The sequence below is a fragment of the Tenrec ecaudatus genome, chromosome 7 (genome assembly GCF_050624435.1).
Source record: "Tenrec ecaudatus isolate mTenEca1 chromosome 7, mTenEca1.hap1, whole genome shotgun sequence".
Taxonomy (NCBI): Eukaryota; Metazoa; Chordata; class Mammalia; order Afrosoricida; family Tenrecidae; genus Tenrec; species Tenrec ecaudatus.
Genome location: NC_134536.1, coordinates 87637091 through 87925448, shown reverse-complemented (window position 1 = coordinate 87925448; position 288358 = coordinate 87637091).

Here is a 288358-nt window from a genome sequence, read left to right as displayed (position 1 = left end):
ACAATCTTCAGGAGGGTGGTAGCAGCAGTAGATTTTACACGATATTTTATGAAGTGCTTTGTTATTCATGATTGCATTTTCCTCCCCAATAACCTTGTGGGAGGGCTAATTATTGTTACATCTGCTCTACAAGTGAGAATAATGAAACTTGGTTACTTTTTAGGAGGAATTGTCAGCTCACTGGCAGCTAGTAACAATAATAATTAACAAGTCTGGGATTTGAATGAGATCTTCTAACTCCAAACCCCATAAAATTTAACATCAAGTAGAATGAATACTTAGATATTATGCTATTGGGACTGGCCTGGTCCAGCCCTCCAGAAACATGGGCTCTAATCCCACTTCTGTCAACAGCTGGAGTTGTCTCGCCTCATCCTTTTCCTAGGTCTCAGTTTCCTGAGACCCTCTCTGTGTTGTCTTCCATTTCCTCACATTTAGTAAATTGATTGGAATAAGGGAGAGATTTACAACTGAACAGCATTAGAGATAAATTATACTTTTATGCTATCTGTTTTAGACAGTTCCCTTGTGGGAGATAAAGGCATTGGGACACTAGGACCAGTTAAGGTCATCCACCGAAAGACGTGCATGGGCCTTACGCGCATGGACCCCTCTGCATTCAAGTCTGCGAAGCACAGATAGCAGGGGTTCCAACAGGAGAGCGGGGCGGGGGCTTTGGAGAAGCCTGAACCCACTCTGCATGCATCATGCTTTTCCAGAAAATGGCATAATCATTAGTCATTGATAAGTCCTGTGAAATGCCTCCCACATCCATGCAAATTTCAGATACTGTGTTTAGCATAAATAAATAAATAAATGAAATAACAAAGGTAAAATAAATCATTACCCTTTTAGTTTAGGTACCCCTGCCATTTGCCACAGCTAATCTCTTGTAAAATGTACTAGGTGTGTCATCTTTGAAATTATCCCTCCTTTAATTAATTATCCAAGTCAAATCCCAATATTTATGTTGGTTATGTATTGGGGACCTTATAAACTCTTTATATTCCATCTGCTTCTTCTTCTTTTTTCTTCTTCTTTATATTCCATCTGCTTGGTATTCCATATAACTCCTCTTATAAATGCTCTGTATTTCTTCTTCCTCTTTTTTCCTGTTTCTTCATGTTGGTGTCTTTTTACCCTAGGGGTCAGGCAAAGTAGTATGAAGGAAGATCTGTGATAGAAAAACTGGATTCCCTAATTTTCAGAGGATCCCTGCTGGTGTTGTGGCTATGAATACATATGGTGTTGGGCTGCGATCCACCAGGTCTGCAACCCAAAACCATCATGTGCTCCTCTGGAGAGACACAGGACACTCTACTCTCACAAAGAGACAAAGAGGTGCAGTGTTGCAACAAGGAAACATACACCTTTCCTCTAGTTCTTAAATGCTTCCCCCCACCACCCGTACTTTCATAATCCCAATTCTACCTTACAAATCTGGCTGGACTAGAGGATGTACACTGGTACAGATAGGAACCAGAAACACAGGGAATCCAGGGCGATGATCTCTTCAGGACCAGTGGTGAGAGTAGCGATACCGGGAGGATGGAGGGAGGGTGGAGTGGAAAGGGGGCACTGATTACAAGGATCTACATATAACCTCCTCCCTGGGGGATGGACAACAGAAAAGTTGGTGAAGGGAGATGTCAGACAGTATAAGATAAGACAAAATAATAATTTATAAATGATCAAGGATTCATGAGGAAGGGGAAGTGGGGAGGGAGGGGAAAATGAGGAGGTGATACCAAGGGCTCAAGTAGAAAGCAAATGTTTTGAGAATGATGAGGGCAACAAATGTACAAATGTGCTTGACACACAATGGATGTATGTATGGATTGTGATCAATGTTGTACAAGCCTCCAATAAAATGATTGGGAAAAAAAAAGAGTTACAGTTTCGGAAACTCACAGGGGTCATTCTTGCTGTCCTAAAGAGTATCTCGGCATGGACTCAGGCAGTGAGCTTGCTTTCGGTTTCTGATTCTCAGTGGTTTCTGATTCTCAGTGGTTTGGCAGACACTTTCCATTTGTGATCTCATAGGAGCTTCCGGTTAGTTGGAAGGGTAGCTCACTGGGGGTGGGACCAGGCTTCGGCATATAAATGGATGTTTTGATTCTCATTCCTTCACATGCCTCATGCCTTGGGATTTGAGTCAACAGAATTCTCCAGTTTGTCATTTGACCTGCAAATTCTCAGGTTGTCAGTCCTTAAATCCATGTGAGTAGGCAGGAGCCTGCTGCCTGACCCATTGATTTGGGACTTGTCAGCCCACACAATAGGAGCACCAGTGATGTAGTGGCTTCACATTGAACTGCTAACCACAAGGTTGGCAGTTTGAAACCACCAGCTGCTCCATGGGAGAATGATAGGCCTTTCTACTCCTGCAAAGAGCTGCAGTCTCAGAAACCCTCAGGGGCAGTCCTGCTCTGTCCTATAGGAGGGCAGTGAGGGAGTCCTCAATCATGTGAGTCATTTCCTTGACGTAACTGTCTCTTCATGTATATACTGCATATACTTGAATATAAGCCGACCCGAGTATAAGCAGAGGTACCTAATTATTACCTGGGAAACCAGAAAAACTGATTGAATCGAGTATAAGCCTAGGGTGGAAAATTCAGAAGCTATTGGTGAGTTTCAATAATAAAAACAAATGAAAATAAAATTACTAAAAATTGAGATGTCAGTGGGGTAATGCATTTAAATATTTATTTTAAATAAAGAACATAAATAAAAGGACAACAAGTCATTTAACATTAGTAAACCAACACAGTAAGTGGAAAATAGGTTCAACAAAAACAATAAGGTATCAACAATGATACCTTAAAAGTACTATTCCCTGAGCTCAATCAGAGTTAAAATCCTTCCAAACTGGACTCCTCCTCATCATTCGTACCCCCATGCAGAGCTTCAGCTGGTGTGAGGTCATCATAGATGCTGTCCTCATTGAGATCGCCATCATCACCATCACTGCTGTCATTTTCATACAAAGCGCAGTCTTCACTGCCATCCATAGCATTACTAATACTACATTTCTGGAAGGCACGTCGTACCATGTCTTCTGGAATGTTTTCCCATGCATCTCAAACCCACTTTGCTATTAACTCTATGTCAGGCTTCATGAGATTTCCTCCTTTTGTTAGTCGGGCTTGATCAGATGACATCCATTCATGCCATTGACCCGTGTATAAGCCGAACCCCAGTTTTTCAGCACATACATGAGTCTATACGGTACTTCACTGCTTTTGCTCCTCTGCGGAACTTTAAGCTAAGGCACAGGCACTTTTATGATTCCCCCTTTATTCATGAGATCAAACCTATTGAATATCTACTACATATCAGGCCCTGCTTTTGATATTAGTGGAGGAGAAGATGATGGGGCATTTTCTGAGTCATGGAACTCACAATTCTCATTGGGGGTAGATAATTAAAATAATCTAACAAAACATTGTAAGAAGTATGCTTAGAGGAACAGATACGGTTTGGTGTAGGCCTCTGAAAGAAAGCAAATAAGTGCCTGAAAGTACAAGGGCATCCGAAAAGCCTTAGAGGAAGGCGAAATCTGAGTTGGAGAAACCTTTAACCCGAAGAGCAGGGATGGGAGAGAGACGAAATGCCCAGAGAGAAAAATAAAGAATGTGCAAAGCAGGGAGGTGACAGAATGTGGCCTCTTCTGGGAGCCACGGTTGTTTGGAAATAGCAGGGTTCATGGGGGACAATGGGAGCACTCCAGGCTGAAAGGCTGATAGCCCTGAAAGGCTGGCGGGGCTTCGCTGCTTATAGCGTGGTAGGGCTGGGGGTGCACATCTTTTCTTGCAGGAAAGGAGGAGCTGGTTTCCGAACAGCTTGGCAAGCTAGTGAAGAAATAGTTGTGGAGCATTAAAAACAAAAGAGGGGATACATGCAAGATAAGATCCTTATGAGACATCATTGTTAGGACTCGATATCTTGGACAGATATTACACTCAACAAGCAGTTATCATCCACTGTCATGCAAATGGGAGTTGGTCACGGTAGAAGAGAGTGGTGAACAATCTCTGCCTGTAGGTAACCAACAGTGAGTCATGCATGGGTACTGATGTGGGCAGGAAAGGATTTAGAGCAATGGACCAAGGCCTCTTCTGTTCTCCAGCTTACCTTGGATGGCTTTCCAAGGATTGGTTCTCAAACCAGCAGCATCAACATCAGCATCACTTGGAAGTTGGTGATGCAGAATCTCAGACCACACCGCAGATGAACTGAATCCAAATCTGCATTTTAGCATTACTCCCAGGTCAGTTATAAGTACATTAAGCTCTTTCTTTGTTTGCTTGTCTTAGGCTGGGAGTGAAAATTTGTAGATATACTTTTTGCTAATGAAAAGCATGATGAATCAGTATTTAAAATATTTTGTTAGGTATAATGAATTTTAATAAATGTTATTTGGGGGAAAATTTGATTTAATAGTGTCTGGTTACTACCAGAGGATAGGTCAGATGAAACATGGGGAAAATTATTGCCTCTTAGCACTTTCATCTCTGTGAACGAAACTTTTGAAAACACGAGGTACCACAAAAGGGCTCCCTGGCCTGGCGACTGTCATTGTTCAAAGCCGTTGCTTCTGGGTGCTGCACTCTCTGCCTTGTCTTCTGGTTCCTTTGACAGGTAAATGATTTGCAACCAACTAGAGCTGGGTGTCATTTGGTACCCTACTGATTTCTGGCTTGTTTTTTATAAGAAGGTAGGATATCCCTTTTATTTTGATTTCCCAACTCATGGTAAACTTTTCATTTTGATTTCTCAGCTTATGAATTGCCCAATGAGAGCAATACTGAAGGTCTTGGTCAGGCGCGCTCCAGTGGCTTTAGCTGCACATTGCCAACCTGTTTGCAGCGCCAAGGTGCATGGGGGGCGGGGGGCGGGGCGGGGCGGAGCAACCGATGTTACCACCCTACAGCGGGCTCTCTGATGGTGTGCCTGTTTCACTTCTGGATAAAGCGGTCCACTTTGTTACAACCTCCCCACAAATCAAAGCAGGAGAGGTTTTCTTGCTGTTAGTATGGATTTATTATGAAGAAGACTTGATGCGTGTCTGGACATTTATGGAGAAATAAATAATATTTAAGCAAAGATATAAAGATGATTCAGGACTATATAATACACAAGAAATAGGCTTTGTGAAATGCCTAAAGCACAGCAAGATGAAGAGTAGAATGTGTTGCCTTTTTGCAGGCTTGAAATAGCATTCAATGTTGGAAAGGGGCTTAATTTAAGCTTTGATACGCACCGTCAAACTTAAGACTTCCAAAGTCTGAAGATGTATTAGTGGCACCGAAAGCAAAAGTAAAAGGAAGATCACATTCAATGGCCCCCGCGATAGCTAGAATGACTACGTTTCAGTAGAGCTGTGACAAAGAAAGATGCTTTAGGAGTCCTAAACTAATGAAATCTAAACAAATCACAGATCACTTCCGTGACAACGTCAGATTGTTTTTCAAGTACATAATGAATGACAAGGATATTCTGCTCAAAACTATTTCTGTGAGCTCAAACTGTGAGAAGAATTTCTCAAGGACAAGTCAAAGACATTCAGAAGCATAAAACAGACTCACTCTGATGGGATAGCTATTTCACACCCCAGAAATCAGTCTGGCTTTGCAGAAGTAGTCTTGTCCTATGAGGGACCAACATAGGGTTTCATCCTGGCTGCCACTCGTTGTTGCTTTGACTCAATTTTTTTGTTTTATTTTTTTTATCTGTAAGATGAAAAGCATCTCACAGTGGACTGAGTGTACCCATCAAACTATCTGGTGGCTATTTTTCTAGTCCCTAAGGATATAATGAATAAGTTCACTAACTCCCAGAAACTTTATTTAGATTCTTTGACCCATAGTTTATGAATTTAGGATTAAATGGAAGCAAGGATCAAAGGGAAGTTTCTAGATTTTTTCTGGCATAGAAAACTTTTAAATATATCTGGTAAGGAGAAATGGCGGCAGTGATTACCATCACACACACATTTTGCTTACTTGCTTGGCCTGTGCAGAAAGTGTAAGATCAATCATGTGTTAGTGCATGTTTAGTTAACTGGTGGCTCAATTACAGTTGCTTCTACAGATGTATATTTTTACTAGTATGAACACACAAGCCCTTTGACATCGGTAATAATGCAGCTATAGAGCTGGCGAATCTTTTGACTCCCACTTTAAAATCCATTATAAAAAAGACCACATGTAGCTGAGCCCTGGTGGCTAGTGGTTACATGTTGGGCTGCCAGCCACAGGTCAGCAGTTCCAAACCCCCCAGCCACTCTGAGGGAGAAAGACAAGCTGTCTACTCTTCTGAAGAGAAACTCACATGGGACAGTTCTCCCCTGTCTCATAGGGTTGCTATGAGTTGGAATGGGCTGGATGGGACAGTTCTCCCCTGTCTCATAGGGTTGCTATGAGTTGGAATGGGCTGGGTGGCAGAGAGTTACAACATGCAGTTGCATTTACCTGGCAGATTCAGCAATGCACATGTTTCCTAAGTGCTGTATCAACTCAGGCTCTTTGTTGGGATGACCCACAAGAACCAACAGCATTATTATATAACACTGTTATATAATAATTACCATTACATCAAAAATTCCCATTATTTTAAAGAACTCTGTTTTAATATTTATTGGAATTCAGACACTAAAATTTATGGTTAGCCATCCAAGCAAGGCCTCAAAAACCCATTGAATTAAATTTTGTAGCCACACGGAGAGATCACTTGAATGTGTTAAGTGTGAACACTCAGAGATCCCTAGGGCCCTGGCTATATATTCTTTAGAGTACTGACAGTCAATGCCAAGAGGGCTGGAACTGGGATCAGATGGAGAAGCCAGATTGCAAGCATTGGCAGTAGAAGAACCAGCCTCTCCATGGTGTCAGCTCACCAGGCAGATGATTGTCAAAAATTCATCATTATCACCATAACTGCAATAAGCCTCAAAAACAGAAGAGGCATATGGATAGGCATATGTTCTGGAGTAAGGAGAGCAGTGAAATAGTTTATCTTATTTTTCTTCTTTTCTTTCCCCCTAAATTAGAGCTTAAATTCTGGGCAGTAGATTTTTGGAACGCTACATTTGTTTTTCAATCTCCACCTAGAAGCAACCTCCATTGAATTCTTTCTGACCATTAACCAGTATTGTGGAGAGCTTTGCCATCAGACGGATTGTGTTTGGAAGTGGATAACTACCGCCCCCCTTAGGCAGTCTAGGATGGAGGCAGCCTTACCCTTGGGACTTGCCTGGGTATGCATGCCTTTGATGGAGTTTGGTATACTGGCGTTCATATGTTCATGAGCCACACATACCCTGACTGCTTTGGTCAGAGGACTTTGACCCAACTTTGTAAGCTTTTTTATTTGCAGTAGTGACAAATACCCACCATATTCTATTTTTACTCATATAGTCCCTCCTATAATCATGATATATTGGGATGTTGCCATTATGCTTTTTTGACAGTTTCTTTTGTACTCTATATTTTTTATTTCAGTGGTCTTAAGCCCAAACCTCCAAACAAAAACAAAATCAACAAACATTTCCATCACGTCAGCTTTGACTGACAGTGACCTTATAGTGACAGGACCTTATGAGTTTGAGACTGTAGCTCTTTAGAGGAGTAAGGAGTCTCATCTTCCTCCCCCAGAGCACTTGGTTTTGTAAATCCTTGGACACCTTTATGACCTTGTGCTGATGGTCTTCCACATCTCATGAATTGTCTTTGTGTTTGTATTTCCCTTGTCCTGTTTAAGACTTAATAAATGTGTCTCTATAGTAAATTTGAATTTGCATTTTTCCCCTAGAGCTCCCTTTAATTTTTCCTTTGTCTTATATATGCCTCAATGTTGACACTGTTTTACAATAGACAATCTACCATTTGTGCCAGAAGATAAAAAGGAATATACACATTTTGGCTATATTAAATGAGCAAAGGAAAAAAAGACATTATCAATGCTAATATTTTCCATGCCCATATTTGCCATTTTCATCCATCTACAATCTCTTCAAATTTTTAAGATCTTAATTGAAAAGAGGTAATAATTCCTTTCCTGTGATTGACTTGCTACCTGTATTAAAACACACTTTGCAAGGAATTGGAAATTTTCTTCTTCTCTTCCCTCAAGGAAGAATATTACATAATTTTATAGCACTTAATCCAAGAAAATGCTATTATATGTTTATTTGGAAAGTACCAAAAATGTATACATTTCCTTCCAAAAATGTATGAATTTCCTTCCTTTCTCCTTTAAGTTGCATTCTCATTAAGTATTTATGTGATTAATTAATAGGGACACAAACAAAGGATACACAGAACTTGTAAAGGTGTTTTTTGTTTTTGTTGGACACATTATCATGCACTAACCTCATCCTATTCTTAAGCCAGTGTCATATAGCTACAGGAATTTAACCTCTCAAACTATATTCAAATGCCCCTGTTATATGTAACATTTTTTTTGGTAGTCAACACAGTTCAGTTTTTCACTTCTCAAAGCCACTTTCAATTATAAGAAACATTTTAAGAATGTTTCTATTCTGTTCTAGTAAAAAATCCTTCACTTGAGCAAATATGATACCCAGACCTGAAATTTTTTGTTTTTCCCTTGATTTCTCGGATACATTCTCCAGAGGTTTAACTGACAGCTGTCTGCCAAAAAAGACACCTTTGCAAATTAATGATTTATTATTTTTGCAGCATGACATGAAATTCTAATTTTTAGCAGTAATATCACAAAACTGTAGCATCAACTTATGACATGTACATGGTTGTTATGAGTCTCTAGAGCAATCACTGGTTAGAGACATTTTGTGAGGGACCAGACCTAGTAAGCAGAAAATGAGAGATACTTACGTGTTTGAATATCCTCAAGGGTTTCTATTTATACAGAATTCAAGAATAATTTTAAGACTTATTGTCTGTGTTGGTGTTTTATGATCTCAATTCTGATAGAATCTCTTGAGATTCTCATTTGATGTCTTTTCATCCAGAGTCTTATGCTAAGCAATGCCTTCTCAGGAGGTTTGTTACACAAACAGAAGCTCTTATGTGAATATATATCCTTGGAATTATAATTTTGTTTCAATTCTTTGGCAATAATTTTCCATCGTTCACTTCCTATACATACAAACTTTTCTCCAAACCATGCCAATCCTTCCTTATTGATTTATTAATACAATGCAGTCATCAAATTTAACATTATAAGAAGTCATCTTAAAATTTGTCCTATATATAATCTTGATCATAAAATTTATACCATTGTTTTAAATGTTATAAAGAGTTTACAGCAGTAAACATAACCATTAATTGCTATTTACTCACAGCCCTTCAAATAAAGATCATGTTCATATTAATTATTATGATTATACATCTATCAACATATGTTTAATTTTACATCACATGGAGCTCACAATGACACTTGCTAATTAAAACCAATTTCCTCCTGGATTCAAGATCCCTAGGAAATTTTATCCTACAACTAAAAATTCAAATAAGGAAAAAAGTATGGGCTGGTAAATAGGTGCCCTGTGAGAATTCCTGTGGATTTCACCCACTCCTCATCTGTGATCTCCTCAGCCACTCCATTGTGCTAGTGACCCTATGGTCACATCCAGGACCATGCTGCCAGCTGGCAATCAGCAACCCAGCTGCGTCAGGGAAGTCTCTCCACACATTTATGTCCCCCTCTCTTCACATCCCTGTTAATTCACATTTTCTTCATAATTTCCATAACACTTTTGAAAATAATCTAGATGACTTTGCCTCTCTTTTTGTTACCTTGTTTAATTAATCCAACATCGAGTATGAAAACTACCTGGGAGCTATGTATAACTACAGGGTGGTGGGGTCACACAGAAAAGGGACCGATGAGAATATAGATGAAAATAAAAGGATATAAAAACGAGAGTGAAAAAGTTCAAAACTCACAGTTTGGGAGGGCATTCCTGTTTCTGTGGTGACATTGGGATGTACCCACATCTACGGTAGGGAGGAAGGTGGAGCATGGGAGAGGGATTCTAAAGAAGGATGAACTAAAGGGAAAAGTGTTCATAAATGGCTAACGGTGTTGCTTGGGTAACAAAGATGGGTGCACCACACTGCTCACTCTGCCTGCTGCCTGTGCAGGCTCCGTTTGGCCGACTGGGAGGTTTGGCTGGGTGAATTGAAAGGGGGCCTGGGATGGCTTCTGGTCAAAAGTGAAGGACGAGTCAGAAACAGGAATCATTGCCTGTCATTGTTGGTCTCCAATTAAAAGAAAATATTTGGTGTAATTAGCCTTTATGCTGTTTTTTGTAGGTTCCAGGGAGTCGGGGATCCCTTCTCTTGGGAGTTCTTAATTATGTGCTGAGGAGATATTCCCACGCTTGTTATCTACTGTCCATATTCCCGGAGAACCCGAGGCTAGAATCATTGCCTTTAGAAATCATCTTCAAGGATTTACTGTAAATAGGTTTCAGAATAGCCTATGAAGAAAGAATAGGCTCTCCACTTCTGAGAGATTAGTCTCTGAAAACCTTATGAATATCAGCAGAACATTGTCAGATATAGTACCAGAGGATGCGCTGCTCATACTGTAAGACACTAGGTATAAAACTGAAGAATCCCTGCCTTCTCAAAGTAGAGTCAACTTTCATGACATGGATGGAATAAAGTTTTCAAGACTTTCATTTGCTGGGGGAACATGACTCAACATGAAATTAAATAGCTATACAGGTTATTAATAATTGGAATATGGATCATACAATATATGAATCCAAGAATACTGGAAGTTATCAAAAGTTAAATGGAAAGTAAAGTGATTGGTATCATAGGCATTGGTGAGCAAAACTGGACTGGTATTGGCCATTTTGGATCAGATATTAATATGATTTACTATGCTGGAAGTGACAAGCTCAGAAGAAATGCTCCCAACCCTAGCTTTAGCTCTTCATTTTAGGCCCACAAATATGGCAAATCTGCTCCTTTGGTTTTAGGAAGCCCAACCCCCCTAACCTCCTAGTGTCATCTGAGTGGTGACACTACCTCCTGGGTTCCAGTTGGATCCATTCTTCTGTCCCTTAGGTAAGGGAGCCTCAGCCCTTTAATGTGGGGTGGTAGCCCTGTCTCCTTGGTATTCATGAGTGGAAGCCCTGTCCTCTAGAACCATTAGTAAAAAATTGATCTCTTTGAAAACCAGCAGTCTGTGGTTCCACCATTTGAAGCAATTTTGATGGTTTTCAAGTTGCTCTAAACATAATCTTTTTTTATTCCTTTGAGGAGAAAAGATGTAACTCCTTTGGCATGTTTCTGCTACGGTAGTACATTAGTTGGTTCGATTCATAGTCACAGGCTCAACCTCTTTAATAAAAAATTGTGTGGTTACATCTTTGGGGAAACTTCTAGGGCACATACCCTAAATTTGTACAACAAAATTCTCCAAATGTTGAATTTCTGTTTTCGCTTTGCACAGATAATTGTTAAGTCCATTTCTTTGCTCCTGGATTTTACTATTAGGGCAAGGAGAAGGCATGCGGCCCCATTCTGATCTTGTGCAGAAATCTCTGCAACAAGATATGCATGTTCATCACTTACAAGTTCCACCTTCTACCAAACATTTAAATATATTTCAGTTTTCCAACAAGGTCTTTACCACTACATATAAAGCCTTACCCTTCCTCCGTTATCTAATCCCTTGTTGGTCAATTTTTTAAAAAACCTTTTGAGAATCACGTTTAACATTCACGTTTCCAGCAATAATCAGTTGCTGGTGCCATATAAATTCCCTAAAATTATAAGAGACTTTTTCAATAGCTTTATTCACTTATTTTCCTGAACGCTTATCAGAATTACCTTTGATGGCCATAATTTTACCAACAATCACATCAAAGTATTGTAGGCTCTTAATACTAGTCATCTTAAAACTCTGACAGTTTTTGCCTGCTACCCAATTTCAAAGCCACTTCTGTATTATAGATATCTGATAAGTAGCACACCACTATTCTGGTACCAAATGCTATCTCAGTTATCTAGTGGTACTGTCACCGAAATGTAATAAGTGTATGGCTTTAACAAAGAGAAATTTATTTTCTCAAAGTTTAGGATATTAGAAGTCTGAATTCAGGGTGCCAGCTCTCTAGGGTAAGTCTTCCTCTGTGTTGGCTCTGGAAGAAGTTCCTGTGTCTGTTTAGCTTTTGCTCCTGGACCAGCTTCATGTGGCATAGTGTCTGTGTTCCCCCATCGTTACTTCTTCCCGTATACTAAGCCTGCCTTATTAGCATAGGAAAAGGTCCATTCTACGTGGGATCATAACCATAGGCCTAGAGGATAAGATTTACAACTCATATTTTGGGAGGACATAATTCAATCCATAACATTTAACTAGTTATTTTGTATGACACGTATCATCATTTCATGTCCCATCATGTCCTTTGATATAGAATGGATTACTTCTAGGATTAGACATGATGATGAACCATACTATTCTTTGTAATCCTACAAAGTGCTACTGAGTCCAGAGAAGGGCTAACTCTGATAAAGCCTCTGGGTTGTGGGGTGAAGCAAACACCTTTAAAGAACTGGTTTAAAAAAAGAAAAATGATCAAATCTAAGCCAAGTAGGACACTTCTACTTTTTAAAAGATTTTTGGTTTGAGGGTTAAAAATATTTTAAATCAAAGGTCTTTAAAACCCAACTTGAGCAGGATAAAAAAAATCTTGTCAGTAATAAAAACACCTCCTTCTCTAGCCAGCCTGCAAAGTTATTATTATGAATAATTTATATTACTCTAGGGGGGGGCTGCTATTTATTGCTCTTAATTATTTGCTTTTCAAGTGCCACTATAGATTCCCTGGGGAAACCCTTGAGAGAAGGAAGTTATCCTACTGGGGGAAAGCATCAGCCTGATGATTCGTAGGCACTAAAGCCACTGTTCTGTGGGTGCGAGTAATTACCCTTCATTAGTCAAGCAGGCTTGGTGAACGAAAGTTCTTCTAAATGGGCACTTGTCACGGCATTTGCTTTGTATTTTTAAAAGAAAACTTCTTTGGGGGAGGGTGTGCAAAATGGAAATGAAAGCTTGGAAAGAAAGGAGAGAACGTTTCAAGCTGTTTAATTTTGTCTTTGCATGAAATCAAATATTTTATTAAATAATTGTAGAGGAAACGATGTGGGTTCTGAAGAGACGAATGCGTTGGGGGTCCTCAGATTTGAGCTTCATTACAGTGGTGGTGCTATTAACCCACTAGGAGTTTTGTGCCTCGGATTCTTCACTTGTAAAATGGTGTGGGAGGTAGTCATGTGGAGAGCCGGGTCAGCGTTAGGAAATCTTTGTTCAATAATAGAAGCTGGAACCAAACAAAAGACTTCTAACTATAGGGGAAAATATTCCTGAAGAAGTTTACTCAAGAAATCCAGGTGAAGCCTACAAACTCCGTAGTTACCCGTTTAGTCCCAAGGAGAAAACTGGTCATGACATAAAATTCCCTAGGCCTATAGGAGTCCACTGACAAGTGCCACTGAACTGCTGCTGTAGTTCTATGTCCCAGTCAGAAAGCTAGTGCCCCAAACACAATAAAAGATGCCATTGAATATCTCTAAGTGGTTGCTCTACAGAATCGAGAGATTCAAACTGAAAGTAGGTAGATAGATACCTTTGGATGCTTGCTTATGGGCACAAAGTACATGCAAGGTCTCCCTTGGGCCACCTTTCCTTAAAACAACCAGATGATGTCGCTAATATGCTAGTCCACTTCTCTACTCTGGCATTTGGGGACTTGGAGATTGTTCTGAATCAATTGGTTGTAAGACTTCTTCTTTGGGCATTAAAAACAGCAATATGCAACCATGGGTAGTTTATAGTACTATATGTAATTTTTGCAATCCTGGTGTATTATAATTTTTATATTTTACTAACAATATTTAGCCCAAATATAATAACAGGTACACTTGGATTACATTTATGCTCATGATAGACTGGTAACAGGAATCAGAGTGTGTGAAAACATGAACAAAAGTTTCTAGAAGTCTATCTCTTGAGCAGGATGAGCCAATGTATCCTAAGGAAGGAAGGCAGAACTAGAAAATTCTAAATAGGGAATAGGGGTCCAGTGAGCAATTATGATCCCTACGCAAAGCTTAGCTCACTAGAGGGATCAGAAGTTCTAATTTAATCACCAAATTAAGGGACAACTATGTACAAATGATATTTTGGACCTTAGTTGTGACTGAATCAGACTAAAATGTTGTCTTAGTTCATTTTATACTACAGAGGTACTTAATCAATCTATCAGAAGTATTATTGGCATGACTTGTAATATATTGGGTGAAAAAAGACTTTGGTATCAGTCAGACTCTATTTAAATCTTGGCTTAACCACTTTATTCTAGGTCAAGCACATAGGGGCAACCCCAACTCTGAAACTATTATTATCATTGTTGGGAGATAGAACTTGTCCACAGATTCCTTCAAAGATACAGAGAAGGATGAGTTATTCATTGTCCATGCTTTCCCCTTCATCTGCATTGTTCTATTAATTTTTCAACTAGAAATAATTATAAGGTTTTCCAGCTTTAGGTCTTCTGTTTGTAAACCTTACTTAAATGTCATTTTTCCAGACTCATATTCTTGCACCTACTACAAATGAAAAAAAAAGGACATAAGGCCCAGTCACAATTTTAGTCTGCTCTGAAAGAACCCACCTTTGGATAAATGACAACTTTCCATAAATCCCCACCTTCTGCTTCTCAAAGCTTATTATAAAAGGGGACTGTTATATTCCTCAAGTTGAAGTCCATGGCATCTCTGGTTAAGTATCAAGTTTACTGCTACTCCTAAATAAAATCTACTGTTATATTAAAAATTTTATACTCAACTTCAGAATCTAATTATTAATGCTTCTCCTTTGGAGTACTTGGTGACTAACCAGACTTTCTGACCCTGAATTCTTTTCTTTTCTCTTTCTTTCGTTCTTTCTTTCTTAAGCATTGTGGCCACACAATTTTATTCATTATAGTGAATTACACTAAAAAGAAATTGATTTTTAATAATGCTTGAAACCCTTTTGAGGGGATTGGTCAGTTTTGCCACTGCACTAGGCCGAAAAAGAGCTAATCTCAGAAGCAGCAAAGGGGTGGTCACTACTGTCAAGAAGAAGAGCCAGGAATGGAGCATGGACGGAGAACCTGCTAGACCTAAGAGACAGAAACTGTATTAACACCAGAGATGTCACAAGTCAGCAAGAAGTAGCATCAGAGAAGTAGCAGCAGAAAAATCGGGTGACTGACATGGAATAATGCAGGGGTCCGACCAAGCCATGGAGCAAGAGAGCTGAGTGTCTTTGAGCAGAAGGCTTGCTTGTGGGGTGAATTGAAAGGCCTGATGACACTTACTGGCAGAGCGAAAGAGCTTTGCAACATTGGGCCAAGAATGTAAAGATCAAGCCAAGTAGCCGTGGGTCTCAGGAGCTGTGGGAGAGCCCGGCTTCCCACAGCGCTGAGAAGAAGCTGCTCGGATTATAACACTCTATCCTGAATTGATCCTGAACAGTAACCTATTACTCCTCTAATAGATCCCTGAACTCTCAGTACTGGTCTGTGGGTTTCGTATGGCCACTGCAGTGCATTGACTGCCAAACCCAGAAGGGAAACAGAGAATGCTATAGGAGAGAGGGTTAGTGTCAGAACTGATAAGGTTAGATGACAAAGGTGTAATTGACCTGCATCTTGAAGGGATCAACCTTGGATGGGTGATCTGGAGTCTCTCTCCTTTTGTGAAGTTAGACTAGGTGATCTGACACCTCCATGCCCTTTTTTCCAGCTTGCTAATATTGAAATAGGATAATTCCAGTGAACTTTATCAGTCACTCAAAGGATCTTTAGAGTAAGAGAAAGTGTGAATTCTTTACAGTTATGAGGCTTTTAGGATGCTGTGAACCCCCTGCTCTGCAGCCCTCTCTGCTTGTACACTTTCATTTGCCCTTGTTGTTCTTTTCATGCTAAGCTTGCCCCATTTAGGTATATACACATGAATTTATGGAATGAATACCTATCCTTCCCAGTATACCTTGACCTGAACTCCACAGCATCCCTCTATAATTCATTTGAACAATACGAGTTTCATGCAGCCTTACCTGGTACTCAAGGCTAGATCGATATCTCCTAGTTATGTTTAAGTCCCTGATACCCCTATCAGCAGGTCTGTGGGGCTATAGCTGAGGTTCCCAAACTATTCACGGAGGTGTACTTGCTCCAGCAAGTTCACAGAGCATTCAGTGGATATTTTAAATATTTGAGGAAAATACAGATATGTCTGTTGTATATCATGTGAACTACCATATTATGCTAATTGGACCTAGCTACTTAGTAAACAGCTATTTTTTCTTTGGCCTAGGGTTACCATAAAAACATTCATGATTAGTTCCACATAATAGTTTTAGGGGTTACTCCAGTTTGTATGGTCCCAGAAAGTATGGATTCCTTGGGAATTTAAAATCTGCCTGAATTTTCTCTCTCTTTGTCAGGATAATTCTAAAGAACTACCTATATGAGAAAAAACTGATAATATCAACTAAAAAAAAATAGCTAGAAAGCAGAATGGTAACTGAGCTTATGTTAATGAGGAGGAATAACTACGAATAATTAGTGAAAGCAACTTGAAGAATGTAATCAATGTCTCTGAATTGTACATGTAAAATTTATTGAATTAGTAATTATGTTCTGTTGTGTATATTCTCAGTAACAATAAAATATAAAATAAATTATATATTTAAAATTAAGACATGAGGGATGAGAATACTTGAGACACCTCCCCCTATATTACAATTTCTTTTTTGGTTTGGGCTTTTCTTAGAGCAGCGATTCTCAACCTTTGGGTCACGACCCCTTTGGGTGTGAAACGACCCTTTCACAGGGATCACCTATGACCATTGGAAAACACGTATGTTGGTATTAGGAATTGAGACACCGCTCTTCTCTCCATCTCCAGACGGGTCCTCCCACATGCAGATATGCCCACAGAGGAGTACCTAGCGTGAAGACTGTTACCCCTGCTACACCATGCTTCAAGACAAAATTTCATTCATTTGTAATTAGAAATAAATATTTAACAATATGTAATTACATATTTTTGTGATTAATCACTATGCTATAATAATGTTCAATTTGTATAAATGAAAATACATCCTGTGCATCAGATATTTACATGATAATTCATAACAGTAGCAAAATTTCAGTTATGAAGTAGCAACAAAAATAATTTTATGTTTGGGGTCACCACAACAGGGGAACTGTATTAAAGGGTCTCAGCATTAGGAGGGTTGAGAACCCTGCTTTGGAACATTTTTAACTTTCATAACACTTTGGAATTGTTGAAAAATTTGGATCCCACTTCCCAGAAAAAAATTGTGTGTATTTATGCAAGAGAGATGCTGGGGTAATGGATGATATTGTTCAAGCAGGAAAAAAATGTTTTGAAATTGTACAATATTGCTTGATACAAGTGAACTATGGCATGGTATGATGTCTGGACTAGCTCCTAATAAAATGATTTGGAAAAGAGAGAGAGAGAGAGATTCATGGGCCTTTCACAGCCATCTGTCAGACCCCTCGAGTAAGAACATCTGGCACAGGATCCCACATATACTAAATGAATGAATGGATGAATGGTGGAAGGCTTAATTTGACTGGTTCAACATCTGCTACAATATGTAGGGGAAATCAGAATATGGAAAACAGGCCTTAGGAAGCAAGAGCATTCTTTGTAATTTGTAAGTAGAAGAAAAGTGGAGATTCAGCTCTAAATTTTGAGAATTTGCGGCATCTAATTTAAAATCTCTTTCCTTTGTGTTCAAAATGAATTGTGAGCATACACAAGGAACTAAGTGGGGCCAAAGTATCTGTTCTATATTAATGGTATCAGTGGAAGGAGTAAGAAGATGAAATAGTACTCTCTAAAGAGGGAAAGGAGACAGGGACATCATGAGAAGGGTCTTGGGATGTGGATCATATCAGGTGACTTATTTCATTAGACTTACAAGGCTAAAACGCTAGGCTAGTTTATGTCTCGAACTTTCTCATGTCCTCCAGTCAGAACTGCCATTGTTCTTATTCCCCGTTACAATGACATACTTCAATCACATGGTTTCAACTACACACTCTACAAGAACATGCTGTCATTGTCATTGTTGTGTTATCTTTTTTTTTTTAGTTTCATTTTTTTAAACATTTTATTAGGGGCTCATACAACTCTTATCACAATCTATACATATACATAAATCAATTGTATAAAGCACATCTGTATTGTTGTGTTATCTTTATAGTTACGAGTTTTGTCAAAATTAGTTTCTTATTTACAAATGAGGATCTAACTAAACCTGCTAAGACCATGCTTCTCTTTCTAGTGAATTATAAACTCTTTAATAAATAAATACATTTATTCAAACAAAAAACCAAGTCTCATTAAAAAACTGCTATTCATATTCATATAATCTAAGAAATATTAAAGTTAAGCATTTTACAGTTATATATTGCATATTACTATGTAATTAAAAATGGTAATAGCAATTACTAAAGATTCTGTCTGATTTGATTATAGGAAGAGATCCATGAGGAAGTGGGGGTGGCCCTGCCTGGATGAATTACTGCCTTGAGTCATTGGAAATGGGGGATCTGGTTACTATATTAACCTAACAAGGCAGAGAGGGTTGTGTGTTGACTTATGATATGGGAATAAAAAGCATGATATGGGAGTATTAAAAAATTCCAACTCATAATCACCCTATAGGACAGAGTAGAATTGCCCCTTAGGATTTCTGAGATTGTACATTATTACAGGAATTGATAATCTCATCTTTCCCCTTGACCCAAATTAACACTTACCTACCTTCTAGCCCATGACTCTCTCCATTCTTTCCCTTCTACTTATTTTTATTGTCGTCATCATCCTTGTAATTGTTTGTTCTTCTGTCTCCAAGGGGCCCAGACAAAAAACTAGTTGCTATCAAGTCAACTCTGGCTCACTACCACCCCATGTATCTCAGCGTAAAACCGGTTCCATAGTGTTTTCAGTGGCTGATTTATTTTTCAGAATTAGATCCCTAGACTTTTCTTCTGAGGTACCTTTGAAAGGTACCACTTTCTACTTAGTAGTGAGCATATTACCTCAATGGACACATTGCTCTAAATCTCACCCCAAAGATTCCTTAGAATGCCTGCACAGAAAATGGAGAGAAAATAAGTAAGCTTTGGAAGAGGCTTAAAGCTGATATTCTTAGAGGTATATATTTCCTTTTCTCTCTTTCTACTTGTCTCTTTCATTCTGATCGCTCTGTAAATGTCTCTATTACTGTGGTAATACTTTCTTTAAGAAGAACTATACACAGCTAGTCCCAAGGAATTAGAGATTAAAGATATCTCAAATGCCCAATCCTTCCAAGATGTTTTTCCGCTCAATTCTACCCCCACATCCAGAGGCCCCTCCTCACTCCCTTGGGCGTCACTATTTTCATAGACATGAAGGTAAAATATATAAACATCTAAACCCGTGGCTTTAACAACTGTAATACAACTTTTTGGATTAGTTACTTGTATAGATAATTAAATTCTTCATATAAAAGTTTTAAAAGATTTTTCTTCACATCCCTGGGTTATGAGATTCACTGAATTGTCTCAGAGAAATTCATGAGATTTTAAGGAAATGTCTCACATGGTTGTGGGTGTTGCTAAATTGCAAGTATGAAAGGCAAATAGAGGCAAGCAATATGCAGAAATCAAAGCAAGTCTTCTTGCTTCTACCAAAGCCAGTCAGGAAACAGGAATGGCTTTGTGGAGGTATGGTTTTTGTTTTTAAGTAGACCATACTTCCAAAGAAACAAAGGGTGTGATTGGTTTGAATCCTCTATTAAAATCAGGTATTAACCCTACCCTAATCCTGCCCATTAGCATAGTAGAGAAAAACCTCCGAAATGGAATTATAACCACATGCATTGAGTCCAAAATTATGATACATCACACAGGAAATTATGACTGAAAGGGCCATATTCACTGACTACAACTCAATTACACTAACTGCACTGCCCATTGCAGCCACTTACCTGCCCAGTTTAGCACGAGACATCTAAATACCTTCCTTCCCTTCCCACCTGCAGGGGCCTATCTGTAGTCTCTCTAACTCATGCCATTACTTGACAATAGAAGCATGCCATTTCTTTTATAGATATTGTTGTGTCATTAATATAAGAGCACAGAAATATGCTATTTAATGTGCTGAATTTGTTCATTTATCTTTATCTGTGTACAGATTTCATTTATTGTTCTGATTGCTTGAAATTCTTATTTCTTGAAAAGATGATGACTTCAACTAAAATTGTTAGAAACATTACCTTCTCTGTAACAAATTACCATTTATAAAATAAAAAGTTTCCTCTGACAACTTCTCTTTTTAATCGTTTTATTAGTGGCTCATACAACTCTTATCACAATCTATATATACATCAATTGTGTAAATAACACTTGCACATTCATTGCCCTCATCATTCTCAAAACATTTGCTCTCCACTTAAGCCCCTGGCATCAGGTCCTCATTTTTACCCCTCACTCCCTGCTCTCCCCTCCCTCATGAACCCTTGAAAATTTATAAATTATTATTTTGTGATCACCCTTCACCCACTTTTCTGTTGTCGGTCCCCCAGGGAGGAGATCACATGTAGATCCTTGTAATCGGTTCACCCACCCTCCCTCTATACTCCCTGTATCGCCACTCACACCACTGGTCCTGAATGGATAATCCACCATGGATTCCCTGTATTTGTAGTTCCTTTCTGTACCAGTGTACATCCTCTGGTCTAGCCATATTTGCATGGTAGAATTCAGATTATGATAGTGAGGGGTGGGGGCGTCGAAGTCTGGTCCTCTTTCCCTATGGAGACACAAAAAATACCCTCCCCTTGGGTGGGTCAGCACCCCATGCCCCCGCCACCCATCTCTTCCTTATTTTCATCTTTTTTCCCCTTTCCCTGCTTCCTCCCCCGTTGTCTACCATGCGCATCCCTGGATTTGATCTGGTTCCTGCCATAATACACGGTCCTCACCCCAAGAATTTTTGTATACAGTAGCTTTTCCCCTATACTCCTTTTGCATTTTTTCATTTGATGCTTTCCGCAGTGGGCTCCTGTTGTACTTGTCCTTTAATGCCTGATTTACTTAGCTTCTCATGATTTCCTCCAGTTCTTCCCATGCAGCGACGTGCTTCATACGTCCATCACTGCTTTTTAGCGATGCGTAGTACTCTACTGTATGCAAGTACCACAGTTTTTTTAATCCACTCGTCAGTTGATGGAAATTTAGGTTGCTTCCAACTCCTTGCGATTGTGAACTGTGCCGCAATGAACACAGGAGCACAGATGTCTGGCCTTTGTTTGTTTCTTACCTCTTCTGTGTATATGCCCAGTAGGGGGGTTGCTGGGTCCTATGGTAATTCAATTTCCATCTGTTTTAGATGTCGCCAGATCGATTTCCATAGTGGTTGTACATAATTACAAGTTCATCAGCAGTGGATGAGAGTTCCTGTCTCCCTACAGCCCCTCCAACACCTGTTGCTTTCTGATTTTTTGAATTGGGCTACCTTTAAGGGTGTTAGGTGATACCTCAGTGTTGTTTTAATTTGCATTTCTCTTATGGCTAAAGATCGGGAACATTTTCTCATATGTTTGTTGGACGTTCGGATTTCTGCCCCTGTGAAACTTCTGTTCAAGTCCTTTGCCCACCTCTCAAGTGGGCAATTAGTTTTTTTCTTTTTGGAAGCTAACAGAGTATTGTAGATTTTAGTAATAAGGCCTTTATCTGATGTGTCATTGCTAAAGGTCTTTTCCCCGTCCGTGGACTCTCTTTTTACTCTCTTGGTGAATTCTTTCGATGTACTCAGGTGTTTTATCTTCAGTATATCCCACTTGTCAATTTGTGCCTCCTCTTGTGTTTGTGTCCTTCCCTATTTCTGATATCATATGTATTCCCTGTGCCAAAGTTCTCAAGTTGGTCCCAATTCCCTCATTGATGGCCCTAATAGTTTGGGGTTTAACTTCAAGGTCAGTGATCCACCTTGAGTTTATTCTTGTGCATGGAGTGAGATAAGGGTCTTGCTTCATGTTTCTGGAGGTAAATATTCATTTTTTCCAGCACCACTTGTTAAAGAGGGCATGTGCTTCCCATTGGATATTTTTTGGCCCTTATCAAAGATCAGTTGTCTGTATGCTGATGATTTTATTTCTGGGCTTTCAGTTCTTTTCCATTAGTCTGAGTATCTGTCATTGTACATTGTACATTGACAACTGTGGTTGTATAGTATGTGCTAAAGTCAGGTAGAGCAAGCCCTTGAACTGTGTCCTTCTTCTTGAAGAGTTCTCTGATAATTCTTGGCTTCTTCCCTCTCCATATGAAGTTGGTAATCAGTTTTTCCATTTCTTTGAAGAAAGATGAGGGTAATTGTATCGGGATTGCATTCAACTTATAGTGTGCCTTTGGCAGAACTGACATCTTTGCTATATTCAGTCTTCCAACCCACGAGCATGGGATATTCTTCCATTTGTTGAGATCGCTCTTGGTTTCTTGTAATAGTGTTCAATGTGCTTAAATTTCTGTAGATTTGCCTTATGCCCCAGCATGTGGTCTATCTTCGAATATGTGCCAGCTGGACTTGAAAAGAATGACTTTTCTTGTATTAGGATGGAAAGCTCTGTAAATATCTATCAGGTCAAATTGTCTAATTGTGGTGTTTAGCTCTCTAGCCTCCTTGTTGAGTTTCTTTCCCTGTGATCTATCTTTCTCAGAGAGTGGTGTGTTGAAGTCACCCACTATAATTGTTGAATCTGTGTTTCTTTTTTAATCTTTTGGAGTGTTTGACATATTCAGCGAGTCTCTCATTTGGGGAATATATGTTTACAATGTTTAGTGGTTCTTAGTCTACCATTCCCTTGAGCATTATATAGGGTCCCTTCTTATCTCTTTTTAGGGTTTATACTTTGAGGTCAATTTTATCCAAGATTAGGATTGTAACCCCTGCTTTTTTTTTGTAATGCTGTTTGCTTGGTAAGACCTTCTCCAGCCTTTGATTCTCAGCCTATGTTTGTAGCCTTGTGATGTGTCTCCTGTAGGCAGCAGGTTGATGGGTTGTGTTTTCTACGCCAGTCTGCTAGACTCAGTTTTTTAATGCCTGAGTTCAGGCCATTGATATTAGGGGGACAGAGAGCAGAGATGCAAACAGAAGCAACAATGTAGCTGAACCCAGATCCCTGCCAGTGGAGCTGCAAGGGTCCAGTCCCTGCCCTGAGGCAGGCGGGGGCAAACTGTGGCTGTGTTCAGACCAAGCCCTCTACAGGCTCCAAATGGTCCCAGCTCTGGCAGAGACATTTACGGGGCCAAGGTCAAGCTCCAGCCGGCTTCCACTGAGGTAAGCCAAAAGCCCTCAGCCCCTCAAAACCCCGTTAGTCTGTGCCTACTTGTCTTTATGATGCTCCCCCTGCGCTCCAGCAGTTTGAATTTCCCTCTGAGCAACTCTCCTGTGCTAAATTCTGCGGAGACCCTCTGGTATGTCACTCCATCACCATCTTCCCAGAAGTCTCCCCGACAACTTCTTTACTTTGTTGTAAATTCTAGGAATGAGCTTTCCTTCAGTGCATGGGAAATACAAAATTATATAAGATTTCATCTAACATGAAAATCTCAACCCCCTGAGAGTCAATTGTATAACTAATTAATTTTACCCAATCTATTTCAATTCACTGACTTGCTTGTCTAAGGAAAAACTTGGGAGACTGTGCAGGATGTAGGAAAGATATAAATTGCTCTGCATGGGGGCTGATTACCTAAAAGTAAAATAAACATGGGTTTATTTATGCTTATTTATTAATCTATGGTGAAGAGTTTCACTTGTTATATGTTGAAACCTATGTGAAATTCTACACTCTCAGATGAATAAGTGGTTGCCTTGCTGGTTGGAGATCTGCCCCTCATTCTACGTTGTGTGCTTCCAGGCAGGACTTCCTAATAGAATATAAGCATTTTGATGTTTCCTTACCTAACGGCTACATTTCTGAGACCTTGAAGATGCCATGGGCTAGGCATTGTGCTGCAGTCTCAAGGTAGGTATTCAAACCCAACAATCACTCTAGTAAACATGATGAGGCTGTCTAGCTTACTGCCTCAGACACTTTGTACAGAGTCCCTATAGGTTGGAATCAATTTAATGGCAGTGAATTTCATTTGCTATATAATTTTTAATAAATCAGCAGATATGAAACGATCTGGGACATGGCCATTCAGAATTATAAATACATAATTTATAGGAAGGAGGGGTGATTCCATAGAATAGAAGCATGTGAATTCATCCTATAAAGCTAACCCCCAAATCATGGGTTCTCAGAGTATCAGGTAGAAGATGACTTCTTTGTAGATGGAGGCATCTGTATTCAAGGTAAACATTTTCTGACATGTACAGAAAATTCTCTGAAATAATTAATCTAAGATGTCCATAGAGATTGGATTTGTGAATTAGAATGCTTATAGGATCCAGGCTGGAACTGCAAGTGAATAAGACAGGCACACATATTGGTCAATAGCAAAAGACAACTGGAATGGCTGATGCCATTAGAGAGTCTCCTGGTAGCCTATTTAGTTAATTGGATTCAGAAGACAAAATATGTGATACATGAGGTCTTCTATTAACTTGGCTGGGCCAGGTTTCTCAGTGTTTTTACATTTAATAGTAAATAATTCCCCATGATGAGATATAACACCATGCTATTACCTCCATAATGAGATCTATTATGAAGAGCCAATCAGTTGACAGGGGATAGCTTGCTGCTTCTGATATAAATGGACATATGGGAAAGTTTTGTAGTTTTGTTTATTTGTTTCTTTTGTTTTGTTTTTTAACTTGATTCCTAAATCTGGCTCATTGACCTCTGGCTCTCTGGATTTGAGCTACTATGCAGTCATATTGCCTGCCTATCTTGAAAATCATCACCAACCTGAAGTCTGACCTGCCAACTGTGGGTTCTGTAGCTACAAATCTGATTAGCTTGCCTTAGATTCATTACCTCTGAAGCCACCAGCCTGTGGTTCTCCTGCCAAACTAGGATTCATCTGTCCCAAAATCTACACAAATGATGAGATTCCTCCAGCCTACCATCTGACCCATGTTTTTGGAATTTTCCTAGACTTGGAAGGTGCTTATGTCTACACCTATGAGATATTTGATATAAATATTCCATGTGTATATATCTATATGCTTTATTGGTTTACTTCTCTAGAAAAACTGGCCAATGTGGAATGCAGAATGAGTGATATGATTTCTGAACTCAGATGAATCTTGATTGAAAGCAAAGATTACCAAAAAGATGTTTTTTGTGTGTTTTGTTGACTATGCAAAGAAATTTGGCTGTGTGAATCATAACAAATCTTGAAAGATATTTTAAAAATGGAAATTTCAAGACATTTAACTATGCTAATGGGAAACCTGTACATAGACTAAGAAATGAGCATTCTCGCAGAATAAGGAAATACTGCAGGTTTTAAAATCAGGAAAGGCATGCATCAATATTGCAGCCTTTCACAATGCTTATTCAATCTGTATGGTGAGCAACTATTCTGAGAATCTGGACTACATGAAGAAGAACACAGCATCAAGGTTGAAGGTAGACTCATTAACAACTTGTGGTATGTGACTGATGCAGCCTTGCTTGATAAAACCAAAGAGGCTTTGAAGTTACCGATAAAGGTCAAGACTATAGATTTCAGTGTGGATTACATCTCAACACAAAGAAAAAATATCTTCCCAACTGGACCAATAAGCAACATCATAATAAATGGAGAGCCTATTAAAGGGGCCGATTATTTTATTTTACTTGAATCCATAAGCAATACTCATGGAAGCAGCAATCATGAAGTCAAATGGTGTATTGCACTGGGCAAATCAGTTGCTACATTATCACTTTAAAGCAGTGGTTCTCAACCTTCCCAATGCTGCGACCCTTTAATACAGTTCCTCATGTGGTGGTGACCCATAACCATAAAATTCTTTAGTTGCTACTTCATAACTGTCATTTTACTACTGTTACAAATCGGGAGACCCCTGTTAAAGGGTGGTTTGACCCCCAAAAGGGTCATGACCCACAGGTGGAGAACCGCTTCTGTGAAGTGTTGAAGAGGAAAGATGCCGCTTTGAGAAGTCACGCCTGACTGCAGGCATGTGCATGCACAAGCTGAGCGTGTATGCTGAGGAAGAATGAACACCTTCAGGTAATGGTGTTAGCGAAGAAGATTGAGTATACAGCAGACTGCTAGAAGAACGAAGAAGTACACTCAGAATGTTCCTTAGAGGCAAAGAAAGTGACACTTTGCTTCACCAATTTTTGCCATGTTATTAGGTGGTACTATTCCCCGAAGGACAGCACGCTTTGTAAAGAAGAGGGTCAATAGAAAAGGGGAAGGCACGATGGAGTGGCTGCAGCAATGGACTCAAACACAGCAGTGGTGGTCAGGATGGAGCGAGAGTTGGACACTGCTTCATTCTTTCATACATAGGGTTATTATGAGTTGGAAATGATGACACAGCACCTAGCATTAACATATTGGACAATATTCTGTTGTGATCCGTAGAGCCGACTCTAGCTAATTTATAGCAGTAGATCATAAAGCCTTTCTCCTCCAATGTGTCCATCATGATGCATTTGTCACCAAGGTAGCAAGTGCAACTTCTAGTGTTAGAGTTGCACACAATATACACAGTGTAGTAACCTGACAGAAGAATCAGACCCATGGGTAACTAAGTATATGCAGAATATCGCTCTATGTAAGAAAATGTTTTAGAACATATTATAAATATCTTGCAATAAAAGGGTTATAGAAATGCCTATGCATTGCTGTATTGAATTTTATTGAGCTAATATGATGAGCAGTCACAGGAAATAGAAATCTCTGTGTACAGAGTCTGTGAGGTTCTTCATCTGTACAAACAGCACATACTTCAGTTATTCACCTCAGACTTTCCTTTGAGGTACCTTTTAATGTAGAGGGGCCGATAAGAAACTAATCAGCCTGTCTATTTAAATGCCATCTTATAAAGGCAGTCTGCACAGATAACCTTTTCCTGAAGCAATTTTATTCTAATGCACTTCTCACATATGCCAAAGCCTTCTCTACATCACAATCATTTGACTGCTCTACCAATTCAATTCACATTTGTTTCTCTAAACGTTATTTATTGCCCATTAAAGAAAAGCAACATGCACAAACAATTTTATAAGAGGAAATCAATTTGTAATCCACAAAAGTCAGGCTTCTTTAGGCTGCTTTCTTTTGAAGAGTTTATCTCAGGTTCTTTGCATTTTATAATGTGCTGCATGACAGTGGGACAAGTCTGGGAGAGCCATATATACACACTAAATGTGAAGACTAGATGGGGGACAAGGGTTTTTTTTTTTTAATTGTAGCTTTTTTTTCTCATCCTCTTGATGGCTTTTCAAAAATAACAGGCTCTTGAAACTAAGCTAGTCTCCTCGAAAATAATTTACCAATTTATTTTGTATTTTTAGACCAACCAGAGTGAAGGACAATGAAGCAAAATAACAAAGGCAGCAATCATGAAAATTAATATCGTCAACATTCTGCTTACCCTTATTTGCCTTTGGAAAAACATCTGCTTACAGCATTTCTTTTGACTTGTTCCCCATAATGGGCATGTCTGATCAATGAACCCATAGACAATTTGATTATCTGGAAGCTCATCATTATAATCTGTCTTGTACAACTCTGTCACGGTGTGTGTTGGAGTGGAAACCTGACGTGTAAGTTCAAAAGCCTGTCTGCATTTTCTCCCTCTCTCTTCTTCCCTCCTTTGCTTTCTCCTTCCATTTGGTTCTTTCTCTCCTTTCTCTCCATTTCCCCCTCTTACTTCTCTTCCCTGACTCTTTCCTTTTCCTTTTTTCCTCTCTCCTTCCTATGTTTATAGTTGAAGTCATTTTAAGGCTAAATCTCTGCATATCCCTCTCTTTGTTTCTCCATCTTTGAACCAGGTTTACAATAAAGAGCTTTGGCCTTAGGCTAAATTACCATTTTTTTTTTGTTTGAGAGGAACTGGTTTGTCACTAAAGAAGCTTGAATTATTTTAAGTGGCTGCTGTCCCAAGAAAATTAAATACTTTATAAAATTCCTCAGCTTCGATTTCTGGAAAGTAGACATGATATTACTTTATTTTGCATGATTCCTCTGAGATTTAACGTATTTGTAAAGGACAAGGTACAGTACCCATGACAGGTGCTCAATAAATAGCTACTAGCCCAATTCATTTAACAATTACTTTCTACTTAACATGCATGAGAAACCAATGGTCTGATTATATGGAATTGCAAATAGCAAACTTCATTACAGGAAATACCAAGGCAAGCTGCTAGTTAAGATTTGTGATTTAATTTCCTGAAGTAATGGGGAGTAGACATGGGGTACAGGTCAGGCCTACCTGAGTACTGCTGTTGACATTATCAATACAGTGAAAATGGATAACCATTGTTATCCACGGAAATGAAACAGCCTTACCCAATGAGTTATGTTAACCAATTAGTAGGATTTAGTTAGAAAGACTAAAACCTAAGAGAATGCCTTCCTTATGCTTCTTTAAATATTTTCCACCAGCCGTGACTTTCCCCCTCTGATCCCATATTTACTTTTTAGAAATAAGGGAATGTCCTTGTTTACAAGTTCCCTTTTTTCTCCATTCCTTCCTTGAAGAAATTGGCAGTCTTCAATTTTACTATGTAAAGAAAAATGCCAGTTTAGCATCCTTGAGGGATTCAAACTGTGTTCCTTTTACATGCTTTTTGAATGTAGGGAATAAAATAATCCAAAAGGGAAAGATTTGGATGTAGGGTGAAAGGGGTAAGGTTTCCCAATGAAATTCCAGTGGGACAACTGAGGCTCCCTTCAAAGAAGCAGGTGCATTCTGAGGGGAAACCAGAGCTGGGCACCACTTGCTGGCCTTTGTCCCATCAACAAAGCTTTCCATTGTCTAAAAAGTCTACAGTATAAGACTCTGTGACTGTCTTGTTTCATATACATATGTATATGCAATATATATAATATGTATATGTCATTTTTTAGTTGGAAAAGCATCATCTTCTGAACTGACTTGTCTGTTTTGAATTTATATAACCCAGTAGATCCACTCAGAATACTGTTTTGATCAGACTTTCTCTTGAATTGAAGGCACTCTAAAGAGACTAAGAACTTATCTGCAGCCATAATAATTACAGAGACACCTTGAGCATGCTTTAAATTGTTTGGTTATGTACCTGTGCATATATGAGATAGAACCCTAGCAGCAGTACATTTTTACATACCTCAATGTAATAGTTGATACAGTGTCTAAATACAGAAGGCTTCTGAAAATGATATGTTATCATTTAGAGTATATTGGATATTAATCTGAATTATAAAAAGGTACATTTTTATGAGCTTCTAGCTACCTGAAATTTTTATTGATCACTCATATACTGTGCTGATTCAGGAGGCCTCTTAATTACAACAAATTGTCAAACAGATAGATTTTAGCATTAGACTTCATCCGTGGGTTAAAATAGCTTCTCTTTACTCCCCTTTAAGGCTCCATCTTCAAGGATTCCTTTAAGGCTGCATCTTTAGAGAGATAAGGAAGCTAACAAACAATTAGCATATTTCATTTCAGACAGTTAATAAGATCTAGTGCATAGATAATTCTTTAATTCTTCAGTATCTGACAATTTTTTTAGGGAAAAGTTAACCAAGAATGTTTGGATCTTTGGTTCTTGATTTTTAGCAGACCAAATAAATCATGTTATATATATAGATATATAACAGATATATATATATCTGCTTTTCTAGATAGGGAGTTAATTTAAGGGGGAAATCTGTGTAAGTTCTCATATCTACTTACGTGTTAAATATAAACTTTAAGTTTTTACTTTTTTAACTTAGCTCATTAGAGAATAAAATGGCCTCAATTGTTAGCTGACCTTTGCTCTTTTAGTTCAGGCGCTTTAATTTTCTTTTGACAATAAAGTCCTAATTTCCTACTTTGCTGGTCCTCTATTTAACATCCCTGTTGGTGGAAGTTTGAGATAAAATCATGGGTCCATCTCTGCTATGAGATCACTCTCGACTCTGATGAACTGTTAGAGGGCTCGGACGATGGTCTGGGGAAGGTCAGAACTGCCCCATGGACTGCATGGACAGAACCGTTAACGAGTTACAAGAACACTGCCCATTTGATGTCTGTTTGCTCTGGAATGCTGTTCCAAAGCTCTTACCCACTCACTGGCTCTCGTTCTCTTACTCTGTTTCTTGTTGTTGTGTTCCTGCCTCTATCTGTCTCCCTTTCTCTCTCACACGTGCCTACTTTGCATGTGTGCCATTACTGGCACTGTCATTTATTTCTATGGCATCAATCTCCATGGAATCTAGCCACTTAGACAAACACGTTATGTTAAATATAGGCCTGTGTAGGAGGAGGAGAAACACATCTCTTTTGATTCCTTCCCTCAAGATGACTTCCATGTAAGTGAAAGAGAGTGAGGTATTATTATTACCACCTAGCAGGGCTAAAGGAGCATTGCAGGAGCAAAGAAGAGTCAACTGTATGCTCTTCAATGATCTATGATGAGAGGTGACTCAGAAAAATAAACTTATTTCCAATTTTGTCACCTGAAAATGGAGTCAAACAAGTGATTGCTCAAATCTCCCTCTCCCCAGCCCTCGACAATTCCATGAACTCCCAAAGAGAACTAGAATTTCTTCAGGTCTTGCATAGATCTAAACGTTAGCATCCAAAGACTTCTAATAAGATATTGGCAAGTACAAGTAATATTCTGAGCTACTTCCTTTTCTCATGGAAGTACGGTGCGAGAGGGAGAGCAAGAGTCCTAGCAGCTAATCAGCTTCCCCAGGGCCATCATCTGGCAAAGACTGTAGAGAATTTACTGCTGAGATAATAGGGGTAGGCAGGCTCAAATGTTGAAAGGACTTCAGGAAAGGTGAAAGGGGTGCTGAGTAAATGCCTTCATGTGCAAGTTCCTTCCTCACAGGGAGTAAAATGATTATCGTTGCTCCAGGAAGGAGATAATGCAGACTGGGGCACGTGGATGGGAAAACCTGTAGACAGAAAGTGAAAACTGGCCCAGTCTCTGATGTGGAGGACTCACCTTCTTGACAATTCTAATATTTTTCCACTTGATTTTTATTCCTTCCTCCCTCAGCAGGAGTTCAGTGAACAGTCCTAAGTGAGTCAGAAAGATAATTTTGCCCTTGGTTTCTAGGAAAGCATAGCATCAACACCAATTTTAGATGTTATTAATATTTCACTGTGGATTATTTCAGAACTGGATGATTTCCATTACTGGAAATGGCACAATAAACTGAAAAATGTTGTTTAATATTTCAACACTTTAATCTCTTTATCAGTCAAAAACCCTAAAAATACTAGTGAAATTGTTTTTGCTTTTTGATTCTTTTTGTACTGAGAGAATTCAGCACAACACAGTAAAAGTGAGAGTATAGTCATGTCAAGGGTATTTTTAAAGTACTAAGGACACACAAACATGAATAACCCAAGCTTAGTGAACCCAGGTGCTACTTAAAATAAGCATGTAGGATGAAAGCTATACTGTAAATTATACTGGCACTATCTTAAAATTATTAATATTCTTTAGTAGTTTCCAAATGAACAGAAATTATTCTTGACTTCATTTATTCAACAGAAATATAGCAAATATCTACTCTGTGTCTGATATTATGCCTGGTGCTCCATATACTGAATAAGATACATATGGCCCTGATTTCATAAAACCTGTGATAACCAAAATATGCTAAATATTATGATAAAGAGGAACATTCATTAAAAAGGACAAACTGTGTTGAACCTGTACTAGTCTAGGTTTGGGAAATGTTGTGGATACCTGACAGGAACAGCCCCATAAGGACTTCATATTCCAGTGAAGAAGTTCAGTGTTCTCCAGAATTTTAGGGGGAATTAAGCAAGTTTCCTAAAAGAAAAACTCTTGTGCACACAACACACGTCATTGGCTGTAGAGCTGAGTCCAACTGATGGCAAGTGTTTATGCATCAGAGGGTCCCAAGCATTGTCAAGGTTGAGCTTTCAGTAGATTGACAGGCTTTTCTTCTAAGATCCTGCTGGGTTGAGCTGCCCCTCAGATCTTTTGGGAGGGCTGAGCACAACAGCCATTTACACCCCCTTAAGGTCTCCAATGCGCAGCATCTGAGTGGAAGAGCTGACCTGATAAAGAAGAGAGGGAGGGGGAAGGGCATTTTTATTGGGCACTTTAAGGATAACCTTACTGAATTCTGCCTCTTTGCTTGCTTAGTTTGGTTACTGCTTTTTAATAGTAGTGGTTAGGGAACCAATGGAGAGGTCTGAGGGGCCAGCCCCAATCCCAACTACGTGGACACCTGCCCCACCCCCAAGAAGAATTTACTTCAGAGGGCAGCACTGAAGCTGCATCTCTAGGAGAGGGACATGTCTGATCAGACCACAAGGGAGCAGATGAAGGGGGAGGAAGAGAAAGTGGAGCACATCCTGGCCCACCAAGCCTTGAGGACAATATCCCTGCTCACAGCAGCCAATCCACAGAGAAGATCATATGGCCGGCTCCACTATGAGACAGAACATCCCTCACTGAACCACAGCCCTACCAGGGACAACACTGGAGACACAGTGTGGGAATTCCGCCAGATCTGACCCTACCACACAAGGGCAAAACACTAAGGCTGTCCAACAGAACAGCAAGGCGAACAGAGCAACAAGTCCTCAGGAAATACCAAAAATAGACTTTGGGGCCAGGGTTTGGCACCACATCAGACTCGACGGGAAAACACTCCTAATGGCCAATGAACAGTACTTGAACTAACTAGCAGCTTTTCTTTCTTGTTCTTGTTTTGATTTTTGTCATTGGCATTTTGTTGTTGTTTTTTCTTTTGTTGCTTGGTTTTGCTCTGTCTTGTTTTTGTGCATGTTATTATCTCCGAAGGTCTGTCTAAATAAGACAGGCTGGATGAACACTCTTGAGGAGAAAACTACAGGACCGACAATTCCAGTGGGACATGGGAGAGGGGGAGGTGGGATGGAAAGAAAGTTGTGTTAACAAACCCAGGGACAAGAGAACAATAAGTGATCCAAATCAGTGGTGAAGAGGGTGTAGAAGGCCTGGTAGGGCATGATGAAGGGTAATGTAACTGAGAGGAATTACTGTAACCCAAATGAAGGCTGAGCATGGTAGTGGGACATGAGGAAAGTAAAAAGAGTGGAAAGAACTAGGAGACAAAGGCACTTACAGAGGTCTAAATAAAGGCATGTGCATATGTAAATATATTTATATATGAGGATAGGGAAATAGATCTATGTGCATATATTTATAGGTTTAGTATTAAGGTAGCAGATGGACATTGGACCTCCACTCAAGTACTCCCTCAATGCAAGAATACTTTGTTCTATTAAATTGGCATTCCATGATGCTCACCTTCCCGACATGATCACTGAAGACAAAGTGGGTGCATAAGCATATGTGGTGAAGAAAGCTGATGGAGCCCAGCTGTCAAAAGCTATAGCGCCTGGGGTCTTAAAGGATTGAAGGTAAACAAGTAGCCATCTAGCTGAGAAGCAACAAAGCCCACATGGAAGAACCACACAGGATGTGTGATCACGAGGTGCCGAAGGGATGAGGTATAGGTATCAAAGACCAAAAAATCATATCATTGTGAATGAGGGGGAGACTGGAGTTGGAACCCAAAGCTCATCTGTAGGCAACTGGACATCCATTATGGAAGGGCTGAAGGGAGGAGATGAGCCAGTCAGGGTGCAGTGCAGCAACAATGAAACATACAACTTTCTTCTAGTTCCTAAATGCTTCCTCCCTTCCACCCCACTATCATGATCCCAATTCTACCTTACAAATCTGGTTGGACCAGTGGATGTACACTGGTACAGATAGGAACTGGAAACACATGGAATCCAGGGCAGATTATCCCTTCAGGACCAATGGTGAAAGTGGTGATACTGGGAGGGTGGAGTAGAAAGAGGGAATTGATTACAGGGATCTACATATAACCTCCTCCCTGGGGGACGGACAACAGAAAAGTGGGTGAAGGCAGATTTCGGACAGTGTAAGATAGGACAAATTAATAATTTATAAATTATCAAGGTTCATGAGGGATGGGGAGTGGGGAAGGAGAGGGAAAGGAGGAGCTGATGCCCTAGGCTTAAGTGGAGAGCAAATGTTTTGAGAATGGTGAGGGCAATGAATGTACAAATGTGCTTTGCACAATTGATGTATGTATGGATTGTGATAAGAGCTGTATGAGTCCCCAATAAAATGATTAGAAAATATATTGTACCATTATTATAGGAACTCAAATATTCTTTGGGCCAAAACATATGCCCTAGGGCTGTGCAGTGTTTTACTCTGATGTGCATTGGGCTGCTATGGGTCATATCACCTAACAACAAAGGAATATTTTATCTAGGTAAATTTACAAATGAGGAAACTGAGATCCATTGTGAAATGTTGATGGCCCCAAGTATACTTAAGTATATTGCTGTGTGTACTACTGGGTATACTTAAGTCTAAATAAAGATCTCTACATTCATAATATAGCCCTAGCTTTTCTATGCTATAATGTTAGAACTGATCTTTTTATAAGGAGGTAGTCCGGCCATTGACCCCTGTCTTGCACATAAAAAACAAACCAACCAAAACTTTAGCCCTTGAGCGAATTGCCCCATCAGGACAGAGTAGAACTGTGCTGTAGGATTTCCGAGGCTACGATATTTTAGAGAAGCAGACAACCACAACTCTCTCCACAAAGTGGATGGTGGGTTCAAACTGCAGAACTTTGGTTAGCAGACTAGCACTGCAACGAGGGCACCGCCAGGGTCCCTTGTGCCATGGATAGTTGTTGTCAGGTGCTGCTGAGGCCGTCTGACTCGGGATGACCCTGTGTACAGCACAGCAAACACCGCCACGTTTCAACCTGCTGCTGCTGCCCCTGTGCCTGTCCAACTCTGGGACTTCCTCTTTTCTACTGATTCTCTGCTTGTGCAAGCACAATGTTCTTCTCCAGGAATTGGTCCTTCCTGATACCATGGCCAAAGTCCATAAAACAAAGTGTTGCTATCCTTGCTTCAGAGGAGCATTCGAGCTGTCCTTTTTTCAAGGCACATTTGTTTGTTTTTCCTACATTATGTATGCTTGTTTGTTTTCCTGGCAGTATCAGTACTCTTTGCCAACACTAGAATTCAAACACAGCCATTCTTCCCTAGTCTCCCTTATACACGTCCTAGCTTCCCCATGCATATGAGGCCATTGGAATTACCATAGCTTGAACCAGGTGCCCTTTAGTGCTCCTTATACTGCAAGTAGGGATGCATAATACACAGCAGGGAAGCCCCATAGATTCCGCGGTCATGGGCCTACAATGTACTTTCACCATCGAGCGCAATGCCTCTGGGCACAGGAAACAGCACCCAGAGACCCACGACACGGCACAAAAGCAAACTCTTCGTGTGTCTTGTATTTTCTAGTTATCAAAACAAAATTGTACTTTTTTTTTACAGGACCCAGTACACATTTCTGTAGTTCTATGAAATACAGGCAGCAGCTGGTCCCTGTTCAATTTACCATCCTGTCCAGCTGGTGGAAGAAAGCATAATTGAAGTTGCTGGTGCTATTTCAAAGGCAGTGCTCTGTAAGCACCGACACTCTTCAGCTTTTGATTGTTTACAAAGTCTTCCAGCTGAAATTGGATGCAAACTGACCTGTCCTGCTCTGAAGTAATGGAGCTAATGGTAAGAAAAATGGGTGATTGCTTTCTGCATGCCTCTGTCTCCAAAGATTGTGTACACATTTTCCCCCAGATAGATGGGCTCTGCAGTTCTGCTATGATAGAATATTCAGGATATATTAGTTGGGGTGGGGGGTGTTAGCCCTAGAATTTACCTAAGTTGATTATTGAAAGTCTGAAACTGAAGCTTTGGGAATCATATGATAAGCTTTGGTAAATCATGCTGATGAGATTTCCAAATTAATTTTGGGTTCAGGTGGTTCAATTAGTTCAAATCCCGCTGTGCTTCATACCAGAATCGTGATTTGTGGTTTCTCAGCTGTGGCATTCACCATTGAACACACTTGCCAGATATTTTGTTTTTCTTTGTTGTTTTCTTTCTTTTTAGTTGAAATCAGAAACAAAAACAAAGTGACTTATTTAAAATTGCAACATATTCCAGGATGCTTTGCATTTCATTTGGCATTCTAGGGCAGGAGTTCGTAACCTTCATTGTATACTTTCAAAACACAAGGACCTTGGAATGGTATTTTTGAAAATGTTTTCTAAATGACTCAAATGCACAGTCAAGATTGAGAACTCATTCTCAAACTTTAGTGTACATATAAATGACATTGCCAACTAACTAAATTCATATCTTCAAAATGTGACCTGCAGACAATTATATTGATATTACTCAGGGGTTTTTCAAATAACCAGACTTTTAGTCCCTACCCCACACCATGAATCTAGATTCCCATGATTCAGATATGGGACACAAAGTATGCTGGGTTGTATTAGAGATTCTAACAGCTAGGCTTCTAGAGTCAAAGTTCAACAAAGGCTTTTCCACATGGCTCTTCAAATATATGAGTTGCCAAGATGGCAGGATTCAAAACGATGCATACAAAAATATATCAATACCACACAAAAATAAACATGTATTAATATTTATGAGTTATGAATATGTGGGCTAATTTTACTTCTGTATCTTATCTTTCAGGGTATCTCATAAGTTTTCTTATATAAAATGTCATGTCCTATTCCAAAGTAATGGAACACCATATGATAATGGTGTTCATACATGGAAATAAGAAAGAAAAAAGCTGTACTATGTCTGACTTTCCTACTGCAACTTTTCTTCATCACTGCTGTGATAGGTAGTGTTATTGTGCCAACCTGGCTAATGGGAACATGTGGGACTAATAAGGTCACAGTTTGATTGGAGGGCAAAGAGATAAATGGCTTGGCAAGCCCCACTCCTCTCTCTCTTGTTCTCTGGTGATCGGACCAGCATGTGGCTGCTTCAACTTGTGTGAGCTACACTACCTGTGGGACAGTTAACCCATGGATCGTGTCACTAGAGCTTGAGTTTCCCTCAAGACCTGCTTCACCATGCTGCTGGTGTATACATCACTTGAGCTGTTGGATCCTGTCATCTTGCATCCTTTGAGTTTGATATCCTATCTGAGCCTGCTTCGCCAAACTCCTGAGCTGCTGACTGTTGGTGACATGCTCTGTTGTTTGCTGCCTGGGCCCAGACTACCTGCATTGCCCTAAAGAAGATTCAGCTGTCTGCTTCCTTGATCTTGGACCTAGTTACCCTAGTGAGCTGAAGAACTTCCAGTATATTAATTGTTTCATGGGAGTTGAACTGGGCCCTCTGTACTGCTGGGTGGACTTATTAGCTGTTATATTCCTTCATGCTGTATATATCTATCCATATATTCCATATATATACATATACAAATGTATATAATCATAAGTGTCCTGGTTTTGTTTCTCTAGAGAAACAAACTACACAACTAAATACTAACACAACTACATACTAAATTTTCATTTTAATGTGGAATAACAAAAAACAAGTGATGTGAGATTCACCCTTTTTACTTGTACTGATAAGGGAATTAGATTGGTAATAAAACAAATGCCTTAAACCTTGCACATTTTGATTTCTCCACCCCCCAAAATGCATTTTGTTATATCTTCATTAAAATATTAAACTTATCAAGAATTGTGACATGGTTTATGGAGCTGGTAGAGGATTAATTTGGATCCCAGTAGGAGTAGAACAAACAAGTTAAATTGAAGAGAATTTTAAAATGGAACTATTTTTAAAAGCAATGGGGAGTGGGCATATTGTAGAAAAAACACACTAAAGGTATCTGAAAGATCTTGGGCTGCCTTTAGGTCTCAGATCATGGGTCACTTGAGGTTTTATTAAGAGGTCGTTAAAGTTTTATTGTCAATAACGGCTCTGGGCATATGAATAAGATCAGTTTGAAAAACCAGGTTGACACAAAGTGCCATGACCTATCAGCATGAGTTCAAATGTCCCTCAGCACTTGCTGCTTGCCAGATTCTGTGCTGCCAAATAATTAGGTTGCAAAAAGCAGAGACCTACTCCGACAAGTCTGGGTAGCCTTGAGGGAAGTATTGCACAGGCGCCAGTGGGATGGAAGTGGCTGGTGCCTGGCTACTCTTATCTCTCAGTAGAATTTGACATCAGACGATGATTTAAAATATAAGTACCTTTAAGCCATTTTGGTAGCTGAGTACTAAATATGCCCTTATATTGTTACTGTTGGATGCTAACCAGTCCATTCCAATTCAGGTCAATCTCACATAAGAGTAGAACTGCTTCATAAGATTTTCTTGATTGTAATTCTTAGGGAAGCAGATTACCAGGTTTTCTTCTCTTGAATTGTTGGCTTTTACTATTAAAATGCTAAATATGCATATTCTCTGACCACTTCTGAAAGTATAAACTAAGGTAGAGGGATTAGTAAGCATAAGACAACATAATATGTTTGCTGTAGCAATATTGAAATGACAACACGAAGGAATCTTGTTAAGATACAAATCAGGCCACACAATCCCTGGACCTTGGGTGGCAGGGATGGGGAGTGAGGATGGACAATCACAGTGTAGAGTTTAATAAGATCGCAAGTTGCTATAACATTTAACATTCTCACTCTCACACTCTTTCTATAAAAACAACCTGACTGAGAGTTTGTAAAGTTTAGTGAAAGTATGGAAGGACAGTAAAGGTGACTGCTACACAGGGATACCTGTGATTGTTTAACCCAACAAAAGTTTCCCACTGTAGGGAAACTCTTTGACACCATCTTCAGCTTCCCAGATCAAGTGCACTCAGGTATCCTACAGATCTCCATCCTTGGAAGAAACCTGGGTTAAACAATCCCAGGTATCCCTTGACTGGTTAAAACAATCAAGGCAGTAGCAAAATACAAAATTACTAATAGCCTACTATGAAATGAAAATGATATAAAAAATTTTCTGATATCACTACAAATATGAGATACATCTGGCTTTGCATCTGGCCAAGGCAGGAACTGGGGAGTTCAAGAGGAATAGAGACTTGATTCCTTTGAAGGTGGGACTGGGGGCCAATCAAACCATCACACCCTGGTAGAGAGTGCAAGGGAATCACCTGGTTGGTACCTGGGTTCTGGAGCCCTCACCGGTCAATTTCCTAGGAACCCCTGCTCTGAAATATCCCTTTATGTTAGCACTCACACTGAGCTAATACCAGGCCTTATTGACTGATTGCACAGGGGAAATGATCTCATTGGCAAACTCCTTTCCTCTCTCCTGAGTGAATCTCTGCAAAGGCTGCCTCAAAAAGATGAAGGGCAGGAGAAGGGAGAGACGAGGGAAGGGCAAAATCAGGGTCCTGCCTAACTGTCACTGTAGGGAAACTCTTTGACACTATCTTCAGCTTCCCAGATCAAGTGCAGACAGGTACCCTACAGATCTCCATCCTTGGAGGAAACAAACTGACAGGTCAAGGCTCCTGATTAATATCAGGCAGGCTGCATTGCCGACCTACCCTGCCAGCCATGACCTGGAGTATAAAATGTTATTGAACCATGTTGAGATTTTACCAGGACGCTGAGAGAGGACCAGCACCACAGATACGGCCCAGCACTGGGATTTGAAGGAGCTGACACAGTCAACTTTAATGAGAGGGGCTCTGACTCAACAAAGAGGATCCTTCCTCTAGATCCAGGTGTCCAGTGCCTCCATGGCCGTCTTCACAGTCATTCCCACGTCTTCCTCTTGGAGACTGCTGGGCTGACCTTGTAGGCAGTTCCTCCTGGTTAGCTTAAGGCCCCAGTGTTAAAGTCAGATCAAGGAATTAGGGCAGGCCTGGGGCATGCTCAGTAGCCACATTGAGACTCCTTCCTGTCTTTTCGCCTCAATTATGCCCTGGTGCCCACTTGGGCAAAGGGGGAGTTCCCACTTCCCTGTCTGTCAACACAAGACAAGGGCTGGAATGTGAAATGTGACCGTGCTGGCTTCCCATCCCAGAATTTCAAAAGTAAGTGGTCTTGGCCGGGAGGGGAAACTTGGGGTCCTAAAACTTCTCCTCAAATCCTTAAGCAGAAAGGAAAGACCATTGCTTTTGGAGGCAATACTTCCCTTCCTTGTGCTCGGTGGTCTCTATGCTAAATCATCAAGCTTCTATTTAGCAAGGCTGCTTGAGTTTATAACCAGTAGTCACCTTTCATTCTCTTAGGGAGAGGAATGCTTATAGATGAGAGAAAGAGTGCAAATATTGGCCTCTGAAAATTGCAGAGAAAATCTTTGAGGTGCCAGGCTAGCACAGAGTAATGAATGTTGTAATCAATGCCAGCAAATAGGACCAAGAGATTACTGCTCCAACACCGGTGAACTGAGAAGCTTGGAAAAAGTCGAGGTTCAAAAGTCCACTTAGCTTGTAACCCATTGACAATATCCCCTCTAAAGCCCTTTGCCTAAACTGGCCCCCCTAAATAGGGATCCTGCTTCCCATCATACTATGGTCTCTTCACTATAACCAGATAAATGATTTTGACCTTAAAGGAGAATTCTGAAGGAGAATTTTGAGGCTACAAAAGATTGTTCTGGACTATGGACTCCAGAATCATGGTTCAGAGTCTGCCAATTGGTGTCAGAAGTCTTTAGGGGTGATATAAAGGTTAACTCCTTCAAGTGCAGGCCAACAACCCTTCCCAACTGCACCATTCCTAGTTCTAGAATTTCTCAACCCACACTCCCAAACAGGGCCAAGAAGTCTCAGTCCCAGAAAAGAGTTGGACATTGGTTGTGTGTCCTTCAAATAAAAGATTCTTGCTGATCTAATTATCTGATGAAGGACTGTCAAAGATAAGGGAAGACAGTTACCTTCTTTCCTGGCTTTTAGGCAACTCCAGGACAAGGTTTATTTCATCACCTCCAATGTAGCGCTGGAGGAGCTGACTGAGTACACACTGAGTACTTGGGCTTTGTCCTTGCTAACAAGGTAGGAGGTGTACTTGAACAAGTCATCAGGTTTAGAGTGGGAGCACTGCTGTTTGTGGGCTCTGCCTTGGGGCAATGCCGCTGGGTACTGATCAAAGCCAGTGTGGGTGTTCTTGGGAACAGAGGGCAGAGATTGGCAATCATAAAAGTGTGAAGGATGTAAACAGAAAATGCACATCAGTAGGTAGCTTTTGGTTTCTAGAAAGCAGAGGCATGTCCTCTAGAGAAACACTTGTCTGTGGAGCCATGTATAAAAATTTCAAGCAACATTGTTATAAAAGAACACAAGGCCCATCAACACACTAGCATGGATAAACAAATTATGTTATATTCAAAAATGGAATATTACAAAGTAATGAAAAATGAGTTATACCAGTATAGATAAATTTCAAAATATAGAAGCATACTTTGTGATTAATTTCTATAAAGTAAGTGACCAGGAAAAATCAAACATATTAAGCATGTATACATATATTATCCAACTATGCAGAAAAGTGGGAGAATTCATAACCAAAACTATAAAACTTCAGTTATTTCTGGATGGAATACACACAGGGCTTCAAAGATACTGTTTATGATCTATATGGTTTAAGTTGATGGATGGTATATAGGTACATCATTTTACTCTTAACTATGTCTATATAAAATATCAGGTTAATGATTGACATTACTAAAACACATTAGATTGCATCCAATTTGAAGCAGAGTAAGTTTCTCAGGAGAGTAAGGCCATTAGCCATTCAGTAATTGTATGATAGGGTCAATTTGTGAAGTCAAATTGAGTAGTTCTTAAAATCAAAAGGGCAGGAGGCGATATTGTAGTCAAGGCAATTGCAGAGACTTAGAAAGCGTGGCTAGTTGAGTTTTTATTATACCATTTGTCTTTCCAACTAAAACAGAGGCTTGAGGACAGTAGAAACAACAGTCTGAAGAGGTTTGGTGTATACCCTGAATTATTTGTCCAGTAAAATAGGTCAAGTGGACACTATACAAGACTCTTGGGGCATCCCTAATGTGGAATATATTCTCTAGAAGTTTCTTAGTTAAAAAAGGAACAGTAGGTTGATGACTGTGAAGCTTCTACCCAGTGAGAAGAGCTACAGATCATTATAAAAATAAACTTGCAACCATTTGAGAATGGAAATAGAATGAAATCAATCTGCCATTCAAGCATAGCTCTTGAAGGGAGAGAAAATTTTCCAGAAAGAGCATGATACGATTTACCAGATTTAAAATGAGAGCAAATGAAAAACACCAGGAAGCCGCTTGTAAAGCTGCTTCATAAAGTTCCCCTACCAATATTAAAAAATAAATGAATAATGGACTGACCACCTTATATTTTCCCAAGTGAACACACACACACACAGACACACACATACACACACACACAAAACTTCCTTCACAACAATTTACAAGTTATTTGAGAGCAATAAATATACTTTTATAAACAAATGAAATCGGCTGAATAATATTCTTAAATTTTTTCCCATTTTCACTTCAGAGCCATATGCACATATTGGAAAAGCCACATATGATTTGACAGTTGAAGTTTGCCAAACCCTGAGCAGCAGATTTACCTTATGCAACGTGTCTTTTGATCTCTCTACTGCTGTGTCCATGATGATTCATTGTGTAGCCACACTGGATGACATCCTTGATAATGTCAACCTCTTTGCCATTATCATGATGTGGCCTATTGGTCCAGCTGTAAGGATTTTGGTCTTCTTTACACTGAGTCGTAATTCGTAGTCAAGGCTCTAATCCGATTTCCATCACAAGTGCTTCAAGTCCTCCTTATTTTCAACAAGCAAGGTTATGTCATCTGCATATTGCAGGTTGTTAATAAACCTTCCGACCTGTTGCCACATTATCCTTCATGTAAGCCAGGTTCGCTGATGATTTGCTCAGCATATGGATGGAGTAAGTATGGTGAGAGGACACAACCCTGATGTACACCTTTTCTGATCTTAAACAAGGCAGAATTCCCTTGTTTTGTTCACCCAACTGCTACCTGATCCATGTCCAGGTTCCACAGAGGCACAACGACGTGCTGGCATTTCAGTTCTTCTCAAGGTTATCCGTAGTTTTTAAGGATCCACGCAGTTGAATGCCTTGACATAGTCAATAAACAGAAGTAAATATCTTGCTGGCATTTTCTGCTTTGAGCCAGGATTCATCTGACATCAGCAATGATATCCTTTGTCCCACTTCCTTTCCCCAAACTGGCCTGAATGTCTGGTAGCTCCCGGTCAATGTACTGCTACAACCATTGTTGTATGATCTTTAGCAAATGTTGCTTGCATAGGATATCAATGAAATTGTTCTATAGTTCTGAGCACTGTGTTGAAGAACCTTTCTTTGAAATGGATACAAATATGGATTTCTTCCAGTCAGTTGGCCAAGTAGCTACTTTCCAAATTTCCTGGCATGGACTCATAAGTGTCTGGCCGCATCAATATCAGGCCAGGTCCTAGCAGCAAGCGACCTTGAATCTCCCCCACCTGTGCAGTGCTGACCACAGCTGGCTGAAACAACTAGCAGCGAGTGACCTTAAATCTCCCCTACACATCTGCGAAGCTGACCAGAGCTAGCTAATGTAACCTGTCAGCGCTTTGCAAGTTTTTTTTCCTTTCTTTTACTCACGGCCCATTTTGCTCACAGCCTGGTTGGCTCAGTGCCCACTTTGTTCTTTCCCCTCTGCCCTGCACCTGGCACGAATACACCGGAACCAGGAAGACACCTCACATTCCAGAAACCCAGACATACCTGTATCTCCCAATCCCTGACTACTTTACCTAATATGGACTCAAGGCAGCCCAGTATTCCCGGGCCATATAAGCACCACCCCTGTAGCCTGGGCGCAAGTCTTTTGCCCAGACACTGTGGACTGTGAGACTTCGCCAAGGCTGTTTTTCTCCCTAATAAAGCCTGTTTGCTTAAATTTGACCTATTTGGTTTCTAACGCCTCTCTATCACCTTACAGTAAGTGCTTCTAGTGATTCATCAGCTTGTTGAAACATTTCACTTGCTTTTCCATCAATTCCAGAAGCTGCGCTTTAGGCTCACTTTCAGTGCAGCTTGAACTTGGTCCCTCAGCACCATTTGTTCTTGATCATACACTGCCTCATGAAATGGTGGCACTTCAGCTTCTTCTTTTATATACAGTGATTCTGTGTATTCTATCCATCTTCCTTTCATGCTTCCTGAATCACTCACTATTTTTCCCAGAGAATCTTTGGGAATATTGCAACTTGAGAACTGAATTTTCTCTCGAATTCTTTCAGGTTAAGATATACTGAATATGTTCTTCCCTTTTGGTTTTCTAAGTCTAAGTCTTTGTACATTTCATCATAATATTTATATTCATCTTCTGGAGCTGCCCTTTGACTTCATCTTTTTTTCCATTTGCTTTAGGTACTCTATAATTAAGAGCAAGTTTCAGAGTCTATTCTGATACCCACTTTGATCTTTTATCTATTTACTGTCCTTTTAACAATCTTTTGCTTTCTTCATGGATGATGTTCTTGATGTCCTCCCACAGCTCATCAGGTCTTCTGTTACCAGTGATAAAAATGTCAAACCTGTTCTTGAGATGTTCTCTAAGTTCAGGTGGGATAGAGTTAAGGTCAGATATGTGGCTCTGGTGGAATTCTTTTGATTCTCTAAAGCTCCATCCTGAATTTCCAAATGAGTAATTGATGATCTGGTTAGCCCCTGGCCTGCTTTTTTCTGTTCATATTGAGCTTCTCTAGTATCTTTTCCCATTGATGTAGTCAATTTGATTTCTCTGTGTTCCATATGAAAAAGTCCATGAGTAAAGTTTCTTTTTGTATATTTGGAAAAAGATATTTGCTACAAATAAGTCATTGGTCTTGCAAAATTCTGTCATGTGAACTCCAGCTTCATTTCTAGTACCAAGTCCATATTTCCCAACTACTGTTCCTTCCTGTTTGTTTCCAACTTTTGCAATCCAATTGCCCATAATTAATAATGCATCTTATTTTGAAATTTTTGAAATTTTGAAATTTTGAAATTTCAAATTTTGAAATTTCAGAGAGAAGTCATTGATAGAATTCTTTAATTTCTTCATTATTAAATTTAGTGCATAAATTTGAATAATATTTGTGTTGATTGGAATTCCTTGAATGTGGATAGATCTGATCTGATCACAGAACAGCATCATACTAAGACTAATTTTGAAATGTGCTTTTTGATAATGAATGCCATTTTTCTTGATTGTGTGATTCCCGGCCTACTAAATAATATTTCCTGATTAAAAATGGCCATTACCAGTCCATTTCAGCTCATTAATGCCTAGGACATTGATATTTATGCATTCCATTTCATTTTTGAAAACTTCCAGTTTTCGTAGATTTTGTACTTCACACATTGTTATAATAATTAGGAGATTTTTGCAACTGTTTCTTCTTACCTTGTGTTGTGCCTCGTCAGAAAATGAAGATTAAAAAGCCTCTGTTCCCACAGGCTTTAATTCACCCCAATCACCATAGCGGACTCCACTCTGAGAAATCACTCCTTCCCAGTTCTGTGCCCTTTGACTTGAGCTGCCTATCCTCTGCTGCTGCCTCTGACAATGCTCTGATTTCATTCATTAAGCCTTCTCTATCTGACAATATTTGGAAAATATGCATGAGGTTTTCTGCAGCTACTTCCACGGAAGTGGGCAGCTGAGTCCTTCTTTGTTGTCTGTCTTTAGTCTGGAAGCTGTGCTGAACCCGGCTCACTTTGGGAAACCCTGCTGGCTTTGAAATTCTAGTGACATAGCTTCTTGCATCACAGCAACACACAAGCCACTACAGAACAACAAATTGACAGGTCAGAGTGGGGGAATATATACTCTATCATAGTGAAGACATCTCACCACATCTCACCATTGCTTTTGTAAGGCTCAGATCAATCCGTCTGCTATTATTCCTAGATTATCATGCCAGTAATTTCAAATCATGGTGACATGCAAACATATTATTAAGTCTCACTCACACTTAGGTGGTTGACAGAGATGACAGAAAGTTTGCTCCTCTCCTCTAACTTCATTTATGAGCTTTAAGTTTATGCTTAAAAACCATTTAAAAATGTTTTTGAGGTAAAACTTTGTTGGGTAATCTTTTATAGTTACCATGTTTACAGGTTTAACACATTGAGTATTAATATCTAAAACTCAGACACGCGTGGGAGATATCAATTGATCTGCTATGAAATCAAAGATAATTTAAAAGACAGGAATAAAGAAAAGACCAAATGGTTTTCATAAGAGACTTTCAAACTTACATTTAAATGTAGACTATCTAAAGTGAAAGGAGGAAATGATTAAGAGTAAGAGCAGAACAGACGATTTGGAAGGGTAGTGTCTAGGCTGTTTTCTATACAAATTAGAATTTTATACCAATAAAATGGCTTAAACAGTTGTAGAAGTGGGTAAATCCAGTGTGGTTCAAGCTTGTGGGTCCGATGTTAACCTGGAAGCTTCTCCAGATTCGCAATGCTGCAGGGACAGGGAAAGCAGGACAGCTGGCAAATCAGGAAACAAAAAGACCCAACTGGAAAATCACAGGATGACGGATGGCAGCAGTTCATGCTTGTGGCTACTGAATTGAATGAATCCTAGAGGGGCAGGGCAGATGGTAGGTCAAAAGGCAGGCTCCCTGGACTGACAGGCAACATGGCAGGCTGTTGATTCAAATTCAAATAACTAAAGTGGGAATGAACCACATGCAGGATTCAGACCCAGCAGTAAAACCAAAGACTCTCCACAGCATCTGCTTTTATATCGAGTAGATCCCACCAATCAAGTAGGTCTATGGCCTAAGTAAAGTGTTACATTCCACCCTACTCTTCCCACAACTGCTTGGCTGCTTACAGAAGATTCCATCATGGAGTTTTTTAAATGATGCTATATCGGGATTCTGGGAAGATGGCAGACCAGGGGGCCCATATCCTCTGAGAGCTCTTTCAAACAAGGCGGGTTTGGTGTCCAGATAGCCGAGTGGTAGGAGTCTGGTGAGTGAAATACCCCCCACCCCCCACAACAGCACCCTACCCCCCATGCATTTGTCCTAAGAAGGGGCCTCGGCAACACAGGACTCATTCATGATACATCTCTGGTCACTAGGCTGCTGCCATCAGGCTGCGACTAGCTACAGCCCTACTCCATCCCCAGACTGGGACCCCGAGCCCAGAGTCGCTTGCTTGCCCTGCTGAGATGTGCGCACCAGTCGCAGGACCCCCTACAGCAGCTGCCCACTCATGGGATTCTACTAGGAGAGAAGCTTCCCCACGTGGCAGCCATCGGCACTTCAGGCTGGCCTGCGGGGCCACGGAGCCCTGTGCCTGTGGCCTAGGCCGCTAAATCTGCCTGCCCTGGGGCCCCCTTCCAACATGAGGAGCACCGGGCACAACAGGAAGCACCCCTGCCTACTGAGAGCGCGTGAGCAACAGGGTTTTGCATTCCCCGGTACGCTGCAGGGATTCCAGCAGCCGGTGGCTCTGAGATCTGAGCCTTCCGTGACATATTCCTTCCATGGCGGAGGACAAGCACCATTGCCACTGTTTCTCCCCCAGAGCTGCCGCTGTCCGATCCGGCTTGACCACATCGCTGTGGAGCCTGTCCCGCTCCCAGAGCCTGCGGCTTAAGCAATAAACGTCTCCGCCTGCTAGGGAGCCTAGCAGTGATCCCCACCGGAAGAATCTGTGTGTCCCAGCCGACTCTCACCACTGCGGGGGTCCTACGGGGATCCCAGCACTAGCATGTAAGCCTGCCCCAGCCCTTCCCAGTCGGCATAGGAGGCGGGTGCTGGGGCCTGTGCCTCTCTCAGCCCCCTTGATGGCCCCAGTATTTTCCAGCCAGTGCAGGATGTCCACCTCTTTGGGGCTGCTCCTGTCTGTGTAGCCACTCCCCACAGGCTCAACTCCACAGGTCTATAGGGACCTGGGAGTGCTTGCTGATATGAAGAGCATTGCCCCACCCCACAAAGCCAGGCTCCAGAGCCCAGATAAGCAGCATGTCCTGTGGCAGCGAGGTCTTCCCCACCTGCACCTTCTATTAGGCATCACTAGAACTTGGAGGGAAAAGGAGGAAAAATGTATGTATACATATATATGTATATATATATGCAGTTATCAGAGGTAGCATGATATCATTAAATGCATATATGAAACAAGAGAGGCATATGACAGGTACGTTAACACAAAACCTCCAACAACTAGAACAGAGTCAGCAGAACAACCCCTCCAATAGCAGGAGAAAAGAAATAATAAAAATCAGGGCAGAGTTAAACCAGTGGGAAGACAAGAGAACAATGCAAAAGATAAATGCAGCTAAAAGCTGATTCTACAAAATAATTAACAAAATGGACAGTCCTCTGGCAAAGCTTACCAAGGATAGAAAGGAGCAAACATCAATAGGCAGGATGAGGGATGAATCAGGGGCAATAACAACAGACCTCAATGAGATTAAAAGGATAATCAAAACGTACTATGAAAGTCTGTATTCTAATGAATTCAGAAACATGGAAGACCTGGATATATATTTGGAAAAACAGTCTCTCCCTAGATTATCTCAGACAGAAATCAAGAACCTCAACAAACCCATAGCAAAAGAAGAAATAGAGAGGGTCATCAAAAACCTACCAACAAAAAAAGTCCCGAAAGCCAGATGGTTTCATAGCAGAATTGTACTAAGCATTCAGGGAAGAGTTGACACTGATCCTGAATAAAGTCTTCCATAACATAGCAGAGGATGGCAAACTCCCAAACTCATTTTACAAAGCCAGCATTACTTTGATACCCAAACAGGGCAAAGACCCCACTGATACAGAGAATTACAGGCCAATATCTCTAATGAACATAGATGCAAAAATCCTTAACAAAATATTGGCCAATAGAATACAAAAAATATATTGTAGGAACTGCGTGTCTCCCTACCCTGGATTTAAGCCATGAATTTAATCTCAGTTTCCTGCCATACAAACTGCCATGAGGTTTTACTGCCCTTTGTTCCTTTCCCGCCAGAGGGTGGCTGCCTTGACCCTTGCTAGAATTGGTGCTCTTTCACTAGCAGCTGCTATGCTCATTGGTCAATACATGACTGATGGCATCTCCCCCCAGGCTCACCAGGAATGCTTCATTAGCATACTTACCTGTTTGATCAGTTGTCCGCCATTTCTTCTTTATTTAGAGATGCACGACTATTGGCTACCTCAGCTGTACCTTATTTTACATGTGACGTAATGGTGCCAGCACTTCGCTGGCTATTTAAACCTCTGCTCTCAAGTCAATAAGTGAGGGTTAATCAGATTCCTGTTTTGCCTCCATCTCTCCATGCCCTTGCCCATCTTCATTCCCAGTCCCTCTTTCAGGTGTCCATGTTGTTGATGTCCCACTGGTAGGGACATTTTGGTGCCCCAACGTGTGGCAAGAACGAGAGAAGCCTCAGCTCTGGCGACGCTGGCATCTGGCCATATTTCTAAGCTGTATCACTGAGCTGAAGGGCTGAAACAAAACGGTGCCACTGGCGCCCCGCTGCTCACGCAGCGCCGCAACTGAGCTGACACTCGGAGCTGCTGACACTGAGTTGGCTCTATCGCTGAGCTGCTAAAGCTGCGCTGAGCTGTTAGCACTTGCAGAGCTGCTAGCACAGTCACCGAGCGCGAGGCTTGTGGCCGCCGAGCGCGAGGCCCGGTCTCAGCACTAGGCGCAAGCCCGATGCTGCCGTAAAGCGCGCTGACGCTGCCGTAAAGCGCAGGGCCGCGCAGCCGCGAGTCTGCTGCGTGGCTCCCGGCCTGCCGCCTTCCCCGGCTCACGCCGTGCGGGTCCGCAGTGGAGCGTCGCCGCTCCCGCAGCCACCTGCTGCACCCGCTTGACTCCAAAAGTGGGACTCTGAAAGCGCCGATTTGCCGTGATACTCTACAACATCCCTCCGCAGTGCCTTTGTCACTTGGAAGCTTTCAGACGCTCTTCATTCAAGCAGCTTGAAAACGAGGGTACCCACTGAGGACGCCAAGTCAGCAAGGATCGGCCGATCGACTTATCAAGTCCACTACACCGTCATTGTAACCTGCGATGACGAATAACCGGGTGAGTTTTTGTCTGACAATGGTCAAGAAATTAGTCAGCATCAATTATTTGTAGGACAAGTTACGGTGATGTGTTCAAGGCGCAGGGAGTAAAGGTTAAAAGTTGTGATTTTAAAAAAAGTTGTGATTAAAAACAGAGAATCCCATGACAGACACCACTGAATAGCACGGCTGTGAATATTTACAGAGAAAATTAAGAGTAAATGGTGAAAAGTTGGAAGTAATAAATAATGGGATAGATTTCTAGTAAATAAATGTATGTATGTAAATATGTTTCAAAATATGTTATAAGCTAAAGAAACAAAAATAAGTTACCAAAGATTAAAGAAGTTTTCAGATTTTGTGGTTAAGATATGTCCTTGGTTTACTGAGGACGGGACTGTAAATATTAGGGATAGCCTGGATCCTAGGCATAAGGGACTTCGAGATAAGAATAATTCGTTTGCATGCTCAAACAAAATTGAAAGAAAAGTTGCTGCTGAGTCTCCAGCTCCTCCCGCTCCACCACCGAAGCCCCAGAAGCCCCTGGAAAGTGAACCTGAGGGCTTTGAAAGCGGCAAGAGCAGTTAGAGGGCGGATCAATACATTATCATGATAAGGATCTAGGACTTTAAAACCTGGTACTGCAGACTCAGTCCTGCTGGGATGAAAGAATGGCAAAGGCGGTAGCCTGGGAGCAAGAGTCTGAGTCATTAGCAACATAAAAGGGAGTAGATTTAGGAATTCCAGAATGTTATTCAGTTAAAGGACAAGATGCTCATGAACGGGCGAATGTTCCCCTCATTTCATTCAAAACTGTAAAAGATTTAAAATCTGCTTGTTCTCAATATGGTCCTGTGGCTCATTTTACATGGAGTTAGTAGAAGCCGTGATAGGAGAAAATGAGTTTTGGGCAGAAGACTGGTAATAGCTAGCTCAAGCATGTCTGTCCGGAAGAGATGACTCGTGAAAATCAATTTCTTGAGCGTTTTCAAAATACAGCAGCTGTTTGTGTGAACAAAGTGTGTGTGTGTGTGCGCGCACGTGTGTGTTTGTGTGTAAGTATTACAAACTCTTTCACTTTGTACAAAGAGATTTTTCTAAATGTTTATTTTAAGGATAAAATCACTTTTGCTTGTGTTTATTACTGCTTAAAGTTGAGTCTTTTTTGAATATTTAAAAAATAATTATACCAATGATACTACTCTCTCAAGGAAAATATTGCCATCATTTATAGAATATGTAACCTTCATGTATGTGCTAATTTTTTGTCCCTTTGTCTAATTCAAATCAGGAATTGTATTAAAAAATAAAACAATTGGCTTTTTAAAAAATGCCAGGTAGTGCTGAGACCTTTAAGAAAAAAGGGCAACTTGTCTGATTATATCAAACTATGCCGGGACATTAAACCTTTCTTTACTCAGGGCTTGTTATAGCAGTTGCTTTGCAAGGAAAAACAGTAAAAGAGGGTTAATGATACTGTGAAATTTATGGAAGCCCTGCAGCCTGGGCTCCCTTCCCCCTCTGCTATTTCAGCCAATACATATAAGAACATTTTAGATTTAAAAGATTGTTTTTTATACCATTCCCTTGGATTCTAAAGATTATAAAAGATTTGCTTTTAGTGTTCCTAATGTTAATTCTAAAGAACCTATGAAGCGTTATCAGTGGAAAGTCTTATGTCAGGGAATGTCTTATAGCGTCACCTTATGTCAAAAGTTTGTAACTGCAGCTATAAAGTCAGTAAGAACTTCTGAAACATTGATGTATATCATTCATTACATGAATAATATTTTGATGGCTCATAGGGACCAAAAGATGGTTCTCTTTATTTTTTGACTTATTATGAGAAGCATTAAAAAGGCTTTAGTTATAGCAGTAGAAAAAGTAAAAGTTAATGAACCTTACAAATATTTAGGACATATTTTACAAAAAGGTTTTGGTAAACCCCAGAAGATAGAAATAAGAAAAGATCACTTACAAACTTTAAATAATTTTCAAAAATTATTAGGAGATATTAATTGGCTTAGACCATATTTAAAAATAAGTACTGGAGAGCTTAAGCCTTTTTTGATATTTTAAAAGGAAATCCTAATCCAAATTCGACTCGGGAAATTTCCCCTTTACCAAAACAAACCTTAAATTTAGTAAATTTACGTATTCAAGAACAACAAATTATGTACATTAATTATGGTAAACCTTGGTACTTTTACATCTGGTGTGTTATGGCAAGAAGGACCATTATTGTGCGTATATTTAGCTTCTTCAAGAAAAAAGAGTTCTAAAACTTAATGTTTGATCAGTTTTCTGCCATTTCTTCCTCATTTAGAGATGCATGACTATTGGTTACATCAGCTGTATCTTATTTTACATGTGACGTAATGGTGCCAGCCCTTCGCTGGCTATTTAAACCTCTGCTCTCAAGTCAATAAGAGAGGGTTGATCAGATTCCTGTTTTGCCTCCATCTCTCCATGCCCTTGCCCATCTTCATTCCCAGTCCCTCTTTCAGGTGTCCATGTTGTTGATGTCCCGCTGGTAGGGACAATATATAGAACATATCATTCACCACGACCAGGTAGTTTTCATCCCAGGGATGCAGGGATGGTTAAATGACCATTTAAATGAGCAAGGTAATCTTGTATTAAGGGTATGCATGCGAGAAGCCCCAGTGTCCACCCGCTACCCTTCTAATAAACCTATAAATATATACATTTAGATCTATTTCTGCATAATCATAAATATATTTACATATGTACATGTCTGTATTTAGGCTTCTATGTATGCCCTTTGCCTCCTGATCCTTTCCTCTATTTCCTTACGCTTTCCTCCTGTCCCACTATCATGTTCAGCCTTCATGCTGGTTCCAGTAATTCCTCCCAATTACTTTGCCCTTAGTCACTCCCTACCGGTTGTCCCATCTGCTCCCTGCCACTGCTTTGTTCTCTTGTCCCTGGATTGGCCAACATCTCCTCCCTTCCCCTACCTCTTACACTCTCATGTCCTTCCAGGACCGTTGGTCCTGTTATTTTCTTCTCACATTGTTTGTCCAGTCTATCTTAGCTAGGTGGACCTGCAGAGATAATATGTGCATAAAATTGCGGATGGCTTCGACAGTACCAAACAAAATGGCACATAAGGATATGGTGTCAACAGAAGCAACACCAACAAGCTAACAAACAAACAAAAAAACTGACATACAAAATTTAAAAGAAGAGAAAAAAGAAGAAAAAAAACAGAAAAAAAGAAAGAAAAGCGTGTAAATAGTTCAAGGTCTGTTTGTTGACCTTTAGGAGTGTTTTCTGTATAAGTCTGATGGGGTGCCATGTCCTGGCCCCAAAGTTCATCCTTTATACTTCCTCAGGACCTCCTTGTTCTGTTTCCCCTGCCGCTCAATTGTATGCCCCGAGTGTTTTGCCTCAGTGTGGTGGGGTCAGCTCAGTCGCACATCCCCCAATGTCTCCGGTGTTGTCCCACGTAGGGCCATGGGTCAGTGCAGGATGTCGGATCTCGCATTGGGGTCGACTATTTGGTCCCGTCTGTATCTTGCGCCCTCTGAGCTGGGCTATCTTCCTCTGAGCTTGGTGGGCCCAGGTGTGCTCTGTTCTGTTCCTCCTCCTCCTTCCTTTGCTTCAGATTCCTTCTGAGTATGATAGGTCAGTTTCATTCCTGCACCAGACGATCTATTTTCATTTTCTGTGGAACTCCCTTCCATGGTCGAGCTGATCCTGGTTAGGGTCGGCTGTATGGTCCAGTCTTTTTGTGGATTCCTCCGTGCATTACCTTGCCCTCCTGATTTGGTGTGTCATGGTGGGGTCTATATGCACATTCTAGTTCTGTGGAGACACAACCAATACTCACTCTCCCCCTGGGTGGGTTATTGCCTTGTTCCCCCCATGCCATCCACTCGGTTTCTCCCCACCTCGATTCTCCCTCCACCTACACCCTTCCTCTTCTTTATATTGTACTCTCATGTACCTCCCTAGGTGTGGTCTGCCATTCCCCCCAAAGATCAATGCTTCCACCCATTTATTGTGAGATAGGTGTTTATTCTTCTATTCCTGCCGTAATGATTGGACTTACCTCAGGGGACTCATGCTATACCTGCCCTTTTGAGTTTGGCTTACCTTGCTTAACATGATTCCTTCAGCTCTTCCCATGAAACATCATGTTTCAAGTGATCTTCCGTGCTTTTCAGTGATTCACAGTATTCCACTGGGTGTATGTGCCAGAGTTTACTAATCCACTCATCTATCGATGGAAACTTTGGCTGTTTCCAAGTCTTTGTGATTGTGAATTGTGCCGCAATAAATATTGGAGCGCAGATGACTGGTCATGTTTTATTTGTTGCTTCCACTGGGTATATGCACAGTAGGTTGATGACAGGGTCATAAGGTAGATCAATATCTATTTTCATTAAGTATCTCCAGATTGCTTTCTACAGTGGCTGTACAAAGCTACACGACCACAAGCAGTGGAGGAGGGTTCCTACTTCACCACAGCCCCTCCAACACTTGTTTTTCTCTGATTTGCTGATTTGGGCTAGCCTCGGGGGTATTAGGTATTATCTCATGGCTGTTTCGATTTACATTTCTCTTATGTCTAATGACAGGGAGCACTTTCTCATATGCTTGGTGGCCATATGAGTCTCCTCCCTAGTGAAAGTTCTTTTCAGTTCTTTTGCCCACTTCCTTAGGGGGTTAACTGTTTTCCTCTTTTTGCAGGTCATAATGGTGTCATAGATTTTAGTAATGAGCATTTTATCTGATGTGTCATTACTAAAAATCCTCTCCCAGTCTGTGGGTTGGCTAGTCGCCCTCTTGGTGACAGGTGCTTTATTCTTATTAAACCCCATTTGTCAATTTCCAGATCATCCCTGTGTGTACCCTTCCCTATTACAGTGAGCCTATGAGTTGCCTGGGCCAGTGCTCTGAGGTTAGTCCCAATTCCCTGCTTGATGGTCCTGATGATTTGTGGTTTAACTTCTAGGTCTGTGATCTGCCTTGTGTTTATTCTGGTGCATGGGGTGATATAAACATCTGGTTTCATCTTTCTACATGTGGATATCCATTGTTTCCAGCACCACTTTTTAAAAAGGGCATCCACTTCCCAGTTGATGGTTTTGGAACCCTTGTCAAAGATCAGTTGTTTATATGCTGATGTTTTTGGGAGTTCTATTGTTTTCCACTAGTCTGAGTGCCTGTTGTTGTGCCAGTACCACACAGTTTTGACCACTGTAGCTGTGTAATAGGCATTAAAATTGTATAAGGTGTGTCCTCCAACTTTGTCCTTCTTAAGGAGCTCTCTGCTAATTCTGGGTTTCTTCCCTCTCCATATGAAATTAGTGATTAGTTTTTCCTATTCTTTTAAGAAGGTTGATGGTATTTGAATTGTTATAACATTAACTTGTAAAGTGCTTTAGGTAAGATTGTCATCTTTACTATATTAAGCCCTCCAATCCAGGAATAGGGGGTATTCTTCCATTTGTGGAGGTCACTTATGGTTTCCTGTAGTAGGGTCTTATAGTTTTCCTTGTATAGGTCCTTAATATTTTTTGTTAAATATATTCCCATTTTGATCCCTTTGATATCTTTCTGCTATCTTTTGTTGTTAGCCAAAACCTCCAAAATGATATTGAATAGAAGTGGGGGCAGGGGGCATCCTTGTCTTGTACCCTTTTTCAGTGGGATTGTTTTTGTCTTTTCTCCAGTGACTATGATGTTGGCCGTTGGTCTTTCATAGATAGCTTGTATCAGCTTGAGGAACTTACTTTCCAATCCTGTCTTCATGAGTGTCTTGATTAGGAATGGGTGTTGGATGTTGCCAAATGCTTTTTCTGCATATATGGATATTATCACATCGATTTTATCCCTTTTCTTCTTCATGTTGTGTATAATATTTATCGATTTTCGGATGTTAAACCATTCCAGCATCCCGGGGATGAATCCTATCTGGTCGTGGTGGATGGTATGTTTTATATACTTTTGTATTCTATTGGCCAATATTTTGATAAGGATTTTTTGCATCTGTGTTCATTAGAGATATTGGTCTGTAATTCTCTATACCTGTCGAGTCTTTGCCCTGTTTGGGTATCAAAGTAATGCTGGCTTTGTAAAATGATTCTGGGAGTTTGCCATGCTCTTCTATGTTATGGAATACTTTGTGAAGGATCGGTGTCAACTTTTCCCTGAATGATTGATAGAATTCTGCTGTGAAGCCCTGAGGCTTTTTTTGTTGGTAGCTTCTTGATGACCCTCTCTATTTCTTTCACAATGAGTTTGTTGAGGTTCTTGATCTCTGTCTGAATTAATCTAAGGAGAGGCTGTTTTACCAAATATTTATCCATGTCATCCATGTTTCTGAATTCATTACAATACAGACCATCATAGTACTTTGTGATTATCCTTTTAATCTCATTGGGGTCTGTTGTTATTGCCCCTGATTCATCCCTCATCCCTCATCCTAGCTATTGATATTTACTCCTTTCTATCCTTGGTAAGAATTTCCAGCGGTCTGTCAATTTTGTTAATCCTTTTGTAGAACCAGTTTTAGCTGCATTTATCTTTTGCGTTGTTCTCTTGTCTTCCCACTGGTTTAACGTTTCCCTGATTGTTATTATTTCTTTTCTCTTGTTATTCGAGTGGTTGTTCTGCTGACTCTGCTCTAGTTGCTGGAGATTTTGTACTAACGTATCTGTCATAAGTCTTTCTTCTTTTTTCATAAATGCATTTAATGATACCTCTGATCACTGCCTCTCATAACTGCCTCCATGCTACCTCTGATAACTGCCTTCATAGTGTCCCATAAGTCTTGGTGCGTTGCATTCTCATTCTCATTCATTTCTAGAAACATCCTATTATCCCCTGTACCCATTCATGTCGCAGGAAATCATTGTTCATCCTCCAGTTGGTTGCCATTGCTTTTCTGGACGTCCTCTTATCAATCCCCAGCTTTATGGCACGGTGATCTGAGAAAGATGTCTGGATAATATCTAATTATTTGAATTTACTTAGGCTGGACTTGTGTTCCAGCATGTGATCAATTCTTGAAAAAGATCCGTGTAGACTTGAGAAGAATGTGAATTCCTTTGAATTTGTATGGAAAGCTCTATAAATGTCTATCAGGCCTTTTTGCCTAACTACATTGTTTAGCTCTATGGCCTCTTTGCTGAGCCTCTTTCCCAATGATCTGTGTTTCTCCGATAGCGGAGTGTTAAAGTCACTTACTATGACTTCTTGATTTCTTTTTTTTATGTTTATAATAGTCTGATAAAATTTGCCAGACCATTATTATGAGTGCAAATATTCAATATGCTAACTGCTTCTTAGTTTACTGAACCTTTGAGCATTATGTTGTGTCCCTCTTTGTCTCTTTTTATGGGTTGGATCTTAAAGTCAGTTTTTTTGGAGATTGAGATAGCCACCCTTGATTTTTTTTGAGTTACTGTTTGATTTTTAAACCTTCTGCCAGCCTTTTATTCTTAGGATATTCTTGTCTGTTCGCTTAAAATGTGTCTCTTGCAGGCAACTGATTGATGGATTATGTTTTCTGAGCCAGTCCTCAAACCTTTTTCTTTTAATGTACGAATTGACTCCATTGGAATTCAGAGTTATTATCACTATCTGTGGATTCATAGTTGTCATATCCTGTGTTGTGTTTTGGGTCTTTAACTATCTCACTTCATATTAGTGGGTGCTGTGTTTGAGTGGAGAGGTCAGAACTTGTCTTCTTTTCCATCTGAAACCTTGTTGTCCTAGTAATTGTTGGTGGCATGTTGGCTTCTAGATGGAGATGGGCTATGGAGGTGGTCTCCTCTTTGTTCTGGAAATTGATCCTCTGGCCATAGTGAGTCAGACAGTATCTTCCACAGGGTCAGGTGTCTTGCAGCATATTCGTTGAGTCCTTCCTTGTCCTGGAAGACCATTATCTCTCCATCTATCTTAATGGATAACTTGGCAAGGTACAGGATTCTGGGGAAGGTGTTTTTTGCTTTCAGCTTTTGGGAGATGTTGCCCCATTCTCTCCTCCTCTTCATGGTATGTGCTTATAGATCTGAGCATACTCTTAACTGTGCTCCTGTGTATGTGACTGTCTTCCTTTCTCTTAAAATTTTCTCTTTCTCCTCAATAATGGATATTTTTATTATTATATGTCTTGGCGTGTTCTTTTTGGGGGGTCTAGTCTAGCTGGCGTCCATTCTGCTTCCTGTATGAGTGCCTTGTTCTCTCTTGTTAGGGTGGGAAAGTTTTCTTCCAGAAATTCCTTTGTTATCTTGGCTGTCGACTTGTGTGTTGTGTTGTGCTCCAGTAGACTGACTATTTGAGTATTATTCTTTTCATAGCATGTTATTGATCTCATGTTATCTTCTGCTTCTTTAATTTTCCAATTTTACTGTCTTTCTCCTTTACTTAGGTCTATTTGAATGTCCTCTAGATCACTGATACAGTGCTCTGCCTCCTCCTAAAGCCTAATGGTAAATTTTGTGACCTTGTGTGTGGCTTCTTCTACCACCTCTGTTAGCTCCTGCAGTTCCCTTTGATTAGTGGATTTCATCCCTTCAATTGTGGACTTCATCCCCTCTCTTGTGGATTTCATCTCCTCTATCATTGCATTCTTATTCTGGGTTGCTTTCCTCAGCTCCTGTATACTGCAAGCAGACTTCTGAAGATTTCCTTCTGTGGCAGATCTGTATCTGTTTCTTCCATGAGAGATGTTATCTCTGCTTCTATGTTTTGTTTTTCTGTTTCTTTTGTTGGAAGTGATGTGGTCTGTTTGTTTTTCCCTCAATCTTTCATAGGCCCCATGTTTCTGAGAGGCCATGGGACCTTTATCTGCGTCACTGTTGAGGATTCTTTGCCCTACTATAAGGATGGGTCAGACTGCTGTGTAGGCAGAGTTCCCCCAAGGCTTAGTTACCAGCAGAGGTGAGATGTTTCAATGGCTGAAGCCGGGGCTGGAGCCTCAGTGAGTTCCCAATGATGCTTTGACCTGGTATGTCAGGGTACCCTTAGGATCCTTTTTTTATTTTATAACAAACATTTTTAATTAAAAGTATAAAAATAATTTTTAAAAATTTGGGGAGGAAAAAGGAAAAAAATGGAGAGAGAGAAAGAGGGTGAAGTTATATAAGAGGAGAAAAAGAAGTGATAATAGTGAAAGTGGGAAAAGAAAAACGATAGAAGGAAACCACATAGAAAAGGGGCAGAAGAGAACTAATAGTAATAATGAAAAAGTAGGAAGAAAAGGCAGAAAGTAAAAAAAAAAGAGAAAAACCAGCACGATATATATATATATATGTATATGCTCTTCTTTTCCCTCCAAGTTCTAGAGATTCCCAATTGAAGGCGGAGGTGGGCGAGGACTCGCTGCCATGGGACATGGTGTTGATCTGGGCTCGGAGCCAGGGTATGTGAGGGGAAAATGCTCTTCAGATCAGCAAGCACTCCCAGGTCCCTGAAGTTCTGTAGAATTAAGCCTGCGGGCAAAGGCTATACAGGCCCGAGAAGCACCACAAAGGTGAGTCTCCTGCACAGACCTGAAAGGCTGTGGTCGCAAGTGGTGCTCATGGAGGCACCGGCCGCAGCTCCTGCCTCCTATGCCCGGTGGAAAGGGCCAGGCAGGCTTAGAAGCTGGAGCTGGGGACCCTGCAGGGCACCGCAGTGGTGAGAGCCAGCCAGAGCACACAGACGGCTCTGGTGAGGACCGCAAAGCTGCCTCCTGTGCGCCCTAGCAATTGGGGCGCTTATTCCTTGAGCTGCCGGCCCTGTATGTGGCACAGGCTCCTCAGAGATGTGGTCTGAGCAGATTGGACAGCGGCGGCTCTGCCCAGAAACAGCAGGCAATGGCGCCTGTCCTCTGCCCTGAGAGGGACGTGCAGCAGCGGGCAGGCTTGGCACTCAGAGCTGCCGGCCACTGGAAACCCCACAGTGCTCTGGGGTGGGCAAAACCGTTCCAGTGGGAGCGCAAAACCCTGTCGCTCACCCTCTGCCCTGAGAGGAACGTGCCGTGGCTGGCTCAGAGCTCAGAGCTGCTGGTTGCTGGAAACCCCCAGCGCACCCAGGTGGGCAAAGCTGCTCCGAAGGAAGCGCAAAGCCCTGTAGTTCAAGCTCGCATTAGGCAGGAGCGCCCACCGTTATGCTCGGCGCTGTCAGTGCTGGAAGGAGCATCCCACGGCAGGCAGGTTTAGCGGTGGGGCTGCGGCACAGAGCTGTGTGTTGACGCAGGCCAGCCTCTTGTGGCTCCAACGGAAAGGCAGTGTTGTTGATAGAAGCGGGATGAGCTCCTGCTACAGGCTCCTCCAGTGACAAGTGCACAGTGCAGCTTCCTGGGCTTGGGTGGAGCGGAAGCTATGCTGATGGGGGCGTGCAACCAGGCAAATGGGGTGCTGGTGGAGAGGTCCCAGGCAGCAATGGGGTGGATGGTCCCTGTGTTGGTTGTCTAGGCAGCCACCGGTAGTTTGCAGTTCAGTTACCCGGGGAGGGACACTGGCTCTAGGGCAGATCGCTACCACATGGGGAGAGGGGAATAGTGATAAAGGGAAGCTTCTCTCCTAGTGGGGTCCCATGAGTGGGAAGCTACTGTAGGGGTCCCACCACCGCTGCGCGTGTCTCGCAGAGCAGGCAAGCGACTCTGGGCGTAGGTTCCCGGTCTGTGGATGGAGTGGGGCTTTAGTTAGTCATGGCTGAGGTGGCGGAGGTCTAATGACCCAAGATGTCTCAAGAATCGGATCCTGGATCACCGAGGCTCCGGCTCAGGACATATGCGTGCGGTGGGGGTAGGGTGCTGTCTGGGGGGATATTTCACCCACCAGACTCCTACCACTCGGCTACCTGGACACCAAACCCGCCTTGTTGAAAAGAGCTCTCAGAGGATGTGGGTCCCCTGGTCCTCCATCTTCCCAGAAGTCAAGATTAACTTTCTTAAGCATAATGTTCTCTAATGTAATCTATGTCTTGTGATGTTTAAGAGAGTCATTTTTTTTTTACTGATGTAAAATATTCCATGGTATGAAAATACCAGAGTTTACCCATTTCTCTACAATCAAAGTTTCTGGTGGTGTCTACATTTTTGTTACTATGGAAATTGCTCTAATAAACATTGGTGTGCATATGTCTGTTCATGTTGTATCCTTGAATTATTTAGGGTAATATAGCCAGTAGAGAAATTGATGAATCATAAAGTAATTGTATTTGGTTTTGTTTAAGGAAGGTCCATAGAGGTTTTACAATTCTACAGCAATGTATACACATTCCCACCAGCAATGTGTAAACATTCCAATCTCTCTGAATCCTTTCCAGCATTAATTATTTTTTACTCTTTGAATTATGCTAAAAGTGCTGGAGTTATATCATTGTATTATAATTTATATTTCTCTTGTTGGTCACCTAGATATTGTCTTTGGTAAATTGTCTGTGTCATGTGCCCATTTTTAAGATTGGGTTATTTGTTTTTTTGTTGTTAAGATGTCATTTTCTATAGATTTTTTTAGATCAGCCCTTTATCTGATGTATCATTATTAAATAACCTTTCCCAATGTATGGATTCTCTTTGAACTCTTCTGATGAAGTCTTTTGATGTGCACAAATGTCGCATTTTTAGAAGGTCCTAGTCCTTTATTTTTGTCCTATATGGTGTGAATATTTTTCAATATGTTTGATGTGTGTTTATGTCTTGTATTGGGCCCATAAAGTTTGCCCTCATATTATTGTTGATGGTCTTTATGGTTGTGTGAGGTTTTTTAAGGTCTTTGATCCATCTTGCATTTGCTTTTGAACATGGTGTGAGGTATGGATCATGTGTCACTCTTTTGCAGGTAAAGACCTCATTTTTCCAGCACCATTTATTGAAAAAGCTATACTCTTTCCTCATTTAATGTGTTTTTTAAAAAAATCAAAAATTAGATGTCTATAGGTACTCATTGCATTTCTGGGCCCTCAATTCTAATCCATTGGTTTTCGTATCTGTCATTGTATCAGTACCAGGTTTTCTGGTCATCATGGCTATATAATGTTTTGAGTCTGGAAGTGAAAGGCCTCCTACTTTGTTTGCATTTTTAAATAGTGCTTTATTTATACTGGGTTTCTTTCTTTTCCATACAAAATTGGTGATTATTTATTCCATTTCTTTGAAGAATTGTGGTGGGATTTGGATCAGAATTACCATGAATTTGTAAAGTGTTTTAGATAATATTGACATTTCACCATGTTCCTATCCAGGAACATGGTAGCCTCTTGCATTTGTGTGTTTCTTTTCGTTTCTTGTGGAAGTGTTCTGTAGTTTTCTTTATATAAGTGTTTATTTTTACTGGTAAGATTTATTCCTAAATATTTTATTATTTTTTTGTAGTTACTGTAAATGGTTGTTTAGTCTGAGTAGATTACAGATACAAATCCAGAAACACTCATATATATGTAAGAAAGAACTTTATATCAAAGAGTAAATGTATATTAAGAAAACATCCCAGCCCAGTTCAGATCAAGTCCATAAGTCTGATATTAATTAGCCCATATGTCTGAGACCATTCTATCAATTCTTCTTCATACTCATGAAACACATGAAATGATGTCAAATGCAGGAATTAAGGAAGATCACAATCCAGTGGGTAGAAAATCTTGTGGATCCAGTGGCGGAGGAAACATCGTTGGCATGGGTCTCCACATGGCTCCCCCAGCCCCAGGGTTCTGGCTCCACCACTATAGCTCCATGTGGCTTGTCAACAGGAATGTGTAGCAGAGAGAATGTGTCCTGCTTCCCGGGAGGAAGACAGGAATGCCCAGAATACTCAGGAGAAGGCCATGTCCACAGAGGCATTATTGGCTATTATCTGATTGACAGGCTAGACTGCTTCCTTTCATTCCAGTTGACAGGAGATTATGTAGCTGCCACAATGCTATTGTTCTTTTAATGACTTTTCCAGTATCATTATCCTTAATTTACAAGAATCCAACTGATTTCTGTATGTTGATCTTATAGCCTGCTACACTGCTAATTTTTTTCTATTAATTCTAGTAAGTTTTTAATGGAAGCTTTGGGGTTTTCTATATATGGGATTATGTCATCTGTGAATAAAGAGAGTTTTCACAGACTGCTTATGAAGAGAAAAAAGAACCCAAATAAATGTCCAACAATAAGGGACTGGTTATAATTTATTAAAAACGTATAAAGTTATGCATCATGCAATATGATGATGTGATCCTAAATGATGGTCATAATGCATAGGTATTTGATTAAAAATAGAATGATGAAAAAGTTAATTATGTATGTGTATATATATGCACATTTTCAAGAGCCTGAAAGGAAATTTTAAAACATTTGATAATCATTAGCAGTAGGATGAAATCAGAAACGAGTTTTCTTTTTGTTGTAGAACAATATCTTTGATTCCAAAACTTTGTAATGAGGAAAATCAATCATTTACAATTATTGATCAACCTGAACTTTTTGTTTATCCAGATAAAATTAGATTATTTTAATTTTATCATTGTGTTTGTCACTTTAAATATAACAATCATGTATTTGTACAGTAATTTGCATTGCAATTTGTCTAAAGTCTGATAGCATCATATTGCTATAATCTACAGATGTGGTCATCTAACGGTAGTAGAAATTGCATGCTTTCAGGAAATGAATGGTATTACATTCTTATGTATGCAGCTGCTTCACTGTATCCTAGGAGAAGTAAGTAATATTGCATTTTAATCTTCCCATGAAACTTTCAAAAACATATTACAATTTATTATACATACTCATTTTTGCAGCAAATTGACTCAAATGTTATGAAACAACACAAACTTGTTTATTGGAAATAATTTCTCCAACATCTTGATTTCTATTAAAGAACCTTTAACTCTATTTGAATGGACTAATTTATAACCAACTCCTTCATCCACGAAAAACAGAGAAGGTTACTAGCAGACTTGACCATTAAACAGCAAACAAAATAAAAAAAAGAACACTTTTCATTAAGGTATGAATATTTTGACTCAGAAAAGATAATGCTCTGTTTCTTTCCTATGTGTTGCTGCTCCTGGGAGAAATTATCATATAAAATGTAATTAGCTCTATCTAAAGGTGCAGTGAACTCTTGTGGGAATGCAGATCAGAGAGGTATTTATTGCTCTCTGGAGACATAAATTAAATTCTGAGTTCATACTTGTAAGGCACTTAGAGAAATTTCTAGCACATACTGTGTTCAATATTAAGATTACATTTATTTCTTTACAGAGAATGGTGAGAAAGAAAGAAATCAGTTAGCATAAGGGCCTCATCGTCCTTTTTGTTGTATGAACAATAGTCTTGAATTTAAGTTATTAAGCAGTAGAAAAGAGACACAATCTATAGTCTTTTTATTTTTTAAGCAAACACTTTACACTCACCACTTTGAATTTCCTCTCATCATTTCAAAACATCTTTTGGCAGCCTTGCTACCTGTCTGAGGGGCTTCAAAAAGCTCATGGAAAAATTCCATTATTTTTTAATTCCATTTGTCCAAGAACTTTTTGAAGAGCCCTTTATGTGTGAGAAGGTGAATAATTTGAAAAGCCTTGAACCCACAGATACAAGCATTCATTAGTTTTCTTATTTCCAGTGTCAGTTTAGATATCACCACCTTAATAAATACCCCCAGGCTGGGTTTATAGTGATCAGAAATAACTTATCACATATACACTACTGAATATCTGTGACTTAATTACAGGGAAGTTGAACACGAGTGATTCCTAGGGAAAAAAATCTGTAATTCCCTGGTGTAAATGGCTTCTGATACCCAATTATCAGAAGATGGGAACTCTTCTTAGATGCTCCTGGAGTTGTGTGCAGATGAAGCTTGGGAGAGTTTATCAAAGTTTCTTCTAGAAGGCCATGCTATTCGAGGGTCATGACATTTTCAGAAGTACATGACTTCATTTTCCAAATGGAGAGGTAAAGATCCTGGGGTAAGCAGCCACCAAAGTTTTCTTGTTATCAGCTGAAAACCCTATCCAGCCTCTACCTTTGGGATTCACGCCACTCAGTAGAATCTGGGAGATGGGATGTGGAGTAACTAAACAATCACAGTAGTCCTACTTACTTCCTGCTCTGGTATGTTGTAAACATATAGGAGCTGTGGTTTCCAATCTGGGCCTCGACCAGGCCCCTGGAGCTCTCTATGCTGGATAAAGAGATCCACTTAGATTGTGTTCACATTGTCCATCTTCACGGAGTGAAGCGATATTTACTCACCTCCACCCAGCATGTCAGACCGGAATGTCTTCAAATGCCTTATCACAATATTTTTTCTGTTCCTTTCCAGCTTTGGTAAGATGACCAAAGCAGAATATTCAAGTGAATGTTAACTCTGAAAGTTCCATTCTGGGTTCCAGGTAAAGGAGAGATTCGCCAGCTCACTGAAAACAGTTCTGAAGTTGTCACATGCCTCCCAGTTTCTGTCCCCATAACAGATTCCAGAGCAGCGAGGCAGACAGTCCCAGAAGCATGTTCCTAAGCAACCTTAATTGGATGCTGCCTTCTTTTTTGAGCCTGTCTGTTTCTTCAGTGCTCAGAGGCATAGGCTAACCACCAGAAGTCAGTGTTTTCCTTTTCCTAGCAGGATATAGCCAAGCACCCCTCCAGGTTCTAGTGGTGGTAGGTCAGGTGTTGTTTGTCATACCCAATGCTTGATGGGTTCATGCTCAAGGCAGTGATTCTTATGATAACGATTTAAGGTAAATTCCAGGAACTGGACAGGCACTTACCCTCCCTGCTAAGGGAGTGAGCAAAGGTCTCAAAACAAGCAATAAACACAGGGCCTTATGAGAAAGGCTTGTTAACCACCTTAACCTTTGAGCCAGGCCCTGGTGAATATCCTGACACAATACTCTAGCTGGAGCTAAATCTGAAAACACTCTGACCTGGAATTGAGGCAGAGCTGAGGTAAACTGAAGGAAACTATGCACGAGACCCAAGGGCAGCCTGAGTACTAATTAGACGCTTGCTTGACCATCAACAGAGCTGCAAACCCCTCCTCTTTGAATGTGCCCTGGTGCTTATTTGATTGAACTATTCAATTGTATGATATGTAAATTGTGTGCCAATAAAACTGTTGAGGAAAAAAAGATTCAAATCATGGTTTAGAAGCAGAATTTAACCTTCCCCACCCCCAAAAAGACCCCACAGGCCTTCCCCTCGACACCACTTCTTGACCCACATGAGGGGAACTGCTTTGATCCCGGAGCAAAGCATATTTTATCTATGCTTAAGGTGTCCTCACCTCACAAGAAGATCCGCCTCCCTTAATTTGAAGTGACCCTCTGGTTTTAAAAACCATGCTTAATTCCTTGTTGCTGTGTGAGAGCACTGCTCATCTCGACTTTTACAAGTCACACACGTGTGGAGCTGGTTCTCGCCAGGCACAAAATGTGGTGCTGAACTTCACAGTGAACTCCCACCTTAGACTCAAAATCAGGGATGAAAATGCCTGGGTAATCACTTCCATTGTCTGTGTGCTGATGAGTTTGAAGAAGAACCTCACAGCTCTCTCAAACATTTAAAGGAGTACACGACAAGTTGATTCAGAGAAATGAGGTCATGTATGTAGCATGTAAGCATCAGAGCTTGAATTAAAATCCATGGTCTTCTAACTCAGGCTAGAAGGGGTCATCATCCAGTTTCCACTGTAGTCTGCTCACAGATCTTATTGCTGTTAGAAAGTGAAATAGAAATCCCAAAATAATATTCATATATTTGTCTGTAATGCACACTATGAGATACTCAGATGTTGTACCTAGTGTCACTCAACTATTTGGTGGATGAGAAGGGGCTCTTTTCCTTCAAATGTTTGTTCATGGTGAATAGTCAAAGAATCAGATCAAGACAAGTTTTGGGCTCATCCCAGAGTGAAAATATTTTGGAGATTTTTTATTCTGGAAAATGTACACACTATTATTTGAAAAAATTGTCCCATTCTATTTTTTTACTTAGAATCTAGTGCCTAGCAGGTAAAATGAATTCTAGAAAGGCTTCTTAAATAAAGGAAGATATTTATTCAGTTTCTTTCCCTCAGGACCATAAATTAATTCATTACTTATTACAGCTCTTTTAATTTTAATAAAGTATTATGAATCAAATTGTTCCTCCCAAAAGATAGATTGAAGTCCCAACCCCTCTATCTGTGAATGTGAAACTGAAAAATGGATTTTACTTTAATATGGTAAATGGAGAAAAGATTTAAGTTGTCAAGGATTTTGTCTTGCTTGGTTCCACAATCAGTGCTCAGGAATGGGCAATCAAGAAATCAAAAGTATTTTTTTTTGTATTAGGTAAATCTGCTTCATACGACCTCCTTGAATTATGAAAAACCAAGAATGTTACTTTGAGGACTAAGGTTCACCTGACCCAAGCTATGGCATTTAATCATTTCATATGCATATGAAAGTTGGACATTGAATAAGGACGACTGAAGAAGAATCAATGAATTTTAATTCTGCTGGCTAAGATATTGAAAATACCATGGACTGCTGAAAGGCCAAACATCTGTTTTGAAAGAAGTCTGGTGTGTCAGTCTAGGTGTGTGTCAGTTCTATGCTCATGGTGTGTTAGTCTAGGTGTGTGTCAGTTCTGTGCTCATGGTGTGTCAGTCTAGGTGTGTGCCAGTTCTGTGCTCATGGTGTGTCAGTCTAGGTGTGTGTCAGTTCTGTGCTCATGGTGTGTCAGTCTAGGTGTGTGTCAGTTCTATGCTCATGGTGTGTCAGTCTAGGTGTCTGTTAGTTCTGTGCTCATGGTGTGTCAGTCTAGGAGTGTGTCAGTTCTATGCTCATGGTGTGTCAGTCTAGGTGTCTGTCAGTTCTGTGCTCAGGTGTGTCAGTCTAGGTGTGTGTCAGTTCTATGCTCATGGTGTGTCAGTCTAGGTGTGTGTCAGTTCTATGCTCATGGTGTGTCAGTCTAGGTGTCTGTCAGTTCTGTGCTCAGGTGTGTCAGTCTAGGTGTGTGTCAGTTCTATGCTCTCACCATCGTTAGTCATTCTGTATTGTAAGCAAATAATTGAAGAAACTGAATTACATGAAGAAGAACAAGGCATCAAGATTGGAGGAAGACTTATTTAAAATTGCAATATGCAGATGACACAACCTCACCTCCTGAACGTGAGGAGGACTTGAAGCACCTGCTGATGAAGACCAAGGATTACAGCCTTCAATATGGATTACAATTCAATGTCAAGAAAAACAAACCCTCACAATTAAATCAAGTAGTAACATTATAAATGGAGCAAAGATTGAAGTTGTCAAAGATGTCATCTAGTTTGGATCCACAACCCATGCTCATAGAACCAGCCGTCAAGAGATCAAACAGCATGTTGCATTGGGCAGCTCTGCTGTCAAAAATCTCTTCAAAGTATTGAAAATCAAGGATGTCACTTTGAGGACTAAGGTGAGCTTGACTCAAGCCATAGTATTTTCAATTGTGCCATATGCATATGAAAATTGGACATTGAATTAGGAAGACCATAGTAGAAATGATCAAGTGGAATTTTGGTGCTGGCAAAGAATAGTGAAAATATCATGGATGTGCTGCCAAAAACCCAAAGAACTCTGTCCTGAAAGATGTACAACCAGAATGCTCCTTAGAGGCAAGAATGACAAGATTTCGTCCCACATACCTTGGACAAGTTGATAGGAGAGTCACGTTCCTGGAAAGGATATCATAGTTGGTGGGGGGGCGGTGAAAAGGAGGAAGACGCTGGTGAGATGGGGTGACACAGTGGCTGAAACAATGGGCTCAAACATGACAGCAACTGTGAGGATGCTTTCATCTGTTGTACAGTGTGTCACTAGGAGTCAGAGCTACTTCAAAGGTACATAAAAACAAAGTCATATAAATCATTTATACTAAATAGCAATTCAGTCATAATATTTTTCATGTATGTAGACCAATAATCTAATTCCTGCTCCATAACTTTAGATTTTACTCTTTTCTTTGTTTGTTTGTTTGTTTACATATCTTTCCTAACATGTGCCTTACTTTGCCTGTATATGTGTGTTTGCAATGAGAAAGAATATCAATCAACTCACCCTTATTAAACTACATGTGAATATATTTGTGAATATATGTGAATACATTTCATAGCTCATGTCAAGGATTATGGGCCATAGTGTTGAAAAATTAGTTTGACTTATAGACTAAGGTAGATACTTTGCAATTTATCATAACTCTCCCTTGATTAATTATTAGAAGAGATATTGAACAATTGATAACTCATGATAAGTCAAGTGTTATGTAATTAATGTATTCCTAATTTTATAGTTATTTTAAGAACAGCATATGATCAAGAACCAATGGTATGGAAGGAAGAAGTTCAAGCTTCACTGAAGGCACTAGCCAAAAAATAAGGCTCCAGAAAATAATGGTGTAACAAGTAAAGTGTTTCAAAGAAGTGATGAACCACTGGAAACACTCATTAGTCTATGCTATGAATTTGGGTAGACAGCTATCTAGTGAACTGAGATCCATCCATATTTCCATCATAAAGAAAGGTGACCCAACAAAATGTGGAAATTGCCTGACAATATTATTAATATCACATGCAGGTAAATATTTCAGAAGATTATGAAAATAAAATGCTTGTAGCAGTACATCAATAGGGAGCTGTCAGATACTCAAGCCAGATTCAGAAGAGGATGTGACAAGAGGGGATGTGACAAGAGGGATAGCACTGCTGATGTCAAAAGGATCTTGACTAAAAGCAGAGAATACCAGAAAAATATACTTGTGATTTATTGACCATGAGAAGGTTATTGGATTGTGTGAATTATAGCAAACTATGGGAACCCTGAAAAGAATGGGAACTTTAGAACACTTCATCGTACCCATGGAGAACATGACACGAACCTAGAGACGGCTAGCAGAACAGTGGAGGAGCGCACGGTCACAATCAGGAAAGGGCTGTGTCAGAGCTGTATCCAGTCACCAGATTTGTTCAATTTGTTTGCTGAACAAATAATTTTAGAAGCTGGACCATATGAAGAAGAGCACAGCACCGAACTCAGTGGAAGACTTTTGGTATGCTGCTGACACGCTCTTGCTTGCTAAAGGTAAAGGAGAGTTACACTATTTGATGATGAAGACCAAGGACTACAGTTTTCAGTGTGGATTGCAATTCTGTGCAATGAAAACCACAAAGGGATCAACATACTGAGGAAAGATTGAACTTATGAAGATTTCATCTTGCTTGGAACCACAATCACTGATCATTGAAGCAGCAGTCAAGAAACAAATGATGTAATGCATTGAGCAAATCTGTTGCACAAAACATCTTTAACATGTTGAAAAGCAAGGATGCCATGTTGAGGACTAAGGCACATGTTACTCAAGACATGATGTTTTCAATTGCCATGTGTTCAGGTGAGAGTTGGATAATAAAAAGGAAATACTGCAGAAGAACTGATGCATTTGAATTATGTTAGGGAAGAATATTGAAATACCATGGACTTCCAGCCGAACAAAAAGATCTGTCTTGGTGAAGTACAGCCTGAATGCTCTTCAGAGGCAGTACTATACCATGGCTTGGGTCAGATTCACCTTAGTCCCCAGAGTAACATCCCTGCTTTTCATCATTTTAAAGAGGTCTTGTGCAACAGATTTCCTCAAGGCAATGCATCATTTGATCTCCTCACTGCTGCTTCCATGAGCATTGATTGTGGATCCAAACAAGATGAAATCTTTGACAACTTCAATATCTCCATTTATCATGATGTTCCCTATTGGTTCACTTGTGGAAATTTTCGTCTTCTTTACATTGAGTTTAAAACCACACTGAAGGCTGCAATTCTCCCCCACCGTCCCCCACCCAACAGTTTAATTGGCAGATAGTTCACATATCATACAATCAAACAGTTCAATTGTTCAATCACATCAAGGGGAATTGTACAATCACCCTCACATCTATCTTAATGTCTTCCTCCTGGACCCTTCTGCACAATCACTATCAGTTCCAGTGCTCCCTTCCTCCTCCCACCATCACTGTTCACTCCCCAAATCCATGCCTTTCCCTCCCCTTCTCCTATCCCCACTCCTGAATTCCCTACAAACATTGTCACAGTTATTATCATCATGCATCCATTCCTCCTGTGCGTAACAGCTGGGAAATCAAACAGAAAACAGTGCAAGACAAATCGCACTAAGGTCGTAATGATAAGATCATATTAGTATAAAGGTAAAAATACAAATCATGTGCAAAAGAGAGAAGATCCCTAAAATGTTCAAAAAGCCAGAAAAGAAAGTTCTGTCATGAGACATCTAAGAGATGCATGCACCCAGTACTAATTCAAGTAGTGTCTATTGGAAGGACAACTGGCTTGATATTTAGGGAGGTCCCGTGTAATCAGGATTACAATGGTCTCTGCCTGATCATAAGGCTATTTGGGACTCTTGCCTTGGGTAGAGCAGATTTGCCAGCAGCTCGCTCTGACTTGATACTCTGAAGATGGGTTTTGGACTCCCACTGACCTACATAGCCTTCTCCAAAACTGAGTGTTCATAATTTTAGTTCTGATACTTTTCTCTTCACCATATTAGAGTTTTGTAATTGTCGTCTTTGCATCACACAAGCGGGTACACTTCTTCTATGTGGACTCAGTTGGCTCCTCGGTTATATGGCTGCTTGTTTGACTATAAGCCTTTAAGAGCTCAGTCACTAATTTGATTGCTATCCTGGTGCCATCAGTTTTCTTCACCACACTTTGCTGTAGCACCCTTATCTTCAGTAAGCATTTCGTGTCCTTAGGTATTGAACAGGGAAATGATGTAAGAACCGGTTTTCTTCAACACTGTAGAAAATGTAGTCTCAGCCAAAACAGTGCCATGTGTAAGTAATACAAGGAAGGAAGCACACAGAATGGAGAAAAGGCAATGCCCTGTATGTAGCATTGCTGAAGCATCAGTTCACATAGCTCCTGGAGAAAGTGGAGAGGGTGTTTCTATATGGTCAATAGCATCAGGCAGCGTTAGGACTGAGGTCTATAGCATCCTCAAATCCATCATAAACTTATCAAAAAATTTAGAAATGTAGATTTTCAGCTTTGCAAAGAAATCACAAACATTTTTTAGTGGATTAAACTGAAATAACAATGACATACTATGGTCATTAATAAGGTTATTTGTAGACCAAAATTTTTATAAGGAAATTTTTCCCCTGAAATTAATTCAGTTTTAAATATGTCTGATGCAACCGAGCCATATTTGATTAGTCAGGCATCAAAATAATCCTGTTTCCCCAGTCACTTTCCCTTGCCATTTAATCAAGATTCTTGAAGTCATTTATTTTCCTGGCAGCATACTAGCTTTGAGAAGGGAAGAACTAAGAGGCAATTTTAGTGTTTTTTTTAAATTAGTCTATTCCAGATATTTTATCTCCATAAAATAAAACCACTACATTAAATAATCTTTTCTTGAGAGTGTATTAACTGTAATTCTCGATATAACCCTAACTCTTCTACAAACAGATTATCTAAAATTGACCTCTGAAAGTCAGTGAAATGCCTACACAATTTGAATAATGTAATCAATATCAATGAATTATACATGTAGCAATTTTTGGTGTATGTTCTGCTGCATAAATTCATAATAGCATAAAAACAAATTATAAAAAAGTTAATATACTTGATTTTTTTTAGTTGAGTGCTAGATATTATACTGAAAAACATTGAAGAGGTAAGTGGAGACTCTATCCCTTAGAAATAATTTACTTTTGCTTCAGTCAGGCATCCAGATTAGCAATAATAGAAATCTAAATCATCTTAATCTAATTAAGTTCCTCTGTAGGTTTTTTTAATTTCCCCGAAACTGTAACTTTTTACAGAAATACATAGTCTCCTCTTTTTCTTGAAGAGTTGCTGGTAGTTTTGAATTGCTGACCTTGTAATTAGCAGCCAAATATATAATTAATATTAATTAAAGATTGAGAAAATTCAAACATTTCTGTGAGAATGCATTTATTTCCAGTTTTCCACTATTACTAGAATGTATGAGGTCTCAATAGAAATCCTGGGAAAGCTTATCAAGGCTTCCCCTCTGTGATAGGCCCCAGACTATTTTGAACCAAGGCCCATGTTGCTGCTGTTAGGTGCCACTGCGCTGGTTCTGAAAAATATTGACCCTCTGTGTAACAGAACAAAACTGTCCAATCCTGTCTGTTTTAGTCCAGGTCAACTAGAGAAACAAATCCAGAGACACTCGTGTGTCTAAGCAGAGCTTTATCTCAAAGGAAACTGTATATTGAGAAAATATCCCAGACAGTCCAGATCAAGTCCATAATTCCAGTATTAGCCCATATGTCCAATACTAGTTCACGAATTCCTCTTTTGACTCGTGCAGCACATGCAATGATGCTGGTGGGTGGAAAGTCTTGCGTATCCAATGGCAGTGGATGCATCTCCAGGGCTCTGGCTGTCATCAGCATAACGCCATGTGACTTATCAGTAGGAATGTGAAGCAGAGAGAGAAAGAGAGAGAGAGAGGTCTGCCTTTCCTGATGGCAGAATTAATAGAGAGGAAGTTCCCAGGATCCTCACGACAAGGCAATCTTCACCAGTAGGGATCTTAAGGCTTTAACCTGATTGACAGGCTAGACTCCACCCCTTCATTCTTTAATCAAGCCGACATGAAATTGCATAAGTGCCATAGACCACCCCTTGTCAACTCTTTAGTCATATATAGTTTTTAAACAAAACAATATTAAATCATATTTGTACCTAACAGGATAAAACTAAAATGCATCTAACTCAAAATATGTCAGCCTCATATAAACATAATATTTTATAAGTGAACAAAACAACAATATTCTAGACTTAACAATTGTAGTTATGTGAACATCTATACCATAATCCCATCAACATATTCCTCCACTTTTGGAAGTTTGTAGACCAGCCACTTTATGCCTTTATCCCCTCAATTTTGGGTATTCAATTTCTATATTACTCACATATATCAACCCCGTGTTTTGAGAAGACAAGTATGTTCTTTGATGTGCAAAATCTTCATTCCAGTTAGAACACTGTGACTGTATCCATAAGCAAAGTCAAATCAGGACAAGGCCCCCATAAAGTCAGTGGCAATATGAACCAATTCATTGGCTCACAAACCTTATCTTCATCTGGTTGGGTTCTAGTCAACAGAATGTGGGTCATCACACTTATACTCACCAGGGTGCCCATTGTTCAACTCACCTTTCAACTATGGGCCCCATCACAAATTCTAAACAACTCTAGCCCCCTTGGGTCACGAACTTCAAACCAGCCAACCTGCTCTCATCTTCTCCTCTAGTACTTGTGAACCAGGTCCACAGGTTTCAGTAGCCAGACTCAACCCGTCTCTTGTTGCATTTCTCCCACTTACACTCAACAAGTGGATCCAGGTGGTCACCTAGCAAGCATTTCAGGCTGTCAACAGGCTCCCTTTAATGTTCTGTCCTAGAGAGGAGAGTTCCTTCATGGTTCCAAATTTTCCAGCTTCAGGTACAAACCACTAGTTCAAAATTCAAAAAGCCAAAGTGTTTCTTTTTATTTCTTCAATATGTCAGCAGCCCCCTAGGCAAGTCTCTCTGAACGCAAATTCCCTGAATATTCCAAAGCACTAGGTGGAGCTTATCTTTTCAGAGTCTTCTCTGCAGGCATGTCCTAACCCATTTAAAGATTCAAATTGATGGCTGAAAGAGTGATCTTACAAACTCTGTCTTTATACTTCCCAATAATCATTTCTGTTGATGATTTTATCAATAGAAGGTCAGAAGAAAATAGTATAAACATAGTACAGCCAGATCCTGTACTCAATTCTTAAAACTGTCAACTTCAATCCTCATCAATATTATCTCCATCCTTATCTAAACTAGTTCATTGATGCAAAATATGGCCTTAGGTCTTTGACTTCATCAAGTCAGGGCTGGGCCTTCTGTCAGCCATTTTGACGATCAGCCATTTTCACTAAGTGGCATGGTCTCTGAGAAATTCAAGGGGCTATTTTGCCCCTGAGCTCAAAATATACATTAATCATATTCATTGTCACCATTTCAAACAGGAATAACCAAAGACAGTAACCCAAGAAAATAATCAAAATTTTAACTTCCCATATTCTTTGCAGAAAACAGCCCAGTAAACTGCATGGCCATATCTGCCCTCTGGCCAGCGAAAGAAGAAACCTACCATGAGGCAGAGGTCAAACAAGCATCCCCTCTCCATTTTTATAAATTGTTTCTCTAGCATTCCACTCCCAAGGTACCATAATGTATCAGCCCAGGTTGACTAGGAAAACAAATCCAGAGACCCTCATATGTGTGTAAGAGTGAACTTTATAGCAAAGAGCAATTGTACATTAAGAACACATCCCAGCCCAGTCCAGATCAAGTCCATAAGTTTTATATTATCCCACATTGCAGTACTAGTCAATAAATACTTCTCTCAACTTATGCAGCACATACAGTAATGCTTAATACAGGAAACTCACAGGCTGGTGGGTGGAAAGTCTATGGTTCCAATGGTGGTGGAAGCATCTCCAGGGCTCCGGCTGCTATGTCGGCCAGAACACAACTCAAATGCACTCACTCTTCTTCAATCTTCCTTATTTAATGTCCAACTTTCACATACATGTGAGACAATTGACAAATCAGTCTGCCTAAAAGACTAGTTTTAGGCTATCTTCTTAGTTTCTCAACCACAAAGTCCATAATCAGGAATAATTTCCATAAATAGACAAATAAATAAGTGAATCAAACAAAAGCAGGTTTGTTACATCTAAGTTTTGCTGGGGGACATACAAGAAGCCACACTCACTTGCAAACCAGAATTCGCTTTGAATGCAGAAAGAAAGATACTCAGTTTGTTTGGACTTTTATTTCTAGACTCTCCTGGCCTTCATACTCATCATTTTTCACTACGTGAGTGGTTCTATGGTTTCTCTTAAGATCTTTTAAAAACTATTTTGACTAGTTTTCCAGTTGTTCTTAGCAACTTGATATAAAACAACCATGTCTACCATTACTGGAAAAATGCTAAAAATAGATATAAATTAAATACAACACAAAATATAAACATCAAATTCCAAGAACAGTATAAAAACATGAAGCCTGAAGACTTCCCCCAAATAAAAGTAGAATGGTGACAAGGTCTCAAATGGGGGAAAATCATTTTAAAAAACAGCAAAAAGTGCTTTAAAATGTCAGTGTCAAACAAAAATATTCTAAAATAAAAACATAATCATAAAGGCAAGAGTGATTAAAAAACAATAAAAAACAGCTACATAATACTGTTAGTCCTTGTTGTTGTCAGGTACTGCTGAGTTGGTTCTAACTTATAGTGACACGACACAGCAGAATGAAACACTGCCTGGTCTTGTATTAACCTCACAATCATTGTTGTGTTTGAACACAATGTTGCAGCCACTGTGTCAGTACATCCCTATGACAGTTTTCTTCTGTTTTGTTCATATTCCACTCACCAAGTATAATGTCCTTTTCCAGTCACTGGTCACTCTTGATAACATGTATGTCTGTGATAGGTAGGATTATCGTGCCAACCTGGCCAAAAAACACATGTGGGATTAATAAGGTTGCAGTTTAATTGAAGGGCAAAGAAATAAATGTCTCAGTGAGCCTTACCTTTCTGTCTCTTGTTCTATGATAATCAGAAAACTGTGTGGCAACTTTGGCTAGTGCTATGCTTCAACTCGCGAGCTATACTACCTGCTGGACACCCAACTTATGGAGTGTGTCACTATAGTTTGAGGTTTCTTCAAGACCTGCTTTGCCATACTGCTGATGTATACATCACTTGAGTTAGGGACTGTTGGCCCTGTCATCTGACTGTTGGTGACCTGCCCTACTGTTTGCTGCCTGTGATTAGACTGCCTGTATTGCTCTACAGAAGACTCAACTGTCTGCTTCCTTGACTTGCATCCAGCAGCCCTCGTGAGTTGAAGGACTGCCAGTGTATTAACTGTCTTACGGAAGTGAGTTGAACTGAGCTATTTGTATGGATCTGTGGACTAATTAATTTTATTTCTTTTGTTGTATCTATCTTTCTGTCTATCTATCATCTATCTAAAATAATAAGTGTCCTGGTTTTGTTGGAGAACCCTGTCTAACACAGTTTCCAAAGTACAAGACACAAAATCTCACCATCATTGCTTTTAAGGAGAATTCTAGCTGCTTCTTCTAAGAGAGTTGTTTGTTCTCCTGGCAGTCCTTGGGCCTTTCAGTATTTTCTACCAACACCATAATTTGAATGCATCAATTCTTCTCTGGTCTCTCTTATTCAATGTCCAATTTTCACATGCATATGAGGTGATTAATATGTCTTTGTCAGAACATCTTAGCTCTTTAAGTAACATTCTGACTCTTCAACACTTTAAAGAGAGCTGTGCAGATCTGCTCAATGAAATACATCATTTGTTTTGTTTTTTTTACTGATTTTGTGAAAATTAACTGTGACTTCACGTAAAATGAAATTCTTGACAATGTTGGTCTTTCCTTAGTTTACGGTGATATTTTCTATTGAACTAATTGTGAGCATTTTTGTATTCTTTACATTAAATTATAATCCATACATTGAGGGCTGCAGTTCTTGATCTGCAAATACTTGAGGTCCTACTTACTTTCAGCAAGCAATACCAGAAAGGCATTTACTTGTGTTTTACTAACTATGCAATGGCTTCTATTGTGTCAATCATAACATTGGTAAGAATGGGAATTCAGAACAATTCATTGTGCTCATGGGGGACTTGTGTGTGGATCAAAAGGCAGCTGTCTGAACAGAACAAAAGAATATTGCATGGTATAAAATTAGATTTTGGAATTTTTAAATTTAAGGGATGAGGTCTCAAGATCTTGACAACAACATTCAAGAAGTGCCTATTTGAATAAAACTAGTCCTTTTTTCATAAGGAAAGCTGGTGAGTTTTGTTTTTGCTGTGCTATGTAAATATAAATCATGCTTATATCCCTGTTAAGTAGTAGTCATAGGAGAGGTTACCAGTTCAGGCTACAGCATTGAAATCATATTCACACTGTGGGTGCAGAGAAGCAGAGTTGGCCACTGTCTTAGTCACAGTTCTATAGAGAAACAGAGCCAATTATATTTATCACTATCTACCGATAGCAATTTATAGCTGTAGTGAAGAGGCCTGGCTGATATAATGGGTTACTCTTTGGATTGCTAACCTCAAGGTCAGCAGTTCAATTCCACCAGTGGCTCTGTATGAGAAAGATGAGGCTTTCTGCTCCAGAAAGATTACATACTTGGAAATACAAAGGGCAGTTCTATTCTGTCTCATAGGGTCATTATGATTGGGAGTTGACTCATGGCAATGGGTTTACTGCATATATATACATGTTTACCAAACCCATTATGCTTCCATAGATGTAATCATAGAAAAAGGTATATACGTATATACGAACATGGAGACCTAGTGATGTAAAAGTTAAGTGCTCAAATGTTACTTAAAGTGTTGGCAGTAATTCTATGGGAGAGAGACCTGGTAAACATTACAGTCTAGGAAACTACATAGTAGGAGTTCTACTCTGCCCTATAGAGTTTCTATAAGTCAGAATAGGCTCAGCTGCACACAGTGACAATATGCATAGAAATGTAATAAGTTCTGAATATGTTTATATAAAGTTGAAGCATCTTCCGAGATTCAATGAAATTTTGCTGAATAAAGAAATAATGGATGTAATGCCAATAAGTAAAATAGAGAAGACTTTGATATAATTCTTTGTGTAATATTTATATAAATGCTGCTTTTATATGAAAGAAGTTAATAAAGATACAAATGAGTAATAGGATTCACTACCAAGGAGGTATTTTATCTCCTTTTTCTTTGGCTTAAAGGACATCCTCAACCTTACATTTTTCAATTTTCATTCTGTCCCATAAAGGATAGGCACTCTCTGATATATGAGCTTAGTAAGTCTGATGGACCATGTAACAGTAAAAACGTCATCTTCAAGAAAGGAGGATGTTTATAAATTTACAGAATAAAAAATTAAAATCAGAATTTGTTCACCCGTATGAATGTCTATTTCAAATGTAGATGGGAGGTAATTTTCAAATAGTAGAGGCTTCCAAGTTCTAGTCTAACGAGGCCTATCATAACCAACCTTCTTTCCTCCCAGCTTCCCTCAACAAATCCCCCTTTATCTGCAGTTTAAGGAAAAAAATGTGAGACACCTGTGTGGTAGACACACACCATCCACCCCTCTCAGTCAACAAAAATATACTTTGCTAATATTCCAAGCACAAAATATTTGAAAGTACAAATTACAAGTTAAAAAACATAGTCTCTTGATAGGTCTCAGAGTCTTCCTTTTATTGCGCTTTCCAATAATCCATCTCTCTCTTAAATACACAAAACACACTCACTCTTTCTCTTTCATACACTCTCTTCTTTATTCTCACTCTCACATTATATATATATATATATATATATATATATATACCATTTTCCAGTCACTCTCTTTCACCCACTTATACATGTTCTCTCTCTCTATCTCGTCCCCCCTCCCTTCTTTCTCACACACACATTCCATGCACATGGTAAAGTTTACTTCATCACGCAGGCCTGTGAGCAAAGGAAAGCTGGGTCACAACTCACTTTACACACTGCCTTGCTACAGAGGACTTGCTAACCCCAACTCAATTAAAATGACTGTCTCTTGAAAAGAAACCCATTCCAAATGACTATACTACAGTGCATTTTTATGACCTATATGAACAATTTCAGAACAAGGAGTTTCTGTTACACATGTTGTAATAATCATGTTAAAGTAAACAATTACTTATTAAATTTAGGTCAAGACTCAGGGTAGCAAATAAGGTGAATCAAAAGTGACCACCTTTACTTAAATAGCTCTGTCATTCTTGCATCATCCATTAAGACAGTGATATGTTTCATAATTAAACGTTGAAAGCCTAAAGGAAGATGTCGTTAAAACAGGATCCAATGAAGGAAATCAAACTAGGAAAGAAAGAAGACAGGATAGAAAACGGAACAGAGGGATGGGGGTTAGAAGGGGGAGAACAAGAACAGTGGGAAATGGGAAGAATGGATCCTGCTCAGCTCTTGGAAATAATTCATAATGGTATGTTTGCTTTTCTTAATCACCCATCTTGAAAGGAATTTGGGGTCAGCTGCTCATTTATTGAACAAATATCTATTTAAATTCTCCCTTGGGCTCAGCCTTGTTCTAAGTCCTGGCAATAAGCCAGGAGACAATGGGGATGTAGCCTCTTTGTGTAACATGAGCTCCTGTTTTAGTTTGGAGGGACAGCAGCCAGCAAAGGTGTGGAGGTGAACTTTGGAAAAAAACAGCGCGGTGGTGTACCTGAATAGGACAACTTCAGACCTAAATTTAAAACTCCGTCTTAAATTAAGATTTTCATATCTACTTCTCTAACACAAAGTCATCCTGTCTCCTCCTCCCAAAGTGTTACTGCTCAAATCACAAAAGGATGACAAACAGAATTTCTAAGCTAAATAAAGAAATATTTAGTACTCTTAAAGAGTGTTTCACACCGTTCATCTCAGGAAAAAGAACGGCAGAATTAGCAGAAGGGTAGGAAACAGATTTGGTGCTTTAAGATGAAGCTTTATAGTTCAGACATAGACATGTATTAAACCTTTGTTCTGCATCTTTATTCCCAAATTAAATTTTCATTTATTGAGATATTTTTTTCATAGTGTCTCTGCTAGTTTCCTTTGCTGATTTTAGCTGGATAGGACAGATCACAGCTGTAAAAATCTTGTTTGTTTTTAACACAACAAATGCGAAGATTCAGGATTTAGCATGCAAAAATAAACTTGCTACCTTACCTAGCTAATTACCTAAACTCTCCGTGCTCCTCTTTCTCCCAGCCATATGGGCAATATTTATATTTCAGAGGCTTCAGATTAGAATTGGTTCACTTTTCACTCCTCAAAAAGTAATTAGCAAATTAATTAGCTTTCACATTTCAAGGACTTCAACTAGAATTGATTAGATCTACAATCACCAAACTCTTGCATCAAAATGTTTGCAGAGTATGCTTTAGAAATACTGCCTCAGCCAAGTTGTATCAGAAGATATGGAACTAATGTGAGGGAAGAAATTGTAGTTGGAGAACTGCTTGTATGGTTTCCTCTCTTCCCCTGCACTTCCTTAACCTTGGTTTGCTTAACCAAATAAGTCACATTTTCCCCGGCCACATGCTGCATCTTTTGTTGGATGAAGTGTAAGGCCATTACATGACCCACAGAATCAGACAAAGGAGAAAAGAGTGACAATGAAAGGGGAAAGGGATCACAGAAAAGGCACCCAGCCCAGTAATCTGCAACTTGAGGCCATCATAAACTTACTATTTCATCCTTCCTTTGCTCTTTAAGACTTGTCTGAGTCTTGCAGACAGCTTTGCCTCCGTGAATGAGCAGAACTGAAACATTTTCCCTGTGTCTCATGTTCACCGTTCCTTCGCAGTGTTCAGTTACTTAAGTTTATAATATGTGTAAGTGAACAAACCATGTGCTTTCATGTAAAAAGCTTCCCAATATATATTTTAATTTTCCCAATAATACTTTAAAATCTATACCATTGATTAGGTTAATGATACTATTATTATTGCCCAAGGTCTCATAGAGGTTACTCACAGTATTTTTCACCACGCTCGTAATGTTGCCTCTATATTGGGCCAGGGAGACATACATATATGTAAACTTTAGCTATATGAGTGGATTTTTACCTTGCACTTAGTCACAAGCTCTAAGAACAATTAGTTCTTCCTATGTACCCCTGCTCAGCACTTGACCTCAAGAAGTGATCACTGAAGATCTGGCTGCTATAGCCAATGTGGTCAAGAAATCAGATGGTGCCCGGCTATCAGAAAGAATCAGAGCTCACAGGCTTCTCTTAAAACAGGCAACTACCCACCTGAGGCGTAATCTAAGTCTGTCCCAAAGGCGCACACCAGACAATGCAATCCAAGGATTGTAAATATTTAAAAACAAGATGAGAGGAAGGAATTATATTAGAGCTTAAATTCTGAGCACCTGGCTATCATAAGAATATGAATGACAGCTGAACACCCCAAACACATTTGCACAGTAGTCGTCATAGGAATTACGTCTCAATGGAATTCCCTCAGATCATTGATAAGGATGTGAATAGACTGGCCCTAAAATGGAGTACCTTGGGGGATTACTGCAGATAGAATAGGTTAAATGTTTAACATCATTTGTTTTCTCTTTGATCCATTTTAATATATACTAATTTCTATTATTGTCTGCTTTCTTTTCAGTTGAGGCTTTTCTGTGATCTATTTTGTTATCATCATTTTCATTGTGGTATATTGTTAAAAGTTTTTTTAATGAAATTCAGACTAGGTAATCCATAGAGACAGTAACTGGGTTAATAGTTTTCTGGGATTATGGCGGGGAAGGTTGCGGGTTAATGAGGAACTAATAATAGGTACACCGATTAAGAAATTGTTCTAAAACAGACTGTGGTGATGATTTCACACCTCTTTTTAATATATTTAGGCAATTCAATATTGAATTATATGGTATGTGATTTATATACCAATAAATCTTTTTTTAAAGGAATCATAACACAAAAGGGAGGTGGAGGCATCCTTCTCTCATAACCCTCCAGCAAAAAGAAAGTGGAGGGCAGATAGGACCCACTTCCTTGCCAATGGAAGAGGAGATAGGCAAAGGTTATAGACTGGGGTGGGGGGTGGGAGAGACAGGAATGCTCACACTACCCCCACAAGGGCTGCAGTGACTTTTAGTTTCAGGGCTGTGGTAACAAGGACACAGTCAACTCTGGGGTGCTAGGGTACATGTGCCTAGAAAGGGGACGTATGCTATAGAAAGCCAGCCAATAGCAGAAGACCCAGTGGAAAGCCAGCCAATGATATACACATGCTCTCCACTCTACATGGCCCCCCAATTAGCTGGGGCCCCTTTCATGTGAGACACCAAAGCACCTCCTCAATAAACTCACTTGTTCAGTTTGATGACTCTGGTCTAAATGAGTCTCAGATTTTATGTTTGTTTTCTATTGCTGCTTTAATAAGTTATTGCAAGCTCAATGGCTTAAATATATTTTTATAATTCTAGAGATTAGAGGCAAAAGTGGATTTTGTTCCTTCTGGGGCCTCTTGAAGTGTTAAATACTGAGCACCAGGTTTGTAATAGACTAGAGCAGTGGTTCTCAACCTTCCTAATGCCACGATACGTGAATACAGTACCTCATGTTTTGGTGATCCCCAACTTAAAATTATTTTTATTGCTACTTCCTAACTATAATTTTGCTACTGTTATGAATCATAATGTAAATATCTGATATGCAGGATGTATTTTCACTGTTACAAATTGAACATAATTAAAACATAATGATTAATCGCAAAAACAGTATGTAATTATATCTTTTGAAATTATATATATAAATAATAAATGAAATTTTGTCGTGTAGCATGGGTAACAGTCTTCAGGCTGGGTACTCGCATGTGGGCATATCTGTGTGTAGGCAACCTGCCTGGAGACAGATAGAGGAGCGGTGTCTTGGTTCTTAAGACAATGATATACACATTGGAAATATGTGTTTTCCATTGGTCTTAGGTGACCCCTGTGAGAGGATTGTGCAGGAGAAATAGAAGCCAAGTCTGATTAATGTTTATGTGCCATGTCTTATCAGTGGGTCCTGTTATCTCCCTTCTTGAACAATCCAGAGGAATATTCTTATCAACTATTTTGTTAATGCAAGTTTTTAGTAGCTCTGGATACATTTTTAAGAAGGAGGAAATTCCACTTCATCCATTTTTTTAAGTGTAAATGCTCCTTTTAAGATGTGAAATCATTTACTGGTTGTTTATTTTTTGGTACAACCAGAAAATAATGGGATGTTGAATTCTGGGAAGATTTGACCGTCTTGGGTGTCAACATAACATTCCATGGTAAGGGGGGGATGTTGTATCCCTAATACAAAGCATACTTAAGGGCAATTTGGAGTCACTGTCATTCATTTTTATGACTTGAACATTGGCACTTTTGTTTGTTTCTTAATAGAACTGTGTCTGAAAACCATTCTGTCATCATGACTCTCTTGTCCGAGCTGTGTGCGTTCTGTGACACCTGTGGTCATGGGAGTCAGTTTTCCTGATGACTTTGTTACGTGCTGTGAAGGGTTCAACATGTGAGTGTGTTGGGTGTACGACATTAAATTGTGAGTTAGTGGGACTTAAGAGACAATAGCTTGTCAACATTTGAAGATAATGGTACTTGATAACCTCTTTTTAAAAAAAAATGCCTCATATTTAAAACTGGAAAGTCACTGGAGTTTAAAAAAGAATTCTATCTACTTGCCATTTTAGGATTTTGGTATGTGCCTTCCGAATTGTGTACCAATTGTTCATAATGTCTCTGTACCGATCTCAAAACAACCAATAAAGCGCCACTTCCAAAGGAAAAGAAATTGTGAGGATGATACAGGACCGAGCAGTGTTTTGTTCTGTCTTGGAACCCACTCAACAGCACATAACAACAACTATGATGTACCGATCTGCTGCCAGTTCTGCTTCTGCGACAGTTTCCTTTGTTCTCCCATGTGCTGTTGAGGCATTTGCTTCTTGAAAATCCTTGAATGCCATTATGACCTCCTGCTAATGATGATTCTTTTCTGGATAATGTGCATTTGTCTCTGTCTTGTCATTCCCTGTACAAGATTTAATCAATGCTTTCCTTGATTTACATTTGAGAGATTTAGGGTCTACTGTACCCTGAAACAGAAGAAAATCTGTTTTCTTAGCTTTTCTAGCTTCTCCAGCTGCATGTCCTTTCTTAGCTCCTGGCCCACATCCCTTTGCTTTCATCCTCACACCTCCATCTTGGGCTCTGACCCCCCTGCTTTTCTTTTAAGAGGATCACGGGGATAACATTGAGATCACATGCATATCAAACTCCTCATTTAATCACACCTGAAAAATCCCATTCACCTGGTGTGGGTAGGTGGAGTCAACTCTGACGTCTAGCCACCCGACGCACAATAAAGTGAAATGTTGCCCAGTCTTGCACTATTCTTACAATAGTAGGTATGTTTGAAGCTATTTTTGCAGCCACTATGTCAGTCCATATTGTTGAAGGTCTTCTATTTTACCAAACATGGTGTCCTTCTCCTGGGACTGGTCCCTCCTGGTCACATATTCAAAGTACGTGAGATGAAGTCTCACCACTCTTGTTTCAAAGGTGTGTTCTCTCATTTAGGGTAGATTTATTCATTCTTCTAGCATCTCACAGTCCATTCAATATGCTTAGCCAACACTATAATTCAAATGTATTAATTTTTCTTCAATCTTATTTTTGCTGTTCAGCTTTCACAGGTGTATGAGGTAATTGAATGGCTTAGATCAAGCACACCATAGCCATCCCTAAGGTAACATTTGTAGAGTAGGGGATGAAACAGATGTTGCTTTTGACTTGTTATAATTTGTCTTTTGGGAAAGATAGATATCAAACTAATATAAATTAAATTTGAGATTATTATGAAATTTCCACTGAAGATGTCAATTTGACATTTAGAAAAATGCTTGCGGGAGTCAGACTTAGAGTGATCCTGCAGGACAGAGACCTGCTCATAGCATCCTCTAGGCCGAAATATTTATGGGAGTAGATTGCCAAGTCTATTCTCCCAGGGGCTGAGGGTTTGAACCACCTCCTGTCGGGATTGTAGCCAACCACTCAACCATTTCACTGCTAGCACTCCTTTTCAAACAACAGCACACAGATAATTACACATTCTGGCTGGCAGTAAGCAAGGAATGAAAAGGATGCAGTGATGACTGTGCTTAGAGAAACTAAAGAATGGACTACACTTAGGGGAACTCAGGATCGGGAGGTTAGGAACAGCTTCACTGTGGAAGTATAGACTGAAAAATGATCAGGAGTCTTCCACGTGAAGAGGGAGGAGAGACAGAGAAAAGTGTTTCTGTGTGTCTGGCAGGAGGATAATTTACAGGCAGGGCTAGCTTAAAGCTTCTGAGATCTAATAGAGTTTGTTAAATTGCTATTTTTAAAATCTGCGTGACTGGTGCATAATGAATGAGAGAGAGTGAGTAAGACACGTCTGACAGCTCAGAAGCATGTAGGTCATGCAGGGCACAGGTTGTGCGGGACTCTAAGGATCTTTATTAAGTGTGCGGTCAATTATTGAAGGATTTTAAAGTTGGGAGAGTGATTTAATTATATTTACACTTTAAAAAGATGACTTTGTTGTGAGAATAGATTAGAAAATGGTCAAGATGAACACTAGCGACCAAAAAAGAAGCTGCTGTAGGTCAATGATTCGGTTTGGCTCCTGCCTGGAGCCATCGTGCAGACTTGAAGGAAGCAAAGAGTGTTTTGGTGTTGAAGTAACAGAATTTGCTGATGAATTGGGTACAGGGAATTAGGGACACACATGAATCCAGTTGGTAGAGGGTGGGCTATTTGTTATGACGACGAGGAGGAATTAATTTGGGGCAGAAATAATTAAGAAGTCTCATTTTAGACAGCTTATGCTTGAAATTTTTGTGAAATTTAAAGTAAAGAGATGTTAAGTAAGTAGTTAGATAAATGAGTCTAGAGGTCAAACTTGAGGTCAAGCCCAAGGCTTGAAGTAGGCATAATTTAGAACTCATAACCACAGAGACAGTTTTTAAGAATAATGGAGTTAACTTGATTAGTTAGGGAAAGAGTGTCCAAATATTACAGAGAAGGGCTCAGAACCAAATTGTTGTGAATTCTACCATTTAGAGTTGGAGAATATTTAGGAGACTGAGAATCATGATCAGAGAGACACCAAAGTACAATTTCAATAAAACCAGAAGAAGAGAGTGTTTCAGGAAAGAAAGTGGTTATTGGTTCTTAGTTAAATGACCACTGTTTTTCACAACTTGGATATTGTCAATAACCTTGACGGGACCATGTTCAGATTCCAGGCAGATAAGTACAACTGCACATCAACCATTAAGAAGAATTCTTCTTCTTCATTTGTCTCTGAGAAAACAGAAAGCAGTCTACACTGAAAAGTGGTCTGGTGTGCATAGCCAGGCCATGTTGTCCTCTTGTTGGAAATAAATTCACAGGACATGACCCAAGGTTACTCTGACACCTGATAAAGTGAGACAAGAGTGAAAATGCTACACAGCCTACAAATATCAAACAGCCTACAAATATCAAAGAGCCCTTAGCCATTACAACGTTAATTCCCATTTTAGCATGTCCTTCACATAGATAAGGTTTCTCTTCCTTATCAATTACAACTTCATATCCATTTTAGTATGTCTTTTATATAGCTAAGATTTCTCAGCTACCCAATCATAGAATTGCCTCTGCTTTCTGACAGTACCCAATAGAATGAGTCCCTGGCTTGATTAAAAACTCCCTGCCATTGAATTGATTTCCAACTCATAGCAGCCCTGTACCCAAGGAGGGCGGCTCTATAGGATCGCCTAAGCTGCATTTTTTAAAAAAAAAGAAAACGGACTGCCACATCTGTTTCCTACAGAGCAACTGGTAGATTTCAACAGGTGGCCACCTTTTTGCTAGCATCCAAGTGATTTAATCACTACGCCAGTCAGGCTCCTTGTGCTTCTTTAGACCCTCTTCAAAACTACCTGCAATGGCAAAATCCTTTAAGAGACTTTTTCTAATACTTTCCCACTGAGGTGGTTCATCTTTACCCTGTAGTGAAAGCTCTTCTCCTTCACCCCAAGGAAGAATAAATTCAATGTACCCACTTAAAAGTGTACTCTTGATTAAGGTATTGGCACTTTCTGATCCTTTTTAAGTTGGCAATTTGAAATTGAGAAAAATGGAAAATTCTGTTAAAATTGCTAAATTAACCATCATTCTCCAGTTTTACACATTTTAGATGAATCACATAAATTATATCATCATTTAACAATGTTACTTATTCTCCTAAAATATTTGTATTATAACTTCATTTTGTGTTAGAGGAAAATATTTCTCCTTTCTGTCCTCCTTTCTCTCTTAGTGTCTTAGGCCGGCTTGATAGAGAATCAAATTCATTGGCACTAATATATTTTTAACAGAGAGCTTTATATCAAAGAGAAATTGTATATTGAGAAAACATCCCAGGCCAGTCCAGGTCAAGTCTATAAATCTGATATTAGCCCATATGTCCAATATTAGCCCATAAATTCCTCTTCAGACTCGCTTAGCACATGCCAAATGCAGGAAGATCACAGGCCGGTGGGTGGAAAGTCTTATGGATCCAATGCTGGTGGAAGCATCTCAGCACGGGCTCCACTAGCTTTCTTAGTGCCTCTTCCACAGGCAAGGTGAAGCAGAGAGAGTGTGTCCCACCTCCACGCCGAAAGAGAGGAAGTTCCCATAAGTTTCATGAGTAGGTCATGCCGCTTCACTCATAATGTCCTCAGGTTGACACAAGATTATGTAACGACCACACAGGTAAAACCCTGGTTACATTAAAACCTTTAATACTTTTAAGACCCTTTATTTTTTGTACTAGCTCTTATTTAGCATCTGATAGTTCCTTCCTTTCTGTCTCACAAAAATTGTGGGAGCTAATGTGACTTTTTTCACTAGACTTTTTTACTAATAGGAAGTGAATTCCTATTTATAAAGGTGCCATCAACCTTTTGTTCAAGGTAATAAGGGATAGCGCTCACATGAAAGTCACATCAGGTCTACAGAACAGTAAAGCCTCGTGCGTTTTGCTTGCCTTTATAGTGCCAATGACTTTGTTTCTCTATAGTTCAGTTTGTGATTAGTCAATTTGACTTTGCTATTTTCCTTTAAAGGTTAAGAATTGACACAATAATCAATAAAGCAAGTTAAGCAGAAAAAAACTAAATTTACAAAAAAGTACATAAACAATGGATTTTTAAAAGTTTATATAAAAAGTTTATAATTCCAAACTATTCAGGTAAATAAAGTTGGTATCTGTAAGCAAGAAAAAAGAGTGTTTGTTTACATAATAAAGCTCAAGTTTATTTCTTTAAGTGCTGGGAAAAAAGCATGTTAAGCCACACCTGAGTGCAGCGACCCCTCTCAGGGGTTGGAGAATTGTGAAGAAGACATGATGTGTGTTAGCAAATGCCCTGTGACAGACATGGGAACGATTGACGCTGCATGACCCTTGTTAGCTGATCCCCAGTGAGGAAGCGACAAAGCTGTTGCCATTCATTCCCTGCCAAAAGCCTCTCCTATTTTTCCTTTTCTGTTGTTTTTGTTAGGTCCTATTGAGTCGGTTCTAACCCATAGTAACTCTATGCAACACAGAAGGAAACACTGCCTGATCTCGTCTCATCTTCAAACTTGTTCCTATGATTGAGGCCATTATCGCAGCCACTATGTCAGTCCATTTCAGTGAAGGCCTTCTTCTTTTCCAAGCCTTCTCCTTTGCCAAGCATTATGTCCTCTTCCAGGGACTGGACTCTCTTGATAACACGTCCAAAGTATGTAAGAAGAAGTCTTGCCATCCATGTCTCTAAGGAGCACTCCGGCCATATTTCTTCCAAGACTGATCTATTTTTCCTCTTAGTGGTCCATGATACTTTTGCCAGGACCACAATTTAAATACGTCAATTTTTCTTAGGTCTTCCTTATTCAGTGCCCAACTTCCACATGCATATAATACTATTGAAAATACCATGGCTTGGGTCAGGCACACCTTAGTCTTCAAAGTAACATCCTTGCTCTTCTATACTCTAAGGAGGTCTTGTGAAGCAGATTTACCCAATGCAATATGCTATTTGTTCTCTTGACTGCTACTGCCATAAGCACTGATGGTGAATCCAAGCAAGGTGAAATTATTCAATCTTTTTTCCATTTATCACAATGTTATCTATTGGTCCAGTTGTGAGGAATTTAGTCTTCTTCACACTGAGTTCTAATCCATACTGAGGGCTGCTATCTTTGATCTTCATCAATGAGTGTTTCAAATCATCTCTTTCAGCAAGCAAATTTGTGTCATCTGCATATTGAAAGTTGTTAATAACGTTTCCTCCAATCCTGATGCCATATTTTTCATCATATAATTCAGTTTCTCTCATTATTTTCTCAGCATACAGACTGAATAAATACAGAGAGCAAATTCAATGCTGTCGTACACCTTTCCTGGTCTTAAACAATGAACTGTTCCCTTTTTCTCTTTGCCAACTGCCTCTTGATCCATGCACAAGTTCCTCATTAGCACAATAAAGTGTTCTGGAATCCCCATTTTCCTCCTGGCTATCTAGAGCTTGTTAATTTGTTAGGGTATACACGTCAAATGCTTTAGCACAATCAATAAAACACACACATACATACATCTTTCTGGCATTCTCCGCTTTCAACTAAGCTCCATCTGACACCAGCAGTGATATCACTTATTCCATGTATTCTTCTGCACAGTCGTAATGTCTGGCAGCTCCTTGTCAATAGACTGCTGCACCTATGGTTGGATGATCTTCAATAATTTTTACTTGCATGTGATATTCATGATATTACTTTATAATTTGTGCATTCTGTCGGGTCACCTTTCTTTGGGATGGACATAAATATTAATCTCTTCCAGTCGGTTGGCCAAGTTGCTGTCTTCCAAATGTGTTGGCACAGACAGGTGAGTGCTCACAGTTCTTCGTCAGCCTGGTGAAGCAGTTCAATTGGCATTCCAGTACTTCTTGAAGCCCTGTTTTGGGCTAATGCCTTCAGTTCAGCTTGCATTTCCTTCTTATGCACCATCGGTTCTTGTTCAGATACTACATCATGCAATCGTGGAATGGCAGCTGATATTTTCAGGACAGCGACTCTGTGTTTTCTTTCCACCTTCTTTGATGCCTCCTGAGTCAGTCAATACGTTGCTCACAGAATCTTTCTATCAGGGTCTTTGCCTGTCTCTGCTGTGACCAAAATACTCTGAAAAAATTTCTGGAAAAGAGAAAGGTATTTATTTGTTTCATCTATGAAACAAAGGAGACAAGATTTAGTTTCTTAAATTACCTTTGGGAACAAAGAAGGGAGGAGATTTTCCTAAAGCGGAAAAGAAAAGAAGTTATGTTGAAGTCCTGTTCTGTGACTGCAACCTTATTTGAAAAGAGGGTTGTTTTATTCTTTGAAGATGTTGTCAATTAAATTAACGTCATACAGAGCAATGTGAGTTCTCATCGCTCCTGACAGTGTCCTATAAAAGAGAAGAGAGATGAAAACAGTCACACAGGGGTAAGACACCAGGTGAAGATTCCTGCACAAGCCAAGAATCCCAAGAGTTGCCTGGGGCCATGAGAAGCTGGACAAGACAAGGAAGAACAGTCTTCTAGTATAGAGAGATCATGGCCTTGCAAAGGCCCTAAATTCAGATTCTAGCCTTCAGAACTATGAGACCATTAAAGTCTGTTCTTTAAAGCCATGTCCTTTGAAAAGTTTATTATAACATCTCAAAAAATGAGAAAAGTATTATCTGTCATATTCCTTAGTTGAGAAGGTATTATTTTAAAATATGTTGTAGTGTTTGCTAGCCAGTTACTAAATCCCGATCCCTCTCAAGGGGAGGGAAATTAAGGGGGAGAGGAGCTCTCGTGGTGTAGTGGTTACACTGGGCAGCTCTCTGCAGGGCCAGCAGGGCCACACACTAGCTGTTCTGTGGTGGAAAGATGAGGCTTTCTACCCCCCAAAACAGTTGCAGTCTCAAAAACTCATCGGAGAACGTCTACCCTGTCCTATAGGGTTGCTATCATCTTAAAGTCAGAATCAACTTATTGGCAGTGAGTTTTTTATTTAGTAGGAGTGGGGGTGACTTATCCACATATATTCTTTTAATGTGTTTCATTACGAAGATCTTTCCCTCCTCCACTTTTTATTTATCTGTTCAATTATCGATTTGTATCTGATGGACTGGTGGATATTTATTTTATCTTTTGGGCTGAACTCCAATAACACTGCTATTTATTTATTTGTTGCTCAAGTTATTTCAACTTTGGCTATTAGTAGCTTTTTTTAGTTGCTGTCTGTATCCTTTCCACATTTGTTCATTTTTTGGTTAGTTACTTATCGCTTTTTAAATTTCACCATCACAAGATGCTCCAGGCTCACCTTATATTTGTCCTATATCAGCCACAGAATCAACTAATTTTCCAAGGACCCATAGTTTCATTTATTGGAGAGTGATATTTAGAAATGGCAACCTGGATACTGGTTGTATTCATTGCAATTGGTGTGTCACTGCTTCTAGGCCGTCTAAATAGCAAGTACAAATTCACTGTCATTGAGTTAGCAGCTCACTTCATAACCCACTATGCCACAAGAGCTCCTCTGCTAAGTAGACAGAGGAGGAAATACAAGGGTTAATCATGAATGTTAACCCTTAGATACACACAGAGCTATAATTATTTCCAGATCTATATTTTGTGTGACTATGCATGTGTGTATATGTACATACAATGTGTATATATGTTTTCTGTATGTATACATATGTGTGTGCATATGTGTGTACACACACACTAGTGATGCAGGCTGTGTACTATAGACTACTGGGGCTTTAGACTCTGTTCTTTCAGGGTACATGATATCCTTCATAGGCCACAGCAGAACTCTATGTGGAAACTCCCCTAAGTGAATGGGACCTTACTTCAAACTCACTTATAGTCTCCAAACTTAAGGGTGAAATTCCCTAGTGTGAGAAGAAGCAGATGGCTGCTATTCCAAGGGCATAGAACTGGTGGTTATTGGACTTTGGTTAGAATCTCTTGCCTCGAGGGTGTGCAATGAATAAAGGGTTGGGACTACCATGTACTTCTTATTTCAATGCCCTCCTTGCTTTCTTATGACATGTATTAATCCAGTAGGGGTGGTTCTGATCTTGTGAATGACCATTATTGAAAGATGTGTCTTATCACTAACCTCCCCAACCCCACCAAAAATCAGAAAAGGTGTACATCAGGAGTGTATCCTTTCACATACTTATTTCATTTGTATGCGGAGCAAATAATCAGAGAAGCTAGACTATATGAAGAAGAACATGGCATAAGAGTTCGAGGAAGGTTTGTTATCAATCTATAATATGCGGATGACACACATGCTGCTTGCTAAAAGTGAGGAGGATTTGATGCACTTGCTGATGAAGATCAAGGATTGCAGCCTTCAGTATGGGTTTCAACTCCATGTAAAGAAGAACAAAATTCTCACAGTTGAACCAGTAGGTAGCATCACAATAAAAGATTGAAGTTGTGAATGATTTAGTCTTGCTTGGATGTACAATCAAGGTTCATGGGAGCAACAAATCAGATGATGCATTGCATTGGGAAAATCTGCTGCAAAGGCTTCTTTAAAATATTGAAGAGTGAGGATGTCACTGTCAGGACTGAGTTGTCCCTAATGCAGGCCATGGTATTTTCAATGGTTTCATATTCATGTCAAAGAGACAGCGCATAAGGAAGGCTTAATAAAACGCACTGAATTTGAATGCTGGTGCTGGAGAAGAATCTCGAAAGGATGCAGTTGCCACAGAAGAAAGAACCCTGTCTTGCAAGAAGCAGAGCGAGAAAGTAAGGACTGTGAGACTCCATCGCAAATACTTTGGACCCGTGACGATGGTGCACGACTGAGCAATGCGTCTTCTGCTTAGACACTGACTTGAAGCCACTGAACAGCAAGCACACTTCATCACTTCATTTCTATTCATATCAGTATTATTTGTTTGTCTATGCAGTTATCTCTGGCCAGCAATCTTGATTTGTTTATTGGGAAAGGATCATTTTATCTCCTTTAATTCATACATTAAAGAAACTACTTAAAAAGTAATCAACATATTCATGTTATTCTCAATAACAAGTGAAAATAGCATATGTGTCTGCATCATTAATATGTATAATTATGAATTTAAGAAATTAAATGGAGATATAAAACAGATATACAATTGTTAGATGTTTTAATTGCAGCAAAATTGTTAGATGTTTTAATTGCAGCAAAAATAATTGCTGGTATACTTTGTTCATACTTATAGTCATGCTGTTTTTAGATACCTCAATTTCATAAAGAATAAGTTTTTTTTGGTTGAAATAAAAATACCATAATCATTTTCAAATCCTGGGGAACCTAGATGGGAAAAAACAGACCCCTCTCATTCTTTGTTTTTGTTGTTACCCATTGCCATTGTTTGGATTGTGACTAATTCAAACCCTAAATGACAGAGAATTACTGTATCGTGGGGTCTATGAGGTTGTAATTGTTACAGAAGCGGACTGCTACATCTTTCTCCTGGAAGTAGCTGGTTGGTACGTTCAAACCATTGACCTTTAGGTTAGCAGCCAAGTGCTTCATAACTGTGCCATCAGGCCTCACCTGGTTTTTGTCATGGAAGATATGTGCTTTGCTGAACTTTTAAATAGAAATCTTCAGATTCCTACACCTTTATAACTTCTATTTTTTTACCTGACAGAAAAGAATCTGAAAAGAATCTCTTTCTTCCACCAAAGGCCCATTCTATACCACATCACTAGGCCACATCAGATTTAAGAAAATTTCACATGAATTTCGCATTTGTCTTCCTAACATTGACTTGGGAGGGAATGCCATGGATTATGCCTGACTTCCACTGGATATGCAAAGGAAATGAGAATCCAGCTTCACCTCAGCCCACGGTAGACTGCCATCCTCCATCCTCTGTACCCTATTCTGACAGCCTCCATCCCTCCAACAACACTTTCCTTGTCTGCTATATTTTGCAATTTCTTGCAACGACTACATAGGACTCACAGAGAGTACTCATGATTGTGGGAGATTTTTAGGGAAGCTAACAGTTTACAAGCCAGAGCATTTTCAAACACCTCATATGCTTGTGAAAGTTAGGCATTGAATAAGGTCTTCTTATTCAAGACCAAAGGTCTTCTCATTGATGACCAAAGCATAATTGATATATTTGAATTATGGTGCTGGCAAAGAAAATTGAAAACACCATAGACTGCCCAAGAACAAGGCCATAGGCATGATGGATTGACACAGGGCAGTAACAGTGGACCCAATTGTGAAGACGGTGCAGGACTGGGAACTGCTTTGTCCTGTCAAACATAGGCTTGCTGTGCATCAGAACCAACTCAATAGTATCCAACAACAACAATAACAGTTTACCAAGTATCCAACAACAATAACAGTCTACCAAATATTAAGGATACAATTCTCTTATCTGCAATGCTCTTCTCAGCCAGCCTACCATCCATGGCTCTCTGGTCCGCAGTCCTTAAGTCACATTTTCCCTTTCCTTTGTCTCAATGAGCCAGATATTCTGCCTCATGGTGGCAGTGATGTTCCTCTGCTGTCTCCTGGTCTTTGTGCTGCAGCCTCTGCCACACTATGCAGGGATCTCATACTTTCAGCTGGTGCCTTTTCTATCTAGATGGTCAAAGGATTCTCTCTTCCTGTTTCTGAGATGACTCACTTATACGCAGAGAAAAGGCAAAATTAGCACTCTATCAGAGTTTCATATGCTCTACTTACATGGTACTATCCAATCATTTGGTGGGAATTACAGAGAAGTGGGTAAAAGAATGACACTAATTTCATGTCATCTGAACTTGCTGGTAAAGTTATAGTATAGGTGAGGATATTTCCCCAGCATTTAAAAAAATAAGCAAAAAATAAAGAAAAAAGAAATTCATTCAACTCTGAGCTACGAGGGAAAAAAGCTTCACTGGGCAGAACTTTCATGGTACACATTTTTCCTGCACCAGAAACTTACTCTGGGATAGTGTGCCCAGTGGCATTGCCTGGAAAGGTTTTCTCTGATCACAGTGAATTTTTTGATAAAATCAGTTTCACTCAAATCTTGCTTTTTGTGATGGCTGATTGTCGTACTTATACAATCTGTTGTCAGTTTGAGGGGACCATGAGTGAAAGGGTGGAGGCCCTGCTGCAGTGCTACATAGAGTACAAGGCAGGTATACCAGTGAACTCCAACGCAAGCACAGCCGTGGGAACTGACGCCTGGCGCTGGTGCGATCTTGCCTTGGCGAGTAATCCCACCCTGCATCTGTGAAATGCTACATCAAGCGGGCACACCACCGACTACCTTGAGGAAGAGTTGGAACTCCTCCAGCCCCACGGACAGGTGATCAAGTCTCAGTTATCTCCTTACTTACCACTCTATTTCTTCTTTCTTAACTCGCTCACCCTTCTATATTTCCCACCACAGTTGGTCTCCATGAGCTCAGGTCTGTGTTGTTTTTCTCTCTCTCTTTCTTTCTTCTTGTCCCCTCTGTTCCCCCTCCCCCACCCATTTTTCCTTCTTTCTCCTCTTCTCTTCCTCTATTTCCTATCATACACCAGCCACTACTGGCTTCCAGGTCACTACCCTCCGCCTAGGGCAAATCAACCCAAATAGCAGGGGGAACTCCAGCCTGCCCTTGTGGGACTGCTGTACACCACACAAGGCAGCTGTGACAGCCATCTACAGCTCACTACGCTGCTGAGGAAACCTCTGTCAGACCTCTAAGGTGATCTCACCAAGTAGGACAATTCCGCCCAGCATCACTGGGTCCCTGCACTTAAAGGGCACACCAGTGGGACAGGGTTTAAACCCCTCTGGCCCCACATTCAAGCAATCAGGGATAGGCTATCTCTTTATCCTTTATTTCCTCCTCTCTTTCTTTCCTCTTTACCATCACAGCCAATCTTAGGGAACACCGTTGAGTTTTCCCCCCTTCTTTCTCTTTCTTCTCTTTCTCTTTCTTTGTTCTCTTTTCTTCTATCTCTGCTTTTATGATTCTCTCCTCTTCCTCTCTTTCCTCCCACATGCCACTGCTGGTTTCCAGCTTCAAAGAAAAGCAGGGGAAACAGAAGACAATGCCGGAAGAAGTCATGAACCTAACGATGTGCATAGAAGAAGCAGATAGTGACCGATGACAAAAGAAATGTTCAGAATGTTGCTTGGAGTCATTCAGGATATGAGGGAAACAATGCAGAAAAAGGATGAAATGATACAGGAGATAAAGACAATGCACCAAACAGAAATATGAGTGAAAGGGTGGAGTCTAGTCTGTCAATCAGATCATAGCCAATGAAGCCTCTGTGTGGGCATGGCCTTCTCCTGAGAATTCTGCGGGAGACAGACAGACTGACTGGAAAAAAATGCACTGCTTTGAAAGAACAGCAATGAAAATACCCAGACCTTTTCCCCAAGGTCATTACTGATGACAACACAAGGTGCTTTTCTTACAACCCCGACAGCAAATAGCTATCAAGCTAGTGGGAGACGTCATCATCTCCTCCTCATCACCACCACCCTAAAAAACTCATCAAGTGAAATCAAAGATCAAGTTGATGCTCATTTGTTTTTTTTTAATGTGAGGGGGATAGTGCATTTGGAGTTTGTTCCACCAGGTCAGGGTGTTAATCTAGCTTTATATTTAAAGGTTCTGAAAAGATTTTGTAAGAGTGTGTGACAAAAAAGGCCTGATTTGTGGCAAACAGAGGACTGGTTGTGCCAGCATGACAATGCACCTGCTCACTCAGCCACATCAGTGTGTCAGTGTTTGGCAAAAAGCAGCATGCCTTTGTTGCCCCACACTCTGGACGCATCTGACCTCACTCCCTGTGTCTTCTTTTTGTTTCCAGGAATGAGTGGGGACATGAAAGGACAGAGATTTTATGACAGGGAGGGGCTGGAGAAAAATGAGGGAGGTGCTGTCAGCCATCCAAACAGATGAATTTGAAAATATTTCCAAGAATGGAATCATAGATTTAATGGATATATTAGGTGTAAGGGAGAGTGCTTTGAAGGTGATAAGGTTGTTTTGTAAAAAAAAAAATGTAAATACATAGCTTTGAAAAAAATTCCATTTTGGGGGATACCCCTTTGTAAGTACAAAGCTGGCAATTAACAGATGAAAGCAAGGACATTTAATTAGGAGGTATACGTGCTTTATCATTTAAATCATTTTATGCAGGAATAAAGCAGGCTTTTGAAATCTGCTTTGTTAACCATAGTTTTTGTTAAAAGAGAACAATAAAAGCTATGAAATTTTGAAGATAGGTAGAGAAGAGGAAATAAAAATATCTTTAGGTATGTAAAAGAGAAAGCAGCGATCACAAAGATTTTTAGTTGGGGTTGGCTTCCTGTGTGTGACTTAAGCCTATGCTCAGAAGGATTTTGTGTTTGGTTGAATGCTCTGCTGTCACTACCTGGAAATTCTTAGTAATTGTTTTACCGGGGCCCTGCACTTTCATTTAACACCAGCTCTCACAATTCATATAGCTAGTCTGATCACAGCTGAGGTCACCCCTGGCCTCTTCTCAACTGTCTCTTTTCATAAGTCCTCAATTCTCATTTTCTTGGCACCAACAAACAAGTGAAATGGTTTTTCTCATTTACAGACTGTGTTAGTCTGGGTTGACTAGAGAAACAAATTCACAGACACTCATACGTGTATAAGAAAGAGCTTTATATACGAGAGCAATTGAATATTTAGAAAACATTCCAGCCCAGTCCAGATCAAGTCCATAAGTCCAGTATTAGCCCTTATGTCCAATACCAATCTATAAAGCCCTCTTCAGATGCACACAACACATGCAATGATGCTGAATGCAGTAAGATCACAGGCCAGTGGATTGAAACGCTTGTGGATCCAGCAGTGGTATAAGTATGTCAGCACTGTCAGGGGTCTCTGTATGGCTCCTCTAGCTCAGGGCATTAGCGTAGCTCCATGTGTCTTGTCCGCTGCAATGTCTTCCAGGGAGTGAGCCTGTTTCCTGCCTCCAGTGAGCTATTTATCTCCTTAGAGCCTCCAAATATGGTCATGGAGCTGTGACCTGATTGACAGGCTAAACTCCACCTCTTCACTGTTAATTGTCTCAAATAACATAGCTACCACATAGACATTCTGTAGCCACAGTCAAATTCCATCTGCAAATTAGGTGGGTACTTTGATAATTTGCATTATATTGTTTCTGCTCATCTATCCATTTAAAATAAATGGAAATATGTCTTTACTCTGAATCCAAAAGAATGTACTCTTGCAATATTTTACTCAAGGCACTTAATCCTATTATTAAGCAATAAACTCTGATAACTTGTGCAAGGTGTGCTGGTGTTACAGATACAACTAAGAGATAGCCTCTTCTGTAAAGGAGATCATAAACTCTAGATGAAGACATTTGGAATACAAATGGGAGAGTGATTGAAAATTGCGATGAGGAAGAAGACTAGCGGGCAGATAGAGAAGCAATACTGTAGGCTGAGTCTGGAAGGATCCAGATTCAAGGTCTAAAATGAGGATAATGGCTTCATAGCTTGTGAGAGTCCTTGAAAACTGTTTAAAATATGGGGAAATAAGTACTCCTTAACTAAAAAACAAGGAGATTTTGTAGCAAAGTGTGTTAGCATTGGGCTGCTCATGAAAAGTCAATATTTCAAATTACCAGTTGCGGGGAAGAAAGATGAGGTAAACTGCTTTGCACATTTTTACAGCCACTGAAATCTTACAGAGCAATTCCACTTCCTCCTATAATCTCCTATCAGTTGTAATCAACTCAACAGCTGTGGATTTTTGTTGGTTATTATCTATTTAGTGGCTAAAACTATAAAATAGATGCAACCTACTTCATTAGGCAAGATTTATATACAATGGATAATCCCATTGAAAAATACTAGGGCTTGAAAAAATGGCAATCTGGCACTCACCTACCATATATACTCGAGTGTAAGCTGAATTTTTCAGCACATTTTAATGCAGTTTTTGTGGTAAGATTAGGTGCCTTGGGTGATATTCGGGTCGCCTTATCCTCAAGTATATACGGTATTTGTGCCTCAGAAAAATGTCTATTGACCTTTGGGGGAAACAAAAACAAAACAACCCATGAAATCTGTGCTTCCTAGCACATTGTGTCACTGTGTTTAGGCATGATTGGACATCAGTAGGTTTTATAAGGCATCAGGCCTGCCATTGAGTCAGCTCCAACTTATCGTGATCCCATGGATAACAGAGCAAAACACTGTGCCATCCTTACAATTGTTCCTATGTTTGTGCTCATCGCTATAGCCTTTGTGCCAAGTAGGATGTTCTCCGTGGACTGGTCTTCCTGACCTGTCTAAAGGACATTGGATGAAGTCTCACCACTCTTGCCTCTCAGGAGCATACGAGCTGTACTTCAGCCAAAACAGATCTGTTCCTTCTTCGGGCAGTCCTCGGTGCATTCAATATTCTTCACCAGCAGCATAATCTAAACACAGCGATTATTCTTCTGTCTTCCTTATCCAATGCACAACTTTCACGTGCCCATGAGGCAATTGAGAATACCATGGCTTGGATCAGGCACACCTTGATCCAAAGTAACATCCGTACTTTTCAATGCTTGAAAGTGGTCTTGTGGAGCAGAATTACCTAGTGCAATGTATGATTTTTATCTCTTTTCTGTTTCCATGATCATTGATTGTGGATCAACTTCAATCTTTTCTCTCTTTCTCATGTTAATTATTGATCCAGTTGTGAGAATGTAATAAATACTGGCTAAATAATATTTTTCTGGTTCAGTATGTGTCTTTAAAAAATGAATGATACATTCTCACGAAATAGAGAAAAAACAGAAAACTCAGTCAGCCATTATCTAAACAGGCCATCTATATAAGCAGAGCAAATTTTAGCACTGTTTAAACAAAACAAGATCTGAGTTTTGATCGTAATTCTGCTATTTCCTTTGTTCATTAGGTAAATATCATACAAATCCAACATTTACTTACATCTGCAACTAAATTATTATGTGATAGATTAAATTATTCCCTAATATTCTTCCAACTCTGAATTTTGATTCCAGCACTGATTTTTCTACCTTTTAAATGTATTCAATGTTTGCTTGTAGTATTTTAAAATGTCAAACAATCAAACCCTTCAGAGGGTCTTATCAAAAGGTAGATGAGTGTGTTAGTCCAGGTTGACTAGAGAAACAAATCCATGGACACTCATATGTGTGTTAGAGAAAGTTTAATATCCACAAGTAATTGTCTACTGAAACACCCCAGCCCAGTCCAGATCAAATCCATAAGTTCAATATTAGCCCATATGTCTGATACTAGACCATAAATTCTTCTACAGATTCACACAGCACATGTAATGATGCCAAAAGCAAGAAGTTCACAGGCCAGTGGATGAAAAATCTTGTGGAAGCATCTCAGCACTGGTGTGGCTCTCTATGTGGCTCCTCCAGCTCCAGGGCTCTGACTACCACCAGCGTGGCTCCATGTGGCTGGTCAACAGGAATGTCAAACAGAGAGTGTGTGCCCTGCCTCCAGGGAGGAAGATAGGAGTTCCCAGAATTATCAGGAGAAAGCTATACCCACACAGAGGCATCATTGGCTAGGACCTGATTGACAGGCTAGACTCTACCTCTCTGCTCAAGTTGACCCGAGATTATGTAACTGCCACAATGAGTTTCTTTCTTTCTTTCTTCTTTCTTTCTTTCTTTCTTTCTTTCTTTCTTTCTTTCTTTGTTTTTATGAAAGGGCTTCATAAAGTTTGTGGAGAAAATCCAGTATCTTTTAGTTGTGTTTCTGCATGAATTTTGGACCCCTGTATATCATTATCTTGTTTATAAAATCATATATAAGCCTATGCATATTTATTTAGTTTCTTAGGATTACCACAATAAAACACAGCTAATAATCCAGAAATAATCCATCTACTTATGAACAGCCAATATCTGACAAATGTTCAAAATCTATTAAATAGATGTGCTTCGACAGTTTTGGTGGTACTCATTTGCAGGAAAATAAAACAAATTTCCTATCTCTTACCATATCATTCATTATATACAAACACTAACTCAAAATGGATGAATGAACCAAGTGTAATAACTAAAACTATGAAGATCATCAAAGAAAAAATAGGGGCAAATTTAGGGACCATAATTCATGCATGAATATACTACCAAATATAACTACAAATATACAAACAGCAGAAAACAAAGTGGACACCTGGCACCTTCTAAAAGTTAAACATTTATTTGCTTCAAAAGGCTTCACCAAAAGAGTATAAAGAGAGCCTATAGACTGAGGGGGAAAATAGCAATGACATAGCAATCTCTAAAAATTATATAAATTAACCTCTTAAATTTATAGAAAAGTTCAACAACAACCAAAAGAAAACAACCCAATTAAAAAGTGGGTGGGGAACATGAGCAGCCAATTCACTAAAACAGAAATTTAGGCATTCAAGCAAACACGTGAAGACATGCTTATATCAGAGAGGTGCAAATCACATCAAGCATGAGACCGTTTTCTCACCTCAACGTTAATATCAAAATTAGAAAGAAACCAACCAACCAGAAAAAGCAAATGCTGTCAAGAGTATGGAGGAATGGGAGCCACCAAACAGTATTTGTGGGACTGTAAAACGGTACAGCCACTGTGAAAACCAGTATGCATATCCTTAAAATTTTGAAACTATAAATATCATATAATCCACAAATCTACTAGTAAACATATATCCTAGAGAAATAAGAGCCACGACATGAATAGATATGTGCACATCCCATTCCAACCTCAATACCCATCAGTGGAAGGATGGATAAACCAACTGTGGCACACACACATAGAATATTACAGAGCATTAGTGAATCTTGAATAATCTGTGAAATACCTCATGACAGAGGTGAGTCCTGAGGGCATTTTTCAGAGTAAGATTAATCAAGCACAAAAAGATAAATTATGTAGGAGACTATTGATATAAAAAGCCAAGAAAAGGTTTATGCACAGGAAGAAATGTTATTTTAAGGTTACCAAGGGTAGAATGAGAAAGAAGGTAAATCACTAACTAGGGAGTAGATATAAGTTAACTTGGGTGATGGGAAACATAATATATAATGAGAGTAGGTGTCAGCACACAATGGTCAAGGCAAAGGAAGACACTGGGAGGTACAAATAAATATTGCAATAACAAGGTACAAGTGAATTAATAGATAGATTCTCAAGCTGAACAAAGATGGGAAGGGTAATGGGGCTATACTCATGAATATATTAATGTCTTTGGCAACTAATATTTTTACATATGTATTTATATGTGCTGTGAACATAGCCATCCAAATAGCGAAGCACAGGGGCAACATATTCAAAATTTGTTAACAATAGTCTCTGGGACTGGGTTTCAAGACCATAGATTTAGGAGACACCAAAATTAATTAACACAATATAATCCTTGGAATTAGTGTTCTACCTCTTATTTTGGTGTGTAGCAACTGGAATCTTAAAACTTGTGAGTGGTCACTTACGGTGCAACTATTGCTCTCTCTGTCTGGAGGGGAGATGAGGGAAGGAAATTAAAGACTCGGGTAAACAATTAATTCAATAGGCTGATGGATCGTGTGAACTTCAGCCTCCACCACACCGAGAGAACACAAAGTACCCAAATACCACCTTGACCACTCTGAAAATGCTTACAATAGAAGGTCATGGATTGATATGTATAAAACATTGTACAAAACTCCAAATAATAAAAAATAACCTGGGAGATGGTCTGTCTTGGGCTGGGTTGACTAGAGAGACAAATCCAAAGACTTCCAAATCCAAATCCAAACAAATCCACAGACACTCATGTATGAGAGAGCGTTATCAAGAGGTAATTATTTATCAAGCAAACATCCCAGCCCAGTCCAGAACAAGTCCATGAGTCCGATATTAGTTCATAGTCTGATACTAGTCCATAAATCCCTCTTCAGACTGATGCAGCCACATGCAGTGATGCTGAATGCAGGGAGATCACAGGCTGGTGTGTGCAGACTTGTATGGATCCAATGGCGGTCTCTGTGGCAGCTCTCTGATTGACTGGGCAGCAGGAAGGTGAAGCAGACAGAGAGTGGCCCTCCTCCAGAGGCCAAATGAGGTCATCAAGCTGTGACCTGATTGACAGGCTAGACTCCACCCCCACACTTCAAGTTGACACAAAATTATGTAACTACCACATGACCCTTAATCAAACGTCAGGCCTAGAACTGAATTCACCTTTATGACTCAACTTCCAGCCAAATGGCAGCCCTTTAAAGTGAACTGCAATGCCACACCTGCATTTCTCTAGGTGGAATATGAAGAAATCAAATGGATGACATTTGTGGGAAGAGATGATAGAGAAGTTCAATATCAGGAGATAAACTAGACCAGGGGCTGACTGTAGAACATACCATCAATTGCTCACATGAAAGTTCAGGTTGAAGCTGGAGAAAATGAAAACAAGTCCACCGGAGCCAAATAATGACCCTGAGTCTATCCAGCTAGATTTCAAGAACATCTCATGAAGAGATCTTATGCATTTAACACTAATGGCAGAATACTTGATGAGCTGTGGGATGACATCAAGAACATCATTCACATAGAAAGCATATTAAAAGACAGGATAGAAAGAAAAGATGAGAGTGGATGTCAGAAAAGAATCTGAAACGTTCTCTTAATTAAAGAGTAGCTAAGGTACATGTAGAAATCATGAAGTAAAGGCATGAACAGAAAATTTCAAAGGACAGTTTGAGGAGACAAAATAAAATATTATAATGATATATGATCAAGATCCAAAGGCAGTGAAGGAAGAAGTTCAAGATGCACTAAAGGTGTTGGCCAAAATTAAGACTTCAGGAATTGATTGAATAACAATTAAAATATTTCAATAAGGTGATGAAGCACTGGAAGCACTAAGTACACTTGGCCAAATAATTTGGAAGACAGTTACTAGTTCAACTGATTGGAAGAGATCCATATTTGTACCCATTGCAAAGAAAGCTGACCTAACAAATTGCTTAAATTATAGAAAAGTATCATTGACTTCACATACAAGTAAAATGTTACTGAAGATCATCCATCAATGATTGCAGCAGCACCTCATCAGAGCTGCCAGAAATTCAGGCCAGACTCAGAAGAGGATGAATAACAAGGGTTATCATTGCTGATGTCAGAGGGATAGTGGCTGAAAGCAAAGCATACCAAAATGCTATTTCCTTGTGTTTTATTGACCATCAAAGGCATTTGACTGTGTGGCCCATGGGTTTCCTTGAGAAGAATGGTGATTCCAGAATACTCTCCTTATGCAGAACCTGTACATGGATCCAAAGGCAATTGTGTGAATAGAACATGGGAATATCGCATGGTTTAAAATCAAGAGAAATGTGTTCAGAACTGTGTCCTCTCATCATACCTTCTCAATCTGCATGCTAAGCAAAACTATCAGAGTAGCTGGATTATATCAAGAACAGTGAGGTGTCTGGTTTGGAGGAAGGCTTATTAACAACCTGCCATATACAGATGGCAGAAGCTTTCTAGGTGAAAATGAGAAAGACTTGAAGCATTTGCTGATGAAGATCATGAGTTGAAGCCTTTAGTATAGCTTATAATTCAATGTAAAGTAAACTGAACTGATAGGTGACATCAAGATAAATAGAGAAAAGATTGGAGTTGACAAGGATTTCGTCTTGCTTGGATCCCCAATCCATGTTCATGGAAGCAGCAGTCAAGAGATCAAACACATTGCATCGGATAAATCTGCTACTTAACACCTCTTTGAAGTGTTGAAAACTAAGGGTGTTTTTGAATATCAAGGTGTGTCTGACCCAAGCCATGGCATTTTCAATGACCTCGTATGCATGTGAAAGTTGGACATAGAATAAGGAAGACCAAAGCAAACTCGATGCATTTCAATTATGGTGCTTGGAAAGAATTTTAACAGTATCATGGACTGTCAAAAGAACAAACAAATCTATCTTAGAAGAAATACCGTCAGGATACTCCTTGGAAGCAAGGATGACAAGATCTTGTCTAATGTTCTTTGGACACTTTAAGAGGAGAAGCCAGACCCTGGAAAAGGACATCATGCTTAATAAAGCAGAGGGACAGCAAAAAAGGATGACTTTTGACAAACTAGATTGGCACAGTGGCTTCAACAATGAGTTCAAGCTTTAAAACAATTGTGAAGGTGGTGAAAGCCTGGGTGGGGTTTCATTCTGTTGTACATAGCCTTGTTACGAGACTGAATCGGGTCAGTGGCACCTAACAACAACAACAACAACAACATATGAATGAAAACCCACCCCCACCCACAGGGTTTCCAACAGCAGCAGCAATTCTTTGCTTTGGAACCTGAAGTTATCAAGGTTTCTCCTTGACTATAGGAAAATACTCTTTTACAAATGCTCATATATTAAATTACTTCCATATCATTTCCAAGATATAATAGCATGCCACATGATATTCAAGCTGTTGGCCTCTGATAAGAAAAAAAATGGATTATTCACAGGGCGTTCCTGCTTGTGCTGAATCTGACATTGTACCGAGCACCCAGCTCAGGGTGGAAGTTCACAGATGAGGTCTGCATCTCCATACGTAAGGCCTCATTCCTCCAAGATGACAGAGCTTCTCATTCTCTCCTTTCACTGTCAACCTCTGTAACTGTCTGACTTTGGAAAACTGACTCTTTCTTTCCTTTAATAACTGGTTACTCTTGGGTAATAATTGTGTGCACATAGTAACTTATTTAAAACCTGATGATTGTTTTAAATTTGAATTACATATACACACATATATATTTGCATATAGTCAATATTTCAACTTTTTTTTCATTTTCTTCATTCCTGCCTTTTCAAATACTATAGTTTTATAAATTGAGATAAAGTTTATTGTGCCAACCTGGCCAATAAACACGTGTGGGGTTCATGGAAGGTTGGAGAGACAAATGGCTCAGTCAGCCTCGCCTTTCTAGTTCTCGGGTCTCTTGCTTTCTGATGGTCGGGCCAGGGTGCAGCTGCCTTAGCCAGTTCCCTGCTTCAGCTGGAAAGGTTTACTTCCTGTAAGACATCCCTGAGGAGAAGCCACATGGACCTACTCCAAAGCAGCCCTGGGTGCTGGAGCAGCGGTGTGGAGACCCCTGCCAGCGCTGAGATGCTTAAACGTTCACTGACTCGGCTTTCCTCCTGCAGTTGGTGTCATAGTGTGTTTTTTGTGAGATGCAGGAGGACTTTGTGGATTGGTTTCAGACATACGGGCTAATGTTGGACTTCTGGGCTTGGGCAGCACTGGGTTGGGACGTTTTCTTGATGTGCACTCACCCTTTATATAAAGCTCTCTCTTACACATGAGTTTCTGTGGATTTGTTTCACTAATGTACCCAGACTAACACATAAATATAACAGTCTCTTTTTTTGTTTGTTTGTTTTTTATTTTAACAATTTATTGGGGCTCATACAATTCTTCTCACAGTTCATACATATACATACATCAATTGTATAAAGCACATCTGTACAGTCCTTGCCCTAATCATTTTTTTCTCTTTTCTTCTTTTACATTTAATTAGGGACTCACACAACTCTTACCACAATCCATACATATACATACATCAATTGTATAAAGCACATCCATACATTCCCTGCCCCAATCATTCTCTCTTTAATTTGACACAAATTAGACTTCCTTAAAAGTTCATTTCCAGTGTGTGGATTAATTTTTATTTCCCCTAACACATGTTTTTAATTTTCCTATTCTTATCGAGACTCATTTTTCAATTTGTTCATGTAGGGACACCTTTTCACATTGTGTGTGTGTGGTAATGTTCCTTGCTTGTTCGTGTTCCAGTTTCTGAAGATCGTTGGCAATTAACACAGGTCAAAGAAAAGATTATATTGCTTAGTATAATGGCTGGCAGGCTTTTATCAGAGACTGGCATACCTATTCCTAATGCTTCCTTCTTTTGACTAGGCCAGCTTACTGTATGCTTTATAAGACTCAACAACCACTTGTCATGTCTAATCCAACTCATTGCAGCCTGTGTATGCTAGAGTGGAACTGTGCTCCACAGGATGTTCAGTGGCTGGTTTTCAGGAAGTAGACTGATAGGCTTGTCTTCAGAGCTACCTCTGGGTAGATTCTAACAACCGATGATTTACTGAACAGCCAAGTGCTGTGTCACTCACGGACAGGGTTGTATGATCGGCAAGTTTTTTTCAGGGTGAAATAACAGTCAACATAAATAGGTTGTCATCTCCCAACTCTTCCACCCCATACTACCTTGACCCCATTGCTAAAGTAGAGAGGATCTTACTAAGGAAGTGGATACTTCATTGTTTTAGTTTTTTTAATTTGTGTTATTTACTGGGAGCTCTTGCAGATATCGCTACATTCCATAGTTCAGTGACACAGGCAGCACTGTAAGCTATTTGGAGTTGCTCCTCTTCCTCCTGCCCACCCCTACGTTCCCCTTTATTTCTGTCTTGGTTAAAAAATATATTTTATTATTTTTGTGAATGTTTATGCAGCAAATTAGATTTCAATGGCACTATTCCTACACAAATTGTTTGGTGACAGTTATATTTTTCACAAGCTTATCAATAGTCTCTTGAATTGTGTTCTGAAGTTTCTATTTCCAGTGCTCTAATCCCGGTAAGCATGTCTGGTTGCGCTGTTGAGTCAGCTTTAGCCTTCCCACCACCAGATTAGTGTTTCCAGCCAGCAGGCACTCTTCAGGGGCAAGTTGAAGCCCTCTGATCCGGAAAAGATGGACAGCTTGGGCAACCCTATGGAGGATGCTTTGAGTCAGACTTGACTAGAAGGCACTGGGTCAGTAGTCTCCCCGTCTCCTTTCGTGGCATCTGGAATGAATTCACTGCTCTAGGCTGTTATTTTACCACAAAATCTCTTGTGCTTTGTGCTGTAGGTTGCACTGATTTCTGCCTCAGTACGGAATCTGCTGAACTGCGTCAAAATGTCTAACCCATTGATAGCACCTTTTCTCTTTTATGGCGCTGTCATGGATCCATTCTTTAACAAATATATCTTTCCATCATTGCAGTTGCATTGTGAAAGGTGAGGATAAAGGGAAAGTAAGTGGGAACAACTCCTATATGCAAGCTGATATTTTAACTGGAAATAAGAGGCTCATTTATTCTATCATTTTATGTTAATGCAAGAGGACTTAATTAAAAATAAACCAGAATTTTATTCTCACTTAGATGTGTCCTTAATCTAAGGTGCTGTTTCTCTTCGAAAGAGCACGAGAAAGGAAAGTTATTAACAAATGGATGCTGTCAGCAACTGCTTTAAGAACTGATACTTGAATATTAGAAGGCAGATGAAAAGCAATTAGTATGATAAATTATTAAATTAAAACTATGCTGCTTCATGATAACTTACTTCTCTTCCTTTTGTTAGCTATATTTGGCATTTCTAGGTTTCAAAAATCATTATATTATACAAAGAAAGGTCTGATTTTTAATACAAAGGAAGATAAACTCCCCGAGTGGCAATGGGATCAGTGCTCTTTATGAGAATTCTAATAGCTTCCTTCATTAGATTGCCACACCTGAGATTTCCTGTACGTGGTGGCATAGATCGAATGTTCACTCCTGTAATGTTTCTGCTCTTGCAGTAAGTCCATTCATTAGCTTTGCATGTCAGTCCTATGTTAAGAAAGTGAATTAACCTCAGCCCTGTGATTCAAGGACCCAATCTTCATCACAGATTTGTATTTTTGTGACTGACACCTCATTGCCTTCCAAAAATATTAAATGCAGCCTACCATGAAAGACACAGCTTCAGTAAAACTGAGAAGCCACGGAAAACAGTCAAATAAGTGCAAACACTGAGCTTTGAAAGGAGAGGTTTGGAAGGGATGGTAATGAATTAGATGGAAGGCTGCGCTTCTCCAGTTGATCACACAGTGCAGGACCACGGAGGTGGTCATTGCCAGGGCTCACTGGGATGTCCTCAGGCACAGAATACAGGTGCTCAGTGATCACACAGCTGCTCATCTCACGGGACCCCCAGCAGAAGGGCGTGTACGCAAAGTACAGGGGGAGCAGACGCTCTAGGTGAAGAGAGTTTTGTGTCAGGTTTATTGAAGCTCCTCTCCAGCAGGTCAGCAGACTGCTTTCCTTGCTAAGTAAAAAGAAACAGCACCGAGCTGAGAAACACCGATTCGTGGACCTCAGTGCAAGGTAGACCAGGCAAGAACAAACATGGACGCTTTTGGTGAGCTAGGCTTTCTACCACCTGTCTTACTGATTGCCCTCATCCGTGGAATAGATAGGTTAGAGCAGCGTTAGCAATGACTCTCCTATTAAAGCTTTGCTTTCCCTACATTATCTCAGAAAGAGGAAGAGTACCGGATACTGAGTTGGTAAGGTAGAAAGAATAAATTCAAACAAGCAAACATAAATAAAATCTCCCTCCTTTTCTGCATTGCTTAGCCCAGAAGACTGGGGTTTTAAATTTAAATAATCAAATCCAGCAGTAGGAATAAAGGGTTTCTACAGCATCCATTTCAAGGAATTCCATGACTCTGGCTGACTTAACAATTTCAGATAATTAAGCAATCATTTGTGATGGATTCAAGCATTACATTTAGGAACAACCAGATAAATCATCTTTCTTCCTTCTGTCTGTTTTTGAATGTCACCATTATGTATCTTAATCATCATATTTAATAATTATTATAACAAAAAGGTACATCTATGTGATGAACTGTGGTAAGTTCTCATGCATTACTTCATTTACTTCTCATTAACAATCCTATCAGAAAATTCGGTGTTTGTCCTAAAGATGAAGGCACTGGAGATGAGTGAAATTTTATAACTCCTCCAAAGTCATTTCATCAGTACAGGGCAGAAACAAAATTTGGGTCTACCTTTGTCCTCTCCAAGAGCCCCGGTAGCACAGTGACCTAAGCTACTTCCTAAGTGGAAAGTTGCCAGTTTCAACATGCTCGCTAGCTGTTCCATGGGAACAGAAGGATGAAGCAGGCTTCCATAAAGATTATAGCCTTTTGGGACAATTCTACTCTTTCTATATAGTTGCTGTGAGTTGAAATTGACTAGACAACAGTGGGTTTAGTATTTTGATTTATTCATAAGTAAACACCAAAAAATTTTAAATGAAGACTCTAAAGATGAATAATACCAGCATACCATCTTGCCATTTGCCTAAGTAAATGGACTCTAAATAAGGTTACCAGCATCTTTTACGTTTTTAATTTTTTAAAAACACTGACATTTTATACACACTCATGTTCAGCTACCAGCCTTGACAAGTGAGCATTTTTGCCTCTTTAGCTCAGAGGAGAAATTTTAAGTACTTTGACTATAATTAATCTACAATTGGCAGTGTCCCAAACTCAATTAGATTCACATATTAAAATTAGTTCATGATTCAGTCCAATGAACATCTTTCCATCACATAGAATCCAGATTATTTTTATGTGTCCATTTAGTGCTTACTTCAATAGTGTTTTTATCAATTCTTTGAAAATCTTTTCTAAAAGATCTCTGTTGCGAACATAGATTCTTCATTGTCTTTTGAAAGAAGGTGTATCATCAAACAATGAACAGACAACCTGGTCAGTTAATAGTTCCAGCATGATTTCACTCCAGCGTCTTGCTCTTCTTCCTCTATTTTTCACCTCACACCAACAATTTCAGAATTTTTTATTGCCTCACAAAATATTTATGGGTTGTAATACAAACATAAACAACTGCATAAAAATGATTTTCATGGGTTTCAGTATCTCTGAGGACCTAGAATACTTTAAAGGTGTGAATAAAGAGATTGAGTCCACATAGATCTTATCCTCCAATGTCCTTATTATGTGCATTAAAATGGCCTCATTTAATTTCCTTGTAAAAAAACGTTTGAAAAACAAAAACAAAAACAGAACTTCGCCCACTCGAGCTTGGCCTTTATTTTCTCTAAAGGTAATTTTATTACATAGGTAGATCTTTCCAATAGACTAATATTCAAATATATCACCAACATGCCTTACTTTATTCATGAATGTTTTTATGTTATTTCATACATAATATTATTATTTGGTGTTTCTGCCAAAAATAATTTTTATCAAGCCAACACAATATTTGAACATAAGATTTTAAAAAGAAATGTATTATGATCAATGAATGTTTTATGTATACTAAATGGGTAGACAAAGTTACAGAAGAAATCAATCTGATCAAAACAAAAACAAAGAGAGAATAAATGATAAATATCTTCACCTTTTTTCATTTCAGTTCTGAAATTTTAGAAACCTTCATTGTTTCCTTATTCACAACCTTGTAACCTATGATTTCTCACTGCCATCAAGTCAATTCTGACCCACGGTGACCCGATAGGGTAGCACTGCTTCTTTGGGTAGCTGAGAATATAAAATAGTGTTTCCCAATGTGTTAGTCTGGGTACTTCAAAGAAACAAATCCACAGAAACTCATGTATAAGAGAGAGTTTTACATAAAGGTTAAGTGCACATCAAGAAAACATCCCAACCCAGTGCTGCCCAAGCCCACAAGTCCAACATTAACCCATATGTCCAACACCAATCCACAAAGTCCTCCTCCATCTCACAAAACACACCCAATGATGCCGACTGCAGGAGGAAAGCTGAATCAGTGAACGTGGAAGCATCTCAATGCTGGCAGGGGTCTCTACACAACTGCTCCAGCACTCAGGGCTGCATCGGGGTAGGTCTATGCAGCTTCTCCTCAGGGATGTCTTGCAGGAAGTGAGCCTTTCCAGCTGAAGCAGGGAACTGGCTAAGGCAGGTGCACCACCTGGCCTGACCATCAGAAAGCAAGAGACCTGAGAACTAGAAAGACGAGGCTCACTGAGCCATTTATCCCTCTGCCCTTCAATTAACCCCACATGTGTTTATCGGCCAGGTTGGCATAATAAACTAATTACCTCACCAAAAGTGGATGACACTGCCCTAGCGGACAATGGAATGATAAAGGGAGGCTTATCTGAGGCTGCAGAAGCATATACTTGCACTTTCCCCTGAATTTTGGACTACAGGACAAAAGATTTTAATTACGAGGGTGGTGGGGCTTGAGTAATCTTTTTCTGGAAAAGTGCCGTAGGCCAAATAAGTTTGGGAACCTATGTAGTGTAAAATCTTCACCGGAGCAGAAAGCTTCAGTTTTCTCCTGTGGCGTGGCACATTGCCACCAGGGCTGTTCTAAACCATGCCAATTTCTGTCCATTCTGATTCTTAACTAGTGCACAGATTTACGATGTTCTTCTTCTTCCCATCATGGATGAGTTGGTGCAGGCCACTATCCTGTGTATGGAATTCTGTGTCAGTGGCTAACGGGCTTTCTTAAAGTCTGTAGTTTTTCCTCACCTCGCCCACTCCTCCCCGAATTGCAGCCAGGGAGGCTTTTCCACATTACGTTTCAGATCAGATCACTATCCTTTTCAACATTTTAATATCTTGACTTTCAGGTCATTTTTTTAGCATCATCTCCTATGCCTTTTCTCATATTCTGTATTCCAGACATATGTGACTGCTGTAGCGCTAACGTTTCTTCTCTCTGGACCTTGGCATGAACGATTAAGTTTGTGGAGAACACCCCTCCTCGCTTCTTCTTGCTCCTTTCTCTCCTCTTTTCACAGCTAACTTCCCTGCCCTGTACCCAACCCCTTCTGAGCTGTGGATCTCAGTTGAGTAGCTTTCCCAAGGGAGGCTCTCCTTAGTTCCCCAAGATTGAAATGGGAGCTACTTCTACATCAATAATCAATAATCAAACCAGACCTGTTTACATCAATAATCAAACCAGACCTGCCATCCTGGACAATCATCACTAGCTGATTACCTGTCTCTTCCTCTGTACTGTAAGTTCCATGAAACCTGAAAGGAGGTCTTACCACTTTCCAACCTAAATAAGTAAAATTATCCGGATGAAAATCTGGTCTAACATCTGCTTTGAAGCGTCATCAATCCAATCACACCCAAAAGCCCTTCTTCAGTGTGTGTCAACACATGATATACGCTTTCACACATTGTTTTACCACTGACTGAAGTCTATCCATAAATGCCCCTTGCGGCATGGTGGGTTCTGAGTTGCAAATCAAAATGTCAGCAGTTGGAACCCACCAACTGCTCTGAGGGAGAAAGAGAGGCTCTCTTCTCTCATAATGACAAACAGCCTTATAAACCCATAGGGACAGTTTTACCTTGTCCTATAGGGTCACTATGAGTTGTGTGTTAGGCCGACTTGACTAGAGAAACAATTCCAGAGATACTTATTTAAGAAGGAGCTTTATATCAAGAAGTAATTGTATATCAAGCAAACATCCCAGCCCAGTGCAGATCAAGTCCATGAGTCTGATATTAGTCCATAAGTCCAATACTAGTCCATAAATTCCTCTTCAGACTCATGCATCCACATGCAATGATGCTGAATGCAAGAAGATCATAGGCCGGTATCTGCAAAGACTTGTGGATCCAATGGTGGTGGAAGCATCTCCAGGTCCTCCCCTTCCCCCCATGACACTCCAACAGGAAGGTGAAGGCAGGGGGGCTGGGAAAGTTCCCAGGACTCTCTTTCTGAGGAGGTCATGCCCACAAGGAGGTACCATCAGACTGTGACAGGCTAGACCCCACCCCTACACTTTAAGTAACTAGCACAAGTTGGAATCAAATTAACTGCAGTCAGTTAGAAAATCTATAAATAGCTCCATGAATCTTGAGATTAAAATTGCATTGTACCAATGTCCTATTTTATCGATAGATGTCCTAACCTCAAACCCACTGCCATTCAGTAGATTCCAACCCTTTATAGAGTTTCTGAGGTTACAATATTATGAGAGCACATAAGTTCATCTTGCTCCAGCATAGACGTCTGAGGATTCTCAAAAAAGTTAGCATCTGGCTGGTGGTGAGTTCTCATGTTCCCTCATCACACACATCACATACCATGTTTGTGCTTTTCTGTATTGTGTTGGCGCAGATGAGAAATATTTTAGTTATTTAGCGCTGCTGAAACACAAATACCACAAGTGGGTGGCTTAAATAATGGAAATGTATATTCCCACAGTTCTGGAAGATAAAAGTTTAAAAGTAGGCTCTTAGATTATGTTTACTCCTTTCTTGTAATTATCCTGGGCATACTTTCTTTCCCTGGCTAGATGATCTTTTCATGGTACCTGTTTTTTTCCATGTGTGCCAAATTCTATGTTGTTATAGTTATTTAAAAATATAACACTGAATATAATTTCACTAGTTGAGTTGAATAACTTAGTTTTTAAGAAGACTTCAAGTGCTATTTTTCTTTGTTTAATATTTAAAGATTATCATTGGATACTAGTTTCAGGGGTTCACCTAGCCCCACATAGAATAACTTTCATTAAGAATGTAAATTCTTAATGACTCCATAACAAATTTAAAATTCTGTTCTGCAATTGATCCCCTTTTACCAGGATTGTTCTAAAGAATTTTTAATCAAAATGTTGAGAAATGGCAGTTAGTCACCATCCAGTTCTGGTGTCATGGCAAAGGAGGCAAGCTGTTCAAGAATGCAATCAGCCACACATTTTGGTTTCTTCCTCTTATTCCAAACTCTCCTTCTCCCTTTATTGCACAAAACAAGTAGAAGCAAATTAGTGTACTTCATATGCATGCTGGACTGTATGAAGGAGACTTCAGAATCAGGATTGTGATATGTAGACAACACAACATTGCTTGTTGAAAGTGAGAAGGACTTGAGACACTGCTTCTGAAAGATCAAGGACTGTAGCAGTCAGTACGGATTACAATTCAATGTAAAAATAAAATATCTTCACAACCAGACCAACAGACAACATCACGATAAGCAAAGAGGAGATTGAAGTTGTAAAAGATTGCATTTTTCTTGCATCCAAATAAATTCTCATGGAAACTGCAGTGAATAAATCAAACAACACATTACGTAGGACAAATGTGTACATGACCTCTTTAAGGTGTTAAAGAACAAAGGTAGTGCTTTAAGGATTAACCTTATCACCGCTTTGGTATTTTCAATCGCCTCATATGCATGTGAAAGCTAATGAATAAAGACAAGAAGGACTAGAGAAGAACTGATGCATTTGAATTACAGAGTAGGTGAAGAATTTTGAAACTATCATGAATGACAGAGAACAAATAGCTCTGTCCTGAAACAAATACAGCTAGAAGCGCCTTTGAAATGAGGTTGGCAAGACTTTGTTTCACGTACTTTGAACATGTTATCAGGAGAAACCAGTCCTTGGAAGAGGACACCAATGCTGATTGGACCCCAATCCATTGCCATTGAGTTAATTCTGAAATATAGTCACCATCGATGGGGTTTCTGAGTCTGTAAAAAGAAAAAAAAATATCTGCTCATTGCTTAAAAGACTGTTAGAAAGATCACAGCTCTTGAACTTAACTGATCTTCACATGGTTTTGGTACCCAGCAGCCTGGACACTCCTTAAGGTCACCATGTTCACCTAAAATTGAAAATGTGAAACTACGCAAGTTCCCAACTTCAGTAGCTCTCTTATCAATGGTACCTTTCTGATTCCTTCCCACCATTTTCTGGTCTTCATCTACAGTTTCTTCATTCCTGAGTTTCTCTATTTTGGTTGATTTTAGAGCTCATCCCGACTTTCCTGGAAACACTTGATTTATCTAAAATGTGGGACAGCAGTCCTATAAACTTATTAAAAACGTTCAGTGATTTGGGAAGATAGCCACTTGAATTTTGTTACAAACTTGGTATCTGCCCTGATCTAAAAATCCATTTCCACCATGTGGTAGTTATATAATCTGTTGTCAATTTAAGAGGATTATGAGTGAAGGGGTGGAGTCTAGCTTGTCAATCATTATATAGCCAATGAGGTCTTTCTGTGGGCATAGCCTTCTCCTGAGGATTCTAGGAATTCCTATATTTCCTCCTTGGAGATGGGAGACACTCTCACTACTCACTTCCTGAGAGACTCTCATCTGGCATGACACATAGAACTACACTAGACCTCTGAAGCCAGAGAAGCACGTGGAGGCCCCTGCCAGCACTGAGATGCTTCCACCACCACTGGATCCACAAGACTCTCTACCCACTGGCCTGTGATCTTCCTGCACTCAGCATCATTGTATGTGTTTCGTGAGTCTGAAGAAGACTTTATAGGTTGGTATCAGTCATATGGGCTAATATTGGACTTATGGACTTGATCTGGACTGAATATTTTCTCAATACCCAATTGCTCTTGTATATAAACCTCTTTCTTATACACATGTGAATGTCTATGAATTTGTTTCTCTAGTCTACCCCAGATTAACAGATACCATAACCTCAAAATTAGTCCCTTTTTAAAGACCCTAACAAGACTAAGACAAAAGTAGTGTTAAGATAACATGTCTGCAGCCATTCAATGACAAGAACAACATGTTTAAACATGCTTTATTTAGAATGTGCATGTTAAAATGGAACCAGAGTAGCAATATATTTTAATTATCTTTGTATGTAGGTGTGTGGAGATATATAGACACATATGCATATACATAATTATAGGAAGTATTGGTAGATCAAGCATTTAAGCATTCAGTTGCTATTTGAAAGGTTGGTCTTCAAGCCCACCTAGTAGTTTCATGGGAGACCTGGCAGTCTGCTTCCCTAATGATTATAGACAGGAAAACACTATGGAGCAGTTTCTAGTCTAAAACATAGATTATGCATACTATAACCACATGAACATGCATCATGTACAGTGTATGTGCATTGCATTCAAACAGTTGAGTCTCATTATTCTCAAAAGTCCTTGTGAACAACGAATTGGCACATACCCAAGCAAAGTCCTCAATGGCACATAATTTAATTTAATCATTATAACTCAGCAAGAAAACAATTACAAACTTCATTTTCTATAGGAGGATATATCAGGATCTCTGGTGGCATAGTGGTTAAGAGTTGGACTGCGATCTGCGAAGTCAGAAGTTCAAAGATACCAACCACTCCATGAGAGAAAGAAGGGGCTTCTTACTCCCACGATGAGTTACAGTCTGGGAAACTTTCAGGGGAAGCTCTATTCTGTCCTATTGTGTCACTAAGCATCAGCACCAACTCAATGGAAGTGAAATTTTGTTTTGTTTTAGTGATAGAAGGATATTGAAATACAGATTTGCTTAACAATGTGTTCCTGTTCAAAAAAGTTTTGATGAACAGAACCAGGTGCATATATGTCACCCCGAGCTTTTTTTTTTCTACTGTGGTACATGATGAGTAGCAGGGAAGTTGGTGTAGGGAAAGAGAACAAGAGCAAAGATAGGGAGGGATGGAAACAAGTTTGGGTGGTAAGATGATTGAATTAAGAATGCCTTCAGTGGGCGGGCGGGGAAAGAGTGTTGCAGTCTGACAAATGGGCCGTGCCTATGCCAATGTCTACTGTTCCCACCACACCAAGGCTTGACAGCGGGCACTATGGGGTGCTTCTGAAGGCATGAGGGCAGGGAGGCAATGGTTTTCCAGAAGACAGTAACAAATAAACAGAATAAAGTAGAAATGCAGAATGTAGCAGGTAGAAATTAGAGGCACATCACAGGATTCTGCAATGATCCAGATACCAAAGGGGGATAGGATAAAGGTAGTTTACCATCTCAAGATAGTTAAATTTACACATACTAAAATGAAGAGTAATTAATTACATTAGTTTAACGATACTACATTTGACAGAAGTAACAGGTATCTCTAGAGCTAATTCACAAGGTGCAGAATAACCCAGTACATATTTGTTGTGTTTCTGAGGTGTAAATGTGACTGATGCAGATATAACATTGTGAGTTGTAGGCTACTTTGGTACTAAGGGGGTAGCACAATGATTAGAATTTTCTATAATTGCTAGAAAGAGAAACAAAGCAGCAATTTGCCTCTCATAACCTGATTCTTTTTTGTATATGTTGGGTTTCAACAGTTTGGGAGAGTAAAGGAAAAGGTAATAGTTCTAATGACGGAGTAAAAAGGGGAGCCCTTACATGTATAAATGGAATATAACAAGTGTTATATTTAATTTGTGTTCTCTTCTATTCAGACCATGGACAGAGCCAGAACCCTGCATTCTGTTAGTGTCCTCCGTAGAGGTAGGGCCTTGCAAGGACTTCATAATAGCTTCTTTACAGTGGAGAGACAATAAACCATAGAGACAATCAGCAAAACAAGAAATTGACAGTTAAAGAACAGTGTGACCCTTTAGCACAAAAGTAAAATTTATGGAAAAACAGAAGCTTTACTCTTTTCTCTCACCGTTCACCTCCCAGTGCACAGTACTATGATAACTTGCATGTCCTTGTGAAGCTGGAAGGCATGGCACTGGGGATGATTTCAGCAGAACTCCCAGATGAATACAGACTGGGGAGACAGACCTATGAGTCTACTTCTGGAAAAATTGGCCAATGAAATATAAATATTATGAACAGCGAAAGAGCTTTGTCTAATATAGTTGCAGAAAGGAGCCTCTCGGGGTGGGAGACACTGGAAAATGATGAGAAGAGCTGTCTCCTCAAAGAAGAGTCACCCTGAATGACAGGGATAGAGTAAAGCTTTCTGGGTCTTTATTTGATGGTGTGGTATGGCTCAAAATGAAAAACAAAAGATTCAAGTACCCATTAGTAATCCAGATATGAAAGTGTGAGTCTAGGAAAATTGTACATCATCAAAATTAAATAGATCACAGAACATTGATATCCTATATATTAGTGAGTTGACATGGACTGGTTTCGACCATTTGAAAATGAATAACCGTGTGGTCTACTATCCTGGGAATGACAAGTGAATGAGAAACAGTATCTCATTTATCATCACAAAGAACATATTATGATCCATCCTGAAGTAAAACTCAGTCAGAGTTAGGGTAATGTCCACATGCCTACAAGAAGCCCAGTTCAAAAAAAGTCTACAACTGTTAGTCAAATTTACACACCAACCACTAAAGTCAAGAAATGAAAATTGAAGATTTTTATGAACTTGTAATGTTGATAGAAATTGGTCAAACATGTAGCCTAAATACATTGGTAATTATTGGTGACTGAAAGGCAAAAGTTGGGGGCGGAGGGAAGAGGAGCTGATACCAAGGGCTCAAGTAGAAAGTAAATGTTTTGGAAATGATGATGGCAACATATGTACAAATGTGCTTGATACAATTGATGGATGGCTTGTTATAAAAATTGTAAGAGTCCCCAATAAAATGATTTATTACAATTAAAAAAAGAAAGACAAAAATTGAAAATAAAGATGAAGGATTGGATTCATAGCTGGAAAATATGGCCTTGATGATAGGAACAATACTAGTGATCACATGATACAATTTTGCAAGATCAATGACAATCACTGGGAATTAGTTTTTTTAACAACATAAATGGTAACTAGTGCTGGTTATGTAGTGGTTACTCATTGTCCTTCTAATTGCAAGGTCAGCAATTCGAAACCACCACCCATCCACTGAAGAAAGACAGCTTTCTACTCCCATAATGATTTACAGTATTGGAACCTCACAGGGGCACTTCTACCCTCTCCCATAAGGTCACTATGAATCAGCATCAACTCAATGGCAGTGGGTTTGGTTCTTGGTTTATAAACATAGACCTTATTAGATAGGATATACTAGAATAAATCAATTATATCTGTGAAAAGATATGATAGGGAAGCTCAGTATCATCAATTAGAACAAGAGATTAACTTTGGAACACATCATCAGTTGCTCATATGTAAGTTCAAGTTAAAATGGGACATGTCTATGAGATCCAAAGTAAAACCTTGACTATATCTCATCTGAATGTAGAGAGTATTTCAAGAACAGATTTGATGCATATGATACTAGTGACCAAAGACCAGAAAACTTCTAAGATGACATCAAGAATATCATATATGAAGAAAGTCAAAGACCAAAATGGTAACAAAAGAGACTCTGAAATTTGTTATTAAGCTAAGTAGCTAAAGCAAATGGGAGAAATAATGAAGTAAAAGAGCTGAACAGAAGATTTCAGAGAGTGGCTTGAGAAGAAAGAATAAAATATTATAATGAAATGTGCAAAGCATTGGAGTTAGAAAAGCAAAAGAGGAAAATATACTTAGTGTTTCTCAAGTTGAATGAACTAAGAACAAGATTCAACCTCGAGTGCAGAGTGGAGACCCAAGGCCCAAGTGTCGGCCAATGGAGATCCCCTCATAGAGGGGTTTAGGAGAGGAGATGGGTCAGTCAGGGTGTGAGGTAGTACCGATGAAGAACACAGTTTTCCCCCAGATCCTGGATGCTCCCTCCCCCCAACTACCATAATCCGAATTCTACCTTGCAGGACTGGATAGGGCAGAGGTTGTACACTGGTGCATATGGGGGCTGGAGGCACAGGGAATCCAGGGTGGATGATACCTTCAGGACCAAGGGTGTGAGGGGCGATGCTGGGAGAGTGGAGGATGAGTGGGTTGGAAAGGGGGAACTGATTACAAGGATCCACATGTGACCTCCTCCCTGGTAGATAGATGGCAGAGAAGGTGGGAAGGGAGACTCTGGATAGGGCAAGATATGACAAAATAACAATGTATAAAATGCCAAGGGCACATGAGGGAGAGGGGTGCGGGGAGGGAGGGGAAAAAAAAGAGGACCTGATGCAAAGGGCTTAAGTGGAGAGCAAATGCTTTGAGAATGATTGGGGCAGGGAATGTGCGGATGTGCTTTATACAATTGATGTATGTATATGAATGGATTGTGATAAGAGTTGTATGAGCCTCTAATAAAATGTAAAAAAAGAAAAAAAAAGATTCAACCTCGAAGTTTCAATGTTGTAGTCTGTGGGCAAAATATTGAATGATGCAGGAAGCTTAAGATAGAAGGGATACACATAGTCAGTAGACCCAAAAGGATTGGTCAGCATTCAATCATTTCAGGAGCTACTATATGTTCAAGAACCAATTGCATTGAAGAAAGAACAAGAAACTGAAGGCATTAGCCAAAACAAGGCTATCAGAAGTGATGGAGTATCAAATGAAGCATTTTCACAAACTGGTGCAATACTCGAAATTTTCACAAGATATTTGGAAGACGATTACTTAGCCAACTCATATTTGCTTCCATCCTAAAGAATCATGATCAAACTGAATGTAGATATTATCAAATAATATATCATTAATATCATATGGAAATAAAATTGTGCTGAAGATTAAGAAAAAACATTAACCAAGCCAGATGGATGGAGGGCATAATTCAATGCAATTTAGTTGGTTCCAACTTATTTTGACCCAGTAAGACAGAGTAGGGCTGACCTTGTGAGTTTCTGAGGCTATAAATTTTTGCAGGAGCAGAAAGCCTCCCCTTTATTCCAAGGAATAGCTGGTGGGTTTGAATTACCGACAATGTGATTAGCACCACAAAGCATAATGACTAGGGCTCTTTATAACAGGGCATGGACATCTGTTGTAGTCTGGGTAGTCTACAGAAGCAAGTCATAGAAATTCATATATGTGTAAGAGAGTTTTATATAAAGTGTAATTGTACATTAAGAAAGCATCCCAACCCAGTTAGGATTAAGCCCATAAGTCCATTATTAGCTCATATGTCTGATACAAATCTATAACGTCCCCTTCAGACTCATGAAACACATGCAATGATGCCGAATGCAGTATGATCACACATCAGTGGATAGAAAGTCTTTGGATCCAGTGGTGTTGTAAGCATCTCAGTGCTGGCAGGGGTCTCCATGTGGCTTCTCCCGCTTCCAGGGCTGCATCAGGGTAGGTCTGTGTGGCTTCTCCTCAGGGATTTCTCGCAGGGCATCAGCAGAGAGAGAAAAAGTCTCCTGCCTCATTTCCCAGAATTCTCAGGAGAAGGCCACTCCCACACAGAGGCCTCATTGACTACGATCCAATTGACAGACTAAACTCCACTCCTTCACCTTAATCCTCTCAAGTCCAGATTGTGTAACTACCACAACATCTAAGTGAGGGGTCAATTCAGTCCACATGGAAGAAACACACCAGCTGTCTGATACTATTGTAAATATTATGAGGAGTAGCCCCCCACCCCCCACCAAAAAACCCCAGATTTTTTTCCCAAGCTATCTATTTAGATATTTTGTTTTTTTGCAAAACAACCTTATTACCTTCAAATTACTCTTCATATACTTAATACATTTGTCAAATCTACAGTCCATTTTTGGAAATATTTTACAAACTCATCTGTTTCGATAGCTGGCAGCACCTCCCTCTTTTTTGTCCTTCACCTCTTCCACATTGTCAAATTGCTGTCCTTTCATGTCCCTCTTCATTAACAAAAATGAAAAGAAGTTGCACAGAGTGAAGTCAGGTGAGTCAGGTGCATGGGGCAAAAGAGGCACGCTGTTTAAAAAAAAAACAACTAAAAACTGGCTCACTGAGAAGTGCACTGTTATGGTGGCAAAACCAGTCCCCCTTTTGCCACAAATCAAACCTTTTTTATGGCACTCTGTTGCACAGTCTTTTCAGAATCTCTAAATAGAAAGTTTGATTAACAGTCTTACTTGGTGGAATGAACTCCAAATGCACTATCCCCCACACATAGACAAACAAACAAACAAATGAACATTGTCTTGATCTTTGATTTCACTTGATGAAATAATTTTTTTGAGCAAGGTGAAGATGGCATGCTTCATTGACTTGATTGATATTGGCTTTCGGGTTCATAAGAATAACACCATATCTCATCACCAGTAATGACCTTGGAAAAAAGTCTGGATCGCTTCAGAGCTGTTCTTTCAAAGCACAGAATGTTTCCACTCGATGCTCTTTTAGCTGGTCAGTCAGAACCTGACGATGACACATTTCACAGTGACCCTTCTCATTCCCAAATGTTTCATTAAAATTCGAGGAACCGAGCTCCAAGATAGTCCAGATAACTTCCCCATCTCTTCAATGGTGTGTCGTCAGTTTTTGAGCTCAAGTGCATAATTTTGTTGACATGTTTGTCCTGGTGGGAAGTTGATGGATGTCGGACATATCAACTTTTTTGAAGCACCTCATACACATGGGTTTTTCCCATAATGTTGTCCTTGTAAGCTGTGTTCAACATCATAAGTTTCGGCATCATTTTCCCTGAGCAGAAAACAAAATTTCACAGCCCTGTGCTCTTCTCTTAAATCAGCTATCACAAAAACAAGGTTTGAGCAAAATTGCTTTTACAAAAAATTCACTTTGACCAGAGAGAACCTTCCCAGGCAAAGCCACTGGGTGCACTAACTCAGCGTAAGTTGCTTGATGCTCACCTCGCTGGAAAAATGCATACTATGAAGGCTCCCCCATGACGTGTTTTCTTTCTTTTTTTAAGGGGGGTGGGCATTATCTCCTCATATATCCAAATTCCAAGGAGGGAATGGTAGCAGAGCTTAAACTGTGAACACCTGGTTTGCAGAAAGCTTCGGATGACAGAAGACTACTTAGCTGGGTATTGGTAGCATCAGATGGAATAACATAATCTGAAAAAGTAAAAGGATTTTTCTCTTGATATACTTAAAAATGCTAAGTAATTAAATGACAACTATTGTACAAGACCACTGCTATAAGGATAAAGATCAAGCTAAAGGCAAGCACCTCTTGTCAGATCACAGAATCCTTTAGCCTGGTCTTCCAAGCAACAAGGTCATGTGCCCATCTAATGCGCATATCAGGCCCTTAGTTGTGCATCTTGAAAGTCACTTCAGAGGAGTCCTCACCTCAGTTGGGGGGTCACTTTCTCATGTTGGGGAGAGGAGGAAGATCAAACAGTTCCTGCTGTATAGCACTGTTCCACAGCCATTAAATAGACACTCCTACAAGGGTCTTTAGTGAACCTTAATGGAATTCCAAGTCCAGAGGTGAGGGAAGCGGGGACATGTCTGTCTCAGAGAAGGTGATTTCACTTCTGTTGGTGGGGAAACCAGAAGTAGCAACCTACTACTGGGAAAAATACTTAACATTACTTATATACATGCCCCACTCCCACCACCACTGACCACCACCACCACCAAATGGGAGAATATGGCACTTTTGACTGAGTTTCTACCCAGCCCTTGGTGACTCAGGCCAACTGGGACTTTAGAATTTGTACTTTTAATATGAACAACATCTGTCATAGACCACATCACAAGGGTGCGATTTGGAGTCTCCACAAAGAGAACCAGACTTTATCTTAAACACACGTGTAGTAAAGGAACTTGAAAACTCCTTTGGATTTAAGACTGAAATGCCCTAATGTGAAAAGAAGCAGAGGGTAACTGTCCCAAGGTTGTGGATCTGGAATTCATTGGACTTTGGTTCAAATCTCTTACTTTGAAGGTGCCCAATAATTGACTACCATATATTTTCTATTTTCATACTCTTGCTTTTTATGACTTGTCTTAGTCTAGAAGGCATAGTTCTGCTTTAGTGAATGAGCATTACTGAAAGTTTTGCCCTGTCTGCAACCTCATTGTTTTCATAGTGCCCATTCACTTAAGTATTTAATCTATACAAATAAATAATCTATGTATTTTAGTAAAAAAATCATCATCTAGCTCAGAAGCAACAAAGCTCACATGGAAGAACACACCAGCCTGTATGAGCATGTGGTTCTGAAGGGATCAGTTATCAGGTATCAAAGAACAAAAAATCATATCATTGGGTGCACACATCCATGATATGATCGCTGAGGAAAAACGGGTGCATAAGCAAAAGTGGTGAAGAACGCTGATGGTTCCTGGCTATCAAAAGAGATAGCATCTGGGTCTTAAAGGCTTGAAGGTAAACAAGTGGCCACCTAGCTCAGAAACAACAAAGCCTACATGGAAGAAGCACACCAGCCTGTGCAATCATGAGGTGTCGAAGAGATCAGGTATAAGGCATCATCAGAACAAAACAAAAATATCTTACCATAGTGAATGAAGGGGAAAGTGTAGAGTGGAGACCCAAAGCCCATTTGTCAGCTGCTGGAGATTCACTTGCAGAGGGATCTAGGGGAGGAGATGAGTCAGTCAGGAGTGCGATGTAGCACCGATGAAGAATACAGCTTTCCTCTAGTTCCTAAATGCTCCCCACTCCCCACCTCCACTATCATGATCCAAATTCTACCTTGCAAGTCTGGATAGAGCAGAGGTTGTACACTGGTGCAGATAGGAGCTGGAGGCACAGGGAATCCAGGGCGGATGATACCTTCAGGACCAGGGGAATGGGTGGTGATACTGGGAGGGTAGAGGGAGAGTGGGTTGGAAAGAGGGAACTGATTACAAGGATCTACATGTGACCTCCTCCCTGGGGGCTGGACAACAGAAAAGGGGGTGAAGGGAGAGGTCGGGAAGGGCAAGATATGATACAATAATAATTTATAAATTATCAAGGGCTCATGAAGGAGGGGAGGGCGGGGAAAAAGGAGAACCTGATACAAAGGGCTTAAGTGGAGAGCAAATGCTTTGAAAATTATGAGGGCAATGAATGTACAGATGTGCTTTACACAATTGATGTATGTATGGATTATGATAAGAGTTGTATGAGCCCCTAATAAAACAATTAAAAATAAAATAAAATAAATCTGACTTGAACGGTTAAAATTTTGTCACTTGATCTCCCCGCTGCTGGGTCTGTTTTTTAGTATTTTCTGTGATGTTTTGTTTTTGTTTTTCATATTGAGGTTTATCTCTGTTGTATTTTGTCATTGTGGGTAGCATTCTTGAATCTTTATGTGATTTTCTGTCTTTTGGTATATGAAACCCAGGATAAATGAACCTATAGAGACAATATCTAGAATAAAAATTCCTGGGGGGGTTCCAGTTAAGAGGGAGCTAATATCAAGGAGTTCAAGAAGGAAGAAAATGTTTTCAGACTGATTTTGGTAGCAATTATACAATACTGCTTGATATGATTGAATTATGGAATAATATGATGTGCAGATTAGCTCCTAATAAATTGGTTTGGGGGATTAAAGATTCAGTGTTCAGACCTTCTGAAATGTTTTCAGAACATCTCTTGGCACTTAATGGTTTCCTAAGGACAACAATAAAGAAGTGTCCTAGTAAATCTGAAAGAAAAAAAAAAGCTGTCCTATACATATGCACTTTTCCTTTCTCAAGACTACTTAAAATTCTAATTAAGTGGCTAAATTAACAATGCTATCAATAGAATTACCACATGTCCATGGGGATTATTTCTAATGTTCCCCAATAAAATGATAATTATATTTCTCATATGGACCAGGGACATGTATAAACCATATATAAATAAATGGATTTTGAGCTCACATTTAATATAAATCCTTATCTAAGTACAATTATTTCTTATGACATGGCCTTCCTTGATATAAAGATGTCACAGAAGATATGGTGCTAAAACAAAATGTGGTGAAGAAATCAGATCGTGCCTGACTATCAGAAAGAATAGTGTCTGAGGTCTTAAAGGCTTGTTTTGTTTTTGTTTGTTCATATTAAGATGAAGTTGTGTGTCTTTCTGTCTTTCAATATATGAAACCCAGGATTGATGAACCTATACGGACAGCAAGTAGAATAAGGGCTTCAGGGTAGGGGAGGGGAGGGTGCTTTGGTTAGTTGGGAAAATAGTACTGCTTGATGTGAATGAATCATGGAATGATATGATATAGGTATTAACTCCCAATTAATAATAAATTAAAATAAATATTAAAACACCTTCAAAATAAATCAATGTAGTTGCACCGAAAAAAACAAACGGCAGTTATCTAAGTGAAATGTCAGCTAAGTCCAGAGAGAAGAGCACAGCAGTCTGTGTGATCCAAGGGTGATTAATAAAATCCAAGACGGGGGGAGGGAACAGTATTAGAGCTTACAGGCTGAGCATCTGGTTTGCAGAAGACTAGGGAAGACAGTGAAAGTCTAGAATCTATTTGCCGAGGCCCCATGTGGATTAAGCCTCAGAGAGTCCCTTTAACTGTTGTGCAGGAATATGAACCGCCTTGCTATCAAAGTGCCTTGGAAAGTGGATTAATACAGATGTAATTAAAGTGTAACACCTTGCCATTTGTTTTCCCATTTGACCTGATTTAAATTTGTTCTACTTTTTATTACTTTCTGCTTTATTTTGTTATTGTTGTTCTTGGGGGAGGAGAGTTGTGTGAATTTCTCTATATGAAATACAAGACAGCTGTGTTAGTATGGGTTAACTAGAGAAACAAATTCATTGACGTTCATTCATGTGTATAAGAAAGAGCTTTATGTAAAAGAGCAATGGTATGTTGAGAAAACATCCCAGTCCAGTCCAGATCAAGTCCATAAGTTTTATATTAGCCTATATGTTTGATACCAATCTATAAAGTCCTCTTCAGACTCATGAAACACATGCAATGATGCCAAATACATTGCAATACGTGGTATTTACATAATCTGGTGTTAATTTTGGAAGGAATGGAGTCTAGTCTGTCAGCTAGGTCACAGCTTGATGACTTCATTTGGAAGTGCCAAGGGGATAAATAGCTCACTGGAGGCCAGATATATAGACTCTCTGCTTTATCTTCCTGCTGACAAGACACATGGAGCTAAACTGGGGCCCTGGAGCTGGAGGAGCCACATGAAGACCCTTTCTAATGTTGAGATGCTTCCACTGCCACTGGATCCACAAGACTTTCTACACACTGGCCTGTGATCTTCCTGCATTCAGAATCACTGCATGTATTGCATGAGTCTGAAAAGGAAGTTATAGATTGATTGGTATTGAACATATGGGCTTGATCTGGACTGGGATGTGATGTTTTCTTAATATACTCTTACTCTTTGATATACAGCTCTTTCTGATACACACATGAGTGTCTGGATTCGTTTCTCCAGTCAACCTGGACTAACATACCACATGTCTCCTCCAGCTCTGAGTCTCCAAAGCAGGAATGGGAAGGCAAAGAGAGTGGGTCTGGCCTCCAGCAAGCTATTTATCTCCACTGTGCCTCCAAACGGGGTCATTAAGCTGTGACCTGATTGACAGACTAGACTCTACCCTTTTGCTCAAGTTGACAGGAGATAATGTAACTTCTACAATAGGTAAATCTATAATCACTGGAGTAATACTTCCTTAGAGTTATGACAGAGAAGGTTGGTGTGAAATGGGTAGCTAATAATAAGTACAAGAATCGGGAAAATATTTTAAAATAGATTATGGTGGTGATTGCACAACTCTTTTATTATATTTAAACCACTGAATTGTGTATGATATGTAAAATATATTTAAATAGAGCTGTTAAAATATAAAATAAGGCATTTCATGCTATATTTTGACTTAAATATATATCCATTGATGAATCTTTAAAATATATCTTAGAGGATATAAAAATACTGTACCAGAGAAACCAAAACTTAGAAAATAGATTTTATACTGCTTTATAGCTATGCATACCAAGACCCAGGCTTCATTAGGGAGTGACTATGTCCTCAGAGAACCTCCATTAAATCATCAGGGATGCTGGATCTAGAACTCAAAATAGAATCTGGTTTCCATAACATTGGAGCATTGAACTAATTTAATTACAAGATGACAATGCCAAGAACTAAAAGGATTACAAGGAGATGAGAAAGAATAATTGGATATGCTGCCAGACATGAAATTAGTGCAATTATTATCACCAAGAATCTAAGGGATGCAAGCCCACAAAATCAAAACAACAGCAGCAGCACCAGCAAAACAGTCTTTGGGAATCTGGTGACATTGCTGTTCAATAGGGAAGTCTCAGAAATGGAGTTTCCAGCCCTCATAGCCACTCAGCCTCAGCAGGCACATCACCACCCAAATTGCCGCTCGATAAAATGCCCCATGAACTCAGCTGCCCATGAAGTTAGTAGTTTTTGTTTACCTATTTGATTTGTGCACTTGTCTAATACTCATTCATTCATGTGTACTCTGTGTTTGTCTGCATCTGTGTTGGCTTCCATTTTAAACCTCTGTGGGACCTGAGAGTTTTGCTGAGAGTGGCCTGCTCTTTGTTTGAGGAATACCGTTCAAGGAGAAAGGATTTTGTAGTCAAATAAAAAAGAGAAATACTGTATGCTATATTTCTTTCTAGGAGATTCAAAATAAACATTAACACACCAGAGACTGCAGAAATGACAACTGCTTAACCTTTTAAATCCAGCATTAAACTAATCTGATTACAGGCCCCTCTCCTGGAACAACTATTAACAGTATCAGAAAACAGGGCCCCAGTGGACATATTCTTTGAACAAGCTCCTAAGGATGGGCAGATCATAGAAAACCCACACTGCAGATTAGTAAACAGGTTTTTCTTAATAAAGAGTGATAAGGTTTTAATAGAATAGTTTCTGCTCTAGCATGTGTATTTCTTAGAACACAGGACTAATAGAAACCGAGTTTCAGCTCTGATTGTGTGACTTTGAACATGTTATTTTATGTTTTTTGATAATATGTTTTGAGAATTTGAGGCAATACATATTCCAATTCTCTGGTAAATAAAAATAAAGGTGGTATATTTTAATTCTCAAAATGACTTATGAGGTAAGTACTATTATTGATATAATTTTTAAAACCCAAACTAGAAAATTCGTCATGAATTTTAAACTGAATTGTTTGATTCTAGAAACTGCTTAGCCTAAAAGAGCATTAAATAACACTCCTAGGATTCTATAATCTTGGTTGTAGAATATCATAAATGATATCATTATTATGATACTTATGCTTAGTAAAGTTTCTGGTAAATTTTATTTTAAACTTCTTTAAAGATATTACTTATTAACCACTGACAGAGCAAAGAGAGATTTTTGTTTTCACTGTCTGATAGATGAGCAGTGATAGAATTAGCACTATAGTGAGGTTTTAGACCTAAGCTTCCACCATATTCCACATTAAGTGAAAAGCACGGTAATAATGATGGTGAGATTGTGAGGAAGGAAGATAAATAAAATAGAGGCTTTTATTATAGAGATTTTTCATTATTCAGTACAACTGGACAACAAAAACTTAAAAAAATACTCATTTCATCTTATCTCTCCCTATCACATCAAAGCCATGGTTGCAAGGATGGGAGGGACCAGATGGGGATTTTTATTAACTATAATATGGAATTGGGGATAGGGAAATATTTCCTTTTTCATTCATTCAGCTCTACAGACTTACTAAAGACTACTATTCTAGGTTCAGAATTTCTATAGACTAGAACCAAGTCATGGAGTTTCTATACTTTAGTAAAGGAAGTTTTTTTTTTTTTTAATTTAGAGCCATCAGGTTGATAGGGACTCTGAAGGACAGGGTAGAACTACTAGTGTACTTTTCAGAGATTGTTACTCTTTATGGGAGCAGATGATTTCGAACCTCTGACTTTGAGGTTAACAACTCAATGCATAGCCACTACACCACCAGGATTCCTTTGGTAGGTAAGATAATTATTCTAATAATAGGACTGTTGTTTCTAATTCCATCTCCACTTATTGTCATGTGGCTTTCCCCTGCCACCTCTGAGAGGGGAAGGTGGGCTTAATTACATGAAACGTTTTGGCCAATGGAATTGAATTGTGACTGTCACATCTGAGTAGATTATACATTCAATTTCCTGACATCCTTACATTCCTACCTTTTGTCATAAAAAGAGATTATACACGATATAGTAAGTCTGAGAGAAAATGCTCTATACCAAAATAAAGTAAGCCAAAGCAAAAAGGGTGACACTTCAGGAGTGAAATGTGCTATTTTAATAGGGCAGCAAGAAAAGTTTTCTCCGCCAAAGATATGTTTGATCAGAGGTCTGAAGGAAGAGAAGAGAATTGGAAGAATAATGTTCTACGCAAAGGGAACATCGAGTGCAGAAGCTCTTTTAGGACGAAGCATATGGGGATAAGTATAGTTTGAATAATTTTCACTTGCCAATAAGCAATTGTGGATTATCAATAACCTCTGTAGCTGTGAAACCTTGAGAGATCAGAGTTGGAAGTTATAGGATCGAAGGCTTTATTTCTGGAAAACTCCTGAGATCACTATTTAATATCTTTCTTTTACAGAAAGAGACATTGCAACCTAGAGCAATATCTTTCTTTTATAGAAAGAGACATTGAAACCTAGAGCAATAATGATATTCTCCTAAAAGCGCACAATCCGACTTGGCATGGGTTGGAACTCAGGCTTCCTGATTCACAGTTAGCAATCAGGAATGTTTAATGAAAACACCTAACTTGTCAATCGATCTGTGAGATAAAATGGTGAGGAAGTAAATGATGTTCCCACTTTTATTGCCTCCTATGGAGCACAATTCTACCTACATGCACATGGAGTCACTGTGGGCTGTAATTAACCCAAAAGTTAACTGGTATGTCACTATCTAAATGTATTAGCAGTAATTTAAAATTTCAAGGACAAAACTGTGTTGGAGACCATGCAGCTATTTAATATTAGCCAATCCTAGAAGAGAGGAGGGTGAGACTTTAGCTTGCATATTTTGGATACTATCAGGAATATTCACTCCCTGAAGAAGGACATCATGCTTGATGAAGCAGAGTACCAGTGAAAAGGGGAAGATCCTCAACGAGAGGACTTGACACAATGGCTCCAACAAAGCGATGATTGAGAAGATGATGTGGGGCGGGTAGTGTTTCTTTCTATCACATACAGAAAAGTCATGTATGAGAACCCACTCTACGGCCCCTAACAACAACATCTCGCATGCACAAACAAGCCTCTGGGTGACAAACGTCCAGCACACAGATGACTTGCTCTTGTTCTGTAATTTTATGTGAATTTGCTCTCACATTGAAATGAACTGAAGCCACTACTTGTGCAACAAATTCTTCATCAAAATCTCCTTCTCTAATTGCTTCCAAATAATGTAGCTATTTTTCTTTACACTCTTTTTGGCTTTCTGTAGCGACTGTATTTCCATTTCCTTTTAACTTACCATGAAGCTTAGATTTTGTTTTCAGTTTCCCAATTTCATCACCCATATCTTACAAAACGTATGTGCCTCCATAATAATGTCATCTATTTTGATTATTTTTATATCAGGGCAAAGTGAAAATCAGACTGACTTCATTTCAGTCAATAAAAGGGCTAAAAAATTGGTAAGTAGGCCAATCTTGTTTGCACAACTCATATTTCCTGATGGTATTATTCCTCCACTTGGTGCTTCCCAGATCTGAATGCCTTCTCTGATCTCTCACACTTCCTGCTCTGAATGACTCTCTTCGATTGTATTTGCACTGTGCTAGCATCAGCCCACGTTCTCTTTCATAAAAAGCAGAGTTCTATTTGCCCTCAGTGACTAGAGGTACTGCTGTTGAGATGACAGACCGCACATCTTCTGTGCCTTAGCCATCAAATTCACCAGCCAGGCAAGATTTGGCAGAGGCTGATCAATGTTTTTTAAATGCTTTAAATGAATGGGCCAGGATCCTGGGGGAAAGGGAGAAAATATCTGGTTGTATTCCTGGCTGCTCCAAAGCCGTGTGATCCCGGGTAAGTCACCTAAGATTTTTGACACTTCTCATTTGCTGAGCTCTTGATTCCTTAGCATTGGGAATTTCTGTGATAGAGACCATGCAGATACATACCATTAACCAGTCCTAGAAAGGAGAAGGGTGATACTTTATCTTACATATTTTGGATGTAAGATACAAAATATTGATCAGGAATAATCAGTCTATGAAGAAGGATAGCATGCTTGATAACTCTGAATTATTGATTGATCAGATTGCCGCTTTAAAAGTTTTCACTAACAGAATTATGTAATGCAGTTCAGTTACTTAAAAGTATGCAACATCAAGTTTGTTAATAATAACATATTGTCAGGGTTATCAGAAAAGATTCCAGAATGCCAATCCAGAGAATGGCTATTGTTATAGAATGAGAGAGAGGGAGAAACTTGAAAGGTAAGGTCATTATTGAGTACCTGCTTAGGTTAGCTTAAATTCAGCCATCCTTTCAGCCTCGAAGGAGCATATGGAACTCTTTTTTTGCCATTTTTTTATCTCCACTGTTGTATTTTTAATCCTTTGGCTTCAATGATGCCCTTCTTCAAGACGTGTGAAGAGACACAAATACTCCCATTTGGGAACATGCAGTGCTACATCCTTCTTGGTAGTGTTTTCAGTAAAAATAGTTTCACTTGGTAAACATTATGGATAAAAATGTAAAAATCTAACAGCTGGTGTTCCCTTTAAAACCGAACATAACAACCTTTCTGTGCTGAAAGACAGACTTGAACTCTAAGAACTGGAGAGACCATGGGCAGGTGTATTTGAAAGTCAGCCTCCCACTGACGACTAAAGACCTCCACAGAGGAAATATCAATTAAAAGTCCCATATGAGAAGATATCTAACTAATTGAATGTGCTTTTAGATCACCAAAATATGTCCAAAGAAACTCTTTTGATTTATCTCAAATAAGAAGAAGGGCTAGATGAAGCAGATATGAAGAGAGGTTCCTCATAGACAACTAAGCACGTAACAGGATTCAACTAAGCACACAATGAAGCACACAATCAGGACTCAGAAGAAGTAAAATCAAGTACAAGGAGATCCTCAAACCCCAGGAACAGAAGACATGCCATATTCCGTCATTAATGTCTAATTGTTTGCTTGTTTCTTCATCTGCTACCATCTGTCCCTCTTTACTTCTTTCTTTTCCCCAGTATCTGCTTCCTTATTTTTAGGGTCTGTAAGGATCCACGATGACTTAAACCTCTTTATCTTTTATCTCCTGCTGTTAATGTTAAATGTCTTATTTCTACACATATTACTTATAGAAATTCCCAAGCAAATGGATCAAATTGGCAAGGTTATCTTTAATTGTTCAATCATATGAAGATTTGTGCAGTCATCACCACAACCCATGTCGGAACATTTCTTCTCCTACTGTTGCTAGTTCCCCATTTCCCCCTCCTCTCCCCTTTGGCAATGATCAACCCAGTTACTATCTCCATAGACTTACCTATCCTGGATTGCATACAGAGAAAATCATACAAAACACAAATAGAAAGCAAACAAACAAATGGAAACCAACAACAATTACTAGACAAAACAAGAACTTTAATGAAAAAGAAAACAGAAGAGATTAAAAGCTGAAACAATTTTAAAACAGGTTAAAAGGGCGATCAACTAAGAAGATATTACATTTTAACTTTATTATGTCTGCCATAATTGACTTTACAATGTCCTGAGTCTGATAGCAAGACTCTTCACATTCCTCAACTATGGTCAGAGGGGATTCACTGGAATTCTAACCCATGTGTGGACCCTGCAAGTGGACTTGGGACTTCCATTGTTATCCGTAGCTTCTGCAAATCAAATGTGCACAGTTTAATCTCTGATATGATTTCCTTCTTCAGATTTGGGTTTTAATATTTACAATCCTTAGATGACACAGGCTGGCATACTTCTTCTGAGTGGATAAGCCAACACTTCCCTTACATGTCTGTTTGTTTGAAGACAAGCCTTTAAGAATAGTCTAGGTTGGGGGAAAACGGCGACCTGATAGGACTCACCCATCCAGAGCTCCTACTGCTAGACCAGAAAATTGGGAGGTAAGGCAAAGGAATCAGGGAGGTGGAGTACTGAAATTAGAACTAGGGGACCAGGGTCTCACCTGAACCCCTTTTTGCGTGGGATTTCTACTCACAAAGCAAACCAAGAACACTCTAAAGAGGTGTCTGAGGTCTCGGCTCCCATACCAGCTACATGGACAACTGCCCCTCACCCCAGAAGAATTTACTTGAGAGGACAGCACTGGAGCTGAAGCTAGGGGAGAGGGGCATGTCTGATCAGAGCAAATGGGAGCAAATGAAGGGGGAGGAAGAGAGAGTGGAGCACATCCAGGTCTATCAGGCTTGGAGGATGATATCCCTGCTCTGAACAGCAAATGGACAGAATGGACATTATGGCTGATCCCACTATGAGACTCGCCCTCCTTTGATGACCCAGGGCCCTAAGGGGAACAACACTGGAGACTCAGTGTCGGGACTGGATCAGACTGACCCTGTGACACCGAGGCAAACCACTAAAAGTGTGCAGCAGAGCAACCATGGGAGCAGAGCAGGGAGCCCCTCAGGGAATACAAAGGACAGACTCTGGGGCCAAAGCATGGTACCCCATTGGACCTGACTGAAGGACACGCCTAGAGATCAAAAATCAGACCTTGCTCTATTTACAGGTTTTTCTTTCTTTCTAAGTATTTTTCTTTTAATTAATTTATTCTTCAATGGGTAATTGGTTTCATTTTTTGTTATCATTGCTGTGTTCTCATCCATTGCCTATCTTGCTATTGCTTGATTTTTGGTGCATATTATTATCTCTACAGATCTATCTAGATAAGATAGACTGGATGAATAATCTGGAGGAGAAAACAATGGGACCAATGGTTCTGGGGGGACACAGGAGAGGGGGAGGAGGGGGTAAGGAGGTGGTGCTGATCAACCCAGGGACAGGGGAACAACGAGTGATCCAAAATCAGTGACAAGGAGGGTGTGAGCAGCCTGGTAGGGATTCAGCAAGGGCAAGGTAACCTGGAGAAATTACTGAAACCCAAATGAAGGCTGAGCATGATGGTGGAACAAGAGAAAAGTTAAAGGAAATAGAGGAAAGACCTAGGTGACAAAGGCTATTTACAGGGATCTAAAGACTGGAATGTACATATGCAAATATATTTATATGAGTGTGGGCAGACAGATATGTGCATATATTTATAGGTTTTGTATTAAGGCAGCAGATGGACTTCGGGTTTCCACTCAAGCACTTACTCAATGCAAGAATACCTTGTTCTATTAAATTGGCATTCCAGAATGCACACCTTCTCGACAAGATTGCTGAAGAAAAATGTGTGCATAAGCAAATGTAGTGAAGAAAGCTTATGGTGTCTGGCTATCAAAATATATAGCATCTGGGGTCTTAAAGGATTGAAGATAAACAAGCAGCTATCTAACTGAGAATAAAAGCCCACATGGAAGAAGCACACCAGCCTGTCTGACTACGAGGTGTAGAAGGGACCAGTTATCAGACATCAAAGAACTAAAAATCCTATCAGTGGGTGCCCACTTTCCTCTATAATCACTGAAGACAAACGTGTGCATAAGCAAATGTGGAAGAAAGCTGATGGTTCCCGAATATCAAAAGATATAGTGTTTCGGGTCTTGGAGGCTCTAAGATAAACAAAAGGCCATCTAGTTCAGAAGAAACAAAGCCCACATGGAAGAAACACACCAGCCTGTGTGATCATGAGCTATCGAAGGGACAAGGTATCAAGCATCAAGGAACAAAAAATCATATCATTGTAAATGTGTGAGTGCAGAATGGAGACTCAAAGCCCATCGCTAACGGCTGAGTGCAAAGTCGAGACTGAAAGCCCATCGGCAGCCAAAGGAACACCCCTTACTGAAGGGTTGTGGGGAGGAGATGAGCCAGTCAGGGTGCAGGGTATCAACCATGAAACATATAACTTCCCTCTAATTCTTAAATACTTCCTCTCCCCACTATCATGATCCCAATTCTACCTTACAAATCTTTTCTAGACCAGAGGATATACATTGGTACCGATAGCAACTGGAAACACAGGGAATCCAGGACAGGTGACTCCTTCAGGACCAGTGGTGAGAGTGGCAATGCCTGGAGGGTGGAGGGAATGTTGGGGTAGAAAGGGGGAACTGATTAAAAGAATCTATGTGTAGCCTCCTCCCTGGGGGAGGGACAGCAGAGAAGAGGGCAGGGGGAGACGTTGGCAGTATAACATATGACAAAATAATAATTTATGAATTATGAAGGGTTCATGAGGTAGGGGGAGTGGGGAAGGAGGGGGATAACGAGCAGCTGATATTAAGGACTCAAGTGGAAGACAAATGTTTTGAGAATGATGATGGCAACAAATGTACATACGCGCTTTACACAATGGATGTATGTATGGATAGTGATAAGAATTGTATGAACCCCCAATAAAATGATTTAAAAAAAAAGAATAGTCCAGAGGCTATTCTTTCTGAAGCTGGGAAAAGTCTAGTTTCTTCACTGAGTATTGTGACAGCACCCATATCTTCATGTGGGCAAGTGTCAAGCAGGCTATGTCGTAAGAACTATTTGTTTTTAGATTGAGTCTAGAATTAAGTGTGGGTCCTAAATCCAATCATATATCTATGCTTTATATATGTCTTAGGGTTCCCTTTAGAGCTATCATTATCATTTTATGATAGAGAACATATTAAATCATCTCATAAATCAAAGGTAATTCTAGCAATAGTATCATTAATATATCCAATGGTGTAGAATTTAAAACCGTTAAGAAAGGAAATTATACAAGTATAGGCCAGCTTCAAACCACATTACATAAATTGCTGAGTTGTACGGATTAAACTCTTAAGTGACTGGACATTATGAATACAAACAATGAGGGTTGGTGACACGGAAAATCCTTCAATAACACTCATTCACAAAGGTAGAACCGTGCCTACCTGAATAACACATTCCATGAGAAAGCAAACTGTATTAGTCTGGGTACTTTAGAGAAACAAATCCACAGAACCTGATGTATAAGAGAGTTTTATATAAAGGGTAAGTGCAAATCAAGAAAATATCCCATCCCAGTGCTGCCCAAGCCCACAAGTCCAACGTTAACCCATATGTCCAACACCAATCCACAAAGTCCTCCTCCATCTCATAAAACAGACACAATGATGCAGACTGCATGAGGAAAGCCGAGTCAGTAAATGTGTAAGCATCTCAGCGCTGGCAGGGGTCTCCACAGGCGGCTCCAGCACCCAGGGCTCCATCGGGGCAGGTCCATGTGGCATCTCCTCAGGGATGTATCACAGGAAGTGAACCTTGCCACCTGAAGCAGGGAACTTGCTAAGGCAGCTGCACCCTGGTCTAACCATCACAAAGCAAGAGACCCGAGAACTCAAAAGGCAAGGCTCACTGAGCCATTTATCACTCTACCATTCAATTAATCCCACATGTGTTCATCGGCCAGGTTGGCACAATAAACTAACTAACTCACAAACCAAACTCACTGACATGGAGTCAATTCCGACTCATAGCAACTCTATCTGGCAGGATAACACGATAATTCTGTACAGAAGTAGAAAGTTCTGTCTTTCTGGTGGTTTCAAACTGCTAACCTCTCACATAACATACATATAACTGCTAGGAACCTACGGTTCTTAAGAGGGCACTAAAATAATAATTATGTGGTAGTTCTGACCCTTTCATTGGGCACCTTCAAAGCAAGAGATATGAACTCAAGTTTAAAATCCCCTTGTCAATTGTTGAGGCAAATTCACACTCAGTATATTCTTAAGGAATGAATAAAAAATTCCCAAGACTAGCAGTGCTCTCACTCTCCACAATATATTTTTATTTTTCGGATAATTAGTGACCGAGTCCATAAGAAAAAGATTATGTTATACAGGGTAGGAGGACGTGCTGTCCTCCATTCAGAGACTGTTATTAGAATAGCTTATCAAGCGTCACTGCCTTATTATTAACATGAGTCTGCCTTTCACTCAAGCTTTGCCGAAAAGTCCCCAGAGATAAGCTCGTTATCAGAAACTGAGTTTTCTGGAAGAAACATTCAAAGAAAACCAGACAATGCCTTCTTACTCTTGATCCAAAAGGGAATTAATAGCTTCATGGATCCAGTCTTCTCTGTATAAGCTGACCTCATCAGCATGAGAAGAAATCCCTCAAATGGGGGACGCAGTCAGGATTCCAGGACACTTTTATTCTGAATGATCTAGTGAAAGCAATTGCTTTCTTAAGATAGCAAATAAAGCTAATTATCTACAATTGAGTTAAACTCATTTAATTGTGGTTAACATTCTATTTTTCAATAAGGCATGTAAAAACCTCTCCTTTCTTCTTCTTTAATCTACCTTTAACACTTAACATAACAAGTTAGACAAAGTAGACTAATAAGTTTAAAATTTTTAACTTGTTCCAACTTGTTCCTTTTAACTTGCTCCATATCAAGATTTCTTAAACTTGAGATTCCTCAGTATCTGCTTGGGCCACCTCACAATATCTCTGTAGGATAGAGGGAAATATAAATCAAAATGAATAAAAAGATGTTGCTGCATATTATACTGTGTCTTCCTGTCTCTCTCCAAGAAGCTTTATTCCTTCTGTCAGCATCTATTAGGCTGCAGCAGGCTAACCCATACCCTGGCAAGTAGGATAAAACCGCAGACCCTTTCTAGACCTCTAGACAGACATTTATTGAATTGTACATTTATATTTTGTATTTTTTCTCTGTGTTATATTTTATAATATGAAAAATAAACACACTGGTCAGTAATAAAATACACCTTATCTGATTCTCTCTTCATATTTCAAATATACCTCTGAAATGAAGGCTTATAAAATTCTGAATTTTTGGTGTTTGTGATAAACTCAAGTTTGAGAAATTATCTTTAAACTTTAAAGATAGTAGTAAGTTTTTATAACGTCCTACTCAAAGAGCAGCCTTCCTGCTTTTTATTCCCTGAGTTGCTCCCTTCTGTCCTGCAAAGGAATTTCTAATGTCAAGGGAAATGATCCAAATAAGACAACGAGGCTTTCTGGATCATAATTAATGGAGCAAGAACCCCGATCTCTGGGAATGTGGTAGAGGGGACAAAGGAACAAACTAGTATGGGGGAAATGAAATATAAAAATGAATACAATGTACATTAACAAGACAACAGCCACCAACTTGTATGTAGTTATTAAAGATATCGCAGGATTTTAGCCTGTGATGAAGAGCTTAGACTCTAGGACCTTTAGTCTAATAAGGAAAGTTTTGGGGCTGTAAAGCGAGAAGAATAAGTTAATGTGCCAAACAGTTGCTTCCTGAACACTGCAGTCGTTTACTGGTCAAATGAAGAGGTTTGCTTTGTCCCAGGAATGGGAAAAGTTTGGGGGAGAAGGTTATGTTCTAAACAGATGCTCTGTGTCTCTTATTGTGGAACTAATAATCAGAGGCAAATTAGCCAGTGTGTTAGTCCGGTAAACTAGAGAAACAAATTCATGGACACTCATATATGTATAAGAAAGAGATTTACATAACAACAATTGTATATTGAAAAGCATCCCAGCCCAGTCCAGATCAAGTCCCTAAGTCTTATGTTAGCTCATATGTGCAACACTAGTTCATAAGATCCTCTTTAGATTCACGCAGCCATGCAATAATGCCAAATGCAGGAAGATCCCAGGCCAGTGGGTGGAAAGTCTTTTAGATCCAGTGGAGGGATCTCAGATCAGTGGAGGGATCTGATGTGGGTCTCCACATGGCGCCTCCAGCTCCAGGGTACTGGCTCCATCAATGCGTCTCCATGTGGCTTGTCGACACGAATTGATAGCAGAGAGAGAGAGTGTTTCACCTCCAGGGAGTTCCCAAAATCCTCAGGAGAAGGCCATGCCCACACTTTGGCTGTGACCTGTTTGACAGGGTAGACTCCACTCCTTTTCAAGTTAACAGATTATATAACTGCCACAGACCACCCTTTGTCAACTTGACAGTTTTAGACAACTCATATATAGTTTTTAAAAATAATAGTAATAAAGTCATAGCTGTACCTAACAGGACAAAACCAAAATGCATACAATTAAATATGTGCCACCCTCATTTAAACATAATAGTCTATAAGTGAAAAACACAATATTCTATATTTAACAATTGCAGTTAAGTAACATCTACACCTTAATCCTGTGAAGCTACTCCCCTACCTATAGAAGTTTGTAAACCAGCCACTTCATGCCTTTATTTGCCCAATTTTGGGTATCTAATTTCGACACTGCCCACTTACATCAACCCAGTGATCTGAGGAGACAATCATATTTTTTGATATGAAGAATTGCCATTCCAGTTGGAACCTTGTGACATTCGCATCCATAAGCAAAATCAAATTAGGACAAAGTCAGCACCAGTTCACAGACTCAAAAATCGTATCTTCATCTGACCAGGTTCTGGTCAACTCAATGTGGGCTTCTGCCTCACTTAGCCTCACCAGGGTGCCCATTGCCTCCTCACCTTTTGACCATGGTCCCAGTCACAAATTCTCAACAACCCTAGCCCCCTTGGGCTAGGTCATGACCTTCAGATCAGCCAACCTGCTCTCATTTTTCCTTCTAAACCATGTGAGCCAGGTCCACAGGTGTCAGTGGCCAGGCTCAACCTGTCTCTCTATTGCTGTGTTTCTCCCACTTCCACTCAACAAGTGGATACAGGTGGCCATCTAGCAAACAATTCAAGCTGTCCATAGGCTCCCTTTAACAGTTCAGTCCTAATGAGGAGAGTTTCTTCATGAAAACTCAGCATTTTTCAGCCTCAGACACAACCACTAGTTCAAAATTCACAAAGCCAACGAGTACCTTTTTTTTTCTTAGTCTGTCACGAGCCCCTTAGGCAAGACTCTTCAAATACAAAGACCCTAAGTACTCCAAAACACTGGGTGGGGCTTAATTTTCCAGAGAATTTGCAGGCATGTCCTAAAGCCATTTAAAGATCCAATTTTAATGGCTGAAGGCAAGGGGGCTTACAAGTTCTCTATTTTCATACTTCCCAATAAGCATGTCTATCAATCATTATATCAATAACAATAGGCAGAAGAAAACAGTATAAACCTAGTAGAGCCAGATCCTAAATTCAATTCTTAAAATAGTTAAGTTCAATCCGTATTTATCTTATCTTAATCCTTATCTAAACTATTCTATTAATATAAAATATGGCCTTAGGCCTCTGACTGCATCCAACCAGGGCTAGGCCTTCTGTCAGCCATTAAGACTCTCTATCAGTCATTTTCACTATGATGTATGGTCTTTGGGAAATTCAAGGAGCAATTTTGCCCCCTGAGGTCAAAATATAGATCAATCACATTCATTTCCACCATTTCAAAAAGAAATAACCAAAGACAGCAACCAAAGAAAATAGTCAAAACTTTAACTTCCTATATTCTTTCCAGAAGACAGCCCCATAAACTGTGTGGCCATATCTGACCTCTGGCCAGCCAAAGAAGAAAAGCTACCATGAGTTAGAGGTCAAATAGGCATCTAATCTCCATCTTCACAATTTATTTCTCTAGTACTCCATTTAAGGTACCACACTGTGTTAGACTGGGTTGACCAGAAAAACAAATCCAGAGACACTTGTGTATTGAGAAATACCCCAGCCCAGTCCACATCAAGTCCATAAGTCCAATATTAGCCCATATGTCCAATACTAGTTCATAAATTCCTCTTTTGACTCACACAGCCATGCGATAATGCCGAATGCAGAAAGAGCACAGGCCAGTGGGTGGAAAGTCTTTTAAATCTAGTGGCAGTGAAAGGATATCAGTGCTGATGTGGGTCTCCATGTGGCTCTTCCAGCTCCAGGGCTCTAGATCTATCAGTGTGTCTCCATGTGGCTTGTCAACAGGAATGTGTAGCAGAGAGAGAGTGTGTGTCCCACCTCCAAAGAGGAAGGCAGGAGTGCCCACAATCCTCAGGAGAAGGCCATGCCCACACAGAGGCCTCGTTGACTGTGACCTGATTGACAGGCTAGGCTCCACCCCTTCTCAAGTTGACAGATTATGTAATGGCCACAGCCAGAATCAACCTTAAAACTGAGATTTTAAAAGTCACCATACAACTCTGTGACCTAGGTGGCGATATTTAGAAAAGCATTTGTGAAATTTTGAACCTGGAATAACCTTCAACACAGAAGGGTTCATATTCATATCTTGGTGATGGCTTACATAAGTGAAGAAGGATAACTAGGTGAAGCTCAACTAACAAAAGATTAACATTTCAAACTCACCCAGGAGTACTTCAGAACAAAGCCCTAGAAATCTGTTTCCCAATGATCACAATGGTTCTACTTGGCATCGTCATAAATTGGAATTAACTTGATGTGAACTGGTTTGATGTGGGCTGACATGCATTGAATAGACTGTCTCAGGCCTAAAGAGCATATAGAAAATGTCTATGTTGTACATTGTGTTACCTTTTAAATGGACATATTTTGTGCTCTGTTCATATTTATACTTGTCTTATTATAAATGATGCTTTAAATTATTTACCACCAAGTTAAATTATATTATGAAGATTAGAAAGTGCTCGCTTTTAAGTTGTGAAACACTCCCCACTGCATGAGTTTGAGAAAACCCTACAGTGCTCATTCTCCACTTTGCTAAGTGCAGCTTCTACTTTGATAGTCAGAGAAAGAGGACATTTAAATAATAAATATTTGAGTTAAATTGTTGTTGTTGCTCTTGAGTGGGTTCCAACTCATAATGATTGTAAATGCAGCAGAACAAAATGCTGCCCCCTCTGCCCATCTCCACAATTGTTATATTTGAATTAATAATTGCAGCCATGTGACAATCCAGCTTGTTGAGGACGTTTTATTTTTTTCTTACCCTCTACTTTACCAAACATGGTGTCCATCTCCAGAGACTAGTCCCTCCTGATAATAGGTCAAGTATGTTAGATAATAGGTCCAAAGAACATTCAAGTGGTACTTCTTGAATAGATTTGTTTGTTCTTTGGCCAAAACCAGAACAAAAGAAAGAAAGAGCGAGCGAAAGAAAGAAAGATCTCACTTGCAAGCCTGACTAGACCAGAGGAGGTACACTGGTACAGATGGGAACTGAAAACACAGGGAAGCCAGGGCGGATGATCCCCTCAGGACCAGTGGTAGGAGTGGCGATACTGGGAGGGCATAGGGAAGGTGGGTTGGAAAGGGGGAACCTATTTCAAGGATCTGCATGTGGGTGTGGCCTCCTCCCTGGAGGACATACAACAGAAAAGTGGGGGGAAGGGAGATGTGGGAGAGAGCAAGATATGACAAAATAATAATTTATAAATTATCAGGGGTTCATGAGGGAGGTGGGAGTGGGGAAGAAGGGGAAAAAATGAGGACCTGATACCAGGGCCTTGGGTGGAGAGCAAATGTTTTGAGAATGATGTGGGCAATGAATGTACAAATGTACTTTACACAACTGATGTATGCATGGATTGTGATAGGAGGTGTATTAGTCCCTAATAAAATGATTTTTTAAAAATTCTCACTTTCATTGAGTCAGTTCAGACTCATTCATATCCTTTACTAACCAAATCATGAAAATGCATCAGTTCTTCTCTGGTCTTAATCATTCAGGTTTTGCATGCATGTGAGACCATTAAAATACCATGATTGGGGTCAGGCATGTCTTAATCCTCAAAGTGTATCTTTGCTCTTTAACACTGTAAAAAGATCTCTTGCGGCAATGTTGTCTAATTCAGTATGTAAGTTGACTTCTTGACTGCTGCTTCCATGAGCATTGACTGTGAATCCAAATAAAATAAAACCCACAGAAGCTTCAATATTTTCTGTATTCATCATGTAATTGTGTATTGGTTCAGTTGTAAGGATTTTGTTTTATTTACATTGAATTGTAATCTATACTGAAGACTGTTGTCTTGATATTCATCAGTAAGTGTTTCAAGCTCACTTCATTTCAAGTAAAGTTGTGTCATCTGCATACCACAGGTGTTAAGGATCCTCTCTCCAATTCTGATGTCATGTTCTTCTTTATATAACCCATCTTCTCAGAGTATTTGCTCAGCACACTGATTAAGTATGGTGAAGAATATAATCCTGATGCTCATTTTTCCTGGGTTTATACCATACGGTATCTCCTTGTTCTATTCAAACAACAACTTCTTGGTCTTTGTATGGCTTCCTTCTGAGCACAATTAAGTGTTTTGGAATTCCCAAACTTCTCAATGTTAGCCATGGTCTAATGGGTTACTTATACCATATAATGCCTTTTCATAGTGAATAAAATACAAGTAAACATTTTTCTGATATTCTCTGCTTTCAATCAAGATAAACCTGATACTGTCAATGCTTAGGATGAGTCCTTCAGATTGTAAATCATTCAAAATATGATTGGAGAAGGGCTGGGCTGCATAGAGTCAAAATAATCTTAATAACATGGATGGAGCCAAGCTTTAGGGACCTTCATTTGCTCCTCATCCTTTATTCAAAATGTGAAGAAATGGCTGCAAACTTATAATAATAACAATAATTGAAGACTTTAATAGGAAGCTAGGTAAAATCAACTTAAATCTTGTTTTAACTGAAAGAAAAAGTAAGATACAAGTTTATAAATTAATTTGGCCGCAAAACTAAAATTTAAATTAGCATTGGCATTAGTATTTTTGTCTAGCACTCAATCAGGATATATCCTATTATATCATTAGTCAAGTTTTGACCATTTACTTGTCTGACAAATGCTTCATCCCATCACCTATCTTAGCACACTCTGTGCTCATCACTTGTCTCCAGAAACTGACACAGAATTTTACACATAGTAGGTATTCAATAAATATGTGCTGAAAGAATGACTATTTAGTTCATATATTTATATACAAATTTGCTCACTTACAGAGAAAATATATTTTATGTTTTTTATGGATATTGTCAAGTTTCTCCAAAAGAATTACATTAATTGATCTTGTCACCAGCAAGGTATAACAGTGGCTGTATTTGAACTCTCACCAAAAAGGATTCTCTTCCCACGTTAAAATTTTGCCTATAAGATATTTAAAATCTTATGTCTATATTTTTATATTCTTTTGTTAAATTATAAGAGATGATGAACATTTTTCTTCTACTTTTCCATTTCATTTCATTTATTTTTTATAAATTACCTACTCATATGTCCATTTGTTTGAATAGAAATATCTCACCAGCCAAACCACATAGTCTGCCTGCTTCTACTCACCATTGTTATCATGAATGAGAACCACAGTGTCTGCTATATATTTGATATCCCCATAAATGTCTGTTCAATTAGTTCATTGAAAATAATCTTAATAATTACTTACAAAATAATCTAAACATTATTTATAAAACATAAAAATAGTCATTGGTAATAATTTCTTTTTATATCATTGTTTAAAAATTCAAATATGGTGAAGGGAAAAGAATCAGAGCTAAAATTATAACCACCCATTTTGTGGAAGTCTATGGACGAAGGTAGGTGACCAAAACCTATCTGCAGAGTATCTAGTCACACTGAGCCACTGGGAGATCTGCTCTAGCCACAGGCGAGAGTTTCTAATAGCCTGACGATCAGGCAGAGACCATTGTAATCTTGGTTATGCTGGATCTAATTCAACACTGGGCCAGTTGACCAATCTATGAATTTGTTCTGGGAGCAAGTATCTCTTACTTGTTTCATGAAAGAAATTTCTTCTCTTGGCCTTTTAAATGACATGGGAGTCTTTTCCTGCTTATGCATTATTTGACTTTATGCTATTATGTTTTTATCCTTGCCACCTTAGCATGATTCAGTTTTTTATTGTTTTCTGTTGGGTCTCCCAGCTGTGAAGCACAGAGGAGTGGGTGCATAATGATAATAACTGAAAGGGGGTAGGGAGGACAGGGAACTCAGGGGTGGGGAGTGGATGCTAGGGTGGGAGTTATTTTTGGAGTAAAGAATGAAGACGGGAGGGGAAGGGAGCACTAGAACAGATAGTGATCACATAACTCATTTTCAAGGTGATGCAGCCATGGGGAGGGGGGTTAATGCTCTAAAATCGATGCCATGGCTCATAACCCACACCACCGCCAGGGTCCACTATAAGGACAGAATCATGCCCAGCTTTTTCCTATTCCCAAGAGCTAATGCAGGCTTCAGGTCTCTCCTCCCCCAGTGCTTGTCATGCTCACGAGACAACATTCAGGTGAGAGAAGAAAAAGTTCGAATGGAGTGAATGAGTTTATTTTTTGCAGATGATCATATCAACTAATCTGAAAGCCCCGTTGGATGGAAATTCAAGTTTTTATGCAACTGACAGCAGACCTTCGGCTGTTGGCTGGCTTTTCATAGTATACCTCCTTTTTGTGTCAAAATTCTGTGATGTGTTTTCTCTAGTATTCATATGGTCATCGATTATGCTGACCGTCCAGTGTCTAAAGGACTCTCTCGCCTTATGTATGCATTGGCAGTGTGGGTAGCTGCCTCTGTTTACCCTGCTTTGCTCCCCCAAGTCATCCTGAATACTAGGCTCCAGAGAGGAAAGAATTAGTTATATCCCCCTGAATTTTCTGTTGAAAAAAGCAAGCTTCCTTTGGTTATTTCCGTATAGATTGCTGACATGTACCCAGAGCTTTGAATTTTTTCTTTCTTTTTCTTAATAGGAAAATGATGAATTGAAGAAGAACATTTAGGAGTCTAGTAAACTCTGAGCATGAGGTTTGTGGAAGGCTATAGTTTAAAGAGATTTACAGAAATAAAATCAAACTCACTGCCATCAAGTCAAAAGCTACACATAGCAACCCTAGAAAATAGGGTAAAATTGTCCCTGTGAGTTTTCAGTAGAAACCCCCATCGTTCTCTCTCAGAGAAGCTGCTGATCTTTCCATGAGAAGTTCAACACGCCACTGAGGAGCTGTGAATCCAGTTTGAGCCTTCACATAGATACAGCTTATATTGAGTTCTTTCTGATCATTGACCCCTACCTAAAATAAAATATTGCCATTGATTTGATTCTCACATAGGCAAGTGACACCATAGAAACTCTTAAAAGAAAAAACCTTGAATGCCATTGAGTCAGTGACCCTATAGGACAGTGTAGAACTGCTCCTGTAGGGTTCCCAGACTGTAACTCTACTGGAGTAGAAAGCCCCATCTTTCTTCAAACTCTGACCTTGTGGACCACAACGAAAGAGAACCCATTATTCCACCCCAGCGATCCTATTGACTTGACTCTATAGCAACTGAAAATAACATGAAATGAGGGCCATAGAGGATGAGCGGAGAGAAGAAGTCCCCAGCCCAGGTCCCACACTTGTTTTTGTTAGGTGCCTTCGACTCACTTCAGACTCAAAGCAATCTGATTCATGCTCAATTGAACGACACACTGTCTGCTTCTGTCCCATCCTCACAATTGTTCCTAGGACTGAACCCATTGTTGCAGCCACTGTGTCAATCCATCTCCTTTAGGGTGACCCTCTTTTTAACTGCCCCTCCCTTTACCAAGCGTGATTTCCTTCTGGTCTCTTCTGACAGTGTGTCCAAAGTAAGTAAGATGATAACTCACCATCGTAGCCTCTAGAGAACATTCTGGCTGTACACCTTCCACAACAAACTATTTGTCATTTTGGCAGTTGTGTTAGTGTGGGTACTTTAGAGAAACAAATCCACAGAAACTCATATATGAGAAAGTTTTATATAAAGGTTAAGTGTGCAACAAGAAAACATCCCAACCCAGTGCTGCCCAAGCCCTCAAGTCTAATATTAGCCCATTAACCCGTATGTCCAACACCAATCCACAAAGTCCTCCTGCATCTCACAAAACAGACACAATGATGCTGACTGCAGGAGGAAAATTGAGTCAGTGAATGTGTAAACATCTCAGAGCTGGCAGGGGTTTCCACAAGGTTGCTCCAGCAGCCAGGGCTGCATTGGGATAAGTCCACGTGGCTTCTCCTTGGGGATGTCTTGCAGGAAGTGAGCCTTGCCAGCTAAAGCAGGGAACTGGCTAAGGCAGCTTCTCCCCGGTCTGACCATCACAAAGCAAGAGACCCAAGAACTAGAAAGGCAAGGCTCACATGTGTTTATTGGCCAGGTTGGCACAATAAACTAACTACTCAGTAGTCCATAGTACTTTCAATATTCTTCCCCAGCACCACAATTCAAATGCATTGATTTTCCTTCAGTCTTCCTTATTCAAAGTCCAATTTTCATATGCATATAAGGTGATTGAAAATACCTTGACTTGGGTCAGGTGCACCTTAGTCCTCAAAGTAACTAACATCCTTGCTTTTCTACACACTAAAGAGGTCTTTGGAAGCCTATTTACCAAATGCAATGTGTGTTTTGAACTTTTGACTGCTGCTTCCATGAGCATTGATCGTAGATCCAAGCAAGACAAAATCCTTGACAATTTTAAACTTTCCTTCATTTATCATGATGTTACCGATTGGTATAGTTGTAAAGATTTGGTCTTCTTTACAGTGAATTGTAATACATAGTAAAGTCTGTAATCACTGATCTTCATCTGCAAGTATTTCAATTCCTCTTCACTTTCAGCAAGGAACATTATATCATCTTCATATCTCAGGTTATTAATAAGCCTTTCTTCTATTCTGATGCCACATTCTTCAGATAAGCCAGCATCTCTATTTAGTCTGCATACAATTGAATAAATATGGCAAAACAATACAAGCCCGAGGCACACCTTTCCTGATTTTAAACCATGGACTATTCTCTTGTTCCATTTGCACAACTGCCTCTTGGTCCATGTACAAGTTCCACATGAGTGCAATGAAGTGTTCTGCAATTTCCCTTCTTCTCAGGGGTTTTCATGGTTTGTTATGCGATTGTTAGGTTATCCATAGTTTGTTATGCCAAGTTTAATGCCTTAGCATAATCAGTAAAACACAAGGAAACATTTTTCTGGTATTCTTTAATTTCAGCCAAGATATCTGACATCAGCAAAAATATTCCTTGTTCCATGTCTTCTTCTGAATCTGTCCCAAACCTCTGGCAGCTCCCTGTCAAGGTACTGCTGCAACTGTTTTGGGTGATCTTCAGCAAAACTTCATTTGCATATGATATTCACCAACTTGAGCATTCTGATGAGTCACTTTTCTTTAGAACAGGTACAAATATGGATCTCTTCTAGTCAGTTAGCCCAGTAGCTGTATCCCAGATTTCCTGGAATAGATAAATAAGTGCTTCATCAACTTGTTGAGACATTTCAATTGGTATTCTATCAATTCCTGGAGCCTTCATTTTGGCTAATGCTTTCAATTTCACTTGCACTTCTTCCTTAAGCACCATTGATTCTTGCTCACATACTGCCTCCTGAATGGTGGAATGTCGACTAGTTCTTTTTGGTGCAGTGACTGTGTATCGTTCCACTTTCTTTTGATGCTTCCTGCATCATTCAATATTTTTCATAGAATATTTCGATATTATAACTGAAGGCTTGAATGTTTTTCTTCAGTTCTTTCAGGTTGGTATGATGATTGTGGTCTTCCTTTGGTTTTCTAATTCTAGGTTTTTGTCCATTATATTATTTGACTGACTTCTTGAGCTGCTCTTTGAAATTTTCTATTCAGCTGTTTGACTTCATCAGGTATTCCATTTGCTTTAGTTACTCTAGGATTAAGAGCAAATTTCAGAGTGTCTTCTGACATCTGTTCTGATCTTTTCTTTCTTTTCTGTCTTTTTAATGACCCTTTGCTTTCTTCAAGAATGATGCTCTTGATGTCCTCCCACAGCGCATCAGGTCTTTTGCTGTTAGTATTGATTTGTATCAAATATGTTCATGAAATGATCTCAGAATTCAGGTGGAATAGAATTAAAGTTGTATTTTAACTCTTGTGGACTTGTTTTAATCTTTAACCTGAACTTAAATATGAGCAATTGATGGTCTGTTCCACAGTGAGTCCTTGGTCAGGTTTTAGCTCCTGATATTGAGCTTCTCCATTATCTATTCCCACGGATTGTTAGTTTGGTTTCTTTACATTCTATCTAGAGAAGTCAATGTGTAAAATGACCTTCTGTGTTGCTAAAAACGATATTTGCTATGAACAAGTCATTGGTCTTGAAAAATTCTGCAATACGATCTCCAGCTTTGTCTCTATCACCAAGAACATAGTTTTCAACTACTGTTCCTTTCTATGTCCATGGAAATCGTCTTTACTAAACCATAGCTTCTTTTGGAAGATTATTGGATGTGGTAATTACATATTGGCTGTCAATTTGAGACTATTAAGAGTGAAGGGGTGCAGTGTAGCCTGTCAATCATGTCAGAGCTTGATGACCTCCTTGGGAGGCACTAAGGATATAACTAACTCTCTGGAGGCAGGACACAGGCGCAGTCCCTGGGAGATAATCCAGCTGACAAAACACATGGAGTTACTCTAGTGCCCTGGAGCTGGAGGAGCCACACTGAGATGTTTACAATGCCCCTGTATCCACAAGACTTTCCACCTACTGGCCTGGGCTCTTCCTGCATTCAGTGTCATTGCTTGTGTTTCATGAGTCTGAAGAGTAATTTATAGATTGGTGTTGGACATATGGGCTAATATCAGACTTATGGACTTGATCTGGACTGGACTGGGATGTTTTCTCAATATACAATTGCTCTTTATATAAAGCTCTTTCTTATACACATATGAATGTCTATGAATTTGTTTTTCTAGTCAATCCAGACTAACACATGGGATGACATATGAAAGTTAGAGTAGGTATGAATTAGGAATAACCAAACCAATCAATATTTTTAGACTTAAATTTTTGTTTGTTTGGATTTTGTTTGTTGTTTTTTAACAAAAGTCCCTCATAGATTCAACCATGAGACTAAAAATGTAGAACAACTTTCTCAAAAGTTAAATTGTCAAAGCAAGAAATAAAGGAAATTATATCTTCAAAGTGAGGAAGAAGGGAAAAAGAGTATCTACTTTAGAAAAAGAGTAGCTACTTTTGAAAAGTAGCTGAATATTTGAAGAGACTGTGCCAAGAGAGTATTTATAAATGTTCCTAAACCATGAGTTTAAAATTAGTCATTAAAAATAATGTTAAGTATAATTTCTGGGGACAACCAGTTTACGGTTGTTGATAGAGTACAACCTCAGAGCTGGTGGATATTTTATTTATGTCAGCTAAAATGTTATATTCCTATCTAATCTTCATCCACCAAAAAAGTGCAAATTGGAGACCTCCACTGGCATCCCCATCAAGATTAAGGATAAATTCTGATTTTTATTTACACTTAAGGCATAAGAAAGAGGTCCACTGGGTTCCCTATTGCTGAAATTGAAAGGCATGCATGTTGCACTCTAAGGAACATACTTGAAGTCCCCATCACCATGCTACTTTTCAAGAGTTTTAGTTCGTTTGCCTTGTTTTAAACTTTTTACTGTGAGTCATATGAAGGCTTACAGAATAGAAAGTTTTCTATTTAAGAATTCATGTATAATTTGCTTCATCTTGATTGCAGTCTCCATAAGGAAACCTGACGTAGCTCACGTCTCCCCGTGTTTCTTGTTTCCATTCCTCCTTCTTTTCTAATGCTGCCAAACTCTGTCCTGGGTACACGCTGCTCTTCTGATCTCGAGTGGTTGATTATTCTAAGGTATGTGCAGTGGTAGGAGTCCAATAATTTGACAACAAGTTTGCTGTCCTAATGACCATTTAAAGTATTTTCTAAAATGATAAACTGAAAGGTAGTGTATTGCTTCATGCTATTAATAAATAAAAGAGCCACAAAACTATATTTTCTTATAAGAAACTTTTAAAATATTAATGAAAAATACTAAATAACACCCGACCAAAACATAATAAAAGTGTTATTTAAGATATTTCCATATTGCTTCTTGATTGGTGTCTTCACTTGCAAAAGTCTTTGCTTGTTTTCTGAGCATCACTGCTTGGGTGACTTGTCCTTTCCATCTTTTCACTGTAGGAGGAGGATTCCATTCCTTTAGAGGTAGGCCAACTAGACAATAGCCATTGTGTTTGAGTTATTAGAAACAGGCGACTTCTCTTCTTTAAACAGATTATGTTCATATTTGAAAAGTCTCTTTATACTTCTTCAGAACTTACAGAAATTGTTCTGACATTGTGATAGTCTGGGTATTTTAGAGAAACAAATCCATAGAAGCTCATGTAGAAGAAAGAGTTTTATATGAAGGTGCATATCAAGAAAACATCCCAATCCAGAACCCAGTGCTGCCCAAGCCCACAAGTCCAACATTAACCCATATGTCCAACACCAATCCACAGTCATCATTCCATTTCACAAAACACACCCTATGATGCCGACTGCAGGAGGAAAGCCAAATCAGTGAACGTGTAAGCATCTTAGTGCTGGCATGGGTCTCCACACGGCTGCTCCAGCACCCACGGCTACTCCAGCACCCAGGGGTAGGTCCATGTGGCTTCTCCCCAGGGATGTCTTGCAGGAAGTGAGCCTTGCAAGCTGAATCAGGAAACTGGCTAAGGCAGCTGCACCCTGGTCCGACCATCACAAGGCAAGAGACCCGAGAACTAGAAAGGCGAGGCTCACTGAACCATTGATCTCTCCGTCCTTCAATTAACCCCGCATGTGTTTATTAGCCAGTTTGGCAAAATAAACTTTAACTATCTCAGACATATTTTTAGCTCTTTGGATATTTTCAGGAATTTCATAATTCTCATGGGAATTTGGGGCATAACACAAAGCTGGAACAAATGACATCCTGTCTACCTTTAGTTTTTTTGTCATTTTTTTCTCCTTATAGTGTATGTTTGTTTACTGAAATAACAAATACAAGGGAATAGAAATGTAGTACTTCATCAAAAGTATAATGAAATAAATATAAAGATAGTTCTAATTTTTTATACCTATGAAAGGAATGAACATTACTCTGGGCACTTAGAATATGATATTTCACAGATGAACATTAAACATGAATAAGGAATGTAAATTTGTGATTTCCACTTTGGACAGATGCCCTGACCTCTACCTTAGATAAAACCCTGATTATAAGTGCCATTTTAACAGCTGCTTGTGGAACTCAGCAAAAATTTAGGTAACTATTTTCCCAAACTGGTGCAAACTGGCTGAATCTCACCATTGGATTTATGTACTTCACTCATGTTATTAATCCCCCATGCTTGGTAAAGTAGAGGGTCCGTGCAAAAGAGTAAGACCTTAAATGAGATGGATTGACACAGCGGCTGTACACTGGGCTCAAACACACTGTGAGGATGGCACAGGTCATTGCAGTGTTTCACGCTGTTGTACATGGGGTTGCTATGAGTCAGAGCCAATAAACCGCCGTTGAACAACAAAAACAGCTGAAAATTACAAGAAATAGCAATGTTCTGTTGGCATATAGAAACACTAAGAACTAGAGTACTGTGTCTTTGAAAAAAGTCACATAAAAAGTACCTTACTGCAGATCTTCCTTTCCAGAAAATTATTTCATATCACCTCTGGAAGTTTTTGAGAAGTGACTGCCAAGGATTACATTTCCTAACTTTTTTGTTTTTAGGTAGAAATCCATGGTTATTTCTTATCCCTGTGAAAATAAGTGCTAAGTGTCATTTAGGTTTCAAGAACGATAGGAGATTGTGCCCGAGAAGTATGTGTGCCTTTTCCATTTTTATTCTCTCATCAGTCAGCTGGATAAAAAACATTCTGAGACCTCAAATGGTAAAGCCACAAGATGGCAAGAGCCAGAATTCCTGAGTTACCACGTAGAGGATAGCCACCAGGCAACCAGGAACACGCACATCAGGCATTGGCATAAATGAGGCATGGATATAAAATAAAGAGAGAGTGTTAATCCCCCCAAACCTTTGGGGATTATTCACTGCAGCATTATCCTGGTTTCTAGAGTAACATTAACCTGTTGGCCTTCAGTGGACTCAAACTGGGTATCATCAGGTTTAATAGCTGATCCTATAAAAAGAAATGGCCAGAAATTTCTTCTAAGTGTGAGCTGAGTGGACCAGAACCTCTAACATCGCCACTGTTGTTGTTTTTAGGTGGCATTGAGTCTGCTCCAACCCACAGTGACCCTATGAACAACAAAGCACACTATTTGGTCCTGTCAATCTCACCATTGCTCCAATGCTTGAGCCCATGCTTACAACCACTGTGTCAACCCATCGCCTTAAGGGCCTTCCCATTTTTGCTGCTCTTCTGCTTTACTAAGCATGATGGCCTTCTCCAGGAGCTGGCCTCTCTTAACAATACACCCGAAGTATGTGAGTTGAAGTCCTACCCGTCCTTGCCTCTAAGGAACACTTAGGCTTTGCTTCTTGCAAGACAGATTTGTGTGTCCTTTTAGCATTCCATGCGACTTTCAATATTCTTCTCAAGCACCACAATTCAAACATATCAGTTCTTCTGTTTTCCTTATTCAATGTCCAACTTTCATATGCATATAGACTGATTAAAAATACCATGGCTTGAGTCAGGAGCACCTTAGTCCTCAGAGTAACTTCCTGACTTTTCAACACTCCAAAGAGGTCTTGTACAGCAGATCCACTCAATGCAATGTGTCTTTCGATCTCTTGACTGCTGCTCCCAGGAGCCTTGATTGTGGATCAAAGCAAGACAACATCGTTGACAGCTTCAAGCTTTTCTCCATTTATTATGATGTAATCTATGGTCTAGTTATGAGAATTTTGATCTACTTTACTTTGAGTTGTAATCAATACTGAAGGATGCAATCTTTGATCATCAGCAAGGACCTCAAGTCCCCCTTACTTTCATCAAGTAAGCTTGTGCCAGCTGCATGTCCCAGGTTTTAGTAAGCCTTCTTTCAATCCTGATGCCACTTTCTTCTTTATATAATCCAGATTCTCAGATGATTTTCTCAGTATACAGATTGAATAAGCATCATGAAAGGTACAACCTGATGAAAACGCTTCTTGATTTCAGTTATCAACCAAATATATTAACAGTTACACCCGCAAGAACCATGAAGTCACTTCTGACTCATACTCAGAATGCTCAACACGCACTGTTATCGAGGTTGTTCTGACTCCTAGTGGCCTTATAGGACAGAGAAGAACTGCACATATCGGTTTTTGAGACTATAATTTTTTTATGGGTGCAGAATGCCTCATCTTTCTTACATGGAACAGCTTGAGGTTTTGAACTGCTGATCTTGTGGTTAGCAGCTCATTGCATAATCCAGTATACCGCCAGGGCACCTTCTGACCTTATAGCATATTTATGAGGACAGTCTCATCTTTTCCCATCAGAAGTGCTGATGGGTTTGAACAGCTGGCCTTGCATTTAGCAGCAGGCCAATACCTACCACACAGCACCACCAGAGCTCCTTATAGTAGATCTCATTTTTATTGTTTCTGAGCATGTGTTTCTTCTACTTAGAGTGCTCTTGCTCTCCCCCGCCCCCCGCCCCCCAACCCCCGCTATGCTCCCCTATGTCTAAAGATACAACAACAAAATATGCCTAACTCACTGCCATCAGGTCAATTCTGGCTCACAGTGACCCTACAGGACATGGTAGAGCTGCGCCTGTGGGTTTCTGAGATTGTAACTCTTTATGAGAGTAGAAAGCCTCATGTTTTTTTCTTAGGCAGCAGCTGATGGTTCCAAAGTGCTGACTTTGTGGTTAGCAGCCCAACATGTAACCGCTACATCACCAGGGCTCCTGAAGACACAAAACCCAACAGCAACCAAGCTCAAAGCCATTGAATCATGCAGGCTCATAGTGACCCTATCTAAATGGGGGAGAAAAATAGACATTTCTTCTGAGAGAACTCAGTGTAGTAAATGCAATTCAGGCACTTGCCTCTGTAAATTTTCTTTATCTGTCTCTCTTCCTATCCTATTCCTTTAAGCAAAATCGCATGTTCTCATGTATATTTAGCACAAATCAGGATTCCTTACCTGTCTCTCTTTCTTTTCCTTCAAGCAAAAGTACAATGCAACTCCAGGGGTCAGTTGTGGTAAAACATCATAAAGGAGAATAATCCAAGCTTTATCACGTGGACCCACAGTTATTTGCGTATACATTGTGTTTTCTGTAATAGGTTCCTACATGGCAAGGACTTTATAAATGGTCATTTAAAAGACATTTTTAAACATAGCTTGAGGCTTAGTAAGTGTTTGTGAAATTTAAGAGATCCCTATTTTTTATCTATTATTTTTTCTCAAGAACAGGGATTTTTTGGGTTTTGTTTTAAGTGATATTCATTTCTCTTTAATGACTCTGAGGTACAAACATTGATTTTATAAAATGCATCAGGTTGAAGTTATATTGACTATGCCGCCTAATAGGCACACAGCCTCTTCCTTCTCCCATTCAGAATGCCAAGCCTTTAAACCGGATATTACCCAGTAACTCTGCATCAGATTCTAAGAACAGGTATCTTTTCTGCTTTCTAAGGCTTTTTCTGTTTCAGCAATATTCTTCATGGTTGCCATTCACAGACAATCATTTATGAAATCCCACAAAAAAGATAAAATAAGACTGTTCTTTCAGAATAGAATTATATATTGTCTCAAGACACTATCAGCTACTGAACTCTCATAATCTTTTGGACACGAATAAAAGGTGCTGGACAATAGAATTGGTGAGGGCATATGAGGAAACAAAGAACCAATGGGCCTAGGGGTTAGGGTGTTACCACAGTGAGTCCTGGACTAGGCTGGGCTCATCAACAGATGTCTTCAGGTATCCAAGGTGAACGGTGAACACTTATTAGGCTCTTAGTTGATGGGAATCTCTAAGGATCTAAGGACCTTGTTTAGTGCACAGTCATCCCTCAGTATTTGCAGGAGATTAGTTCCAGGACTCCTGTGCATGCTAAAATCAATAGATGCTCAAGTGTCTTAAATAAAATGTTGTAGCATTTGCATATAACCTATACTTATCTTCTCATATACTTTGATTCATTATTTATAATATGTAATATAATGTAAGCACTCTGTACATAGCTCTTTAATTTCCCTCTTGGATTTTGAGAGATTGCATTGACTATTTACTTTTTTTTTTCTAGGAGTTTGGCTGTTTCGAAATGTTGATCCGTGGTTGGTGTAATCTGCAGGTGAGGACCCCATGGGTCTGGGAGGCCAACTGTAGTTGGAACCTCCATGTGATGACGTTTATCACTGTATGTTGAAGCAGCATGGTCTCAGGAGAACCTAACTAAACTGAGACAGGATTCCTATTAAGAGATGAGGGAAATATTGTTGCTCCTGCATCCTTATTGTTCCTTAGTTTAGAATTTCTCATTCCTCTCTCATGTTGCTATTGGTGGTAGGTGCCATTGGGTGGGCTTCAACTCAGTGAATTTATGTGGCAAAGTAGAAATGTACCATAGGGTTTGTAGGTACAAGGAAGAGATCAGCAGGTCTTTCTCCTATGAAACACTTGTCAATCTCTCAGTTAGCAGCTGGGTTTTTACCCATTGCACCAGGAAGGTTCCTCTCTCCAATGTTAGCCATAGAAAATAAGACTGAATGCTTGCTGATTTCCCTAAAATTTTCCTCCTATTTTCTTGCTAGTGATTTCTTGAATTTTTGACAAAATATTTAGATCAATAAGTCATTTCTATGCCTTCACAGTTGTTTCAAATCTGTAATCCTATGTTCTTCACGGTTTTTCTTTATTCCTTCTGTTCTGTGCTGTGTTGTGTCCTGTCTACCCTTGGCATTGCACTTTCACTGTCCTTGTCATTCGATGTCATTTTTTTTATCCTTATCCCTATGATATGTCAAAAAGAAGAAGAAAAGAGTCCATCCATTTAGAATCACCCTCATTCCTTCTCATAAGAGAAAATATGATTTCAGAACTTTCTGCCACTTAATTTAAACAATTCTTGCTGGGGGGTGGGGATGGGGGACCAATAAAATTGCCAAAGAATTGGGGATCACAGGCGGAGAGAAAAGGCCCAATGAAGGAAAAGTAAGTAACAAAAGCAATAATTAAGCTACCATCTGTTTGTGTGCACACAACATGCCCAACACTTTGCCCTCATCCTCAATCATTTTTTCATTCATATATCCCACAAATGTAAAGCAAATCCTAACTATAGTCCAGACACTGGGCCTTCCCCTGGCGGTCTGCAAGGCCCTTTTCGCCCAACCCACTTTAGAGTGGGAAAGAGATATGAGCTGTTGCTGTGACGTTGATTCCAACTCATCTTGACCCCATTGCATGGAGCAAAACATCTCCTACAGGATTTTCAAAGTTGCAATCTTTATGGAAGAAAACTGCCACGTCTTTCTTCCATGGGGTGGCTTATGGGTTCAATATGCCAACCTTTCAGCTAACACTGAACAACCAGGACTCTAATCCGCCTTGACTGTAGCTCAATGAACAATTCTAAGAAATCCATAGAAAAGTCAAGTCCATTTGTTTGGAAAGATAAAAGAAAAATAAGTGCTGGTTTCAAGTAACTTTTAGATAGGTAGAGCTGCCCTGGCTTCAGCTTGGGATGCATACTACCTACCCTGTAAGTGTCTGTGTACCTAGAGCAATGAGTGAGGCAGGCCACCTATTGCTAAAGTGCAGAGTGCTATGGTTACAGTCAGCCACGTTGTAGGATTTGCAGCACAGTGAATGTACTCTATTTAGAAGTAACCAGAATTTCTCTCTGGAATGATCTCAAAAATTATATTTTATCACCCCTTTGGTCTCACCAAATATTTGTGTAGTTTTCAGGACAAAAAGAAGCACTCAAGAAAGTACACAAAATCAGGAGGTTCTTTCTATCTTTAAAGGGGGCAGTTGTCAGTATGGACTAATGGGAGAATCAAGAGAACTTTGAAACTTTTTTGAAGCTTTAAAACATCATCCCATTTTCCTTTTGTTTAGACATAGGCTTTTCTATGCCATAAAAAACAATCACAGCCAGCTTCTCTAATACGTTGCCAGAGAGCCCTGATGGTGTAGTGTTTAAGTACTTACCTGCTAACTAGAAGGTCCTGGGTTCAAATCCACCAGCTGCTCCACAGGAGAGAGGTGTGGCAATCCGCTACTGTAAACAGTATAGCCTTGAAAAAAATGTTTTCTAACATAGAGTTGCTATTAGAGACAATTAAATTGGATTGTCATTTGACTGTCTTCTGGGCCTCCTTAGACCCTCCCTCCTTTTAGTACTACTGACATTGTTCTCCACTGCATCTTTTCTTTTACATCCTACCGCCTATCTCCCAGTCTCTTAAGAAAGCTGCTTTTCCTCTACCTTTCCCTAAAATGTTGCTGCTTTCTATATTTTTGTCCTTATTTCTTCCTCACTTACCTTAGAAGATATCATTTATTCCGGCTATAATATTCTCAGTCGATAACAAAAAGATTGGGCATTGGAGTCTTCCCAGATATAACTCCAAAGAAGGACTGACAATCTACTTCTGCAGAAATCCACAATTGAAAAGCCAATGGAATGCAATTCTATTCTGCCACCAAGGAAAGCTTGTTGGAAACTAGTTTACTGTTATGTTAGGCTGGGTTCTCGAGAGAAGCAAAACAGTGACCCTTACATGTGTATAGAAAGAGATTTATATCAAAACACACCTCACACAGTTGTAGAAGTGGTTAGGTGCAGTCTGGTTCAAAATCATGAGTCATGGGGTAAGCTGAAGGCTTCTCCTGACTTCTGTAGCTGCAGGGGCTGATGAACAAGAAACAGGAAGACCACAGGCTAGTGGATGCAAAGTAGAATGAATCCACAGTCAGTAGTCCCTGATGGCTCCTGGAATTGACAGTATAATAGGAAGTTGATGAACCAAATCCAACTGTGGAAGTGAGCTAGCTTCCAAACACAGTCAATCTATACTATGAGTAGGCCAATCCCAAAAGAAACTGTTTTATTTCTATGAAGACTGACCAGATTAGCTGATCATTTGCTTCTCAGAAGACCCCATCATTGAGTTGACCACTCTATCACACTATGTTAGGTCATATCATGAGAGAATCCTGGCCCGCTCAAGGTGACACAAAACCTACCTATCTCACTGGTCATTATAGTTTTACTCTTTTCCAAACCTATACTTCAACACCAAGTTCCTCCTTTAGGCCCCAGAAACACTTATCTAGTTTTGCATTTACAATTTCATGGACTCGTTCAGCCCACTAGATCTAAAATCCCTCTACTTTTGGTTTCCAGACCTGCCTTCCTTTAGAGCTCAATTTGGAAAGCACCAGATTCCCTTGGGAAAATGCTCTCGAGTCTTCCTTACTCTTGTCTTTCACAGCCATGCCAGCTGGAAGCTCCTGCTTTGTGCTTGCCAGTTCTTCTTGGAGGAACTGTCCTCTGGCATTGTGACCACTTTGTCAGAGAGTCTATGCAGGTATCACCCCTTTGAGCCTGAATTCTGCAGCAGCTGGCCTCTTTGCCTACACTTTTGCCAAAAGATCGCAATCTGTTCTGCATATTGCACCTCCGGAGGCACAGATCTGTTCTAATGGCATCCATCCCTTTCCATCCGATGCATGCTCTCACATACTAACAGGCACACAAACAAACAACTCCTCCCCATCCACCAAAACAACAACAAAATAAACAGCACTTCAATTAGGGCATGAGTACCAGGCAGTAAGGGAAGAATTTAAAGCAGGGGAATGGCATGCTTATATTTGCTTTTTAAAATGACTTTTGAATAAAAGCTAAGCTTCTATGAATCAGAATTGCTTTGATAGCAAGGGGTTCAATTAATATTTCCAGTCTCATAAATTATCATTTCCTCTTCCAAATCGTATATTTTATCCATATTCCCCCCAATATTCTGCTGTCTCTTACCTGTGGGACTTTGCTTGCACTGTTGCTCCCTTTGGTAGGCCCATTCCTGCCCTTTTGCCTGCTTAATCCTGGCCTCCTTCTAGAAGGGGTCCAGATGTCACCATTCCCTGGGAGGTCTCCTCCCTCTAAGAGCGGTAGCAGATACCCGCCATGTGCTCCTCCAGCACATTCTGAACTGCATTGGCTTGTAACTTGTGTGTGCTCAATTTGACTGAATCTTCATAAAAGGCAGACACTTTGCCCCGATCCTCTCTGAATCTCCAGGATTTGGTCCAAATCCTAAGAGGCACCCATCAAAGAACTCATAAATAAACTAATGCAGTGCGTCTGGGGCAAAGCTCTTCCACAGAAAACGAAAGACACCACAAGATCAAGCTATTTCTGGACCTTCACTGAGGTCACAGTGAGATGTGCTCACCTTTGCTCCACTGTCTCTCCTGTACAGAGTCCCACTGGAGCAAGACCCAGACCACCCTCTTTATGGTCTCTCATGGTTTAGTATTCTTTGGAAACTACACATTCTTAGACGGTAGGAGTCTCACTGCTTTTCTCTGAATTTCCAGTAGAACTTGACACAGTAAAAGCTCAATAAATATTTCATTTTAAATTGAAAATTTACTAAGCTATGAAAATCATTGGAAAGGCTACCATACAATATTCAAAAGAAACAGAAAGCTACATATATCAACAATGCACTAAGTAGACCACTTATAAGCACATTTCAGACGCCCTAACTCAAAACTATCACTTTCCACTCCCAGAACTAAGCACACCCCATAATAAAAAAGTCAATAACTACAAAGGTATAGGAGGTGACATCTGTTTGTTCTGTCCAGAGTCATGTCATCATTTTTTATATGTCAGCTAATTAAAATAATGAAACTACTAATATTCTCAGTTGTCCAGCTCTCCCAATATGTCATCACTTGTAGTTATTCCTATTTCTAGAATTTTCCACACTTAAAAAGCATCCATACTTAAAAAAAATCTTAAATTACAAAAATGTTCTAAATCAGAAGGCGGGTTAATATTGTCAACCAAAAGAAAGAAAGAAAGAAAAATAGTAGAAAAACTTAGAATATGATTTGAACACCAAATGCTTATTTATTTATTTTTAATTTTTTTTTAGATTTGGGAAAGAATTCCTATGTCCTGTTTAGTAATCAGAAAGAGGAAAATGAACATATTCTAAAATTCAAACCAATACTGCTTACACAACAGGTCTTTAGGATTTTTTAGTTTATGTAATATAAATAAATTACCAACATTAGTTTATTACAGCTGTAACTGAACACTACAGTCAAATTAAATGACAAGAAAAAAGAGAACCCAGGAATAGTAAGAGTCCCAGTCAGGGCTGCTTGTAAAAAAAGTGACTCCTTTCAAGTCCAGAATGCAGTTGTTTTCCAGTTAGATAAAACATAGGCAAGACCTTGGCCAATTGCCCAACCCAAGACCACAATGACAATGAGATCTATATAGCTAAAAATGTCTATTCCTTCTTGTTGACCTTTCAAAGTACTGAAGCATATGCTTTCTCCACAGTGATCATCACCGAATCTTTACTGGCTGACCCTCCATCCTTGGGAAACATCTCCTAGAGTGTTTGTTTTCCTTGCTTTTGTTTCTGGTTTATCTTCCTTGTTCTATTCGAACCCTCTTTAATGCTCATAGGTCTTTACTTCTCCTTCATGATGTGGTAAATGATCTAATGAAACCAAAATCCAGAAGGCAAGACCACCTCCTCACTACACTGCCCTCAAGTGTGACATTCACCTGCAAAACTAAGCTTTGAAGTAAGGGCTAGCTAGGGAAACCTGAAAGGCTAAGGCTCACTTCTTATTTTAAAACTTTAGTAAAATTATTCTGAAAGCATCCATTTACTGTGTATTTTCCCTAGACCACGGGCTGCCAGGAGCCCTGGTGGTGCTTTCAGTTAACAGTTGGACTGCTAAACGCAAGATTGGAAGATCACATCAAACCCATCAGCTGCTCAGTGGAAGAAGATGAAGCTATCTGGTCCCAGACAGAATTGCAGCCTCAGTTATGATATGTCAGAATCTATTCATCAGCAGTAGGGTTCTGTGTGTGTGTGTGTGTGTGTGTGTGTGTTCTGTTTGGTTTTGATCAGGTAGAAGGACACTTTGAATGAAATATGATTATAAAAATATGGGATCCAGTAGAAGCAAAAGCACACAGAGCCATATATAAGACTTTTTAGAGGGGGCAGGAAATGCTTTTTGGAGGAGAGCATGGTCCACCACCATCCTACAGAGGGATTCAGAGGTAGCCAGGTAGATAGGGCTTCAGGTAATGGCAACAGGGTTGGCGGCAGCATGTGCAAAGACTGAGAAGTCTCACATGTCTCCTATGTCAGATAAAAGGTGTCTGCTTTCCAATCATTTTCTATCCTGGAAAATAAGCAAAGGCCACAATGAGTAAATCTTGCTCACTCATTCTTAGTAAACATGAAGTTGCATCAATATGAATATTAAGTTGTGACCAGTTACATATACTCTATCCATTTCATTTCATAAACAGAACACAAATTGAAGATATTTTAATTCCCACTTAACAGAAGAATAAAGTAATATTTGGTGGAAGTTAAAAAGATTGCTTAAAACAATACAGGCTGTGACTGACACATCCTAAATTCATACACAATTTAGAGACCAGATGCCTCAGTCTGTGCTTATTTCCCACAGTCAGATATCCTGGACAGTAACACAGGACCAGCTAAGGGGAAGCAGAAATACACTGATGAGCTTCCAAAAAGAGATTCTCAAACAATGTGACGAAGCTAATGGAACCCTGAATTGGTCTTGATGACCCTCTACACTCAATATTATCGTTAATTAAATGTGGTATGTTTGGCTTCCATAGAACATGATTTGGGACCATCATCTGCAACCTGCATGACCTAGAGATGGATAACTTTTAAGTACTAGACCTTATATTATAAAGCAGCTAATATTTGGCTGAGTTTTTGCTGTATTAAAGCACATCTATTATCTGATATAAGTTCACTATTATGCGATGAGATCAACAGAGTCACTATTAATTTGATTATATCACCAGTTTGCCGATGGGGAATCTGGAGGCTGGACCTATTGTTTGCTTTTTTCCAAGTTACATAGTTCAGTGAACACCTGGCCCTGCCAAAAATAGAAGCTCGCTTAAGCTACCTCCTGCCATAAAACAGGACCAATCAAGATCATCCTGAAAAGTCAAAATGTCAGCTTCCATTTTACTGGAAGGACCGAGCTATTAAAGAAAAGAACACATCGTGATCCCTCTCACCAATCCTGGACACTCCATGTTGGGAAGAAGACTTGATTTGATGCAGCCGATTGTGCGCAGAGGGCAAGGAGGCCAGGATAAGCCACAGTCTGCAAACTGCTGGCAGGCATTTGGGTGCCCACGGAGGCATTGGCCAGGCACCAGTGGAATGGGGTCGCAGCATGTTTGAGCACGCTACTCTCCCACCAGGCTGCAAAAGTGTCTCATGGATAAAAATCAGTGTTCCAGGCTGGATGCTAAAAGGCTTCACAGCTTGCTTCCCTTCTCTTCCCGAGTACAAACAGCTCAGATTTTTCCTCCCCACCTCCGATTTTCACTTATCTTTAATCAAGGGAATATAAGAATTATTACCAAGGAAAGAGGCACTTTGGATCTAAGAACAGATAATCCCTTTTCTTATGTTTTATGTACTTTAGCACACCAAATGCAAATTTGTCACAGATTCTCAGAAAACTTCCAGTAGGACTTCAAATCTACCCCTAGGGAATATGAATCATCACTGCACACGAATATATTTATGTGTGTGTTTGAGTAACTGTAGAACATCACATAACTAGTCAGTACATATGTTAATATAGTCTATTATTGGCTGCTTTGGCATTTCATGAAATATCATTTTTAACTAACTTTCTCTCGAGATAATTGTAGGTTCATATGCACTTTTAAGAAAAAATACAGAGTTAACCCATACCCCCTTAACCAACTGTGACCAATGGTAACATATTGAGAAGCTATAATTAAAAATATATATAACCACAATACTAAATTTGAACCAGGACTTTAACTAGATTTATGTTTTATTGAATAGAATTTATTTAATTGGTTTGCATGATGCATGTCAATTAATTCAAGATACAGAACATTTCCATCAACAAAGGCATTCTTTCTGTTGCCCTTTGGTAGTCATTTCCATTTCATTTCCCTTCCTACGCTCACCCTTTCCTTAGGTTTTGGCAACATCTAGTCTGTTCTCCACTTCTATAATTTTTTAATTCGAAGAATGAACCAAAACAAACAAACCCACTGCTATGGAGTCAATTCCAGCTCCTGCTGGCCACAGTAGAACCGCCCCATAGGGTTTCATAGGACATCGTCAATCTTCACAGAAGCCGACGGTCCTATCTTTCTCCTGGCCAGCAGCTGGTGGATCCATACTGATGACCTTAGTCACAGTCGATCACTTAACCACTGTGCCATCACGGCTCCTTTTGAAGAATAAGGTGGACTATAAATAGTATATTTGTGATTGTCTTTTTTTTTCACCGAGGATAATTCTCTGGAGATTCATCCAGGTGGGCGAATATATAAATGCTTTATTTCCGTTATGGCTAAGGAGTATTCCATGGTATGGATGTTCTGCAGCTTGCTTAGTTATTTACCTGTTGAAGGATATCTGGGTTGGTGTCAACATTAGTGCTTTAAGAATAAACATGTATTAACAGGTTTTGGCATAAACATGAGTCTTCGTTTCTCTAGGATAAAAGCCCGGGAATGCAGAGACTCAGTCAAAGAGTGTTGCTATAAAATCATATAGCTCATTATGAAACAAAAATGTCACAATGTGAAAACAGTGCTTCTTTATATATCCTTCATCTAGACTAACACGCTCCTGAATGTGCCCTTCAGTTTGTACCACGTAAAAACTACAGCGTTGGCATTCCTCAGAGGAACTAAAATCATGTTTACTTTAACTGTCCTTTGAGTGGGGGGTAAAGGCAGTTGATGGGGAACGATCGGGGCCGTGACTAGATGGAGTAAGTGCGTTCTTTGAGGACAGCCCCTGCGGCCCTCAAAGAAAGAGCAGGGGCACTGTTATGGTAAAACAGTAAAATACCTCAGCACAATTTTCCTGTCACGTTTCTCAATAATGCAGTTTTTCATTTTCTTAATTTTTTTCCCAATAAGTCCATGTGATTGTCCTCTTTCCTTCAAGAAACTCTATCAAGGTTCTGGGGAACATGATCGGTAACAAGCACAGGAATATCTCCTCACCAACGACCAAGAGATTTCCCGATGAGCAAGAAATCCTAAGGTCCCTAGAAAACAGAAAAACAACTTCAAATCTCAGTAGAGCAAAGTTTTCCCAAACCACTGTCCATGGGAATGGACAGAGCAAGGGAAGGGGGAGTGCTTCTGTGAACGTGACATTCAACTAGTCCTGCTGACTGCTACTGACAGTCTTTGTGCACTTACCCCAAGGGAGCCACCCCCACGGCCATGATTGATAAGCTAGACTCCACCCCTTCAGTCCTAGGACTCTCAAGTTGACATGACATTATGTAACTAACACAATATGACAGAACCAACTACTCTCACATGACCCAGCAGACCACCAGCCTCTCATACCTGCACCACAATGCCATGGAGACAGCAGTCAGGCTCGGTACACATGCACACAAACCCCACAGACATGAACAACTGAATTACCCTAGAATTACCCGGTGTAGAATTCAGAAGAATCGTGTTTAGCTGCTTCCAATAGATGGAGGGAATGTTCTTGATCATAGAAATGATTTAGAAACCCTACACCAAATGGATTCGCGGAAACTAAACAATAAGATAACAGAATGAGATAACGCCATACAAGACCCAAGTAATAGAGAAGAAAAGGAAAACCAAATTAGTAAGCTGGAAGACGATTCTTCTGACTACAATCAATGATGGAAATAATCAACAACAAGAAAAGAAAAGCAATACAAAGAAAAGTTGATCAAGAAGAGAAGCCTATATCTCATTGGGATCCCAGATCAAGAAGAAAAATATAAACTAAGAGAAAAGAGTACATCAAATTGTGGAATAAAATATCCCCGACAGCATAATGGATTAAATGAACTAATCAATAGACAAAGAGTAGTAAGCTGCATTAGAAAACAAGACTCGTCAACATGCTGCCAACAAGAGACATATTTTACACTACACAATAAAAACAGACCAAAAAATCAAAGGATGGAGAAAAATTTGCCAAACCAAAAGTAGCTGCCATAATAAAAGTAGAAGTGGTAATATAAACCTGTGGTAAAATAAACTTCAAGACAGACAGCATAATGATAAACAATAAAGGACACTACATAATAGTTAATGAGTAATAGAACAGGAAGATATACCATATTAAACAAATGTCTTTCCAATGAAATACCCTCAAAATACATGAACCAAACTTAGAGTTGAAGAGAAAAATAGTTCAGCAATACAATTAAGAGACTTCAATAAAACACTCTCAGTGTTTTACATATAGTAACAAACTCAATAACAAAAGAAAAGATGAACAACACAACCAATCAGCTTTACTTCCTAGATAAAGAGCGAGCACTCCACCTGGCAATAACACAGTATACATTCCTCTCCAGTACACGTGGTATGTTCTCTAGAATATACCACATGTTAGGCCATAGAGCAAACTTCAATAAAGTAAAATAAGCAGTGAGATTCTACAATCAATTATCTATGACCACAATGCTATAAAACTCTAGAAATTAACAATAGAAAGAATAAGGGCAAAAAATCACATGCATGGAGACTGAGCAGCTTTACTATTTTAAAACGATTGGGTAATAGATCAAATAAGGGATGAAAGGATAGTGTTTGCAATCATAAAGATTTACCTTAAAACAAGTCTCCATAGAAATGAGGTGTCAGCTGAGTCTACACAGAAAAAACACAACACCCTGTGTAACCCAAGGATCGGAAATCATACAATCCAAGACCCACGGAAGGAATTCTATTAGACTTTAAATTGTATTAAAGCATGTGAAAGCTGGACAGTGTGTATGAAGGAACAGAGAAGAATTTACACATTTGAATGATCGTGCTGACGAAGAACAATGAAAGCACTAAGACTGACAAAAGAAGGAAAATATCTGTCTTGGGCAAAGTACATCCAGACTGCGCTATAGATTGTGAGAGTTCATCTTGCCTACTTTGAACATATTACCAGGACAGACCAATCCCTATGAAAGTACATGGTGCTTGGTAAAAGAGAAAGGTAGAGCAAAACAGAACTTTGACGAGATAGGTTGACGCAATGGCTACGACAATGAACTCAAACAGGACGATCGTGAAGATGGGGCAGTACACGTGGCAGTGCTTTGTAGAGTCTAACTATGAGTGAGAGCGCACTTGACAGCAACTAACAACCTACTGCCGTGCAATCTACAGTGAAGGTTGTAGTCTCTGTTCTCTCTCAGTAATAATAATCTTCACATCATCTCCCCTACAAGTAAGCAAGGCTGTTCCATCCACCTATCAGACCCCCAGTTGTGTTTTGAGTATCTTCTCCCTTGAGAGACTTATCTTCTGGCACTATATGAAACAATGCTCCATAAATCCCAAATACACTTCTTGTTTTATTGCTTCATTTTATTTGCTAATGTTCTGATATGTGTGAGTTTGTGTAATTATGAGGGATACTGTGCATGCATGCAAATATGTTTGTGTGTGTGCTGTATTTAGTGGTTTTGCATAGAGTAATATCAGCTTCATAAAATGAATTAGCAAGTGCTCCCTGCTTTTCTAAGATGTGTATAGAAATGGTGTTAATTCTTCCTTAAACATTTGGTAGAATTTTCATGTGAAATTTTCCAACTGGGCTTCTTGGTGATACCTACTTCACAAATTTTTTAAACTTTAAATTCATTTAGTAATTTTAACTTATATATTTCATACTGAATCACCTTTGGTAGTTTTTTGGGGGTCCATCTCACCTAATTTGTAAAAAATTTAAGAGTAGAATTGCTCATTGTGATTTTTTATTATTCTTTTTATCTGTGCAGAATCTGTAATAACATCCTCTGCTTCCCTACTGAGTATTGGTAGTTTTCTGTCTTTTCATATTTTGCCTCTCTTTTGTCCATATTGCTAAAGGTTTAACAATTTTTGGTCTTTTAAAAGTATACACTCTTTGTTTCATTGATTTTATCAATTGTTTTCAGTTTCACTGGTTTTTACTCAGCTTTTTCTTTCTTTCTTTCTTTTTTAATCATTACAGACTCATACACCACCCATCTTGATCCATACATACATCAATTGTGTAAAGCACATTTGTACATTCATTGCCCTCATCATTCTCAAAACATTTGCTCTCCATCCAAGCCCCTGGCATCAGGGCTTCATTTTTCCCTTCCCTCCCCACTCCCCCCTCCTTCATGAACCCTGATAATTTATAATTTTGTCATATCTGGCTCTGTCCCACGTCTCCCTTGACCCACTTTTCTGTTGTATGTCCTCCAGGGAGGAGGTCAAATGCAGGTCCTTAAAATAGGTTCCCCCTTTCCAACCCACCCTCCCTATTCCCTCACAGTATCGCCACACACTCCCCTGGTCTTGAGGGAATCATCTGTCCTGGTTTTCCTGTGTTTCCAATTCCCATCTGTACCAGTGTACCTCCTCTGGTCTAGTCAGACTTGCAAGGTAGGATTCAGATCATGACAGTGTGGGGGTTGGGTGGGAAGGGAGGGAGGAAGCATTTAGGAACTAGAGGAAAGTTGTGTTTTTGATTGTTGCTATGTTGCACCCTGTCTCGTCTCCTCCCCAAGACCCTTCTGTAAGGGGCTGTCCAGTGACCTACAAATGGGCTTTGGGTCTCCACTCTGCACTCCCCACCTCATTCACAATGGTAAAATTTTTGTTCTGATGATGCCTGATACCCTGATCCCTTGACAGCTTGTGATCCACAGGGTGTGCTTCTTCCATGGGGGCTCTGTTGCTTCTTAGCTAGATGGCCGCTTGTTTACCTTCAAGCCTTTAAGACCCCAGATGCTATATCTTTTGATAGCTGGGCACCATCAGCTTTCTTCACCACATTTGCTCATGCACCTATTTGTCTTCAGCAATCATATCAGGGAGGTGAGCACAAAATGATACGATTTTTTTTCTTTGATGCCTGATAACTGATCCCTTCAGCACCTCTTGGTCACACTGGCTGGTGTGCTTCTTCCATGTGGGCTTTATTGCTTCTGAGCCAGATGGCTGCTTGTTTACCTTCAAGCCTTTAAGACCCCAGTCACTATCTCTCTTGATAGCCGGGCACCATCAGCTTTCTTCACCACATTTAGTTGTTCACCCACTTTGTCTTCAGCAGTTGTGTTGGGAAGGTGAGCATCATAGAATGCCAATTTAATTGAAGAAAGTATTCTTGCATTGAGGAAGTACTTGAGTGGAGGTCCAATGTCCCTCTGCTGCCTTAATACTCAGCTTTTTCATGTCAGTTATTCTAGCCCCATGTTTAGTTTGCTTTGCTTTTTCTCATTTTTTGAGTAGAATACTATTTTGAAGAGTTTCAGTTTTTCTGATGAATGTAAGGTATCAGAGGAGTCTCCTCACTACTCCTAGGCAGTGGTGTTCTGGACCAAGTATCTGGTCCTCTATATTGTCTTGATTGATACACAAGTAGTGGTGACCATGATACTGTTGGATTATTATTTTTAAAAAGTCTTTACTTTCTCACAGGTCTCCTGTGACACCATCCTAGAAAGGAGGTAAGAGAGTATCTCCTTGCTGTCATGTAGTGATGGATGAACCACAATATTTAGTATGAGACTATTTTTTACAGGTTGACAGAAATGAAAGTCCCAACTTTCATTTCTACCTGCTTGGTCGTGTGGATGTTGAGGTGTCTCATAGCACATAAAGACAGAAATCTAGGTTCATCACTCAGACTTCACTTATGTGGGTGGATTTAGAGTCATAGTTTTTACAGGGCTTTTCCATGTATTTTAGCTGGAATAGAACAGTTGTTTTCTAAAGTTTTCCTGTGTTGGTATGTTTCTATATTCCTGTCCTCTAGCTATAGATTTTAAGGGTTTTTTGTTTTGCTTTGATTTTGTCTGTGTCCATTAGGAATTTTGTTCTGCCTCATTAGCTCCAAGTGTGTAATAGATAAGGAAAGGAAAGAAACCCCGAGAACTCAGCATTTTGCAGTTTCTCAGGTCCACAGGTCCTTAGCTGGTTGAATTGTTTTCTCCCTTTTTCAGAGTGGTTTTATGCTTGTGTTATATATCATGTCCAGCATTTTCAGTTTTACGTCACAGGAAGAATAAGAAAAAGCTGGTCTACTTTCCATCATTATTTTTAATGCCTGTCACAAATACAGTTTTTTAAAAATGAAATCTGAGAAATGTAAGCAGACATTAGAGCTAAGCTAACATTGGAGAAGGGTTTAAAAGATGATTATTTACCAGTGTTCAGCATGCTCTGAGGGAACAGGCAGACTCGCTGCAGGACCTAAAGCATCTCAGATTTTGAATATCTAGAGATAGGGATTTTAGATAGAGTAGCCCAGGAACATTTTCATAAACAGAAGATAACAGACACAAAAATAAGAGATTCAGGTAACCTTGCCAGACCTGCAAAATGTGCTGGAGCTCACCACTGCGGTTTAATCAGGAGGATTATCCCTCATATGTGAATAAAAATTCTTTAGTTTTGTCAATCATCCAAAATACTCTTTCCATGCAGGTGTTGCCCCTATCTTCTATGAGAAAAAAAAAAATCAAACACCAGTCAAAGCCGGCATTTTCCTTTGAAATGTGCAGTCTGAAAGGCGGTCTGCACTATGAGAGAGAGAGGTGGGAGTCTGACAGTCAGTGGTGACAACCACAGTGCCCTGTGGTACCTGCTGTGACAACCATCTCATATTAAAGTCTTCAGCATCAATTAGAAACCTGGAACCACACTGGGAAATTTATTCAGGTGAAGCAAAGAATTTAGAACATTTAGAAAAACTGACCAGTTCATAAGAGAAGAGGTGAGAAGTACATGGGGTTGTTCTATGAGATTTTCAAGAATTTTTTAAATAGCAGGAAGGTTTTGTTTTCTGTAAGGATACCATCTTTGTTCTAACAATAAATAAATGGTTTCTTGTAGAATAAAAATAACTGCTTAGTTCCTAATATAAAATAAAATATATTGAAATTTGAGTAAAGATATTACATTGCCCCTTCTCATGTCATTCTATTTACAGACGACTGAATTATCTGTAGAAAAGAAGATTATTTGACAAAAAGATATTAAAAGAAAGACCATTATGCCTTTCCTAGTTGGAAAACTTTGTGTGTTGGGTCCTTTCATTCATTCATTCGTTTGTTTGTTGGTTTTTGTTCATTTGCTGAGAATTAGTATTTGACCATCAATACTTTAAGAAAACTCTATTTAAAAACCAAATACACTGATTTGTCTGAAGACATAGGAGTACGAGTGGGGTGCAGACTTTTTTGAGCAAATTAAAAAAAACTAAACACCCCTAATGCGTATAACCTTCCATGAATGGTTACGTATTATCTAACTTCATCACACAGGTAGGCTGAGTTTCAACCTTTCAGGGAGCCATAAGGATGACAGAAATGTGGCATGTATATCCAATGACATCAACTTTTCTACAGTTGCTAAATTCATTTGCAATTAGAGTGTTTAAAAAAGTGAAAGCCATGGTTATTGTTAACAGAAAGCAAACAGGAAACAACAACTGATTCTCCAAGGGGAAGTGCTTACTCTTTTTCAAATGACCCATGTCCATTCTTGTGTTTCTGGGCAAGCAAGCTGTGGCTCAAGTCAGATGCCATGTGCATATCACCATGGCCTCTGGCTACCCCCTTCCTCCCTCAGGCTTCGGTTCCATGGTGGGGTCTCCTTGGGCCTTGTTGACTGTGGCAAGACCCCCGCCAAAGAGCTCCCAGCTCCATGTTACTTGGGCCCTCTGTGCTAAGCAGGCCTTCATTGCTTGAAGATTCGTGTACTTATATGGGAAGAGGGACATGAACCCCTTGCCTACTGCAAATTCAGGCCTCTGTCATGCATAGGAAAGTGTTACAAATCGTTCAGCTCTGCTGTCAAGCACCCAGAGACACCCTGCTTCCCCAGCAAGCCTCTGCGGGGTACACTCAGCTCTCTGTGAGCCAGCAAGCCCATTGAAACCATCAGCATCGCTGTTCCTGTCTCTGCCGCTGTTTCAGCTCACTGCCCGAGTGGAGTTTCCCGGAGCAGGAACTCCAGAAACACAAGAGGAGCTCCGCTCTGGACTCCTCCAACTGGTAGTGGGCTCACACTGAATCTCAGCGGAACTGGTCCTTGTATTCTTATAAGTAAACACCTTGGCCAGTTTCAAAGTATGACCCTCCCCACAGGGCTGCAAATTGGCTAATCTCATTGATGAAATACGAAATCTCGCCATTTGTACAGTAATCACTCAATCTCTTGTAAGATTGTGTTCCAGCCAACTCTGTCATAGAAATCTCAAGACCCTGGGAAGAAAAGTCTCATCAAAGTGATTCTTTGTACTGGAGTGGTATAAACAGTTCATGTGTAAGTCTGACGGTTCAAGTCTTCCCAGAGGCAGCATAGAAGAAACATCTCGTGTAACACAGTGATCCCACCGAATAATTGCCTGGAACCACCCAAGTGCAGTGCATAAAACTCTCATATAGGGCCTAGTCAGTTTCTCCATCACGTTGGGTATATAAATGAACAATCTCAGATGCAGGAATAGGAAAATTCTGTGGCCATCAAAAAATAAGAGGCAGGAATAAAGTGCATCCTTTGAACCCCCCACCCCAGCACTGAACCTCTTCGTTCCATGAGATAAAGCGCTGGTGAAACCCATGGCAGCAGAACCAAAACCCAAGACAGGGCAGAATTCAGACTTCCCAACCCATGGAAAGAATAGAGCTGAGGGCCTTCAGGCAGGAGGCTCCCTGGCACTTTATCTGGGAGCTTGGTGTGCCCACCCAAGGAGCTTCAGGCTGAGGCTTACAGAGCACTAGTGTGCATTTCCTGACATTCCTAAAGGAGCTGTGTAACACTTACCCAAGCAAAGCAGAGGCCAAGGGGCAGTGTGGCTGAAGGTCAAGGACCAGAGAGGGGCTGCCTACTGACACGACCGAAGAAATTTTTCCTGATCAGAAGCACTGTCCGTACTTTGATAACTTGCCTGTTATATTGCATAGCCGTGACTGTTTTCTGTGGGTTCCGTGTGGGTTTTGCAACAGATTACGGACCCAGAGAAGAAATATATTGCCACGGGAGGGATAACTGATGTCAGAAGAAGACAGAGACCTCTGCTTCATAGGAATCAGCACTGGGCTGATGTGGCTCTCTTCTTCTCCCCTTGTGAAATCAAAGGAGGCCAGACATGGTCCCCACACCCTTTGTCCAGCTTGTAATTTAGTTCTAAAAATCAGTTAATGCAAACTCTAGGTAGGGCATCCTGAGTCAGAGCTGATTTGGCAGAAACTGGTTAACACTCCTAATGGTGGATATGAGGTAGCATGTTATTTTAACATAGCTCATAGTAAGTTCTCATCGCTCGAATCCTGCTGCTTGGAGAAAGCCACAGTCCTTGACCCGAGTCACAGCTCGATAATGACAGTGCCTAACTCTCAGGCAAGGAGTTGGAGCCAGAGTCCATTTTGGCTACACTTGTCTATCAACCTACGTTGAACTTCATGGCTTCTTGCCTCCAGGACCTAAGTGGTACAAAGTGTTAGTGCTCAACTGCTAACCTAAAAGTTGATAGTTCAAATCTGCTTGGGGGTATCATAGAAGAAAAGACCTGACCTCTGCTTCCATTTGATTACACTAAAACACAAGACAAAACTGTGGATTCGTTGCCTACTTTATAGCACATAGGTTTGCCATGAAAAAAAGAGGACCTGATGCAAAGGGCTTACGTGGAGAGCAAACGCTTTGAGAATGATTGGGGCAGAGAATGTGCGGATGTGCTTTATACAATTGATGTATGTATATGTATGGATTGTGATAAGAGTTGTATGAGCCCCTAATAAAATGTTTTTAAAAAAAGAAAAGTTTTATCTGTATGTGATATCATGACAAATAAGGAACTTTACTGAACTTTAGCATATCAGAAACTGACATCTAACGTCCTATGATGTCATCCGTTTAGTATTGGGACCTAGGCATTTTCTCCTTCAGACAGATCCTAATTGGTGTGTTGGCGTAGGTGTTTTCTAATCTAGAGTTGAATTGCCTCTTCTTTTAGACCAGTGGTTCTTAACCTCCTAATTCTGTGACCCTTTAATACAGTTCTTCATGTGGTGGTGACCCACAACCATAAAATGGTTTTCGTTGCTACTTCATAACTGTCATTTTGCTACTGTTATGAATCAGGCAACCCCTGTGAAAGGGTCGTTCGACCCCCAAAGGGGTCGTGACCCACAGGTTGAGAACTGCTGTTTCAGAGGGTAATCGAATACACCAAAATAGACTAAACACACTGCCATTAAATTAATGCTAACTCATAGCGACCCCATAGGACAGGAACCCCTGTGAGTTTCTGAGACTCTAATGCTTTATACGCGTAGAAAGCCCTATCTTTCTCTTAAAGAGTAGCTGGTGGTTTCAAAGTGCTGACCTGGGGATTAGCAGCCCAACTCATATCCACTATGCACAAGTACTCCTAGTGATCAAATACAAGGGTACATTTAAAAGTATGGGTTTTAGTCCATAAATATATGGATTTACTTCAAATAAAACATATTTAAACATGTTTATATGATCAATTGATGGCAGTAGACAAGTTCTTAATAATATACTCGACTTAGGCTCATTAGGGTGCTTAAAAAAGTTCCCAGCAGATTAGTGGCTCACAAGAGAATCTACCAGGCCAATTGATTTCAAAGCAGCGGTGTCATCTCAGAAGGTCCTAGAAAATGTATTTTGGGGATTCTGAAGAGGCAATCTTGATAGACACAAGATGATCATGGGGCTTATTATGAAGAAATGTTGAGGAAATGGAAAGCTGCACTGAGGAGGAAAATGTTGGGAAAGGTACACAGAGGAATTCATTTTCCACCACGTGGCAATGCACCTGCACGTTCTTAGAGGGAAGGATGCTGTGCGTGTTGGTTTGGTTTCTAAAGCTCAAATCTGCATTCTTGTTGGAAGATTACCCTTAGGCTGCCAGAAGCCCTTTTCATCTACTAGCATAGAGGATCGAAAATGCTTCCAAATTAGCAAATTACTATCATCTGTAGGAATAGCCCTTTACCAAAACAGATGGTTTGAGGGTATAAATACACCAGTTACTATACCCTCAATTTAGATAATTCTAAGGCACGTGTGCATTGCCAGAGCTTGCCGCGGGGGTTGAGTTGCTGGCCACTGTGCAGTCAGCCTAATTGAAAGACCCGTGCTCCCAGCCTGCTCTTCTTTACATCACCTCATCGCATCCTTGTTAATCCCGTTTCTCCCACATAAATTATATGCACTCCATCATCGCCCCAGAGCCTAGCTTCCAGGGCATCCCATCCAAGTTACTTACCAAGTATCAAGTTGGTGTAAATATATTAAAATAGGAACTGAATGTTAGAATTAAGACAAGGGGAGTTTGGAAAAGGCGAGAACTCACTGACAGGAAGATTGGCATTAAGAGCAGCGGGGTTCCCGGGAGGAATACACCATCCCTGCAATATGTTTCATGTGAAGGGTGTACAGAATACACAGAGAAATACTTCAGTATTCTACTGTACATAATGTATTACCAAAGTTTCTGTGACGCCCAATGCCAAATAAAACCTGTTTACTATCTGCTAGCTGAGAATTCCACAAATTATATTTGACCCCAGAAACCATTTTTTCTAAAAGACTCTCTAAACAAAAATTCCTGCTTAAAAATGCTCATTTAAATGGATTTTCAAGAAAGAATAAAATGTTCCTTTTGATATAATCAAGCCTCTACTAATTTAAAATTTGAAAAATTCAACCTGAGCTAAGCTAAAAAGCCATTGCATGCTATTATATTTCAATAAAGAGTGAATTTGCTAAATCTAAAACAGATTTCAAGAGGTTATTATTCTTAACCTAGCTAAGAAAATTGCTTTTTCAAAAATATTAGCGAAACTCACTGTTATCTAAATCGAGGATAGGAACTTCAGTAGAACCCTGAAGAGAATTTCGTTAACATAAGTCTTGGGAGGGTGAACTAGTTGTTTGAAAATATCAAGAACAAATGTAAACAAATGTTTATCAAGTGCAGGTATGCTTGGGGCACTAAACACTTCCCCAAACACTTTAGATTGTGGATGCTGTTTCCACTCAGAAGAGGCTTCCCATAGAAAGGAAATGTTATCATTGAACTCAATTCCCAGACATGTTCATTATCTCTGCTTTGTTATCATTTTCAATATTCATCTTGTTTGTTCTGTTTGTCAGAACCTGAATCCAGATGAAAAGTTTCACAAGCTTGCCTTATGGAAAGAAATTTTCAACCCAAATTCACCTTACTTTTCAAAAAAGAGCTGAAATATATTAAGATGAAGGTTATTCAATGCATGTCATAAAAGCATGCTTATCAGGAAGGTGAGGAGGGTGGCTTTCTATTTCCATTGCAGGAGATTTTAAGGAAGAGAGTTACTTACATGTAACTATAGATATGAGAAGATTGCATACTGTAATGTCATGAATTCTCAGCAATCAGAAAATGGTGTCTTTGGTATTATATATATTTCTTAATATGGATGTAATTATCTTTTGAAAACTCCTCTACCACGATCAACCATCTGTAATTACAAAAAGGATGGTGTGGGATGCACACCAGTTTTTCTTGTACATAGGGTCACTGTGAGTTGAAATTGACTCAATGGCACCTAATAACATAAAAAAAATTACACTCACCCCCCCACACACATTGTTATTGTTTTTTGTTGTTGTTAAGTGCCCCTGAGTTGGTTCCACCACATAGGGGCGCTATGTAGGGCAGAGGGAAACAATGCCCAGTTATATGGCATCTTCACGATTGTTCTCATGTTTGAATTAGTTGTTGCAGCCACTGTGTCGGTCAGTCTTAGCAAGAGCCTTCCTTGTCTTAGCAGCCCTGCACTTGGCTGGGTATGCTATCCTCCTCGAGGGACTAGTTTCTCCTGAAAACATGTCTGAAATAGGTGAAAGGAAGTCTCCTCGGTCTTGCCTGTAAGGATCATTCTGTCTGTCCTTCTTCCAAGACAGAGGTACTTGTTCTTCTGGCAGCCATGGTACTTACAATACTCTTCACCAGTACCTCACTCAAATGCATCGACTCTCCTTCAGTCTTCCTTATTCAGTGTCCAACTCTCGCATGCATCTGGATGATTGACGATTCCATGGCTTGGACCAGATGCACCTTAGTCCTCAACGTTAAACTCCTTGTTTTTCAACACTTAAAGGAATCCTGTGCAGCTGGTTTACCCGATACAGTGCATCATTTGATCACTCAGCTGCTGCCTCCATGAGTACTGATTTTTGATCCGTGCAAGATCGAAAGACAAGTTCAATCGTTTTTCCACTTATCAGGCCCAGTTGTGAGAATTTTTCTTTTCTTTTCTTTGAGTTGTAATCCATACTGAAGGCTACAATCCTTGATCTTCATCAGCAAGCACTTCAAATCCTCATTTTCAGCAAGCAATATTGTGTCATCTGCATGTCAGGTCGTTAATCATCCCTCCAAACCTCCATCATCACCCCAGAGTCTAGCTTAAGGGATCCCAAACAAGTTACTTACTAAGCATCAATTTAGAGTACATATATTAAAATAGTATTTGAATGTTATGCTGAATTTTTCCTCATATAACTCAGTTTCTTGGATTAGCTGCTCATCAGACGGATGTTATAAGTATGATTAGAGGATATAACTCTGATACACATGTTTCCTGGTTTTAAATCATGCCGTTTTCCCTTGTTCAGTTCCCACAGCTGCCTCTTGGTCTGTGTATAGGTTCCAAATGAGCACAATTACATGGTCTGGAGTTTCCATTCTTCTGAAGACTAACCATAGTGTGTTACGATGCATACAGTGAACATGGTCGCATAGCCAGTGAAACACAGCGACCATCTTTCTGATCCTCGGCACTTTCCGCCAAGATGCATCTGACATTAGCAACGATAGCCTGTTCCCGTGTCCTCTTCAGAATCAGCCCAGGACTTGTCTCTCACAGCAACCTGGCCACGTGTTGCTGCAACCATTGTTAGATGACATTTGTTCATTGAGCTTCAGCGAAAATCTTACTTGCATTTTATATTAATGATATTTATAATCTGAACATTCTTTTGGGTCACTCTTCTTTGTAATGGGCACACACAAGAAGGATTTTATAAAAATTGTGGAAGCATAGAATTAAAAGATGATAGAATTTCCCCACAAACTTTTGAAGCCCCTTTGTGAGTGTGTGTGTGTGTGTGTGTATACACATACATACTTTCTGTTATTATTAGGTGCCTTCTAGTCTCCAATTCATAGTTACTCTACAACAGAATAAAACACCACCTGTTCTTTGCCATACTGACCATTGTTGCTATGATTGAGTCCATCATTGCAGCCACTGTGCCAGTCCATCTCCTAGAGTGTCTTCCTCATCACCAACATGATGTCTTTATCCAGGCACAAGTCATTCCTGATAACATGTCCAAAGTATGTGAGACAAAGTCTCATCATCCTCACTGCCAAGAAGCATTCAAGTTGTAGTTCTTCCAAGACAGATCTGTTCATTCTTCTGGAAGTCCATGTTATATTCCATATTCTGTGCCAACATCATAAATCAAATGCACAGATTCATTTTAAGTTTCCTTATCCAGGGTCTAATTTTTGCACACATATGAAGAGATTCCAAATACCATGACTTGGGTGAGATCCACTTTACAAGCCCTCAAAGGGACATCTTTGCTTTTTAAATAATTTTCTTTAAAACCCCTTAAAGAAGTATTCTGTATCACTTTCCAATGTGATAAAATAAGGGAAATTGGTCTTTGTTTTCAATTCTTGTGTGATCCTTGCCAGGAGTAGGTATCAGAGTTATATTAGCTTCATACAAATGAGGGGGGAGGAAAAAAGAGTGAAGCACTTCATGGCACGCCACGCCCTGAGGACATTTTTCTGCTAAGAGGAGCCAATGCACAGAGAGGACCATAGGGTAGGCCCCTCAACTAGGCACGGCGTTCCTCACTGACCCATAGCACCACGAGGCACAACACTGGAAACACGCGGTGGGAATTGTGCCTACCCTAGCCACACCACACCACACCAAGGCGAGATGCTGGGGGCGTGTAACAGAGCAGAAAGGGGAGCAGAGCAATGAAGTCCCCAGGGAACACCAAAAATTAGACTGTGGGGCTAGGGCATGGTGCCCCATCAGACTCGATTGGAAAACACTAGCAAAGGACAACAAATAGACCATGAACTATTTGCAGGCTTTTCTTTTTTGTCTTTGGGGTTGTTGTTTTTTTTGGTGTTGTTGCTGTTGCTGTGGCTATTGTTTTATTTTATATTATTGCTTTGTTGTGCTTGGTCTTGTGTTTGTGCATATTGTTGTCTCTGTATGTCTATCTGGATGGGATCGGCAGATTAAATAAGCCAGAGAGAAAAGAACATGATGACATTCTGGGGGGATATTGAGAGGGGAAGGCGGGGGAAGTGGGTGTTAACAAACCCATAAACAAGGGAGGAACAAGTGACCAAAAATCAATGGTGAGGAGGGTGTAGGAGGTCTGGTAGGGCTTGATCAAGGGCAATATAATCAAGAGGAATTACTGAAACCCAAATGAAGGCTGAACATGATAATGGGACAAGAGGAAAGTAAAAGGTAATAGAGGAAAGAACTAGGAGGTAAAGAGCATTGAGAGGGGTCTAAACATAGGCATCTACATATGTAAATATATTTATATATGACGATGGGGAAATAGATCTATATACATATATTTATAGGTTTAGTATAAGGAAGCAGATGGACATTGGGCATCTACTCAAGTACCCCTTGAATGCAAGAATACTTTGTTCTAATAATCCAGCACTCTGAGATGCTCACCTTCCTGGCACAATTGCTGAAAACAAAATGAGTGCATAAGAAAATGTGGTGAAGAAAGCTGATGGTGCCTGGCTATCAAAAAATATAGTGTCTGAGGTCTAAAAGGCTTGAAGGTAAACAAGTGGCCATCCAGCTGAGAAGCAACAAAGTCCACATGGAAGAAGCACACCAGCCTGTGTGATCACAATGTTTCAATGGGATCAGGTATCAGGCATCAAAGACCCAGAGCAAAAAATAATGTGAATGAGGGAACTAGTGGGGAATGGAGGCCCAAAGCCAATCTGTAAGCAATTGGACATCCCTTTACAGATGGGTCATGGGAAGAAGACTGGCCAGTTAGGACGCAATATAGCACTGATGAAACACACCTTTCCTCTGGTTGTTTAATGCTTCCTCACCCCCACTATCATGACCCTAATTCTACCTTACAAATCTGGCTAGACCAGAACATGTACATGGGTATAGATAAACGCTGAAAACACAGGGAATCCAGGACAGATAAACCCCTCAGAACCAATATTGAGAGTAGCCATACCAGGAGGGGAAGGGGAAGGTGTGGGGAGAAAGGGGAAATCAATCACAATGTCCTAGCTATGATCCCCTCCCAAGGGGGAGGGTAACAAACAAGGGGGTAAAAAGAGACATAGGACAGTGCAAGACATGAAAAAATAATAATATTTTATAAATTATCAAGGGTTCATGAGAGAAGGGGGTACTTAGGGAAGGGGGGAGGGAGGGGCAACAAGAAGTTGATACCAAGGGCTCAAGTAGAAAGAAAATGCTTTAAAAACGATGATGGCAACATATGTACAAATGAGCTTGAGACAATGATTATATGTGTGGATTGTGATGAGCTGTATGAGCTCATAATAACATGATTTTTAAAAATTAAAAAAGATCAAGGTTTATGGAAGCAGCAGTCTAGAGACCGAAAGACATATTGCATTGCGTGAATCTGCTGCACAAGATTTCTTTGGAGTGTTAGAAAGCCAGGATGTTACTCTGAGGATTAAGGTGGGCCTGACTCAAGCCATGGTATTTTCAATGACCTCATATGCATGTGAACGTTGGACATTGAATAGAGAAAACTGAAGAAGAATTGATGCATTTGAATTGTGGTGCTGGTGAAGATTATTGAAAGTACCAGGAACTGCTAAAGAGTAAAACCAATCTTTCTTGGAAGAAGTAAGGCCAAAATTCTCCTTGAGGCAAGGATGGCAGGACTTTGTCTTACATACTTTTGACGTGTTGTCAGGTGAGACCACTCCCTGGAGAAAAACTAGCGTTGTGTTGGTTAGAGGGGCAGCAAAAACCAGGAAGGCCTTCAAAGAGAGGGATCGACACAGTGGCTGCATCCATTGGCTCAGGAATATTCATGAGGACAATGCAGGACTGGGCAGTGTCTTGTGTTCTTTTGTGTGTATGGTTGGTATGGATGGGAACCAACTCTATGGCACCTAGCAACAACATGTGCCAGTTCTACAAGAACACAACGAACTGTTCCGGAATGCCCACTTTTGTGATGTGATTCAGAATTTATTAGATCCATTTACGTAGTCAATAAAACACAGGTAAACATAGTCTCTGCTTTGGGTCCAGTACCATCTGACATCAGCAATGATATCCCTTATTCCATGTTCGATTCTGAATCTTGTTTGAGTTTCTGGTACTTCCTTGTTGGTACACTACTGCAACTAATTTGTTACTGTCTTAAGCAAAATTTTGCATGTGATATTAGCGATTATTTGAATTCTTTTGGACAAATTTTCTCTGTGATGGGCACAAATATGGATCTCCGGCAGTTAGTTGACCAAAGGAGAGAAAGATAGTTGATTCCATTGTCTTGCAAATGTTGTGGCATATACTAGTGAATGCTTCCAGGGTGGCGTCATTTCTTGAGACAATTCAATTGGCGCCTTGTTTTTGCTAATGTTTTCAGTGCAGCTTGGACTTCTTCCATTAGTACCATTGATTCTTGATCTTCTGCTAAATCTTGAAATTTCCGAATGTTGATTAACCTTTTTTGACATAGTAACTCTATATTTTAATTTCTTTTGATGCTTCCTGTGTCATTCAGTATCTTGCCCATAGGATTCTCCTCTATTACAACTTGAGGCTTGATTTTTTTTTTCCTTTTCAGGTCCAGATATGGGAAAACTGGTCACTTGCAGTATGTCATATTTCTCAGCACACATTGTGAGAATATTTCTTTAACTTTCACCATTTTTCAGTAACACAGAGTTTGGGTAATATTCAACATTATCAGTAGATTTTAAAATGGTGTTTTGATATTTATGCCTCTTAAAAATGGTTATATAATTGAAAAGATACAAAACAACGGTTAAAACTCTTGATTATTATAAAGCTTTTATTCATTAAATAGTTATAGCTAAAAATTCTTTATCAAATATTTGATTAAATTATTGATAAAAATGTAAAGGACATTTGTTTGAATCATTTTTATAAACATTTGGCAAAAATACTTAGCAACTTATGAGTATATTTGCATAGTGAAAGTGTCATACATGTAACTGTGTATTTTAAATAATAACGTCATTTTCTTTGTAATCTTAATTTCAATAAATAAAAAAATTATCACTTTTAAATCCTACTCATGGAAAAGTCATTATTATAAATCACCCAGAGATTTAGAATTAACTGTCTTCCTCTCTTTTGGTAAAATCGAAACTTTTCCCCCTTGGACCAATTTTTTTTTTAATTTGAGATTTGTTCTTTAATTGTCTTTTTATTGATAAATGTAACTTGAAAATTCTGTATAATGAGAAGTGAATTATATTTAGTCTTAATTCTAAAAACTGCAATGTGCTTCTTTCCCCCTTTGGCAAGAATTGCACATGCCACAGAACAAAAATTGAGAATTCAGAGCAGAATACACAAAAATTTTTAAACACATTTATTGGCATATAATTTACATATACAATTCACTAGTTCAATCACGTTGAGAACAGTTGCGCAATTGTTACTACAATCACTTTTAGAAAATTGTCTTCATTCTTCCACTCATTATAGTTGTTTGCTCCCATTTCCCTACCTTCCCTGCCATAGCTCCGAAGAATCATTTTTCCAGTGACTGTCTCTATAGATTTACCTATCCTGGATTTTATATACAGGAAAGCATTCCAAAAAATCTCACTAACTAACTAACAAGTATAACAATGTAAAAGAGATTAAAAAAAACCCTTAATCAAAGAAAATCTTCAAAACTAGAATAAATTGAAATGGATCACAGGGAGATCAAATGATAGGGTGCTACATTTTAACCTAACTGCATCTGCAACAATTCACTTTCCAATGCATTTTGCATCGTAGCAAGACTCTTCACATCCTTGATCAATGGTCATAGTGGGTTTCTCAGGGGCTTTATCTTCATTAAAACATAAGACAAGGGAACAAGTGATCTAAAGTCAATGGCACCGAGGGCATAGAATGCCTGGAGGGGCTTGATCAAGTGTAATGTAGCCAAGACCAATTACTGAGAGTCAAATGAAAGTTGAACTTGATAGTGGAACAGGAGGAAAGCAAACGGGAATAGAGGAAAGGACGAGAAGGCAAAAGACCTTTACAGAGGTCTAGATACAGGCACACGGGTGTAACTGTGTGTATAGATAATGATAAGGATCCAGGTCTATGTACATATACTTATATGATAAGTATCAAGGTAGCAGACAGACATTGGGCCTCTATTCAAGTCCTCCCTCAATGAAAGAACACTTTGTTCTAATAGCCTGGCATTCTGAGATGCTCACCTTTCTGACACAACCGATCAAAACAAAATGAGTGCATAAGCAAATGTGGTGAATAAAGCTGAGTGCCTGGCTATTAAACAATGTAGCATCTGGGGTCTTAAAGGCTTGACGACAAACACATGGCCATGTATCTGGGAAGCAACAAAGCTCACATAGAGGAAACACACCAGCCTGTGTGATCACTAGGTGTCAACAGGATCAGGTATCAGGCATCAGAAGACCCAAAACAATCTCATGAATGTGAATGAGGGGGACTGGAGTGGAGACCCAAAGCCCATCTGTGGACAATTGGACATTCCCTCACAGAAGGGTCACAAGGAAGGGATGAACCAGTCAGGGTGCAGTATAGGACCTATGTAACATACAACATTCTCCTAGTTCTTTAATGCTTCCTTCCCCTTTCCCCCCACTATCAGGATCCCAGTACTTCTTTATAAATTGGCTGGACCAGAATACGTACACTGGTACAGATGAGAGCCCTCAACACACGGAACCCAGGATAGATAACCCCCCCAGGAACAGTAATGGAAATAGTGATACCATGAGGGTAGGGTGAAAGTGGGGGGAGGAAGGGGGATCTGATCACAATGAGTGATGTATAACCTCCATGCACACCATAGGGTGAAGACCAATGCAAACATAGGTGAAGGAAGACAGCACATTAAAATAATAATAATTTTATAATTTATCAAGGGTCATGAGGGTGTGAGAGTGGGGGAGGGAGGGGAAAAAAAGAGCGAATACCAAGGCTTCAAGTAGAAAGAAAATGTTTTGAAAATGATAGCAACATAAGTACAAATGTGCTTGATATAATGGATGTATGCGTAATAAAACAATAAGAGCTATAAAAGCCCCCAATAAATGATTTATTTTAAAAAAATAAACAGAACTTGCTTTAAAATTGGGCAACACACATACACACACACAAAGGGGATGCATAGTGAAATGTGAGTGAAAGGAGACAAGAGACAGTGTAAGACACAAAATAATAATAACAATATATAATTTATCAAGGATTCACGAGGGTGGGAGGGGGAGTGGGAGGGTAAAAAGAGGAGCTTATACCAAGGGCTCAAGTAGAAAATGTTTTGGAAATGATGATGGCAACATATGTACAAATATGCTTGATAAACTGATGTATGAAATCTTACAAGAGCCCCCAATAAAATTATTTAAAATAAAGGCAATTTAATCATGGGGGCAAGAGACTCCACTAAAATTTTTGTGGTGATGATTGTATAAGTATCCTTGATATGACTGAACTATTGAACTGTATGATGTGTAAATTCTGTGCCAATAAAACTGCTGGGGAAAAACGTAGCAGAACAACAACAAAAAGATGTTACATTTTAACCAACTTTATGTACTATAATTGTCTCTGTAATACTCTCTCTCTCTCTGATCAAAAGACTATTTATATCCTTCCACTTGGTCAGAAGGTATTCACAGGAGGCTTAATCCAGGTGTGGACCTCACAAATGGATTTTCGGCTTCGACTGCCATCCATAGCATTCTGCAAATCAGGTGGTTACAATTTAAGCTATGATATATCATTCCCTCCTTCAGATTTCAATCATATTATTCACAATTCTTGGATCCCACAAGCTGATGTGCTTCTTCCACATGGACTTAGTTGACACCTCACATATATAACTGTTTGTTTGAAAACAAGCCTTTAAGACCCTAGATGTTATTCTAATAGCTAGGCACCATCTAATTTCTTCACCACACTTTGCTATAGCACTCATATCTTCAGCGATCTTTTCATGAGGGTGAGCATCAAGCAAGGCCATATCATAGGAACTAATTGTTCTTAGATTGCAGCTAGAATGAAGAGCAAACCCCAAATCTATTCATGAATCTATGGCTTAGATATGTCTCTTGTTCACCTTAGAGACATCATTGTCATTTTCTGTTAAAGAATACTATAAATCACTCCGCTGGGGCATCATTTCCACTGCCATCAAGTTAATGAGGGCAGACATGCTCCTGCGGGTCTCTTTGTCTGCAAATCTTCACAAGAATAGAAGGCCTCATCCTTCCCCTGTGGAGATGGCTCCTACACATCTAAATTTAACAAAATAGTTGGATTTGGATTTCTGTCTTGGAGCTAAATTCTGCAGCTTTATTAAATGTAGTATATATTTACTTACACTCTGGACAAACCATGTGCACATATACTCAAATTTTGCATCCAAATTAATGAACTCGCCAAATAATGTAATTAAAGTTTACTAATAATTATGAAAATTAGATTGTTTTATTAATTAAATTTCATGAAAGCCAGCTAATAATCTGAAAATATGAATCCATCTGACATTATCCATTACAACTAGGTAAAGTTTAACATAAAATCTAGTGCTTTAAAAATGGAATCATTTAATTGAATATTATCTTGATGTAGATATCATTTATTAACATTCTTAGTTGTTAATTAGATATTTTTAATAAAATGTATTAACAGATATTTTAACCAAAGACCTCTGAAACTTTGGGGTCTTCTGTTATATTGTGCTATTAAAATAAGGATGTTAGAAACCTATATTGATGTCAGGTTTTCATTTTGAACCATGACCTAAAATACATTAAACAAATTCTCAAGAATTCATTGCAAATAATACTCAATATCAAGATAATAATTATCTCTTAGGTAGCCCTGAGGAAATGGTAAAGGCCTCACAACTTGAGTTGATAATAAGAACCAGGAGAATGCCATCAGGATACATTAGGTAGGTAAGAGAATCCTGTACATGAAGAGGGGTAGGGGCGGGGCGGGACAGTGAAGACATAACAAAGAAAAAGAGAAAAGATGAGTTAAGAAATGGCGTTGACAGGCAAAATTACAAGTTCAGACTTGTATGGACTAGGATTCTACTTCTGGGAAAATGGAGTAGACTTGCATTTTCATATTCCTCCCATTTAGTTTAATTAAAAGCCTTGGATATAATATGTAGGTAGATAGTCAAGGAACCTTGGGATTCAAAGGGAAACACCTTAGTGAACCCCTTGGTTCACTGGCCTTTACTTTGCTTCCCATATCCCGGATTTAGAGGCAAAAAGTTAAAAAAAAATAAAGCTAAAACAACTTGGAAATGCCAACAGGCACAGACAGTGGGGAAAAAAATAAAAAGCACCATTAGCTGGTTTGACAGGAAAGAACTGCCTAGTAGGACAGGAATTTTAGGCAATGTATTCCAACAACTAATGGTGTCTACACCCCCAAGTGCATTGGCCTAGAGTTTCACCCTTACAAGACTCTATTCCTTAGGCCAACTCCACTGCCAGAGTGGTTGAGAGACACAATATGGAGCTATGTGGTATCAAGGACTCCCACTCTCTGTGGTTATTAGAGAGCACAGAGAGAGCTTTCCCTCCCACTCCAGTGGGAAAAGTGAGCAAATTGAGCTTCTCTTAAAATTAAAGAATTTGCATGCAAGTAGCAAAAGTAGCGCATTCCCTTTCCTTCCACGGCGCATGAGAAAACCACGGAAAGCAGAAAGGTTAAGTAAGATCCAACATGTCTTAACATAAAACCCCCAACACCCAGGCTTCAGGCAAAAAGGACTCATATCAATAACCAAGATGAACTAAATCAAATTGTAGTCAATAGAATACTGTTACCTTTTTATGTGCTTTATTTATTGATAGTTCAAAAGTTTGGCTATATTCAGCGTTGTGTAATTATCACCACAATCAATTTGAGAATATTTTGTTCATTTTTCTACTCATTATTATTAGCTCCTTATTTCCCCCAACCTCTTCTGCCATAACCTTAAGAAACTATCAATCTAGTTATTGTCTATATAGATTTATCTATCCTAGATTTCATATTTTGAAAATCATACCCCAAAGTCTCGCAATGACAATAACAAAATAAAACGTGGAGAAACCTCAGTCCAAAAAACGAGAACAAATTAAAACTGGATCAAAAGGGAAAACAAATGATGTTAAAATTTAACCTAACAATATCTGTATGAATTCACTTTCTAACTCACTCTTTCTGAAGGCAGGACTATTCACAGGCCTCACAATGGTCTGAGGGAATTCTACGGAGGCTTAATTCCCGTGGGGACTCTGCAAAAGGATTTCAGGCTTGCACTACCATCCATCGCCTTCTACAAACTGGATGCTGGGATTTTAAGCTCTAATCCAATTTCCTTCTCTAAACTTGGATTTTACTATTTACAGTACTTGAATCATGCAGATGAGTATGCTTCTTCGATGCAGACTTGGGTGACCCTATCTTAGATGGCTCCAGGTGCTATTCTTTCAGATAGCTGTGCACCATCTGACTTCACCACAATTTGCTACAGCAACCATATCTGTAGCAATCCCTTCTGAGGGTAAATGAGCTGAGCTGATAGGATCTGAGTGTTCTTAGGTTAAGCTGATAGGATCTGATTGCTCTTACATTAAGGCTATGGTTAACTGGGAATTCAATAGTCATTCCTATATCTAATAGATGCCATTATCATATCAGAATATGTTAACAGAAACATTAGAATTATCTAACTCAAAATTTAAAGTATCCATATTATATACCCAAGGAGATGTGGTGACATAGTGGTTTATACAGCAGGCCTGTAACTGAGAGGTTAGCAGTTCAAAACCACCCAACAAGCCTCACTGACATGTAGTCTATTCTCACTCACAGCCACTGTATAGGGCAGTGTAGAACTGCCTGTGCTGTTTTCGAGTCTAACTCTGCACAGAGGTATAAAGACACATCTTTCTCTAGGGAAGCGGCTGGTGGTTTACGACGACTGCCCTTGCAGTCAGCGGCCCCCAGCCGAGCTCACCGTGCCATTATGGCTCCTCCAGCATGTAGCCAGGAAAGCATCGGAAGTAGTTTCTGCTTTGTCCTCTTATCGAAATAGCACCACTCTAACGGTGAGTTTCATGACTCCTAATGACCCTACAGGACAGAGCAGAACTGTCCCTGTGGGTTTTCGAGACTGTAACTCTTTATAGGAGTAGTGGAAAGCCTCCTCTTTTTCCCGTAGAGCTGCTCATTGTCTCGAACTGCTGCCCTTGTGGTTAGCGGCCCAATGTGTAACCCACTATGCCACTCGGGTTGCTGTGAGTCAGAATTGGCTCTATAGCTGTGAGTATTGAATATGATGGGTTTTGAATGGGTTACCGTTATGATGGTTTCAGTAGCACATCTCACTCAAACTTGTAACCAGCGTATAAAATGGCTCCAGAACTGCTCCCACACCAGTCCTTCCCGCCCAGCCTGCCTCCTCTAGAAGCCGTGCTGCCTCAGTGTGTAAGCTTCCCAATGCAAATAAGCAATGTCTCTAGGCTTGGTTCTCAGTTTTTTCCTGTGTCTGTTTATAGGGAGTCTCTCCTTTTGGATTTGCACCCAAATACTATTTTGATCAGAATCTCCAAGTTCCTACTCACCCAGGGTTTCCTTAATTCTTTCAGCCAGAAAGAAACGAACGGGCTCCCTACTTCACGCCCGTTGGACTATTTGCTGTTGTTGTTAGTTGGCATTGAATCAAATCCCAACTTATGGAGACTTCATATGGGGTAGACTACAGCTGTTTCACAAAATTCCCAAGACTGTGTGACCTTCAAAAGCATATCACCAAGCTGCTTCTACATGGGTTCAAAATGCCAACCTGTCAGCTAGCAGTGAAGCATTCAAGCATTTCTACCCAGGAGGTACAATAGCTTACGGTTCACTAATTATTTTGTAATCATCTATTTCCCTTAGATTTATTTTCCTTTGTTCCCTCTCAGCTGATTTTAATTCATCTGCTTAGATATAATTTTGTAGACTATATTATTCCAAAGTGAACCATTTTCATTAAATTATTTTAACCTCTCATTACTCAAAAGCAAATAGAAAGTTACATAATATGACTTTCTATTGAATTGCTTTCTTTATATAGACTTCTCATTAAATGAAAAATTAGCTTGATATGGATTAATACTTATTAGTAATAATGCAATTACTTCAAGGTTTTTGTGACACTTTTTTTCTTCCATGCTTAGATGAGAAGATGATTCACTTAGGCATGTAATTACAGCCTCCTAATCAGAATAATTTGTTTATAAAAATTTAGAAATTCATGGGATTTTCAAGTTGATAGGATTCAATACAGGGAGCCAATTCCTATGGTTATGTGTCTTCCCATTGGCTCCAAGTCATAGCAAACCTGTGTAACAGAACACAGAAATGTCCAGCCGTGCCCAATCCTCACAACTGTCAACACGTTTAACCCCATTGTGGTAGTCACTGTGTCACTATGAGGGTCTTTCTCTTTCTCACTGACCTTCTACTTCATCAAGCACGATGTCCTCCTCCAGGGACTAGCTTCTCCCAACACCATGTCCGAAGTCCCTAAGATGACATCTCACCATCTTTAGTTCCGGCGGGGTTTTTATGGGAGTGAGCCCTTACTCCTGTTTTAATTTATTTATTATTTTGGTTTCTAAAGAAACATATGTAGTTGCGCAGCCCATCTCAACAAATGAAATAAATATTTGTAGATCCCATAAATGCCTCATAAATGTTCTCCTTTCTTCCCCCTCTTATCATCCCTCCCTTCCTCTATAATTTTCTATCCCTAGTTTGCCTACAGGATATACACTTTATCATAATCAAGCCATTGCAATAAAAACAAGTGAAATAAAAAAAAATCTTCTATCCCTGCCCTCTCCTTGTTCCCACCCCCTTCCATCACCTCCTAATAGTCTTCTGAGTCTTATCATTTGGTGTAAAAACACATCTCTTTTTTCTTTGTTTTTCATTATAATAATAGTGTCATTAAGTATTTACCTTTATAAGATTTAATAACTTTACTAAGAATAATATTCTCTAGATTTGTCTGTCTTGCGATGCTTAAGAAGATTATCATTATTTTTAATTGATGAGTAATATTACAGTGTATGAAAATAACCAGAATTCATTTGTACACTCCTCTACAATCAGAGCTTTTGCTATTAGGGAAATAGGTGCAATGAACAGAAATGTGCATATGCCTGTTGGTGTATTCTTTAGGGCATATTCCCAGTAGCGCGATGGTTGGACCATGTGGTAATGGTATTTGCATTTGTTTAAGGATTACCATCTTTACTTTAAGGAGCATTCTGACTGTGCTTCTTCCAGCACTGATTGGTTTAGCCTGCTGCAGTCAGTCAATGGTACTTTCATCATTCTTAGCTGGCATCAACTGCATCAGTTCTTCTTTGGTCTTCCTAACTCGTTGTCCAACTTTCACATGAATATGAATAAAAATAGCATGTTAATGTCATGTACAGCATAGACTTTAAAGTGATATTCTGCACTTTGAAAACATTGAGAATACTGAGAAAAGGGTTTGTTCATAAGATTTGCCTTCTGCAATATGTCATTTGAATTCTTGACTGTTGTTTCCATAAGCATTGATTGAGAGTCCAAGTAATTCCTTGACATCTTTGATCTTTCTCCATTTATCAAATTGTTGTCTATTGGCCCATCGTGAGGATTTTCAGTTTTCCATTGACTTGTAACCCATCCCAAAAGCTGTCATATTTGCTCAATAGGTGCTTCAAGTCCTCTTAGTTTTCAGCAAACAAGATTGTATCATCTCTAGGATCGCTGAAGACAAATGGGTGCATAAGCAAATGTGGTGAAGAAAAGCTGATGGTGCCCGGCTATCAAAAGAGATAGTGTCTGGGGTCTTAAAGGCTTGAAGGTGAACAAGCAGCCATCAAGCTCAGAAGCAAAAAAGCCCACATGGAAGAAGCACACCGGCCAGTGCGATCACGAGGTTCCAAGGGACCAGGTATAAGGCATCATGCAAAAAAAAAACCAAAAAAAAGATATAAGTGTGTGTATGTATGTGTATATATGTGTATATGTATATATATACCATATTAAATGAAGGGGGAAGTGCAGAGTGGAGACCCAAGGCCCAAGTGTCGGCCAATGGAGATCCCCTCATAGAGGGGTTTAGGAGAGGAGATGGGTTAATTAGGGTGCGAGGTAGTACCGATGAAGAACACAGCTTTCCCCCAGATCCTGGATGCTTCCTCCCCCCAAATACCATGATCCGAATTCTACCTTGCAGGACTGGATAGGACAGAGGCTGTACACTGGTACATATGAGGGCTGGAGGTACAGGGAATCCAGGGTGGATGATACCTTCAAGACCAAGGGTGTGAGGGACGATGCTGGGAGAGTGGGTTGGAAAGGGGGAACTGATTACAAGGATCCACATGTGACCTCTTCCCTGGGAGAGGGACAGCAGAGAAGGGGGGAAGGGAGACTCCGGATAGGGCAAGATATGACAAAATAACGAGGTATAAATTACCAAGGGCATATGAGGGAGGGGGGAATGGGGAGGGAGGGGAAAAAAAAAAGGACCTGATGCAAGGGGCTTAAGTGGAGAGCAAATGCCTTGAGAATGATTGGGGCAGGGAATGTATGGATGTGCTTTATACAATTGATGTATGTATATGTATGAACTGTGATAAGAATTGTATGAGCCCCTAATAAATTGTTAAAATTAAAAAAAAAAGATTGTATCATCTGTGTTTTGCAGGTTGTTAATGATCCCTCTTCCAATCCTGGGATTGTATTCTTCTTCATAGATTTCAGATTCTCAGATTATTTGTTCAACATATACTTTGAATAATTATGGTGAAAAATATAAACTCCACATACATCTTTCTTGACTTTAAATCATTCAGTATCCCTTTGTTCTGACTGAATGCCTAGGGATGGGTTCTTTATGAGCACAGTTAAATGTTCTGGAATTCCAAGATTCATCTAGCATCAGCATGGATGTGTAACATTAATAGAGGACATTGGTCAGTTTTAAGTACCACACTTGGGTATAAGGATGAACTATTTTTGAAGAGCAGAGAGACAAAAGCCCAGACCATAGGAAGTAGAGTATATTCGAGAACTCTGTCTGAAGTGGTAGAGTCCTGGGCACCAGAGGGTGAGGCAAGGAGGCCATGAGACAGAATAGAGGAACAGCACCGAGACAGTGAGACTGAAACGGAGTGAAGGCCTGTGGACATGCATGTGCCTATGTCTGTTGGTGTGTTCTTTAGAGTATATTCCCAACACAGAGATTGCTGGACCATAAGGTAATAAATTGTACATGCAGCTGTTTCAGGATCACCATCTTTACTTTTAAGAAGCATTCTGACTGAGCTTCTTCCAACACAGATTTTTGGAATCTACATCTACTTATTGTTTGAAGTTTGCATATTTAGGGACTAACATGAGTAGCATCAAAATCCAGCTCGTCAGTATAAAACTTAGCACTAACAAAACAAAATAACTGAATCTACTGAAAAATAACAGAGAGGGCAGATTGGGATTCCAGTTCTGAACATCTAGTCCAGTTGACATCCATAATCTTGAGAGATGTACTATGATTCGGGCATGAGGTATGTAGGCTTTAAACTGAATCTGATAGCATTTATAGCATAATACTCTCTCTCAGAAGTCACCAAAAATTAATCAGTTCTCTGAACCCAAAGAATAGAACCAGAAAACCAATTTGTTAAGTTATAATACGAAATATACTGTCATAGAAATTCCCGAGGAAATTCCTGATCTGCAAGAAAGCCAAATCCTAACCAGAAGGTTGATTCTGACCTTGGAAGCCAAATAAAGAGAGCTAGGTGAATGCTTAATGTCATCTTGGAAAAAGCAAATCCCACCATCCTGAAATCCGACTCAAGGACGGAGTAGAACTGTCTGGTAGGGTTTCCAGGGTGGTAATCTTTACAGATGCATATCTTTCTCCCAAAAGCACCCTGTGGATTCTGATCACCAATCTTCAGAGTAGCAGCTAAGTGCTTTAATCACTGTGTGGTCAGTAGGACTTCTTAGCCATCAGACTACAGTATGTAAATTACCCACATCATACTGGGCATGGTGCTGCTTAAAGAAACGTAAATTGGATTCTCATTTTCCTTTTCTCTCTTTCTTCCTCTACCCAACCTGGTTTGAAATTCAAACACCAGGGTTTTAATCATCATTTTAGGCAAATTTCATGTAAATTGAGTCCTTCTCTATTTTTCTTTTAACTTGTCTTTTATTACACACTGCTTATGAATCTGTCATACTACATCGGGAAACAAAACAGCACCTTCTTCAGGTTGGGAGGAGGAAAGACAGACTCCAAGGGTAGGTGCTAACAACCTGTGTGGAGAACGATGCCCCTCACTCCTCCCCTTCGCTTTCATTTGGTTTTTCATTAGAGTCCTTTTCTTGCACCTTAAAATTCAGCACCAAAGTAGCAAGGCGAACAATAGATTTTGGTTGCCTACAGCTTTGTCTTGGGAAAGTAATGTTCAGTATCTCAGATCCCATATAGTATGCTGTCAAAGTGCATATTTATAAGCACTAAAAATATGAACTTAGAAATACAAACATTTCTATCTCTGTGAGGATCCCTAATATCAACTATAAATCATTAGTAACTTGTAAGTCATGAGAAAGTTATTCAGAAAAGTTCTGAATTTAGACATTGATACATGTGAAGTATTAAGGAATGTAACAACCTTTCACTTCCATTTGCCACATCATGCTATGACAAAGGAAAACTTAAATCTAAATCCCAAAACCAAACCAAACTCACTGCCAATTAGTCAATGCTGACTCATAGCCACCGCCACCCACCTCCCATGTGGGTGTCTGAGATGTAACTAGTTAGGGAAGTAGAATCCCCAATCTTTCTCCTGAGGAGCTGCTGGTGGTTTCAAACTGCTGACCATGTGGATCTCAGACCAACTTGTAATCACTACATCACCAGGGCTCTTATAAATTTAAATAACTTCCTAAATTCAAACCTGAAATAAATGATGCATCATTCAGTTGTTCTCTTTGCAGTAGACAGTCTTTGATGTCACAATGCTCCTTGTCATGCAGAACTAAGGTGATAAACCATTTGGGCTCAGTCCCAAGAGGGGGAGAGACTCCCTACCCATGAGTGCTGAGAGACTGAGAAATAACTGACAAGAGACATCATCTTATTTCCCTGGCAACTCATGGACCAGAACCCAGTATTGCTTCCAATGACCATGTCTGGATAGGAAAGTTTCTGCGAAGGGGGTTGTTGTAGAATGTCTGGTCCTAAACTTATTTGGCCTACTGGCTGCTTTTTTTTTTCCTTTTTAAAAAAATTTTAACAATTTATTAGGGGCTCATACAATTCTTATCACAGTTCATACATATACATACATCAATTGTATAAAGCACATCTGTACAGTCCCTGCCCTAATCATTTTTTTCTCCTCTTTTCTTTTTTTACATTTTATTAGGGACCCATAAAACTCTTATCACCATCCATACATATACATACATCAATTGTATAAAGCACATCCATACATTCCCTGCCCCAATCATTCTCAAGGCATTTGCTCTCCACTTAAGCCCCTTGCATCAGGTCCTCTTTCCTCCCCCCCTCCCTCCCCTTTCCACCCTCCCTCATGTGCCCTTTGTAATTTATACCTCGTTATTTTGTCATATCTTGCCCTATCCGGAGTCTCCCTTCACCCTTCTCTGCTGTCCCTCTCCCAGGGAAGAGGTTACATGTGGATCCTTGTAATCAATTCCCCCCTTCCAACCCACTCACCCTCCACTCTCCCAGCATCGCCCCTCACACCCTTGGTCCTGAAGGTATCATCCACCCTGGATTCCCTGTGCCTCCAGCCCTCATATGTACCAGTGTACAGCCTCTGCCCTATCCAGTCCTGCAAGGTAGAATTCGGATCATGGTAGTTGGGGGGAGGAAGCATCCAGGATCTGGGGGAAAGCTGTGTTCTTCATCGGTACTACCTCACACCCTAATTAACCCATCTCCTCTCCTAAACCCCTCTATGAGGGGATCGCCATTGGCCGACACTTGGGCCTTGGGTCTCCACTCTGCACTTCCCCCTTCATTTAATATGGTATATATATACATATACACATATATACACACACTTATATCGTTGTTTTTTTTGCATAATGCCTTATACCTGGTCCCTTGGCACCTCATGATCGCACTGGCCGGTGTGCTTCTTCCATGTGGGCTTATTTGCTTCTGAGCTACATGGCTGCTTTTTCACCTTCAAGCCTTTAAGACCCCAGACACTATCTCTTTTGATAGCCGGGCACCATGAGCTTTCTTCACCACATTTACTTGTTCACCCACTTTGGCTCCAGCCGTTGTGTCGGGAGAGTGAGCATCATAGAGTTCCAATTTAATAAAAGAAGGTATTCATGCATTGAGGGAGTGTTTGAGTAGAGGCCCAAGGTCCTTCCGATACTGGCTGCTTTTAAGGGAAAAATATCATGTTGCCTGGGCAATTAAAATCATTTGTAATATATAACCTCTAATCCAGGATTAAGTGATGTTGTCGCTGTTAGATGCATTCAAATCTTTCAACTCATCGAAACACAATGTACAACAGGATGAAACATTGCCTGGGCCTGTGCCATCCTCACCATTGTCACTCTGGAGGATCTTCTTGTGGAGGAACTTCCTCTGTTTCACTAACACCATAATTAAAATGCATGAATTCTTGTTCAGTTTTCCTTATGCTATATCACAACCAGGTTGACTAGAGAAACAAATCCAGTGACACATATATGTGTAAGAAATAGCTTTATCTCAAGTAGTAATTATATATAGCAAAATCGCCCTAGCCCAGTCCAACTCAAGTCCATAAGTCCAATACTAGTCCATAAAGTCTCTCTCTAGCACTCACGCAGTCACAAGCAATAATGCCGAATGCAGGAATATTACCACCGGTGCAAAGTCTAGTAGATCCAATAGCAGTGGATGCATCTTCAGGGCTTTGGCAGGTCTTGTAGTGACTCACGTGCATGAAGGTGAAGAGAGAGACAGAGACACACAGAGAGATAGATAGACTGGCCTCCAGAGAGCCATTATCTTGGCCACACATCCAGAGGAGGTCATCAGACTGTGAGCTGATTGACAGGCTAAACTCCACTCAGATCTTCTTACAGGTGCCCCCCAAAACACCCACCTATCACATGCATATGGGGGTGATTGAAAATCTCCATGACTTGGGACAGGAGCATTTTTGTCTTTATATGTGCTTTATATTATATGTGTAATATATGTGCTTTTCAATGCTTTAAACTGGTCTTAGGCAGCACATTTTCCCAATGCAGTGCTTCATTTGCTCGCTTATCTGCTGCTTCCATGACCCTTGATTCTGGATCCAAGCAAGACGAAGGCCTTGGCAACTTTAATCTGTTCTTCACTTATCATGATGTGACATACTGAGCCAGCTGTGAGGATATCGGTCTTCTTTTACATTGAATTGTAAGCCACACTGAAGGTCACTCGCCAGTCTTGATCTTCATCAGCAAGCTCTTCAAGTGTTCCTCACTTTCATCAAGCAAGGTTGTGTCATTTTCATATTACAGGTTTTTAATAAGCTTTCCCCTAACTCTGATACTGCATTCATCTTCATATAATCCAGCTTCTCTGATTATTTGCTCAACATACAGATGGAATAAGTATATTGAAAAGATGCAACTCCTTCCTTCACCTTTCCTGATTTTAAACCATGCAGTGTCCCCTTGTTCTGTTCACCTAAATACCTGTTTATTCATGTACAGCTTCTGCATGAACACAATGAAGTGTTCTAGAGTTCGCATTCTTCTCAAGGCTAGCCATAGTTTATTTTGATCAACATAGTCAATACAACACAAGTAAACACCTTGCTTTAGGTGTTCTTTGCTTTCAGCCAAGGGCTATGTGACATGAGCAATGATAACCCTTAATCGATGACCTCTTCTGATTCTAGCCTGAGTTTCTGGCAGTTCCCTGTCAATATACAGCTACAAGCATTATTTGACAATCTTCCACAAAATTTTACTTGCATGTGCTATTAAGATTAAAGTGTAGGTATACTGTATAAGGTAGGTAGATATAATGTAGTATAAGTATAGTGTAGGTCTAAATTGTTTAAAATGTAGGTATAAAGTCCACAGATATCTGCTCTTGCAGCCCGCCTACATTACTCTTTTCTAATGGGAGCAGTATTGCACCCCATGGGGAAACAGTGATGTTGAGAATCCTTTCATAGTTGAGTGAGGTGGGCCACTGAAACAATTCACATCATAATGCTAACCTACATGTTGGGCTGCTAGCCACAAGGTCAACAGTTCAAAACAACTAGCTGCTCTGCTGGAGAATAGTATGACTCTCTACACCTGTAAAGATTTGTAATCTTGGAAACCCATAGAGGCAGTTCTGTTCTGTCCTGTAGGGTCACTGTGATTCAGCATCAGTTAGATGTCAATGAGTTTGGTCTTTTTATCCAAAACCCTGATAAGGGAAGGAAGCAGGAAGCATACACAGATATGGCTGTGATTCACTGACTTCCTGTAAAGGAAAAATATCTAGATGGGTCCAAGGACAAATGAATACCTCCTTATTGCAATGTGATCATTTTTGAAGCCTTCACTCACAGCCTTACACAAATTTACATATAAACTCTGAATTCCCCTTCACTCACTGAGAGGAACAAAGATAGAATTGAGTTCAATGCTACGGACATAGGACCCTATCTATGTGGCACCTCTGTAGAATTCAAGTTGTAATTAAGCCTTCTTCCCAAGACCTCCACAGATCTATACTCCAGGCACTGAAAGAATATTGTAATTGATTATTTTGATTCTCTGCTTCTACATGAATGTGAAGTCTTATAAACCTTGCCATGAATACCTTGAGATATTCTAAATGAGTTCAGCCATGACAAAATTCATCACTCCTCTCATAATTTTCCTGTGGAAGCAGATTGTCTTAACATAAACTCTGAGAAAAGAATATGTGTCACTCTCTTAAAGCAGGGATAGTGGTGCTAAATTCTCCGGATGACAAGAACCTGAGGTCGAATGCTCCCGGTTTCTGTGTAACACAGTGCATCAACGGGACAGTTTGAACTTCGTTTCCTTCTCCAAGTAGGACAGAACCACTGTATTCCACAGTTTAGGCAAGGCCCATGGGAAGGAGCTGACAGCTCAAACCTAAGGAGCTGAGACACTAGATAATCCGATCTTCAATTAAGATAAAGCGGTCACTTTCTCTCCTGTCCCCTGGGAAACTGCTGCTGTGCAGCCTTCTTCAGGTGTTCATTTATATGCCCTAGTTCTGGCTTCATCTTCCCCTCCAGGCTAGTGACAAATTGGCTGAAATATTATTGCTTCTTTGTTTGCAGCAAACTGTCAACAAACCCTCTGTGTGAGAACGTGTCATGGAATTCATGGTGCATGACAAGAACTGTATATAAACCTGCCTTGAATAAATTCTGGGCCTTGGAGTCCCTTCTCATGTCCCTGACACTCCAACTTTGTTATCTTTTATCTCTAATCCAGCTTTCTCACTTGAAACTGTGCCTCAATTGAAACTCTTGACCCTTGTTGACAGCCACTGTGTCAATTCATCTTTTAAAGGGTCTTCCTCCTTTGCTGCCCCTCTACTTTACCTTTGGAGAAGGCACAATGTCCTTTTCCAGGGACTGGTCCCTTCTGACAATGTGTCCAAAATACAGGAAACAATCTCGCCATCCTTTCCTCTACAGAGCACTCTGGCTGTACTTCATTCAAATCAGATTTTTTTGAGTCATCTGTGGTATTTTAACTATTCTTGACCAGAACCATAATTCAAATGCATTGATTCTTCTCCAATTTTTCGTATTCAATGTCCTACTTTCATACACATCTGAGATGCCTAAAAATAGTGTGGCTTAAGTCAAGTGCTCCTTAGCCCTCAAAGTAAAAATCCTTGTTTTTCAACACTTTAAAGAGGTTTGTGCAGCAGATTTACCCAATGCAAAGTGTCTTTTGTTCTCTCTTGATGGCTGCTTTCAATTGATTGTGGAACTAAGCAAATCAAAATCCTTGACAACTTCGATCTTTTCTCATTTTACCTTGACCTATTGTTCCAGTTGTGAGAGTTTTTGTTTTCTTTACAATGAGTTTACAAGGATGTTGTCCTGACCTTCATCACCAAAACTAGAAAAATAGCTCCTCCTAAAAATTAAATACCTATGAGTATCTCCTCATATGCTAACCAAAAACTTCACCAAAAGAGTTAAAAGAGAATGCACAAACTAGGATGGGAATTGAAAGCAGCATATCTAACAAGAATCAACAGACACAAACAGACACTTCACCAAAGAAGACGTTGAGGCAATGACTGAACACATGAGAAGATGCTAACAATCAAACCCAAACTAAACTCACTGCCATCAAGCTCATTCCAACTCATAGAGCTCTTACAGGGCAGAGTCAAGCTGTCCTCCTAGGCTGTAAATCTTTATGGGAACAGGGAGCCCCATCTTTCTTCCAAGGAGCTACTAGGGAGATTGAATTGTTCACCTCCTGGTTAGCAGCCTACCTTGTAGCCTACTTTGCCAACCCAACCCAACCCCTCTACAGTTCAGTCAATTCCAAATTATGGTGACCCTATAGGACCTAGCAGAACTCCTTAGGATTTTTGAGGCTATAAATCTTTACAGGAACAAACAGCTTCATCTTCCTTCTGCCAAATGGTTGGTGATCTTGAACAACCTACCATGGGGATGGCAGCTTAATATTTTAGCCCCCAAACCACCAGAGCTTCTTAGAGAGGTGTATATTAGAACTGCAATGAGATGCCATCTCCCGCGAGCAATAAATGGCACTGATTAAAAAAGCAAGAACAGAAAATTCTTATGAATCCATGAGGAGATTAGGACTCATATTTACAGTTAGTGGGACTGAAGAATGGTACAACAAACATGAAAAACAGTATAGTGCATTCTTAAAACTTATAACTAGGGAAAATAGGGAAGATGGCGACAGAGTGACACGTACCAGAGGGACTCCGAAGAATTCAGCCCAGGAGAGTTGCTTAGAGGGAAATTCAACATTGCTGGAATGCAGGAGGAGCATCATGAAGATAAGTAGGCACAGACCCACGGGCCTGTGAGGGGTTGGGGGCTTTTGGCTTACCACAGGGGAGGCTTGACCTTGGCAGCGCCACCGTCTCTGCTGGAGCCGCGACCATTTGGAGCCTGTAGGAGGGCTTGATCTCAACACAACCGCAGTTTGACACTGCCTGCCTCGGGCATCTCCATGGGCAAGGAACGGGGTTCAGCTACATTGTCACTTGTGTTTTCATCTCTTCTCTCTATCCCCCCACAGTCTTGGAGGGCTGCACAGTGGCTTTTTCTCAACACAGCCACAGCTTGCCACCCCGGCCTCCTGGGGGGGGGGGAGGGAATAAACACTTGCAGGTCCAAGGGCAGGGCTGGGGACTCAGCTACATTTTTGCTTTTGTTTCCCTCTCTTCTCTCTATCCCCGCAAAGTCTCAGCAAGCTTACTTTTTAATTTTTTTCTCCTCTGTATCTCTTTCCTGCTCTCTCACACTCCACTGCTGACCTCCAGACCACTCCCTTTAGCCTAAGGAATTTACACCTGTGCCACACCCAGCTACGTGACTTTAGCACATACTATACAGCCACAGTTGTTAAAAACCCATGGTATTGGAACAATGACAGATACTCAGACCAATGGTAAAGAACTGAAAACCTAGAAATAAAATCATCAGCATACAGACAACTGATCTTTGATAAGGGCCCCAAAATTATCAAATGGGAAGCAGATGCCCCCTTTAACAAGTGGTACAGGGGAAAAATGGATATTAACCTGCATAAAAATGAAGCAAGACGCTTATCTCACTCCATGCACAAGAATAAACTCAAGGTGGATCACAGACCTTGAGGTTAACCCCCAAACTATTAGGGCCATCAATGAGGGAATTGGGACCAACTTGAGAACTTTGTCACAGGGAATACACAGGTTATCAGAAATAGGGAAGGACACTCACACAGAGGAGGCATAAATTGACAAATGGGATATACTGAAGATAAAACACCTGTGTACATCAAAGAATTCACCAAGATAGTAATAAGAGAGTCCATGGACTGGGAAAACATCTTTTGCAATGACACATGAAACAAAGGCTTCATTATTAAAATCTACAATACTCTGCTAGCTTCCAGAAAGAAAAAAAAACTAATTGCCCTGACCAGAAATTTCACAGGGGCAGAACTCCAAATGGCCAACAATTATATTAGAAAATGTTCCCACTCTTTAGCCATAAGAGAAATGCAAATTTAAACAACAATGAGGTACCACCTAACACCTTCAAAGATAGCCCTATTCAAAAAAATCATAAAGTAACAAGTGTTGGAGGGGCTGTGGGGAGACAGGAACTCATCCATTGCTGGTGGACCTGAAAGCATGTACAGCCCCTCTGAAAATCCATCTGGCGGTATCTAAAACAGATGGAAATCGAGTTACCATACGACCCAGCAATCCCCGTACTGGGCATATACCCAGAAGAACAAACCAAGGCCAGACATCTGTGCTCCAATGTTCATTGCGGCACAGTTCAAAATTGCAAGGAGTTGGGAACAAGCCAAATTTACATCAACTGAGATTTCATTAAAAATCTGTGATACACACACACACGCACACACACAATGGAGTTCTATGCATCGCTAAAATGCAGTGATGAACGTATGAAGCACATTGCTGCATGGGAAGAACTGGAGGAAATCATGCTAAGTGAAGTAAGTTAAGCACAAAAAGACAAGTATAACATGAGTCTGCTGAGGTAAGCTTTAAAAAATTCACAAGGGGCATAGGGAAAAAGCTTCTGTATACAAACATCCCTGGGGTAAGTACCAGTTAATATGGCAGGGACCAGACCAAATACAGGGATACACATGGTAGACAACTAAAAATGAGGTGGGGAAAGGAAAAAAAAATAATAAAGAAATGGGTAGTGGGGGCACTAACCCACCCAAGGGAAGGGTATTGTTTATATCTCCACAGGGAAAGAGGGACCAGACTTCAACCCAGTGCTCCAAGATGTGAATGCAACATGCCAGCATTGAGTAGGGAACCAGTGGAGAGGTCTCCTGGACCGGTCCCAATATCAACTACTATGTGGACACCTGACTCTGCCCCAGAAGGATTTATTTCAAAGGATGGCATTGAATCTGTAGCTCTGGAAGAGGGACATGTCTGATCAGAGCACAAGGGAGCAGATGAAGGGGGAAGAGGAGAGAGTGGAGCACATCCTGGCCCACCAGGCTGTGAGGACATGTTCCCACTTAGAGCAGCCAGTCCACAGAGAGGACCACATGGCCAGGCCCACTATGAGATATGACCCCCCTCACTGACCTATAGCCCTACAGAGGACAACACCGGACACACAGTGTGTGAATTTCACCCAATCTGATCCTGCCATACAGAGGCAAAACACTAAGGGAGTGCAACAGAACAACAGGAGAATACAGCAGCTAGGTCCCCAGGGAATGCTGAAGGTGGATTTGGGGGCCAGGGCATGGTGCCCTAACAGACTAGACTAGAAAACACTCCTAAAGGCCAACAAACAATCCTTGAACTAACTACAAGCTTTTCTTTCTTGTTGTGTTTTGTTTGGGGTTTTATTGTCATTGTTTTTTTGTTGTTTTGTTGTACATGGTTGCTTGGTTTGCTCTGTCTTGTTTTTGTGCATGTTGTTATCTCCGCTGGTCTGTCTAAATAAGATAGGCTGGATGAACAATCTGGAGGAGAAAGTAATGGTACCGATAGTTCTCGGGGGTCATGGGAGAGGGGAAGGTGGGGGGGGAAGGTAGTGGTGTTAGCAAACCCAGGGACAAGCGAACAACAAGTGATCCAAATCAGTGATGAGGAGTATGTGGGAGGCCTGGTAGGGCATGAGCAAGGGTAATGTAACAAAGAGGAATTGCTGAAACACATGTGGGGACTGAGCATGATAGTGGGACAAGAGGAAAGTCAAGGGAAAGAGAGGAAAGAGCTGGGAGGCAAAGGGCATTTATAGAAGTCTAGATTAAGGCATGTACATATGCAACTGTATTTATATATGAGGGTGGGAAAATATATCTATGTGCATATATTTAAAGGTTTAGTATTAAGGTAGCCAAAGGACATTTGGCCTCCACTCAAGTACTCCCTTATTGCAAGAATACTTTCTTCTATTAAATTGGTATTCTATGATGCTCACCTTCCGGAGACAACCGCTGAAGGCAAAACGGGTGAATAAGCAAATGTGATAAAGAAAGCTGATGGTGCCCGGCTATTAAAAGATATCGCATCTGATGTCTTAAAGGCTTGAATTTACACATGCAGCCATATAGCTCTGAAGCAACAAAGTCCACATGGAAGAAGCACACCAGCCTGTGCAATCACGAGGTTTTGAAGGGATCAGGGATCAGGCATCATCAGAACAAAAAAAAAAAATCTTATCACAGTGAATGAGGCAGGGAGTGTGGAGTGGAGACCCAAGGCCCATTTGTAGGCCACTAGACATCCCCTTACAGAAGGGTCTCAGGAAGGAAATGAGTCAGTCAGGGTGCAATGTAGTAACGATGAAAAATAAAACTTTCCTCTAGTTCTTAAATGCTTCCCCCCTGCCCTTCCCCCCACTATCATGATCCTAATTCTACCTTGCAAGTCTGGATAGACCAGAGGACACACAGTGGTACAGATAGGAACTGGAAACACAGGGGATCCAGGGAGAATGATCCCTTCAGGACCAGTGGTGTGAGTGGTGATACTGGGAGGATAGAGGGAGGGTCAGTTGGAAAGGGGGAACCAATTACAAGGATGTACATGTGACCTCCTCCCTGAGGGACTGACAACAGAAATGTGGGTGAAGGGAGACGTCGGACAGGGCAAGATAAGACAAAATAATAATTTATAAATGATCAAGGGTTCATGAGGGAGGGGGGTACGAGGAAGGAGGGGTAAAAATAAGGAGCTGATGCCAGGGGCTTAAGTGCAGAGCAAATGTTTTGAGAATGATGAGGGCAAAGGATGTACAAATGTGCTTTACACAATTGATGTATGGATTGCATATGTATGGATTCTGATAAGAGTTGTATGAGCCCCCTAATAAAATGATTTAAAAAAAGAATGAAGAAAATATTCTAAAACTATTTGTGGTAATGATTGCACAACTCTTCCTGATGTGATTGAACTACTGAACTGAATGATATGGGATTGTGTGCCAATAAACCTGTTGGAATAAACAAATACATAAATAAACTAGAACTATAAATGCCACATAATCCAAAAATTCCATTCCATGGCATACAGACAAGATGATTATGAGCTGTGACAAAAAGGCATATGTACAGTCATGTTCATTGATGCATTAATCACAATAGCAAAAAGATTTGAACAGATATTGTTTGCATCAACAGATAAATGGATAAGTAAACGGTGGTACATACATACAATGAAATATTATGCAATGATAAAAAATAATGATGAGCATCTCACACCATGACTGAATCTGGAGGACATTATGCTGAATGACATATGTCCATCACAAAAGTACACATATTGTATGAACCCACTATTATAAAAAGTAAACTAAAAATAGATGTACACAGTTAAAGAAACATTATTTGACGGCTACCAGGGACAGGAGCAGGAAGAAAAGAAAACGACTACATGTTACTTAAGTGTTAATTCTGGTGAAAGAAAACAAACTACACAGATGAAAGATGTGAGTGCAACATGTTTAAGGCAAAGTAAGCCATTGAGAAGCATGCAAGAATATAGAGCGACTACTGTTTGGCATATACAATCCTGCAAGAAAAGTAATGACAAACAATAGGTGGTAAGTAGATACATGAAGAATGTGTGTGCTCCATTGGGTTAGGAGGTCATATGAGAGTACACACTTGTACACATACATTTATGATTGTGGATATACATATAAATTTTATATGTGTCCGCATATATATTTAACTAATTGGTTAGGCATTGAATTGTCCCATTTTCTTTTTAATTATGAAATAATGACAATGGCGTTTTTAGGAAAACCATATTTAAAGACAGAAAAAATTCTAGATGCTTTTTAAATTATGCCAGGAGCAGAGATTAGTGCAATAAGGAGGATCATCAGAACAAATTTCTGACATTCTGCCATGCTCTTTGCATTTCAGCTGGGATTGAGCGTCTAAAGGTGTGGCATGGCTTGTTCAGATACATGTCCCTTTCCCCGGTGGCCACTTACTATCTGGCAGACACTCCAAAGGTGTTGGCAAAGGCTCGTCCTGAACAGAGTGGCTAGAAACGTACAACCTGTTACTCAGAGACTGCCAGCAAATAAGGAACGAGTCTTGTTTTGCATTCCCTTTCAGTTGTCAAATATCTATTAAGCCTTTCCCAGCTGTTGGGCTGTATTGTTTCCATTTATGATTATTTGGATTTTGCACAAGTCCTGTATTGTCTTGCCACTCCTACAGTGGAAGATCCAGAGACCGCTTAAAGAATCTCAAAATGACTCTCTGAAGCCTCTCTGAGCAGACTAGCCATAGCTTCCAAAGTCTGCAAACTTCAGCATCCTGTCAAATGCCCTCTTCCCCAAAGGCGACTGAACGGCAGCAGCCGGCCTGCTAAGGAGGTGAGCCTCCAGTTCCACGTTCACAGCTCTTCTCCTCAGCAAGGTTTACAGCGCTGCCTAATCTCTTTGTTTTCTTTACTTCCCAATTCAGATTTCCCGAAATGAATATCTTCCCTTTATGCATGTGATTTGCTCCTTCATCCAGGGGAACTGTCGAGTCAGTTCCAAATCAGGGTGACTCCATGTGGAATGGGGTAAAACTGTTCCTTGCCGTCTCCTGGCTGTAAACTTCACTTCATGAAAGCGCATTGCCCAATCTTTGTTGTGTTCACACAACCAACATTTGCAAGAAGCATTAGAGGATGGATTTATTTGTTTTTCTGGTAGTTCCTAGTACCTTCAATATCCTTTGCCAACACCGTAATTCTAATGCAGCCTTTCCCCCAGGTCTTCCTTATTGATTGTCCAGCTTTCACAGACATATGAGGAAATTTAAAACAGCACGGTGTGATAGTTAAGGTTTATTGTGCCAACCTGGCCAATAAACACATGTGGGATTAATTGAAGGGCGGAGAAATAAATGACTCAGTGAGTCTCACCTTTCTTGTTCTCTGGTCTCTTGTTCTCCGAGGGTCAGACCAGGGTGCAGCTGCCTTAGCTAGTTCTCTGCCTCAGCTGGCAAGGCTCACTAACAGCGAGACATCCCTGAGGAGAAGCCACATGGACCTACCCTCATGCAGCCCTGGGTGCTGGAGCAGCCCTGTGGAGATCCCTGCCAGTGCTGAGATGCTTACACGCTCACTGATTCAGCTTTCCACCTGCAGTCAGCAACATTGCGTGTGTTTTGTGAGTTTGAGGAGGACTTTGTAGATTGATGTCAGACTAATGTCTGACTTATGGGCTTGTACTGGACTGAGTTGGGATGCTTTCTTAATGTACAGTTACTTTTCATATGAAACTCTCTCTTATATACATATGACTTTCTGTGGATTTGTTTCCCTAGTCTACCCAGACTAACACACATGGCTTCCGTCAGGTGCACCTCAGTCCTCAAAAATTATCTTTTCTCTTTAACACCTAAGAAAGGTCGTATGTAACACATCTGACCAGTGCAATACATAGTGTGATTTCTTGATTGCTGCTTCCATCAGAGTTGATTGTGGGTCCAAGGAAAATAAAATCCATGCCAACTTAAATTGTTTATCTCTCTGTCATGATACTACCTAGTATTCCATCTGGGAAGATTTGGTTTTCTTTACATTGAGCTATGTAATCCATATTGAAGGCTGTATAGTCTTTGATGTTCTTCAAGGAAGTACTTTAAGTCCTCTAAGCTTTCTGCAAGCAGTGTTATGTCATCTGCATATTTAGGTTGTTAATGAGTCTTCTTCCCATCTTGATGCTATGTTCTTCATATATTCCCGCTTCTTAGATGATTTGTTCAGCATACAAAATGAATAAGGATGGTGAAAGGGTGTAACCCTAACATAGAACTCTCTGATTTTAAGTTGTTCAGTATCCCCTTGTTTCTGTTCAAACTACTGCTGTGGATAGGTGCCTCATGAGCATAATTAAATGTTCTAGAAGTTTCATTCTTCCTGATGTTATCCTTGTTTTATTAAGATTCACACATCTGATGTGTTTCCATAGTCAGTAAAAGCACACATAAGCATCTTTCTCGTAGTCTCTGGTTTGAGCCAAGATCCATCTGACATCGGCCATGACATCTCTAGTGTGGATGTTCCTGAATTACTACCAGCTCCCTGTCTATGCAGTGCATCTCTAAATATGTAAAAACAGATTTTTGTGTAGCACATATGCTTAAATATGTGCACCTGTAGACATTCCCCAAACAATATGCCATTTCTGAGCATAGGCACAAATAATTTGCATTATTATAATTTATTTCTGTTTTCCCACATTTCTTTGCTTTCTGAAGTGTAAGATAAATCTGCTTCAGATCTGGGCTCTTCTTCGTGAAGATGACATGGGAGCACCAGGTTTGGTATCAAGGGAACAGGATAGAAGGCTGGTGTCTCTTCTGATTGGTTAGTGTCTTCTTCTTTGGAAGTTAATATTTTTCTACCATCTCTTCTTACAATAACTTTTGTTGCCTTCAATAAGAAACATATAGTAAAAAAGTTTTGAATCAATAATCTAAAACATTGTTTCCTAAGCTATGGTTCAAGGCCCATTTGATATTTTATGTAAATATGAATGTATTATTTCCCAATAATTTACTCATACATTTTGGGCATACTATTTATTTTTATTTACTACAGAAACGATTGAAGTTGTGAAGGATCTCATTTAGTTTGGGAACCATCATCAATGTTCATGGAACCAGCAATCAAGAAATCAGACAGCGTATTACATTAAGTAAATCTGCTACACAGAGCTTTTTAAATTGCACCAGAGAAATCCTTTTATTTGCTAAAGGTTATAGATCCACCACATGAAAAGAACTGATAAGATATTCATTGATAAAGTATTCGTGGGCTGAAAACCTAGGAACATCCAATTCTTCTCATAAGCAGCCATTCTCCCAGCAAGAAGTAGAATAAATAAGTCGTTGCAGATTTCATTCTCCAGTTGTGTAAGACATCTGTGAATCAAGAAATGCCCATACAGAAGAGCAAAGCTAAAACAAGGCAGCGATAACATGGTCTTTACTTTAAGAAATCATCAAGGACCTGCGATCCATTGAAAGGACTTAGCTTTAACTCTGAGATAGAGAGGCTTTGCAGAGTTTTGAGTAAAGAAGCAATATGATATGAATTGCTTTTAGAGGGATCATGCTGTCTGCAGTGATGAGAATAAACGACAGGAGCTTAAAGGAGAAAAACACGAAGGTGGATTAGCTATTTCTGAAATTTATTTTCACTTGATAAAATTAGATTTTTGCTTAGTGTTAGCCTCAACACATGTCTTATTTTTTCCAGCCCCTCACAGTGAAATTAAGGTACCACTTCCTTCTATATGAATGACAGTAAATAAAAAGTTACAATAATTCATATAGTATACTCCATAGTCTATTCCTATTATCAGAGTTAAACAGTAAAGGAACAATCAATAAAAACAATCTTGTTATTCCTTAAAGGTTTTTCCATAGAGTAACATTGGTGAAAAACAATGACAAATTAAGCATACCTGCGAGCCTGCTTGGAAATGCTTGTCCTGAATGGCTCCAGTTTCTAACACATCACAAAGACATTGAGATAAGAAGACCACCTAGCTGGTTGGATCCATTGCTGCTGTTAGATGCCATACCAGTTGTGTTCTGACTCATAACAACAGAACAAAGCCCTGCCTGGTCCTACACTAGCCTCACAATTGTTATATTTGAACCCATTGCTGCAGCCACTGTGTCAATCCATTTCATTGAGGATTTCCCCACACACTTTTTTCCCCCCTTTTAACCCTCTGCTTTGTCAAGAATGATGTCTTTCTCCAAAGATTTCCCTTTTGAAGACTGTTCAACTTAGGTAAGGGGAAGGCAGGATACAACAATAGGGAGGTTGACAAAAATGGTGGAGGATGTGAAGACACTGCATTGTTTGCAAGAGTTAAAGGTACCAGAGGTAAAGACTGTTGTATACACAATTCTACAAGAGTGGTGATCTGCACGTAGATGGTTGGATAAGCATGCAAGCTGAACAGGTGTGGGCGGGAGACCCAGGGAGGGACTATACCCAGGAATATATAAATAGGCTTGACAGAAGATATTTGTATATGTGTATTTACTTTTGATTCAACCATATCTGTAAATGTGGTAGGGTATATAGGGAAACAATGTTATGAAAACTTCATAGACATAACCACACATATTGGCATAAAATAACTCACCTTGTACTTCAGTGAGTATTCATTGGGATCTTAAAAACTTGTGAGAATTGATAAATGGTGTAGCTAAGGTGGCCTCTGATGGAATTAAAAACAATATGTGGAAACAATTAGTCCAATGACCACCAAAAAATCAGTCTCCATAACCCTAAGATCAGAAAAACTGGTTGGTAACCCACTACCACTATCAAATGGCTTGGGAAGGAATCATTTTATAAAATCAATAGAATGGTAGAAAAATTGAAACAGAAATCAAAATCATAAAAGAGACTAGACTTACTGATCAGATAGAAACTGATGGGACCCAAAAGACTACGGACTTTTGTCATTCTTCAAATCAAGAACCGAACTCATAGATGGGTTCTAATAACCATTTGAGAACAAAAGGGCAGCATTATACAACAATTAAGTCTGGAGAAATGGGGGTTTAAAGAGAAATAAAAACAAGTAACACAGGGTAAAATTGGGGCCCGTAGACAAACAGATGGATTCTGGCTTCCCACTTAATTCTAGGCCCAATCCAAGAACCATTCGTTCTTAAAACATGACCCTGCTTGGTATTTACCCTTATGAGGAGATCACTGAAGATAAGGGTACTGCAGCAAACTGTGATGAAGAGAGTAGATGGTGCATGGCTATCGATTGGAAGAGTCTAGAGTCTTAAATTTTGTAGTCAAACAAGCAGCCATCCTAAATAATTGTATTCAAACAAACAAGCGAGGCATCACCTAAGTGCACATCAAAAAAGTGCACAAGTCTGTGTGATCCAAAGATGACAATAACAGAATGAAAATATGGTGAAGGGAAAGTATCAGAGCTTCGTTTGGGAGACTGTAGGAGGTTATGGAGGAGAGCGGGTGCCCAAAATTCATCTGCAGTGCATCTCATCAGATTGAGCTTCTGGGAGATCCCCTCTAGCCCCAGGCTTTACCATCAGAGACAGCTGTGCTATGAGACAGAGATTACTGTAAACTTGATGATGGTGGATCAAACCATGCTATAATAGGATATTTTGTAAGTGACCTCCTTCTTTACCCAACCTGAATTTGCGCTAAGCCCAAGTATTTCTCATTTGTTTCACAACAGAAATTTCTTCTCTGGTTTTAAAATATTGTGAGAGGTCTTTTCTGTCTTATTCTTTATATTTATTTTTATCTTTATATTACTATAATTATTATTCTCGTCTTGCTGTCTTGTTTTGTTTTTTATTATTTCTGTTTGGTTTCCTGGTTGTGGAAAACACAGAATGAGCAAATGCATGGAGACAATAACTAAGACAATGGTTCTGGGGGGACGTGGGAGACAGGGAGGCTATTTTGGGGGCAAACAATGAATGCTGAATTTGGGCGGGTGCATTAGAACTGATTGTGATGGTGTATATACAACTCTTTTAAAAAACATTATGGAAGTGTATGATATGTGAAATTATATCAAGAAAACCACTAAAAAACAAATTTGATCAATGGATACTCTGGGTGAAGGAGGAAGAAGAGTTTTGCTTAGGGAGCATTGGGTTTATGATAATTGTGGTGGAATGATTTGGAAAAGGATATCAATAATGGTTGTACAACACAAAGATTATAATCAATGGCATTGATTTATACATGTAGAAGTTGTTAAATCAGAGAATATTTTACGTATATTTTTGCCACAATTAAAAAAGTAATTACATGAATAACATTAAAGAAAAAAGGAAGAAGAAAATGTTCTAAAATTGATTATGGTAATTATTGTACAATTTTTTTGATATGTTTGAATTATAGAATTGTATGACATGAAGTGCCAATAAAACTGTTAAATAAATAAGTGGAAGCTAAGTAAGTAAGTAAGTAAGTAAGTAAATAAATAAATAAATAAATAGAAGATGGTACCTTGGGGGAATTGTAATGCGTGAGTTGAGACAAAATGTGTATGAATTACTAAACATAAAACCAATGGCCTGCTCTGTAAACCTTCACCTAATTCACAAGTTTAAAGTTTTTATCCCCTCATAGAGGGATCACAGGGAAGAGATGAGCCAGTCAGGGTGCTGTATAGCACCAATGAAACACAGAACTTTCCTCTAGTTCTTTAGCGCTTCTTTCCTCACATTATCATGACCTCAATTGTACCTTACAAATTAGATTAGACCAGAGCATGCACACTGCTACAGAGAAGAGCCCGCTACACAGGGAATCCAGGATAGATAAACCCCTCAGGGTCAACAAAGGGAGTAGATACCAGGAGGATTAGCAGAGGGTGGGGGGAGAAATGGGGACTGATCATAAGGATCAAACTAGAACCCTCTCCCAGGGGGTCAAATAACAGAAAAGTGGGTGAGGGGCGACGGAAGATGATGTAAGATATGAAAAAAATAATCTATAGCTTATCAAGAGTTTGTGAGGGAGGGTGGGTGGGAGAGGGAGGGGGAAGAAATGGGGAGCTGATATCAGGGGCTCAAGTGGGAATAGAATTCTTTGAAAATGATGATGGCAGCATATGTGCAAATGTGCTTGACACACTGGATGAATTATGGATTGTGATGAGAAATGTGAGATCCCCAATAAACGTTTTTTTTTAAAGGACATGAAGTCTTGTCCTCATTTCTAAGAAGCACACTAGCTGTATTTCTTCCAATGATCTCTGAGTCACTACATAGATAGACACAGAAGCTAAGCCTGAGTAGTAGGAGAGTGTCCCTATGAGTATAGATAGAATATAGATTAGATATAGAAATAGTTTAACATGAATTTATTATATAGCTTACCCATATTTCTACATATATATTTATATATGCTTCAAACATACCCATGAATATAGTACGGCATATGAGGGGCAAAGTTATGAAAACTTCTTAACAATATCCAAGCACCTAGCGGGTCAGGACCATAGTCTCAGGAGACAGTAAGGCCAAGTGGCATAACAAAACACACAAAGACAATGGTCTCCATCTACGGTGCAACTATTGGGATCTGCATCCTCAAAGGGAAAAGAATGAAAAAGAGTAAAGGACTAATGGACCATGTGAACCTCAGGCTCCACAATGCTGAGACCATAGGAACTATACGGCCCCCATGGCCACTCCTGACTGCCCAGAAAAGGATCGCAACAGAGAGTCCTGCCTGGGTAGAATTCGGAAAAAATGTGAAATAAGATTCATAATCATAAAAAACTACCAAGTTTACTGGTGTGATAGAGACCAGTAGAACCTCTGGGACTATGGCCTTTATTTTGGGGTAAGTATAGAACTGAACTCACCCCCATGGCTCAAGAATGAATTTGTTACTCAAGATTGAATTTGTAACGTTTACAGAAATTACATCCCAGTGAAAAAGGAAGACAATAAAAATGATCAATAAGTACATATGTCTGAGAGTGTGGGAAGTATTGCTAGGCATATGAGAGAGATCCTTGAGCATTTGAAAAAAGCAGGTAAATGAAGAAAACAAAGCACTGACCAAAATAAAAAGAAGAAAATTAAATTTTTAAAAATAAAAATGGTGTAGATATAATACTTGGTTGAAAGTGAATATGATTACATAATCATAGTAATATGCATACTGATTAATTTTTAAAATAGTATTTAATTTAAATATCTTACCCTCTGGCAGCCAAGTTCAATGGCATCGAATAATACCAGCAAGATTGTTTGACTTGGCCACCAGCAGGTTAGAAATTTAAATTAAATGCTATTAAAAAATTAAATAATCAGTGTATTTATTACTATGTACACGTTCTGCAAGAGCATAATGCAGTATTCTGGAATTCCCATTCTTCTCAAGGATATACTGTGTCTGTGTGGTCAGTGCAGTCAAATGCCTTTGTATAGTCAATAAACACAAGTAAACACCCTTTTAATGGTTTTACTTGTAGCCAAGACCCATCTGACATTGGCAAGGATGGTCTTTGTCCCACATCCTCTTCTAAAGTCTGCTGAATATCTGGCAGCTCCCTGTTGATGTGCTGCTACAACTGCTGTTGGACGGATAAGCCATAACAGATTCACAGTGCGAACAATAGCACCAGGATTACACACACTCCTGAAAGCAAGCATACGAAATCATAAGGACAGCATTTTTCCAGGGAAAAAATTTAGAAGGTTAGAAGAGCGAGAAAAGACAGAGGATTGGAAATTATAAAAACCAGGAGGAAGTATAAATAGTGTTGTTAGATTATGGAATTGGAACCAATGTCACAAAAGTAAACGTTCATTGATTATGGAATGGAAAACAAACTTCTCAGTAAATGTTCACTGAAATCATAAGAAAAAGTTGAAAAATTAAAGGAAATCAATAATTATATTTTTATATTACATTCAACATTTATTCTTATATTTCTTTTCCTATCACCAGTTGTTTTTAGAGGGCAAGCGATCAATAGTCTTTGGTCTGGGAGGGTATGATTTAATCTTCAAAACAACACAGTAGGTATTACAATTTAAATTTTAATGATGAATAAGCCGTGGTGAAAATCAATAGGAACACTCTGGATAATTTTGTTGACATGAGTTAGTTCTGCTTCTTCCTAGAAGCAAAAATAATCCCAGAAATTTCTCATAAAATATTAATGTTTTCCTATCTCTTCCAAAATTCATTACAATGAATTTATATTTTAAGTTTACATATAATCTATAAGGACAAAGATTTGGAAATGAACCAAATGCAAAAGAGACAGTTCAATTAAAGGGGAAACAAAGGCATCCATGAACGTAATAAATATTATTTGAGTACCTTTTATGTGTCCTGCATCAGCCAACCTTCCCTGACCTTCAAATTTAGATCAAATTGTTTACTCTTTTTTTAATTAAACCATTTATTGGGGGCTTGTACAACTCTTATCACAATCCACATATACATCCATTGTGTCAAACACTTCTGTACATTTGTTTTCCTTATTATTCTCAAAACATTGGCTTTCTACTTGAGCCCCTGGTATTTGCTCCTCATTTTCCCCTCCCTCACCACTCTCCCTTCCCCCATGAACCCTTGATAATTTATAAATTATTAGTATTTAAATTGTTTACTCTTATGTGGTTCACGTTCTAGTGGAAAAGGAAGACAATAAGCAAGAATAGATAAGTACATGTATCTGACAGTGTGCAAAGTAGTATTGGTTGGCAAATGAAAGAGATGCTTGAGCATTTGAAAAAAGCAGGTAAACAAAAACAAAAGAAGAGAAAAAAAACAAAAATTTGTAAAATAAAATCATGTGGTTATAATATTTTTCTTGGTTCAGAGTAAAATGATTTCATAATCATAGTAATATAAATACTGGTTAATTTTTAAAATATTACCTAACCTTCTAGCAGCCAAGGAAATTAAATGTGAGGGGTAGGAAGTGACAGAGAAGAGGCTGAGATGTATTAGAAATGTATTTCCCTCCCACACAGCTACTGACAAATAACCTTTCCCAACTGATGTGAAGCAAAACATATAATGTTTATAATAGATAAAAATAGCAAACTATACATTTTTATGTAGAAAGATAAAACCTGGGAATATAGCCAAAATAGGTGAGGAGGTTGACTTCTGAAGAGTGGAAGGGAATTTGTGGCCTCTATTAAAATTTTAAGAACTTTTTTACTTTTTAAAGCATGAGTTGAATAATTTTAATAAACTACCCCCCTGTGTACGTTTGTTATTCAGTGGTAGCTTGTGCCGTGGTGCTGGACCCCATGCCACCACTATTTAAAACACCACTCGGCTAATCCATGATGGACAAGTTTCAGTGGCGCTTTCAGATTAAGAAAGTAGAAGGAAGAGAAAAATGGCCACGGATTGAAGCGCAGTGTTGTCTGATACAGTGCCACAGGATGACTTCCCCAGGTTAAACCCAAAAGAAAAGCAAAAACCTCACAGCCATCAAGTCCATGCCAACTCATAGGGCCTTACAAGGGCAGGGTAAACTGCTCCTGTGAGTTTCTGAGATTGTAACTCTTTACAGAAGTAGAGAATCCCCTCTCTCTCCCAAGGAGCCCCTGCCGGTTTTGAACTGCTGACCTTGGAGTTAGCAGCCCAATGCGCAGCCATTACGTCACCAGCCTCCTCTCCTCAGGTTGGTCGTCACTGAAAATACAACTGGAGGAAAGCCGCCTTCACAAAGAAAAGGCCTTAAGGACAGTAAGTCTGCTCGGTAAAAGGGAAAGGCCTACGGAAGGTGGATTGACGCGGTGGCACATCCCATGAGAAGGACACAAGACTTGGTTGGTGCTTCGCTCTGTTGTATACGGGGTGGCTATGAGTCAAAACTAACTTGACATTATTTACCAATAACAATAGCATTTTAAAAAATCATTTATTGGGGACTCTTGCAGCTCTTATCATAATCCATGCATCCATCTGCAATCCCAACTTCATGGACACATTCGAACCCCCTGAGAACAATGTACTTCAGGAGACAGCACTGAAATAAGAACATTTTCATAAAAATAAATTCTTTTTAAAATAGATACATCAAAGTACTTTTAGAGTTCCTTTCCGAAAGACATATAAAAGCACAACTTAAATTTAATAAAATAGCATAAATTCCTTTACACTTATTTTAAATTTGCATAAAATCCTTCTTAGTTACTTTATATTTGCAAAGCTCTGTGGCTTAATCAGCACCATTGATATATTTTGTAGAAATTTAGATCAGAAAAGCTTTGCTGTAGGTGACCTGGTGATGTCAAAATGGGCAAGATTTTCGGTTCATCCTGACTGTAGAGTGCTTAGCCATTAAAGCTCAAATCCTAGCAGGACTCAAATCATTTTAGATGAACTAAAACAAATCTTAAAGTTTATTTGTTAACTCTAAAACTGTCATTGACTGACTAAAAGCTTTAAATTCTGATGGTTGTTGTCATGACTATAGAAGAATCATTCTTCTAAGAGTGTGGGACCTTTTTTGCTTAAAGCTAAGTGCTACAAAAATCAAGTAAGATTGATGTATGTCCTCTGGATTAAACAACTTAGGTTATTTGATCAACTCACGGAGACAATTTCACAGGAGTAGATGAGGAACTAAAATGTTATGATCTCCCACTAAGTTAAAAGTGGCCCCGATATTCTCCTAGAGCAGAAAGTCGTCTCTTTTTTTAATGATGTTGAATCAAAGAAATTATTAAGGTGACTGGGAAAGTAAAACTAGCATTTATTGAGAGCTTAACATATGCTAGATGTTGTGCTGGGTATATTACATACTTTATGTCATTTAGCTCTCACGAGATCGTGTTTCCACTTTACAGAAAATAAAACTGAGACTCTGCGCTTGTCAATACCATTTCCAAGAGCATAGCAGAGCGTGGCTGACACAGGAGCAGCTGGAGATCAGGCCTGTGTGACCTGAAAGCTGGGTCTGCACCATTACATCACATCGCTGCTAACAATGAAGTAGGACAAAATATAAGAAGCATCAGCTCCATCTCCTATTTTCTCCTTCTCCCAACACAGTGCAGTGACCAGGGAATGAGACCAATCCAAAAATCCCGAGAGTCTAAATCCTAGAAGACAAACCCTAAGAAAGCCACATCTCTGTTCTCCCATGAAGAGCCGCCACTTCTGTTCACTCGCTATTGAAATAAAAAATGATTCCCTGAGTGTTTTGTGTAGGTGGTTATTAAAACTGTGCAGCACTTGGCCAAATATCTAGCAAATTGTTTTCTTGACTGGCAGCTATTCACACATTTATTTCCTTACATTGCAAAATGACCTTTTCGATAAAATAATTTCTAGCACATGAAACAGTGCTAATGATCTTGAGATAGGAGTAAAAGAAAGGGGTAAAGAAAAGGTAAATTTATCATTTGATAATGTTTTCTTGGTATTATTATTTATATATCTTAATGCCTACCAGGATTGTACTGTTTTCTCTTTATGTGCTTGTTCCTAACAAATACAGTTTTATCAGAGACACATATAAAGTTCCTCAGCCTCACCTAGTACGTTCAGTCATTAGGGACATTTTGGTTAACATTGTCATTGAAAAGACTGTAGAGAAAATTTTATGAGAATCTGTTACAAGACAAGCTAGTGAGGGGAGTCATGCTGCTGTGGGGGCATTACATGGTGGGCGACTAACTGAAAGGATGTCAGTAGTTAGAAACCACCAGCCATTCCTCAAAAGACGATGAGGTTTTCTATGCCCATAGAGTGTTACAGCCTCAGAAACCCACAGGGCAGTTCAACCCTGCCCAGTAGATCTCTATGACTTGCAACACATTCAACAGCACTGAGTGTGCTTTGTTTTTTGGTGCATTGTGACGTGTCCTCAGAGGAAAGGCTAAAGGACCGAATTGGACTTTTCTCCTGAAATATTCATAGAGGGATTCCTCATAATCCTTAGGAAGCAGCTTCATTAGTTATTTATTAAGCCTTTGGTTTACTGATTATGTCTTGGGATGATGGTAAGACTGTCTTCTCTCCAGTAATGACAATTTGAAATATAAAGGGCAAATTAAGTTATATAGCACTATGTGCTATAGGTTACCTATTCTGAAATTCTGCTGTACCCACAACTAGTGGAACATATAAGCTGTTTCAATACAAAAGAAGCTCACTATTATAATTTTAATCATGATAGCATTTCACTTCAATCACATACTAATAACATGTTAGAGACAGTTTAGAAGAAACCCAAATGTCAATAGCTAATAAGAATCCTATAGGAATTATTCATAAAATGGATGTCATTCTAATTAAAAACTATCATTCAATCCCACAAACATCTGTTCATGAATTAGCTGATAATTTTTCCATCAGGGTTAACACAACCATATTTCAATGAATGTCCTATGGTGATGTAATCCTTCCATAGTTCAGAGGCCCCAGATGAACTATTATCAAATTCCCCAGAATAATGATTTCTACTATGGGTATGGTGAATATGGCTTTCCAAAGACCCTGGAAAGCAAATTTCTGCATCCAAAAGTACCATTCAATTTTGCAAAAAAGAGCAGATAGCTTCCTCTGCACCTAGCAAACTCTTTTGTCATATGACCCAGAAGGCCTGACATCAGTTGTTGGTGGAAGGTGGGTCTATAGGATTTATGGAGCATAATGACTGTCACTTGAGACAGCCAGATTCTTCAGAATTATCACCAAGGAGAAATCAATTGGGTGGGCTGAGGCAGCATGTAGATTCTCTCATTAACCAAGAAATAAAGTATAGTATAGCTAGATTGATTAGAGGAGTAAAGACCAATATGAGTGTGTTCTAATATGTTGGTTTAAATTAATTCCAACAGAACATGTGGGCATGCGCTATATGGTCTGGCCCTGAGGGTACATCAGATCCTCCCCCCAAGAGATGTAAACTATCAACCACACTACCTGCTCTTCTAATGGAGAAGGCGATAGATGAGAAGTTGTGTGGATCTTGTGAATCCATCTACTAGTGAAAGCAGATCATGTGATTAAGACCTTCAGTTGCTAATAAGAAGCCCAACAACCACAATTCAGCTTGTCCCAGGGAACTTTTCCCAGAGTTAAAAACTTGAGCCTCAGAAAGAAAGGGAGTTATTACTTAATAAGTCACAGAGGGGATTATAAAGAAACATGATGTAAACATTAAAAGAAGCTGCTCTGCCATCTCATGGTCACATGGGGCAGCACTTACCATGGAAACATTCTGGAGACCCATTAGTATGTCTGAAGTTCACCTGTGGAAGCAAATTCCCCTTAGGCAAGAAAACCTAGAAATATTTTCATATATCCAAATATTATATCTAAAAAATTTGTTAATACAACTAGGGGAATTTTTTTTCAATTTTAATTACACACACACACACACACACACACACACACACACACACACACACACACACAGAAGTCTCCAAAGACAACCAGAACTAAAAGTTGACCAAAGAAGACATTAATATGACAGCAAAATCAAAACATTTCATTTTGATTTATTTTACTTCTAACCCCCATATTTTTGACGCAGGTAATATTTAAAAAGCTAAATAACCTAAATTTAACTGTTATCTCATGTCAAATAAGGCTGTTCTTATCACAGTTTTTCTGGTTTTTATTTTCCTAATCCCCAGAAAGAAATCTTTTCAAGAGCATTATATGTATGAGAATGGGTATACTTCCGATCTGTACAGAGATTGAAACAGAAAAAAGTTTAACTTATTTGTATTGCACATTCACATCATCTCTCATGTATCTGACATAAAATGAAATCATCTAATAATTTCTTGAAAATTATCTTCAGATTATTTTATGAAACTACTATCAATGCAGAAATTAGGACCGCACATAACTGTTAACAATGTGCACAGCGGAGGGCTTTTCTCCTCTTGAATAGCCGACATTATGACTTCCTGCACAGCTGTTGACGTCCGGGAATGGTCCAGTAGTCTTCTATTTCATCAGCAGTTCTCAACCTGTGGGTCGCGACCCCTTTGGCTCACCTAAGATCATATTTCTGATGGTCTTAGGAATGAGACAGGGCTCCTCCATCGGTCTCCAGGCGGGTCCGCCCACATGCAGATACACCCACAGACGGGGTCACCACAACCTGGGGAACTGTATTAAAGGATCCCAGCATTAAGAAGGTTGAGAACCACTGAGTTAAATCTTTACCCATTCCTTTGATATCTTTGGTAGATATTAGAATAATTTTATGAGGTTTCTATAAATGCAGACAAAGCAGTGTGCTCACTGCTAAATGAAAGGTTAGTGGTTCGAGTCTACCCACAGGCTCTTTGGAAGAAATACTTGGCATCTACTTCCATAAAGTTGTTGAAAATTCTATGGTACACAGTCCTGTTCTCATAACTGATGTCAACATTAGTCAGATTCAAATGAAATGCATGTGGTTTGGAGTTGGTTTCTGCATGTATTTGTCATCTGTATCAACACCACTTACGATGTTTCCAGAAGGGCTAAATAACTCCCACTTTTTCAATATTGTATATGGTTTCAGTATTTTTGTTTATTGATGTTTAAGACATCTACTAGTATTAAATATTATATTTAATATTACTAGTATAGCAAATGTTCATATCTCACATGTGCAATTCAGTAAGACTAATCATATTCATTATCATCCAACACAACCAAAAATATCAGGATATTTCTAGCATCCTTTTGACTGGGCAGTCTCTATACAGTCTCTCCATTAACAAAACCACAAAGGAGTGGATTATGAGTGTGGGAGGCTCCCACGTCACCCTCTTCACATTCTTCTTGTATTTTTTAGCCAGAATGCTTGCTGGCCATGGTTGTCTCTGCAGAGTGACCTTGCTCACCCCATAACACCGAAAAAGAGAATTTCACCCAATTTATGACCTGAATTGTTGGGATATTTTTAAAGTGCTTCAATCCAGTATATGTGAAATCTGCATTTCGTGAGGGAATTTTAAATAGAAATAAGAATTTGAGATTAGTATTTATCTTTTGAGGAGTCCTGGTACGAGTTGGACGGCTACCTACAAGATTAGCCATTTGAAACCCCCAGCAGCTCTGCAGGAGGAAGAGATCAGTCTTTCCAAGGCCGGGTGAAGAGCAGAGCCCCCACCACATGTTGAAATACTTTAAGAGTATTAAATTGTTAGATGACATCAGGTTTCTGACTCATAGTGGCTCTCCGTACAGCAGACTGAAACACATCTGGTTTCTACACCATGCTCGAAGCCATTGGTATTTGAGCACATTGTTGTAATTGCTATTCGAAGCCATCTCCTTGGGAGTCTTCCTCTTGTTCATTCATCCTCTACCTTACTTAGCATGATCTTTTTCTCTAGGGACAGGTGGTCTCTCCTTAAAACATGTCCAAAATACGTGAGAAGAGTTCTCACCATCTTCACTTCTAAAGAGCGTTCTGTTTGCACTTCTTCCAGGACAGATTGATTTGTTTTTCTGATGGCTATATCATTTTCATGATCCATCCAATACACTTCACCAACACCATTTTTCAAATGGAAATTAAGAATATGTCCAGTGTATTTGATCATTTACTGTACCCAACTCCTTTTCTTTTCAAAAGGATGAATTCTGCATTTAATACTGCTCTGTGGACTGGGCAGCAGAGATCTGCAATCAACATCTGTTTCTATTATGAACACTTTTTTAGTGCAATGGATTTCTTTGTATCGACATAAGAAAAGCAATGCTGGCATGAGCTGAGGCCAGACTATGGTTACAAAAAACCTCCATTATGTTGAATTGGATGTTATAGTTGTATTTGATAAATTGATGATTCTATCTACAGGGCACATCGTACTTGGAAACTAGCATATTTCCATAACGTTTTCATTCTTTCACTTTGGGATATTTTCCTCCCTTTCATCGCTTGGCTGGTGTCAAAGAAGATAGTCAAAATTATCTTCCAAGCTGGTTTTATACACTTTGTCATCCTAAAAGGCTTTTAAATAATACAAGTGAACAGAGTGTAAACTGGATAACTATCTTCCAAGCTTCTAATAATTAACTACTAATTTGATCTTCATTTTCTATCTTCCACAAGATCCTCTATGACTTATTTAAAGAATGAAACAGAAAAGAGTGCAAGAGAATGATGTGAACTAATTTAGTTTAGCATTCTGATATTTACCTTAGAATGCAGAAAAATGCCATTGTGTAGATGTACACATAATTCTTCAGTTACATCTTGTTAAATATTTGCTGGTCATGACCAAGAGCAATCGACTTCTCTTCCTTGCGCTCCTTCTCTTTCTGGCCCTTTCTCTTAACCTTCAAACGTAACGGCTGATAATCCCATAAAGCTAAGAACGAAAAAAAAGAAACTGCAAAGTGAAGAATGTTTGGCCTCTATTGAAGGGCATTAAGAGAAAGGGCATACCAGAGAAAAAATATACAAAAATAAAGTATTCATATGTTAATCACCTTTCATAAGGGACTATTGAATTTATATGCTAGAGCTACTGCCATTAACTGACTAGTTTGCTCAGCCATTGGTGTGGCATATAAAATAAGGGCATTTTAATTAATAGGTCAATTGAGCCAATCAGAAATTTACATATTCAATTTCCTTCTGCTAAAGTAAATAATGTAAGAAGAGAGTCAGCTTCAGAATTGTTCATGATTATTTTTAAGAATTAATATTTATTTAGCCCAGAATAAAATGCAATAAAACTCCTGTAGGCTATGGTTTGGTACCTAACTCGACTGGGTTTTGTCTTTTATATTCTGTATAGTGTTTTTGTTCCATCCCCCCTTTTAAGAATACAATGAAGACTACAGGAATAATTTTAGAAATCCTCCCTTACATAGTATCAGAGGCTGAGTTCTTGGAGAAGGGCATCATGCCTAGAAGGCCAACAAAAAAAGAGGAAGGTCCTCAAAGAGAGGGATGGCAGAGTGGCTTCAAGCATTACACAATTGTGGGGATGGTACCTGCATAGCACCTAACGACTAGATTTTCAAAAATAATTTTATTGGGGGCTCATACAGTTCTTAACACAATCCATCCATACAGGAAGGGTATCACTTTACTAAGTGGTATAATTGATCCTGATTATCGAGGAGAAATTGGACTGGTACTACATAATGGAGGTAAAGAAGAATATGTCTGGAATTCAGAAGATCCCATAGGCTGTCTCTTAGTGTTACCATGCCCTGTGATTAAAGTAAATGGCCAATTACAGCAACCCAATCCTGACAGGACTTGTAATGACCCAGACCCTTCAGGAATGAAGATCCAGGTCACCCACCAGGCAAAAAACTACAACCAGCTGAGGTGTTTGCTGAAAGCAAAGGTAATATAGAATGGGTAGCAGAAGAAGGTAGTGCTACCTATCAATTATGACCACGTGATCAACTGAAAAAGTGAGGTTTATCATTGTCAATGTATTTTCTTTTTATGTGCTTATTACATATCTTTCCTTTGTTCAGGTATACTTTATCAGATACATTTGGACTCAATGTGTTTTCATTTATATGTATGATAGATGATCGATGATAAGTATAAGTGTGATTTCATCAATGTCTGGAAATTATATAAGTATATAAGGCTAAAGAATTGTGTACAGGTGCCAGGTTGGCAAGGGGTGGATTGAGATAGTCTATTATGCCAGCCTGGCCGATAGACATATGTGGGATTAATTGAAGGGCAGAGAGATAAATGGTTTGGTAAGCCTCACTTTTCTTATCTCTAGCTCTTTGATCATCAGGCCAGTGTGAGGCTTCCTTGCTTGTCTGTGCCTCAATTTGCAAGCTATACTACCTGTGGGACACCTAACCTGTGGACTGTGTCGCTATAATTTGAGGTTCCTGTAAGACTTGCCTTGCCAGAGAATTGGAATGTACATCTCTGGAGCTGGGGACTGACAGTTGGTGACCTGGCTGATGGTTGGTGACCTGCCTTGCTCTTTGCTGCCTGTGCTGGGATAGCCTCGCTCACTCTACAGAGGACTACCTGGCGGCCCTCAAGACTTGAAGGACTTCCAGTGTCTCACAACTCTCTCACGGGAGTGAGTTGCACTGAGCCATTTGTACTGCTTTATAATTTAACTGTTCATTTCTTGTATTATATATCTATCTTTATAAATATATATATAATTATCAGCAATATAGTTTTATCTCTCTAGAAAACCCTAACACATGCATTGTGTCAATTGCCTTTATACATAGGTTGCCATCATCATTCTCAAAACATTTTCTTTCTACTTGAGCCTTTGATATCAGCTCATTTTACCTCTCCTCCACCCTCCCTCCCTCCCTCATGAACTTTTGATAATTAATAATTTTTCTCCCATGTGTTACACCAACCACTGTCTCCCTTCACCCACTTTTCTATTGTCCATTCCCCTAGGAAGGGGTTACTGTGATCAGTTCCCTTTCTCCCCCCACCTTCCCCTTATCCTCCTAGTATCTCTATGCTCATTCTTGGTCCTGATGGGTTTATGCGAGCTCTTATGCATGCCAGTGTACATGCTCTGATTTAGCCAGAAGTGTATGGTAGAATTGAGGTCATGATAGTGGGGGGAAGGAAGCATTAAAGAACTAGAGGAAAGTTGTATGTTTCACTGGTGCTATACTGCGCCCTGGCTGCCTCATCTCTTTCTTGTGATCCTTCTGTAATGGAATGTCCAATTATCTACAGAGAGGCTTTGGGTCTCCTCTCTGTGCCTTGCTCCCTTCATTCACATTGATATGATTTTTTTATTCTGGGTCTTTGATGCCTGATACCTGATCCCATTGACATCTCATGATCACACAGGCTGGTGCGCTTCTTCCATGTGGGCTTTGTTGCTTCTCAGCTAGATGGCCACATGTTTATCGTCAAGCCTTTAAGACCCCAGGTGCTATTTTTTTTTATAGTCAGGCACCATCAGCTTTCTTCACTACATTTGCTTATGCACCCTTTTTGTCTTCAGCGATTTTATCAGGAAGGTGAGCATCACAGAATGTTGGATTATTAGAACAAAGTGTTCTTGTGTTGAGATAGTACTTGAGTAGAGGCCCAATGTCTGTCAGATACCTTTCCGCTAGTTCTTTAATGCTTCCTCCCTCTTCCACTATCATGATCCCAGTTCTACTCTCTAAATCTGGCTAGACCAGAGCATGTAAACTGGTAAAGATAAGAGCTGGAAACACAGGGAATCCAGGACAGATAAATCCCCCGGGACCAATAATGAAAGTAGTGATATCAGGAGGATAAAGGAAAGGTAGGGAGAGAAAGGGGGGACTGATCACAGTGATCTACATATAACCCACTCGCTGGGGGATGGACAACAGAAAAGTGGGTTTAAGGGAGACATCAGTCAGTGTAAGACATGAAAAAATAATAATAATTGATAAATCACCAAGGATTTGTGATGGAGTGAGGGGGAGGGGAAAAATGAAGACCTGATACCATAGGCTCAAGTAGAAAAAAAATGTTTTCAGAATGATGGTGGCAAAACATATACAAATGTGCTTGACACAATGGATGGATGGATTGTGATAAGAGTTGTATTAGCCCCCAATAAAATGATTTTTTTTAAAAAAGAAACATGTATTCTTGTGTTGAGGGAGTCCTTGAGTAGGGGCCAAATGTCCTTCTGCTGCCTTACTACTTAACATATAAGTACATAGATCTATTTCCCTATCGTTATATAAAATATATTTACATATGTACATACCTATATTTAGACCAGTATAAATGTCCTTCGCCTCCTAGTTGTTTCCTCTATTTCCTTTTACTTTCCTCTTGTCCTACTAGCATGCTCAGCCTTCATTCAGGTTTCAGTAATTACTCTTGATTACATTGCCCTTGATTAAGTCCCACCAGGCATCCTACACCCTTCTTGCCATCAATTTTAGATCACTTGTTATTCCCTTGTCCCTGGGTTGGTCGACCGCCCCCTTCCTTTTTCCTGCCCCTCCCTCTCTCATGTCCCCCTGGAACCGTTGGTACTGTTGTTTTCTCCTCCGACTTGTTTATCCCACCTATCTTATCTAGATAGACACGCAGAGACAATTGTAAGCATAAAAACAAGATAAAGCCAAACAAAATAACAAAGAAAGACAACACACGCAAAAGGACCCCAAAATAACAACAGCAATAAAAAACAATGACAAAAAAAGGAGAAGACTATAAATAGTTCCAGATCTGTTTGTTGACCTTTACAAGTGTTTTCTAGTTGAGTCTGATGGGGTGCCACGCTGGTCCCAAAGTCTATTTTTAGTATTCCTGAGGGACTTCACTGCTTTGTCCCCCTTGCTGCTCTGTTGCATACCTTTGGTGTTTTGCCCCAGTGTGATGATGTGTTTTATTTACTTCTGTTTTATTGACTATACCAAGCCATTTGATGATGTGGATCACAACCAAATATGGATAACCTTGAAAAGAATGGAAATTCTAGAACATGTCACTGTGCTCTTTCAGAACTTGTGTATGGATCAAAATGCAGTTGTGTGAACAAAACAAGGGGAAGTGTGTAGTTTAAATCAAGAAAGGTATGTATCAAAGTTGCATCATCTCACCATACATATTAAATCTGTATTCTAAGCAAATACTCAGAAAAGCTGGCTTTTATGAAGAATAATGAAGCATCAAGATTGGAGGAAGGCTTATTAACAACCTGAGATATGCAGATGACACAATCTTGCTTGCAAAAGTGAGGAGGACTTGAAACACTTGCTGGCAAAGATCAAGGATTTCAGCCTTCAGTATGAATTACAATTCAATGTAAAGAAACCTAAAATCCTCACAGCTAGCCTAAGAGGAAGCCTCTGGGTCCATGGAGAAAAGAGGCTGTCAAGGATTTTGTCGTGCTTGAATCTACAATCAATGCTCATTGAAGAAAGAGCCAATTCTTGAAGAAATGGTCAGGAGATTGATTTTTTCCCATTGCAATGGGAAAATCCACTTTACTAAGACCCCTTTAGCGCAGTGGTTCTTAACCTTCCTATTGCCGTGAATCTTTTATACAGTTCCTCATATTGTGGCGACCCCAACCATAAAATTATTTTTGTTGTTACTTTATAACTCTAATTTTGCTACAGTTATGAATCATAATGTAAATATCTCATATGCAGAATGTATTTTCATTGTTACAAATTGAACATAATTAAATATAATTAAAGCATAGTGATTAATCGAAAAACAATATGTAATTATATTTTGTGAAATATTTATGTGTTTTCCGTTGGTCTTAGGTGACCACTGTGAAATGGTCATTCAACCCCCAAAGGGGGCATGACCCACAGGTTGAGAACCACTGCTTTAGAGTGTTGCAGAGCAAGGATGTTACATTGAGGACTAAAATGCACCTACCCCAAGCCATGGTGTTTTCGTTTGTGTCATATGTGTTTGAAAGTTGGACACTGAAGATGGAAGACTGTGGAAGAATAGATGCATTTGAATTGTGATGCTGGCGAAGAATGTTGCTACCATGGACTGTCAAAAGGTAAAGCAAATCTCTCTAGGAAGAAGTACAGCCCGAGTGCTCCGTAGAGAAAAGGATGGTGAGACTCATCTAACACACTTTGGGCATATTGCAGGGAAAGACCAATCTCTGGATAAATAATCATGCTTGTTACAGTGAAGGGACAATGGAAAAGAGGAAGACCTTCATTGAGATGGACTGACACATTGCCGCCTACAATGGGTGCAATCACAGAAACAATTTATGGGATGACTCCGGATTGGGTGATGTTTCCTTCTGCTACGCACAGGGCAACGATGGGTGAGGACCTACTCTATGGCACCTAATAGCAAGAACATTACATTCTACTTCTCAGAATAACTACGTATTAGTGTGCTATAAATATTCTTTTCATGGTTATCTATATTGGGAAATGCATATAAAATAAATAAATAACAACTCCCAAGAATATATGAAAACCTTGGAAATATGTTTCTTACCTTGGATTGAATAATGCCTTTCCTGGATAGGAAACACCTACCACCTAGACTATATATCAGCTCTGAATGTGGACATCGGAAAGGCCACTTTGACAGAGGAGGCCTCGCCTTAGCTACGGCCAGTGTGTCAAGGTTGTGGGAGGGAGGGAAGACTGTTAAGTTTCTGTCATGCAGCATTGTGTTAAGGCCGCGGAAAATTAAAAAAAACAAAACACCTCTTAACAAGAGTGATGGAGATTCAAGTCAAAATAGGAGAAAGCAGGCATGCATGTCTCAGAGAAGGTGACTGTATTACTGTTGGTGGGGAAACTGGAAGGAGCAAGCTCCTGTCAGGAAAAAAAAAAAAGCATAACAGTTCTTAAATAGAATCCAAAGGGGAGAACATGCCAGGTGTTATGTTCCTACATTTGAGATAGCTTCTATCCAGCCCCTGGTGAACCAGGCTTTGTGCTCTAGACTCGCGGGACTGTAGACTCTGACCTTTGGAGTCACACACCGTCCTTCATAGACACACCAGAGGATTCAACGTGGAAACCGCACTAAGTGAATTAAGCTTTATCTTTCAACTCATCTATAGCAGATTTATAGAACTCACCTGCTCCCTTGGACTACAGGCTGAGAAGCCCTAGCATAAGAAGCAACAGATAACTGCTATCCCAAGGTTATAGAAGTAGGTGTCTAATTGGTTAAGATCCTGTGCTTTGTGGGTGCCCAATGAATGATGGCCTGGAACTACCATATAATTACTATTTTAATATCCTTCTTGCTTTCTTATGACAAGTATTATTCTGATTGGCCTGGTTCTGTCTTTGTGAATAAGTGTTATCAAAAATCTTCCCTATCACCAACTCTCATTTTTTATGTAAATAGAGTCCAGTTCCTTAAGTATTTAATCTGTATGTCAATAATTCATGTATAGACTACACATGTATAGTTTCCTTTTCTCATCAGTATTTTAAATTCTATACCTTTGTCTAAATTAATGACATTATCAATAGAATTACCTTATGCTCCAGGGGGATGATTTAATATGTTCTCTAAAATGATTATATCTCTATAGTGAGCCATATAAAAACCATAAAAATATGAAAGTGAGACATATGTAAATCATAGATATATGAATGGATTTGGGTCTCACACTTAATTCTAGTCTCTATTTTGCCATCAGACAGAAAGCATTGTAAAGTCAATTAGGATAGATGTAGTTAGGTTAAAATGTAATACTTTATCATTTGATCTCCTTTTTGACACATTTTAAAGTTGTTTCAGGTTTCATAGTTCCTGTTTTCTTTTGGATTAAGGTTTTCTATGTTTTGCCTAGTCGTTGTCATTGGGCTTTTGTGTTTGTTTGTTTGCTTCCTGCTTGTGTGAGATATAATTTTCTCTCAATGAAATCCAGGACAGGTAGATCTGTAGAGCAGTAACTGGATTGACAATTGCCTAGGGGCATGGCAGATATATTGGAGAGAGAGAGGAGGGTTGAGCGCTAACAACAATGAGTACAAGGTAAAAATGTTCTGAAATTGATTGCGATGATGATTGCACAATTCTTCTTAATGTGATGGAATGATTAAATTATATGATATGTGAAATAGGTCAATAAAATTCTTTTCTAAGCATTAAAAACTATTTGGAACATGTAGTCTGTAATTTTATATCTTTGAGAAAGACATCATGATTGGATAACAGAAGATCAGCTGTGGGGGGAAGAGAGAAACCCTCCATGCAGGGGTTTGATTTACACAACGTCTATAATTATGGCTCACCAGAGAAACAAATGTGAGGATGGCGCAGCACCGGGCAGTGTGTATTCTCCTATACAGAGGCATCTATGTGTTAGAACCCGCTTGATGGCCCCTAACAAAACCCATAGGTTCTTCTTACACCTCTCCGGGGAAGAATGGCCACTTTCAGGCCAAGGGGTGCAGCATGAGCTCCAGCCTTGCTCTTGGGTTGCTTTGTGTCAATTTGGTTAGACAATGATTTTTAATATTATACAATTATCCACCATTTTGTTATCTGATGTAACACCCTATATTCTAAATCCTAACCTCTATGATGATTTTTTTAAAGCCAGATTAGTGGCAATTACATTAAGAAGGCAGGGTACAATCTAAGGGATTAGGTTCTATCTTGAGTCAATCCCTTCTGAGGTCTGAAAGAAATTAAACAAACAAGCAGAGATGAGAGGATGAGATATACCTCAGTACCACCCACAAGAAAATAGGTGGGAGTGGACCATGTCCTTTGGATCCAAATTTCATGCACTGAAACGTTCCTACATACACAGGAAGATAAAAACACATGGAGAAAGCTAAGAAACTGTGCCCACAGATGGTAAAAGAAGCCAAGAACTTTATTATCCAGGTGCACTCCCTTGGAGGCAGCAGAGAGAAATAGCCTTCCCATATAGCTGTTGCCCTGAATTTGGATTTCTAGCTCCCTGAGATGAATTTGGATCAGTCAGAGGTTTACAACCACTGCAGGGATATGAGATTTCTGGGATAAATACAGGACACAGGAATGGAAATGACCATGGAGGAGTCAGGATCAATGGACCCCATCCGGGCATTTGAGGACCCCAAACATGACTAGACCAGGTTTGAAGCTGGCGTTCAGGACATAGGTCAAATTGCACAAGGGGAACCCAAGTAAACTTCATATTTCAGCTTATTTCCCAGGATCCTGTGCATGGCATCTCCAAAGGAAGACCACAGAGGATGTTAGTATCAGGAAAATTGCACCCAGGAATTTGTTTCCATCATGACAATGCACCTGCTCCTTCTTTGATGGGAGCAAGGGCTAAAGACAAGAATTTTGCTGGGAAATCTTAGCTGGGAAATTAGTAAAGAAAACTATAGAATTTTTTTCCTTGTGGTACTGGCAAAAATAGTTAATATTATCTGACTGTCAGAAGAACAAATACATATATGTTAGAAGTGCAACCAGAATGCTACTTAGAAGCAAGGATAGTGAGACTTCTTCCCGCAAACTTTGGGCATGTCATCAGGAGGAAAGAGTCCTTGGAGAAGGACATCAGACTTGGTAGAGAGGTAGAAAAAAAGATGGAGACCTTCAGTGAAACAGATTGATGCAGTAGCTACAGCAATGAGTTCAAGCATGACTTCAAACAACACCTATGAGGATGATTCAGGAGCAGTGTTTGCTCTGTTCCGCATAGCGTCACTATGATCCAGAACCCACTCAACGGCTCCTAACAACACCAATATTGTTTTTTTTCTATTTTAATCATTTATACTTTGATCCATTCATTTTTTTTGTGCTGCTAGATTTAGGCTTGGCTTGATCTTTTTGTTTCTAGTTCCTGGTGTTGTTCAGTTAGGCTGTTGATTTGAGATCTTTCTTCTGGCCCATGTTTATATTTCCAATTTCATTTTATACAGGCTCATGATAAAAAAATACCACATGTTTTAACTGGCAGCATAATCAGATTGAATTACCTCTCCCATTTTCCAAACTAAACTAGGCTGCTCCTTTTCTTTCAGAATCCTTTCACCTTTGCAGATGTCCTCCCCCCCCCCCTTGACTTATTATCGTGCCTCCCGGTTCTCTCCGTGTAGATCTAAATGCCGGCCATCTGCTAGAGTCCTGATGGAACCACTCTTCGATGACTTTGTTTCACAGCACCCTAACACGAAGCCTGCCACTAAAAGCCTACTCATTTGTTGGGCGTGGCCATCTGATAAATGCACAGTCTCTTCTTTTTCACCCCTTTGTTTCTATGCTTTTTCACCCCTCACATCCACTACCCTTTTGTATGCATCGATGCATCTCGCAGAAATAATATAACCTCCTTGAGAGCAGAAACTTAGTCACCCAGTGCTTCTGTGACAGAAATACAATAAATGGGTGGCTTCAACAAAGGGAAACTTATTTCCTCACAGATTAGGGGACTTAAAAGCCTAAATTCAAGGTCCCAACTCTAAAGGACAGCTTTCTCCACCCTGGGGGAAATTCCTTATCTCTTTCAGCTTCGGTTCCTTGGCAATCTCCATGTGACGTCTACCCTTCTCCATTAGAGCTTGTTTATCTGAATGCCTAATATACTCTTCCCATATTTCAAAAGTAACTTAGTTTAATACACACCCATCACTAATATTAAGCCCCCCCAAAAAAAACAACCCGTCCTCAAACAGAATTACATCCATGGGTACAGAAGTTATGTTTCCAAAACCTATGTTGGAAGGACAGAATTTAATCCATAACAGAAACCGTGTCTTTCTCTACTTCCTCTTTTTACATAGTCTCTAGCACGGTGTCTTATACATATGACTTAAAGATACCTAATATGTCAATTGGTCTTTCCGCCTATTCATGTGAACATTGTCAGTTGAGAGTTAGGAAATATCTGGCATTGAGTTCCCAAATATTTAGCTATCCAGCATGAGTCATAGCACTGCCATCTCATACCTAAAAGAACTAGCACTCTACTAATTATAGAGTACAGCTGAGAAAATTTTGGCAGGTGTTTTTTGTTGGGTTTTTTTTGCTGCTTAGAATTATCTCCATAGAAGTTCTGTCACCACGGGGAAAAAAACCCAGCACAGTTCACAAAAGCTGTGTTTGCTTCATGGTTGACACATCCTCACACACGCATTTGCTATGCTTCTGATAACATGGCTTTGCAGAGTCTGTTTCTATGGTAATTTTAGGCTTATATAACAACAGCTTCTCATTGTCTTTGTATTTCTTACAGTTGTGAAAATTATATACACTTCAACTTTAAAATCACACAATTTATTGTGTAGACATCAAGGTAATAATTATGAAATAAGACTATACAACGATATAAAAATACTTTGAAATAGTAACAGGAGGAAAAAGTATGACATTGAATCTGTAATAAGATTATAACCATGAAGTCTGTGTAGAAGGCATTCTTGTTGGTCTACCCAGCAGGCATTGTTTTTCCTGCCAGAACCACAGTTCTGTCCAGGTAGGTATCTACATATCTCCAAAAGGTCATGTGTTCAAATCAATCTGAGTCCAGGCAAGTTCACACACAGGGGGGTTAGGTTAAAATTAGTCCAAGACAATGATTCCTAGTATAGGACTTTTGGGGTTATCTATTCCCAGCTCACTCCCTTAGCCTCCTCCTTTGTGTTCTACGGCCCCAAATCAGAATTTGAGAGATCTTGGAGAAACAGTAGCTAAATACCATTCTGTTAACAGAATGGAATGGCAGCAGGTCAAAGGAAATAGATGTCATAGTTTCAATAAATAAATATAGCCTTGGAAACCCTATGGGGACTCTCTATTCAATAGAGATTCTAAGTTGCCATGAGTTTGGTCTGCATTCTTTCTTGTTGGCTTGGGGCTCTGATATCTAGAATATCTTCAAAGCAGGACTTGGAACTTGGTTCATTTCAGTACTGCCCCTGCTGAAAGCTTGCATTTCTACCTAAGTGATGCTCAATCATCCTGGGAGTATGGAAGCAACCCTGGTTTAGGGGGCTTCAAAAAGCTCATGGTAACTCTCCATTAGCTTTTAACCCCATTTTCCCCAACTTTTTGAAGAATCACCTGGAGATCATATTAAAATATAGACTAATTCCACTTATCTGGGGGTGAAAATGTAAACTCTTAGTAAAGGGTCCAACTGGAATGAACCAGTTCAAAGCCCTGCATTCAAGCTCTCCCAGGGAAGCAAGGTTTTAGAACCAAAAGATCAATAAGTCAGATCCCATTTGTGGCTATCTCATGTGTGTCTGAATAGAAATGTGCTTCATGCTGTTTTCAATAGCTGATTTTTCCAGAAGAAGATCACCAGTAGAATTCTTCAAAGAGAACTACTGAATGAATTTGAGCCACCAAGTTTTGGTTCCTAGCAGAACAGTTAATCATCTGTGCCACCCAGGGCCCATCTCTTAACTTCAATGAAACAAGAATCACCTAGATGGCATTTTAAATAAGAATATTAGGCCCCACTCCCAGAGCTTCCGATCGAATACGCCTAAAATAGGCCCAGGAATTACATTCTTAATAAGTTCCCAGGCAATCCTAATGTAGCTAGCGCAGGGCCATGTGTTGAGAACTACTAATCTAATAAGAAGAAGAGCCCTGGTGCCATCAAGGTTACACATTGGACTGCTAATCCTTAAGTCAATAGTTCAACACCACCAGCCACTGTGCTGGAGAATGACTGAGCTTTCTAGTCCCATAAGAGATACAGTCTTAGGCACTCCAATGGGGAGCACTAGCCTGTCCTCTAGGGTCGTTATAAATCAGCATCGAAACCACAGCAGTTAGTTTGGTGTTTTGGTCCATAATCTAATAAAGCTCTTCTTGGAAACTCGTTTTCTATATAATGTGGTGGTTTTACTGCTGTTGTTATTAGGTGCCAACCAGTGACTTTTGATGCATAGCAACCTAATTCACAGCAGAAGATAACACTGCCTAGTCCTGTACCATCCTCACAATTGGTCCTATGCTTGAGTACACTGTTACAGCCAGGATGTCGATCCATCTCCTGAGGGCCTTCCTCTTTGTCGATGTCCCTCTACTTTACCAAGCATGGTGTCGTTCTCTAGGGAATGGTCTCTCCTGACAACATGTCCAAAAATGAAAGCCCATCCTAGCCTCTAAGGAGCCCTCTGGCCATACTTCTTCCAAAACAGACTGGTTTTCCCTTTGAGCAGGCCATGCTACTCAGTATTTTTCTCTAGCACCACAGAGTGAATGTATCGATTTTTCTTTGGTCTTTTTATTATATGTCCAACTTTCACATGCATATAAGGCTATTGAAAATACTGTGGTTTGGTTGAGGTACACTATAGTCTTTAAAGTAACATCCTTGTTTTTCAATACTCTTAAAAGGTCTTATAGATCAGATTTATCTAATGCCACTCGGGGTTTTTGTTTTGTTTGCTGAGTGCAAACTTGACTGCTGAGTGCATGGCCATTGGTTATGGATCAAGAAAGACAAAATGATTGACAACTTTAAACTTTTCTCCATTTATCATGTTATCTACTGGTCCATTTGTGAAGATTTTGGTCTTCTTGACATTGAGTTGTAATCCACAGTGAAGGCTGCCATCCTTGATTTTCATTAGCAAATAATTCAAGTCCTCCTCACTTTCAGCAAGCAAGGTTGTGTTATTTGCATATCTCAGGTTGTTAATAAGCTTTTCTCCAATCCTAATGCTACATTCTTCTTAATATTAGCCAGATTCTCTGATTATTTGCTCATAATACAGATTAAATAAGTATAGTGAGAGACTACAAACCTGAGATTATTTTCTGATTATAAACCATGCAATATTTCTTGTTCTGTTCACACAACTGCCTCTTAATCCACATACAAGTTTTTCAGGAGCACAATGAAGTGTTCTGGAATTTCCATTCTTCTCAAGGTTATCCATAATTTTTATGATCCACACAGTCAAATGCCTTGGCATAGTCAATGAAATATAAAATAAATAACAAAAAACACCTTTCTAGTATTTTTTACAGTGAGCCAAGATTCATCTGACATTAGCAAATGATATCCCTTGTTTCCTATCCTTTTCTGAATCTGGACTGAACTTCTGACAATTCCCTGTCAATGTACTGCTGCAACCATTATCGGATGATCTCCAGCAAAATTTTACTTGTGTGGGACATCAACGATATCATTCTGTAGTTTGAATATTCTGTTGGTCACCTTCCTTTGGAATGTGTACAAATATGGATTTCTTCCTGTGCATTAACCACGTAGCTGATTTCCAAATTTCCTGGCACAGATCAGTGAGTGCTTCCTGTGCTTCTGCAGTGTGCTAAAACATTTCAACAGCTATTCCATCATTTCATGGGGTCTTGTTTTGGGCTACCACATTCAGTGCTTCTGACCTTCTTCCATCAGCACCATTGGTTCCTTCTCATATGCTACCTCCTGAAATGGTGAACTGTTGATTAATTCTTTTTGGCACAATGACTGTATTTTCTTTCCATCTTCATTTGATGCTTCCTGCATCATTCATATTTTGCCTATAGAATCTTTCAAGATGGCAGCTGAAGGCTTAACTTTTTCTTGTTTTTTTTTTTTTAGTTTCAAATATGCTAAGGGTGTTCTTCTACGAAAGGTCTAAAAGGGGGAAAAAAAGGAATTGTGCTGGGCAGAGCAGAGCTTCATAGGATACATTTTCCCCAATGGGTGAGCATTGAGCAACTGGCTCTAAGTTAGTGCACCCAGTGGCATCGCCTGGGAAAATTCTCTATGGTCACAGTGAATTTTTTTTCATAAAAGCAATATCACTAGAACCTCAATTTTTGTGTGATGGCCTATTGAAGAGAACAGCATGAGGCTATGATGTTTTGTCTCCTGCTTGGGAAAAATGCCATAGAAACTGTCGTGATGTTGAACATAGCTTATAAGGACAGCAATATGGAAAAAACTCAAGTGTATGAGCGGTTTTCTCAGTACAAAAAAGGTGAAATGTCCATTAATGACAAACCTCATGCTGGACATCTGTGAACTTCCCAAAGAAATGAAAATGTAAACTCAGTGCATTTAGAGTTCATTCCACCAAGTCAGACTGTTAATCAAGCTTTCTATTTAGAGATTCTGAAAAGATTGCATAACAATATGTAACAAAAAAAGCCTGATGTGTGGCAAACAGGAACTTGTTTTGCCACCATGACAATGCACCTGCTCACACAGTCATCTCAGTGTGTCATTTGGGGGCAAAAAACAGCATGCCTCTCTTGTCCCATGCACTTTACTCACCTGACCTCACTTCCTGTGACTTCTTTTTGTTTCTGTGAATGAAGTGGAACATGAAAGGACAGCAAGAGGTGAAGAAGGAAAAAAAAACCAAGGGAGATGCTGTCAGCTATCCAAACAGATGAGTTTGAAAAATGTTTCCAAAAATTGAATCACAGATTTTACAAATGCATTAAGCATAATGTAGAGTATGCTTAATATATAGCTTTGAAAAAAATTACGGGTTTTTTTGGTACCCCTCCTATTTTGGTTTTCTAATTGTAGGTCCTTGCACATTTGGTTATAATATTTGGCTTTATCTTCTCTAGCTGCCCTTTGAAATTTTCTATTTAGCTCCTTTACTTCATCCTTTCTTCCGCTTACTTTAGCTACTCTACTATTAAGTTTCAGAGTTGCTACTGACATCTACTTTGATCTTTTGTTTCTCTCCTGTCTTTTTAATTAACTTTTATTTTCTTCAAGAATGATGGGCTTGATGCCTTCCCACAGCTCATCATGTCTTCTGTCATTAATGTTCAATGCATCAAATCTGTTGTTGAGTTGTTCTTGAAGTTCAGGTGGGTAAACACAAGGTCGTATTTTGAATCTTGTGGGTTTGTTTTAATTTTCTTCAGCTTTATCCTGAACTTAGATATGAGCAATTGATGATCTGTTCCACCATCAGCCCCTGATCTGATTTTAGCTGCTGATATTGAGATTCTTCATTTCATCCCGCAGTTGTAGTCCATTTGGTGTCTGTGCATTCCATCTGGGGAAGTCCTTGTGTAGAGTCACCTTTTGCTGAAAAAAATTAATTTGCTATGAACAAATTGTTGGTTTTGCAAAATCCTATCATGTGATCTCCAACTTATTTCTATCACCACGTCCATATTTTTCATTTATTTTTCCTTCCTCTTTATTTCCACTTGTCTTTGTTTCTACCACTCGTCTTTCAGTCTGTCATACTGTGATGGTGAGGACTATGGGATACCTGCCTCCAATTCATGGTATTTTCAATCGCCTTGTCTCTGTGTGAAACTTGGACATGGAATAAGGACATATAAGAAAAATAAATGCATTTAAATTATTGTGTTGGCAAAACATATTGAAAATACCACAGACAGCCAAAAGAACAAGCATATCTGTGTTGGAAGAAGTACAACCAGAATGCTCCTTAGAGGTAAGAATGGGGAGACTTCATCTTACATACTTTGCACACGTTGTCAGGAGATCCCAGCCCCTGGAGAAGGACAGCATGCTTGGTAAAGCAGAGAGACAGAGAAAAAGAGGGAAACCTTCAGCAATGAACTCAAACATAAGAGCAATTGTGAGGATGGTACAGGACCAGGCAGTATTTCATTCTGCCATACACAAGGTTGCTATGAGTTGGAACTGACCCAATGGCACCTATCAACAACAACAAATTTAAAGTCCTTCTTCCAGCAGTTATCAATGATCATAATCCTCTCTTCAGCATCAATGTTATTATGAAAGGAGAGATGCTTAGTGCCCATGTATGTTTAAGCCAAATATAACAACTTTTGCCTCTTAGACTATGTAGTGACCATAGACATGTTCACACACATTTGTACCATTTATCATCAAGTGGAATTGCTATTACTGCCATTGTTTTAGAAATGATTACATTCACAGCTCTGTGCAGATACATTTATCATATACTTAGGATTCTAAATTAGGTAGACTTTTACCATCATAAAATTCTCTAGATAAAAAACTATAATAATGTGAAAAGATTTTATAGTCATGTGAGTTTCATTATATACTATTTTAGTGAAATTCTGTTTAGATTTTGAAAAACACCATATTTTAGAGTGTATTAAAATTAATTTCCAATGGGAAGAAAATCTCAAGAAATCCACTCACAAGTGTGAAATTTAGAATAAATATTGGATTTTCCTTTTTAAGTGGTTTACCCCAATGGATGAAAGGTGAAGATAGATTCACAAACAGGAGACAATGAAGTTTTGTCATCAGGCGGCATGCTTGACTTTAGTAACCAGGAACTAGAAACTGTGGTAAGTGGAAGTCCCGTGGAGGAATTTGGCTTACTTAACTGATTTGTTGGCTTCAGTGGAGGACCTTTAGTGAATGTCCCCTGAGATTCTTGTACTCAAAAATTGGCAGCCAGAGATTTTGTATCACTTGGGAAGGACTAATCTAAAAAACATTCAAAAGGAAAACTCTGAAACCTAATATTTTTTGAATATCATTTTTCTTTTGTAGTCAATGTTTTCAAGTATGATCAATTCTTTTTCCTGCATGAAATTTCCATTTTAATTAGCACCTGTCAAAAAAAATCTCTTCAACCCCTTTCTAATGTAGAAACATTAATGCCTGCTTCTGCATTGGAAGGAGTGCAGAAAAGAAAAAGTTCTTTCTACGCTGAGTAATACTTCTTGAAAATCCTTGTTTACATTCACTGTTACAGATGTAACTGAAACTCTAATCACTTCATTATCCCAACATTCTCTTAACGGAAAACCTCCCAGTATTTCTAATGACATCGCAGAGCATTTGAAATAGAAGAAAACAGATTCTGTGAAATAAAACAAAGCATTTTGTTCATTCCTTGGTGCTGAAGAAAGGCAATTTCCTCTATATTCATGTTTACTCTATATGCTGGTTTAGAAGGAACTGTTTAGAAGCGAACTTTGTGAAGATAATGATTTCACATGTTAGGTATTAATTGGAAAATTATGTCTCTGTTGTATTATAATAGAATATAAGGTCCTTTGGCTCTAAAACAGAAGAGTACATTAGTGCTGTAAGGCAATTGCTTCTCCATTCCAGACATCTTCCCAGAATATCCCTCGGCCTCCTACATCTGTATTAGTGAGGGTAAGATAGGAGCTTACAAGTATAAGAGCAAACGTATATTTCCCAGAGGCCCCTGAAGGAACTCTCTTTTTTGAGCATGGATTATAAACTTACTTTGAGTCAATCCCACAGTTTTTAATATATGTCTATCATATCTAAGTCACTGTTAGGAGTGAACATAAATAAAACAAAAGACATAGTCTCCTGAGCATTCCAGTTTGCTGAGAGCAGCTGGGATTTTTGCAAAGGATTTAGATTAGCGAGAACATGGAAAGCCTGTGTCAGTGATATACACGCGGGATTATGGCGCATATGAGGGAGGACGAGGCGACCTTCAGATGCTTCGTGGGCCACGTTTGGAAAGTTGTCTCAGGCAAGACTTACTCTAAAATGCTTTTTAATTAAATAACACATATCCTTGGAATCTATTAACATCATTGTGTTCATTTTTTACATCCACAATATTTATTGAGTGTTAACAATAGTGCCATTATTAGAATTATTGCATTTATTCAATATTTGTTCTTTCAAGATTTAGTCTTTCAAGTGGAGAGCAAATGCCTTGAGAATGATTGGGGCAGGGAATGTATGGATGTGCTTTATACAATTGATGTATGTATATGTATGGATTGTGATAAGAGTTGTATGAGCCCCTAATAAAATGTAAAAAAAGAAAATGAAAAAAAAAGTATTAAAGTACTTGTCTAATGCCAGTAAATGTTCCAGACCCCTCACCAACCTAACTCTTAGATCATCAGCCAAAGGAACAGATTCCAATTCAAATGAATCAAATAGATTCCAATTTAAATTAAGCAGAATATATTCTGTTTTATTTTTTTCCAAACCAGGGAAGAAGTTAAATTTAAAATAGTGCATGTTTGGGAAAACTAACAGAAATTTGTAGAAAGGTGAACAATGGTTGGTTATGAATTTCTGGAACAATGAATATTCTTGAATACATTGGCTACCTGAGACCTGTTTCTTAGAGTTGCTCCTTCATATCCACATCTATATCAATGGAGCTGTCACCTCTTGCAACATCTTAAGGTTGAAGCCATTCCTTTTTTAAAAATAACAGTTTTATAGTAAATTATGTGGGGATTGACACTTCCGATCATTATCTTTGGATTCAGCAGTTTCAACTACTAAGCAAATTCTCCAGTAGTGTACCCTTCACCTGTTCCTTGATTTCTCTTCTCAATCTCCATCATCTCACCAAGTTAGCACCCTTCACCAGTCTAGCCCATTGCTCTATCTTCCCCACACGTGACAATCTCCCAAATCTGTTCCCTTTAGGTAACAAGTCTTTATCTTGTTTTTCTTTTTCTCAGTATAACAGTAGTCTCATATAATATTTTTCCTTTTTTTAATCAGGTCACAAACTAGAGCAGAGCATACCTACCTAATACTAAGAATCATGGTCGAGTCAAGTTGACACCCAGCATTAGCCATTCCTCATTTTCCTACTTCTGGATCTAGTGAATCTCTGGGGGCTTCTCTCACTGTCTTCTGCTGCCCTTGCACCACTCACTGTTCAATCACAGTTGCTGTAAAGAACGAATCATTCCACTCAACATAATGTTCCCAGGCTCATCCAGACTATGAGGTTCTTTGTAGTTTGCTTTTTTTTAAAGTGATGCAGATGAATAGTACTCAATTGTATATGTACAGAATTTCTGTAATTTCTTTATATATTTTTCTCATGGGCCTGTAGGTTGTTTCCATCTTCTTGATATTGTTCGTGCTGCCATAAACATGAGTTTGCATATATCTGTTCATGTGATGAGTCTTGCTTTTTTTTTTTTTAGGAAATATACAGACAAGGGGAGTGCTAATTTTTTTGAAATTTTTATTCCCAATTGTTTAACATAGAGTCATATGGCTTACAGCAAGATTTGTACATATTTTCTATCCCAGCAGGAGTGTATGGGGATTCCAATCTCTCAACAACTTCTTCAGCATTTGTTATTTTCTGTTTTTGTTTATTTGTTGGTTTTGTACTTGTCTGCCATTGTTAGTGTCAGGTAGTATTTCATCATTGTTTTGATTTGTATCTCCTGGATGGTTAGTCATCTATTAGCATTTCTTCATAAGTCTGTTGGCTATTTAAATGTCATCTTTGTTGAACTGTTTGTTTGTCCATGACCTTTGCCCAATCGGGTTACTCATCTTTTTCTGTAGGTTTTAGAAATTAGTCCATTGTCTACTGGGTCATTGTCAAAAATGTTCCCTACTCTGAGAATTCTTTTTTATCCCTCTTTTGATGAAGTCTTTTGATGCACCTAAGTGTCCTAATAGATGTCACACTCATCTATTTTGCCTTCTAATAGGTGTGTTTCCATCCTTATATTTGATAGTGTGTCTAGGTCCTGTAATAGGACCCTTAAGTTTGTCTATATTTTCCCATTGACAGTCATTATAGTCCCAGGATTTGCATTTAGATCTTTGACCCTTCTTGACCTCATTTTCAAACCTGGGTTGAGGTATGTGTCTTGTCGTATTCTTCTGCATATATTACCTCAATTATGCCGGTACCATATGTTGAATAAAATATATCTACCTCATCTAATACTTTTTGACCATTTGCCAAAGATAAGTTATTTGTAGGCAGTTGAATTTATCTCTGGGTTTTCTATTCTGTTCCATTGGTCCAAATATTTATCTTTATACCAGTACCAGGCTTTTTAAATACTTTAGCTGTGTAATAGATTTTGAGGTCAGAAAGTGATATGCTTCTTACTTTATTCTTAAGAAATTATTTGCTTATCCTAGGTCTCTTCCCTCTCCATATAAAATTAATAACTAATTTTCATGTGTTTAATTAAAGAGCTTGGGATCTGCATCACACTTATGTTGTACTTATAGATTGTTTTGGGTAGTATTGATTATTTTCACAATATTAAGCCTTCCTATCCATATAATATTCTTCCATTTATGTAGGTAGGTCTCTTTTGGTGTCTTGTAGTTTTCTTTGTACACATTTTTTTGTGTCTTTGGTTAGAGTTAGTCCTAAGTGTTTCCTTTCTCTGCACTTAATGTAAATGTTATTGCTTCCTTGATTTAAAGCTCACTTCATTAGTATATAGGAATCTGATTGATTTTGTACTTTGATTTTGTATCATGCCAAGCTGCTGAATCTCATGGTTGTCTCCAATATTTTTTTGTTGGTTCTTTGGAATTTTCTATGTATAAAATCATATCATCTGTAAGTAGTGAGAGTTTCACTTCTTATTTGCCTATCTGAATTCCTTTGAATGGCAGTGATTTTAGGGACTGAGTGTGAGCGAGTAGGTTTTGTAGCATGTCTCACTCATCTTGAATTCTTCATGATCCCAGACATCAATCCTATCATATCTTTCTCAGTAATAATGGGAAATATTTCAGATACTGCTTTCCTCTGAGGTAGGCTTATTTGGTTTTAAATAATCTAATCTGCTCCTTAAATTGGTCCCTGTACATTTCTGCCTATCAGGCTAGTAGTTCTGCTGGGTTGTATCCTCTTCTTATTTTTCTTTTGTCCAGGGTCTAATTATTTCTTTTCTTAGGTCTTTCTCAAGGTTCTTTCTGGCAAGGATGCCCAGAGTGGGAAAATAATGGTATAGATTTGAGTAAAAATCTAACAGAATATCAAATGTGGTTATCTTTGTGCAAAAAAAAAAATAGAGTTTATATTAGCAGTGCTGTTTTATCTAAAGATTGTCCTTTTTTCCCTCCTTTCTCTAATATGTAAATTATTCTGTTCTTTAATCTTTTGGTTTAGGAGAATTTTGCTGCTGTTGTTTTGTTTTGTTTGTCTTCTAAGCATATTATTCAGTATACTGCATGTTTACATTCCACATTAGTGAACCATATTCTCTATCTTTTGATTTTGTTCAGGAATGGAAAGATACAGGATAGAGTAACCATTTTAAAAAAAACTCACTGCCCTTGAGTCAGTGTTGACCAATCGGGGGCCCATTGGGCAGGGTACAACTGCCCTTGTGGGTTTCAGTGACTGTAACTCTTTATGGGAGAAGATAGTATTATCTTCCTCTAGCAGGCCTTTACCAGGAAATGTGTGTACCAACGCCATTCCCTGTGACCTTACTTATTTAATATCTCTGCTTAAGAAATAATAATACAAGAGGCTCAACTCTTAAAGGATAGGCATGCATCAGGATTGGAGGAGGCTTAGTAACAACGTGAGACATGCATATGATACAACTTTGCTTGCTGAAACAAGGAGAACTTGAAACACTTGCTAAAGGTCAAGGATGCAAATCCAGGCTTGAAAATCATTTTTACAATTGTAGTATTCTGTCTTGCTGCTCTGAGAAACCCTAAGACTTCCATGTGAAGAAATCAAGAGTATGTACTTTCCTCTTGTCCCATTATCATGTTCTGCCTTCATTTGGGTTTTAGGAATTCCTCTCGGTTACATTGCCCTTGATCCAGCCCTGCCAGACCTCCCTCCTTGACACCCTCCTTGACACTGATTTTGGATCCCTTGTTATTCCCTTGCCCCTGGGCTTTTTAACACCCTCTTCCTTTCCCCTGCCACTCCTACCCCCATGTCGCCCCGGAACTGTCATCCTACTGTTCTCTCTTCTGGCTTGTTTATTCCGCCATATCCCTTCCAGGTAGACATGCTATGTACTATCACAAGACTGAGTACTATGAAGCAACAACAGAAAGTAAAACAATAGCAACAACAACAACAACACATACATACACACATAAACGTATGAATAGTTCAGGGTCTGTTTGTTTTCCTTCACGGGTGTTTTCCAATCAAGTCTGATGGGATGCCATGCCCTGGCACCACCTCTATCCCTGGGGACTTCATTGCTCTGCTCCCCCCGCTGCTCTGCTGCATGCCCCCAGAGGCTGACTTCAGTGTGGTGAGCTCATGGCAGGCACAATTCCCACTGTGTCTCTCTAGTGTTGTCCCCAATGGTGCTATGGGTCAATGAGGAATGCTGTGCCGCATGGTGGGGCTGACCCTGTGGTCATCTCTGTGTATTACTTTTCTGAGCAGGAGCATTGTCCTCAGGGCTTGGTGTGCCAGGATGTGCATCACTCTTTTCTTTTTTTCCCCTATGCTCTCTTGACTAGGAGGCAAAGGGTAGTCATAGAGATTTAAATACAGGCATATAAAGATGCAAATATATTTATATACGACGAGAGGGAAATAGATATATGTACATATAGTTATAGGTTTAGTATTAAGGAAACAGATGGACAGAGGGCCCTTGCTCAAGTACTCCCTCAACACAAGAACACTTTGTTCTAACAATTCGGCAGTCTGAGATGCTCACCTGCCTGGCATGATTGCTGATGACAATGGGTGCACAAGAAAATATGGTGAAGAAAGCTGATAGTGCCCGGCTACCAAAAGATATAGCACCTGAAGTCTTAAAGACCTGAAGACAAACAAGGAGCCATCTATCTGAGAGACAGCAAAACCCACATGGAAGAAGCGCACAGGCTTGTCCTGACTCAATCGCTGAGGACAAAGTGGGTGCATAAGCAAAAGTTGTGAACAAAGCTGATGGTGCCCGGCTATCAAATGATATAGCATCAGGGATCTTAAAGGCTTGAAGACAATCAGGTGGCCATCTAGCTAAGAAATAGCAAAGCACACAAGGAAGAAGTACATCAGCCTACCCTTACACGAATGCTGAAGACAAAGCAGGTGCATAGGCAAATGCAATGAAGAAAGCTGATAGTGCCCAGTAGTCAAAATATATAGAATCTGGGGTCCCATAGGCTGGAAGATAAACAAGGGGTCATCTAACTGAGAAACAACAAAGCCCACATGGAAAAATGCATGCCAGTCTGTGAGATGACAAGGCATTGAAGGGATCAGGTAACAGGCATCAAAGTCCCCCACCAAAAAAATTACTGGGGACCCAGGACCAATCTGGGGAAAAATGGACATCCTCTTCCAGAAGGGCTGTGGGGAGGTGATGAGCCAGTCAGAATGCAGTGTAGCAGCGATGAAACATACAATTTTCCTCTAGTCCTTAAATGCTTCCTCCCCGCACTATCATGATCCCAATTCTACCTTACCAAACCGGCTGGACTGGAAGATGTACAGTGGCACAGATAGGAACTGGAAATACAGGGAATCCAGGACAGATGAATCCCTCAGAATTAGTGGCGATATCGGGAGGGTGGAGAGAGGGTGAGGGAGAAAGGGGGAACAGATGACAAGGTCTACATATAACCTCCTCCCTGGAGGACAGACAACGGAGAACTGGGTGAGGGAGACATCAGATGGTGTAAGAAATGATAAAATAATAATTATTTATAAATTATCAAGGGTCAGGGGGAGGAGGGGAGCAGGAAGGGAGGGGAAAATGAGGAGCTAATGCCAAGGGCTCAAGCAGAAAGCAGGTGCTTTGAGAATGATAAAGGCAGTATATGTACGAATATGCTGGACACAAATGATGCATGTACAGATTGTAAAAAGAGTTGTATGAGCCCCTAATAAAATGATTTAGAAAAAAAAATCAAGGCTAGTCTCCTGCAGGATGAGAGCTAGTATGGTCTGAAGCCAAACACCACTACCACGCGCATGCCAGAACATCCAGCTACCAGCCAACCAACACATCAAAGAAGCTGTCATAAACCATCCAATCCCCACTGACCTAGCCCACACTAAAAGAATCACTGACTTAAACCACAAAAATGGGAGAGTTAATAAATATTTGTGGCTTCCATGCATTATCCAAGAAAATATTTTACCTAAAGCCTTTAAAGAGCTTTTATTTTAGATTTCTAGCCTCTAGCACTATACCAGAGTAGATTTCTGTCGTTGAATACCTACCCAGCCCACAAATGGCCCTACAGTGTAAAGACTCAGATGTGTTTATATCTCAATTACCCTATACGGTAAACATAATCTTTAATTGTCCATTTGCTGGCATAAGTACCATTTAGTGACTCTATTGTGATCATTTAATATTTGCTTCCACCATAATTCTAATTTTTATCTGACTTCCTTTTCATATCTATCTTGCAATTCTCACTGACATAGGAAGCATGTAGTGTATGGTGCACGTTATTCAATGAATTTTATGAAAAGCACATCATTATTTCAAAAGATTTTTTAAAAACCAGGAAACTCCCTATGTGTGTGAATCCTCACAACAAATTGAATGCTAAGGAATAATAAAGTTAATTACCATACACATAAACTTGATATACATGAATTCTAATTTCTTCTATAAACAACACTTCATCAAAATGCCTTCTGAAAACTGACTCAGTTGGAGATTGAAACTCAGTTTAAAATTGAAGCACTTGGGGCACAAATGGCTTTTCATTGTTGATGGAATTTTGAAATTTTGTCAAAATAGCTGACTGAGATTTTAAATATGTAAACCAAGAGACATTGGAAATGCAAGCAGAAAGTCTTTGAATAAAATGAAAATTCCTTATTATGAGTCATTTTTGGCTTATAATAATGCTGCTGGCATTTAAACACTTGCTGATCAATAAACATTTTAGTTTGACTGCGATTATTAACTTATCTCTGTTCAAATGACAAAAATGTAATAAATGAAATTTTAACGTTTTGTTTGCATTTCAAAAGAAAAAAATCGAGGTCATTTTATATTATCTGCATGTAAAAGGTAGCAGTGTTGGTGGTGTAGTGGTTACAGGTTGGGCTGTGAGCTGCATGATTGGTGTGTCAAAACCACCAGCAGCTTCTCAGAAGAAAAACTGGACTTTCTACTCCCATGATAGTTACAGTCTCGCAAACTCACAGGGCATCACTACGGGACAGAATGGTTCTATGTCAGTGAGTTATATTTGGAGTTTGGTTTGCATGTAAAATCAAATCATTTGACTCAAAGCCAGCATTTAAAAAAAAACACTGCTAATTTTCTAGCTCAAAATATAAAGATGATAAAAGCAAGTATTCTGCATTATTTTAAAGAATAACCCTTACCTCACTAGACACTCATTGTCTTAAGCTGGATTCTCTAGAGGAGCAAAACCAGCGAAGTGTACTGAGATGTAGTTAATTACTTAATATGGCCCTTCAAGCTCTTTTATGATGTGTTGTAAATTCTAGCCTCTACACTTGTGATCTTTCCAATTGTCTCATATGCATATGAAAGTTGGAAAATGAATAAAGAAGAGTGGAGAAGTATTCGTCCATTTGAATTATGGTTTTGATGAAGAATTTTGAAAGCCAGAACAAACAAATCTGTCTTGGAAGAAGTTCAACCAGAATGCTCCATAGAAGCCCGGACACCAAGACTTTGTCTGACAACTTTGGACATATTGTCAGGAGAGACCAATCTCCGGAAAAGGACATTGTGCCTGGTAAAGTAGAGAGTGAACAAAACAGAGGAAAACTCAAGCGATGGCTTGGCTCAGTGGCTACAACAACAGGTTCAAACATCACAATGGTGAGGATGGTGCACAACTACAACTGTGCAGTGTTTTCCTCTGTCACACATCAGGCATCTGGCTTGGAAACAACTCAGGAGTACCTGAAAACATAACAACCATCTGTGGCTATAATCCCATTTTGGAGTGAGATATGCTATGCTAATGAGACAGGATTAAGATGGGATGTATTTTGAGTTGTCACCTCACTAGAGAGTGTCACTCAAGTCACCCTTTGTTTCCTTGGGGGTATGGACTAGAGAACGCAAAACCACACCTCTATCAAAGCTACTTTTTGTGACCTCTCCCTTCTGACTAAGCAGGGACAGAAGAAAGCAAGATCTATAATTTTCAAACATTTTGCTCCTTTGTCAGCTTCCTGAATCTAGTTTGCTTCTTCCTGACCTCTGAGTCTCGAGACTTGAGTCACCACCCCTTATCTGATCTGATTTTACCAGCTTGTGAATGAGAAGAAGCTTCCACACAACATCTGAACACTATTCTGGGGACTTGCCAGAATCCACAAACATGTGAGCTAATCTCTTAAAGTCAATGCAGTGAATTACAGAACACTGAGGCAAAGGGGCATAAAGTCAGATGACAGGCTACTGGTTCATGAAGCTGTAGAATTCACCAATCCCAATGGTTGCAGGTCAGCTAGCAGGCAGCTGTCCCTTATCCCAACATGTCAAATGATGACAAGTTGGACACAGGTTTGAGGGAAACAGTTCTGCAAGAATTATCAGATATATTGGATGAGGGCCACAATCCCAAAGAAACTCCCCCTTGCACAAAATGCTCACAAAATGTAGGGCAATTACACACTATTAAGAATCATGACCAAGTTGAGTTGACATATAACACTGACCCTCATTAACTATTACACACATTTTCCTAATTATGAATCGAGTTCATCTTTAGGTGTTTACTAATTTGTCTTCTGCTACCCACGAGCCATTTCACTGTTCATTTGCAGTTGACTAAGAAAGAAAAAGAAGACAATTCAATTAATCTTCATGTGTGTGTTTTTTTATTTAAATAATTTTATTTGGAGCTCGTACAGCTCTTATCACAATCCAGACATACATCCATGGTGTCAAGCACATTTGTACATATGTTGTCATCATCATTTTCAAAACATTTTCTTTCTACTTGATCCCTTGATATCAGCTCCTCATTTCCCCCTCCCTCCCCTCCCTCTTTGAGAACCCTTAATTTATAGCCTTGTATTTCATGCCTTACACTGACTGCTGTCTCCCTTCACACATTTTTCTGTTGTCCAACCCCTTGGGAAGGGATTATATGTAGATCGTTGTGATCAGTTCCCCCATTCTACCACCACCTTACCCTTACCCTCCTGGTATAGCTACTCTCATTGTTGGTTCTGAGGTGTTTCCTGGATTCCCTGTGCTTCAAGTTCTTATCCATACCAGTGTATATGCTCCGGTCTAGCTGAATTTATAAGCTAATATTAAGGCCATGATAGTGGGGGAGGAAGCTTTTAGGAACTAGAGGAAAGTTGTGTGTTTCTTAAGTGCTATGCTGCACCCTGACAGGCTCCTCTCTTTCTTGTGACCTTTCTGTAGAGAGTTTCTTCGTGTGTTTTCTGTTAATAATGTACAACAAACAAAATGCTGCACAGACCTTTGCCCATTGTTGCAGTCACTTTGTTAATCCATATATCCACACACATATGGCCACTAAAATCTTGAGAAAACACTAAAAACCATCTACTGGTGAGTGGGAGACCAAGTTAGATACAATGAAAACCAACTCCACAATAACATGGACTGAAGTACTCATCATGAAACACGAATGAATCTCAAAGGTTATGCTAATGCAAGAGGAGCAACCAAAAAGCTACATAAAATATGATTCAATTTAAATCACAGTCTGGAATAGCCAAAATTAGATGCATCTCGAAACAACCAGTAGTCATCAAAAGCTTGGGGGTAGGGGAGGGGAAATGTGAGTAAACAGAAGGAATTTTTATGGGTGAAAAAAAATCAACTTTGGTGATTTCAGGGTACTTGTAGCACAGTGTACATTTGTCAAAATGATTTGCCCTATACACCTAAAAGTTTGAATTTTGTTGTATATAAATTATACCTTAAACACTCATTTCTGTTTAAAAATGAAGAACATTAATTATTAATGACTTCGGGCAGCTTATAGATCATGACATTAGGCAAAATGAACGAAAAGATGAATCCTAATAACAGAATACATATTTTTAAAACATATTTTATAAGCTATGCAGTGTTATAGCCTCTCCTAATGTGATTTCTCTTGAGTTAAAACAGGAAAAATTGAATGTAAAAATTATTCTGCTTGAAATCATATCTGCTAAGATATGGCTGATTGTGGCACTTCAGCACACAGTAAATGTTTTTTGACACTTAATAGACTTATGTTAGAGTAGTCTTAAGTGTACAGTAAAGAAATAAGCAGAAAATAGAAAGATCATACATACTCCACCTCCCTATGATCATAATTTCACCTATTATTTATCAGCATCTCGCATCATCATGATGTGTGTTACATTAGATGAAACAAGATTAGCACTCGCTTGAATAATTTCCATCGTCCCCCACCTGCCTGTCAGTTTGCCATACTCGGGTGGCTTCGGTGCAGCTGTGCCCGCAGTGAACCCAAAGTGAGCAGGTTTCAGCAGAGCTTCCAGAGTAACGAAGCGATTACACGGATGAAACAGGCTCTCCAGCTCTGAGGAACTGGCCACTAAAACCCTTTGAATAGCAGCAGAGCGTTGTCAGACACGCTGCCTGAGGACGAACCCCTGAGGTTGGAAGGCTCTCAGAACATCACCAAGGAAGCAGTGCCTTCGCAATGTAGAGTCGACCATCATGATGCGAATAGAGCAAAGCTTTGGGGACCTTCATTTGCTAATGGGACATGACTCCAAGCAAGAAGAAACAACTGCACATATCAATAATTGGAATTTGGAATGAATGGAGCATGAATTCAGAAGAACTGAAAGTCACCAAAAAGTCAAGCAAAACTCCTAAAGATCAACAACTTGGGCATTAATGAGCTGAAATTGATTGATATGGGCCATTTGGAATCAGACAATCATGTGGTTTACTATGTCATGCAGGACAATTTTAAGAGGAATGGGGTGGCATTCGTCATCCAAAAGGGTATTTCAAGACCTGTCTGTGACAGGATAATATCTATACACATACAAGAAAATTGACTTAATACAACTACTATTCAATTTTATCCACCAATCACTAAAGCTAGCGATGATGATGTCAAAGGATACCACTACCTTCTTCAGTCTGAAATTGATCAAATGTACACTCAGGATGCTCTGATAATTATTGGTGATTGGAATGTGAAAGTTGGGAATAAAGAGGAAGAAAATAGTTGGGGGCTATGGTCTGGTGATAGAAATAAAGCTGGTCATCACATGATAGAAGTTTTCAAGACCAATAATTCTTCATCACAAATATCGTTTTTTTAAAAATAAACAGTGAATATGTATATGAACTTCTTCAGGTGAAATACACAGGTATTAAATTGACTACATTTGTGAGAAGACACAATGGAGAATCTCAATATCTGCAGCTAAAACAAGGACAAAGGTCGAATGTGATACAGTCCATACATCGCTCATATGTAAGTTCCAGGTGAAGCGGAAGAAAATGAAAGCAAGTCCATGAGAGCCAACATATGACATGGAGTATAGCTCACCTGCATTTTGAAAGCATCTCAAGATAGCTTTAAGTCATTGAGTACTAATGATACAAAACCAGAGCAGCGGTCAGATGACAACAAAGACATTATACAAGAAGAAAGCTATGAGTCACACCCTACTTAACGGCACCTAACAATGACAGTGTGTTACATCAAAGTTCATAGCTTGCATTAGAGTTAACACTTTGTGCTGCTCCATTCTATGGGCTTTGAAAACTGCAGTGCCATGTACCCACCATTAAGAGACTATGTAAAGTAATTTTACCACCTTAAAAAGCCTTATGACATTGTATGGTACCAGTGAACAGGAAACTCTGGGAGGGTTGGAAATGGTTACATTTCTTTACTTCTGCCAGAAGAATGAATGTATTCTTCACCAGTCTTCATAATGAGAAACTAGTGGGGTTTCTAAAGGAACATTTCCTGACAGTGTGTAGTCTTCTTTAAGACTGACACAACCCTATCCTCTGAATGTTCAGCCTGTAAACGAGTCCACTGCACTTTCAGCAAGCCAATAATGGCAGGGCAAAGGTTACAGCTAGCCCTGGCTCCCAATGCCACGCTTTGGCTCACAGACGTCTGCTTCCGAGAAGCTATGATTATTTGCTTCCACACTCTGTCTCCAATTTTCAGGTCATCAGTTTGCCCGTGGCCTTAATGATCTGATGACTCTTAAGAACTGTTCGTTTTCAGCTGTTTTCTTCTGAGCACAGGAACGATGACTACTAAGCTCTTAACATGTTGGACTGGGAAAATAGAATCTCTGAGAGAATTCTATGAAATGTTCAAAGGCTCAAATTCAACATTGAAGTTGAGAACTCTACTCACATTTTAAAGAGTTTAAATAAACGTTATCATTAGGGAGACAGCATGTGAAAGGGTACTCTTTTGTAGGTTAGCTTTTGGTTATTAATGTTGGTGATTTTTATCACGGATCTATAATTAACTTATTATTCATCACTGTACCTGCACTACACTTATCATCAGAAAACCAGACAACAACTTAACTGTTTGCGTCACCTAGGGATATCCTCTGGGCCAAACACCAAATCCACTGTCATTGAGTCAGTTCTGACCCATTGTCCCATAGGACAAGTAGACCTGCCCCTTTGGGCTTCCAAGGCTCTAAGTCTTTATGGAAGTAGACTCTCCAGGAGAGTGACTGGAGGGTTCAAATCACTGACCTTGCAGTGTGACCCACAACTCTACTGTGCCTCCTTTATCACCAGAAAGAAGAACCAAAACATTGTTGTGGATGAGTAGCTTCCACCTTTCAGATGGTCTGTAGCTGAGGTTTCCTACTGAGCATTTCATTTAGTCATGTCTTAATTTTCTTCCCTTCCCAGAGACTCTTGACTCCACTGAGACATTTAAGACCAAAGAAAAACAAAGTCACTGCTATGGAGTCAATTCCAACTGACATCCAAAATCCAGGGCAGTGTAAGTAGTACACTACTGCCCCCGTAAGTCTCTGAGGCTGGAAATCTTCACAGAAGTCGTAGACTGCCGTCAGGGAGCAGTGTAGAGACCTAGTCAGTGACCTCCGGCTTTCCAAATGCAGTTCAGGGTTCCTCTCTCCACCCCACCCCACATCTCCCACCTTCTACTGATGACAGAACTCAGAATTTAGGTTCTTAAGGTACTGGCACAGGGGTACAAAACTAAGAATTACATCCAAATAATACCTTCCCAAACACCTTCATCTAGGTCTTTACACGTCTGAGCATGGTGCTTCGACTTCGAGAACTTTTACCTGGAGAACTGTGCTCTCCTCCATGCATGCAACTTCACGGTGTCAGTTTTGCATCTCCGAGGGTTTAAAATCGTACTCGTTTCATGTTCTTTGAGTTTGGGGAAGAAAAAGAGGTCTGAAGAAGCAAGAGCATGGCTGGAAGGAGTGGATAGGGTAAGGTTTTCCAACAAAATTTTTGTAGGACCGCCCTTGCCTTTCCTGGATTATCGCAAAGAAAGGGGAAACAAAGTGCCATAGTGCAACTTTGTCTTTGTAATTCACTTTTAGCTTTTCTCCTGAATTGGATGAAGGTTACTGGAGAAGACTTGTTTCCAGTCAACAAAGTGGACACATTTTGTTTCATCTTATTGGCTGTAATTCCTACAATGGAACATTTTTGTGTCCCACTTCCCTTTTCCATTCCTCCTTGTTCCTAACTTGTTCTAAACTTTCTCCTTGTGCAAATGCTGCTCTTTTGATCTCAAATAGTTGTTTATTCTCAGGTGTTTATACCTGATAATGTTATCGTTCCCCTTACAGAGTTGTTTGTTGTTGGGCAGAAAATTGAGTCATGAGATGAATTTCCCATGATTATGTTGTCTTTTGAGAAAATTCATCAAGATTACCCATTGAAAATCTCAAAACACTTTACTCACCGTGACCTTCTGAGCTGACCTCTCTGCCTTGAATTCAAGTGGCCATGCAGACCACCTGCGAAGCCACTATTTTGAAGGCACCCTAAGTGTAAGACAAATCTAAGAGTCTAAGACAAATGTATTATGGAGACATCTTGTCTGTAGCCACACTGATGGCAGGGACATGTTTAAACGTGCTGTGCTTGGAATCCGCCTGTGTATATATTAACTGGAACTCCAGTAGCAATACTTTTTAACTTACTCTCATCCAATCCCATTAGATCGTTAGGATTTTCACCTTGAGCACATATTGTTTATGCTGAACACCTTCCTACCTTCCCATGGACCTGCATTGCTTTTACTGAGTAGCATATTACACTGGCTCAGTGCTGTAAATCCATCGAGAATAATCTCAATTTTATTTAATAACATTGCTGAGGAATTTGTACATTACACTACACAGTGACCCTCTATAAAGATCAGGGCAAGAAAAGCCATTTTAGTCGCAGTGTCATAAATAAAAGTGATTACTTTTTATAATGCCTATTTTTCTTTATGAAATAATGTCCCGTCCCGTGGGTCATAAACAACGTGGATACCTGAAAGAGGGATTGGGAATGAAGATGGGTAAGGGACCCGGAGAGATGGTGGCAAGACAGGAATCTGATCAAGCCTCGTTTATTGAGCTGAGAGCAGAGGCTTAAATAGCCAGCAAAGGGCGGGCACCATTACGTCACATGGAAATAAGGTACAGCTGAGGTAGCCAATAGTCGTGCATCTCCCAAATAAGGAAGAAATGACGGGCAACTGTGATCGAACAGGTAAGTATGCTAATGAAGCATACCAGGCGCCTGGGGGGAAATGCCCACCAGTCATGAATTGACCAATGAACATAGCAGCTGCTGGTGAAAGAGCACCAATCCTAGCAAGGGTCAAGGCAGCCACCATCTGGCGGGCGAAACAAAGGCAGTAAAACTACCAGGCACAGTTTGTATGTCAGGAAACTGAGAATAAATTCATAAAGGTCGTACATGGCTTAAATCCAGGGTAGGGGGACACACAGATCCCTACAAAATAATGCACTCTGTTTCCTTTCTCAGGTAGCCAGTTAAAAGCTGTGAGTAGAGTCTACTTTTAGTAAGTTTGTGGAATATTGTGGGCAGGATTTGCACACTTACTTTTCCTACCCCTTACTACTTTCCCCACCCCACCCCTTTTGTTCTTTGCTTCATATTTCTTATTGACCTTAAATTTATTTTAAATTGATACTTTTATCTCTGCACTTCACTTTACTTTCTATGGAAGGACAGAGGGAGACTAGAAAGGGTGAAAGGGAGAAGAATTGTACAGTGAGAAGATTGGTGTTTTAGGGACTTCGTTGCTTGCATTTCAAATCGACATTAAAATTATGAAAGAATAAATTTAAAACATTTTGCTTCCCCTGTTTCAGACACACTAATTAGAAGAAAATCATTTTGCTGATATGATAAAGCCAACAGAAATTGGTTTGAGAGTCTTACCTGAACCTCAAGTGCTCCATATGCAACTATAAACATTGTCTTCAACAGTGAGAAACATTTTCAAGCAAATGTTATTTGATATAATATATATGATTGATGATAATTATTTCATAGGCTGTAGGGGAATGGAGTACCTCCTACAGTAGTTTACTCATTGTTACCCAAAAATACAGTAGTGGAACAGCACCTGACTCCTGAGTTTCTTCCGAGAGAAGCAAATGACATGTATTTTATCAGTGGCCAAGGTGACTTCAAGTGTATTTCTAAATAATGAAAAAAGTCAGGATATTAGGAAACAGATAAAATCAACTATGAGAATGCATTTGGTTCTATTTTTGAAAGATAGCTTCAACATATTTCCAAAATAGGGAAATTATTTGGTAGCATCAGCCATGAAATGAAATTAACTTTCTGATGATGTTTTGAGAAATCAAATCCAATTTAGAATTGTCTAACTATAGCCTGACAGCTGATTTATTAAACTTATACTAGTTGAGGAGATCAAACATTAATATCTATCCCTATATTTTTCAAGCAACTTTTATGATTTCTTGGTGCAACACTTCCAGTTTTAAGGATCCTAGTACATAAGTGATCAATAGCAAATAATACTGTTTCTTTTAATGACCATCTATAAGAGTTAAATGAACTATTGATAATTTAGTTTCATTTATCCACCTACCTCTAACTCAATCTAGCTTTTGATTGCCATTTTACTCCAATACCTACCCCCAAACAAAAGAGCAAGTAGTGGAGGGGTGAGGTGGGGGCAGAATTAGAAGCAATTTAAGTAGAAAGATATTTCTAAATGATTGGTACTCCCTAAATCAAGACTGGTGCCATCTGAACAATTCTGATTCATAGAGACCAGGGTTTATGAGATTGTAAATCTTTATGGGAGTAAATAACCTCATCTTTCTCCCTCAGTTGGCTGGTGAATTTGGACTACCAGCCTTGTGATTAGCGACTCAATGCCTCACACTTAATTAAAACAATAAATAATGAGAAAGAAGGCTCATAAAAGGATCATAATTGTGATACAAGAGCCATGGGGCCCAGTGACTAAACTGCCCAACTGCTAGCTGAAAGATTGGTGACTTGAACCCACCAGCCTTTCCACATGAAAAAGACATGTGACAATTTGCTTCCATTGGATTTGCAGACTTGGAAACAAAATAGAGCAGTTCTAGTCAGTACTACAAAGTTGCTATGATCCAGAATTGACTCAAAAGCAATGACTATTTGGGGGGGGGGCTGTTAAAATTATGATATGCAATATCAGATTCTTTTAATACTTTCTCTAAAATTATAGGAAATAGCTTTAAGGTGGATACATTTAAGTTATGTAAACAATTAACTTTGAAAAATGATAACTGACAATGAACTTCTCTCAGAAGCCTTATGGAGTAGTTCTACCAAGTGCTTTTGAGACATCCTGGGTTTATTAGGTGCCCAGAATATCCCCAGAAATGCAAGAGGGTAAATGAAAACCAGAGAAGTGACATTTCCTGGCAGTCTTGCCCACCAATAGTACATGGAATCCACACACGCTCTATGCAGATCTCAACTTGTGCTCCTGTCTCACTAAAGTGCTCTCTTTATAAAACCATGTCTCTTTATCCTTCTGGTTCCCTTCCATATATTCCAGCCCACTCCTGTTGCTACCTCTGAGTCTCCATTGCCTTATACCATCCCCTACCTGTTCCATCCAACCAGTAAATGTCTTAGATTAAGGGCACTATTGGAGTTTCTTCTTACACAGTTGAATGCCTTTGCATAGTCACTGAAACACAAGTAAACCTCTTTCTGGTATTCTCTGCTTTCAGTCAAGATCCATCTCACATGAGCAATGATACCCTTGCTCCACGTCCTCTTCTGAATCAGGCCTGAGTTTCTGGCAACTCCTTGTCAGAAGAGTGAAAACTCCTGACTTGTGTTTTAAAAGGATCTGATCACAACCCCAGTGGCTTCCTATCTTCCTGACCTGCATGTTTTGACTCTCCATGCTCACCTCTGGATCAGTTTTACCCCTCTTAGAACTGTATACAGCTTTACATCTATGAGCTAATGATCTTCATTTATATTCCAGTATCAATCATTCTTTTGTACTTTGATTCTTATAGTCATTCATCTAGTTAATATTTATTGAGTTACTGAATATGCAGTAAGGTATTATCCTTTGTACTTAGGATTCAGTGAAGAATAAAACAAAGTTGTTGCTCTCTGGAGCTCACATCGTAATAAAAACAAAACAGAAAATCCAGTCATAAGCACAAGGACCAATTAAAATAATTGTGTGTGTTAGAATCAATAACAGGTAGGGAGAAAATTAAGTATTAGAATGTTTAAGTTAAATAAGGAAACAATTTTAGATAGAGTAGTTGACAAAGAATCTCTGAGGAGTTAATTTTATGGGAACATAGTAGAGGTAAGAAGCAAGCAAATATCTGTGGGACAGGGCCTTCCAAGTACACAGCACAATGAGTGCAAGACTCTGAGTCATTTGGCAATGCAAGTTCCCACAAAGAATAAAAAGGCAAATGTACCTGAACCAGAGTAAGTGAGGATGAATATAGGGTCAGAGAAGTAAGCAGAGGCCAAAACAAGATCTTACATGGTTGTTAGAAGGACTTCAGATTTTATTCTGAGATAGGAAGCAATTTGAAGGTTTGCAGCAAGTAAAGAGATTCTCTGATCTAGTTGTCCACTGGATTTCTCTACTTAAACATCTCATGGTCATCTCAACGTTAACATGCTCAAAAGAGAACTCACTCTACATCCTACAATATAAGATATAGCATCTGGGGTCTTAAAAGTTTGAAGGTAAACAAGAGGCCATCTAGCTCTGAAGCAACAAAGCCCACATGGAAGAAGCACACCAGACTGTGTGATCACGAGGTGCCAAAGGGATCAGTTATCAGGCATCAAAGATTAAAAACTCATATCATTGTGTGCTCACATCCCTGATATGATCGCTGAAGACAAATGGGTGCATAAGCAAATGTGGCGAAGAAAGCTGAGGTCCCCGGCTATCAAAAGATATAGCGTCTAGGATCTTAAAGCTTGAAGGTAAACAAGCGGCCATCTAGCTCAGAAGCAACAAAACCCACATGGAAGAAGCACACCAGCCTGTGCAATCACGAGGTGTTGAAGGGAACAGGTATCAGGCATCATCAGAACAAAAAATCATATCATAGTGAATGAGGGGGGAGTGCGGATTGGCGACCCAAAGCCCATTTGGAGGCCACTGGATATCCCCTTACAGAAGGGACTTGGGGAGGAGATGAGCCAGTCAGGGTGCGATGTAGCAATGATGAAACATACAACTTTCCTCTAGTTCCTAAATAAATCTGGCTAGACCAGAGGATGTGCACTGGTACAGACAGAAACTGGAAACACAGGGAACCCAGGGTGGATGATCCTTTCAGGACCAATGGTGTGAGTGGCGATACTGGGAGGGTGGGTTGAAAAGGGAGAATCGATTACAAGGATCTACTTGTGACCTCTTCCCTGGGAGACAGACAACAGAAAAGTAGGTGAAGGGAAATGCCGGACAGGGCAAGATATGACAAAATAATAATTTATAAATCATTAAGGGTTCATGAGAGAGGGGGGAGCGGAGATGGTGGGGGGTGGGGGAAATGAGCAGCTGATGCCCGGGGCTTAGGTGGAGAGCAAATGTTTTGAGAATCATGAGGGTAATGAATACACAAAAGTGCTTTACACAGTTGATGTATGGATTGGAGATAAGAGTTGTATGAGTTCCTAATAAAATGATTTTAAAAAATCATCATATTGCTTTTTCCATTTTAGAAAATGTTGCAACAAATTATATAAATAACCAAGCCAGAAACTTGCAAACAATCTGTCTTCTCTGTCTCCAACATTGAGTCTATGATAAAAACCTGAAGCTTCTATCTTCATAGCAAATGACTAGTCTACTAACGTTTGTCTGCTTCACGTGTAAGCTACCTAGTCTGTGCCATGACCATTTCTGACCTAAATCGTGACACACCAGCCAGGGGACTTTTTACTCTTTGACTTTCCATCAATGGCTTCCTAAGATTCTAAAAATAGAATCCATACTTCTTGCCAAGATCTACAAGACCCTAGAGAATCAGTTTCCAACTCCTCCCACACTTCTTATGCTGCAGTCACGCTGACTTTGGGTATGCTCTTTCATATACACTTCCTACCTTAGGGTATTTGATTTATGATTCTTCCCGCCACTCTGTCATGGCTAACTCGTTCTCATTCTTCAGCATACAGATAACTAATCTTTGATAAGGGACCAAAAACCATTAAATGGGAATAACCCTCTTTAACAAATGGTGCTGGAAAAACTGGCTATCTACCGGTAGAAAACTGAAGCAAGACCCCTACCTCACTCCATACACAAAAACAAATTCAAGGTGGACCACAGACCTCAAGGTAAAACTCCCAACTATCACCATCATCAATGAGAGACCTGGGACAAACCTAAGAACTTTGACTATCAGAAGCAAGAGGAAATTAAAGCAAACAAGTAGGACATACAAAAGATAAAACACTTGTGTATGTTGAAAGATTTCATCAAGAGAGTAATAAGAGAGCTCACGGACTGGGAAAGGTATGTAGCAATGACATCTGACAAAAAGATTATTAATAAAATCTACAGAAGACTGCAAGTCTATATTAAGTGGGGGGTGGGCTATTTGCCCACTGAGGAGGTGGGCAAACGATCGAAACAGAAGATTCACAAGGGAGGAAACCCAAATGGCCAATAAGCATATGAGAAAATGTTCCCGATCATTAGCTACCTGGAAAATGCAAATTAAAACAATAGTGAGATACCACCTAACACCTTCGAAGATAGCCCAATTCAAACTCAGAAAGCAGTAAGTGTTGGAGGGGGTGTGGTGAGATAGGAACTCTCATCCACTGCTGGTGGTTTTGCGGATATGTACAGCTATGCTGGAAATTGACTTGGTGACGCCTAAAACAGATGGAAATCGAGTTACTTTATAACCCAGTAATTTCCCTACTGGGTATTTAAAATAAGAAACAGATCACGACCAGACATCTGAGCTCCAGTGTTCATTGCGGCACAGTTCACAATTGCCAGGAATTGGAAACAGCCTTAATTTCCATCAATAGATGAATGGATTTAAAAGCTCTGATATACACCCACAGTGGAATATTGCACATACCTAAAGGGCAGTCATGAAACAAGGAAGCATCTCATCTCGTGGAAGAGTTGGAGGATATTATGCTGAGAGCAGTTAGCCAAGCACAAAAGGACAACAACATGAGGCCACTGAGGTAAGTTCAAACAGCAGAACAGGCATAGGAAAAATACACATAATGCACAGTTTCTGGGCGAAGGACCAGATATGCTGGCACGACTCAGACCAAGCCCAATAATGCATAGGGCATCAAAGAATAAACAAATAAAAATAAGGAGTAAAAAAGGTGCAGATGGGAACTGTGCTGAAAGATATTTCCACCCCACAGACATACCCCTCCTAAGCCTTTAAGCCACACTGAGGGGGGAGGGGGGAGATGGCAATGGGGCACCAGGGCATTAATCTGCCCATGGGGAGGGTATTGTTTATGTCTCCACATGAAAGGGAGAAACAGGGTAGACCTGTTGGCATTCTGTAGCGCCAGTCTTGAAGAGCGATGTTGCTGTGCGCAGCAGTGAGTTAACAGAGAGAACTGCAGGGCAGACCCAGCTCGAAACATGACGTCCCCCCCCCACCCCTATCCCCTCCCTAGATGACAGTGCTACAGAGGACAACACTAAAGGCAGTTTGGGGAGAATGGCTGTTCTGTCCCGCCCACCTGAGAGCAAACCAAGAGGGGACTACAACCGACCAACAATGCGAGCAAAGCCAGGAAGCCCCTGAGGAATCCCGATTACAGACCTCAGACTGCGGGAAGCCCTGGACACCGCATCTGAACTGGTGGGGTTTAGTCGCAAGGGGGCCGCACTGAAAGTCTAATGGGGTGGGGGCAGAGCACTAGACCGCTCCATCCCTGACAGCAGAAGAGTAATAGGGACATACTGGAGTCCGGCCCGTCGGACATAGATGATGAGAACTAGAGAGTCTGAGTGATGTTGGCTGTATGGATCCTGGGATATTGAACCCAGAGAGAAATGCGGACTGGACAGATGGAGTGTAACAAGTCCGCCTCCCTGTTTAACAGAGATGTCTACTCTGGGACAGGATAACAACTAGACAGGGGACTATTTACATGGCTCTTCTTTTATTAAAAAAACTGTTTCTTTCTTTTAATCTTTTTTCTTTTCTTTTGGGTATCTATCTATTTAAGATAGGCAGGATAAACAAGCCCAAGGAGACAGTGATTGAAACTATCGATGGTTGGGGGTGGGAGATGGGGGCGTGTGAGAGGGAAGTGCGGGGAAGGGAGCCAGGAACCAACAATGACAGGGACAGGGGAATAGCAAGTGTATTTGAACAAATGGTGAGGAAGGTGTAGTGTTCCTGGTATTGTTTGATCAATTGAATTGTATCTACAGAGAGGTGAACGATGGGTAATCATGATGATGGGGCAGGAGAAAAGAAAACAGAAAAAGAGAAAGAGAGAAGAAAGTAAAAGTTATATATATAGGGATAAAATAGATATATATGTAAATATAGAAATGTGTAGAGATTGGTGTATTTCTTTCTCTCTCCATATATATGTATATGTTTATATGTGTGTGTGTATATATATACATATATATATTAACAAGGAAGCAGATGGACTTTGGGCCTCTACTCAAAGCTTACCTCAGTACAAGAACAACATGTTCTAATAATTTAGCGCTATATGATCCTCACCTTCCCGACACGATCACTGAAGGCAGAATGGGTGCATAAGCAAAGGTGGTGAACAAAGCAGATGGTACTCGGCTATTAAAAGAGATAGCATCTGGAGACTTAAAGGATTGAAGTCGAACAAGCGGCCAAATACCAGGGATGCAACAAAGCCCACATGGAAGAAGCACACAAGCCTGCGTTATCATGAGGTGTAGAAGGGAATAGGCATCAAAAGCCAAAAACAAAACAACACGCAATCAAATAGAAGTGAAGGAGTGTGGACAGAGTGGAAGCCGAAATCCACCTGAAAGATCATTGGTCAGTCCTTCACAAAAGGGCCACACGGAAGGGAAGTTAAGTCCAGGATGCGTTACAGTACTGATGAAACACACAACTATCCTCTAGTTCTTTAATATTTCCTCCCCTCACTATTATGTTTCTTGTCTTAGCTCACTAACCTAGCTAGACATGAGTATGCTCATGCGTGTAGCTAAGACCATTTGATGCACGAAAGCCAAGATAGATGAACTTTCAGAAACAATAATGAAAATAATGATTCCCTGAGAGTACTGGAAGTGTGTATGTGTGGGGGGGGTTGGGGCTGATAGCAATGATGACTGTATAATCCCACTCAAGGGGCATGATAACAGAATTGAAGATGAATGGATATATTGGACGGTGTAACACACAGATAATAATAATAATTTACAACACATATAACATAACAATAAGGGCTCCTGGGGAGTCGGGGGAGGTAGGGAGGAGATAAACAGGAGCTGATATCAAGGAGTTCAAGAAGAATAAAATGTTCTGAAACTCATGGTGGCAGCAATTGTATAATCATGCATGATCTAATTGAATTATGAATTGTTACATCTGAAAGAGCTCTCACTAAAATGATTATTTAAAAAAATCAGTCACATATAAAGTTATTGTAATACTTTGAACCAACACATTCCATTAATTGATACTTAATTGAAAGCAATAACATTTTTGAGTCTCTTCTTTGTCCTGAATACTGTACTCAACACTGTCCTTTTCTTACGCCAGTCTTCATAGCCACGGTGCCCTTCGCACCTTTGTGCCTCATTCATAGAAAGCACAAAATTGTTAGTAGCCTGCCTAAGATAACATGCTGTGTAGACTCGTGTATAAGCCATGCTTTTCAGCACATTTTTAATGCAGTTTTTGTGGAAAGATTAGGTACTTCAGCTGATATTCAGGTCAGTTTATACTCGAGTATGTACAGTAAGTAATAAGAATAAAATAATAATTCAACCTCAGGTATAGAATTTGTATGTATTGCAATCATAACCAATATCATGTACATTCTCTACTCATAATTTGAAAACATACACCAGAAAGTAACAATTCTGCATAATTGTACTTGAATCACAACATGAATTGGTTTGATCAACATCCATGGAAAAATGTGCTCTTTGTGTCTGGAACAAGAACTTCTAATGGGTAATAGTCAATAGTTTCTGGACATTTAAAGAATTCTTTAGAGCTGTAGGCTTCACTAGTCCATATGTCACATGTCATAGAGTCTTCAAAATGACAGGATATTTGACCAAAGCAAAACGGATCACCCAGAATTGGGTTTTATTCTTCATCATAATTTCTTCTTGTTGGCAGGCTGTTAACCTTTTGCACAGAACCAGCACTGTCACCAAGAAACTAACCCTCTGACTCATGATCTGCTTCTCTCAGCAGTTAAGCTGTACTATGTTCTCAGGGGGTCTTGACTCAAGTGGCAATTGAAATTCTTGTGTAAAATATCCTCAAGATAGTTTAACAACTGTTCTCAGAACTGTGCTTTGTAATCACTTAACAACTCCTCCCCAGGTGGAACTTCTGAAATTATACTTTCTATAATTATGCACTCTATCTAATCCTCAAAAGCCAGCTCTAACACTGCAACCAATCTTAGGAAGCCCATCACCACCGCCGCCCCTTGCTAATTCCCATCATCCACCTAACGATCAGTTAGGATTGAGAAAGTGATTATCTTAGCCAGTTAGATAGATAGATAGATAGATAGATAGATAGATAGATAGATAGATAGCTGCAGTACCTTTAGTTCCGAGTTCTGCACTCTGTCAGTCAGATCTGTGACTTCACATGTTGACATTTCCACAACTCCCTATTTGAATATCTGTCATGCTTTCGATAAGTCCTTTACATTTTGCTTTAACAAAGTCTGAGAGTTTTGCTCTGCAACACAGAAAAACATATGATTTGATTTTATTATTTCTTGTGTGGGGGTTTGGATTATTTTTTCTTTAATAATAGCATTTAGAACATTTAATGACAGTTAATGCCTGATCTTCGTGTCTTTTGTAGAGTTTTCAATAGCAAATAGTTCTTTAGAAATTAATTGGCCAGTTACCATTATATGTGTGACAGACACAATGTGTTATTTCCCCTAAGCTGTGTTTCATTCCACAGAGTGTATGAGAACTTGAAAATTCAAAGGCACTTGGTGTGTGTAAATAGAGTGGCCTGAAAGCAAAGTCCTACCTTCATTTAAAAGGCTTGATATGACATATAGAATCCATGCTGACTTTTAAAGTAGCCTTTCATAGCATGGAATCAAAGCAGGTCCTCTAACCTAATGTGACCACAGCCTGATGCTGATCTAAACAAATACTCTGAAAGGGACTTTTTTTTTTCTTTTGGCTTTCTGTGAGGTTGGGCAGGTGTAGAATATTATTATCTAGACCCAAAGGATCTTTGCACTGTGTTCAGACAGATGCAAGGTATGACCATTAAACCCAGTGTGTCCACAGCATTACCAATAAAGCATTACAATAATAGACCCCCCGAAACAGGATTGAGAAAGTGATTATCGTAGCCGGTTACATAGATAGATAGATAGATAGATAGATAGATAGATAGATAGATAGATAGATAGATAGATAGATAGATAGATAGATAGATAGATGATAGACTATCTTGTAATCTTTTAATCAACTAAAGAACATATATGCTGCAATTATGTATCTTTAAACCATTGTAATTTTTCATGCTCATATGTTTCCACCTGTTCCTTCTAAATCTCTGCCTTCAGCCCTCCCAGTTTTCTATCTTTCAGTAAATTATGATTTTGTAGTATTTTTAGCTCCACTCCAACTGTGCAGAATGCTTTCTCCTTCAGTACCTGGGGGAGTTGTCATTTTCACTCTGTGACTTTGCATGTCATCCCAGTCCAGTCCACTTACAGCCCTCAATTAATCTCTTTGCTTTTCCTTTTAGGGGATTCCTTACTGCTGCTTGATGTTGGCAAGACCGTACATATGCATGTACAGAATACACATCATGCTGCCCAAGCCTGATGCCCGTTCTTAATATTTCCACCTTCCAATAAAGAGACTGGATCACCAGTGATGAATGAAGAATTTTGTATTTTCTTACCTACTTAGAATTCCTAAAGTGTGGTAGGCACTTAACTACCTTTTGTTGAATAAAGATAAATGTAAATGAATAAATGAGTGCAAGTAGAAAGAGATGTACTTGCACTTTTGTGTTCAACATCAGAGCACCTTGAGGCACACAAAGGCTATTGATTTCTCAGGTACTTTTTCCCTTTTCACATTCTCCATAGTCTATCACTGACGATCTTGTTTTATTGACTATGCAAAAGCATTCATAACCAACTATAAATAACATTAAGAAGAATGGGAGCCACCAGAATACTTTATATTGCTCATGAGGAACATATACATAACTCATAAGGCAGTTATTTGAACACAAGGAAATACTGAATGGTTTTAAATCAGAAAAGATAGGTGTCAGGATTAGATCCTTTCACCATATTTATTCAACATTGTATGTTGAGAAACTGCGTTATATGGAAGACTAAGCATCATTCAAGCATAGATTTAAAGGGTAATTTAAGTAACAGATTATTTTATTCAACATTTATATTTTTACTTGCTACTGCAGTTAAAGAAGATTCTTTCAACAACTATTTGGTTTATGTAAGAAAAAATAAGTATATCGCATTGATCTCAGCATTAAGTCTAGTTCAGGATTGGCATGTGTATTCCTCATAGTTAACTAAATAAGATAAGTCTCAAAGTTTGGTGAGGTTTTAATATACTCCTAATTACTAATTTAGCTAACCTTTTCCATTTCCATGCTATAAAACTCACACCACGATGAGAAAGTTGCCTATGTCTTCCAGGACATTGAAACTATACTGTATTAATGTTTCTTATTATTCTGATTTAATTTTCCAAATATAACTAATCACTATATTTTGTCAATTCTTCTCTAAAGTACAGTACCCACCCTTGAGTCTGAAGTGACTAAATAGCAGTCAGTTTTTGAGTTCTTAGAACTGTTTTTTACATGTATTGATGCATTGAATCTTAACAACAACAACAGTAACAACAAGACCCTCTAATGTGGGTATTAGTATTATCTCCTACCACTAAGGCACACCCCAAGCCACACAACTGGCTCCAGAGCCTGTTTTCCTAAACTCCCCACTTAATTCCAGGAAGTATTCCAGTAATTTGTAGGGAGGTTGGGAGGGTGTGAGTGGGCGGGTCAGAGAAAGTGTTATATCTTTTCTCCTCCAGTTTCTCTCTTGCCCACCCACCAACACCACTAAAACCCTGCATTCTCTTCGCACCTCCTTCAGAGAGACTAATTTCATCAATGTGTTAAGAAGAAAAGCAATCTGATTACGAAATTTGCATGAACTTGTGAATTAGCAATTGTCATCCTCAAGTAATTGCATCCTTAGAGGGATGTTTGTTAACGTAAGTGAATCCCTCATTAGTGAAATTTCCATTGCTGTGACTAAGCCAGTATGAGGATATTGCTGGTAGTGAAAGGGGGGATGAGGTTTTCTACTCCAGTAAAGAGTTACAGTCTCTGACCTCCACAAGACAGTTTTACCTTATCCTATAGGATAGACATGAGTCAAAATCAACCAGCTAACAGTTACTTTGTTTGTTTGTTTCTGTTTTTTGTTTGGGGGGGGAGTGTAGTGGAAGGAGCAGGAGAGGGAGTATCATGGAAAAGAAGGTTTTCTCAATACTTTCAAAGCACTGACTCAATATGCATAAAGACTGACTCAAACATAGGGTCTCTTTCAGTATCTCAAATCAGTCCTTCTCCTAGGCAAGCTCGGTTCCGAGCTCCAATAATTCCCACCTGAAGACCTAGTGCAAGGCCCATCCTACCATTCTAATGGTGTAGAGGTTACACAAAAAGCGAAAGTCACAGTGCTTCTGTCCAAGGATTTTCTAACTTTATGCTGGTTTTAGCCTGATAAAGGCACTACAGTGTTACATATTCGTAAGTGAACACAAAAGGTCTTTTTAAAGATGGTGTTTATTCTGATGGTAACTTCTACATTTAGTAGAGCTCAGAATTTTCCAGGAAACTGAAGCTAGAAGTAAGCCATCTTGCATAGTGACCAAGCTATATGGAAGAGCAGATGAGATGCAGGTGTGTTAGTGCAGGTTGACTAAAGAAACAAATTCATTGATACTCATATGTGAAAGAGAGAATTTTATATCAAGAAGTAATTATGCACTAATACAACACCCCAGCCCAGTCCAGATCAAGTCCATACGTTAGATATTACCCCATAAGTCCAATAGTAGCCCATGAATTCCTCTCCAGACTTACACAGCACAGCAATATCAAATGCAGGAAGATCACAGGCCCATGAGTGGAAAGTACTGTGAGTCCAATGGCAGTGGACACATCTCCAGGGCTCTGGCTATCATCAGTGTGGCTCCATGTGGTTTGTCCACAGGAATGTCAAGCAGAGAGAGAATATATCCGCCTGCAGGGAGGGAAACAGGAGTTCCCAGAATCCTCAGGAGAAGACCATGCTCACACAGAGACATCATTGAACCTGATTGACAGACTCCACCCCTTCACTCAAGTTAGTAGGAAATTATGTAACTGCCACATGGTATTATGCTGGCTGGGGAGAGAGAGCAAAATAGTAGCTATGGAATGGACTTTTAACTCATGGTGAACCCCTGTATATCAGAGTGGATCTATGTTCCATAAGGCTTTCATTTGCTAATTTTCTTGGAATTAGATGACCAGGCACCTATGAATAAACTTGAACCTTCCATCTTTCAGTTAGAAATCAAGTAGTTTAACTGTGTGCTCCAGATTGAAGTTACCCAGAAATCCTGAATATCTGGGGTCGGTTCTATCCGTGCTTAATGCTTGAAATTCATATCATCCGATGCTTGTCTGCTTTTTAACTTGTGAAGCAGTTTGCACTGAGAGCGCTTACTACTCACCAAATATTTCATCCCACAGATTTTTACTATCATGAATTGAGGTAAGGATCACATTATAAGCTCTAGATAATGTCTTTTGTCACTGCAAGGAGCAAATACTTTAGATCCCGCCCTTGATTTTCTGGCTTTTTCCTTAATGCCTGAACTGAAAAGAACTCTTCCTGCAGATGATGTAATTACAAGATAGTAGTGCCTTCGTCAGTCTGAGGCATTGTAAGACTTTGTGGTGGAAAGTCCCTTCAATATACCCCATTATTCATACTCATTTGATTATACACATTGGGCATAAAATGTTAGCAAAAAAGTTACTGTATGAAGCCATTGAAATTTGGTGGTTGGCTGTCACCACTGAGGGGCCTATCCAAGGTTGATTAGTGCAATGATTGCTTGTGAAAACTTGCACATACAAGGTATACATCTACAAACACAAGAGATTCACACGCACACATAGGCATCTTATTAGAGAAGGAAGCAGTGTGAGCCAGGAGCAGAATCCTGAAGTACAGCAGGAGATTGAAAATGAAGACAGCTATGGAACAGCAGTTAGAGAGCACATGCTGGACATCTGGCATCTCCATTCATATGTTGAGTGACCTGGGACATGGTGTTTAACACCACGGGACCTCAGTCTCCTCATCTGCAAAATAGAATTATAATGCTGACCTTGAGTATATGTTTAAAGTGGCATCTATTATATATTCAGTGAATGCTATCTATTATTAAGAAGTTTAGAGATAACATAGGTCAGAATTGTCTCAAAGGCAGTTAGAGTTTGAGAAGAAAACTCCAGAAGGCATTCTTTTTATTTCTTCTCTTTTTAAAAGAAATTGCTGTAACCCTGAAATATTATAAATAGCTAAATATTATCATTTATGCAATCATTTTGTCTTTTTCCTCATTGCAGTTTACATCTACAAATGCAGGACCTCGGTTTCAGGTAGTCTATTGCAACAACATTTTCAGATATATACATATTTTAGGAGGTTGTAAGTTTTCTTTTAAAAAAGGATTCTGTCCATTGGGCCTCCACTCAAGTATTCCCTCGACGCAAGAACACTTTGTTCTATTAATCTGGCATGTCATGATGGTCACATTCCCAACATGATATCTGAAGACAAAGTGGGCACATAAGCAAATGGGGTGAAGAAAGCTGATGGTGCCCAGCGATTAAAAGATATAGTATCTGGGGCCTTAAAGGCTTGTAGGTAGAAAAGCGACCATCTAGCTGAAAAGCAACAAAGCCAACATGGAAGAAGCACACCAGCCTGTGTGATCATGAGGTGTTGATTGGATCAGGCATCAAAGAACAAAAAAATCATATCATTGTGAATGAGGGGGAGGGGGAGTGGGGACCCAAAGCCCATTTGTAGGCAACTGGACATCCCCTTACAGAAGGGTAATGGGAAGGACATGAGCCAGTCAGGTTGCAGAGTAGCAACGATGAAACATACAACTTATCTCTAGTTCTCCTTAAATGCTTTCTCTGCCTCCTCCACTAACCATCATGATCCAAATTCTACCTTACAAATCCTGCTAGACTGGAGGATGTACACTGTACACATAAGAACTGGAAACACAGGGAATCCAGGACAGATGAGCCCCTCAGAACCAGTGGTGAGAGTAGCAATACCAGGAGGGGAAGGGAAAGGTAGAGGAGAAAAGGGAAAACAATTATAATTACAAGGATCTACATATAACCTCCTCCCAGGGGGACAGACAACAGAAAAATGGGTGAAGGGAGACATCAGACAGTGTAAGACATAACAAAATAATAATAATTTATAAATTATCAAGGGTTCATGAGAGAGGAGGAAGGGAGGGGGAAAATGAGGAGCTGATAACAAGGGCAAGTAGAAAGCAAATGTTTTGAGAATTATGAGGGCAATAAATGTACAAATGTGCTTGACTCAATGGATGGATGTATGGATTGTGATAAGAGTTGTATGAGCTCCCAATAAAATGATTTTTTAAATAAAATACATATTATGAAAAAAACCTTTTTTTTTAAAAGGCATCTGTCTTGCCAGAAGAAAAAAAAGAACAAGTGAAAGAACTTTACTATGCCACACACACATTTCAAAAAGAAAACAAAACAACAAGAAAATGGTCAATGTGTTGAAGGTAGCAATGAAAAGAACATTCTCTTTAAATAATGCCACACTGCCTGCATTGTATTTATTAAAAGCCACAGCCCTGATAAAACACTGCAAAGAATCACAGAAGCACTCAAAGTTGTGTTTTATCTAGACTTTGCCCTTAGCATTGTTTCAATTCCTATCCATTTTTTCTATAACTCTCCTTTACCACTGGAATACAAGTGAAATCGCCTATATATGCAACTGTTAAAAAAAGTTGAGAATTTGAATCAAAACTATTTTTTTCTAATGAAACTCTAAATATAAAATGACTTGGCTAGCCCCTAAGTATCCATGTATAAGAACCAATTGGCAGGTAGTATGGCAGGGACCAGACCAAATCCAGGGATGCATATGATAGCCAACTAAAAAGGAGATGGGGAAAGGGAAAATAAAATAAAAGAGAAATGGGTACCGGGGGCACAGGGCACTAACCTACCCAAGGGGAGGGCATTGTTTACATCTCCACAGGGAAAGAGGGACCAGACTTCAACCCAGTGCTCCAAGATGTGAATACAAAATGCTAGCATGGATTAGGGAACCAGTGGAGAGGTCTGAGGGGCGGCCCCAATCCCAACTATGTGGACACCTGCCCCTTCCCCCAGAAGAATTTATTTCAGAGGATGGCACTGAATCCGCAGCTCTAAGAGAGTGACATGTCTGATCAGAGCACACCGGAGCAGATGAAAGGGGAGGAGGAGAGAGTGGAGCACATCCTGGCCCACCAGGCTGTGAGGACAATGTTTCCACTTAGAGCAGCCAGTCCACAGAAAGGACCACATGGCCGGCCCCACTATGACACATGACATCCCTCACTGATAGCCTACAGGGGACAACACTGGAGACAGTATAGAAAATGCGACCGAACTAATCCCGCCACACCGAGACAAAACACTAAGGGGTACAACAGAACAGCAAGAGACCAGAGTGGCGAGGCTCCCAGGGAATGCCAAAGGTTGACTTTGTGGCCAGGGCTTGGTGTCCAAACAGACTGGACTGGAAAGCACTCCTAAAGGCCAACAAACAGTCCTTGAACTAACTACAAGCTTTTCTTTCTTTTTGTGTTTTGTTTTGTTGTCATTGGTTTATTGTTGTTATTGTTTTTGTTGTATATTGTTGCTTGGATTTGCTCTGCCTTGTTTTTGTGCGTGTTACTATCTCTGCCGGTCTGTCTGAATAAGATAGGCTGGATGAACAGTCTGGAGGAGAAAAAAATGGATGGACAGTTCTTGGGGGACATGGGAGAGGGGAAGGTGAGGGGAAAGGTAGTGGTGTTAACAAACCCAGGGACAAGAGAACAACAAGGGACAAAAAAAAATCTATGGCAAAGAGGGTGTAAAAGGCCTTGTAGGGCGTGACCATAGGTAACATAACCAAGAGGTGTTACTGAAACCCAGATGAGGACTGAGCACGATGGTGGGACAAGAGGAAGGTCAAAGGAAATCGAGGAAAGAGCTAGGAGGCAACGGGCATTTATAAAGTTCTAAATACAGGTATGTACATATGTAAATTTATTTAAACATGAGGATAGGGAAATAGATCTATGTGCATATATTTACAGGTTTAGTATTAAGGTAGCAGAAGGACATTGGGCCTCCACTCAAATACTCCCTCAATTCAAGAATACTTTGTTCTATTAAACTTGAATTGTGTGATACTCACCTTCCCAACAAAATCGCTGAAGACAAAATGGGTAAATAAGCAAATGTGGTGAAGAAAGCTGATGGTTCCCAGCTATCAAAAGATATAATGTCTGGGGTCTTAAAGGCTTGAAGGTGAACAAGCTGCCATCTAGCTCAGAAGCAAACACACCCACATAGAAGAAGCACACCAGCCTGTGTGATCACGAGGTTCTGAAGGGATCAGTTATCAGGCATCAAAGAACAAAATATCATATCATTGTGTGCTCACCTCCCTGATATGATCGCTGAAGATAAATTGATGCATAAGCAAATGTGGTGAAGAAAGCTGATGGTGCCCAGCTATCAAAAGATATAGCTTCTGGGGTCTTAAAGGCTTGAAGGTAAACAAGCAGCCATCTAGCTCAGAAGCAACAAAGCCCACATGGAAAAAGCACACCAGCCTGTGTGATCACAAGCTGTCAAGGGATCAAGTATCAGGCATCATCAGAAAATCATATCATTGTGAATTAAGGGGGTGAGTACGGAGTAAAGACCCAAAGCCCAATTGTAGGCCACTGGACATCCCCTTACAGAATGGTGTCGGGTAGGAGATGAGCCAGTCAGGGTGTGATATAGCAATGATGAAACATATAACTTTCCTCTAGTTCTTAAATGCTTCTTCCCCACCCCACCCCCATCATGATCCCAATCCTACCTTACAAATCTGGCTAGACCAGAGGCTGTACACCGGTACAGATAGGAACAGAAAACACAGGGAATCCAGGGAGGATGATCCCTTCAGGACCAGTGGTGTGACTGGCGATACTGGGAGGGTATAGGGAGGGTGGGTTGGAAAAGGGGAAGCTATTACAAGGATCTGCATGTGACTTCCTCCCTGGGGGACGGACAACAGAAAAGTGGATGAAGGGAGATGTCTGACAGGGCAAGATATGACACAATAATAACTTATAAGTTATCAAGGGTTCATGAGGGAGAGGGTAGCAGGGAGGGAGGGGAAAAATGGAGCTGATGCCAGGGGCTTATGTGTAGAGCAAATGTTTTGAGAATGATGAGGGCAATGAATGTACAAATGTGCTTTACACAATTGATGTATGTATGGATTATAAGAGTTGCATGAGCCCCTAATAAAATGATTTTTAAAAAGAACCAATTGGACCCTCAAATGGATGGCAGCTCGTGGTGACCATGTATATCAGAGTGGGATTGTATTCCAGAGGGCTTCCGACGGCTGTGGGTCTGGGCTAGATTACCAAGATTTTCTCCTGACAGTCCTTTGGGTAGATTTGAACTGTCAATTTTTCACTTAGTAGCTGGGGACTTAACTGTCTGTGCCTCCCAAGAGTTAGCAGCGACTTCAGGTGGGCATAAAATAGAAGGCATGAGCTATAACTTCACCCAGAATGTCCTTTAATGCCATGGATGTTCATGATGCATTCCTACACTATCATAACTTAATCCCTCCCCAAGCTTTCTTTTCCTCTTTACATTATTCCTCATATACAAAAATTCCCCACTACTCCTTCCACTGTATCCCTCCATCGCTGAACCCATTTCCATTTTCTGTTCCACAGCACTTGGCTGATGGCTCTCAATCTATCAGGAGAGTGGGATGTGTGTCTTATCCATCCACAAAGCCCTGAAGGACTCACAAGGTTTACGTGACTATTACAGAAAATAGTGTCCTGGTAGTTGAATATGTAAACAAGGAATAAGATTGTGTAAACACATGACATGTGCTCACTGAATATGTAACAGAGCTAGCACAACATTCTTGATCTTCTATTTAAATGCAACACTCCGAATCTTCTATTTAGCAAAATGCTCTGGTTCTCACATCATTTAAAACAAAGTATTCTAATATTTACTTATTATTTATAGTCTCATCATTAATTTATTCAATCCTACAGTATACAATGATTCTGAAGCTAAGCCTCAGAGGTATTCAACTAAGCTCATCTGATCATCAAAAGTATTCTCAAAGCTGCAACAGCCTTTAAAACCAATAGTTCTTCAAAGCTCCATCAATATTGCCACAGTCTTTCTGGATAGTCAGTTTACTGTAGTTCTACACTAGTCACCTAAATATTTAATTAGGATTATATACATCTCCTTCCCAAATTCCAAATATAAATAGTCTGAATAACTTGAATGTCAGGATCAATTTCTTAGCATCAACATCACTCCAAAACCCAATTATTCAACATCTCTTAGTAGCCTAAAATGTTAAAACTTTCCACTGTATTTACATGATTTCTGTCCCCCATCATGCAGTAATTTTCCTCCTTATGCTGAGATGCTTTGCAAAATACAGAGAAATGACTCCATGCTTTATCCTCAGTGTAATCTGAGATGGAAAGATAATGAAAAGGTGGAAACTAGTTCTGTTTTAAGAGATTCGATTTAAACACTATTCAATTGCAGAAGTTAACATGATGAAAAATGGTGTGTTTTCTTCTTCCTCTTCTTTCCACCCTGCCTTTTTGTAGCAAATGAGTAAAGATAAACCCAAGAAGTTTGTTCCAACCTCTTATATTAAAGTTAAGTAAAGCAGGCACTAGATTAAAAAAACACAATAAGAGTTATAATTTACCAGCCATGTGACATTGGGCTTATGACTACATATCACTAAACCTTAATTTCTCCTCCTGAAAATGGAGCAAATACCCTTATTGTTGCACAAAAGGTCTCTGTGTTAGGCTAGGTTCTCTAAAGAAGCAAGGACAGTGATACTTTTATGTGTCTATAAAGAAATAAATTTATATTTAAAAGTGGGTCACACTGTTGTAGAAGTGGGTAAGTCCAGTTCAATTCAAGTTCATGGGTCAGATGTTAAGCTAGAGACTTTGTAAACCATAGCATCTAGAACTGATGAACAAAGAAGCAGAAAGATGAACCCAGAAGAGCCAAGACCATAAACTCTTGGTCTTTAGATGAATCTAAAATAAGTAGGTAAGGCTTATAGCTGTAGAGCTGAAGAATTCAAGGTCATTAGGCAATATGAAAGACCTATGTACAACTCCCAGGTGGACAGACAAGATGGAGGACTATTAGATTAAGCCTCAAATAACAGAGGTCAATGAAACAGATGCAGGACGCAACCAGCAAGAAGAGACAATTATTTGAACGGTCTGCTTAAATACGAGTAAACTACAAACCCAAGGACGCTTTTTCAGTTGCGTTAGGGGTGTGACCTGAGTGAGGAGGCTAACTTCCTCCCTAATCCTCTTACACCTTCTTTGCTGCCCACAACTAATTCTCATCATGGAGTTACACTGTTCACAGTGTAGGGATTACCTCATAGGAATTACATCATAGGGTTTCCTTGGCTGCCAACCCACTGAGAATGCAAGCCAAGTTGACACAAAACCTAACTATCAGAAGCAATTTTGAGAATTTTCTCAGGGAATACATGTAAATGTGCCCTAATAATACCAAGGAAAATAACACAACTAAAGTATACTAAAAATGTAAGGAGGCCAAATAAAAGTGTGTTATCTATACAATGTATCATTTCAACATGGATTTAAGAGCTTATATTGATGGATGAATGGATTACTCTCAATAGAAATAGAATGCAATCATGCCACAGACATCAACCTGTAGCTTCAATGATTGCTAAATGTCTGAATAAATCAAGGCAGGAGGATGATTGACAACTAAGCTAGAAAGTAGAAAGGAGGTCTTGAGCTACAATAGAAACCAGAGGCATATGGATTAGTTATGAACAACAAGATTATTTCATGCATTGAGAAGCTACTGCATTATTATATTGCACTTCTTATACTTAGTATATTGCACTTATAAGATCAGAGACTGCACAGTTTAGGTTCAGTGGTGCAATGAAGAAATATAGTGAAAGAGCTAAAAAGTCATTTCAAAAATGACTTGAGTTCTTTATTTTCATGTTATTGAACTCTGTGAGAAGAATATGTAGAGCAAAGCAAAACTGTTAAATTTCCTCCTTCCTGCTCACCCTACATTGAACATTTCCCTCCTCACACATCATACCATTCCATTGCTGTCAATGTTCCAGAACATTTCTTGTCCAGCTGAAAAATTGCCAACACTAGCCAGAAATAGTCCATAAAGCATCACATCTACCTCTTCTTATTGGCCACTTTCACACTTAATCCAAGTAGGAGCACCCAGCATCTGCAAGCACAATTTTCCTGCAATCCCCACCAGTACCAGGCGCCTGCAACCACATTTCTACAGAGTACTCTTTGCCTGCTGCCAGTGATTTTCTTCTGATAATTACAATACAAAGCATCTCCCCTAACCCTGTCATTTCTGTTGGGATGGGAAAAGGTTGTAGATAGTGTGTGCTGTGTAGCAAATTAATCAACGTGGCTCTTCTAGGCACCAAACCTTTTCCCTGAAGTGAGAAGATACAAATTGCATTCTATTATTCAGGCATACGTGATTGTTACCAGGGTTAATTTACTTGTCATTCTATTGGACATATAATGAGCACTCTCATTAAGAGGAAAAGGTATTTCACTACCACCAAGAGAGAAAAGCCAGGAGTGGAGCATGCCCTTTGAACCTTGAGGTCGCTGAACATTGACCCTCCTTCATCCAGGACACAAGTGTAACACCAGACGAATGGCAGAGAAGGACTGGGAGCCAGAGCATGAGACAGAGCAATGTACTTCCTAGCCCGCAGGCAAGTAAAGCTGAACGATTTGGGGTAGGAGTCTCGCTTGTGGAATAGGGTACCTCTGAACGTTTCATTGAGGGAGCTGCATTTGATGACCACATAATTTGGGTTGAGTACCTTCGTACCCTGTACCAAAAAGAACTAGTTTACATTCAGCCATTTCAAGGGGTAGCATCTGAGTAAAAACCAATGATAAGGGAGGATAAATGCAAACCCTCACTGAAGATATTAGCCAAAAGCAAGGATCCAGGAGTGGATGGAATACCAATAGAAATATTTCAACAAGCTGATGAAGCACTCACTTGTCTTTGCCAAGAAATTTGGAAGACAATAACTTGGCCAACTGACTGAAGTAAATCCATATTTGTACCATTCCAAAAGAAGGTGACTCAACAGAATGCTCAAACAGTAGAAAAATATCATTAATATCATACTCAAGTAAAATTTTGCTGAAGATAATCCAACAATGGCTGCAGAAGTGTTGAAAGGGAGTTGCCAGAGGTTCAGCCTGGATCCAAAGGTGGGCGTGAAACAAGAGATGTCATTGCTGCCATCAGAGGGCCGTGAACCAAAGCAGAGAATCCCAGAAATATGTTTCCTTGTGTTTTGTTTTGCAGAGACATTCAACATGCAGAGTTATAACAAACTATGGATGCTCTGAGAAGAATGAGAATTCCGGAACACTTCCTTGAGTTTGTTCGGAACCTAAACATGGGTCTCAGGGCAGTCACATAAGGACAACAAGGACAAACTGCATGATTTTAATCAAGAAAGGTGTGTGTCAGGGATGCATCCTCTCATCATATTTATTCAATCTGTAAGCAAATAATTAGAGAAACTGATTTTATGAAGAAGAATGCAGGATCCAGATTGGAGGAAGATTTATTAACAATCTTGCTAGCTGAAAGTAAGGAGAACACGAAGCACTTACTGATACAGATCAAGGATTGCAAACTTCAGTACAGATGACAACCAATGTAAATAAACCAAAATCTCCACAATTGGACCAATTGGTAGCATCTTGATAAACAGAGAAAAATATGACTGTCAGAAGAATACCAATTGCCTCATATGCATGTGAAAATTGGGCATTTTGGTAGGCCAGGTTGACTAGAGAAACATATGCAGAGACACTCATATATGTGTGAGAAAGAGCTTTATATCAAGAAGTAATTATATATGTCTAAAAAGCATCCCAGTCCAGTCCAACTCAAGTCCATAAGTCCGATACTAGTCCATAAGTCCCTCATCAGACTCACATAGCTACATGCAGTGATGCAGAATACAGGAAGATCACAGGTTGGTGGGTGAAAAGTCATGTGAATCCAATGGAGGCAATGGTTCTAGCACCAATCAGGGTCAGCCAGCAGGAAGGTGAAGGCAGAGGGAGAAGGTCATGCCCACAAGGAGGCACCATCAATCTGTGACCTGATTGACAGGCTAAATGCCATCTCAACACTTTTATATATCTTTGAAAGTACCATGGACTGCCAAAAGACCAAACAATCCGTCCTAAAAGTAGTACAGCCCGAATGCTCCTTAGGGGCAAAGTTGGCGACACTTCACGGCATGTGCTTTGAGCATGCTATCAGGAGAGACCCATCACTAGAAAAGGAGAACTTTGGTGAAGCAGGAGAATAGTGAAAAAGAGGAAGACCCTCAACGAGATGGATTGACACAGTGGCTGCAACAATGAGTTCAAACATAAGAACAACTGTGAGGCGGTACAAAACAGGCAGTACTTTCTTCTGTTGTGCAAAGGGGTGCTCTGAGTTGAAACTGACTCAACTGCACTTCATAACAACAACACCTTTGGGATAAGGCTTATAGTGGAGTGGCATGCTCTTTAGGCACTTATTGGCAGCTCTTAAAGAACTTTGTTATATTGCCTGAGCAAAATAGAGGCCAGACCAAGAGGCTGAGGGACAGGCAGATGCCTTCCTGCTGGCAAGGCAAACAAGAGGGTACCATGATGGAACAACTGTATTCTGAATATTTCTCTTCTGCATGTACACCTGAATTGTAATCTGTTAACTTCCCAAAGTCATGAACATCATCTGTGAGTTCTCTGTGGCCATTACAATGAATTATATAACTCAGCTAAAAAACAGTGTGGTAGGAGGAATGCATGTTAATATTTTGTATTCTATCATCTATTTAAAGCTAACATTAGTACACCAGTGGCTATAGGGAAAGCGTTCATTATTGCAAGTACTTATGTCAACCACTGTGTGTCAGAGATGAACTACTGTGTTCCATAGGGTTTTCAATGGCACCATTTTCATAAATAGATTGCCAGCCCTTTCTTTTGAGTCACCTCGGATTGGACTCAAACCGCCAACCTTTCAGGTAACAGCATGCATTTTGATCATTTGCATCACTCATTGGTCAGAAGTTTGAAATAGGAGAAGAATGGAGATGGCTGCTTGACTAATGCATATTTGGTGGGGCATCTGAGCAGGCAGCCAGGGCAGGATTGATGTACACCAGTTAACAGTGATAAAAATAGTGACTCCATATGATATTTGACCAGAAGTGTTTGGATAGCAAGCGATGATTAGGTTCTGTGTCATCTTGGTTAGGTCAGGCTCCTCAGTGACTTGGAAGCTAGGGCCAAGTAATCTGCAGGCTATGACCTAACAGTGTAATCAAGCAACCCCACGATGGGACCTGCTGTGGGCAGTAGAACGCTTTAACAGGGTTAGGGAAGAGGGCGGCCTCCTTACTCAGGTGACAGTCCTGATGCAATTGAAAGTTTTCTCAGAGATGTGACTTGAACCTATGTAAGCAGATGCTGAGGAAAATGTGTCCCTTCTTGCTGGTCAGGAACCTATATCTGTTTTATCATGTTCTTGTCACTTGAACCCACAGCCTGACACTGCCTGCCAAACCTGGGAACCATCGGAGCCTGCCATCTGACCTATAGACCTTGAATTCTTCTGTCTCTGGTTCCCGCAAGCTGTGATCTTCCTGCTTGATCTTTCTGTACCCTGCTTCATCAGCCCCGGCACTACGTGCACCAGGAAAACCCTACATTTCACATCTGACCTAAGATCTTAAACTGACCCGGACTTACCTTCTTCCACAACTGTGAGTCACTTTCTTGATAGAGATTTCTGTACATATCAGTATCACTTGTTTTCCTTCTCTAGGGAACCTGGCCTAACACAGATGGGGACTTTAATGAAGAATTAGCCAGACTCAATAAATGTGTATTAAGGTCCCATTTCTCTTAAGCATAGGCATTGGATTTATTCGGGGATTCTACCTAAAGACCAAAGATATTCGAATATTTTTTATCAAAGAATGATTTCTATTGCTCTCTGAGTATAATGAAGTCGTACCAAACATTTACCAAGTGTCAGGCATATGTTTGCCACTTTATGTATATTAGATCATTTAAATTTTCACAATAATACTACAAGATAGATATTAGTAATCTCCCTGTTTTTTATATGAGAAAGCTAGAGCACAACTGTAGGCGCCAAGCAATTAAGTAACTGACCTAAATGAGAGGGACAGGGTTCAAGCCCAAGGGATCTGCCTCCAGAGTCCAGCTTTCAGGCATTTTGTAATCCTGCCTCCCAATCGTGTAAGGGATACACAAGGAACAGTGTCTTGTCAGCCGGAATGTCCTGCAGGGAGTTAGTATGTGTCTTGCCTCCAGTGAGCTATTTAACTCCTCAGGGCCTCATCAAGCTGCAACCTGATTGACAAGCTAAACGCCACCCCTTCACTCTTAAATTTCAAACTGAAGCAGATTAGGCAATTACTACAACGAGTAACATAAATAATTGGGAAAATGTCTCTTTTTCTTCCTTATCACATATCTAACGAAGAAAAACCAAACTCACGACCATTGAGTCAAATATGACTCATAGTAGAACTGTCCCTTGTGAGTTTCTGAGACGGAAGCTCTTTATGGGAGTAGAAAGCCTCGTCTTTCTCCTGTGGAGCTTGCTGGTGGTTTCAAGCAGCTGACCTTTTGATCAGTATCCCAGCACACAACCCCCATGCCCTCAGGGAAAGTTGAAGAAGAAAAGATGAAATTTAAAATGATGCTACAGTTCATTTTAGTCATGTGGACATAAAGCACCGGAAAGTCTTAAGGGAAATTTTCTGTTTGCAAGATTTCTCATTAGGGATGAACTAACTCAGGTCTGCCTTCATGAAAGATGGAAAGCTAGGAGAGAGACGCCTTCCACATAGAGATGTTAAACTGCAAACATCAGGAGAGAAAGTACCCTCAAGTTCTCTGGTAATGACAAGAGTTTTATCTCACACACTGCTGAAAGCTTTGCCAGTCACTGGAACTGGTAATTACCACCAGGATGCTATAGCAAGAGCACAACTTAAAATCCATCGCTTCAACCTAAATGGGAGACTCGTCTCTGAAATTCTTTATATTTTTTAAAATTCTCTGACTCTGTTGATAAGTGTTAAGTACTTAAAAAGAACCCACAGCCATCACATTGATTCTGATTCACATTGGCCAAAGATGGCCTCATGGCACTAATTCTTCTCTAACATGGATTTCTGTAGTTATGGGGATATAAAATAAGCTCATTGTTAAAGCCAAGGCAGTTTCTGACACCACACATGTCAGGGGAGAGAAAACACAAATTTAGCATCTCTGGCATTCTCTCATGCTGACACATTTGGGCAGAAAGAACTTGAACTGTGGCAGCTCAGCTATTTAGAATGTCAGCCCATAGAAATATAAGCCTAGAAGTTTTAGTAAGACCATGATCTGCTACAAATGCACGGTAATACAAACTTTATGCTTCAAAAATTCCCTCATTTGCAGCTGAGTTATATTTAACAATGTAATTGTAGGTAGCCCTTTTGCATTGTTGTTATATCTTGTTCTATAACTTATAAATTATGAAGGGTTCATGAGGGTGGGGGGAGCGGGGATGGAGGGGAAAAATGAGGACCTGATGCCAGGGGCTTAAGTGGAGAGCAAATACTTTGAGAATGATGAGGGCAATGAATATACAAATGTGCTTTACACAATTGATGTATGTATGGATTGTGATAAGAGTTATATGAGCCCCTAATAAAATGATTGGGGAAAAAACTATTTTAAATAAAGAGGATTGATGAACACATAGAGATAACACGTAGAATAAGGGTTCCTGGGGAACACGGAGGTGGGGGCAGGAGGTATGATATCAAGGCATTCAAAAAGGAAGAAAATGTTTTGAAACTGATGTGGTAGCAGTTGTACAATACTGTTTTATGTGGAATGGTATGATACCTGTAAGAGCTCCCAATAAAACGGTTTTGGGTAAAAAATAAAAATGTTGTGCTTTCTAACTAATTTTGTCACTTAAATTATGTTCAGAAAACCCACATCAACATGTCACAGATACATGCTGTTACCAGGCAATAGAAAGGAACATGGAGCAGAGAAGAAAAGTTCATTGTCTCTTTGTACAGTAGCACAGAGAACACTTAAGTGTCAATGACCTACAGTAAAGAAAAGAACAAAGAGGATCTTCTATCCACAATGGAAGTAACCTTTCTAAATTGGAGGTCATTAAAATAGATGATATATGCACTACCTATTACAGGAAATCATTTAAAGTGAAATTTAACTCTTTATACCTTTAAGTTACTCTGAAAGCTGTCAGGGCAAGTTATAAACGTAGTGTTGAATTACTACTATATATTATTTTCCAGATTAAGTAGAATTTTAACTTTAAAAAAATATGTATTCTAATCAAATACAGAGCAATTACTTATTGTCTGAGTTGGTGGTGATTCAGTTACTTAAAGAATGGCATTTATAAACCTAACACGAAAAATATCAATTACCTCACGAGCCAGACAATTTCACTGTAGAGCCCACCAGCTGTCTTATATACATGAGCCCGTCATGTCAGAAATCTCAGAGTAGAGGAGACATTACAACCAAAGCAATTACTGCCTACAACAGGTCAATGAGCACTTTCTTCTGAGAATGGTTACGGCATCACCGTGACCTCCATATAGCAAGAACAGTTCAAGGTAATATTCTAAATCTCTTGACTTTTTCAGTATTCCTCAAAAGCTCTTTTATTGATCAATGATTACACATCTGACAGCCATTACCTCACTGAATCACCACATCCGCCCTCTTGGACATCCACCGCTTGTCTGTTCATGTGTTGTGCTGTGGGGGCTTGTGCGCTGCTGTCATGCTGGAATTTCTGTCACTGGCATTTCAAATGTCAGCGGGGTCACCCAAAGTAACAAGTTTCAGCAGAGCTTCCAGACTAAGAACAGAAAATGAAGAAGGAATTGGATGCCCACTTCAGAGGAAGCAGTCACAGAAAACCTTATGCATAGCCGTGAAACATTGTCAAACACTGCAGGCCTAATGAATGGACGCCGAACATTATCAGAGACGGTGCCAGCGGATGAGCCTTTCCGGTGGAGACACTCAAAATGTTACTGAGGAGCAGTTGGTTTCCTGGAGTGAAATTGACCTTGGCAACCTGGATGAAAGTGAAGCCTCTGGGAGTGGAGCCTTCAGGAGCTTCATTTTCACAGGGGCTGCCTGCATATAGTTTGGTCTTGGCTCAGCATCCGAATCGCGTATGATCCTATTTCATGGAAGGTATCTTAGGTGTTGAGCGACACATACCTGTATTTGAAAATGGGGTCTTTGTATAAGTAATTAACAATCAAGATGAGATCATACTTAATTCGTAGAATGGGCCCCGCAATCAATTAAAATGTTTTTAAAGAGACAGAAAGACGACGCAGAAATATGCAGGGAAGACTGTGTGAAGAGGGAAGGCTCGGTTGGAAGACGAAAGAGGTAATGTGGGATTTTTCCCAGACTTTTCAGAGGGAGCAAGGCTCAGTAATGACCTGATGTCCCACTTCCAGCCTCCAGGCCTATGAGAGATCAAATCCATCTTGTTTTAAACCAAGTTTCTATTATGTGTTATGAAAGTGGTAGGAAACTAAGAACAATTCAACAATGTCTAAGGTGATAGGGAAAATTAATAATAGTCCTGGAACTAAGGACAAAGACTCTGTGCCCTGAGACTAATAATGCCCTTTCACTTACAATGTATTGTGATGACTAATTAGTAAATTAATATTTGCACTGTCTTTGAACTATGAATCAATTCATAGTTCCCTGGATGGCATTTTCAAATGCATGAATGATAAAAATTACTGCTAAAAGCCCTTCTACATGTTAAAAAGGTAAGAAAAGGTATTAATTAATTTCTCAATTTATGTTTATAATACATAATGTATTGTCATCAGGTTAAATTTATACTACAATAGAGCTGGATACATAAGTTCTTCATGCACTTTACAGTATACCTGTGCTGCTTCTTATAATCAAAATTGTTGGAATGTCAAAGATATTTTATAGGCTTTTTAAAGGAGTATAATAGAGAGCATTTTGAAGAGTTAGATCAAATAGCCACCACTTCTCTGTCTATTTGTCATACTGTAGGGATTTGCAGATGGCTGTGACTCTGGAAGCTATTCCACTGATATTTCAAATATCAACTGGCTCATCTTTCTTGGAGAGTTTTCAGCAGAGCTGCTGGACATACTAGAAAGAAGGAGCTGGCAATGTACTTCTTTAAATAATAATAAAATGGGAACTAATCCCTATGACTATCAGGAGAGCACTGTCTGATGTCGTGTCACAAAAGGACCCTCTCTGGCTGGAAGGCACTCAAAAGATGACTAGGGAAGACTTGTCTCCCCACAGTCAAGTCAACCTTATGTGAAGAGAGGACACGGTGCACGGTCTTCACTTGCGTATCATGCACAGCTCAAAATTAAAAGATATATTAATCATTGCAATGTGGATTGTATGAGAATGAATCCAGGGAAATTGGAAGCATTCAAAACTGAAACTGAATGCAAAATGTCTTCTGCTGGATCTTAATCATCAGAAATAGATTGGTATTGGCCATTTTGAATTGGACAGTCATATGAATCTACAGTACCTGGAATGACGAAGGGAAAAGATAGGGTACTCATTGTCAGGAAGAACATTTCAAGATATATTCTGAAGGACAGTGCTGCCTATAAGATAATATACTTAAGCCTACAAGGAAAACAAGATAATATAACTGTTATTAAAATGTATACACCAACAACTAATACCAAACATTAAACATGTAAATTTTTAATGAATTTATAGTCAGAAATTGATAAATCAGAAAAAACTGATAATTATTAGTGGCTGGAATGGGAAAGGCGGAAATAAAGAAGAATAATCAGTAGTTGGAAAGTATGACCTTGGGGGACAAAACAAGGATGGAAATTCCATATAAGAATTTTACAAGAATACAACCTATTCACTGTAAATACCTACTTTCAACAATATAAGACACAACCATATATGATTCTTGTATATATCATCCTTGCCATGTACAGAAATATACAGGATTCAAACTGACCACGTCTTTGGGAAAGCGGAACCTCACAGATTGAATAAGTTTTGTAAGAGATGCACATTTTTCCTAATTTTAAATCATGCAATATTCCCTTGTTCTGTTCGTACAACTGCTTCTGAATCCATGTATAAGTGCCACAGGAGCACAACAAAGTGCTCTGGAATTCCCATTCTTCCCAAGGATGCCCATCGTTTATTATAATCCACACAGTGGAATGCCTTGACATAGCCAATAAAATGCAAATAAGCATCTTTCTGGTATTCTATGCTCTGAGCCAAGATATGTCTGACATCAGCAATGGCACCCCTTGTTCCACATTCTCTTCTGAATCTGTCCTGAACCCCTGCAAGCTTCCTGTCAATGTATTGCCACAGCCTTGTTGGATGATCTTCTGCAAAATTTTACTTGCATTTTATA